A 246,697-nucleotide genomic window follows, 5' to 3' on the forward strand; every position below is an offset into this window, starting at 1 on the left:
ATAAAGTCCCCAGAAATACCATAAGGTTTGATTTGGTAAACCATCATGAAAATTGGCACATTTCAGCAAAGCCTATAGGTCAAAGGTGTAAATGCATTTGCCTGCTTGCACATTGTGGGTCATAGCTTCCCTTGTGTTGGGTCTACCTGGCTCCCAAATAGTTTAAAATGTTTGTATTTTAAGCTACTTTGGTGTTTGCTTTTACCTTGATGATCACAACCATGATTTAAAGAAACATCCGAAATTGCAGTAAAATTGTTATATACTCACTTTCAAGGTGGTGTATTAAATACAAAGTTACCTTTTACACTCTACGTTATAAGTCTTCCCTGAAGTCTACTGGTTACAATGATACATAATACGATATTATACACTGTGTCACCTTTAAAAAATGTGACAGAAAACCGGCTCTGTACACGTCACTCTAGGTAAAATCCCTTGAGAATGTATTGTGTCTAGCAGGGAGATAGGTCACCTTATTGCAAATTCCCTTCCCGATGACTATTAGCACCTCACAACCTGGGCTGCACACTCCCCTCCCCATCCCCCATGACTGAAGCCTGAGAGTCTAAGGGGTACCATAAACCTGCCTCTCAAACTCTCCCTGACCTGTATGACCTGTGCCCTGATAGGTTGCTAGGGAGGTTACTAGGGGGTGGACATCTGCCCATCTTCTTGACTATACAGGTCAAACAATACTTGCAGTATAGCTAGGTCTACCAGTATCCCTCAAGAAGCTGCCCATGAACAACTGGACTCACTCATATCTTTGGACTTGTGGGATGGTGTGCGTGCCCAAAGTGAGTTGTGTGACACGTATATATTGTTCTTAATAGTTAGTTGTTAGTTTTGTGGTATGCTGCCTTTGTGTACATGTATAGCTGTATTGTAATATGTGCAGGCAGCATATTCACTTTCATAGAGTCCATCCCTTGTTAATAACCTTGTTGCTCTGTTTGCGCTATCAGTTATAGTATTGCGGGCAGTGTATTCATTACCTCTGTTTCTCTTGTTTCAGAACCACTACCATTCCCACTTTTCATCCCCAGGATCACCTTCGTCAGTGTGTTTCAATAAAGTTCCCTGTGTGTAACTCTTGGGCTGGGTTATTCCCCTCTAACTGGGGGGGCGGTGTCAGTGAGTCACAAACCAGTGAAATACTGGGTCGCACTCTTTCAAACCTGTATTAACAAAATGCCTGTATGATGACACAACAAAACTTTTACGACAAGCCAGAATAAGTCCAACTGAAGATGTCTAGGTACATTGCCATTGTAGATTTAGCCTATTAGGCAGCTGTTTTCCAATATGCCCACCAACCAGCTCCATGGGGCCAAATAGAACAGGTTTCACATGGCGGTATTTCCATAAATAATGGCTATATAATGCCCAATAATGCCCAATGATGGCTTAAAATGTTTTCGGCCCAAATATGCCCTAAATATGTACCCTTTAACAATGTTGTGCAAAAATCTAACCGGACTGCTGTTTTGTCTTCAATGTTTTCACCCTCATTTAATTTGATTTTACATTTAAACCCTTAAAATGTTATTTTAAGAAATGGGACAGCAAACCTGCCCCGTGTCACTGTAGGTCAGGTGGACTGGGGACAGCAAGGAGTCATCATGTCAGGTAGTCCTGGGGCATGGTCCTAGGGCTCAGGTCCTCCGAGAGAGAGAGAGAGAGAGAGACACCGAATAGGACAGGAGAGGTACTCCAGATATGACAAACTGACCCTAGCCCCCCGACACATTAACTACTGCAGCATAAATACTGGAGGCTGAGACAGGAGGGGTCAGGAGACACTGTGGCCCCATCCGAGGACACCCCCAGACAGGGCCAAACAGGAAGGATATAACCCCACCCACTTTGACAAAGCACAGCCCCCACACCACTAGAGGGATATCTTCAACCACCAACTTACCATCCTGAGACAAGGCTGATGATAGCCCACAAAGATCTCCGCCATGGCACAACCCAAGGGGGGGGGGCGCCAACCCAGACAGGATGACCACATCAGTGAATCAACCCACTCAGGTGACGCACCCCTTCCAGGGACGGCATGAGAGAGCCCCAGTAAGCCAGTGACTCAGCCCCTGTAATAGGGTTAGAGGCAGAGAATCCCAGTGGGAAGAGGGGAACCGGCCAGGCAGAGACAGCAAGGGCGGTTCGTTGCTCCAGAGCCTTTCCGTTCACCTTCCCACTCCTGGGCCAGACTACACTCAATCATATGACCCACTGAAGAGAAGTCTTCAGTAAGGACTTAAAGGTTGAGACCGAGTTTGCGTCTCTGACATGGGTAGACAGACCGTTCCATAAAAATGGAGCTCTATAGGAGAAAGCCCTGCCTCCAGCTGTTTGCTTAGAAATTCTAGGGGCAATTAGGAGGCCTGCGTCTTGTGACCGTAGCGTACGTGTAGGTATGTACGGCAGGACCAAATCAGAGAGATAGGTAGGAGCAAGCTCATGTAATGCTTTGTAGGTTAGCAGTAAAACCTTGAAATCAGCCCTTGCTTTGACAGGAAGCCAGTGTAGAGAGGCTAGCACTGGAGTAATATGATCAAATTTTTTGGTTCTAGTCAGGATTCTAGCAGCCGTATTTAGCACCAACTGAAGTTTATTTAGTGCTTTATCCGGGTAGCCGGAAAGTAGAGCATTGCAGTAGTCTAACCTAGAAGTGACAAAAGCATGGATTAATTTTTCTGCATCATTTTTGGACAGAAAGTTTCTGATTTTTGCATTGTTACGTAGATGGAAAAAAGCTGTCCTTGAAATGGTCTTGATATGATCTTCAAAAGAGAGATCAGGGTCCAGAGTAACGCCGAGGTCCTTCACAGTTTTATTTGAGACGACTGTACAACCATTAAGATTAATTGTCAGATTCAACAGAAGATCTCTTTGTTTCTTGGGACCTAGAACAAGCATCTCTGTTTTGTCCGAGTTTAAAAGTAGAAAGTTTGCAGCCATCCACTTCCTTATGTCTGAAACACATGCTTCTAGCAAGGGCAATTTTGGGGCTTCACCATGTTTCATTGAAATGTACAGCTGTGTGTCATCCGCATAGCAGTGAAAGTTAACATTATGTTTTCGAATAACATCCCCAAGAGGTAAAATATATAGTGAAAACAATAGTGGTCCCAAAACGGAACCTTGAGGAACACCAAAATTTACAGTTGATTTGTCAGAGGACAAACCATTCACAGAGACAAACTGATATCTTTCCGACAGATAAGATCTAAACCAGGCCAGAACTTGTCCGTGTAGACCAATTTGGGTTTCCAATCTCTCCAAAAGAATGTGGTGATCGATGGTATCAAAAGCAGCACTAAGGTCTAGGAGCACGAGGACAGATGCAGAGCCTCGGTCCGATGCCATTAAAATGTCATTTACCACCTTCACAAGTGCCGTCTCAGTGCTATGATGGGGTCTAAAACCAGACTGAAGCATTTCGTATACATTGTTTGTCTTCAGGAAGGCAGTAAGTTGCTGCGCAACAGCCTTCTCTAAAATTTTTGAGAGGAATGGAAGATTCGATATAGGCCTATAGTTTTTTATATTTTCTGGGTCAAGGTTTGGCTTTTTCAAGAGAGGCTTTATTACTGCCACTTTTAATGAGTTTGGTACACATCCGGTGGATAGAGAGCCGTTTATTACGTTCAACATAGGAGGGCCAAGCACAGGAAGCAGCTCTTTCAGTAGTTTAGTTGGAATAGGGTCCAGTATGCAGCTTGAAGGTTTAGAGGCCATGATTATTTTCATCATTGTGTCAAGTGATATAGTACTAAAACACTTGAGCGTCTCTCTTGATCCTAGGTCCTGGGAGAGTTGTGCAGACTCAGGACAACTGAGCTTCGAAGGAATACGCAAACAAGTTTCCTCAAAGAAGTTCATGAATTTATCACTGCTAAATCCAGTTGACTCCTTGTAAAATCAATAAAATCTCTTAAATTCCTCTCCAAGTTGACAGTGCGTATTAGTCTGCTAGCGTGTTGTCATGTTTTGACCATGGTTCTGTTATTTTATTCTTTGTTTTAGTAAGGTCAGGGCGTGACTTGGGGTGGGCAGTCTGTTTGTTTTTCTATGTTGGTTTTTGTGTTCGGCCTAGTATGGTTCTCAGAGGTGTTAGTTGTCTCTGATTGGGAATCATACTTGGGTAGCCTTCGTTTCACTTTTGGTTTGTGGGTGTTTGTTTCCGTGTGAGTGTTTGGACCACACGGTACTGTTTCGGGTTTGTAATTTCACATCGTTTATTGTTTTGATTCAGTGTTCAGTGCTTTCTTTAATTAAAATCATCATGAACACTTACCACGCTGCGCTTTGGTCCGATCCTTAACTCCTCAGACGAAGAGGAGGAATTCCGTTACACTTGTTATGGCTTGGGGGCAGTATTTCGACATCTGAAGCTAGGATATGCATATAATTGGTGTATTTGGATAGAAAACACTCTTTCCAAAACTGTTAAAATAATGTCTGGGAGTATAACAGAACTGATATGGCAGGCAAAAACCCGAGGAACATCCATCCAGGAAGTGTTTTATTTTATTTTTATTTTTTTTATTTTTTTGATGTGGGTAGTTTTCAATTGAATGCCTATACAGTATGTAATGGGTTAGGACCAAGATCGCAGTTCCTATGGCTTCCACTAGATGTCAACAGTCTTTAGACATTGTTTCAGGCTTGTTTTCTGAAAAATGAGGAAGAATGAGACCATTTTGTCAGTGGACTGTAGAATGAAGCAGAGCTGGTTTGCGCACCATTTGTTGTTTTTCCTTTCTATTGAATACGCTATTGTCTGGTTGAAATATTATCGATTATTTAGACAATAGACAACCTGAGGATTAATTATAAACATCGTTTGACATGTTTCGATGAACTTTACCGGTACTATTAGGATGTATTCGCCTGCATGTTGTGACCGCCTTTGAGCCAGTGGATTACTTAACAAAACGCGCCAACAAAAGAGTTTTTGGGATATAAAGAGGGACGTTATCGAACAAAACAAACATTTATTGTGTAGCTGGTCTCTTGTGACTGTAACCAGATGAAGATCTTCAAAGGTAAGTGATTCATTTTAAATCAAATCAAATCAAATCAAATCAAATTTTATTTGTCACATACACATGGTTAGCAGATGTTAATGCGAGTGTAGCGAAATGCTTGTGCTTCTAGTTCCGACAATGCAGTAATAACGAGCAAGTAATCTAACTAACAATTCCAAAAAAAACTACTGTCATACACAGTGTAAGGGGATAAAGAATATGTACATAAGGATATATGAATGAGTGATGGTACAGAGCAGCATAGGCAAGATACAGTAGATGATATCGAGTACAGTATATACATATGAGATAAGTATGTAAACCAAGTGGCATAGTTAAAGTGGCTAGTGATACATGTATTACATAAGGATGCAGTCGATGATATAGAGTACAGTATCAACGTATGCATATGAGATGAACAATGTAGGGTAAGTAACATTATATAAGGTAGCATTGTTTAAAGTGGCTAGTGATATATTTACATCATTTCCCATCGATTCCCATGATTAAAGTGGCTGGAGTTGAGTCAGTGTGTTGGCAGTAGCCACTCAATGTTAGTGGTGGCTGTTTAACAGTCTGATGGCCTTGAGATAGAAGCTGTTTTTCAGTCTCTCGGTCCCAGCTTTGATGCACCTGTACTGACCTCGCCTTCTGGATGGCAGCGGGGTGAACAGGCAGTGGCTCGGGTGGTTGATGTCCTTGATGATCTTTATGGCCTTCCTGTAGCATCGGGTGGTGTAGGTGTCCTGGAGGGCAGGTAGTTTGCCCCCGGTGATGCGTTGTGCAGACCTCACTACCCTCTGGAGAGCCTTACGGTTGAGGGCGGTGCAGTTGCCATACCAGGCGGTGATACAGCCCGCCAGGATGCTCTCGATTGTGCATCTGTAGAAGTTTGTGAGTGCTTTTGGTGACAAGCCGAATTTCTTCAGCCTCCTGAGGTTGAAGAGGCGCTGCTGCGCCTTCCTCACAATGCTGTCTGTGTGAGTGGACCAATTCAGTTTGTCTGTGATGTGTATGCCGAGGAACTTAAAACTTGCTACCCTCTCCACTACTGTTCCATCGATGTGGATGGGGGGTGTTCCCTCTGCTGTTTCCTGAAGTCCACAATCATCTCCTTAGTTTTGTTGACGTTGAGTGTGAGGTTATTTTCCTGACACCACACTCCGAGGGCCCTCACCTCCTCCCTGTAGGCCGTCTCGTCGTTGTTGGTAATCAAGCCTACCACTGTTGTGTCGTCCGCAAACTTGATGATTGAGTTGGAGGCGTGCATGGCCACGCAGTCGTGGGTGAACAGGGAGTACAGGAGAGGGCTCAGAACGCACCCTTGTGGGGCCCCAGTGTTGAGGATCAGCGGGGAGGAGATGTTGTTGCCTACCCTCACCACCTGGGGGCGGCCCGTCAGGAAGTCCAGTACCCAGTTGCACAGGGCGGGGTCGAGACCCAGGGTCTCGAGCTTGATGACGAGCTTGGAGGGTACTATGGTGTTGAATGCCGAGCTGTAGTCGATGAACAGCATTCTCACATAGGTATTCCTCTTGTCCAGATGGGTTAGGGCAGTGTGCAGTGTGGTTGAGATTGCATCGTCTGTGGACCTATTTGGGCGGTAAGCAAATTGGAGTGGGTCAAGGGTGTCAGGTAGGGTGGAGGTGATATGGTCCTTGACTAGTCTCTCAAAGCACTTCATGATGACGGATGTGAGTGCTACGGGGCGGTAGTCGTTTAGCTCAGTTACCTTAGCTTCTTGGGAACAGGAACAATGGTGGCCCTCTTGAAGCATGTGGGAACAGCAGACTGGTATAGGGATTGATTGAATATGTCCGTAAACACACCGGCCAGCTGGTCTGCGCATGCTCTGAGGGCGCTATTTCTGACTTTCCTGACTCCTATACTTGGCTGGAAAATGTTTGTATGATTTTGTAAGCGGGGCGCTGTCCTCAGATAATCACATGGTATTGTAACGGCATTCCCCCTCCTCTTCTGAGGAGGAGAAGCGAGAAGGATCGGAGGATCAATGCGCAGCGTGGTAAGTGTCCATAACGTTTATTTAAAGACACAAACTGAACACTACAAAACAATAAACGTGAAACGAACGAAACAGTACCGTGTGGCAACAAACACACACACGGAAAACAAACACCCACAACTCAAAAGTAAAACCCAGGCTACCTAAGTATGATTCTCAATCAGAGACAACTAATGACACCTGCCTCTGATTGAGAACCATACTAGGCTGAACTCAAAACCCCAATATAGAAAAACACACACAGACTGCCCACCCCAACTCACGCCCTGACCATACTAAATAAAGACAAAACAAAGAAAATAAAGGTCAGAACGTGACAGGTATGCTTTCGCCATAAAGCCTGACCAAGCGGCTGGATTAACACGAAGTTAATCTATAAACCGATGTATAATTTTGAATTTGGCGCGCTGCAATTTCACCGGATGTTGTCGAAGGGTCGCTAGCAACGCCTGCGCCAGAGAGGCTAGCAGAGGTTATCAGTGATGGAGGTATTTTGAAACATCTGCTGGAAGAGCTACGCAGGAAGACCAAGATACTCAGGGAGTCTGGAGGAGCAGGTACGTGTGTGTAATTGTAATAATGTTATCACATATACAGTCTTATATGGAGCCAAAAGTACAGAGCCTTTCACTCTTTTTCACACACCGTGATCTCTTCTGTCTGTCAGGTCTCCAAGATCAGTCAGCTGTAGAGATCTCTTACCACCAGTATGCTCAGAGTCGTGGCTGCCCTACTCTACACTCCATCAGAAACACAGGTAAGTGTCGGAGTCTGGTCTTGCGATAGTGCGACCAACATTTGCCCCAAAGGCACTGGTTAGATCCCTGGGTCCACCACTAGCCACTTTCCGGTCTGTATCCCACTCTAGTCTTTCTCCTGTCTAATTCATACCTGTGTCTATCCAAGGAAATGGTACGATCTATCATGTACACACATCCCAAAACATCTCTCTCTCGCTCTCTCTGTGTCAGTCCAAGACTTGGGGATTTTATTTTATGAGGATATTTTATTCCTCATTTGGACTAATCTTCCAAGACTCCTTAAACATGAAATACAATATATATTACAATCATTTTCACATATAACACACTGTTACAGACATAATACACTGACATATTGACCAGATAAATACTAGATTGATTCCTTCATCTACCATAGTCCCGCACAACCTCCCAATTTATAATATTTAAATGGTTCTAAAGTATTGTTTGAATTTATTTATTGAAAGGTTTCTGGTTTGCTCAGAAATTATCCAATTTCTTTTGCCGATTTCTCTTTTCTGTCTGGATAACACATAGATGGTGAACAATCTATTCCTAGAATTTACTGAATGTCTGTCTCTTATCAACTGAATACTGTTGTGAATAGAGTTTGGCTGTTTTAAATGGTGTACATTGTGAAATAAAATAAGCATGTTTTTTTTCAATTATCTGCTGATTGATGACCAACCAAGAGAATTGAGCATGACTACAACAGAAGAACCATATCTCCACCTTAAAACAATCCTTGCTGCTTTGTTCTGTGCATTCTGCAGCCTCCTAATTTCACTTGCTTTGTATTTCCCCAGACCACAGAACAGTAGTTCACCTGACTCTCAATTAATGCTTGGATTAATTGCTTAAGAATCTTTCCCGGTAAATATTTAGCTATCCTTCTGATCATGCATGCAGTTGTATTTTTTTATTTATTACTGTTGTGTAGATGAGTTATTTGAGACGACCATGATAAGCAGTTGTCTAGCTGCACACCTAGTAGTATGGTTTCTGCCACTCCCTCAATTTGTACTTCCCCCATACTTAATTGTATCCCATGCTGTGACCTTTTCCTGGTGGAACAGACCAACATAACCTTGGTTTTCTTGGTATTCAAAACAAGTTTGTTACGGTAAACCCATTCCCTGATATTTCCCAGATCTACTTGTAGAGCTTGCTGTACCTGTTGAACCGATTGTCTTGCTGTATAAACTGTAGTATCATCTGCAAATATAGTATAAGTTTCAGATGAGTTTTGTTGGTGTGTATTAAGGTTGTTGGTATGTATTAAGTAAAGAAGTGTCCCAAGGCAGCTGCCTTGCAGTATTCCACAGTTTAAAGCATGAGTGGAAGAAAACTACCCATTGATATAGGTGGACTGTTTCCTGTCAGTTAGATATGACTGTACCCAATTCATTGCTACCTCCTTAAACCAATAATGCAATAATGTCGTCAAAATTATTTCATGATGCACTAAATCAAATTCTGCACTAAAATCTAAAAATAGTACACCCACAAACCTGCCAGTATCCATAGCATTGAACCACTGGTCAGTCATGTCAACCAATGCAGTGGCAGTGGAATGGTTTTTGCGATAATCATGATCATTGGCTGTAATCAGATCATTATGTTTGATGTACTCCCATATTTGTTTATTTCAGTGGAGCTGCAATCTGGGGAGCAGCATAGCAAAGTAAAAAATTGTCCATAAGATCATAACCTGTACATTTGTCATCGGGTGATGACTTCAATAGCTTTACCACCTCCTTTGACACCCTTTGTAGATTAAAAGAGCAGATTTTTTTTGCTCATAATATGAACATCAATCCATTGGACAATAGCTTGTTTGGAAGAATGGGCGTTGAAATGATCTCTCAGTAAATACATTTTCTTTGTAAAAAAAAAAAAAAAAAAAGATGGGTATGATGAAATAGATGAACTAAGTAAGCCCTTAACTGTATCCCATACCTTTTCAGAATATTTTACAATCAATAAAAGCATTTTTGTAAAATATTTTTTTTTCTTACAATTTAATTTAACTGCATAATTACATAGTGTTCTATAATTATGTTAATCATTTTCTAGTTTAGATTTGGCTGCTAAGACTTGCCATATTTATTTGAGAAAATGCCTCACCCAGTTCATCAATCCATGGAGCTGGACGCACCCCAACTGTACAGTATGCTTTTTTTACTGGGGCATGATGGTCCATTACTCCTTTGGTCGTAATGGACCAATTATTCCGTAATTATTCCTCCTTTGGTCGCCTTTCCTTCCAGTTCTCCGCTGCCCATGACTGGAACGAATTGCAAAAATCTCTGAAGCTGGAGACTCGCATCTCCCTCATTAGCTTTAAGCACCAGCTGTCAGAGCAGCTTACAGATCGCTGCACCTGTACATAGCCCATCTGTAAACAGCCCATCTATGTACCTACCTCATCCCCATACTGGTATTTATTTTGCTCTTTTGCACCCCAGTATCTCTACCTGCACATTCATCTTCTACCGATCTACCATTCCAGTGTTTTAATTGCTATACTGTAATTACTTTGCCACCATGGCCTATTTATTTCCTTAATTTACCTCATTTGCACTCACTGTATATAGACTTTTTCTTATCTTTTCATCTACTGTATGTTTTGTTTATTCCATGTGTAACTCCGTGTTGTATGTGTCGAATTGCTACGCTTTGGCGCAGTTGAAAATGAGAACTTGTTCTCAACTAGCCTACCTGGTTAAAAGAAGGTGAAAAAAAATTAATAAAATAAAAACCTCAGTGAGCAAATAAATAAAACATAACACATTTTCTAGTTAAATCAGCTCCCAGGGTACAGCAGCCAAATCATTGTAAAATAGCTCATGATTAAATGTTTAAAAATGTCCTTAGGCCACAATCTTTGGGGGTTTCTTTGGAACCTTGATGTTCATGGTTATGGTCACAATATGATGGTCTGTCCAGCCCACTGGCATTGATCTGGCTTTTAAGCATTGCAATGGTATATTAAAGAAGATCAGATCAATGTACATGTCCGAATGATGACCTAACTTAGTTGATCATATCTCATTAATTTAGTTATTTCTGAATTATTGTGATCCTTCCAATTGTTGTTTGCTGTCATAATGTGAAGCTTGTTATTTAAAATAAATCAATTCTGTGTAATTATTCCCGTGATTAAACAAATCCTAGTTAATTACTATTCCGTGAAGTTGGGGCACCACAAATGTTTATAGCTTTGCAATTGTCTGAATAATGCTTCAGATATTTTATTATCGATTAGTCTTCTATTAATGTATTATTACCTCATCAGTCTCATTCCTGAACATCACAAACCCTTGGATATCTGCACAAACCCTAGCATCATAAATGATGAATCAGCGATATACAAATTGGCTTATTTATTCCCTAACTAATCAATCACAGAATTATATAAACAAACACACACAGTAGGTCATACATTTGTTACTAACATGACACAAAGAAACGTCGTCCCTGGCGGCATAATGTGTTACTGATGGTAGGCTTTGTTACTTTGGTCCCAGCTCTCTGCAGGTCATTCACTAGGTCCCCCTGTGTGGTTCTGGGATTTTTGCTCACCATTCTTGTGATCATTTTGACCCCATGGGGTGAGATCTTGCATGGAGCCCCAGATCGAGGGAGATTATCAGTGGTCTTGTATATCTTCCATTTCCTAATAATTACTCCCACAGTTGATTTTCTTCAAACCAAGCTGCTTACCTATTGCAGATTCAGTCTTCCCAGCCTGGTGCAGGTCTACAATTTTGTTTCTGGTGTCCTTTGACAGCTCTTTGGTCTTGGCCATAGTGGAGTTTGGAGTGTGACTGTTTGAGGTTGTGGACAGGTGTCTTTTATACTGATAACAAGTTCAAACAGGTGCCATTAATACAGGTAACGAGTGGAGGACAGAGGAACCTCTTAAAGAGTCTGTGAGAGCCAGAAATCTTGCTTGTTTGTAGGTGACCAAATACTTATTTTCCACCATAATTTGCAAATAAATTCATTATAAAAATCCTACAATGTGATTTTCTGGATTTTTTTTTCTAATTTTGTCTGTCATAGTTGAAGTGTACCTATGATGAAAATTACAGGCCTCTCATCTTTTTAAGTGGGAGAACTTGCACAATTGGTGGCTGAGTAAATACTTTTTTGCCCCACTGTATATGACACAATTTATATTAAAATCACCCAAGATAAATACATCTCTGTTATGTCTGTGGCCAGGTCAAACCCAGTGCATAAGTCATCCAGATCTAACACCTTAGACGGTCTATACACACATTCTACCAATATGGGTGCCTGGTGAGGCAGATGTACTTGAACCGATAGTGCCTCTATTTGACATACCTTTTAAGAGGGGTGACCTTAATGTATGTGATTTTGAATATACAGTGCTACACCCCCAATATTTCTGTCCCTTCTCAGTAGACTATATCCATGAATGTTAATTTGCCCATAAGTTACATATGCATCCAAATGCATTTCGGTCAAAGCTAAAATATGAATATTTATGTTGACTAAGTTAAAAACCTCATGTATTTTGTTAGTGTAAGGGGTGCGAACTGGCGGCAGAGAAGTCAGACGCAGGAGAGCATAACTGTGTTTCCAACAGCGCAGTTTATTAACAAACAAAACCCTGGAAAACAGACAAAATAAATGGGTCCATAACCCAACACACACCAGGACAGACGAGCACAAGCACTTACAACAAACAATCACCCACAAGGACATGAGGGGGAACAGAGGGTTAAATACACAACATGTAATTGATGGGATTGGAACCAGGTGCGATGGAAGACAAGACAAAACCAATGGAAAATTAAAAGAGGATCAGCGATGGCTAGAAGGTCGGTGACTTCGACCGCCGAACACCGCCCGAACAAGGAGAGGGACTAACTTCGGTGGAAGTCGTGACAGTTAGGAAGGCTACATACATTAACCTGAGCTATATGCAACCCTTTCCTTGTCAAGTGAAGATCAAAAGAGCATGTATTCATTATAGTTGAAGTTGTCAACATGCACTACAACACACAAACTCAGATTTGAACATTGGATTAAAATAGCCAGGAAGTTACTCTAGAGTCCTGATACAGTTGCCCATTGATGTAAAGTTTATCCATCACCAAGGAGACTCGTTGATTCAGACAACGCTTTTCCTTCATGATAGGATAGTTTTTTTCTCCTTTCACTGATCTCCGTGGGGGAAGTGATCATTCATTCCAAAATCAGTGTTTCTGAGTTCTCTGCCCCTGCTCTTCGCCATTTCCTTTTGCTTAAAATTTTCAAAACATCAAATAATATCCCGTGGCCTATTCCCAGATGCCTTATTTGGCTTTGGTTTGTTTTGTTGATTGGGTTTGTTGTCCTTAACAGTGCTTGAATCCTCCGAAACCAGCGACATGTTTCTTTGAGCTCGTAAGTATCTCTCGTCAATGAATCTTTCAAGCTCTTCAATGGATTCTGAATCATCCAGTGTGTTTGCAGGCAGTGTAAAACAAAAATAACAAAAGAACGCATGTATCTTTTCGGACCTGTACAGGCCGTTTGTAGATACACCCAATAATGTTTTGTTTTTTACGATTGTGTACTCACTGAGTGTAGAGGGATGGCTCCCTACAGAAAGATCTTCCTATATGAGGAGTAGTACAGACGACCTGGAGCAGCTATCAGATATTAACCCTGACAAGTGCATGTCTACGGTTATAGGAGCTCTCTGTTCCTCTACACAACAGGAGGGCCTTAAACATGAGTCCCAACAACTGCTGCAGGTTTACACACACACACACACACACACACACACACACACACACATCTCTAATGTATTATGGATTGTTGTCCAACACAATCTGCTAAAGCATGAGGTGAAATGGACTGATCTGCAGATTTCATTTTCACATCTAATTGTAGCAAATTGTAACACATTTAAAGCATAATAAGCCGGTGAATTTGTTATCTCATCCTCCGGGAGCCTTATTGCATTACAGACAAATGCAGATTGATTCGCTAATACAGGTTTAGCTGTTAGCCAGGGTGCTATTCGATTACCCCTCCAGCCTTGTTCTGTAGCTCTCTGAAGATTAGGACCTCTTTCACATCAGAGAATGGCTGATAAACCTGATTAGGTCTAAATGAGTTAGCGTCTTACTGTATGTGTCCATTTTTATAGATCAGAGTGAAAGGGGTACTAACTCGCAGACGATCTGTGTGTGTGAGCGTGAGTGTGTTTATGTGCGTTAACTTGGTTAAAGCGCATGGCAATCCAATTGTGTGACCTGGGTTGGCGTGTGTTGATAGCCGTTGTGATTACTCCAATTCTTGTTAATCACATTTCTCCCTGCGTTCTGCCACTCCATTACATATCTGATGGATTACACCACTAAATTAGCAGGAAGCTTATCACATTTAGCTTTGTCCTCAACAATGGTTGCCCCAAATCGTTTATGATTTAGTGATTTATTTATGTCTGGACTATTTTTCATCTCTTCATGACCTGCTTGTTTTAATTGACTGAACAGAACCACGAAAGAGATAGGACTTCGATTTAGCTTCTCGAAAGGCAATTGAATGCATTGTACATTATTACTCATAACATATCTAGCCGCTGGTCATCGATGTTTCTGGGACTGCATACTCACATACCTCATACATCTGAATACTGATTGTGAACTGAATAGCTTGGTCCAGGGTTTTCTGTTCGTGCTGTCCTGTAAAGGGTTAATTCTGTATTGGTTCAAGGACCTGGATTTATGCCTGTATTGTTGCCATATTATCTCCTCAGCAAACACGTTAACTGGTATCTCTCTGCCTCATCCATTGAATCTCTATAATGTAACATCCTCTACCGTGTTCGTTAAATAGTCAGAAAGGACTAAAGCACGGATGGAGTCAGAATATAGTATGTGATTCTTCTGTAACTCTCTCTCCCCCTCTTCCCAATCAGTTCTGAAGATTTCTGTGAACGGGGTGATTCACCTAATAAACTGGCCACTAGGTGTATATTAAGTAGCCTTTACATATTTTTTTGCACAGAAGTGGTTGAAAATCGGATTACTCTTTTTTTGTCAATGTTTTCACTCCTTTTTAAATGTTGTTTGACATTTAAACCTTTTTAAAATGTTATTTTGTGTTCCCTGAAGTCTACTGGTTACAAAGATACAGTACCTTCGGAAAGTATTCTCACCCCTTGACTTTTAACACATTTTGTTGTGTTATAGCATTTAAGAAATGTCACAATGAGGCCAATGGTGACTTTAAAAGAGTTACAGAGTTTAATGGCTGTTGTTACGTTATAGACTTGTTCTAAAATTGAATAAATATTTTTTTGTTCCACAGCAATCTACACACAATACCCCATAATGACAAAGATAAAGATTTTTGCAAATGTATTATATATAAAAACAGAAATACCTTATTTACATAATCATTCTAACCCTTTGATTTGAGAAATTGAGCTCAGGTGCATCCTATTTCTATTGATCGTCCTTGAGATGTTTCAACAACTTGACGTCCACCTGCGGTAAATTCAATTGATTGGATATGGGTTTGGAAAGGCACAATATAAGGTCCCACAGTTGACAGTGCATGTCAGAGCAAAAACCAAGCAGGATTGTATCGAAGCACAGATCTGGCGAAGGGTACCAAAACATTTCTGCTGCATTGAAGGTCCCCAAGAACACAATGGCCTCAATCATTCTTAAATTGAAGAAGTTTGGATCTACCAAGAGTCCGCCCGGCCAAACTGAGTAATCGGGGGCGAAGGGCTTTGGTCAGGGAGGTGACCAAGAACCTGATGGTCACTCTGACAGAGCTCCGGAGTTCCTCTGTGGAGATGGGAGATCATTCGCGAAGGACAACCATCTCTGCAGCACCCTTTATGGGAGAGTGGCCAGATGGAAGCCACTCCTCAGTAAAAGGCACATGACAGCCCGCTTGGAGTTTGCCAAAAGGCAGCTAAAGGCTCTCAGACTATGACAAACAAGATTATCTGGTCTGATGAAACCAAGATTGAACACTTTGGCTGAATGCCAACCGTCACGTCTGGAGGAAATCTGGCACCATCTCTATGGTGAATCATGGTGGTGGCAGCATCATGCTGTGGGGATTCTTTTCAGCGGCAGGGACTGGGAGACTAGTCAGGATCGAGGCAAAGATGACGGACCAAAGTACAGAGAGATCCTTGATGAAAACCTGCTCCAGAGTGCTCAGGACCTCAGACTGGGGTGAAGGCTCACCTTCCAACTGGACAACAACCCTAAGCACACAGCCAAGACAACGTGGTTTCAGGACAAGTCTCTGAATATCCTTGAGTAGCCCAGCAAGAGCCCATACTGAGTAAAGGGTCTGAATACTTATGTAAATGTGATATTTCAGTTTTTTTATTTTTTTTAATAAATTAGCAAAAATTTTAAACCTGTTTTTGCTTTCTCATTATGAGTTATTGTGTGTAGATTGATGAGGGCAAAAACGATTTAATCCATTTTAGAATAAGCATGTAACATAACAAAATGTGAAAAAAGTCAAGGGGTCTGAATAATTTCCAAAGGAAATTAAACACCACACATCACTTCATATTTTTCAGCGTGGTGGTGGTGGCTGCGTCATGTTATGGTTATGCTTTGTCTTCAGCAAGGACTAGCCTTTTCACGCATGACTTCCAAATATCTCTAAGGGTCGCCCCCAGCGTGAGGTTCTTTTTTATGTGCTTGATGTCAGAATGCACTCACTGTTCCAAATTTGGATTGTTACTCAACAGGACAGTTAACCTGCGCTGCCCTTAAACCAAGACACCTGCTAATTATCTATAGGCTGTATTTCAACTTATTCACTTGACATTTTGTTTTCTAACAACAGTTTGAATTTAGGTGTGTTCCGCATCCTCATTAATTCACATTGAAGTAGCCCATTTCACTGTTGCGGACAATTGATCAAATTAAATCAAATATTATTTGTCACATGCCCCAAATACAACCTTAGCGTGAAATGCTTACTTATCCAGCCCTTAACTAACAATGCAGTTTTAAGCAAAATAAGAGTTAAGAAAATATTTACTAAATAAAATAAAGTAAAATAAAATAAATTAACAATAAAATAACAATAATGAGGCTATATGCAGGAGGCACCGGTACTGAGTCGATGTGCGGGGGTACAGGTTAGTCGAGGTAATTGAGGTAACATGTACATGTAGGTAGGGGTAAAGTGACTATGCATTGATAATGAACAGCGAGTAGAGCAGTGTAAAAAAAACTAAAAAAACAACAACAAAAAAACAAGGGGGTGTCAATGCAAATAGTCCGGGTAGCCATTTGATTAGCTTTTCAGCAGTCTTAAGGCTTCTTAACAGCATCTATCCCAAAGCCCTTTGGACCAAGACTTGGCAATTCATTTCGCTTGCCATGCGGTAGCAGAGAGAACAGTCTATGACATGGATCATCAACTAGATTCAGCCGCGGAACGATTTCTTCTTTAGCGGATGGTCGGGGGGGCGGAACACAATTACAAATAATTTGTAGACTGCAAATTGACCCCAAGAAGCCCGAACAGATTTAATATTTGACTAAAACATAATCATTCCAAACTTTTCTTACATTTGTATATGTTGACGTGTCTCTCTACTATGTGTGAAAATACATTTTACATTTACGTCATTTAGCAGACTGTCACGACTCCCACCGAAGGTGGCTCCTCTTCCTGTTCGGGCGGCGCTCGGTGGTCGTCGTCTCCAGTCTACTAGCTGCCACAGATCCCCTTTTCCTTTTCTGTTAGTTTTGTTACACCTGTTTCTTGTTTGGGTTTTGGGTAGGGCTATTTAAGCCGGTTATGCCCGTCTGCTTTTGTGCGGGCTTGTTCCTCTGTTGGTTTGTGGATGTGCATTTGTATTTTATTTTCTCCGGACTGTTTGGGTCCTGTTTTTGGGCCGGTCAGTTTAATGCGCCTAGTGTTTTTGTCGTGACCGTTTTGACCCGGAATAAATACGATTGTCCTAACCCTCTGCTCTCTGCGCCTCCAACCCCACTACTCCTAGAAGACCTGACACAGACGCTCTTATCCAGAGTGACTTACAGGAGCAATTAGGATTAAGTGCCTTGCTCAAGGGCCCAGAAAGATTTTCCACCTAGTCGGCTTGGGGATTTGAACCAGCAACCTTTCAGTTACTGGCCCTGTGGTTACTGACCCAGCACTCTAAACCGCTAGGCTACCTGCCGCTCAGATTTCCCAAATTAAAATCACTTGGAGCTGATTTCCTCGTGTTTTTACAGTTTTTTATGTCCAACAATGACAATTCAACAGTTGGACCACCAGTTGGGGAACCCTGGTCTATAACTAGGGTAGCTGGAGACTTTGGCAATTTTTAGGGCACTCCTTTGACACTGTCTGGTATAGAGCTCCTACAGAGGTCCTGGATGGCAGGAAGCTTGGCCCCAGTGATGTACTGGGCCATACGCTCTGTAGCACCTTGCGGTTGGAGACTGAGCAGTTGCCATATCAGGCAGCGATGCAACCAGTCAAGATGCTCTCGATGATTCTCGACTACAGCCCCGTCGATGAGAATGGGGGCGTGCCCCGCCCTCCATTCCTGTAGTCCATGATCATCTCCTTTGTCTTGATCAAGTTGAGGCTTTGCTGAATGGGACAAACTTCTCTCTTCAATGAGAGCCCAAGCACCTCCCCAGTGTTTCCCCCGATCAGGTATGCAGACATTTGCACAATCTAGCACAAACTTTTTCCCCCTGGCACATTTTCTGGATGGCGCTCCTATTGCCTTCATTGTTGTTTCCTGTACAAATAATAACTTTGGACATGTATGCGTTCCAGTCAAAGTAAGTGCCTTATGTTCTGTATATCTTGTTGTTTCTTCTGTAGTATACCGTATGTATGTGTGGAGCATAATGTATTTACTGTTTTATTCACATGTTTTAGAGTACTGGTGACAGTACTGGTATCATGCTTTACGATTCTTGGATTGTAATGGACATATGATGTGTGTAAAATACTTTTTGAAGTTTGTACTGATTATGATGAGCTAATGCTAAGCTATTTGCCAAGCTATGTGTGGCACCATGATTGTTGACATTATACAATACATTCTGGGTGTCAGGTAAATGTCTATCAGACAAAAGATGTTATAACAAAATGAGGTGAGTAATGGTTCACTCATCTTTCGAGTAAACTTTCCGGAAATGAAAGGGAAGTGAATGATGGGAGATGACACACCCCCTTCAACATGCATACTGAAAACAGACCAAACTCATCTTGTCTCCTCTTCTTATCTTTGGTTGACCTGAAAAAACAAACATGGCGGCATGCACCCAACGTCAGATTATTTAGATCAATGATGAGCGCACCCCTGATGTGATGAATTGTAAATAGTAATTTATATTAGCTAATTCATATTATGGTTTCTGTCAGTCAAGAGCTAGGTAAATATGTCAATGTCTGAACATTGCATCCAAAAATAAACTGGTCACATTCAGGACATAACGTTGTAAGGAATGTGTTCTTGCAAAATATTTCTGTGGAAAAAAACAGTGTTGCCAGCTCAAACAGTTACTGTTGCTTCAAACCGGATGTTCTAAATAAGCGTTCTAATCACACCGGTTTGAGCGTACGCTGCAGGGAACACTGTAGAACGATCACACCCATGTACTGTCAAAAGGGCTAGGGAGTTTTAAATATATAAATGGAATAGAGCTAAGCACAGGCAAAAACCTAGAGGAAAACCTGGTTCAGTCTGCTTTCCAACAGACACTGGGAGACAAATTCACCGTTCAGCAGGACAATAACCTAAAACACATGGCCAAATATACACTGGCATTGCTTACTAAGACAACATTGAATGTTCCTGAGTGGCCTAGTTACAGTTTTGACTAAAATTGGCATGGTAACCTATGGCAAGTCTTGAACAAATATTGTACAATCTAGGTGTGCAGATCTCTTTGAGACTTACCCAGAAAGACTCACAGCTGTAATCACTGCCAAAGGTGATTCTAACATGTTTTTACATCATCATGGGGTATTTTGTATAGATGGGTGAGAGAAAACAAATATTGAGTTCTGGCTGTAACACAGAAAAATGTGGAATAAGTCAATGGGTATGAATACTTTCTGGAGGTACTGTATTTATGGACGCGAGTCCACTAGCTACTGCTATAACACAGTCCCTACCTCTGCAGACGGAGCGTTTGAACTGTTTTTCTATTTACATCCATTTGGATATGTCCGTAACAATGAGCTAATTTTGCCCGATTTTTACCTGGCATAGCTAGAAAAGTTTGCCTTCTCATCAGGACACTCGACACTGTTCATTAGGAGGAGATCGCATTGCATATCAAACACACTAGACTAGAAGCTAGCTAGAAAACTTGACAATATGACAACCACATTTTCTTTTAAACAGAACACGTGGGAATTGGCCTCTATGGATAGGGCTACATTTAAATGTTTCTTACAGAAGAAATATGGAAAGCATATGCATAACCATGGTACTAAATGAAAGGGAACAGTTTGGAGATCATGTATTAGACCGAAGGTGAGGACAGAACAGTTCACCTGACACAAGGCTGAATCCAAACATTACAATGTTGATTTGATGTACATTTAGCATTTGCTGTACTTTTCTCCGCATTTGTTGATAATAAAATCTGAAAATACTCTGGGATACATTCAGTAACATGATAAGAATATTCCTGGAAAATATGGGGTAGTTGCAACATAAGACAAAAAAGTACAAGGGTTTGAGAGAGAGGACTGGTGTCTCCAAGTCGCCACACACCTCCGCAAAGCATGCACAGTTCCTAAGTCATTTCAATGCACTTTTATGACTCAAAAGAATTAGTCGTTTAACATTATCGGTGTGGAAACGTTATTTGTAGAGTTCACAACCTACTACACTTGTGAGAAGCAAGCTTTTTATTTATTTCATAACCATTACGAGTTTTGTCAATCTTTTCATTGTCTTTTTGTTTGGAGTGCTCCATGAGCACGGAGTATGAGTCTGGTTTCTCTGTCCTGATAACATTGAAGGAGCATGCGTGCCTGTGCAAGCATAGAAGTAGATCTAACTGGCCTGCTGCGTGCGAAAGTAGGAAAGTACCCATTTGGCAATGTCTGATTTCTGATTGTCCTAACACACCACATAAGTTGGTCGTAGAAAAACAGTGTTACGATCTGATCCACCCAGTGGAGGTCTGGCCAAGGATGAATACGCTTTGGGGACCGAGCCGTAACATAAGTCAATGATCTTATTTTTCCTTGTTAGACCGGTCACATACTGGGTGTAAGTACTCAAAGTGCAGCCATTGAAATCTTGTATCCAAATCTGGCTTTAAACTTCTTCACAACAGTATCTCGGACCTGCCTGGTGTGTTCCTTGTTCTTCATGATGCTCTCTGCGCTTTTAACGGACCTCTGAGACTATCACAGTGCAGGTGCATTTATACGGAGACTTGATTACACACAGGTGGATTGTATTTATCATCATTAGTTATTTAGGTCAACATTGGATCATTCAGAGATCCTCACTGAACTTCTGGAGAGAGTTTGCTGCACTGAAAGTAAAGGGGCTGAATAATTTTGCACGCCCAATTTTTCAGTTTTTGATTTGTTAAAAAAGTTTGAAATATCCAATAAATGTCGTTCCACTTCATGATTGTGTCCCACTTGTTGTTGATTCTTCACAAAAAAATACAGTTTTATATCTTTATGTTTGAAGCCTGAAATGTGGCAAAAGGTCGCAAAGTTCAAGGGGGCCAAATACTTTCGCAAGGCACTGTATCTGTGTGTAAGTGTGTGAGATCGATGCGTAGCCTCTGTACAGTGGTGTTTTATGAATGCGGTGTGTGTTAACAGAGTTACGACAACAGACTCTACTTCATCATCTTAGACATAATCACCTCATGGCCTGTTAACCTGAGAGGGTGGCTGGGGGGCAAGAGGGAGAATGTAGGGAGGGGTGCAGGGGGTTGTTTGGAGAGTACAAGGGATGAGTGCGGGGGGGAGAGGAGCCATCTGGTGGTGGGAGGCACACAAGGTTGTATTTTGAGACGTGCCTTGTAAGAGGCTTTTTTTGTTCCACCCATTAGTGAGAGTGCTGTAGCAATGTAATAACTGTATGTGGTAGTCAGTGGCGGCTGCTGAAAGGAGGACGGCTCATTATAATGGCTGAAATGGAGCGAATGGAATTGCTTCAAACACATGGAGATCACGTGTTTGATGTATTTGATACCATTCCACCTTTTCCGCACCAGCGATTCCAACGAGCCTGTTCTCCCGTGGTGGTAGTAGTGCCCCATCAATTTAAAATGTATAGGGTACAGATTGGGGTGGCAGAAAGTCTTAAATCTTGAGCATTTTGCCATGTCATTTTGGTCTGCTTTGCCTTGTAGTTGCTGCCAGCTTGGAAGCCTTTGTTAAGGCCTCTAAAAGTGGAAGTGACATAAAACACCAGATATTCAGTCATATGGAGAAGGTGGAAACAAGTTTCCTAGGGTTAGAGACAGAAGCTTGACATTTGGAGTGGGAGAAAGTGGCTTTAGCAGCAGATACAGAGGAAGAGAAGGTAGAGATCAGGGAGTGAAAGGATAATAGGTCCTCCGGAAGTTTAGTTTTCCTACATTATCGCTCAGCTGCCCGCAGCCCTGTTACGTAAGCTCGCAAGGAGTCACTCAGCCACGGAGCGGGATGGGAGGGCCGAGCCAGCCTGGAGGAAAGGGGACAGTGCGAGTCATAGGACGCGGAAAGGGAGGAGAGTAGGGTCGAAGAGGCAGAATCAGGAGACAGGAGGGAGAAGGATTTTAGCATTAGGGATGGATGATAAAAAAGGAGAGAGTAGAGGGAGCGAGAGCGTTTGGACTTCTTGTGTACAATTTGCTGTCCACAAATTATTTGTAATTATGTTCCCCGACCATCCACTCAAGAAACTCTATATTAGGAAGGTGTTCCTAATGTTTGGTATACACACTTGGGATTCTTATTTTCCTGAAAATCTTTCCCAGCGTCCTGGCAAATACCGCAAAAATCACAAGTGCCAATTTAAAACGATTAAAACCTATTCATGTTCAATATGCCATGCTTCTCCAAAATAAGATTGTTGCTGCAACACAATGCTAGTTTGATTGCGCCACTATGTAAACATTTCACGGCAAGTGAAACTGATATTTAGCAAAGAGAGTAACTTTGATTGCCAATGACATTGTTGTGAATTTTTAAAACAGGCCGTTCATAAGTTCAGAGCGTTACCATGTTCTTCAATAAAATCAGCACATTTCAGCAGTAGGCCTAAGCTATCTCGACACAGAGCACGCTCAGGACGCACAGAGCACACCCTGAGTAGGATATAGCATTGTCGAATCATACAAACTTTGACAAGCTTTAATAATGCGACCTATGGATTACAGAATTACGTTTTTAGAATCTAGTGATTTAGGGTTTTAGTGGGATTGGGACAATAGCAAAATAGCCTAAGCTCTAATCACAGCAAAATAGAAAATACACTTGATTTAGACGACATTGTTGCATGCTAAATATTTATGATCAGTGAGAGATGAGCAAAGTATCTAATGTGCTTCCACTTCCACTTGTACAGCCAGGGATTCATTAACCAAATTCCAAGTATTCCAACATTTTGCATCAATCTACAGACAATTCACCATAATAGCAAAGCAAAAACAAGTTTTTTGAAATTGTTGCTAACTTATTAAAAATAAAAAACAGAAAATATATTTACATAACTATTTTGACCCCTTGCCCTTTGTTGAAGCACCTTTGGCAGCGATTCCAGCATTGATTCTTCTTGGGTATGACATCACAAGCCTGGCACACCTGTATTTTGGGAGCTTCTCCCATTCTTCTCTGCAGATCCTCTCAAGCTATTTTCAAGTCTCTCCAGAGATGTTCGATCGGGTTCAAGTCCGGGATCTGTCTGGGACACTCAAGGACATTCAGAAACTTGTACCGAAGCCACTCCTGCGTTGTCTTGGCTGTGTGCTTAAGGTTGTTGCCTTGTTGGAAGGTGAACCTTCGCCCCAGTCTAAGGACCCGAGCGTTCTGGAGCAAGTTTCAAACTTCATTGATTTAAGAATGATGGAGGCCTCTGTGTTCATGGGGGCCTTCAATGCTGCAGAAATGTTTTGGTACTTTTCCCCAAATCTGTGCCTCGACACAATGCTGTCTCGGCGCTCTGCAGGCAATTCCTTCGACCTCATGGCTTGGGTTTTGCTCTGACATGCAATGTCAACTATGGGACCTTATATAGACAGGTATGTTCCTTTCCAAATCATGTCCAATCAATTGAATTTACCACAGGTGGACTCCAATCAAGCTGAAAGGGCATCTAAAAGGGCATCTAAAGGATGGACATTTCAAGTTTCACGGCAAAGGGTCTGAAAACTTACAGTTGAAGTCGGAAGTTTACATACACCTTAGCCAAATACATTTAAACTCAGTTTTTCACAATTCCTGACATTTAATCCAAGTAAAAATTTCCTGTTTGTTTTAAGAATGCGAAATGTCAGAATAATAGTAGAGAGAGTGATTTATTTCAGCTTTTATTTCTTTCATCACATTCCCAGTGGGTCAGAAGTTTACATACACTCAATTAGTATTTGGTAGCATTGCATTTATATTGTTTAACTTGGGTCAAACATTGCAGGTAGCCTTCCACAAGCTTCCCACAATAAGTTGGGTGAATTTTGGCCCATTCCTGCTGACAGAGCTGGTGTAACTGAGTCAGGTTTGTAGGCCTCCTTGCTCGCACACTCTTTTTCAGTTCTGTGCACACATTTTCTATGGGATTGAGGTCATGGCTTTGTGATGACCACTCCAATACCTTGACATTGTTGTCCTTAAGCCATTTTGCCACAACTTTGGAAGTATGCTTGGGGTCATCGTCCATTTGGAAGACCCATTTGCGACCAAGCTTTAATTTCCTGACTGGTGTCTTGAGATGTTGCTTCATTATATCCACATAATGTTCCCTCCTCATGATGCTATCTATATTGTGAAGTACACCAGTCCCTCCTACAGCAAAGCACCCCCACAACATCAGACCAGAGGACATTTCTCCAAAAAGAACGATCTTTGTCCCCATGTGCAGTTGCAAACTGTAGTCTGGCTTTTTTATGGCTATTTTGGAGCAGTGGCTTCTTCCTTGCTGAGCGGCCTTTCAGGTTATGTCGATATAGGACTCATTTTCCTGTGGATATAGATACTTTTGTACCTGTTTCCTCCAGCATCTTCACAAGGTCCTTTGCTGTTGTTCTGAGATTGATTTGCACTTTTCCCACCAAAGTACGTTCATCTTTAGGAGACAAAGCAAGTCTCCTTCCTGAGCGGTATGACGGCTGCGTGGTCCCATTGTGTTTATACTTGCATACTATTGTTTGTACAGATGAACGTGGTACCTTCAGGCGTTTGGAAATTGCTCCCAAGGATGAACAAGACTTGTAGACGTCTACTATTTTTTTCTGATGTCTTGGCTGATTTCTTTTGATTTTCCCATGATGTCAAGCAAAGAGGCACATAGTTTGAAGGTAGGCCTTGAAATACATCCACAGGTACACCTCCAATTGACTCAAATTGTGTCAGAAGCTTCTAAAGCCATGACATCATTTTCTGGAATTTTCCAAGCTGTTTAAAGGCACAGTCAACTTAGTGTATGTAAACTTTTAACCCACTGGAATTGTGATACAGTGAATTATAAGTGAAATAATCTGTCTGTAAACAATTGTTGGAAAAATGACTTGTGTCATGCACAAAGTAGATGTCCTAACCGATTTGCCAGAAATATAGTTTGTTAGCAAGACATTTTTGGAGTGGTTGAAAAACGAGTTTGAATTCATCTAAGTGTATGTAAACTTCCAACTTCAGCTGTATGTAAATAAGGTATTTCTGTTTTCTATTTTAATACATTTGCAAACATTTCTAAAAACCTGTTTTCGATTTGTCATTATGGAGTATTGTGTGTAGAATGATGAGGAACATTTGGTATTTAATACATTTTAGAATAAGGCTGTAACGTAACAAAATGTGGAAAAAGTCAAGGGGTCTGATTACTTTCCAAATACACTGTATATCATATTAACAAGTCATTACAAAATGTGTAGAATTGCAGGAAATTTGTTTCAAACTGCAAACATTTCTCTCCACCCCATGTCAAAATGGGTAGATTTGCAGGAAATTAGCTGTAAAACAAAACAAAAAATCTCTTATGCTATATTGGCATAAGTCATTGCAAAATGTGTAGAATTGCCGGAAATTTGTTATAAACTTGCAATGTTCTCTCCGCCCCATGCAGAATGTGGAGAATTGCATTTTTCTCTTCGCAGTCAAGAGGGGAGCCCCCCAAAAAAGTCTAAGGACTTCAATCTTACAGTGGTGAAGTAATTGCAACTTCAATTGGTGCTGGAGGTAGATGGTAAACATCAAAAGGTTCCTTTTGCCATATGAAAGAGTGACAAACCACTCATCATTGGGTTAAAGTCATGTAACTTACTGGATCTAGTGAATCCAGTACTTACAGTGAATTGTTAAATGACTCATTTTGAGAATGCATATGCTGAGGTTTTTGAGAGAATAGGAAAACTCAAGGTGCAGCACGAAATCAAGTTACAGCAGCCAAATAGACCAGTGATCCATGCACATAGAAATGTACCATTATCCCTAAGAGACAAGCTAAAAGCAGAGCCACTGAAGCTCGAGTCCTTAGATACCCTGAATGGGTCCACTCACTAGTAATAGTTGAGAAGAAAGGCGGATCTCTCAGGCTGTGTATGGATCCAAAAGAGAACAAGTATTTTAAAATTAAAAGAGAACACTTTCAGCTGCCTACCGGGGGGGTGATATTTGGGGAGATGGCATGGGATAAATACTTCTTAAAGCTAGACGCCTTCTCTGAGTTTTGGCAGACCAGTCTAGACAAGGAGAGTACAAGACCGATTTTATTTCTCACATGCGCCAAACACAACAAAAACCTTACCGTGAAATGCTTACTTACAAGCCCTTAACCAACATTGTGGTTTTAAGAAAAATAAGAGTTAAGAAAAGATTTACTAAATACACTAAATTAAAAAGAAATAAAAAAGAGCAACAATAAAATAACAATAGCGAGGCTAAATACAGGGGGTCCTGGTACAGAGTCAATGTGCGGGGGTACAGGTTAGTCGAGGTAATTGAGGTAATATGTACATGTAGGTAGGGTTAAAGTGACTATGCATAGATAATAAACAGCGAGTAGCAGCTGCGTAAAAAAAAAAGTGGTGTGGAGGTCAAAGCAAATAGTCCAGATAGCCATTTGATCAGCTGTTCAGAGTCTTATGGCTTCGGGGTAGAAGCCTCTTGGACCAAGACTTGGTACTCCGGTACCGCTTGCCGTGCGGTAGCAGAGAGAACAGTCTATGACTAGGGTGGCTGGAGTCTTTGATCATTTTCTGGGCCTTCTTCTGACAACGCTTGATATAGAGGTCCTGGATGGCAGGAAGCTTGGCCCCAGTGATGTACCGGGCCATACGCACTACCCTCTGTAGTGCCTTGCGTCGGAGGCTAAACAGTTGCAATACCAGGTGGTGATGCAACCAGCCAGGATGCTCTATTTTAGGATCTGAGAACCCATGCCAAATCTTTTCAGTTTCCTGAGGGGGAAAAGGTGTTGTCATGCCCTCTTCAGGACTGTCTTGGTGTGTTTGGACCATGATAGTTCGTTGGTGATGTGAACACCAAGGAACTTAAAGCTCTCAACTTGCTCCACTACAGCCCCATCGATGAGAATGGGGGAATGCTCTGCGTTCCTTTTCCTGTAGTCCACGATTTCCTTTTGTCACGCCCTGACCTTAGAGAGCCTTTTATTCTCTATTTGGTTAGGTCAGGGTGTGACTAGGATGGGCAATCAATGTTTTCTATTTCTTTGTTGGCCGGTATGGTTCCTAATCAGAGGCAGCTGTCTATCGTTGTCTCTGATTGGGGATCATACTTAGGCAGCCTTTTCCCGCCTGTAGTTTGTGGGATCTTGTTTTTGGTACTGTGCTGTTTAGCCCTACTAGACGTTACGTTTCATTTTGTATTTGTTGTTTTAACTGTGTTCATTTAATATATTAAAATGTACGCCTACCACGCTGCACCTTGGTCCGATCCTTCCATCGACGAACGTAACACCTTTGTCTTGATCACGTTGAGGGAGAGGTTGTTATCCTGGCCACACACTACCAGGTCTCAGACCTCCTCTCTATAGGCTCTACGTCTCATCGTTGTCGGTGATCAGGCCTACCACCATTGTGTCATCGGCAAACTTAATGATGGTGTTGGAGTCGTGCTTGCCCACTCGGTCATGGGTGAACAGGGAGTACAGGAGGGGACTAACCATGCACCACTGAGGGGCCCCCGTGTGGAGGATCAGTGTGGCAAATGTGTTGTTTCCTACCCTTACTGAAGGACACTACTGATAGTCAGATGATAACTCACATTGTCATTCTTTGCTCACCATGGGGTCGCAGGGGTAGTCCATACGGACAACACTACACAGTTCAGCTGTTCGGATTTCAGTGATTTTGCTAAACTGTATGGGTTCAAGTATGTCAGATCAAACCTACTGTACTCACAGTCTAATGGATTAGTCGAGAAAGATGTCAGAATAGTGAAACTACTGCTTAAGAAAGCTCTTGACTTAAAGACTGATCCATATATAGCTTTGTTAATCTACCTGACTACTCTCCTGGAGAGCTGTTGTTCAACAGGAAACTCAATACTAGGTTGCCAGTACTACTAGAAACAGAAAAGGATGACAAGGCCATTCTTAACAAACAGAGAGAAAAGAGAGTTACACACAGGATAAATAGGAGACACTTGTTACTGTACATGTACCTGAGTGTGAGAAAACAGACAAGAGAGTGAAATTACAAGTCAGACAATGTCCAGCCCAGCCACTCCTGTGTCAGACAACACCAGGGCAGCCTGATGAAACAGGACAGTCAGGTACAGAATTAAAGGCACTTCAGAGGCTGATTGAGGAAATGTAAATGTGTTATTGAAATGCAATGTTCACCATGCAAATGTATTGTAACCAGCTTGTTCATAGAGAATTGTTTTATCTCTTATGGAACAAAACGTATCTTGATAAGGTGGATGTGGCATATTGTATGCGATTTCCCGATCTAATTCCTGCGCAACCTCCATAAATAACCCCCTTGACAGGCGCCCTGCTTTGGAAATCCATACACAAAACATTTAATTCAAAAATATTTTTGGGGCACAAAGCTGTCATGGTTCTTTCAGGCACCAGAGGGTGGCAGAGACAACCCTAGATACTTTCTTTGTTACTCAGGTGTTGCTTATCATTCCATTATGATTTCCCTTTGAAAAGAGCTGTGTTTTCTGTCCATGTTTGCAGAAGCGTGATTTCGGTTGCTCTGTGTGTTTGTCGCCTGAGTAAGTTTTCGAGTCCTTGTTCGTTTTTCAGTGTTACTGTGATCCTTATTTTCAGGAAAGTATTTATGTTTATCCTGAACCATTGATTCCTGGTCCATTCTCTGTACCTGGGCCCAACCCCACCATGTCACAAAAGCACACTTCTTCTGTTCCGTGGAACACACACAAAATCCGAGTAAGAACAGGTCTTGTTCTCACCGACGTCACCTTACCCAACTCTTCCATGATACTCCTCGTGACTTCGAACGAATCCTCCTGGCAACTTTGATTTTGTTTCCTTTATTTTTCACGACTGTAGCCCTCTCCCTCTCTGTACTCTCGTCTTCACCCAACCCACCATTTAGTTTTCGCACAGAACATCTGTTTCCACCATCTTCCTCCTTCATCCCGTGGGAGCCTCCTGCTGCTCCTTTTTCCTTCTGGTCCATCACTCCACATTGAGACCTGTTTGGCTTGTTATAGACCTGTCATGTGACTAATCTTGTTGATGATGATGATGATGATGATGATGATAGCAGGGAAAAAGTGTTGCCAAACATCAACAACAATATTTTCTGTGATATTGCACTTCCCTATACACCTCAAGGTATGGAAATATGTCCATATGAATCATTACTTTATAAGTACTGATAGTTTATTCCCACTTAATATACACTCTAGGGACTATAAATAGATAATAAATAACTGTACATCAAAGGCAATCACTTTGTGTAATGCTGTAGTTTTTTCAATGGGTGAAGAAGTACATGGCTCTCACTATAGTAGTGCTGTGTGAGAAGCCTGCCACTAGTCCTAGTAGATAGCACCATCTTGTGGTGTGTAAACTTCAAATGAGCAGCGGGTACTGATGAGAATTACAACCCTGGATTATCATAAAATAATAGGCCTTAGGCCAATACATTGTATCTTTCGCTCAAACTGTCCAGTAAAATTTCCATTAACTATGTCTTTCGCATCCCCTACTTTTAGCCACTGACTTTCTTAACAGTAAATTCAACAAGTGGTTATTATTAAACATTACCAACATACTGTATTTCTTCAGAGTTTATTATTTCAATAAAACCCAATTCTTGTGTTCTTTTTTAGGCAGCTCTACAGCGTTGTCCATATGGGTTGGAATATTCAACTGGTTTTGAACCAACCTAGACCCCCAGCTCCGCTAATACCATTGACAACCATACTGAACAAAAATATAAACGCAACATGAAACAATTGAATAGATTTTGCTGAGTTACAGTGCATATGAAGAAATCAGTCAATTTAAATATATTAATTAGGCCCTAATCTTCGGATTTCACATGACTGGGCTGGGGCACAGCCATGGGTGGGACTGGGAGGGCATACGCCCACCCACTTGGGAGCCAGGCTTAGACAATCAGAATTAGTTTTTCCACACAAAAGGGCTGTGAGGCCGGTTGGACGTACTGGCAAAGTCTCTAAAACGACGTAGGAGGCGGCTTATGGTAGAGAAATGAACATAAAATCTCTGGCAACAGCTCTGGTGGGCAGTCCTGCAGTCAAGATGTCAATTGCATGCTCCCTCAAAACTTCAGACATCTGTTGCATTGTGTTGTGTGAAAAACTGCACATTTTAGAGAAGCTTCTTGATATGCCACACTTGTCAGGTGGATGGATTATCCTGACAATGGATAAATTGCACACAAACAGGATTTAAACATTTGAGAGAAAAAAAGCTTTTTGTGCTCATGGAAAATGTTGTGAGGGTAGCCTCATGATATTTCTCAATATTGGCCTCCATTAATTTGATATTTGAGGGATATCAAATAAAAGTGAACTATACCTGACAAGTATGAGTGGTTTAGGTTAATTTCCCATACTTTGTGGGCTCTGCCTGTCAAGCAGCAAAGGGTGCATTTGCCAATGTACTGTTGGCTGATAATGTTTACTTTGCGAGCTACGGTAGAAACTTTTTGTACAGTTAGCTAAACATAGTGTTGGCTATGCCAGCAACATTCATTTGAAATATGTCTTTCAATGGAAGAGATTTATTGTTGAGATTTTCAGTTTCTCTGATATAAATCCAACAAATCCATATACGCAGCCTCGTCTCATATACTAGACGTAACAGTAAAAGTAAATCCAGGACCGTAAAAATAGTATGATTGATATGTTATGTTTGATATGGTTAAATATGACAGAAGGTCACGTCTAGCAATCAAAGGTTGCATATTCGAATCTCGTGGACACTTTAGCATTTAGCTAATTAGCTACTTTACAACTACATAGCATGTTAGCTAACCCTTCCCCTAACCTTTTCCCTTTTAGCTAACCCTTCCCCTAACCTTAACCCTTTATACTAACACCTAGCCTAGTTAATGTTAGCCAGCTAGCTAACGTCAGCGTTAGCCATCTAGACACCTAGCTAACGTTAGCCACAACAAACTGGAATTAGTCAAATGTCATATGTTTAGCAAAATTGTAACATTTGTAGCTTTAGCAAATTCATAACATATCATACAAATTGTAATTCGTAACATAGTAAGTAATAGATGATGGACATCCACAAAATAATACCATATCATATTAGATGGAGAGTATTGGGTTTACATACAGAATAATACTAAATGCTCTGCGACCAGGTTGCAGCCAGCACTGCATGGTTTTATTTCTAGGAACACAAGTTAAAAAATACATATATTATGAATACAACAAATACAAAAAACAGAAATATACAAACAAGAGTACATAAACCTAACCTATTACATATCAAGATTTATTTAAAATTTGTTAAATACTTTTATGGTGCGTATTGATTTTTTGTTTTTACCATTACTGATCATTTCAAAATAATATTTAAATTATATCTTAAATAATGTGAAGAGGGGTTTGTTCTCTGCCCACTTCATTTTATGGATAAATAATCTCCCATGAAAGATAAACAAATTAACAATGAAAGTTAAATCAGGGTCCATATAATTTAGATCAAAATAAAACATAAACATCAGTCTCTCAAATTAACATTAATAGTCGTTTCTTTTCAAATAAAATCTTCTAGGAACACAAGTCGTGATGAGGAAAACTCAGAGCCGGGTCACGTGTGTCTATATCTATTCAGATGCGCTAGGCGGGGTCTGTCCTGCCAACTGCAGTTTAATCTAACGTGAACGTTGCATGCATGCGTGACTGCAAACAGTTTAAAGACAACAACAAAAAAATCGAAATCCTTGATAGACAAGGGTCTTTACTAAATGAACGTATGATTGTTGTTACAATGTATCGTCTCTGTAAAGATTTGTTGTTTACATTGACAGAGTGATAGTCAGGCGTCACAGTATTCGCATTATGCATCCGATGCCTAGGATCGACGGGGACATTTTTGACTGTATCCAACGAGGGAACATTGATCAGTGTGCACATTTCATTCAACATGATCGATCTATCCTCAAAGAGAAAGGTACGTTTATAGGCCTGCCTATGCATTTTTGTAGTATGCATTAGCCAACCATTTACTGTGCACACATTTGGGGAATGAGTGTTATTTTCGATGTTTTATTAATCCAAAAGCCTACCATATTGCAGAAGAGCATTTGTGGAAACCAAGACTGTTCTCAGGACAGGCCTGGTAGCTAGATATTTTCGCTTCGGAGACAATTTCAACAAACCCAACCCTTTTCGTGCGCAGCCGGCTATACAAGTACATGTATCCCCGTGGAGCGGTTCGTACATAACATTGTCCATTCAGGCTGCAAAGGTGTCTTTCCTCTTTAACTCGATTTAATGGCGAGAAGAAAACAGGGAAATACGCATTCTGTATTTATGAAACACCATGCTACAATGCTTGTCCTGGATGTCGCATACGGTGTTCTTTCAATCAGGTTGCAGCGGTCCGTTTTTTTCAACCCTGGGGTGTAATCATTAGTCCAAACAGTACCGTTTTGCTACTAAAACAGAGGAAGACCCGAAACATTGTAAAAGACTCCAGCCACCCAAGCCATAGACTTTTCACTTTGGTACCGTCCGGCAAACGGTAACGGAGCTTCAGCTCTCGGGCCAACAAGCTCTGAGACAGCTTCTACCCCCAAGCCATGCTGTGCTGTTGTCTTAGGTCTCTCTTTATGTAGATTTGTGGTGTCATTTGTCGTGATCTGTGTTTTGTCCTACATTTAAATGTTTAATCCCAGCCCCCATCCCCTTCATTGTAAATAAGAATTTGTTCTTAATTGACTTGACTTAATTGAATTGACAATTTTTACCAGAGGTGGACTCAATGATGATCAATGGAAACAGGATGCACCTGAGCTCAATTTAGAGTCATAGCAAAGGGTCTGAATACTTATTTAAATATGGTATTTGTTTTTTTTATTTTATATAAATTAGCAAACAATGCTAAACCCGTTTTCACTTTATCATTATGGGGTATTGTGTGTAGATTGATCAGGATTTTTTTCCAATCAATTTTAGAATAAGATAACTATGCACTGTATATACAATGCCTTCAGAAAGTATTTACACCCCTTGACTTTTTCCACAAAAAAAGTACAATTAAATCCATTTTAATCCGACCTTGTAACACAACAAATTGTGTTATAAGGTCGGATTAAAATGGATTTAATTGTAATTTCTTTGTCAACGATCTATACAAAATAATGTAATGTGGAAGAAAAATTCTAACTTTTTTGTAAAAAAAAATATATATATACATGCATACATACACACTATATTTTGATTACATAAGTACTCAAGCCCTGAGTCAATACATGTTACAATCACCTTTTGCAGTGATTACAGCTGTGAGTGTTTCTGGGTAAGTCTCTAAGAGCTTTGCACACCTGGATTGTACAATATTTTCACATTATTCTTTTAACAACCCTTCAAGCTCTGTGAAGTTGGTTGCTGATAATTGCTTGACAGCCATTTTAAAGTCTTGCAATAGATCTTCAAGCCAATGTAAACTGTATATTGGCCACTCATCAACATTCAATGTTGTCTTGGTAAGCAACTCCAGTGTATATTTGGCCTTGAGTTTTAGATTATTGTCCAGCTGAAAGGTGAATTTCTCTTCTAGTGTTTGTTGGAAAGCATACTGAACCAGATTTTCCTCTAGGATTTTGCCTGTGCTTACCTCTATTCTGTTTATTTTTATCCCCCAAAATATTCTAGTCCTTGCCAACAACAAGCACACCCAGAACATGATGCAGCCACCACCATGCTTGAAAATATGAAGAATTGCACTGTGATGTGTTGGATTTGACCAAAATATACGCTTTGTATTAATTTTTGGAATATATATACCTGTCATTTAGGCTATTATTGTGGAGTAACTACAATGTTGTTGGTTCTAAGCTGACATATGGAATTGTTTTAAGAAGGTCATACCATGGATCATTTAGCTATTTGATTTGGAATTGTGGGACCCCTTTAGGTATCAACAAATATATTTAAAAACAAAAAAGTTAAAATGTACAATGTGGCCTTTACTACTACAGTATAGCCCATAGAAATACATTGAATAACACATTCATTGAAAAAGACAGTCGCAAAACTACCGACGTACTTCCATTCATTTATATGGGTTACCTTTAAACGAATCCCGTGTCATATTTGGGGGGGGGGGTCATAGAGCAAAACGTGTTCGTGAGATTCACCCCTTTCTATAGAGGGGTTCGTTTGTAGGCCAAACTGTTCTGATCCTACAGATGTGTTTGTGAGAAGACAATTTTAAGGATGTCTTCTGGTCTGACAAACAGCGCTGTAGCTCTGACACTTTTCACCTGCCATATGAGTTCTGTTATACTCACAGACATCATTCAAACAGTTTTAGAAACTTCAGAGTGTTTTCTATCCAATACCAATAATAATATGTTATTATATTAGCATCTGGGACAGAGTAGGCACACTATTCATCCAAAAGTGAAAATGCTGCCCCCTATCCCAAAAAGGTTAAACACGGTTTCCCATTCGTGTTCAGTGAACCATAAACAATTAATGAACATGCACCAGTGGAACGGTCGTTAAGACACTAACAGCTTACAGACGGTATGCAATTAAGGTCACAGTTATGAAAACTTAGGACACTAAAAGAGGCCTTTCTACTGACTCTGGAAAAACACCAAAAGAAAGATGGCCAGGGTCCCTGCTCATCTGCGTGAATGTGCCTTAGGCATGCTTCAAGGAGGCATGAGGACCGCAGATGTGGCCAGGGAAATAAATTGCAATGTCCGTACTGTGAGACGCCTAAGACAGCACTACAGGGAGACAGGACGGACAGCTGATCGTGCTTGCAGTGGCAGACCATGTGTAACAACACCTGCATAGGATCGGTACATCCGAACATCACACCTGACGGACAGGTACAGGATGGCAACAACTGCCTGAGTTACACAAGGAACGTGCAATCCCTGCATCAGTGCTCAGGCTGTCTGCAATAGGCTGAGAGAGGCTGGACTGAGAGCTTGTAGGCCTGTTGTAAGGCAGGTCCTCACCAGACATCACCGGCAAATCTAGTGCCTCCATGAGGAGGAGATGCACTGCAGTACTTAATTCAGCTGGTGGCCACACCAGATACTGACTGTTACTTTTGATTTTGACCCCCCTTTGTTCAGGGAAACAGTATTCCATTTCTGTTAGTCACATGTCTGTGGAACTTGTTCAGCATATGTCTCAGTTGTTGAATCTTATGTTCATACAAATACTTACACATGTTAAGTTTGCTGAAAGTAATCACAGTTGATGGTGAGAGGACGTTTCTTTATACAGTTGAAGTCAGAAGTTTATATACACTTAGGTTGGAGTCATTAAAACTTGTTTTTCAACCACTCCCCAAATTTCTTGTTCACAAACTATAGTTTTGGCAAGTCAGTTAGGACATCTACTTTGTGCATGACACAAGTAATTTTTCCAACAATTGTTTACAGACAGATTATTTCACTTATAATTCACTTTATCACAATTCCAGTGGGTCAGAAGTTTACAATACACTAAGTTGACTGTGCCTTTAAACAGCTTGGAAAAGTCCCGAAAATTATGTAATGGATTTAGACGCTTCTGATAGGCTAAATGACATCATTTGAGTCAATTGAAGGTGTACCAGTGGATGTATTTCAAGACCTACATTGAAACTCAGTGCCTCTTCGCTTGACATCATGGGAAAATCAAAAGAAATCAGCCAAGACCTTGGCTCTCGACCCCACCCTGTACAACTGGGTCCTGGACTTTGACTGGCCTCCCTCCGCTGATCCTTAACACTGGGGCCCCACAAGGGTGCGTTCTCAGCCCTCTCCTGTACTCCCTGTTCACCCATGACTGCGTGGGCATGCACGCCTCCAACTTAATCATCAAGTTTGCAGACGACACTACAGTGGTAGGCTTGATTACCAACAAACAACGAGACGGTCTACAGGGAGGAGGTGAGGGCCCTTGGAGTGCGGTGTCAGGAAAATACTCACACAACATCAACAAAACAAAGGAGATGATCGTGGACTTCAGGACACAGCAGAGGGAGCACCCCCCTATCCACATCGACGGGACAGTAGTGGGGAAGGTGGAACGTTTTAAGTTCCTCGGCGTACACATCACGGGACAAACTGAAATGGTCCACGCACACAGACAGCGTGGTGAAGAAGGCGCAACAGCGCCTCTTCAACCTCAGGAGGCTGAAGAAATTTGGCATCCTGAGAGCATCCTGTCGGGCTGTATCGCTACCTGGTATAGTAACTTCTCCGCCCACAACCGTAAGGCTCTCCAGAGGGTAGTGAGGTCTGCACAACGCATCACCGGGGGCAAACTACCTGCCCTCCAGGACACCTAAACCACCCGATGTCACAGGAGGGCCAAAAAGATCATCAAGGACAACAACCACCCGAGCCACTGCCTGTTCACCCCGCTATCATCCAGAAGGCGAGGTCAGTACAGGTGCATCAAAGCTTGGGACCAAGAAACTGAAAAACAGCTTCTATTTCAAGGCCATCAGACTGTTAAACAGCCGTCACTAACATTGAGTGGCTGCTGTCAACATACTGACTCAAATCTCTAGCTACTTTAAATGTATCACTAGTTACTTTAAACAATGCAACGTTATGTAATGTTTACATACTGTGCTGACTCAAGGGCAGAATACATACACTACTCATCTCATCTATATACTGTATTCTATAACATCTACTGCATCTTGCCTATGCTGCATGGCCATCGCTCATGTATATATTTATATGTACATATTCTTATTCATGCCTTTACACTTGTGTGTGTATAAGGTAGTTGTTGTGAAATTGTTTGATTACTTGTTAGATATTACTGCACGGTCGGAACTAGAAGCACAAGCATTTCGCTACACTCGCATTAACATCTGCTAACCATGTGATCAATAAAATTTGATTTGAAGTGGTAGGCCACACAAGCTCCCAGAACGGAAACGCAGAGTGCTGAAGCGCGTGTCCTCGGTTGCAACACTCACTACCGAGTTCCAAACTGGGTTTTCATGGCCGAGCAGCCGCAGACAAGCCTAAGATCACCATGCGCAATGCCAAGTGTCGGCTGAAGTGGTGTAAAGCTCGCTGCCATTGGACTCTGGAGCAGTGGAAACACGTTCCGAGTGATGAATCATGCTTCAGCATCTGGCAGTCCGACAGACAAATCTGGGTTTGGCGGATGCCAGGAAAATGCCACCTGTCCCAATGCATAGTGCCAACTGTAAAGTTTGGTGGAGGAGGAGGAATAGTGGCCTTGGGCTGTTTTTCATTTTGAAACTATCAGACCAGGGGTGAAAATACAGACTGCTGCAAGTTGATTTGCTTAACGCGGTACTTGGCTTAACGCGGTACGCGACATCCGGGACTAGCAATAACCACTCTAGCATGGTAGTAGAAAATGGTGTTTCATAAAGAATGTATGCATATTTTTTCATTTTCTCCCGCCTTCTTCAGTTAAGGAGGAAACCGACTTTGGGTTAACCACACTATTCTAAGGCCACATCCGGGTAGTGTGCCTAAATTATCATATCGTTATTCACGGGAATTTGTTCTTAACTTCTATAAGTAAATGCTGAATAATAAGTATGTCAGATAAGTATGTCAGAGGTGATCATACTGAGATGATTGTTGTCAGAGCTTTTCCAGAAGCCTTTTTCACACAGCTATCGCTTTGCAGCATCAAACATGCATGAGCAAATTGCTTTGTTACAGGCAGCAGATATTGATACATATGTGTATATACACTGCTCAAAAAAATAAAGGGAACAACACAATGTAACTCCAAGTCAATCACACTTCTGTGAAATCAAACTGTCCACTTAGGAAGAAACACTGATTGACAATAAATTTCACATGCTGTTGTCCAAATGGAATAGAAAACAGGTGGAAATTATAGGCAATTAGCAAGACACCCCCAATAAAGGAGTGGTTCTGCAGGTGGTGACCACAGACCACTTCTCAGTTCCTATGCTTCCTGGCTGATATTTTGGTCACTTTTGAATGCTGGCGGTGCTTTCACTCTAGTGGTAGCATGAGGCGGAGTCTACAACCCACACAAGTGGCTCAGGTAGTGCAGCTCATCCAGGATGGCACATCAATGCGAGCTGTGGCAAGAAGGTTTGCTGTGTCTGTCAGCGTAGTGTCCAGAGCATGGAGGCGCTACCAGGAGACAGGCCAATACATCAGGAGACGTGGAGGAGGACGTAGGAGGGCAACAACCCAGCAGCAGGACCGCTACCTCCGCCTTTGTGCAAGGAGGAGCAGGAGGAGCACTGCCAGAGCCCTGCAAAATGACCTCCAGCAGGCCACAAATGTGCATGTGTCTGCTCAAACGGTCAGAAACAGACTCCATGAGGGTGGTATGAGGGCCCGACGTCCACAGGTGGGGGTTGTGCTTACAGCCCAACACCTTGCAGGACGTTTGGCATTTGCCAGAGAACACCAAGATTGGCAAATTCGCCACTGGCGCCCTGTGCTCTTCACAGATGAAAACAGGTTCACACTGAGCACATGTGACAGACGTGACAGAGTCTGGAGACGCCGTGGAGAACGTTCTGCTGCCTGCAACATCCTCCAGCATGACCGGTTTGGCATGGTCTGTCATGGTGTGGGGTGGCATTTCTTTGGGGGGCCGCACAGCCCTCCATGTGCTCGCCAGAGGTAGCCTGACTGCCATTAGGTACCGAGATGAGATCCTCAGACCCCTTGTGAGACCATATGCTGGTGCGGTTGGCCCTGGGTTCCTCCTAATGCAAGACAATGCTAGACCTCATGTGGCTGGAGTGTGTCAGCAGTTCCTGCAAGAGGAAGGCATTGATGCTATGGACTGGCCCGCCCGTTCCCCAGACCTGAATCCAATTGAGCACATCTGGGACATCATGTCTCGCTCCATCCACCAACACCACGTTGCACCACAGACTGTCCAGGAGTTGGCAGATGCTTTAGTCCAGGTCTGGGAGGAGATCCCTCAGGAGACCATCCGCCACCTCATCAGGAGCATGCCCAGGCGTTGTAGGGAGGTCATACGGGCACGTGGAGGCCACACACACTACTGAGCCTCATTTTGACTTGTTTTAAGGACATTACATCAAAGTTGGATCAGCCTGTAGTGTGGTTTTCCACTTTAATTTTGAGTGTGACTCCAAATCCTGACCCCCATAGGTTGATAAATTTGATTTCCATTGATAATTTGTGTGTGATTTTGTTGTCAGCCCATTCAACTATGTAAAGAAAAGTATTTAATAAGAATATTTCATTCATTCAGATCTAGGATGTGTTATTTTAGTGTTTCCTTTTCTTTTTTTGAGCTGTGTGTGTGTGTGTGTTAACCAATCTTACCACCACTACTGGCCATATTCCACCTGGTTTAAAATCATACAAAATTTAAGGTCCAGCATTCCATCACAGTTCCAGAATGCATCACCACTCACTGTTCTTAGATGACTGCTGAAAGCTGACTGCTGATGTCTCTTGTTGGGATTTTGTCATGTCTAGTTTAACTACTCATCTCAGATCATTGATAATCAGTCTATCCTTTCAGACAGACCTCCTGTGACGGTATGGCAGGAAGTCACAGCAGCTAAAAAGACCGTGGTATAGACACAATAGTAGACCTACTGCTCTTTGGGTGGTTAGGTTGGAAGTGACTAAGTAATAAAATAAATGTGATCAGTTATAGCACCCTAATCATCTTTGTGTGTCGGTCTGTATCTGCGTCTGTGTGTAGGCTGGGGTGGTTTCACTCCTCTCCACTTTGCGGCCCTCCAAGGTAACCGTTGGATAGTTAACCTGTTGCTAAGCAATGGAGCTGACCCCAACCTGACCTGTGATGCAGGAATGACGGCCTTCCATTTAGCCTGCAGGTCAGTAACACTACCTGTCTCCTACCACGTCAGTATCTGCAGATTTTAATGGATTGAATAGGTCCCCCTATCCAGTCCTATTAGATCTATGGAAAGGGACTAGGGGAAGAGTGTTGGGCCCCTGGAGCATCTAGAAATGCCCCTGTCTCTCCCTCTTCTCCCTGAAATGTGTACTTGTACAGTCCCCCTCATTGATGTGAAAGGAATGGACTGGTGTAAGAAATATGGTGGAACCTCCTTCCAGCCTGTGCTTACATCAGTCCAATGCTTTGAAATCCTTGAGGGGGAGTGATCAAGTGCAAATCAAATTGTATTGGTCGCATACACATATTTAGCGGGTATAGCGAAAAGCTTGTGTTCCTAGCACTAGTAAATAATTACTGGTACTATTAATGCTAGTAATTATTATTGACTGTAATGTCTGTGTCTCTCCAGGCATGGTAATGTATATGTGATGCACCAGATTATGCAGCATGGAGCTGATCTACGCATAGTAGACCATCAGGGAAAAACCGCCCTACACCATGGAGTGTCTGGAGGCAACATGTAAGGACACACACACACACACACACACACACACACAGCTACATAATATTACACGTGTGTGTGTGTATATACAGTGGGGCAAAAAAGTTTTTATTCAGCCACCAACTGTGCAAGTTCTCCCACTTAAAAAGATGAGAGGCCTGTAATTTTCATCATAGGTGCATTTAAACTATGACAGACAAAATGAGAAGAAAAATCCAGAAAATCACATTGTAGGATTTTTTATGAATTTATTTGCAAATTATGGTGTAAAATAAGTATTTGGTCAATAACAAAAGTTTATCTCAATACTTTATTATATACCCTTTGTTGGCAATGACAGAGGTCAAATGTTTTCTGTAAGTCTTCACTCCAAAAAAAAGAAACCTTCTCTCACTGTCAACTGTTTATTTTCAGCAAACTTAACATGTGTAAATATTTGTATGAACATAACAAGATTCAACAACTGAGACATAAACTGAACAAGTTCCACAGACATGTGACTAACAGAAATGGAATAGTGTGTCCCTGAACAAAGGGGGGTCAAAATCAAAAGTCAGTATCTGGTGTGGCCACCAGCTGCATTAAGTACTGCAGTGCATCTCCTTGTGGACTGCACCAGATTTGCCAGTTCTTGCTGTGAGATGTTACCCCACTCTTCCACCAAGACACCTGTAAGTTCCCGGACAATTCTGGGGTGAATGGCCCTAGCCCTCACCCTCCGATCCAACAGGTCCCAGACGTGCTTAATGGGATTGAGATCCGGGCTCTTCGCTGGCCATGGCAGAACATTGACATTCCTTATTTGCAGGAAATCACACACAGAACGAGCAGTATGGCTGGTGGCATTGTCATGCTGGAGGGTCATGTCAGGATGAGCCTGCAGGAAGGGTACCACATGAGGGAGGAGGATGTCTTCCTTGTAACGCACAGCATTGAGATTGCCTGCAATGACAACGAGCTCAGTCCATTGACGCTGTGACACACCACCCCAGACCATGATGGACCCTTGATCCCACTCCAGAGTACAGGCCTCGGTGTAACGCTCATTCCTTTGACGATAAACGCGAATCCGACCATCACCCCTGGTGAGACAAAACCGCAACTTGTTTTCAATTTAAAACTTTTTTATTTTTTTATTTTCAATGACTGGATGGGAACAGTGGGTTAACTGCCTTGTTCAGGGGCAGAACTACAGATTTCTACCTTGTCTGCTCGGGGATTTTATCTTGCAACCTTTCGGTTACTAGTCCAACGCTCTAACCACTCTAATCACCCCTGGTGAGACAAAACCACGACTCGTCAGTGAAGAGCATTTTTTTTGCCAGTCCTGTCTGGTTCAGTAACGGTGAAATACATCCACAGGTACACCTCCAATTGACTCAAATGATGTCAACTAGCCTATCAGAAGCTTCTAAAGCCATGACATCATTTTCTGGAATTTTCCAAGCTGTTTAAAGGCACAGTCAACTTAGTGTATGTAAACTAGTGACCCACTGGAATTGTGATACAGTGAATTATAAGTGAAATAATCTGTCTGTAAACAATTGTTGGAAAAATTACTTGTGTCATGCACAAAGTGATGTCCTAACCGACTTGCCAAATCTATGGTTTGTTAACAAGAAATTTGGGGAGTGGTTGAAAAACGAGTTTTAATGACTCCAACAGACGTGTATGTAAACTTCTGACTTCAACTGTATGTGAACCCTTTGAAATTATCTGGATTTCTACATAAATTGGTCATGAAATTAGATCTGATCTTCATCTAAATCACAACAACCGACACCGTCTGCTTAAACTAATAACACACAGATTATTGTATTTTTCTTGTCTATTTTGGAATACATAATTTAAACATTCCCAGTGTATGTTGGAAGAAGTATGTGAACCCCTAGGCTAATAACTTCTCCAAAACCTAATTGGAGTCAGGAGTCAGCTAATGTGGAGTCCAATCAATGAGACGAGATTGAAGATGTTGGTTAGAGCTGCCCTACCCTTTAAAAAACACTCACAAAATGTTGAGTTTGCTCTTCACAAGAAGCTTTGCCTGATGTGAACCATGCCTCGAACGAAAGACATCTCAGAAGACCCGCGATTTAAAAGATTTGACTTGCATAAAGCTGGAATGGGTTACGAAAGCATCTCTAAAAGCCTTGATGTTCATCAGTCCACTAAGACAAACTGTCTATAAATGGAGAAAGTTCAGCACTGTTGCTACTCTCCCTAGGGTTGGCCGTCCTGCAAAGATGACTGCAAGAGCACAGCGCAGAATGCTCAATGGGGTTAAGAAGAATCCTAGGAGTGTCATCTAAAGACTTACAGAAATCTCTGGAACATGCTAACATCTCTGTTTATGAGTATGCGATACGTAAAACACTAAACAAGAATGGTGTTCATGGGAGGACACCACGGAAAAAAGCCGCTGCCGTCTAAAAACAACAACATTGCTGCACATCTGAAGTTCGCAAAAGAGCATCTGGATGTTCCACAGTGCTACTGGCAAGATATTATGTGGACAGATGGAACAAAAGTTGAGTTGTTTGGAAGGAGCACACCAACATCAACCTCATGCCAACTGTAAAGTATGGTGAAGGGTGTATCATGGTTTGGAGCTGCTTTGCTGCCTCAGGGCCTGGAGAGCTTACTATTGTCGACGGAAAAATGAATTCCCAAGTTTATCAAGACATTTTGCAGGATAATGTAAGGCTATATGTCCACCAATTGAAGCTCAACAGAAGTTGGGTGATGCAACAGGACAACGACCCAAAACACAGAAGTAAATCAACTAAATGGCTTCAACAGAAGAAAATAGTCCTTCTGGAGTGGCCCAGTCAGTCCTGACCTCAACCCGATTGAGATGCTGTGGCATGACCTCGAGAGTGGTTCACACCAGACATCCCAAGAATATTGCTGAACTGAAACAGTTTTATAAGGCGGAATGGTCCAAAATTCCTCCTGACCATTGTGCAGGTCTGATCCACAGTTACAGAATGTTTGGTTGAGGTTATTGCTGCCAAAGGAGGGTCAACCCGTTATTAAGTCCAAGGTTTTACATACTTTTCCCACTCTGCACTGTGAATGTTTACAGTGTTTTCAATAAAGACATGAAAACATATTATTGTTTGAGTTATTAGTTTAAGCAGACTGTGTTTGTCTATTGTTGTGACTTAGATGAAGATCCAATCAAATGTTAAGACCAATTTATAAAGAAGTACAGGTCATTTCAAAGGGTTCACATACTTTTTCTCGAACCACGTATGTATGTGTGTTGTGCATCAGTGACATATGTCACGCCCGCACACACACACACAAACGCGCACACTTACCCAGCGTCGTGTCTCCTAGTGTTGCGATGCAGTACCTGTGGGAGACGGGAATGTTCAGGTGGTGCGATGGAGACATGTACAATGTCACACCTCTACACCTGGCTGCTGACGCTGGCAACACCGAGGTGATCCGCTACCTGCTCCGAAACAAGGTGAGGTGGACACACTTACTTGCTTGGAGAGTAAGTCTGATGATGACTTCCATGTTCCCCTTCTATTGGGGAGTTTCGCTATGGAGTTTACCTTACAGAGTTAGGTGCGTCACGATATCTCCTTTCTCCTGGAGTGTGCACTCATTCACTACTTCCCACAAATGTAAAGTCTTTTAATTAGTGAAGGCGGAGGAAAGTGGGAGTTCCACCATATTTCCAGGCAGGTCTGTTCAAGTCAGTCAGAGGTGAACAAATGCACAACCTCTGTAACATGACCTGCTTGCTGAAAGAGCTGGGGCCCGATGGAACACTCGGCTGCAGTACCCTTCAACTATTAAGGATTGCTGCCTCACTATTTAAAATATGTTTTGTGTGTGTGTGTGTGTGTGTCAGAGGTGTATGGTGGAGACTGTGGATGAGGATGGGTTGACAGCGGTCCATGTGGCATCAGAGAGAGGCTGTATAGAGATGTGTTGGACGCTGCTACAGAGATCAGGCTTCAGGATACTACACTTGAAGACCTACAGCGGACACACGCCTCTGGACCTCTGCAGGCAGGGAAGGACATTCAGGTGGGTCGCAATAGCTCTAACCTTTACCTGGGTATTAATTAGGCACAAAACGGAGGACAACAGACAAAAACAGGGACTTTTATTTTCAGTTGCAAAAAGTTTTAAAACGTTTTCCATTGTGTGACAAATACCACCCAGGAATATATCACACTGTCAACCTCTTCTGTCCCATTGCCATACCACCATCACTTTCTGTGTTGGGGTTGTATTTCCATAGACATCTGCAGCTGGCCAAACTACTGACCCGCTACATGAAGGAGCCACCCTTCAGCAAACCTGACGAGTCCCCAAGTTAGTGCTACGCCTTTAGTCTCTAATGAGGCTGTGATAAGTTTAACTGTAATAAACATTGTGTGCCAACGAATCATGTTCATGTGTATAATTGTTTCTGTGTGTATCCGTGCATGCCTGGATCTTTGTTTGTGTGTGTGCGTGCGTCCAGTCCTGTACTACTGGACATTATTCTTCCCGTGTCTGATCGGAGGAGTGATTCTGATTATCGCAGCGATGTTGGGGGGCTACGGAGGGATAACGTGCGCCGTCCTCTTCCCTTGGCTGGCCAGGAGTATTTTCTCCCAGTTACACCGCATGACCACCTACCAGAGGTACAGACTTTGTGTCTATGTGCGGCCTAACTGTGTGTTTGTGTATGTCTGCGTTATACATTATATTCATCCACTGTATTGTTCTTTGTTCCATTTACTGTTGTGTTGCAGGTTGGCCAACCCCGTCTACCTAGGGACTATGATAGCAGGACTGTTCCACTCTCTAGTCTGTTTCTACTACAAAATACTGCCGCCTAATATCCTTTATCTTACAGTGATACTGTACTGCCTAATGTATACATACAGTTGAAGTCGGACATTTACATACACCTTAGCCAAATACATTTAAACTCAGTTTTTCACAATTCCAGATATTTAAACATTGTAAAAAATTCCCTGTCTTAGGTCAGTTAGGATCACCACTTTATTTTAAGAATGTGACATGTCAGAATGATAGTAGAGAAAAGGATTTGTTTCAGCTTTGATTTCTTTCATCACATTCCCAGTGGGTCAGAAGTTTACATACACTCAATTAGTATTTGATAGCATTGCCTTTAAATTGTTTAACTTGGGTCAAACGTTTCGGGTAGCTTTCCACAAGCTTCCCACAATACGTTGGGTGACATTTGGCCCTTTCCTCCTGACAGAGCTGGTGTAACTGAGTCAGGTTTGTAGGCCTCCTTGCTTGCACACGCTGTTTCAGTTCTGCCCACAAAATTTCTACATGATGAGGTCAGGGCTTTGTGATGGCCACTCCAATACCTTGACTTTGTTGTCCTTAAGCCAATTTCCACAACTTTGAATGTATGCTTGGGTCATTGTCCATTTGGAAGACCCATTTACGACCAAGCTTTAACTTCCTGACTGATGTCTTGAGATGTTGCTTCAATAAATCCACATAATGTTCCCTCCTCATGATGCTATCTATATTGTGAAGTACACCAGTCCCTCCTACAGCAAAGCACCCCCACGACATCAGACCAGAGGACATTTCTCCAAAAAGAACGATCTTTGTCCCCATGTGCAGTTGCAAACTGTAGTCTGGCTTTTTTATGGCTATTTTGGAGCAGTGGCTTCTTCCTTGCTGAGCGGCCTTTCAGGTTATGTCGATATAGGACTCATTTTCCTATGGATATAGATACTTTTGTACCTGTTTCCTCCAGCATCTTCACAAGGTCCTTTGCTGTTGTTCTGAGATTGATTTGCACTTTTCGCACCAAAGTACGTTCATCTCTAGGAGACTGAACACGTCTCCTTCCTGAGCGGTATGATAGCTGCGTGTTCCCATGGTGATTATACTTGCATACTATTGAAAGTGGTACCAAGGATGAACCAGACTTGTGGAGGTCTACTATTTTTTTTTTTTTTGAGGTCTTGGCAGATTTAGTTTGATTTAAACATGATGTCAAACAGAGGCACTGAGTTTGAAGGTAGGCTTTGAAATCCATCCACATGTACACCTCCAGTTGACTCAAATTATGTTAATTAGGCTATCAGAAGCATCTAAAGCCATGACACTTTCTGGAGTTTTCCAAGCTGTTTAAAGTCACAGTCAACTTAGTGTATGTAAACTTCTGACCCACTGGAGTTGTGATACAGTGAATAATAATTGAAACAATCTGTCTGTAAACAATTGTTGGAAAAATTACTTTTCTTCCAAATGGACAATGACCCCCAAGCATTCTTCCAAAGTTGTGGCAAAATGGCTGAAAGACAACAATGTCAAGGTATTGGAGTGGCCATCACAAAGCCCTGACCTCAATCCCATGGAAAATTTGTGGGCAGAACTGAAAAAGCGTGTGCGAGCAAGGAGGCCTACAAACCTGACTCAATTACACCAACTCTGTCAGGAGGAATGGGCCAGAATTCACCCAACTTATTGTGGGAAGCTTGTGGAAGGCTACCCAGGTTAAACAATTTAAAGGCAATGCTACCAAATACTAATTGAGTGTATGTAAATATATATGTGTATAAATATCTACAGTGGGGCAAAAAAGTATTTAGTCTGCCACCAATTGTGCAAGTTCTCCCACTTAAAAAGATGGGGCCTATAATTTTCATCATAGGTACACTTCAACTATGACAGACAAAATGAGAAAAATAAATCCAGAAAATCACATTGTAGGATTTTTAATTAATTTATTTGCAAATTATGGTGGAAAATAAGTATTAGGTCACCTACAAACAAGCAAGATTTCTGGCTCTCGCAGACCTGATTATCAGTGGTCTTGTATGTCTTCCATTTCCTAATTATTGCAGATTCAGTCTTCCCAGCCTGGTGCAGGTCTACAATTTTGTTTCTGGTGTCCTTTGACAGCTCTTTGGTCTTGGCCATAGTGGAGTTTGGAGTGTGACTGTTTGAGGTTGTGGACAGGTGTCTTTTATTCTGATAACAAGTTCAAACAGGTGCCATTAATACAGGTAACGAGTGGAGGACAGAGGAGCCTCTTAAAGAAGAAGTCACAGGTCTGCGAGAGCCAGAAATCTTGCTTGTTTGTAGGTGACCAAATACTTATTTTCCACCATAATTTGCAAATAAATTAATAAAAAATCCTACAATGTGATTTTCTGGATTTTTTTTCTCATTTTGTCTGTCATAGTTGAAGTGTACCTATGATGAAAATTACAGGCCTCTCTCATCTTTTTAAGTGGGAGAACTTGCACAATTGGTGGCTGACTAAATACTTTTTTGCCCCACTGTATATAAAAAAAATGTGTGGCCTACATGTAGTATATTGTTGGTTGAGCCTTAACCCGCTGTGACGTTTGTGGGGGGATAGTGTTCTGGGTCATGTGTCGCTGGTCCAATTCTCTATGGTTTTGGCCATGTTCTGGAAGATTCTAACCCAGGATCCTGGGGAGCTGGGACCGGGAGATGCAGATCCTCGCTTCTCCTCCATAGCAGACCTGCTGGAGAAAAAACAGAATCCTCAGAGGTTCTGCATCTACTGTGAGGTGAGGAGAACCAATCCATTAATCAATGCCTTTTCCCACATCTTTTTTTCATCCATCCTCCATATTCCCGAACAAAACTGTGCACATCCACAGAGAACTACATTTCCTAAATGCTCACCAAACAGCGCCTCGATCCAGTCGGCAGTTTTCTTTATCTACATTACTCAACTTTGGCAAATGTGTTGAGACAACAAAGGAATCTATGTACCCAGAACTTTCCTGCCCCAAAATGTAGTTAACTAAAAATTGTGTTGCAGCAGATTGCCTTGATTTAAAACTTAACTCAACCTTAAAAAATTTAATTAAATGTTTTACAGTGGTGTTCATCAATAGCAGCAGATGTAATAAGTTGAGTTTTGTGTAAATGTTTTGTTCAAATGTAAAATATATTGTTACTTAATTGAATTTTGTGTATTTTTTGGGAATTGCCAACACTGTCACTTAAAACCAGGGGTTGGAACCAAAATTACTTTCCAATCGTTTCATTCTGAACAGAACCATCGGTTGCAGTCCAAACACTTAAAAGACAGACCCTCATCCACTTACCCTCGCCTTATGCCCTTGGGGGAAACCCCGTCACCATCTTGGCGGGTGGTCCAAATGATTAGCCAAGCAAGGGAAGTTTGTAATGTAAGCCCCTCAGCCCTCGTTTTTAGTCAGCTTTGTGAGTGTACCATTATGTTCACTCCTGGCCTGAAACTCCCCATAATTCAATTCGCAACGATTGTACATCCGCTAAGAAAAGTCAGCGAAAACTTCTTTAAAAAAAAATATCAATGGAAAAGTCAACATACAAGAATAAACTAATGCAAATAAGTTAGACATTTTGCTACTACGTAAAAAGTAAATGGTTTTGTTTGGTTATCTTTTGGAAATTGTAGAGATGAAAAATGTCCCTTGTTCTGTAGTTCCAGCTAGGCAGGCTAACGTCAGTTAGCTAATTTATTTGCTAGCTATTATACAGTAGGCTTATATTAATAATGAAATATTTAATATGTAGACATACACTCATAATTGACTGTAGTGCATATAAAGCACCCACAAGTTACCGGTGGCTGGAAACACAATCGTCGCGTGATGAATGAGTGACAAATTTCCAGCCAAGGGTGGCCCATTTTAAAAATCATTCCTGTCTTCTTTTTTTCTTTTTCTTTGGAGAAAAATCAGTATACATACAAGAACTATACAGACAATGATAACATATGCTAGGGGGTACAACAGATTATAGAAAGACCTTAAAAGATGCACACATATTGATTGTTTTAACAGCTTTCTTATTAAAATAATGTATAATGGTCTTAATATACTGCTCAAATTCCTTATAGAGAACAGTGTTTTTTTTATTAGTGAATATACATTTTTGAATATGAAATTTCGCCATTAGCACAATTTAGATTTATAAGGTAAAATTGTTTTTCTTTATTATGGTTAAGGAAACCGAGCAGCACATTCTCCCATTAAAAAACAAAAGTCATCAAGAATATTAACAATTATAAATTGTTGTGAATATCTTTCCATAATTGTTTTACATGTAGACAATGCCAAAATAAATGTGAAACTGTTTCTGGGTGCTCAACACAAAAAGTACAATCAATGTTAATGTATTTTTTGACTTCAGGTAATGATTCGCTGGGTAATACTTATGGATCATTCTGAAAGGGACCTTCTTTGACCTTGTTAACAAGCAAGTATGTGTGGTAATAACCAGACTTTTTCCCCAACAGATAATGTATTCCATTAACTTGTGACATAAGGGATGGATACAATATCCCTTTGAAATAAAGCACGTATAGATCTGTTGTTCTGAGGGAGCAAGGAGAGAAACATATTTTCCCGATTGGAGAGTCAACTGGATTAAGCAAGGGTAGGTCAGGAAGGTGAGGTCTGGTTACACCTCTAAATAACATGAGAGTTCCAGATGGAATAGCATCAAAGACTATGGCGAACGCTCTAGGTGTTACAGGGATATTGTAACGAGATAAAAAAATCCTCATAATTGAGTAACAATCTTTCTGCATTAAAAAGTTGACTCACCAGCAGGATATGATTATTGAACCAGTTTTAAAAAAATAAAGACTTTCTATACAAAATGTCCTTACTGTTCCAAATGAAATACCTATGAGGGGAAACATTATGTTTATATATTAACGACCACGCTACGAATACTTGTCTATGAAAAGCAGATAATTTTGCAGGAATCTTATCAATGTTATAGTTACAAAGTAACAAAATTGAAGCCACCAAAACGGGAGAAGAAATAATGAGGGATGAAATTCCAAATTGAAGTAGGATTCTTTACAATTAATCTTAAAAGTATTATTCAAAGTAGGAAAATCTACAAAATTGTGTCCACCATATTAATATGAGTTCATAATGACAAATTTCCTAATATAATGTGTACGATTTTTCCAGGTGAAGTTGAAAAGCACCTGGTCAACCACTTTACCTATTTTGTTGTCAAGATTTAGGGACTCCTTCCTTCTTAGCCCTCCAAGTGTATACTCCTCAGGCGTCATGAGACGTCAACAGAAATTTCCACTTCATTTGAAGGCTGAGGGGTTAGGGTGTGTCTAAGTGTTTGGACCGTAACCATCATTTTTTTGGATTCCGTTCCGACCAGAAAAATAAAGTTCTGAATCGGTTCTAACCAAAACATAGTAACGGTTTATATCGTTTATTTCTGTTCCTTTTAAACCTCAAAACTATATTTATGTACATTTAGCTAGACATTAACTTACTTAACCAATGGATAGAACAGCTTGCTATGTAGCTACATGCGTTGGACAACAAGTGTAGGGTGTGCGAGATGCAACTGAAATTTCGCAGAGCGCGCTGGGCATCTTGTTGTTATGACATACATTATCTGAACGAGGCCCATGGAATTATACATGCGGTGGAGTGGCTTCTATGAAGGAACTTTTGAATGTCTTTGAACTTCAGCGAGTTGGTTTAACTAACGTTGGACTTAGAGAATTAAAATAACGCGTCTTACCTTTCTGTAGTTAATAAATCCATTGTGAAACGTGATAACTGTGGTATCTGTAACTAGCATTGAAAAGTAAATCCATTCTAATAAAAAAATCTCCCTAATTTTTGAATCATGCTTGTAACGTCAGTAGCTGCCGTAGACTATGCTTCCGAGGGAGGGGAGAGGCAGAGCCTACACACTGTTAAAAACTTCCAGCTGGCAGGCACTGGAATACGTTTGAGTGACAGCAAGGGCTTTGCTTTGACTCCTTGTTGCGTTTTTTGTGGAACTGAAAAAAATAATGCCCAGAACGTTAACCGGTTCCCATGCTTTTAAATAACTGTTCTGTTATGGAATAGTATAGATCACTTTCGCTATGGTTCTGTTCCTCAAATTTCGTTATTTTACGGTTTTCAGTTATTTTCCCTGAACCGGTTCCAACCCCTGCTTAAAACAGTTGTGTTTATGATATGATTTATAGAAGTGCGTAGATGCGATAAACAAGTCAATCGAACTCGAATTAACCATGGAAACACGTGGGGGAAAGAACCAGTCTCCCCATTGCCCTCCAGCAAAATTTGCCTACATTTAGGCGTATTTCCTACTGTTGAGGCACAAATTGGAGTATAATGCTTGTATGGATGTCAACGCCAACACATGTTCATATAATTTACCAATCAACTGCATTGGTTAAAAAAAACAACTGACTACCACCATCTAATTATATGAACGGGAATTAGCATTTAGTAGTCACTTCTTCTAAATCTGAAAAGGGACATCTTCTACATTTGAATGCACGAAAACAGACACATATCCAAATGTAACTTAAATACATAAATCGGGACGGATTTGACATATCCACTTTGCTAGATCAAATGTGCTAAATGTGCACCAATCTGGTCCGCATCTATCCCTTCTCAAGTTAACCACTCAAACAGGAAGTGTTTCTCACTGCTGTTTCCTCTCTTCTCTAGTTGTTCCAGCCGGACCATACTAAACACTGCAAATTGTGTGATGTGTGTGTGAGGGATTACGACCACCACTGCCTGTTCCTGAACCGCTGCATTGGTAGGGGAAACCACCGCCTCTTCATCATCTTCATCCTCTCCATGGCCGCAGCACACCTCCTTTTCGTGGCTGCGGCCATTTACCACCTGTATGTGGTGGTGGTGTCCCTTGAGGACCAGTCGTTGGTTAGGGCAGTAGCTAAACAGTTCTGGGTGGTCACATTGACAATAATGAACGCTCTGACAATCCTTTGGGAGGCTTGGCTGTTGACAGAACAGTTTGATGCCATCGCCATGGGGACTACAACCTACTTCAAACCTACCTGCGAGACTCGGCAACGGTCACTAGGATACCGCTGGACAACGGTTCTTACCTTCCTATTGGAGGGGAGGAGACGGTTAGATTATGGACAGACGGAGGACAATATCTCCATAGACATTTAGACAATATGCACTCTAAAACCTGTGGTATAATGAAGAACAATGTATATATGAATTCTATATTCCATTCTTGAAACCAACTGGATCATCTGTGAGACTGTTAGCATGGTGAGCTAGAGTCTAGGCATTACCTTGGGAAGCTAATACCGCTATTAAACATATAACAAGTGGTGTGTAGACCAGAATTGGTTCTAATAGATCTTAACATTAGAGATTCCTTAGATTGTCTTTGGGGGTGTGGTCGTCAATATATCTGTTTAAACTTTATACTTGAACATAGGTATTGAAAAATTATACTTTTAACATATAGACTACAGTAGACTGAATGCGGAAATCTTGCCAGCTAACAAATCAACATGTCACACTCCTCACATAACGCACTGACTTAAACTCTATGTCCTGGTTAAGCATTTCCTATGTATACAGTACATGTAGAGCTAGTTTTATGTGATGCTCTGAGCTATTTTAAAACTGACAGTACTTCTACAACAATGTAGCTAGTTTATGAACAACTGATCTTGCGCTGTCCTGTGAAGGATCCCACTATTTTACTACAGTATATCCCGTGGAGTTAGCTTTCTGTTTTACATTTTTAATGCATTGGTGTATTTAAAACAGTGTTTCGTGGGAGATAACTGGTCACTTGAAACGTGACCGGTTTCTTATTACTTAAATAAAAAGTAATATGATGTGATGCGTGCCTTTGTTATTGGTGGCGTAAACCATAGCTAACAGTGACTAGACTTTAGCTTATAAGTACAATGTAATTTGGCTAATTGTATGGCTATGTTAGTTCAGGGAGCTAACAAGTCTACAGGTCTCAGGCAACATGACTTATTAGGTAAGAGTGGTTCGACATGTAAAACCACCTTGGTCACATGTTAACATTGGCTAATAACATGTCGTGACTCTGCCCTACTCTATAGCAAAACCAAGACTCTGCACTGCTAACAGACCACATCCAGTCATCTCCCATTACTCTCACTGATTTCCTCAATATCCCATGGGGACATATTGCTAGATTAAAGGATGATGATTCAGTAGCCATCTAAGCGTGGTGTAGTCAGGTAATGAATATACTGTACAGTGCCTTCGGAAAGTAATCAGACCCCTTGACTTTTTCCACATTTTGTTAGGTTACAGCCTTATTCTAAAATTTATTAAATTGTTTTTTCCCCTCAATCTACACACAATACCCAATAAACACACAATACACTTTTTTTTTTTATATTTACATAAGTATTCCGACCCATTACTCAGTACTTTGTTGAAGCACCTTTGGCAGCGATTACAGCCTCGAGTCTTCTTGGGTATGACGCGACAAGCTTGGCACACCTGTATTTGGGGAGTTTCTCCCATTCTTCTCTGCAGATCCTCTCAAACTCTGCCAGGTTTGATGGGGTGCAGCAACGCACAGCTATTTTCAGGTTTCTCCGGAGCTGTTCGATTAGGATTAAGTCCGGGCCACTCCCAAAACATTCAGAGGCTTGTCCTGAAGCCACTCCTGCATTGTCTTAGCTGTGTGCTTAGGGTCATTGTCCTGTTGGAAGGTGAACCTTCACCTCAGTCTGAGGTCATGAGAACTCTGGAGCAGGTTTTCATCAAGGATCACTCTGTGCTTTGCTCTGTTCATCTTTGCCTCAATCCTGACTAGTTTTCTATTCCCTGCCACTGAAAGACATCCACACAGCATGATTCTACCACCACCATGCTTCACCGTAGGGATGGTGCCAGGTAGCCTCCAGACATGACGCTTGGCATTCAGGCCTAACAGTTAAATATTGGTTTCATCAGACCGGAGAATCTTGTTTCTCATGGTCTGAGAGTCTTTAGGTACCTTTTTGCAAACTCCAAGTGGGCTGTCAGGTGCCTTTCACTGAGGATTTGGCTTCTGTCTAGCCACTACCATAAAGGCCTGACTGGTGGAGTGCTGCAGAGATGGTTGTCTTTCTGGAAGGTTCTTCCATATCCACAAAATAACTATTGAGCTCTGTCAGAACTTTTTTGGTACCCTTCCCCAGATCTGTGCCTTGATATATTCCTGTCTCAGAGCTCTACGGACAATTCCTTCGACCTCATGGCTTGGTTTTTGCTCAGACATGCACTGTCAACTGTGGGACCTTTTTATATAGATGTGTGTGCCTTTCCAAATCATGTCCAATCAATTGAATTTACCACAGGTGGACTCATCTCAAGGAGGATCAATGGAAACAGGATGCACCTGTGCTCAATTTCGAGTCTCTGTTATCAAAGGGTTCTTATGTAAATAAGGTATTTCTGTTTTGCATTTTTAATACATTTCCAAACATTTCTAAAAACCTGTTTTCGCTTTGTCATTATGGGGTATTGTGTGTAGATTGAGTATTTTTATTTATTTAATCCATTTTAGAAATTGGCTGTAACAAAAATGTGGAAAAAGTCAAGGGGTCTGAATACTTTCCGAAGGCACTGTATCTGAGCGGTTTAGCCATTTGTGTCACCTGCAATATTATTGAATGTCCTCTGCATGGCCTGCTCTATATACAGTGTTTAAGATGGGAGAAAGCAGTCTGTACAGGTTGAGGAGGCCAGAAGACCTAACATCCATTCTACTCTCTACCACTCTCTCTCTCTCTCTTGTCACTCGCTTACAAACACTCTCACTTGCACTCTCTCATGCGCACGCACACACACACACACACCCTAAGTCGGCATTATGGATGCTAGCAGTAGCAATTTTCTGACGTGGCATCGCCTCTTCCTGGCATTCCATTCCATCTGGTCCTTTTCCATTAGCCAATAAAATCATATAATGTTAATTATCTCTGTCTTATTGGTGAGCTGGTCTGGGTGAGTTTCCAGGATCAGAGGGGATTGTATGTGTCATGATGTGATTATTGTCTATGACTGCTGCCGGTGACCATAGCAACGGAATAAACAAACATTAACAAAGTGTGAAAAGTGAATAGCTAGAACACCATAAGCGGAGGCTAGTGATTTAAAAAATGGAGGTGAATGAGAGACCCACGGTATAGATGCAGACCGCAACGGAAGTGATAATCCGTGTTTACAAAAAATAAATGATTTTAACCTAAAACATTTAATAAAGACATGTATATTAAAATATTATGGGCAATGAGATGGCTACTTAGTGTTAGGAAGATATCACAGCAGTGATTGAATGAGAGTATGAGTTGGGGTGTGTTCGGAGGCTTGACTTCAGTCCAGGACAGGGGTTGAGGTGTTCAGAGGCTTCAGTGCAGGACAGGCTCATCATGGATGGATGGTGTTGGAGAAGAGCTCAACTCTTCCACTGAGGGCAGGACAGGATTTGATTGGGAAGACATAACACAACACAGTTAGACAAAAAAGCTAAGAATGAATTAGTCCAAGCAAAGATTTTTTTTTTAAATCCCATTGATGTGTAATAATGTGATGGTGTTTATCTGATTTTCTCTCATCACTGTATGTAGGGTCAATTGACAGGGCTACTCACAGTGCATGGAGATGAAACATTCAATGCACCAGTGGATGAGAGGGCACATGAGACATGGCTTCAGTTCATGTCAGGAGAGTGTTGACACTGGTAGTGGAGTGGAGAGGGCCATCATGGCTTAATCAGGGAACAGGAGGAGATTTAGCTGTAAATACAAATAGCAGATACATTGAGTTACACATGAATCACTGATTTGAAAATGTAATTCGCTCTCCATAAAGTAATTTACTCCGCTGCAAATAGAACTAGCGGTTACAGTCCATTACAGCAACGTCTTCATAATGGGCAAACACGTTTCTCCATTGAATTAAACTCAGACATCTGAGAATTCACAAAGTCAAACTCAAACTGCGCATCTCGCCCTCTTGACGTATCAAGGTAGCCCAGAAACCTTCTAGAATAAAGCACTGATCATCCGCATACCTGATGAAAACTGACAACTGCGAGCTACAGCTGATGTCTGTGGTTTAATCCATTTACCATGCGAAAAAATGCGCTGAGTCAACCTCTTAATCTCACTTTTAATGGATGATGCAATGAAAGCTATTAAATCATTCTGAATTGATTTCGACATTCCAGAGAAGACCGTAGGATCTTCCACATGCTCAGTAAGTAAAGCATTGTAAAGTGCCATTTCCTCTGCAAGCTCCTTGTAAGAGGAACATCCCTTTCATCGTGCCCCAGAAAAGCCAAAAATTACTTGGCCAGAAATACAGTAGTGTCGATAAACTGCTTGAGAACATCCCAGTTTATTCTTACAGTACCTTCTCATTGTGTTGCGCAGTTGGAATATGCAGACCTTCGTGCATTACATGATCGATGTAGTTTTTTCCCAGAAGCTTGAATCTGATCTGGGCAATAAAATAAACAACAAATAAATGCTCTACATTGTTGTAGGAAGGCATTTGGTAGCTGCACTTTGGTAGCTATCTAGCTTCTTGTTACTAAAGTTAGCAAAGCAAACTGAAATAAATAAACTCAACACAAAAATGAAGTTCTAAAACCAAGAAAACAATATATATCATTTACCTAATTTTTTCCTGTAATTTGAAGAAACTCGTTTTAATCTAATAGTTTTTTGGGGATATTATCTCAGTCTCTAACTGTCCAACAATGTCACCGATTCACCAAGCTTCTCCACACATAGGACCCCCATGATGTTCTACAGCCCAACCCCAATACACCACACTAGATTAATGATCTGTTCCTATGATTGGATGGACAACGTGTCAGTTCATACTGCAAAAGCATCGATTGGTTGGACATCCTCCGGAAATCGTCAAATTACCAAGTAGGTTTATGGAAGGGGGTGAGAAGTATGAGCCTCCTAGGTTTTGTATTGAAGTCAATGTAGCCGGAGGACAGAAAATAGCTGTCCTCCGGCTACACCATGCTAGCCTAGAGGGTGCTGTTGAGACTACTGTAGGCCAATGCAAAACAGTGTGTTTTATTTAATATATTTAGTATAGTTTTATCTTAAAGGATAACTTTTTAATGTTTTATTTAAAAAAAAAAAACTTCTGAAATTCACTGATTAGGATGGTCCTCTCCTTCCTCCTCTAAGGATCCTCCACTAATAAGCATGCATACATGTATTTACATGCAACAGAAATTACTCATCCAAAAATAGATTTTTATTGGTAAACTTGACTCTGTTAACAGATAGTGTTAGCCAGCTAATTAGCTAGAGTGGGAAATTTATGAAGCTTTCAAGACAACTTGGAAATTTCCGACTTAGAAAGACGTTGTAGAAAAATGACCTCAGAGTTTCCCAATTGGAAAATATCAGAATCAACCACACTCTTGGCTACATCTAGCTGATCTAGGGTATAATCATTTGTCCAACAGTTGCAAACGAGAGTTTCTATTGGCCCCATTCAGGTGTGCTTAGCCCAGTTTCGTTCCGTTTGCTTCCGTTCTAAGAAAGGTTTTTCAACAGAATCGGTGGAATGAATACACCCCTGAACAGACAGTTCACTTTCATAGCAGCAATGTTGTATTCCTTCTCACGTTTACGCTCTCTCCTCGTCTCACCTTTTCCCTTCGCTTATGGACTTCAATGCACAACACATCAGCTGCCTGTAAACCAGGCGAAAAAACGTGGCAAAGCCAAACCATATCATAAATGTTGACAACTACACACAACCTACATCATTGTCACCATATTAGCTAACGTAGTGTCATACTAAACATACTGTAGCTATTAGAACTAATGCGTTAGTAAACCCGCTACAATCATGCAGTACAGTGTACAGTCACTAAGCAGTTTAGCAGTTACACCGGTGGGCCCCGGTGACAATAAATTAGTAAAACTTTAGCTTACCTTGACTTAGAAGAGCTCCAGTTTTGGATAGTCATAGCCAGCTAACTAACATAGCATCCCTCTGTTTGAGCCGGGTGTTTGAGTAGGCTAAATGTACCCAGAGGAGGACGGAAGCTAGTTGTCCTCCGCATACACCATTGTGCTACCCTACAGAGTGCAAAACATAGCAAAACGGTGTGTTTTATACATTTTATGGTGACTAGCATATATTTAGTATAGTTTTATCTAAAAAAATATATACATTTTTTAATATTTCAATATTTTTATTTTTATGACATTCACTGAGGAGGATGGTCCTCCTGTTCCTCCTATGAGGAACCTCCACTGGTGCTGACACCTCTTGAAAATTAAAGCAGATTCCTATTTTCTCCGACTCAACTGAGCGACTACCAGCACCGCAGATCACTCCACCTCTCTTTCAGAACAGTCGTAACTTTATTTTTGGAGGTTTTGCAACCATGGGGTGGTCAACCTTCCTCCTGGAGAGCGATGGGATGTGCAAGCTTTTTTCCCGTCCTGCTTTAACACACCTGATTCAGCTCATCAAGATCCTGATGAGCAGCTGATTAGAATTAGGTGTAAGAGCAGGGTTGGACTTGGAACTAAATCCTGCACACCCAGTAACTCTCCCAGGAAGATGGGGGTTTGCCATCCCTGGCACAGACGAAAATGGGAATGTAAATGCTACAACTGTCTGTATGGACTGTCTATTAATACCCAGAGGAACCAACATGTGTTTAGCCAGAGGGCTGCACATTCACTTCTCCATACTGACTACCCACTTCCTGAGACAGAGAGAGAGAGGAAGCACATGATTCTGACCCCACACTATGTGAAGACCTGTGTCTGCATTTCGTACCACTGTCTCCGAGCTGTGTGTTTCTTTCTGTGTGTGTGGATGCCTATGTGTATGTAGGTCTGTGTGTGTGTGTGTGTCTCCTATCTCCACAGTGAGCTATTGAGGACTGAAAGGCGTCTCTCTCTCTCTCTGTCTGAGATGACGTGGCAGGTAATAGTCTCTTCTATTTAGTAGCATCATCAGTCCTGAGCATAGCCTTCTATAGCTCCAGACTATCACTGCTCTGTTATGCTGGTGTCAACTCTGGGTATAGAGCATTAGCGCTATCATTATCATCTGAATGCCTCTCACAATTATCAATTATATGACTGACCGACTGAGCATTCAGGCTGTTGAATACATCTTGTAAGTGGAGTGAGGGTCATGGTGTGAGATAGTTGTTGACTTTCTGTTGTAGTTTTTCTCAGACTCTCTCTCTCTCACTGTGTGTGTGTTGACTCTGAATGTTTGTGTGTCCAGTCAGCATTCCAGATAGTGGTACCGAGCAGTAGACAGATGGAGTAGTGTCTGTGATTAACCATTCCAAGACTCTACCCATGGACAGACAGAGACGAGACTCAGGTAATGACCAGCTCAATGTTCTAACAACACCTGAGCTATGTTCGAATACCCATACTAACATACTGTATACTACATACTAATGAGTATATGTATTTTATTCCCCCTAGCAGAGCTGGATAGGCTGTTTTCATGTTATTTGGAGCGTTGGTGACTGTAAACTGTGCAGCTGGCAACAATTTTTAATTACCCTATTTGCCGACGTTTACTGACACCGGCCATATTCAACAGATGTTGAGCGTTTGTAAATTCGTCAGTTATTCTGCACTCTGGCACACTCAGACACGAGTGCTCTGAAATCGGAGTAGCAGGCCAGAGCGAATTAACAATGACCATTGAGAACGCACATTGACTATACCACTTAGCTAAGGTAAGAATGACATATAGTTAATATACTGGCAGTTCAATGTATTAGTAGCCAACTAACGTTAGGTAGCTAGCTAACATACCAGTACGTACTGCTGTAATGATATGCTACGAGGATAACGTAGCTAACAAATTGTCAGCTAACCTAACTGATTTGAAAAAGTCATTACTTTATTTACATTGCTGAAAATGTTCTTAACATTTGTCATAATTACTTAAAGCAAGGAAATTGTATCCGCTCTCGTCAGACTGCATATTTTCTGCCATTTTCTTGAAATCTGAAAATGTTGTGAAGCCACGCCCATTTTCTGAAGAATTGTATTATCGACCCTAAAAGCACAGAGTGTCCAGAGCTGGTATACTTCGTATTTTGGCAAATTTAGTACGACATCCTAGAACTCTTGGCATACTAACTCTATCCATACTATAACCAATACGCATACTACATACTCAATTTACATCACAAATAGTACGGTTAGTGCAGATAGTATGAATATTCGAAACACAGCTCTAGAGTGTTTGGTGTCCACAGAATTTGCTGTTCTAAAATGATACGGACAGCATTTGTAGTCTTTTCTGAGTGCAGAAGGCTAGTGAATGGTTTACCTGAAAACAAGAGTAGAATAGTTTTACATACCTGGCTAGTAACCTGAAGTGGACTAATCAAATCAAATCAAATCAAATCAAATCAAATTTTATTTGTCACATACACATGGTTAGCAGATGTTAATGCGAGTGTAGCGAAATGCTTGTGCTTCTAGTTCCGACAATGCAGTAATAACGAGCAAGTAATCTAACTAACAATTCCAAAAAAAAAAACTACTGTCTTATACACAGTGTAAGGGGATAAAGAATATGTACATAAGGATATATGAATGAGTGATGGTACAGAGCAGCATAGGCAAGATACAGTAGATGATATCGAGTACAGTATATACATATGAGATAAGTATGTAAACCAAGTGGCATAGTTAAAGTGGCTAGTGATACATGTATTACATAAGGATGCAGTCGATGATATAGAGTACAGTATCAACGTATGCATATGAGATGAACAATGTAGGGTAAGTAACATTATATAAGGTAGCATTGTTTAAAGTGGCTAGTGATATATTTACATAATTTCCCATCAATTCCCATGATTAAAGTGGCTGGAGTAGAGTCAGTGTCATTGACAGTGTGTTGGCAGTAGCCACTCAATGTTAGTGGTGGCTGTTTAACAGTCTGATGGCCTTGAGATAGAAGCTGTTTTTCTATGGCTATGACTATGGCAAACTGTGATTATGTGTGTTTGTGCATGTGCTTGAGTGTGTGTGCACCCTTCTGTGTCTGTCTGAATAATGCAGCAGGAGTAATATTAGAACTGAGCATGTGCAGGAGATGTCTACCCCTCGCAAAACCTCTAAATTCCTCTAAACATATACATCTCTCTCTCTCTCTCTCTCTCTCTCTCTCTCATTGGGCAGGGCTGTAAGTACACTGGGCAAGTGAGACAGAGAGAGAAGGGGAGAGAGAAAGGGGAAGGGAGAGAGAGTGTAACTGGAAAGGAGACAGAGGGAGAGTGGAAAGAGAGCGCGGAGGGTGCTTGCCCGGAAGGAGATTGAGTGGCAGTGAAGAAGAGAGAGAGAGAAAGGGTGGTGCCTCAGGGAATTAGAAACAGGGTGAGGCAGCAGAGTGAGAGGAGAGAGCAGTGTGCGTGTGACTGGAGGGATCCAGACATGGGACTAGCGCTGCAATGACAACCATGCTTAGCCCTAAAAACAGACAGACACGCAGGGGTAAGAACAATCTTTCATCCTCTCCTCCCCTCTTTCTCTCTGCAGCATCTCAGCAGTATGCCGGTCTTGCTGTCTCACGCTCTCTGCGACTGTTATAGCAACTGTGTCTCCATAATACATGCAGCACACTTTATCTCTTAGTGTTTTGGCTGTGTGATAGTTTACTTCTGTATTTGGATGAAATGATTATTGCATCTCCTTGCATGTGATAAAGCCACTTTCTGATGAGAGCTGTTCTCTCTTTTCCAGTCTCTGCTAAACTCAATTAAGTTTATGGAATTGATAACAATTGTTCAAGTATTCAGAACCCTTGACTTTTTCCACATTATGTTACGTTAAAGCCTTACTCTAAAATTGATGAAAAAATGTGTCATCAATCTACACACAATACTCCATAATGACAAAGCAAAACAGGTTTTTAGCCACTCTTCAGTAAAAGGCACATGACAGCCCGCTTGGAGTTCCCTAAAGGGCACCTAAAGACTCTCAGACCAAGATAAACAATATTCTCTGGTCTGATGAAGCCAGGGTTGAAATTCTTTGGCCTGAATGCCAAGCATCACGTCTGGAAGAAACCTGGCACCATCTCTACGGTTTAGCATGGTGGTGGCAGCATCATGCTGTGGGGATGTTTTTCAGTGGCATGGATTGGAAGACTAGTCAGGATCGAGGGAAAGATGAACGGAGCAAAGTTAATCTTTGGATCTCAGACTGGGGCGACGGTTCACCTTCCAACAGGACAACGACCCTAAGCACACAGCCAAGACAACGCAGGAGTGGCTTCGGGACAAGTCTCTGAATGTCCTTGAGTGGCCCAGCCAGAGCCTGGACTTGAACCCAAACAAACATATCTGGAGAGACCTGAAAATAGCTGTGCAGCAATGCTCCCCATACAACCTGACAGAGCTTGAGAGCATCTGCAGAGAAGAATGGGAGAAATTCCTCATATACAGGTGTGCTGAGCTTGTAGCTTCATACCCAAGAAGACTTAATGCTGTAATCACTGCCAACGGTGCTTTGTCATTATTGGGTATTTGGTGTAGATTGATGAGGGGGGGGAAAACAATTTAATACATTTTATAATAAGGCTGTAACGTAACAAAATGTGGAAAAAGTCAAGGGGTCTGAATACCTTGCGAAGACACTGTATCAAAATACACGTTCTACCACAGCGACCATGTTATTTTTGTGAAGCCTATTTGATTTTGAGTTCAGACATATAAAGTTTATATGTGAAAAATATTTCTAAGATCAATACTTTCAGTTTATCTAAATTCACTTCACTTGCGCAAATGAAGGAAGCATGCGCTGCGCATGATCAAATACACTGCTGTAACTCTGATTAAGGTGTTTACATGTCCTAATCATTAGAAAGATTGCTCAGAAAACCTCACGCCAATTAAGATAAGCAGAGAAGGGTGTTTTACATGACTAATGACAAACTTGGCCTTCAGCCATAATCAGTTTAATATCTAATCATTAGTGTACATGTAAACGTACTCCTTGAAAATTATACTCACTCCTTAAGAGCATAAATTATGTGAGTGAAGACATTCACGAGATCAGTCATTCATTCATTGCTCTGAACCGTATATCTTCTAAAGAATCTATCCATTTTTTTTTTTTAGATATATTGGTAAAGTAACCAGGCTGTTAGCTAGCTTGCTAATGAGGTAACATGACTGAACAAGGTGTAGCCTAAACAAATGCCCGTGAGTGATTTTGGAACGACCCTTTTTGTTCCACCAGCCACTGTGATAGGTAGATACAATACTTTTTTCACCAGTCAATACATTTATTTGCCACAATAACACCGGATTTGGATTTCCGAAAGGTAAAATAAAAAAATTCTGCTATTTATTTATTTGCCACAATAACACCGGATTTGGATTTCCGAGGCCGGTACATTCAGTACAGAAATACTGCTAGCAAAACACCGGTCCCTCCAAATCCGGTGTTATTGTGGCAAATAAATAAATAGCAGAATTCTTTTATCTTTATTTATTTAACTAGGCAAGTAAGTTAAGAACAAATTCTTATTTTCAATGACAGCCTAGAAACAGTGGGTTAACTGCCTGTTCAGGGGCAGAACAACAGATCTGTACCTTGTCAGGTCAGGGGTATGAACTTGCAACCTTCTGGTTACTAGTCCAACGCTCTAACCACTAGGCTACCCTGCCGCCCCAAGCATGCAAAACAAAAGACCACCTGATTGTTACAAATGATCGTGATATCATATCGTTCTACCAGGTAAGTCTACTTTGCAGTTAACATTTAATTTAGAAAGTTTCATGGGAAAGCCTTTAGAAATGACTGTTTCAGCATAACTAACTGGCTACAAAAAGTGGTAGACACAGGCATTCCCATGTGTTACCTCTCAGAAAGTTGCAAAAACTTATTGCCAAGATAATCCACCCACCTGACAGATGTGGCATATCAAGAAGCTGATTAAACAGCATGATCATTACACAGGTGCACCTTGTGCTGGGGGACAATAAAAGGCTACTCTAAAATGTGCCGTTTTCAGGGTGCGTGCAATTGGCATGGTTACTGCAGAAATGTCCAACAGAGCTGTTGCCAGAGAATTTAATGTTCACATCTCTACCATAAGCCGCCTCTAACGTTTTTTTCAGAGAATTTGGCAGTCCATCCAACCGGCCTCACAACCGCATACCACGTGTAACCACGCCATCTCATGACCTCCACATCTCCACAGCTTCTTCACCTGCAGGATCATATGAGCGTGGGGAGGGAGGTGCTCAGGATTATTTCTATCTGTAATGAAGCCCTTTTGTAGGGGAAAACTAATTCTGATTGGCTGGGCCTGGCTCCCCATTGGGAGGACCTGTTTCTTAAGTGGGTGGGCCCATGGCTGTGCCCATGCCCAGTCGTGGAATCCATAGATTGGGGCCTAATTTATTTATTTAAATTGACTGATTTCCTTCTATGAACTGTAACTCAGTAAAATCTTTGAAATTGTTGCATGTTGCATTTATATTTTTGTTCCGTTTACAAATCACTGATGCATTCTTTAAAGGTCCATTGCAGCCATTTTTATCTCAATATCAAATAATTGCTATTTAACATTTAAGTACCTTACTGTGATTGCTTTCAATTACAATACTAAAAAAGAAACCAAAATAGCTTCTTAGCAAAGAGCAATTTCTCAAGCAAGAATTCTGCTAGACTGTCTGGGAGGGGTCTGGCGAACCGGACACCCCTACAGCCTCCACAAGGCGTGGGGCCCACGAGCTCTGGGGGCCAATGCTCCCATCATCATCGTCTATTTTTAAATATACATCATTTTAACAGTAACCCTCCAAAAAGTGTTTCATAAACCTTTTTTAATTTCCATATGTACTAGGAAGCTAAGTGTTTGCTTCTTGGGCTTGAAGAATATGACTGATCAAAGTGCCTCAGACCTTGAAAAATAAATCATTGAACTGATTGAAAATAAGGGGATATTGTAGCCCTTGATTCTGACTCTCAGTTCCATTCTATTACACATACGAGTCATTGGACAAAGGCGTCTTCTGTATGGGGGAGTTTTATTAAGAGCTGCAATGCTCAGTCTAAACATTAACACGTATCGTTTGCAGTACGGTTTTGGAAACATATCAGCGAGAAATAATTTTAAAAAAGGTTCAATTGATACACACGGCCATATTTCCATGGTACATCGCTTGTTTGCGGAAAACAGAAGACAGAGTGGACTACCTGTGCTAATTAGCTATCTGTGTCTCCCAACACCTGTGTGTAAATAAAAGACTGACTCCAAAAACGTGTTGTCAGCTGCAACTGTGTTAAAACCAGTTAAAACAGTGTACAACAAGTGTGTATTTTACATTTGTGAAATTATTTTGATGATATGATATGAAAGTAGAGTGATTTATGTTTCTAGAACCGTACCGCAATTGAGAATCGATTGACGTTTAGATGGAGTATTTGGCTGTTTTGGCTTCCAAAGCCAATTCACCCTTTAAACAGAACATGTAATGAATGTCCTTGTGAAACTGGACAGAAAGGAGTGGTGCTTCAAATACAGCAGTTCTGGAACCTCTTTAATTCAGCCTCTTGCATTCTCTTTAATTGCCAGCCTCAACAGGTTGCGGGAAGAGATTAACTGTAGGCTATTGGAAGCTCTGGGCAAAGGGTGGCTACTTTGAAGAATCTAAAATCTAAAATATATTTAGATTTGTTTAACACTTTTTTTGGTTACTACATGATTCCGTGTCTTATTTCGTCGTTTTTACAATGTAGAAAATAGTGAAAAAACGACAGAATATTATTTAGTTTATGTAAAGACAAGATTAAATCAAGAATAGTCTGATGGGTGACAATATTACCCTATCACTTTTACCCTTCCCCAGATCTGTGCCTCGACACAATCCTGTCTCTGAGCTCTATAGACAGTTCATTCAACCTCATGGCTTGGTTTTTGCTCTGACATGCACTATCAACTGTGGGACCTTATATAGATAGGTGTGTGCCTTTCCAAATCATGTCCAATCAATTGAATTTACCACAGGTGGACTTCAATCAAGTTGTAGAAACATCTCAAGGATGATCGTTGTAAACAGGATGCACCTGAGCTCCATTTCGAGTCTCATAGCAAAGGGTCTGAATACTCGTCGCCAAACCCACTGGCTCCAGGTCATCTACAAGACCCTGCTAGGTAAAGTCCCCTCTTATCTCAGCTCGCTGGTCACCATAGCAGCACCCACCTGTAGCACGCGCTCCAGCAGGTATATCTCTTTGGTCTCCCCCAAAACCAATTCCTCCTTTGGCCGCCTCTCCTTCCAGTTCTCTTCTGCCAATGACTGGAACGAACTACAAAAATCTCTGAAACTGGAAACACTTATCTCCCTCACTAGCTTTAAGCACCAGCTGTCAGAGCAGCTCACAGATTCCTGCACCTGTACATAGCCCATCTATAATTTAGCCCAAACCACTACCTCTTCCCCTACTGTATTTATTTATTTATTTTGCTCCTTTGCATCCCTTTATTTCTATCTCTACTTTGCACATTCTTCCACTGTAAATCTACCATTCCAGTGTTTTACTTGCTATATTGTATTTACTTCGCCACCATGGCCTTTTTTTGCCTTTACCTCCCTTATCTCACCTCACTTGCTCACATTGTATATAGACTTAGTTTTCTACTGTATTATTGACTGTATGTTTGTTTTCCTGCATGTGTAACTCTGTGTCGTTGTATGTGTTGAACTGTTTTGCTTTATCTTGGCCAGGTCGCAATTGTAAATGAGAACTTGTTCTCAACTGGCCTACCTGGTTAAATAAAGGTGAAATAAAATAATAAAATACTTAAGTAAATAAGGTATTTCATTTTTAGATTTTTTTATACATTTGCTAAAATTTCTAAAAGTATGTTTTCATTTTATCACTATGAGGTCTTGTGTGTAGATTGATGAGGATTTGTATTTATGTAATCCATTTTAGAATAAGGCTGTAACGTAACAAAATGTGAAAAAATTCAAGGGGTCTGAATACATTCCGAAGGCACTGTAGGTATGAAACACAGTTAAATCAAGTTTATGACTGCACTGGTCCTTTAATATTATTTACATGTTGCCTTTGAATTGAATGAATCAGCACTCACTTTTTCAGAAACAACTGTACAGTGAAGCCTATCATTACAACAGTTATTATCTAGGTGATTTTCTTTCCAGGTTGCATAGCAAAATATCTAGGAAACAAAATGGTCGCACTTTAGAGCCCTGGTTACGGATATGCATACCTATGCATCTTACCGTGTACAATTCCACACTAGGGAGTTATAGCTTAATGAAATATTTGGTTGCTTGGCCCTCTTATCTCAGAAGGATATATTTCAATAGAAGACGGAGCTGATCAGAGTGTACTGTACATACTACAATGTTGTATTTATTCCCGGTGATGGATTGTCGTTGTTGCTGTGTGACATGTTGGACTTACTACTGCTGTATATCACAGCTTACTACTACCGTAAGGGCTAAAAGTGTCCATCACGACAGCTGAGTGATAAACATAGTTTCTCTCACACGGTACTAATCACTGACGCAGTAGACGGCTCCAGGCCTACAGGCAGGCAGACCTGCCCGCAGCGTGACATACCTTCATGCATGACTGGATGGACATGGATGTGGAGGCAGCGAATCACAGGACTGAGACTAGGCACAGACTGTATGGTGTACCACCACTTAACTCTTGCACTTGTCGTTCATCCACTCGCATTTGAAGAAGGTTTTTACTTGAAAAGATGGTGATCCATTGCGATCATGACTCTGCAAAATACAAGGGAGAGGTGGAGAGAGGGAGAGAGAGTTCAGCCCTGAGCTGTCCTCAGCGGAAACAAGGGGTGCAATTAACAAGAAAAATATAAATAATTGATTCTCTCTCTGTCTCCTCTCGCTCTCTCTCTCAGCCTGACACTGAGGTTTCTCCGATACACCAGTGTCTGATGTGTAATTTCTCTTTTAATCAGTCTGTTATGGTTGTTCTGAGCTGTTGGAGAGAGACACATAGGACCTCTACAGCATTTATATCTACTCGATTGGAGGGTTTTGTTTCAACCTTATTTCAACATACTTGATTCCTGTAATCATCTGCTCCATTGGCTGTATCAGGTGTGTTAGAGCAGGGCTAGAGCAAAAGCCTGGACAGCCAGTAGCTCTCCAGGATGGTTTTCGATTACTGATAATAGACTGGTCCGGGTAGTAATGGATAAATCAGCATGTGCGGCTCAGACTCTGGGATCAGCCTGCTCTCATATTATAGGGACCTCAGTGAATAGGGGTTAGGGATGCTCTAGCTGTGTGTGCCTTTGTACACGCATAGGTTATGTGTGTGTTCATCTCTGTGGAGAATGAACTAGGATCCAGGTGTGTTAGAGCAGGGCTCCAGCAGCTGAGGGTTGTCCATCCCTGATAATAGACTGGTCCAGTTGATAATGAATACATCATTATGCACGGCTCAGACACTGAAATCAGACTGTTCTCATAGGGAACTCAGTGGAGAAGGATTAGGGATGGTGTGTGTGCGTGTGTTGCGTGCATCATCATATGTATATAGTTTATATGTGTTTGTGTTCATGTTTCTCTCCCCTCCCCCATCTATAACTCCCCAGCCCGCTCTAAGAGCATGGTGCTGGGCCGCTGCAGTTCTCCTCTAGGCCAGGAGATGACGTTGAAGGCCGGCTGGCTGAAGAGACAGAGGAGCATCATGAGGAACTGGCAGCTGCGGTGGTTCGTTCTCCACACTGAAGCACTGTACTTCTATAAGGACCAGGATGAGACTAAACCTCAGGTATACTACACTCTAGTTTAATGCACATATTCAGGACACTTTCAAGCCACTCGAAATATATCAAGACTAAAGGAGACGATGGAGTCTATAATGTTTCGTAACATTTCTGTAATGTTTTTCGTGCACAGCACGTCTTCCTTCCCTGTGCTCTAAGTGATTTCAAACAGAGAGTTAAGTAATGTTTTTGTTTGATTATAGCAAACCACACAATGCTCTACCTTTTAATACTGTGTTCTCACCTTTCTTTGTCTCTCTTTCTGTCTCCCTTTGTTGCTCTCTCTCTGTCTTTCTCTCTCTCTCTCTCTCTCTCTCTCTCTCTCTCTCATACTCTCTCTCTCTCACACTCTCTCTCTCTCACACTCTCTCTTTCTCTCTCACACTCTCTCAGGGATGCATCATTCTCCAGGGCAGTCAGGTCAGTGAGCTGTCGGCCAATCAGGATGAAGCTGGTCGCCACCTGTTTGAGATTGGTCCAGGTAAGAAACCATGGAGACATCTAAGCCCTCCCTCTGATGATGCACTTCCTGGTTCAAATCAAATTGTATTCATCACATGCTTCGTAAACAGCAGGAGTAAATTAACAGTGAAATGTTTACTTACAGGCCCTTCCCAACAATGCAGAGAGAAAGAAAATAGAGAAACTGTAGAAAAGTAAAACACATAATAAAAGCAACAATAAATACATGAGTGATGACAACTTGGCTATATACACAGGCTATCAGTACCGAGTCGATGTGCAGGAGTATGAGGTAATCGAGGTAGAAACAGTATGTACATAAAACTAGGAATAAAGTGACAGAAAATAGACAGTAGCAGCAGCGTATGTGATGAGTCAAAAAAGTGAGTGCAAAACGGGTCAAAGCAGATAGTCTTGGTAGCTACAGATGAAGTCGGAAGTTTACATACACCTTAGCCAAATACGTTTAAACTCCGTTTTTCACAATTCCTGACATGTAATCCTAGTAACAATTCCCTGTCTCAGTTAGGATCACCACTTTATTTTAAGAATGTGAAAAGTCAGGATAATAGCAGAGAGTGATTTATTTCAGCTTTTATTTCTTTCATCACATTCCCAGTGGGTCAGAAGTTTACATACACTCAATTAGTATTTGGTAGCATTGCCTTTACGTTGTTTAACTTGGCTCAAACGCGTCGGGTAGCCTTCCACAAGCTTCCCACAATAAGTTGGGTGAATTTTGGCCCATTCCTGCTGACAGAGCTGGTGTAACTGAGTCAGGTTTGTAGGCCTCCTTGCTCGCACACGTTTTTTCAGTTCTGCCCACACATTTTCTATGGGATTGAGGTCAGGGCTTTGTGATGACCACTCCAATACCTTGACATTGTTGTCCTTATAAGCCATTTTGCCACAACTTTGGAAGTATGCTTGGGGTCATTGTCCATTTGGAAGACCCATTTGCGACCAAGCTTTAACTTCCTGACTGATGTCTTGAGATGTTGCTTCAATATATCCACATCATTTCCCTCACTCATGATGCCATCTATAATGTGAAGTGCACCAGTCCCTCCTGCAGCAAAGCACCCCCACAACATGATGCTGCCACCCCAGTGCTTCACGGTTGGGATGGTGTTCTTCGGCTTGCAAGCCTCCCCCTTTTTCCTCCAAACATAACGCTGGTCATTATGGCCAAACAGTTCTATTTTTGGTTCATCAGACCAGAGGACATTTCTCCAAAAAGTACGATCTTTGTCCCCATGTGCAGTTGCAAACCGTAGTGTGGCTTTTTAATGTTTTTTTTATGGTGGTTTTGGAGCAGTGGCTTCTTCCTTGCTGAGTGGCCTTTCAGGTTATGGCGATATAGGACTCGTTTTACTGTGGATATAAAAAATGTTGTACCTTTTTCCTCCAGCATCTTCACAAGGTTCTTTACTATTGTTCTGGGATTGATTTGCACTTTTGGCACCAAAGTACGTTCATCTCTAGGAGAGAGAACGCGTCTCCTTCCTGAGCGGTATGATGGCTGTGTGGTCCCATGCAGTTTATACTTGCGTACTCCTCTTTGTACAGATGAACGTGGAAAAACTATAGAGCTTACATTTTTACCGTTGGCCATTGTCCCTAATGCTACTTCACCACTAACCTGTTTTTCAGGGGAAACGGAACATTGGTTGAAAATACTGTACCCCTGAAAACCGGATGTTAGTGTTTTCTGGCGACTCATAGGCTGGCGACTCATAGGCTACTTCATTACTTTGCCTTTCACCGTTCGAGTGCAGTCAAGCTGTGATCGGCCCAGAAACGTGATGAATTGCGTTTCAGTAGAATGCTACAGGCTCTGTTCATTACCTCGAATTTAAGTGAACGATTGCAGTTGCGATATTGTTTGGTGTGAGATTGTGAAATCCATGTGGGGATGCAATGTATTTGTGAGAACGCCGTAACTTCTGAGTCTTGACGTTTAGCAAGTATCTGCAAAAACAAAACAAAAATCTCTGTTCTAGAATTCATATTTTGTGTGTTGCAATAATGTTCTGATCACTCAAAGTGACCCTTGCAAGTGCAACTCAACTTTAATTTGCGTGACCCCTGCTGCCTGCCCGCTCGTGGGACCCGTCCTCTGCTCGCTCGACCACATTCTGCGCTCTCGACTGGCCTTTATGCTTGTGGAACCCATCCTCTTCGCTCTCGACTCGGTGTTTGCTTGCTCAATTATGTCTGATCTTGCTCGACAGCTCCATCTCGCACGTGCTCGACTCCAGAGATCCATTTGACACCATACATATAGACAGACAGGACTGACCATGCCCTGTAGTATCTAGGGGCTCCTGAGTGGCGCAGTGGTCTAAGGCACTGCATCTCAGTGCTAGAGGCTTCGCTGCAAACCCTGGTTCGATTCTGGCCTGTATCACAACAGGCCATGATTGGGAGTTCCATAGAGCGGCGCACAATTGTCCCAGTGTAGTCTGGGTTAGGGAAGGCAGGGGTAGGCCATCATTGCAAATAAGAATTTGTTCTTAACTGACTTGCCTAGTTAAATAAAAAAAAATATAATAATAGATTGATATTGGGAGCAGAACATCTTATATTTTAGTAATTTAGCAGACGCTCTTATCCAGAGCGACTTACAGTTAGTGCATTCATCTTAAGATAGCTTGGTGGGACAACCCCATATCACAGTATAGAAAGTACATTTTTCAGGAGTCAGAGCTAGTGCTGGTTGTTTTTATTATTTTTTTGTGTTTTTGGGGGGTTGTGGTGAAGAGGAGGTTAGGTGGCAGAACAGAATGCTCGGGTTGGGGTGTAGGGTTTGACCATAGCCTGAAGGTAGGGAGGGACAGTTCCTCTTGCTGTTCCGTAGGTATGCACCATGGTCTTGTAGTGGATGCAAGCTGCGATTGGAAGCCAGTGGGACTTGGGAAGGTTGAAAACCAGGCGGGCTGCAACATTCTGGATAGGTTGCAGAGGTCTGATGACACAAGCGGGAAGCCCAGCTAACAGCGACTTGCAGTAGTCCATACGGGAGAGAACAAGTGCCTGGATTAGGACCTGCACCGCTTCCTGTGTGAGGTAGTGTCGTACTCTACGGATGTTGTAGAGTATGAACCTGCAGGAGCGAGCCACTGCTTTGATGTTTGCAGAGAACAACAGGGTGTTGTCCAGGGTCACGCCAAGGTTATTTGCACTCTGGGAGGGCGACACTGTGGAGAGGTCTTTAAGTGGCAGGCCTTCCCCGGGAGGAAGATCAGCTCCGTCTTGTCGAGGTTGAGCTTGAGGTGGTGGGCCGACATCCAAGTTGAGATATCTGCCAGGCATGCAGAGATGCATGTCACCACCTGGGTGTCAGAAGGGGGGAAGGAGAAAAGTAGTTGAGTGTCATCCGCATAGCAATGATTGGAGACACCATGTGAGGATATGACGGAGCCGAGTGACTTGATGTATAGAGAGAAGAGGCCTAAGAACCGAGCCCTGGGGACACCAGTAGAGAGAGTACGTGGTGCAGACACAGATCCTCTCCACGTCACCTGGTAGGCGCAGCAATCCAAGAGTGTACAGAGCCTGAGACACCCAGCCCTGAGAGGGTGGAGGGAAGGATCAGATGGTTCACAGTGTCACTGGCATAGTTGCACGACCAACATCTGGTGGTCTACTCAGAAAAATACAAATATTGGCACCACTGTTAAAGGCTCTTTGTATGGCACATAAGCACAGGCCATTGCATGATGACACTGACAATACCAATGACAACGTACTATGTAGATGGCATCAGTGCTAAAGACAAGCACAGTGCTCATGAAGACATCAACAGTGCACTCTGCATATAGTTACCAATGACAATGTACTAAGCATACAGAATCAATTCATCAATTTCCACCTACCATACTTGATGCTAGTGGTTCATGCATTGTTTTTAAATCCCCTCAGAGACTGAAGAGTAAGTGTTGAAATGTACAGTGTTGGCGTCATATCGGTTGCTCACAAAGGGTGTGTGTGTGTGTGTGTGTGTGTGTGTGTGTGTGTGTGTGTGTGTGTGTGTGTGTGTGTGTGTGTGTGTGTGTGTGTGTGTGTGTGTGTGTGTGTGTGTGTGTGTGTGTGTGTGTGTGTGTGTGTGTGTGTGTGTGTGCGTGTGTTTGCAGGAGGCAGTGGAGAGAGGGATCGTTCAGGTCTGAGCGAGTCTTTCCTGTTGATGGCTAAGTCTCAGAGTGACATGGAGGAATGGGTCAGAGCCATACGAAGAGCTATATGGGCCCCGCTAGGAGGAGGTAACACACACACACATGCTCATACACATACTCAAACACAAATACACACACACACACACACCCACAAACATGTAAAGTCCTGTAAGAGCAAGTTGATTGTGTGTGTGTGTGTGTGTTCTTGGAATCTGGGTGTCATTGCTCTAGGTATTTTTGGGCAGCATTTAGAGGAGACAATGCAGTGTGAGAGTGGGTGTGGCAGCAGCAGCAAGCCTCTGGTGCCTCTGCTGGTGCAGCAGTGTGTGTGTTTTATACACCAGCACGGCCTAACGGAGGAGGGGCTGTTCAGAATGCCTGGACAGACCAATCACGTACGAGAGCTGCAGGACGCCTTTAACTGCGGGGAGAAACCACTGTTTGGCAGGTAGAAGTACTTTCCCTTTACATCAACTTTTCCTTCACAGGTAACACAGCATAACACACCGTAAAACACAACATATTGGGGGGCTCCCGAGCGGCGCAGCGGCCTAAGGCACTGCATCTCAGTGCTAGAGGCGTCACTACAGACCCTGGTTCGATTCCAGGCTGTATCACAACCGGCCATGATTGGGGTCCCAAAGAGCTGTGCACAATTGGCCCAGCGTCGTCCGGGTTAGGGTTTGGCCGTGGTAGGCAGTCATTGTAAATAAGAATTTGCCCTTAACTGACTTGCCTAGTTAAATAAAGGTTAAAAACACAACACAAACAGGTTGATGAGCTCTATTGTAATTCAGTCATAATTCTTATGTTTAACAGTAACACTGATGTCCACACGGTGGCGTCCCTGCTGAAGCTGTACCTCAGAGAGCTGCCAGAGCCTGTGGTGCCTTTCAACAAATACACAGAGTTCCTCTCCACTGCTCAGCTCCTGGCCAAGGACCAGGAGGAGGTGTGTGTGTGTGTGTGCGCCCACATGTGACACACATGTGCCCCTTTTCAAAGTAGTAATGCTCTCATTCAAATCCTAATGAATAATGATATTGGGGCTTTGTCTTTTTGAAGGGGATCCTTGAGCTGGGCAGGCAGTTGAAGAGTCTTCCTCAGGTCAACTACAACCTTCTCAGATACGTCTGCAGGTAAAAATATGCTCTACCAGATGGTTGAGTTGCCCTTTAAAGGAATGCTATAAAGTCAAAGCTAGTGATAATGGGCAATAAAGACATATTTTTATGGGATTTTTTTGTCTGTGCAAATATAATACATAAAAAAATCCATATCATTATTTACTGTCTGCCTGTTATCTTCGATATGTTTCATAATATCATTCCGTACATGTCATTAAACTGTAAATGCATACATTTACATGCATTTGAATTTTCAGATTTTGACACACAAATGTAGCATATTTTATTAACATTTCATATCCTTATATAACTAAGCTTATCTTCCATTATAAGTCAATTAAGCAGACATAATGTAAATTAATGTTTTTTTTTTTATTATTTAAAAAGTATATGCAAATTCCAATACAGTTTACTCTAATTGGGCAGTTCAACCTGCTGGTTGAGATGTTTGCCCTGTGTTATCTATCAAAGTTTAAGTAATGTAAACACAAATTATTCATTTATGGCCTATATGTAGTGAGGCTAAATACACATATTTTGCAGAACAATCATTTTGCAGATTTTTTCTTCTTGGTGTGCCAGTTAAAGGGTTAACACTTGAAATAGATGTTTAATGGCATCAACAGGCAGCTGAGACAGCAGAATGAGGCAGATCACACAGACTGTGGCAACAGCATGACTCACCACCACTTCTCATACTGTATCTGTCTCAGTTTGAATCCAACTGAACATACGAGAGTTGAGATTTTCAGACAATCTTGGAGGAAATAAAAATGTTGCTTCAGGGGGCTATTTATATTTCTCCTCGGTTTTATTCTTACCAGCCTTTACATGTGCGTGCATATATGCGTGTGTGCTTGCATGTGTACATGTGTGTGCACTATAGATTCCTAGATGAGGTCCAGTCCCACTCAAGTCAGAACAAGATGAGTGTTCAGAACCTGGCCACTGTGTTCGGGCCCAACATCTTCCGACCCAAGATGGAAGACCCACAAATCATGATGGAGGGTAGATACCAGCACATTTTCCTCTGTGATGACACGTGCTATGAGCAAACTAACCGCAACATTTTACATAGAGGGGATTTGCTCAAGTTGAAACTTTTATTTTTACAATATCAGTGAGAAGGTATGCATTGTTTAAAGAGTTTAAAGCCAATATATGTCATGTATTTCTCAGCTAAACAGCAGCCCTGCTACTTTTTTGCTATAATCTGTGGGATTAGGCTGGTGTTAGGTTCTGAACAAACTGAGTAAAAACTCAAACGGACAACTAAGAAAAGCTGAAATCAAGTTTATTCCTCCACTGCGTCAAACAGCTATATGTGCTTGTTTACACAAGCACATATATTTATACCCTCCTACTAGGAATATTCAACTCCTTGCACATCTCGACAGCCAATAAATACGTTGTTGCTAGTCAGGAATTTAACTGGTTCCTCTCAATGGTGTAGTCATGGCCCTGCCTAGAACCTTCATGGGCATGGAAATATATTCATGTGGGATAGGACTATTCCTTCTCACTTCATCTGACCTGACCTCGGGCCGAATTCCTTGCTCCTCCCTAATCCACAGCTGTCCTAATTGATCAGTGACTGAAACCCTTTGCCTCCCTCCTTAGGAGCCATGAGATTGAACAATATTATGTTTTGACAGAATGTAAACTTTCTGCACTCCCCCCTCCTCACTCAGTAACTTTCCATACACCTAGTTCTTATCCCCCCTCCATTGACCCCAACATGTACAGTACATTCCTTATACATGTAAAGTAATCATTACGTTCTAGTATGGAAACATGATCAAATATATATTTCAAGCTAGAATCCCACACTGGAAAAGGGGTACATACAAATCCTCTAACTAACGATTAGCTTTTTATTGCATCCTGCAGGTAGTTCCCAGGTGCAGCACCTGATGACTGTACTGATCAGTGAACACTCTCGTCTGTACCAGGGGCAGGCAGAGACTCCCAGGGAGGACCAATCTGCCCCTTCTCCAACTCCCTATCCCCGGGTCCCCCCGATTCAGCGCTGCAGGGTGGAATGGCTCTCACAGGAGGACATCCTGCCCCCCAACCCCGCCAAGGACTATCCATCCCTGGAACAGACCCCTAACACCCCAAGTCAGGAACCACTTCAACCCCTCCCGACCTCCGCAGTGTCCTCTCTTGACACTGACCGCCCTGGATCAACCCCCAAGGAAAGAACAGAGGGAGATTCTGAGGGAATGAATGGTGGAAGAACAGAAGAAAAGACGGAGAGAAAGAGTGAAGGAAAGAGCGAAATAAAACTCTCGGGTGGTAGTGGCGCAGACCTCGGCCCCAGTAAACAGTCCAAAAGCCAGTCTTCATGGAGGTCCTCTTTGAAGGGTAGGTCCGGGTCAGGGGGGGTAAGGGGGAAGTTGGGGGGGTCAGCAGTTGATGTGTCGACAGTCACCGGAGGCCACTGGCTGATGAATGGTCTGACGTCCTTCCGGAGTCACCGACGGACCGCTTCGACTGGCGAACGACTCAAAGAGTCCTCGCTTTGCCTGAAAGAGACACATATAGATTCTCTGCTAGACTCATATACTGAGTCCTCTTTGTCACTAAAAGTCTCCCAAAGAAGCACGCTAAAAGACTCATCTCCTTTACATATAGACTCCTCCTGTTCTACTATAGTCTCCTCCTGTCCCAATATAAAGCCCTCCCAATCTGTCAGAAACTCCCCCCATTCCAACAGGCTCTCGACCTATGACAACGTTAATGTCACTCCCTGCAGTCTGAGCTTGCCCATTGGCAGCCCCTCCCCCTGGACCTCTTGTGAGATCCCATTGGCTGAATCTACAGGAAATGAGCACGGGACACTGATTTCTGGTTTAGGGTCAGGGCAGTCTGTGGCAGGGCCCGCGATACCTGGGGACAGTAGCTCTCCTCTAGAGCTGTGTGTGAGCAGCGCTGACTGGAATGAGGGTGACCCTGGGGATGGCATCACAGGTCAGAGGTCAGGGGTCAATGAGGGTCTGTTCAGCCTGGTGACAGAGTTGAAGGAGGAGCTGAGGAGACAGAGGATCAGCTATGAGACACGCATAAACAAGTAAGAACTAGCTTGTGTCCTTGTTGATATGGCAATGTTATGTTGTGGTGTTTGTGTATATGTGAGTGTGTGCACATACATGCATGTGTGCACATCCACGCGTGTGTGTGTGCTGTACTCTCAAACCTCTCTCTCGTGATGTTCTCAGGTTAGAGGATTCGTGTTCAGGTCTTCGTCTCCAGTCTGGTCGTTTAGAAGAGGATCTAGGCGAGGAGAAGAAGAGGTTATTCATGTTAGAGATCCAACTGGGGAACTCGGAACGCGCAAGGCAAGATGCTGAGACTCGGAATGTTCTCCTGCAGAAAGAGATGGAAGAGTTATTTGCTACACTGGGGAACCTGACCACTGGCACAGATACCAGCTAGACCTGAGCAGACAGCATTAGCCCACCGAGCAAAAGCCTACAAACTGGGCACAAACTGAATGACTCATTGTTGTTTCAACATGATATGTCAACGTATAGCGACATGGAATTTATGTGAAAAATGCATTAGATTTGAAAAAAGTAATGAACGTAAAATGTTGTTTTGAGGGTGATATTTCAAACATGGGATTATCATCATGGTAACCAAATTTCAACATAGACAAACCTTGTATCAAATATGTTGAACTTGTACCTTTAAGAAAACATCAGATCTTCAACCTTATGTCCACAATAAAAAAAATAACTATAGGCTGGGCAGCACCTCCTACTGGATAATGTATCTATAGCTACCCTTTGGTCTCCCATCCAGGGTTTTAACCAAGCCTAGCCCTGCGTAACTATGATATTTGTCACTGACTATCACCAATGTTCTATTGCGAGAATGATTGTTAAGAGATCTCCACTTATTCCACAAACTGGAATTAAAGCCAGACTAAATCAGTGGCACAGATGGAACTATCCAAGCAGAAGACACATCTCCTTCAAATGTTGATATTTGGTTGTGTTGACAACCAAACACAATTCAATGTCACTTTTGAAATACTATAAATAGCCTATAAACTTCGACTAATTGTATGTTGGATTCACTTCTCTAACTCAACCAAAAATAAAAGTTAAAGAATAGGATTAAGCCAGTGGCTCAGATGCAACTATCCAAGAAGTAGATACATCTCCTAACACAATTCAATATGGGCCCGATTCAGATGTAGGAAAGGCATATATTTCCTACGCACGCCTTTCCTACACACTTCTCAGTAGTTCCTATTCAGACTTACCTTATGCAGGTGTGTAAAGGGCTTTGAAGGTGTGGTTCCCTTGCACATTCAGAATAAATGTAATTCGACTGCCGAAAACCCTCCCACTTGCTAGCTAACATATTTTCTTGTGGAGTTTTCATTGAATAGGGTTTTCAGTACAGTACCCCTTTAAATTAGGTGTACCTTTTCATTTGAATTTTCTCAACAGACTCACTAGAATATACAGTGCCTTCGGAAAGTATTCAGAGCCCTTGACTTTTTCCACATTTTGTTACGTTACAGCCTTGATCTAAAATGGATTAAATTGTTTTTTTCCCTCATCAGTCTACACACAATATCCCATAATGACAATGCAAAAAAAAAGGTTTTGTGCAAATTTACATAAGTATTCAGACCCTTTACTCAGTACTTTGTTGAAGCACCTTTTGCAGCGATTACAGCATCAATTATTATTGGGTATGACGCTACAAACTTGGCACACCTGTATTTGGGGAGATTCTCCCATTCTTCTCTGCAGATCCTCTCAAGCTCTGTCAGGTTGGATGGGGATAGTCACTGCACAGCTATTTTCAGGCCTCTCCAGAGATCGGGTTCAAGTCCGGGCTCTTGGCTGGGCCACTCAGGGACATTCAGAGACTTGTCCAGAAGACCCTCCTGTATTGCCTTGAATATGTGCTTAGGCTCTGAGGTCCTGAGCTCTCTGGAGTAGGTTTTCATCAAGGATCTCTCTGTACTTTGCTCTGTTCATCTTTGCCTCAATCCTGACTAGTCTCCCAGACACTGCTGCTGAAAAACATCCCCACAGCATGATGCTGCCACCCCCATGCTTCACCGTAGGGATGGTGCCAGGTTTCCTCCAGATGTGATGCTTGGCATTCAGACCAAAGAGTTCAATCTTGGTTTCATCAGACCAGAGAATCTTGTTTATCTTGGTCTGACCGTCTTTAGGTGCCTTTTGGCAAACTCCAAGTGGGCTGTCATGTGCCTTTTAATGAGGAGTGGCTACCATCTGGCCACTCTACCATAAAGGCCTGATTGGTGGAGTGCTGTAGAGATGGTTGTCCTTGTGGAAGATTCTCCCATCTCCACAGAAAAACTCTAGAGCTCTGTCAGAGTGACCATCGCGTTCTTGGTCACCTCCCTGACCAAGGCCCTTCTCCCCCGATTGCTCAGTTTGGCCGGGCGGCCAGCTCTAGGAAGAGTCTTGGTGGTTCCAAACTTCTTCCATTTAAGGATGATGGAGGCCACTGTGTTCTTGGGTACCTTCAATGCTGCAGACATTTTTTGGTACCCTTCCCCAGATCTGTGCCTCGACACAATCCTGTCTCTGAGCTCTACAGACAATTCCTTCAACCTCATGGCTTGGTTTTTGCTCTGACATGCACTGTCAACTGTGGGACTGTATATAGACAGGTGTGTGCCTTTCCAAATCATGTCCAATCAGTTGAATTTACCACAGGTGGATTCCAATCAAGTTGTAGAAACATCTCAAGGATGATCAATGGAAACAGGATGCACCTGAGCTCAATTTCAAGTATCATAACAAAGGGTCTGATTACTTATGTAAATAAGGTATTTCTACTTTTTATATTTTATAAATGTGCAAAAAAAAATTTCGCTTTGTCATTATGGGTTATTGTGTGTAGATTGCTGAGGATTCTTTTTTTGCATTTAGAATAAGGCTGAAACTTAACACTATGTGGAAAAAGTCAAGAGGTATGAATACTTTGCGAAGGCACTGTATGTAGAGAACGGTTCAGAAAATTAGGGATCATTTATTTATTTTACCTTTATTTAACTAGGCAAGTCAGTTAAGAATAAATTCTTATTTTCAATGACGGCCTAGGAACAGTGGGTTTACTGCCTGTTCAGGGGCAGAACAACAGATTTGTACCTAGTCAGCTCAGGATTTGAACTTCCAACCTTTCGGTTACTAGTCCAACACTCTAACCACTAGGCTACCCTGAAAGCCATGTAAATATGTCTCATTTTCAGCATCTATTGGTATATTTAAATTGCTCTGATCTTGTATTATTTAGGGTTAGGAAAAAAAACTGGTTTGTAGAGCCTTTACGCGCAAAATAATGGTGAATAAAACAATATAACATTTTCCCACGTGAAAACCTCTCACATGTAAATATTTTAATTGGTAGATTCATGTGAAAACTTTTACATGTGATTGTTTTTCACGTGAACTTGCAATTCCACATGTGAAAGTGAGAATTTAATGTGAAATATTTGAAACTCCAAATTCATGTGATTTTTTTTTACATGTGATTGTTTGCAATTTCCACACGTGAAAGTGAATCTAATTTGCATTCTCATGTAAGAAAACTCCACATTTACTCCAATGTTTGTAAACAAAGTAAATGTAAACAAACCATATATAACCTAAAAACATGCTTTAACATGCTATAATATTGAAATCATGGATGGTCAGTTCTTGCAGCCATAGCGTAGTCTATGGATTTGAGAGCAGTTGCATTTCTCCAGCCCCAGGCCTTACATTTCTTTGCGAAACTGTGGTAGGGATCACACTTATTTCATGTTTAAATTAAGGATTGCCACTTTAAACACCTTTAATAGAGTAGTAGTGTCATTATATGGTGCAATCCTCTAGTGAGTGAGTTACTTTTGTGCCATTAGTGTCAAGCAAAACTGAAGTCGAGAAGAAAATTGTTATTGTTGCAAACAAAAATAATGATATTGAAAGCAAAACAAAATATTGCAAGGAAAACATTTTTAATGCGAGAGCAATTAATTGTAAATGGATGCAAAAAAGTGTTTTCAGTTAAACAGTTTTTGATAATGCAATTAAATAAAACATCTCCCTCTTTCCTGCAATTTTCCCTATCTTTAATTGTTAACCTGGCCTTTTTTCCGGTTGCATGTTTAAGCACATTTATTCTAGCAACATAGCACCCTGCATCGCACTTCTGGTTTGCTGCTGAAGCTAAGTAGGGTTGGTCCTGTTCAGTCCCTGGAAGTGGTGTCCGAAAACCAAGTCAGACTCATGAACATTTCACATGTAAAACAAATAAATAAAAGATATATAAATATATAAAAGACATTGGTGATTTGTTCACGTGTCTCAAAACCAAGCGTTTTTCACATGCTTTTTTCATGTTTTGTTTTTAGGGTTGAAAGGTGAGAAAAGTGTACAATAGGGATTAAACAGTAGTCCTATAAATATACCCTAATAATCCTCACTAATCATGGAACTGTGATAACGTTCTTGAAAACACCAGGTGAAAGTTTTTTTTGCACCATAAAAGAAACACTGTAGAAATCATCCACACAACTGGACAGTTTTTGTGTTTTGCAAACCTATCTTTTGTGATGTCCTTACAATGTTCTCACCAGCCATATAGAAAACTCCCTGAGCCACAGACAGACTGCATTACTGCAACGCACGGCCCCCACAACCACCTTGAAAACGACTCGTTCCCATAGGCTTGTACTATCTATGAAAGCCTCAGCAGTTAGCTACCAAAAGCTGGCAGACATGTTTACATTTGGTTCGTTTTATCAGTGTTATTTAGATGGAAAACGTGCGCTAATTGCTGTAGCTCTATAACTAGCTAACGTTAGCATAGAGGTAGCAATCTAGCTCTTTCACTTTCCCAGTTCACTTCCATAAAAAAAAGGTGCAAAAACAGCGAATAACGTTCTGTTTCCGTGCGCTTAACTCGGGTCGGAATTCCCCCCTATTACTTTTGTAATAAAGTTAAGTCTATTTTGTAAACTAAATGTAAAATTCAACCTTAAAATGTGACCAACCTTCTATTTTCTGTCTTATGTTCTAAAATTTGAAATTGTGTTTTTTAAATATTTTTTACATTGGATAAAAGTACAGACTGAGATTTAAAATGGCATATCATACACTGTAGTTGGAGGAAACATGGGTAATGATGCTTTAAAAGTTGATACATTTAGAATCCCATTTAGGAGAAAAAATGATTTACACACTTGCTCTCCATTAATCCTTGGGTAACATATATTTAGAAAGGAATACTTTCACCTAAATGCACTCACTGAACATTATCACATTAATAAACATAAAATCGCTTATTGTTGTATAATAAAGAACCTTTCACATTGAACAGCTACAGCGCTGTTCTTTGTTTACCCCCATTTCGCATCGCTCACAACCTCCAAAGCCTGCGACCATCCCATCTCTTCATTTTGGAACACGTGACTATGGCCACGTGCTAAATCAGTGAGGTCACTACTTTAAAAAAAAACGAAGGAAAGATTCCAAACATAAAATACTTGATTAACTAGACAGTAGCCTACAATAACAGTACCAGTCAAAAGTTTGGACACACCTACTCATTCCAGGGTATTTCTTTATTTTTACTATTTTGTACATTGTAGAATAATAGTGAAACATCAAAACTATGAAATAACACATATAGAATAATTTAGTAACCAAAAAAGTGTTAAACAGATTTATATTTATATTTGAGATTCTTCAAAGTAGGCACCTTTGCCTTGATGACAGCTTTGCACACGCTTGGCATTCTCTCAACCAGCTTCATGAGGTAGTCACCTGGAATGCATTTCAATTAACAGGTGTGCCTTGTTAAAAGTTAATTTGTGGAATTTCTTTCCTTCTTATTGCATTTGAGCCAATCAGTTGTGTTGTGACAAAGTAGGGGTGGTATACAGAAGATTTGGTAAAATTGATGTATTATTTGGTAAAAGACCAAGTCCATATTATGGCAAGAACAGCTCAAATAAGCAAAGAGAAACTACAGTCCATCATTACTATAAGACATGAAGGTCAGTCAATCCGGAACATTTCAAGAACCTTGAAAGTTTCTTCAAGTGCAGTCACAAAAACGATCAAGCACTATGATGAAACTGGCTCTCATGAGGACCGCCACAGGAAAGGAAGACCCAGGGTTACCTCTGCTTCAGAGGATATCTTAATTACAGTTACCAGCCTCAGAAATTGCAGCCCAAATAAATGCTTCAAAGTGAATCAGGCTTTCATGGTGGAATTGCTGCAAAGTAACCACTACTAAAGGACACCAATAAGACGAAGAGACTTGCTTGGGCCAAGAAACACAAGCAATGGACATTAGACTGGTGGAGATTTGTCCTTTGGTTTGATGAGTCCAAATTTTTGATTTTTGTTTCAAACTGCCGTGTCTTTGTGAGGTGCAGAGCAGGTGAATGGATGATCTCCGCATGTGTGGTTTCCACTGTGAAGCATGGAGGAGATGGTGTGATGGTGTGTGGTTGCTTTGCTGGTGGCCCTGTCTGTGATATATTTAGAATAAAAGACACACTTAACCAACATGGCTGCCACAGCATTCTGCAGCGATACGCCATCCCATCTGGTTTGTGCTTAGTGGGACTATTTTTTGTTTTTTAACAGGACACTGACCCAACACACCTCCAGGCTGTGTAAGGGCTATTTGATCAAGAAGGAGAGTGATGGCGTGCTGCATCAGATGACCTGGCCTCCACAATCACCTGACTTCAACCCTATTCAGATGGTTTGGGATGAGTTGGACCACATAGTGAAGGAAAAGCAGCCAACAAGTGCTCAGCATTCCAGGTGAAGCTGGTTAAGAGAATACCAAGAGTGTGCAAAGCTGTCATCAAGGCAAAGGGTGGCTACTTTGAAGAATTTGTTTAACACATTTTTGGATACTACATGATTCCATGTGTTATTTCATAGTTTTGATGTCTTCACTATTATTCTACGATGTAAGAAAATAGTAAAACTAAAGAAAAGCCCTTGAATAAGAATGCTTGTCCAAACTTTTAAATGGTACTGTAGTAAAAACATATACGTACACAAAGGTAAAAACGATATATAAACAAAAGTTGTATATACACTCAATTAGTATTTGGTAGCATTGCCTTTAAATTGTTTAACTTGGGTCAAACGGTTCGGGTAGCCTTCCACAAGCTTCCCACAATAAGTTGGGGGAATTTTGACCCATTCCTCCTGACAGAGCTGGTGTAACTGTGTCAGGTTTTTCAGCCATTTTGCCACAACTTTGGAAGTATGCTTGCGGTCATTGTCCATTTGGAAGACCCATTTGCGACCAAGCTGTAACTTCCTGACTGATAAATTGAGATTTTGCTTCAATATATCCACATAATTTTCCTCACTCATGATGCCATCTATTTTGTAAAGTGCACCAGTCCCTCCTGCAGCAAAGCACCCAGACAACATGATGCTGCCACCCCCGTGCTTCACGGTTGGAATGGTGTTTTTCGTCTTGCAAGCCTCCCCCTTTTTCCTCCAAACATAACGATGGTCATTATGGCCAAACAGTTCTATTTTTGGTTCATCAGACCAGAGGACATTTCTCCAAAAAAGTGCGATCTTTGTCCCCATGCAGTTGCAAACCGTAGCCTGGCTTTTTTATTGCGGTTTTGGAGCAGTGGCTTCTTCCTTGCTGAGCGGCTTTTCAGGTTATGTCGATATAGAACTAGTTTTACTGTGGATATAGATACTTTTGTACCTTTTTCCTCCAGCATCTTCACAAGGTCCTTTGTGTTGTTCTGGGATTGATTTGCACTTTTCACACCAAAGTACATTCATCTCTAGGAGACAGAACACGTCTCCTTCCTGAGCGGTATGACTGCTGTGTGGTACCGTGTTCCCATGGTGTTTATTTTCTGAGGTCTTGGCTTATTTCTTTTGATTTTCCCATGATGTCAAGCAAAGAGGCACTGAGTTTGAAGGCAGGCCTTGAAATAAATCCACAAGTACACCACCAATTGACTCAAATTATGTCAATTAGCGCCATGGCATCATTTTCTGGAGTTTTCCAAGCTGTTTAAAGTCACAGTCAACTTAGTGTATATAAACTTCTGACCCACTGGAATTGTGATACAGTGAATAAGTTAAATAATTTGTCTGTAAACAATTGTAAAAATTACTTGTGTCATGCACAAAGTAGATGTCCTAACCGACTTGCCAAAATGATAGTTTGTTAACAAGAAATTTGTTGAGCGGTTGAAAAACAAGTTTTAAAGACTCCAATCTAAGTGTATGTAAACTTCCGACTTCCACTGTGTATCATAAGATCCTTTGAGTAATGTTGGTTCAGGTCATGTTATTATATGAACAAAGGAATCTAGCCTGAGGCATATTTCTGTCCTGCCCTTTGGAGCAGGACATGTAATGTCCACGGCCTTCTCATTGCAAAAGTGCTGATGTTCTCAGAAATATTTTCCGGGTCATGGGGATGCTTTCACGTCTCTGGGAGGAAGGACGTCAACATTGCACAGCAGCTGAAACCAGGTTCCATCGGAGTGGAAGCTCCTTGGCCACAACAACACCGGGCTCCAGACAATTAAAGCTGTAAAGGAGGAAAGCAGAGAGAAAAATAGACAAGACATTAGAACCTTGCATACCAGCGATAACATTAATTCACCCCCAAGTTCAAGCAACAAGCTCAAAGTACAAAGACAACAATCATGAAGTTTTACTTGTTCATCCTCGATCATCTCCTTGTACTGGTGGTGGAGAGCATATCCATGCTGAAAGACAAAATCCAGAAAAGTTGTTTAAAACATGAATTCATTAATGTCATAAAGCTTGTTGTCTGTTGACTGCTACAGCTGCACTAAAATGCCCTGTACACACTTAACCTGCTTCCAGACCAACAATTGCCAACAATTCTAATAACTAGCTAGATTTAGCAAACATTTAGCTTCATAATTACCAGCTGGCTAGATGTAAATGGTATTAATCTAACTAACCAGCTAGTTCAAGATGCAAAAAAGTGACATCTAAAATCCAATAGCTAGCTAGCTATTTAGCTATAATTTCATTGTTGCTAACTAGCTAGACAACTTAGTACGTATCCCTATGACGTAACATGGGGTTTGATAAGCACTCGCAGCACAGTGTCTATTTTCAGAAGCTAGCTAGTTAAACATCACAAACTGGCAAACATGAAAAATATTATTATCATGTTATGCATGCCTGAGCACATCAGCAATCAACATTAACAGCAGAACGCAACTGGCCACCTCAGCTACAGTAGCTTGCTTAACGTTGCCTCGTCCCATCTGTAAACAATGGTTCATTGTGGAACAGAGCAAGCTATAACGGTAAGTACAGTACCTGTAAGCAACTGTCTAACTGCCTAGCTATATACACTACATGACCAAAAGTATATGGACACCTGCTCGTCGAACATCTCATTCCAAGATCATGGACATTAATATGAAGTTGGTCCCCTCTTTGCTGCTACAGAATAACAATCTCCACTCTTCTGGGAAGGTTTTCCAGTAGATGTTGGAACATTGCTGCAGGGACTTGCTTCCATTCAGCCACAAGAGCATTAAGTGAGGTCGAGCACTGATGTTGGGCCATTAGGTCTGGCTCGTAGTCGGCGTTCCAATTCATTCCAAAAGTGTTCGATGGGGTTGAGGTCAGGGCTCTGTTCAGGCTTGTCAAGCTCTTCCACACCGATCTCGACAAACCATTTCCATACGTACCTCGTTTTGTGCACCAATGCCTCCGTGTGATGAAACAGGAAAGAGCCTTCCCCAAACTGTTGCCACAAAGTTGGAAGCACAGAATTGTCTAGAATGTCGTGTTAAGATTTCCCTTCATTGGAACTAGCCCGAACCATGAAACACAGCCCCAGACCATTATTCCTCCTCCACCAAACTTTAAAGTTGACACAATGCATTGGGGCAGGCAGCGTTATCCTGGCATCCGCAAACTCAGATTCGTTCGTCGGACGGCAAGATGGTGAAGCGTGATTCATCACTCCAGAGAACCTATTTCCACTGCTCCAGAGTCCAATGGCGGTGAGCTTTACAACACTCCAGAACACTCCACGACACTTGGTATTGCGCATGGTGTGTTTAGGCTTGTGTGCGGCTGCTCGGCCATGGAAACCCATTTCAGGAATCTCCCATTTTAACTGTAAACTCTTACCGGTGTATGGATTATGATGATTCACTGCTTTAGCCACAGAAGACAGAGCTGTCGATACCAGCAGCTGTATTCAGGACAACACTGGTATTGAAAGCTGCAGCTACACTTTACATAGTGCATGTCAAATATTAGTATATATATTTATTTATATATATAAAATATATATTTTCAAATATCCGCGGTAGCAGAGAGCAGGATGTTCCATTTGACAGAGAAGCCTTGAGTGACAGAATGGACTCTCTTTCTTGTGAATGTCCCATCCCCAGCAACATAATCAAAAAATCCCCATCCAAATCTGTCAGTTTAAGCTAGAGATATGTTTTTTTTGCATGGGCTGTGTCTCAATCCACCGCATCTGCGGGGGAAGGTGGCCGAGCTACAGCGGTGTTTGTCAGACCATATGACCACTCTATGGAGAAATGAGACTCTTGACGAACACAATGGTGGTGTTTTGCTCCACGACCCCCACAAGTGTCACGGGACTCGTCTGAAGTCGGTACCGTCAATGTGCCAACATCTGCCCGAACCGTTTGGGCTACAAACTAATGTGAGCCCACTTTTGTTCCCACGTTCGTGTAAACTGCATTCACGTTAAATGCTGCATACTGTATGTCGGCTCAATTACCTTTAAATGTCAAGCACGTTATAATCGCAGATATACAGTTGATTGGAATTAATCCTGGCCTTAATCTGTGTCTGGGAAACTTCCCCTGTGTGTGCTAGACTGTTAGTTATCACTTTAAAAATAGCCCTGTAAATGGTTACATTTGATACTTACTGAACTTACACTGTTAAAATATACCTCAGGTGTTCCAAACATTCTAGGCTAAGAGACGCTGCATCTCTATTCCCGCTCTTGAATAATCCTCAGAAACCGTTTCTGATTTTTGAAATGTACCTTGTTTATCATAGCGGTATCAGGTATATGTCCCAAAACTGACCAGACGCTAGTGAAAGCCTCCATTCATTTGTCAACATAAACGAATGTCCTTACAAGAAGTATGTGTTGAGAATAAAAACAATTCAAACATAATCAAATTCAACCCTTTATTTGCAGGAGTTGCAGGTTGACATTGTCTAACTTTTTCCAGTGTGTACATTAAGTCTGTAGTGAGGCCTTGTCCAGATCAAAAGGCTAAAATTTATACAACTGGCCTTTGCGGAAAACACCACGAAACCTGGGTTGCGCTCAGGAGGGTGAAACTTACTAGACGGATTCCACAGATTCCATCTGAACGTTCCAAAGTATTGAGCCCTCCTGAACGCAGCCATGTTTCTGGTGTGTGATAGGCCTGACCACAGCCAGGGATGGGGCCCAGTTCCAAACATACACAGGTCATATAGGGATTGAACGTTGAGAAGAGGGGTGAGGGATCGGTTTGGAATCGAGCCATCAAATACGTCTTCATCTAGAAAAAGGAAAACATGGCTGGCGGCAAACCTTTTGAAACCCCTGGAGAACATCCATCTAGCATACAAATCAACCACTCACTACCTACTCTATAGTCTACAAATCATAGGTATTGCACATCAACTGAAAATAAAACAAAAATAAATGTATATACATAGTACACATGGGTTGAATCAACATTGTTTCCCACGTCATTTTCAATGAAATTATGTTGAAACATCATGGAATAGACATTGAATTGAATTGTCTGTGCCCAGTGAGTACGTACAATACTAGCAGTCTTCTCACATTGATAATTGTACATTTCCAAATAAATAAATAAAAATAAAACTTTATTCACATTTGTTTTTTTAAGACCGTATGCTGTGGACTGTTATGTCAGTCAGAAACTCATATAGGCGAGGTAGTTAATGAAAACCAAGTCCTCTAACAGAGACGGCACAGAGAGAGGAGCTCAGGCGAACTAAGCTAACAAAACACTCTTCGAGTGCCTCAACAGCAGAGCGAGATAGAGAGGGGCTAAAAAAAAAAAGTAGACATCTGTAAGAGCACTTAAATCAAATCGAATGAATTAGGGCTAGGGGTTTTGCCTGGTCATGTAACCTGAGGAAAGACTCCTGGCCCCAACAATAAAACATAAGCAGCCAATTTGTCCCAAATTGGTCCCTTACCGCTACCCTTGGCCCCAACCCTTTGATGTTTGCAGAACTGTACAGGTGTTTCTACTTATCCAGAACTACTACTACTGCAAACGTCGAAGGGTGAGGGACAAGCAGGAGGGACAGGCAGCAAATTGTAACTGGTTGAAGAAGTCAAGCAACAAAGAGGGGAAAGTGTCTAAAGTATTTGGGCCAGGTGATTTTATTGCCTTCCCATACTCCCATATCTGCTCATTAACATTTCATCTCCAGATCCAACACCCCAAAAAACGTTACAATTACAGTCATATTATAAATAAAGAGATGTTCCATTACTAGAAAAAAGAAAGTTGTAGCCATGACTACAGAACACTACAGCTACGGGTATGCAGAGTAACAGGGTGTCGAAATATGTTCAATGGTTTTTAGGATCCATTTAAATAGAGATGACGACTAAATACTAGAAAATAAAATATGTGTTTGTAAGGAAACACTTTCTAATGGAGAAAAGGGGGAAAAAGTTCCATTCACTGTGAGATCCAAAAGACTACAACTTACAGCATAGAAATACTGTACACAGCTTGGAGGGACAGAAGCTGACACAAGAAAATAAATAAATAAATATAATAATTTACAGCATGTACACAATCGGCAATACAGAATATAGGAGACAGAGAAGTTAAAAGAAGCTGTACATAAAAAAAAAATGTTTTTAACAAAGGACCCTTAGGTGTCTCAAACTATGTATACTATGACAGGATGTGTAGGGCTGTGTCTGTCTGTGTGTGTGTGTGTGTGTGTGTGTGTGTGTGTGTGTGTGTGTGTGTGTGTGTGTGTGTGTGTGTGTGTGTGTGTGTGTGTGTGTGTTATCTGCAGCAGGCCAGTGCTCCCAGGGAGGTGTGGCTGTCCAGGCTGATGTCCGTGTCAGAGGTCATGGTGGGGTCACTTGGCTCAGTCGACATGGAGGATACGTCATTGGCCGAGGAGGAGGATGAGGCGGGCTGAGGGGAGCTGTCAATCACTGCTGCACCTGTGCTGCGAGAAACACACAGGATGACTGATACACCTGTACTAGGTACTAGCACGCACATTTACAAACACACACACTGTCCTTTAAGATACACCTGTGTGGCACACACCATAGGGTGCCGGAAGAGCCCCTCTGAGTCTGTAAGGGGTGCAGCAACCCCCCTACAGTATCCAACTACATAATTCACCTCCCACCTATGAGTCAGATCTGCATGCTCTCTTTCAGTAACAGTGTTTTACTCATGGTGTTTTTCAAAGTGAAATGTAATACAATAACAGCAGAGATCAGCTCACATAAGTACAATAAAAAACATCAGAAACAGTGTGTTAACTAACCTAAAGGAGGAGGTTGTCCTCTGATCACTCCATTCTGCTTGGTCCACTCATCCCACTCATACACCTCCTTCCAGATCAGGTCTAGGAAGAGAGTGAAGGGAGGGAGGGAGTAAGAGATGGCCAGAGATGATAAGAGATGAGAGATAAGAGATGATGATGATAAGTAACAAAACACAGAAATCATCACCGGGGGACGATCATAAACACCCATGGGGGGGGGGTCAGTATCAGTATGACCTCATCCTATTGGACCCTGACCCAGGCAAAACCGGTGACAGTGGTATTTACACCCAGCCGTTGAACCTGGCCAGCTCTGCAGCATCACGTTTCACACCATAACATAACATGAAAAAGTCGTAAGCCAGTCAAATGTCAATGTTACAGTGAAAATGTTGTCGTGAAAAGTGACAGCTCCTCTGGTACAATGAAACCAAAATGAAGTCCTAAAAGTGCAAACTCCAAGATAAATCGGGCATATACATTCAAGTATTTCAAAGTCGTTGACATATGTATGTGACCCATGTCTCGTGAAAAGTGATAGTTGTAGTAACGTCTCTAACCTTTCCACTCCTCCACTGTATGCTCTCGCTCATCCAGCTGCTTGTCTGTGATCTTTGGAGGGGGCTGAGAGGAAAAAGAAAGCAAAAGAAAGAGAGAAGAGAGGGAAGAAAGGTTCATCCCTACATCAAACCATTGACCATAGTTCACTCTTCTGACTAGGAGTGTCAACCGTTTCAGTCCAATTTCCAAGTTTCCCCTACAATAGATCATACCACTTGTTAAACACTTACTGCCTCCACTTCTGCTGGGTCGTACCACACGTTGATATAGGGGTGTTTCAGGGCCTCGTCCACCGAGATCCTCTTAGACGAGTCAATCACCAACATCTTAGACAGCAGGTCTCTGGCCTGGCTCGCTGGGAATGGAGAGAAAATATAGCTCAGACCAGTACATGCATACACACAAACCCTACCCACACACATTCTCAGTCTCCAGTACCTTTCAGTTTGTTGTGTTCTGAGTCTGCAGGGAAGAGGACGTCCGGGAAGAGTTTGTCGAAGCTGTATCCTGCGTAGCGCGGTCGGTTCTCAACATACGTCCTCACTGATTGGTTGAGCTTCATCAGGAACTCCTGGGGCGGAGTCCCAAGCTGCTCTATCACTTTGTTCCACTGGTCAATGTCTGAGCGGGTGGAGTTAGGGAAAGAGCGCACACAGATTTCTCCAACAAACACACACTTTTACTTTGTTAGAGAACTACTTTGCCAGAACTATCCCTATGTTCTAGAACTATCTGTATGTGCCGGCAGAAGCTGAGGTGATTATTGGGGAGGGAGGATGGGAGCATGGCTGTACTTGGATATGGTGGATATGGTGGTGGGTGTAGAGCAAAAGCAGTGCGTTATAGAGCAGTGGTTGATGGTATGAACATGGTAAAAAACACACAGGCAGGATTTTAAAAATGATATCATGGTAAAAGAGGAAAGGATACGGTCAGTGCCTGGGAACAGCACACTACCTCTGACCATCTCAGCCACAATACAGCCCACTGACCACACGTCCACTACACGATGAATGGAGAGATGACATGCAAGCACAACGGAGAGGGGGGGGTGAAGAACAGAGGAAGGAAATGAGAGAGTAAAGAGTTTATGGATTACAAAAAAAAATGGATATCGCAAATAAATCAGATGAATGAAACAGAAGACGGTATGAGTGATACATCTGATGAACGAAGGAGAAGCATTGAATGAGTACATTGGGTAAATGAGAGTGAGAGTGGATGCAGCATGAAGAATCTGCAAGTCTCAAGCGGCGGAGCCCTCTGTCAAAATGGGAAGGAAGAAGCAGGAAATCAGGACATGAGATTTATTTTCCATTTCGGAAACTGAAAGACTGAAGAGAAATAGCTCCGCAGAGGTGGCAAACTGTTTTATTACTTAATAAGGAGGTGATTCACAGCCAGAAGCACTAAGGATACAGTCCCTTCCTGGGAACAGGATTTTGTGACGGACCATTTCTGCCAGAATACACCCCACAGACCATATGTCCACTGTTTACAATATGGAGAAGAGGAGGGGAGGGGGGTAGAGACACAGAAACAAGCTAATTAGATTTTAGCCGTTAATAAAGAGACCATTGTTTCTGCAGTGGTGGTAAAAGCATACAATTGTTATGGGTAGAATAAATATTTCATTGATTGATCAATTTATTCATTGTTTGATTGACAGGTACTGACCATTGGCCTGGTAGCCCATCCCCAGTATGACCTCTGGTGCTCTGTAGTATCTGGTCACTACATAGGGGGTCATCAGTAAACCTGTAGCCGCTGTTCGAGCCAAGCCAAAGTCCAAGATCTTTAATGTACAGTCTGACTTCACCACAATGTTACTGGGCTTCAGATCCTAGAGGAGGGACAAAGAGAGATCAATATCATCAACGTTGTCATCATCATCATCATCATCAATAGCAGGGCCAAAACTGTCATTAAGCGACTTATCAGCTGCACACCACAATTTCTGGGGGGGTTGTAGCCTGGGAAGTGTGTTCCAGTGCATTTTTTACTAAAATATTCTGGCAGACAGAATCTCCATCAGAGAGCATTATTGCAGTCTTGGCAATATGTTTTCGCTATTATGTCTCCCGACCCCTCCTGTCTCAGCCTCCAGTATTTATGTTGCAATAGTTTATGTGTCGGGGGCTAGGGTCAGTCTGTTTTATCTGGAGTATTTCTCCTGTCTTATCCGGTGCCCTGTGTGAATTTAATCTCTCTCTCTTAATCTCTCTTCAATTCAATTTGCTTTATTGGCATGATGCAACAGTGTACATATTGCCAAAGCTTATTTACAATATAAAAATGAGAATCAAAATTGTCAACGGGACAACAGTAACAACAATAACCAAGTGTCAAAATAACCATACATTCAACAATAACAATAGGCATACAGTAGAGTACATGTGCAGGTTGATTGGTCTGTCAGACACTGTCCCTCAACTTATGGCAGGCAGCAATGTAGTGCGCTGCCAACCCACAGCTCTCTGCGTCCTCCCCCAACAGGACGGGTAGCCTACTCTCATCAGAGAGGTCTTTGAAACCTTGAATAATGGTTTCAAATTTGGGGAAATTACACTCTTTCCTGACATGTTGTCAGGAAATGCAGCTCCGTCTCAGGTTCTGCTGTTGTGCAGTGGTTGTACAGCCTTTCCTCTACAGGGAGCCAGGTTTTCCTGTGTCTACCCTTCTCAATGGCAAGGCTGTGCTCACTGAGCCTGTACTTTGTCAAGGTTTTTCTAAGGCTTTGATCAGTAACCATGGTCAAATATTTAGCCACAGTGTACTGTCGATTTAGGGCCAGATAGCACTGCATTTTGCTTTGTGTTTGTGCTTGTGTTTCCCAATAAGCAATATAGTTTTGTTTTGACTGTGTTGTAATTTGGTTTATCCTGATTGATTGGATGTTCTGGTCCTGAGGCTTCAGTGTGTTAGTAGAACAGGTTTGTGAACTCAGCCCAGGACCAGCTGGATGAGGGGACTCTTTTCTGTGCTCAGCTCTTAGCATTGCAGGGCTTGGTAGTGATTTGAGAGGGGGTCACTGTATTTTAGATGTTTCCAAATCTTAATTGCTTTTTTAAAAGTTTTTATTATTAGTGGATATTGGCCTAATTCTGCCCTGCATGCATTGTTTGTAGTTTTCCTCTGGACATGTAGGATAATCTTACAGAACTCTGCATGTAGGGTTTCAATGGGGTGTTTGTCCCATTTGATGAAATCTTGTTTTGCAAGTGGACCCCACACCTTGCTGCCATAAAGTGCAATTGGTTCAATGACATATTCAATTAGTTTGAGCCAAATTTTAATAGGTATTTCAATTTGAATTAGCTTTTTAATGGCGTAGAATGACCTGCGTGCTTTCTCTCTCAGTTCATTCACTGTCTCATTAAGGTGTCCAGTTGAGCTTAGTTTTAAACCTAAGTAATTGTAGTGTGTGCAGTACTCTATATATTTTGTACCAATTGAGAACTTTGGTCTAATTCCCTGAGATCTGGATCTTCTCTGGAAAACCAGTATTTTAGTCTTTTTGGGGTTTACTGTCAGGGCCCAGGTCTGGCAGTACTGCTCTAGCAGGTCCAGGCTCTGCTGTAGGCCATGTGCTATGGTCATCTGCGAAGAGTAGGCATTTAACTTCTGAATTGTGGAGACTAACACCAGGGGCTGAGGATTTTTCTAGAATAGTGGCCAATTCGTTGATGTAAATATTGAAGAGTGCAGGGCTCAGATTGCAACCCTGACAAAGGCCCCACCCCTGGTTAAAGAATTCTATTATTTTCTTGCCAATTTTAATGCTGCACGTATTGCCAGTATACATTTATTTAATTATGTCATATGTTTTACCCCCTACACCACTTTCAATAACTTTGTAGAACAGTCCTGTATGCCAAATAGAATCAAATGCTTTTCAGAAGTTGATAAAGCAAGCATATATTTTGGTATTATTTTGGTGGACATGTTTATCTATCAGGGTGTGTTGGGTGTAAATTTGATCAGTTGTGCGATGTTTTGGTATGAATCCAATTTGGCTTTTACTCAAGACATTGTTCTTATTTAGGAAGTTTAGAACTCTTACATTTATAATACTACAGAAAACCTTCCCCAGGTTACTGTTCACACAAATGCGTCTGTAATTGTTAGGGTCAAATTTGTCTCCATTTTTAAAGATTGGAGTTATGAGTCCTTGATTCCAGATGTCAGGGAAATAACCTAAACTCAAATTAAACAGTTTTAATATAGCCAATTTAAACTTTGCACTAGTATTTGAGCATCTCATTTAGGATGCCATCAGGTCCGCATGCTTTTTTAAATTAGAGAGCCTGGAGTTTCTTACAGAGCTCCTGGTCAGTAAAATGGATTTATTTAGTCCGTTATAGCTTTTTCTAATTCATTCAACTTCATTCAACTCTCTCTCTCTCTCTCTCTCTCTCTCTCTCTCTCTCTCTCTCTCTCTCTCTCTCTCTCTCTCTCTCTCTCTCTCTCTCTCTCTCTCTCTCTCTCTCTCTCTCTCTCTCTCTCTCTCTCTCTCTCTCTCTCTCTAACTCTCTCTCTCTCTCTCTCTCTCTCTCTCTCTCTCTCTCTCTCTCTCTCTCTCTCTCTCTCTCTCTCTCTCTCTCTCTCTCTCTCTCTCTCTCGGAGGACCTGAGCCCTAGGACCATGCCTCAGGACTACCTGGCCTGATGACTCCTTGCTGTACCCAGTCCACCTGGTCGTGCTGCTGCTCCAGTTTCAACTGTTCCGCCTGCGGCTATGGAACCCTGACCTGTTCACCGGACGTGCTACCTGTCCTAGACATGCTGTTTTCAACTCTCTAGAGAAAGCAGGAGCAGTAGAGATACTCTGAATGATCGGCTATGAAAAGACAACTGACGTTCACTCCTGAGGTGCTGACCTGTTGCACCCTCTTCAACCACTGTGATTATTATTATTTGGCCCTGCTGGTCATCTATGAACATTTTAACATCTTGGCCATGTTCTGTTATAATCTCCACTCGGCATAGCCAGAAGAGGACTGGCCACCCCTCATAGCCTGGTTCCTCTCTAGGTTTCTTCTTAGGTTCCAGCCTTTCTAGGGTGTTTTTCCTAGCCACTGTGCTTCTACACCTGCATTGCTTGCTGTTTGGGGTTTTAGGCTGGGTTTCTGTACAGCACTTTGTGACATCCGCTTATGTAAGAATTTTATAAATACATTTGATTTATTGATTGACTGATGGTAAGGGAACATAAACAATGAGAGCGACAGATGGGGGACATTAGTGAAGCTACGTAGGAGTATTGGAGTGGCGTCAACATAATATATTATAAAACCGTCAGCATCCATTTTCCTCACCATAATTAACAACAGTAATGAGTCACACCATTTGAAGTACAATAGTATAGTGAGTCATCTTTCACAGATTTGCATGTATGCTAGCAGCTTAGTAGTATGACATACAAACCAGTTACAGTGTTATAGAATCAAGATTATTCATTGGGATTTTCCCATTCTTGTCTAAGGTGTACAGTTGAAGTCGGGAAGTTTACATACACGTATGTTGGAGTCATAAAAACACGTTTTTCAACCACTACAAATTTCTTGTTAACAAACTATAGTTTTGGCAAGTCGGTGAGGACATCTACTTTGTGCATGACACAAGTCATTTTTCCAACAATTGTTTACAGACAGATTATTTCACTTATAATTTACTGTATCACAATTCCAGTGAGTCAGAAGTGTACATACACTAAGTTGACTGTACCTTTAAACAGCTTGGAAAATTGGTCTTAGAAGCTTCTGATAGGCTAATTGACATCATTTGAATCAATTGGAGGTGTACCTGTGGATGTATTTCAAGGCCTACCTTCAAACTCAGTGCCTCTTTGTTTGATATCATGGGAAAATCAAAAGAAATCAGCCAAGACCTCAGAAAAGAATTTAGACCTCCACAAGTCTGGTTCCTCCTTGGGAGCAATTTCCAAATGCCTGAAGGTACCTGAAGAACTGAAAAAGCCTGCATGAGCAAGGAGGCCTACAACCCTGAAGCTTGTGGAAGGCTGCCCAAACCATTTGACCCAAGTTAAACAATTTAAAGGCAATGCTACCAAATACTCATTGAGTCTATGTAAACTTCTGACCCACTGGGAATGTGATGAAAGAAATAGAAGCTGAAAGAAATACGTCTCCTTACTATTATTCTGACATTTCACATTCTTAAAATAAAGTGGTAATCCTAACTGACCTAAGACGGGGAATTTTTACTTGGATTAAATGTCAGAAATTGTGAAAAACTGAGTTTAAATGTATTTGGCTAAGGTGTATGTAAACTTCCGACTTCAACTGTACCTGCTCCATTGCTCCAAATATGTATCCCAAATGGCACCCTATCTATCCCTCCCTATACAGTGCACTACTTTGACCAGAGCCCGGGAATAGGGTGCCATTTCAGACGCAAACACAGTTAATTAGAGCAGAAGCAGTGTTTAGATCATTAGCAGGTTCCTCTTGATCTCCTGTGGATGTAGCCAACATCAAAGCTAGGCTTACTTTTCCTGGAAATACAAAAATACCCCAGAATTTGTAATGACGAGCTAGAAATTATAATGATGAGCTACATTATTGCTACATTATTAGCTTAGTGTTACCCTGAGCCATACCCTGTGTCTACCTGTTAGCTAAGTGTTAGCACGTACAGCATGAGCCGATCCCTGTGTCTACATGTTAGCTTAGCGTTAGCGTGTATGAGCCAGCATGAACCTTACCCTGTGTATGATGCCGGCATTGTGGAGGTGTTTGATGCCACACAGCATCTGGTACAGCAGGTAGGACAACCTCTCATGGTCCAGCTCCATCTGAATCACCTGGCACAGGTTGGCATCCATCAGCTCCATCACAATGTATCTAAACAGGCAGGAAGTGAGATGAGAATATGCACACACATGCGCGTACACATATGGGCACACACACATAGGCGCAAACACACACACAAACAGGAGCGGGCACACACACTCTCCTCGTGAGGTAACTGTGGAGCCGGCTGGATGGCTTGAACAGAGAGAGCTGACATGTATGCATAAATAAGACCTTATAGATGCCAAGTCTTGGTCATGATATGGTTTCAGTTTTTTTAGCTGGCAGAGAGATTTCACACAGTTATTCTGGTAATGGCCGAGTCATTCTGCCACTGATGACAGACAGGCCTGTTCAAAAGGTCCTCCTATGTCTTAATTCCTAACAGCAAGTAACCATTTTACACTGTCAAAGGTTGATCATGTTATTCTACACCAGTTAATGTACTTACACATCTGCAAATTCTTCTAATGATTTTTGTGGGCTGAATACGTTTAATAAGCCAATGATCTGTAGAGGTAACATAAGCACATAAACACAACAACATAAGTCATACAGGTTGATTAGATTAGTTTCCTCAATGTAAGAAAACACAGTCCACATGTTTGTAATCAATTCAATTTCAAACGCATTATACAATAAAACAATAAAAAGTCCCTTGATGCTGATTGACTGAAACCGCGTTCTAGTCCTCTGTATATTCACAATATAAGCTACCATGGCAAATGCCTGTTTACTGTCCTATCTCTCTGAGTATCATTACGCATTCATAACATATTATTCCTACTGTTTTTGTCCAGCCTGGCTAACCATAAACAGAATCGAGCATTATTGTCATAGAGTCTCATCTAGAATATAATCGAAACAGCAGGAAGAAGTCGTTGACCAGTGTTGCTCGGCAGACTTACATTTTTGTGATTGACACATTTCATTAACACCAGTTCTCTGTACGCTCGCTTGGCGTGCGTCTGGTTCTGGAACGGCCGACTCAACTTCTTAATAGCCACATTTCTCTCAAGGTTGTGGTCATACGCTGAACTAAAAGGCAAGACAAAGAACATGGCAATACATGAACACATCTGCGACAATGGTGTGATACAGACTGTGGTAAATAGGAATTTAAATGGATGTCTGATTGGTGTTTCTTTTCATTGGGTATTTTACAGCATATGACCTTGAAACATAACCTAAAATGAGGACACTGTCCAAATGAATGAATTCCATGGTTCATTTTGTCATTGATGGACCAGCTTTGGCATTTAGCCTTGGTCCATTGATTCAGCACCACAGTGTTTAGACAAATTCAAACATCGGGGTACTTTGGTATGTAGCTCTGAATTGTATGTTACCTTGGAAACCAATTGAATCTCAAATAAAAGTATTTCATTGGGGCTAAATAAAATAAAATATATCTCAAGCAAAAAGGATTTGGAAACAATAAACTGCAACACTTTACTTTGCATCCCATCGTTTACTGGTAATTACCTGGCACAAAGCACTGTTCAAACATTAATGAAGTAGTATATGACTGGCAGAAAAAAACTAAGGGGAGGAAAAAGTACTCAATTGTCATATTTGAGTAAAAGTAAAGATACTGTACCTTAATAGGAAATGACTCAAGTAAAAGCAAAAGTCAACCAGTAAAATACTACTTGAGTAAAAGTATAAAAGTATTTGGTTTGAAATATACTGAAGTATCAAAAGTAAATGTAATTTCAAAAATGTACTTAAGTAGCAAAAGTAAAAGTATAAATCATTTCAAATTCCTTATATTAAGCAAACCATTTGGCACAATTGTTCGTGTTTTTTTTTTTTAAATGTACGCATAGCCAGGGACACACTCCAACACAGACATCATTCAGAAACAAAGCATTTGTGTTTAGTGAGTCGCCAGATCAGAGGCAGTAGGGATGAGTGTGTGAATTGGACCATTTCTGTCCTGCTTTCAAAATGTAATGAGAACTTTTGGGTGCTGGAGGGGCCTCACGAGTGGCACAGTGGTCTAAGGTTCTACTAGCTGATTCGAGTCCAGGCTCTGTTGCAGCCAGCCACACCGGGATACCCATGGGGTGGCAAGCAATTGGCCCAGTGTCGTCTGGGTTAGAGGAGGGCTTGGCCGGCAGCGACTCCTGTGGCGGGCCGGTTTCAGTGCACGCTGACATTGTCGCCAGGTGTTTCCTCCGACACATTGGTGCGGCTGGCTTCCGGGTTAAGTGGCCATTGTGTCAAGAAGCAGTGTGGCTTGGCTGGGTTGTGTTTCGGAGGATGCATGGCTCTCGACTTTCGCCTCCCCCGTGTCCGTATGGGAGTTGCAGTGATGGGACAAGACTGTAACTACCAATTGGATACCATGAAAAAGGGGTAAAAAAAAAAAAACTTTTAGGTGAGAAAATGTATGGAGTAAAAAGTACATCATTTTCTTTAGGAATGTAGTGAAGTAAAAGTAGAAGTTGTCAAAAATATAAATAGTAAAGTACAGTACAGATAGTACAGATACCCCAAAAAACTACTTAAGTTGTACTTTAAAGAATTTTTACTTAAGTACTTTATACCAATGCCACCAAATTAGATTTTGTTTTTCAAATGTATCGTGGGGCTGACATTTTCCATCAAGGCACTCTTGAAGAAAACAAATTGATGAACTTGTTGATTAAAAGCATTTATTTCTAAATATTTAAAAGCATAACAAACAAACGACAATGCATTTCGGCATGATGTCAGCCTTCATCTGGGGGTAAAGGTTGTAATGTCCACATGGGGGCTCTATGAATCACATTTGAGTGGCAGAATAACCAATAAGAAAACATGTGACATAAACAAAATAACAGCACAAGGAAATTAAACAGGGGTGTGAACATAAAGTAAATTATATAAGAATAATTCAAAAATCATACAAATTCAAATTGGAATAATTCAAAAATCATACAAATAGCATAAAAGATATATACACAAAAATTACCATACCAATCGAACAATTTGTATTTACTAAGGGGTGACCTTCATCCCCTTTGTTTGTTTCTGCCAGTCATAGACTGCCCTTTTCAAAGAGTACCTTGTACCAAGTCTCCATGGCCTTATAGCTTTTACCCATTTGAGCCCACCAGCACATTGTTTTTTCTTCTCAGTAATGAAATAGTAATTGCAAAGTGATTACACTTACCAGACTATTCCCTGTGCTCCTGAGCCAATGGGCCTTAGATTCTGGTAGCGCTTCAGAACTTTGAAGGTGGAATCTCCGACATCTAAACTATAGAACTCCCTCTCTCCTCCTCGCTTGTTTTTATTCATGATGAAACCTGGAGGAGCTACTTTCTGGGCATCCAAACTAGGCTCTCTGTACTATGGACCCGCACACACACACACACACACACACAAGAGTGCAAGCACACGTGCACAAACACACACACACAGAGAAAGAGAGAGAGAGCATAACATATTTTTAGGATACAGAACACAGGTAGCTACGGTATGTTCAGAAGTGCATGTTTCTAGCTTTAAGATCAAATCTGCATTAGGGGAAATAGCACCACTGATCACCCCCAGCGGCATTAAAGGGCATATTCTGCTGTCCTATCGTGAGTGCAATGATGTCAGATAAAAAAGTGTTTGATGTTTGCAATAACTTCTTTATTGTAGTAATATTCCGAACGGACATGGCAGTTTCACAAATTAAGGATTCCAGCTTTAACCTATTATTCTTATTAACCTTATCCAATGCTACAGTTTTCCTTCTTAAACCTAAAAGGTTTAAAAATCAGATGATCAGATGTTTTCAAAACTCAGAAGCAATCTTCTTTTGAGATAGGTCCACATCCCAGGCCATGTGTATATGCCACAATCAAAAATGAATGGAGAAGATAAGCACCATGCAATTTCCAGATCTGTGGTGCTTATCTTTCAATGAATTTGTTGGTTGAGGTATTGTATATACAGTGCCTAGTGAAAGTCTTTACACCCTTGCACAGTTGTCACATATTGCTGCCTTAAATTAAAATCTAAAAAGGAATATACAATTATAAATTTTTTCTACAGATCTACATAAACTGCTCCACATTTTCAAAGCGTAAGACAAATTGTAGACGTGCGGAAATGAATAAAAAATAGAAAACGAAGATATTTTAATTGCGTAAGTCTTTACACACCTTCCTGGCTGAAGAGCAAATATTTTCCTGAAAAAAAACACTCAATTTATTGAATGGTGTCCATCTGTTCGCATAAGTAGTGGTTCTCATTATTTAATAATAACTTACACTGTCTTTGTAAGGTCCCCCTGTTAGATAGTGATATGCAAACAATGATTCAACCTCAGAGCCACCAATTAGTTTTAAAAACATGTCAGGGATTCATTTTTAGACAGGGGAGGTTCCAAAATATTTCATAGACACTGAAAATTTGGGGCGGCAAGTAGCCTAGCGGTTAGAGCGTTGGTTCAGTAACCGAAAGGTTGCTAGATCTAATCCCTGAGCTGAGAAGGTAAAAATCTGTCGTTCTGCCACTGAACAAGGCAGTTAACCCACTGTTCCTAAGCCATCTTTGTAAATAAGAATTTGTTCTTAGCTAACTTGCCTATTTAAATAAAGGTTAAATATATATGTCACTTTGGGTAAATAATGTGTAGGCGGTGTATCATATCACTGGGGATCTGGCTGTCCATAACTGAGCTGCAGGAAAGAATGGAAACTGTTCAGGGATATCACTATGTGGCCAAATAGGATTTTAAAACAGCCACAGAGTTCATTGGCTGAGCAGGGAGAAAACTGTGCATTGATCAACAACACTGCATTCACTCCACATTACTGGCTTGTTTGAAAGAGGGGGAAATAAGGAATCTTCTACAACAACAAAAATCACTACTGTTTGCAACATGGGCCTTAAAGTTATACTGTACTTCAAGTCAGCATGGCAGAATATTAAACTTTTGGGTCAAATCCAACACAACACATCACAGAGTGAAGCCCTCTACATTTTCTTGAATTGTGGTGGTAGTATTATGTTATTAGGTATGCTTGTCACAAGCAGGGACTGGGGACTTGTGTCAGGCCCAAAGTAAATATGAAAGGGGCAAAGCCCAGGGAAAAACGTTTGAAGACCTGCATCAGTCTTTTGAAGAACTAACACTTGTTTTTCCAGAGGGAAAATTACACACATTTTATGACATGGTCCAGTCTCAGTGCTGACATAAATCTGTTTGAAAACCTGAGATAAGACTTGAATATTGCTGTCCATCAATGATCCCCAAACAAATTGACTTAGCTTCAGCAATTTTGCCAAACACAAAGGATATATACTCAAGAGGACTGTTATTAGCATGTTTAACCACTCATCTGTATATAGTAGATTATCAGACACTCAACAAGGTCTGATTTAATTATTACTTAACCAGGATACAAGTGGGAAATATAATGATCCAATCCATTTAAAAAAATTGGAGGCCCCTTACACTTCAGTGCTGTGATGCAAAAATTAGAGCAAAATGTACAGCCCATCGAATTTAAAAGGTATTGTCTGACATTGTTCATTCAGACATGTTTTTTTACATGGACGACACATATAATAATATAAAGGATAGTACTTGAAACAATAGAACACTATAAAAAATATGGGAAACCAGGCCTGCTATTCAGAGCTGACTTGCCTGGAACATTTCAATTTGAGAGAATCTCTTGTAAAAATGGGTTAAAATCATGTATAGTAAAATAGTAAATAATGGCTACTTCTCAGAAAGTATTAAACTGTCAAGAGGAGTAAAACAAGGTTGTCCACTATTGGCATACATTTATGTTAGCTATTAAATTCAGGTCCAACAATGATATCAAGGGATTAGAAATGTGGTGTCATTGTTTGCTGATGATTTAAATCCTCAGAGGATCTCTGGATTACAAAAAATGTTGGTAAGTTTACTCTATTATGTGTTTGATCATTTTTTTTAAATCGAACTTTTACATTACCGTGTAGTTAACCAATAAAATAGTCTGATGGTGATGTGGATCTACTCTGTATACATATTCTGTAATAAATGATCTCACTCCAATAAATGTTTATACATAATATCTTGCTACCATGGACAGGTAAAATACCTGTCTATTTGTGGGGGGAAAATCACCCTGATTAACTCTTTAATCATATCCCAGTTTACCTATTTGCTTATGGTCTTGCCTAAACCTAGAGAACAGTTCAAAATGATATGAGAAAACAATATTACATTTAATTTGGAACGGCAAGCCAGACAAAATTAAGTGGGCCTATTTATCTAATGATATATTATATAAATAGGCCTGTTTGTAATGAATACTCAGCGAGAAAAAGGTGTAGATTCATGCGCAGAGCACAGCAGATATTTATTAACCCTTCGCAGAAGGCAGGAATCATGGTCACAGGCAGGCAATGGTCAAACACAGGTAGGCAGTCAAAACCAAACAATACCTCACAACCATACAAACAGAAAGAACTGAACTAAATAGGGAGCTGATGAGACCATGTGAGAAACAAACACGTGAAATCAATGAACAAAAATGAAAGACAGGGCTACGTTCAAGAACACAAAGAAACAGGGCTACGTTCAAGAACATAAAGAAAAATAACACAAGATTGACTACGAAAACAAAAGCAGAACCTTACACCATTTTAATTAATTATTATACAAAATTCTCGCAATCAATATCAGACCATACCACCCTCATGGAGTCTGTTTCTGACAATTTGAGCAGACACATGCACATTTGGGGCCTGCTGGAGGTCATTTTGCAGGGCTCTGGCAGTGCTCCTCCTTGCACAAAGGCGGAGGTAGCGGTCCTGCTGCTGGGTTGTTGCCCTCCTACGGCCTCCTCCACGTCTCCTGATGTACTGGCCTGTCTCCTGGTAGCGCCTCCATGCTCTGGACACTATGCTGACAGACACAGCAAACCTTCCTGCCACAGCTCGCATTGATGTGCCATCCTGGATGAGACTCCGCCTCATGCTACCACTAGAGTGAAAGCACTGCCAGCATTCAAAAGTGACCAAAACATCAGCCAGGAAGCATAGGAACTGAGAAGTGGTCTGTGGTCACCACCTGCAGAACCACTCCTTTATTGGGGGTGTCTTGCTAATTGCCTATAATTTCCACCTGTTGTCTATTCCATTTGCACAACAGCATGTGGAATTTGTCAATCGGTGTTGCTTCCTAAGTGGACAGTTTGATTTTACATAAGTGTGATTGACTTGGAGTTACATTGTGTTGTTTAAGTGTTCCCTTTATTTTTTTGAGCAGTGTAGTAATACCATCAACCATGTGTAGTTAACTAGTGATTATGATTGATTGATTGATTGTTTTTTATAAGATAAGTTTAATGCTAGCTAGCAACTTACCTTGGCTTACTGCATTCGCGTAACAGGCAGTCTCCTCGTGGAGTGAAATGTAATCAGGTGGTTAGAGCGTTTGGACTAGTTAACTGTAAGGTTGCAAGATTGAATCCACCGAGCTGACAAGGTAAAAATCTGTCGTTCTGCCCCTGAACGAGGCAGTTAACCCACCGTTCCTAGGCTGTCATTGAAAATAAGAATGTGTTCTTAACTGACTTGCTTAGTTAAATAAAGATGAAATAAAGGTGTAAAACCTGAAATCGGCCCTAATTAATCGGCCATTCCGATTAATCGGTCGACCTCTACTATAGACCACCAAGTGCTAACAGTCAGTATCTGGATAATGTGTGAGAAAGGCTTGATAATGTATGTGACATCAACAGAGAAGTATATTTTCTGGGTGATTTAAATATTGACTGGCTATCATCAAACCGCCCACTCAGGAAAAAACTTCATAACTGTAACCAGTGCCTGCAACCTGGATCAGGTTGGCAGTCAACCTACCAGGGTAGTTACAAACCGCACAGGAATTAAATCATCAACATGTACTGATCACATTTTTACTAATGCTGCAGATATTTGCTTTAAAGCGGTATCCAAATCCATAGGATGTAGTGATCACAATATAATAGCCATATCTAGGAAAACCAAAGTTCCAAAGGATGGGCCTAATATAGTGTATAAAAGGTCCTACAAGAAGTTTTGTGGTTATGTTGATGTTGATGATGTAAATCATATTTGCTGGTCTGTGGTGTGTTATGAGGAGCAACCAGACGCTGTACTTGATGCATTTATGAAACTACTTATTCCAGTTACTAATAAGCACACACCCGTTAAGAAAATGTCTGTAAAAACGGTTAAATCCCCTTTGATTGAGAGGGATGAAGCAAAAGGTATGGCAATAAAGTCTGGCAGCCCAACTGATTGGCAAACGTACTCCAAATTAAGAAATCATGTGACTAAACTAAATAAAAATAAACTACACTATGAAATAAAGATAAATTATATAAAGAATGATAGTAAAAAGCTTTGGTGCAGCTTAAATTACATTTTGGGAAAAAGGCCACCTCAGCTCCTTCATATATTGAATCAGATGGCTCATTCATCACAAAGCCCACTGATATTGCAAACTACTTTAATGATTTATTCATTGGCAAGATAAGCAAACTTAGGGATGACATGCCAGCAACAAACGCTGACACTACACATACAAGTATATCAGACCAAATTATGAAAGACAAGAATTATACTTTTGAATTCCGTAAAGTCGGTGTGGAGAGGTGAAAAAATTGTTGTTTTCTATCAACAATGACAAGCCACCAGGGTCTGACAATCTAGATGGAAAATTACTGGGGATAATAGCAGACGATATTGTCACTCCTATTTCCTAAATCTTCAATTTAAGCATGTGCCCTCAGGCCTGGAGGAAAGCTAAAGTCTCCCTTTACTGGCTCAAATAGCCGACCAATCAGCCTGTTACCAACCCTTAGTAAACTTCTGGAAAAGAAATGACCAGATACAATGCTATTTACAGTAAACAAAAAAAAATCAGCATGCTTATTGGGAAGGACATTCAACAAGCACAGCACCTACACAAATGATGGATGATTGTCTGAGAGAAATTGATGATAAAATTATTGTGGGGGCTGTTTAGACATCAGTGCAGCTTTTGACATTATTGATCATAGTCTACTGCTGGAAAAACGTATGTCTTATGGCTTTACACCCCCTGCTATAATGTGGATAAAGAGTTACTTGTCTAACAAAGAGGGTGTTCTTTAATGGAAGCATATCAAATATAATCCAGTTAGAATCAGGAATTCCCCAGAGTAGCTGTTTAGGCCCCTTGCTTTTTTCAATTTTTACTAACGACATGCCACTGACTTTGAGAAAAGCCAGAGTTTCTATGTATGCGGATGACTCAACACTATACACGTCAGCTACTACAGCGACTGAAATGACTGAAACACTCAACAAAGAGCTGCAATTAGTTTCAGAGTGGGTGGCAAGGAACAAATTAGCCCTAAATATTTCTAAAACTAAAAGCATTGTATTTGGAACAAAACACTCACTAAACCCTAATCCTCAACTAAATCTTGTAAATCATGTGGAAATTGAGCAAGTTGGGATGACTAAACTGCTTGGAGTAACACTAGATTGTAAACTGTCATGGTCAAAACATATTGATGCAGTAGTAGGGAGAAGTCTGTCTATAATAAAGCGATACTTAACAACACTATCAACATGGCAGGTCCTACAGGCCCTAGTTTTGTCGCACCTTGACTACTGTTCAGTCGTGTGGTCAGGGGCCACAAAAAAGGACTTGGGAAAATTGCAATTGGCTCAGAACAAGGCAGTACTTTTACTTATGAGAGGTATTGACATGTTGAATGCACCGAGCTATCTGTCTAAACTACTGGCACACAGCTCAGACACCCATGCATACACCACAAGACATGCCACAAGAGGTCTCTTCACAGTCCCCAAGTCCAGAACAGAGTATGGGAGGCACACAGTACTACATAGAGAGATGACTACATGTAACTCTATTCCACATCAAGTAACTGACGAAAGAAGTAAAATTAGATTTAAAAAAACAGATTCAAAAAACACCTTATGGAACAGCGGGGACTGTGAAGCAACACAAACATTGGCACAGACACATGTATACACACACACACACACACGATAACATACACACTATACGTACCAATGGATTTTGTCATGTAGATATGTGGTAGTGGTGGAGTACGGGCCTGAGGGCACACAGTGTGTTGTGAAATCATTAAGACAAAGTGTGTTTCACACATTTTGGTTACTACGTGTTTCCATGTGCGTTATTTTATAGTTTTGATGTCTTCAATATTATTCTACAATGTAGAAAATAGTCCAAATAAAGAAAAACCCTTGAATGAGTAGGTGTGTCCAAACTTTTGACTGGTACTGAATATATATTTGCAAAAAAAATCTACAAAATCTACAATCTATCTGCAAAATATACCCCCCCCCCAAAAAAAATTAAAATAATAATAAATAAGGATATTTGCTGCTCCAAGAGTTGCGTAAAGTTGGTGAAATCTTACTCAACATGATTCAGAGCTGTAATTATTGCTTCCCTGTCAAGGATTTCCTCCTCTTCTTCCGAAGAGGAGAGGCGAAAAGGATCAGAGGACCAATATGCGGCGTGGTAAGTGTCCATGGTTCTTTTAATATGTAAACGTACACATGAACAACTGCTACAACAAAACAAGAAACGTGTGAAAACCTAAACAGTCCTATCTGGTGCAAACACAGAGACAGGAACAAACACCCACAAACACACAGTGAAACCCAGGCTACCTAAGTATGATTCTCAATCAGAGACAACTAATGACACCTGCCTCTGATTGAGAACCATACTAGGCCGAAACATAGAAATACCCAAATTATAGAAAAACAAACATAGACTGCCCACCCAACTCACGCCCTGACCATACTAAATAAATACAAAACAAAGGAAATAAAGGTCAGAACGTGACATTCCCAAGGTGCTTTGAACAAGTATTAACTCTGTGGTGTGAAGACATACGCAATCAAGATTTACATTGTTTTTTTAAATGCATTTTTTAAAGTGTATTTTTGATTTACTTTTAAGTGTAGAGTAGGTTGTGTAAATCAGTAGGAAAATGTAATCCATTTTATATTTAAATATAAGGCAGCAAAATGTGACAACTGTGCAAGGGGTATGAAGAGTTTCCCTAGGGACTGTAGCTGGATCTAAACAACGGATGGTGTGGGATGTTGATTCTTCTTGACATAAGACTACTTTTGTGGTATGAGAACACCTGACAAAACGTGAAGCGGAATGTAATGTCCCTTAAACATTACAAACAGAGGAGGTGGGAGTATACAATATCCTCAGAATCCACTGGTCAGAGTGTGAACCATAGGTGGTCTACTTCTCTCAATAAATTTGTATATGAAACATGAGCCGAAGAATATCTCTCTCAGGGCTCAATGGGATGGGGTCATACTGATACTGGCCCTCCAATGAGTGTTTCCCCCTCTTTCTCTCTCTCCCATCTTCTCACTGATTTATACTGAACAAAAATATAAATGGAACATGTAAAGTGTTGGTCCCATATGTCATTAGTTGAAATAAAAGAGCACAGAAATGTTCCATACGCACAAAAAGCTTATTTCGCTTTTTGTTAATTTCTCTACCATAAGCCTTCTTAACAACACTATCAACAAGGCCTCCAGCGTTGTTTTAGAGAATTTGGCAGTACGTCCAACCGGCCTCACAACAGCAGACAACGTGTAACCACGCCAGCCCAGGACCTCCACATCCGGCTTCTTCACCTGCGGGATCATCTGAGACCAGCCATCTGGACAGCTGATGAAACTAAGGAGTATTTCTGTCTGTAAAAAAAGCCCTTTTGTGGCAAAAAAAACTCATTATGATTAGCTGTGTCTGGCTCCCCAGTGGGTGGGCGTGGTTACCAAGTGAGTGGGCCTATGCCCTCCCAGGCCCACCCATGGCTGTGCCCCTGCCCAGTCATGTGAAATCCATAGATTAGGGCCTAATTCATTTATTTAAATGTACTGATTTCCTTATATGAACTGTAACTCAGTAAAATCTTAAAAAATGTTGAATGTTGCATTTATATTTTTGTTCAGTGTAAGTTTTCATTACTGTCTTAAGCCCAGTCTGAACTGGACTAAAGCCCAGAGACATTGGCCCGATTTGACTACATTGAAAATACATATTTTGTAACCATCGGATAGTAACGTCTGCGTTCACCTATCATGTCAGGCAGCCTAGTGGTAGCTTCGTGGTTAAGTGCATTGGGATAGTAACTGAAAGATTGCTGGTTTGAATCCCTGAGCCGACTAGGCAAAAAATCTTTTGATGTGCCATTGAGAACTTAATCCTAATGCTCTGGATAAGAGTGACTGCTAAATGACTAAAATGTAAATCAATAATTTTCCCTCCATTTTGAAATACATCCTTCTTTACCATTGGAGGTAACAGCCACTAAGGGTTTCATCAGCTTTCACATATCTTATCAGTTCAAAACTGTGATTTCCCAAGGAAGGGAGGACGGAAGCATCCATTGTGATTAGTCCATCATAATAGGGCTAAATATGTTTCAGCCCATGCTGTTTCCTCTGACATCCCGACTGTCCTGCTAACGTCACACTTGCGCATCAGAGACATCCCCCGCCGTGTCAAAGTAAACACTCAGATTCCACACACACACACCCCGCACAGTGTTACAGTAATTATTTATATCAATCATCAGACAGAAGCCAGGCATTCATACGATCATGGTTCAGATGGATCAGGTGAGTGGATGGAGTGTGGTGCTTAGCGTACTGCTTTTAATTGTAGGTTATATACCTGCATGGGTATACTGTAAGTCTGAATGAATAAATTAACAATTGCTGTATAATGATTACAAACATACTATGGTTAATGGATAAAGCATGACATTATGTAGCCAACTTATGCTATACCAATTGAGCTAATGTTCTACTTAGCTCTTGGATGATGTCAATTACTGTAAGATGCAGTTACCAGTGAACAGTAATACCTGTTAATGTATTACAGTGACTGTTTATTATGTGTAATCTTTACGTGACAAAAGGATGAATACGGGCTATAAATGCAGTATCTTATCTTTCCACTTCAGTCAGTGACTGGCTGCACCAACAGCAGCTCTCTTTCTCTCTCCCCCTTTCTATAGCTCCCTCCTCCTCTCTCTCCTTTCTCTGTCCATCTCCACTTGGCATTATTAGGTAGGTCTATCAAGGGCCTATGAGTCAGGCCGGCAGCTACACTTCTACAGCCCTGCAATTACAGTCAGGGGCCCTCCACTCCAGTTGTCTTTATAATTAACATGATAAACAGCCCCTCAACACTGGCAGTCAATCCTGAGCCCCACCAATACAGGGACTGACAATAGCGTATATCTGACAAAACATCCACAATCATGAATCTCCCCTCAAGATATTAAAGGGGCAATCCAGTCACAAATGTGATTTCCCTGTGTTTTACACATATTTCCACACTATGAGTTTGGAATAATACCGTTAAATTGTGAAAATTATGATAGTGCCATTTTAGTGTAAGAGCTGTTTGAAAAGACCACCTGCAATTTCTGCTTGTTTGCACGGGTGGGGTTTTTGGACCACCTGGCAACATCACCAGGCGGTGTAAATTAATACACCAATAACAAAGAGTTTTCCCTTCTCTCTGTTAAAGATGCACTATGCAGATATCGCTCCGCCATTTCCTGGTTGCTAAAAGTCTAAGATCACTTAATTTCAGTTTATGTGACAAAACAAGCAAGTATAGTGTAGAGAATCATTGTACCAGGGGCCAACTTTCACTGGGGACGGGGAGGGACATGCAAATCGAAATAGCACACATAGAACAGATCTACCACGTCGTAGACTTGCTTTCAATGAGAATGACAGATCTATAACACACATTTCTATGTGAATTTGGTTACATATTGCAGTTAGTTAATAGCAGCTAATTTTCAGGTTACATATCCCTCCCATTAGGCTCCTCCAATTAGGCCCTTCACTCAGGCCACTCCCAGACAGTCCTAGCTAAATTATTGCTTGAGAAATTGCTTTTTGCTAAGAACCTATTTTTGTTTTCTTTTTTACAATTTTAATTGAAAACAATTACAGTAAGGTACTTAATTACTTAATTTCTGTTACCTAGAAATTATTTGATATTGACACAACAGCTGCATTGGACCTTTAATACAGTATAACTAAGCAATAAATAACATTGGAACATACACATAAACCGTCTGATTAAATTCCTACATTTCCCTCTGTATTTTTATACAGAATAATAGATTGTTCACCAGTGTCATTACCTATATGGGCTTAACCTCTACGGGATTGGGGTCCCCCCCACGCAATGGTTGAGCTAACATAGGCTAATGTGATTAGCATGAGTAACAAAAAAAATCCCAGGACATAGACATATGTGATATGGGCAGAAAGCTTACATTTTTGTTAATCTAACTACACTGTCCAATTTACAGTAGCTATTACAGTGAAAGAATACTATGATATTGTTTGAGGAGAGTGCACAATTATGAACTTGAAAATGTATTAACAAACCAATCAGGCACATTTGGGCAGTCTTGATACAGCATTTTGAACAGATGTGCAATGGTTCATTGGATCAGTCTAAAACGTTGTACATACACTGCTGCCACCTAGTGGCCAAAATCTAAATTGTGCATGGGTTGGAATAATACATTATGGCCTTTCTCTTGCATTTGAAAGATGGTACAAAAAAATACAAAAACAAAATATCATGTTTTTTTCTTTGTATTACCAGATATAATGTGTTATATTCTCCTACATTAATTTCACATTTCCACAAACGTCAAAGTTTTTCCTTTCAAATGGTATCAAGAATATGTATATCCTTGCTCCAGGTCCTGACAGACAGGCGGTTAGATTTGGGTATGTCATTTTAGGTGAAAACTGAAGAAAAAAAAGGGTTGGATCCTTAAGAGGTTTTTAAGTCTTGAACATGTTATTGTATAAGTGGGTGGGTATACAGATAAGACCATAAAATAATATAGGCCTATTCTGGCACTAGACTGTATGTAAATTCTAGGCCTATACTTTCCAATTGTTATTGTACCTTAAATATATCCCAGGCATAGCTGCCTTTATCATAACATTGTACACTGAACATCGTGTTGCCAAGACTTCAAGAATGACAGAGGGAAGATCTTCAGGCTTAAATATCGACAATTCAGATTGTTTATAATTCAGTAGTGATCAATTGATTTAATGGCCCTGACAATCCCCGGTATGTAACTACAGTCATGATAACCTTGGCCAGCCGGCCCTTTATCGTTATATGTAGATGTGGCTGCCAGGTAAAAACAAACACAGGTGTCTTGAAAACATGACAATAATACGACAATAACCAACCTCGCTACAATGTAGCAAGTGAGTCTATACTTCCAAAGCCGGCTTTTTGGTAATAGCCTGGTTATTACAGCTTGTATGTAGCCGAGCCTATGCGATGCAGTATTGTGCTACACATAGCAGGATAACTTATTTTGAGCGCTATCTATGCCAATCCAACAATCGAAATCATCGTGGTACAGCAACATTAAATCCTGGACACGTTGTGCTTTTAGTTAAATATGATAGAATAAATTGCACAATTCTAATCTATTTACAACAAACAGCATCTGTAAATTGTGTGCGGTGCGGCGAAAACGACCCTCCCCCACAGCTAAACAATACCATGGACAGCGGCGCGGAAACATAAGGCTTACCTCCGTCAACAAAATACAGAATGTCAGTTCTGGATTAGCCACAAAAGTCCGAGTCCTCGAAAATGAATTAAGTTGAATTATTTAGATAATAAATGATGGCTATTCTGTTGTCCTGCTACAAAACATGACCTCACGGAATTCACTACAATCTCTCTGCATTGACAGGCCGAGCGCGCACTGCAAGAAGACATGCGTACTACGTCACTAAAGCCCTACGCATCCGTGAGATAGGAGCTACCGCCCTATCCTTTCCTTTTATCAATAGAAATACATACAAAAATATCCTCTTCCCTGTAATGAATAAAATCAATACAAAAATCAGTACAGATCTCTCTCTCACACGCACATTATAGGCCTACCTCAACCCTTTTGGCTGAATGCTGGTTTTAGGCCTGTCTATTTGGGATGGTACCATATCAAATGATTATCTTCCACACAACAGCCAATCCACAGACTTTGCAATTATATTTATACAGGCCTATTCATCCACCTCTGTTTTGGAATGCTCGGAGACTGATGGCAGACATGCTGCGACAGAGGCAGTAAACTGAGGGATAATGAAACGAGAACATTAAGAGTGAGTTAGTACCTTCACACTAATGAGTCATGCCAGTAGTTATTTACACAGTGCCAGCGGGTCAAACGTCAGACAGAAAGGGTTCAAACACAAAGCGGAGTACAGTGCATTAGGGAAGAATTCAGAACCCCTGACTTTTTCCAAATTTCGTTACGTTACAGCCTTATTCAAAAATTGAATCGATCTACAATCAATGGGCTCCCGAGTGACGCAGTGGTCTAAGACACTGCATCGCAGTGCAAGAGGGGTCACTGCAGTACCTGGTTTGAAACCAGGCTGCATCACATCAGGCCATGATTGGGAGTCCCACAGGGCAGCGCACACTTGGCCCAGGGTAGGCATTCATTGTAAATAAGAAATTATTCTTCACTGACTTGCCTTTTTAGACATTTTCCCCAAAACATAAATATCAAATTTACATAAGTATTCAAACCCTTTACTCAGTAATTTGTTGAAGCACCTTTGGCAGCGATTACAGCCTTGGGTCTTCTTGGGTATGACGCTACAAGCTTGGTACACCTGTATTTGGGGAGTTTCTCCCATTCTCCTGTGCAGATCCTCTCAAGCTCTGTCAGGTTGGATGGGGAGCGTCACTGCACAGCTATTTTCAGGTCTCTCCAGAGATGTTCGATCGGGTTCAAGTCCGGGCTCTGACTTGGACACGCAAGGATATTCAGAGACCACTTGGCTGTGTGCTTAGGGTTGTTGTCCTGTTGGAAGGTGGACCTTCGCCCCAGTCTGAGGTCCTGAGCACTCTGGAGCAGGTTTTCATCAAGTATCACTCTGTACTTGCTCCGTTCATCTTTCCCCTCCCTCCCTTTCCCTGGTCTTTAAGTCCCTTTAACATCCCCACAGCAGGATGCTGCCACAACCATGCTTCACTGTAGGGATGGTGCCAGGTTCAATCTTGGTTTCATTAGACCAGAGTATCTTGTTTCTCATGGTCTGAAAGTCTTCAGGTGCCATTTGGCAAACTCTTGGTTGGGCTGTCATATGCCTTTTACTGAGGAGTGGCTTCATTCGGGCCACTCTATCATAAATGGTGGAGTGCTGCAGAGATTGTTGACCTTCTGGAATGTTCTCCATATCTCCACAGAGTAACTCTGGAGCACTGTCAGAGTGACCATCGGGTTCTTGGTTACCTCCCTGACCAAGGCCGTTCTCCCACGATTGCTCAGTTTGGCCGGGCGTCCAGCTCTAGGAAGAGTCTTGGTGGTTCCAAACTTCTTCCATTTAAGTATGTTGGAGGACACTGTGTGCTATACATAAATATATACATACATACATACATACATACATACATACATACACTAGCGTTCAAAAGTTTGGGGTCACTTTGAAATGTCCTTGTTTTTGAAAGAAAAGCACATTTTTTTGTCCATTAAAATAACATCAAATTCATCAGAATTACAGTGTAGTCATTTTTAATGTTGTAAATGACTATTGTAGCTGGAAACGGCCAGCATCCCGGAGTCGGGAAATGTATTCAATCGCGAAATGTATTCAATTGGAAATGTATTCAATCGCGATCTGCTGGCATTTCGGGGGAAAGCAGACAGGTTTTTATTTAAAGCAGACAGTTTATTTATGGAGCTTACCGCATGAGTTGTGTTTTGGGAGCCTCTTTTTGTCTGAACTGTGGATGGCTCAGTTTTCTATAGAGCCTGCCTGCGGGCTAAATTGAAGTGTGACGATTTGGTCATGCATCTGATCGTAGATTTGGGGTCAGTCCGGGAGACAGGCTTTCTTTGGATGGGATTTTGTTAAAAGGTCAAATGTATTATTTGTATCTTAGGATCAACGTTGTCACAGTTGCCTCTTGTTGAAGAGGCATCAGCTAACTTTAGCATTTGGGGCGGCAGGGTTTCCAAGTGGTTAGAGCATTGGACTAGTAACCGGAAGCTTGCAAGATCAAATCCTGAGCTGACAAAGTAAAAATCTGTTGTTCTGCCCCTGAACAAGGCAGTTAACACACTGTTCCTAGGCCATCATTGAAAATAAGAATTTGTTCTTAACTGACTTGCCTAGTTAAAAAATGCTATAGCTAGCTATCCTCTTCCTCCGTTTCTGAATACATTTTTGGCTTGCAAAATAAGTGAGCTAGATTTTGTTTGTGCACTACCATATGTCGATAGCCAAGTTTGTCACTGGTATGGGATAGTAAATGACCTAAAGCTAGCCAGCCAGACAGTGATAGCCGCAAGCTAAAACCGGAGAGAGAGTGAGAGAATTCACTTTCTGTTTCAAGTGTTGAATTGATCAAGTTCACTCAAATATGTTTTTCTACATTTAATTGATGAAATTACATTTTTATTCTATAAAGATTGTAATTGTGGCTATAAAACCCTCACAGCCGTTTTACATACTAAAACATGAAGTAAAACTTCATGCACGCCAGCTTTCCATGTACAGTAAGCTCACTGTGTGAGCCATCAAAATTGCAATCTTGAATTTGGGCGTTTCCAGTAGACTTCATGGTTTTATATGCGGGGAACAAACATTGTCCAATCGTAAAATAACAAATCATTTCTCGAGTTAGAACACATGTATGCTGAACCAAGATAATCTATCTACCTGACAGGTGTGACATAACAAAAAGCTGATTAACAGCATGATCATTACACAAGTGCACCTTGTGCAGGGGACAATAAAAGGCCACTCAAATATGCAGTTTTGTCACACAACACAATGCCACATTGGTCTCAAGTTTTGAGGGAGCATGCAATTGGCATGCTGACTGCATGAATGTCAAACAGAGGTAGAAAATGGCAGAAAATGTCATGTTCACCATAAGCTGCCTCCAACATCATTTTAGAGAGCTTGGCAGTATGTCCAACCGGCCTCAAACCACAGACCACGTGTAACCATGCCAGCCCAGGACCACATCCGGTTTCTTCACCTGCGGAATCGTCGGAGACCAGCCACCCGGACAGCTGATGAAACTATGGGTTTGCACAGCTGAATAATTGATGCACACGTGCTCAACGTCCTCACTAGGGTCTTGACCTGACTGCAGTTCTGCGCCATAACCGACTTTAGTGGGAAAAAGCTCACCTTTGATGGCCATTGGAGAAGTGTGCTCTTCACAGACGAATCCTGTTTCAACTGTAGATGGCAGACAACATGTATGGTGTTGTGTGGGCCAGCGGTTTCCTGATGTCAATGTTGTGAACAGAGTGCCCCATGTTGGCGAGATCCTGAGGCCCATTTTTGTGCCATTCATCCGCCACCTCACCTGTACACAATTCCTGGAAGCTGAAAATGTCCCAGCTCTTCCATGGCCTGCATACCCACCAGACATGTCACCCATTGAGTATGTTTGGGATGCTCTGGATTGTTGTGTACGACGAAGTGTTTCAGTTTATAGAGAGGAGGAAAGGGCCTAGAAACGAGCCCTGGGGCACACCAGTAGTGAGAGTATGTGGTGCAGACACAGGTCTTCTCCACGTCAAATGGTAGGAGCGGCCTGCTAGGTAGGATACAATCCAAGAGTGTGCAGAGCCTGAGATACCCAACCCTAAAAGGGTAGAGAGGAGGATCTGATGGTCCCCAGTGTTGAAGGCAGAGGATAGATCTAGGAGGATGAGCACAGAGGAAAGAGAATCAGCTTTGGCAGTACGGAGAGCCTCTGACACAGAGAAGAGCAGTCTCAGTTGAGTGACCCGTCTTGAAGTGTTTTGGAAAGGAAATAAAGATGTTTGATGTCAGAGGAGTGGAGTGTTGGTTTCTTGAGGAGGGGAGCACTTGGGCTGTTTTTAAGTCAGAGGGGACACAGCCAGTGGTCAGGGATGAGTTGATGAGGGAAGTGAGGAATGGGAGAAGGTCTCCAGAGATGGTCTGGAGAAAGGAGGAGGGGATGGTGTTGGTTGTCGGGCAGCCGGACCTCATTAGTTCCAGGATTTCATCTGGAGAGAGAGGGGCGCAACAGGTCAAGGCGTAGGGTAGTTCTGTGTCAGTGGGACCAGTGGACTCAATTGGCTGAGTGAATGAGGAGCGGATGTTGTCAACCTTCTTTTCAAACTGGTTGACAAAGTCATATGGAAGGAGGTAGGGGGTGGAGGATTAAGGAGGAAAATAGTTTCCTAGGGTTAGAGACAGAAGCTTGAATTTTAGAGTGGTAGAAAGTGGCTTTAGCAGCAGATACAGAGGAAGAGAAGGTAGCGATCAGGGAGTGAAAGGATAATAGGTCCTCCGGAAGTTTAATTTTCCTCCATTATCACTCAGCTGCCCAAGCACCGTTCTGTAGGCTCGCAATGAATCAATCAGCTATGGAGCAGGAGGGGAGGGCCGATCTGGCCTTGGAGGAAAGGGGACAGTGAGAGATAGGATGCAAAGAGGGAGGAGAGTAAAGTCAGAGGCAGGATCAGGAGACAGGATGGATAAGGATTTAGCAGAAGGGAGAGATGATAGGATAGAAAAGGGCAGAGTAGAGGGAAAGAGAGCGTAGATTGCGACCATCTGGGTAGTGCTGAGTGGAAACAAAGTCGTGATCAGAGACCTGGAGGGGGGTTACAATGAGATTAGTAGGTGAACAGCCTCTAGTAAAGATGAGGTAAAGCATATTGCCTGCCTTGTGAGTGGGAGGGGACTGGGAAAGTGGGAAGGGACTGGGAAAGGATGAGGTCAAAAGAGGCAAGGAGGGTAAAGAAAGAGTTGAAAGAAATGAATCGAAGTCAGACATCTGCATATCAACAATTTGGCCTCTGAAGTAACAAGCTATAAGTCCATGTGAAAACAAATCCCCTCCATTGTGTATTCATTACTTTATAGTAACAATATGTTCCTCCAGACTTGTCTTGAATAGTGATTTCCTACTCATTCTAATGACACTGTATATCCACTAGATGGGGATGTTTTGACTAAAGTACTTACTTTCCAAAACCTCATCTGTTTGATTATTAAATGAATGTATTAATAATCACTACCCTTTCCAAGCCACAAAGCCTGGAGGAAAGGACCTGGCTGCAGTGGAGGAAGGACATGGGTCATTTCAAAGGCCATTTATTCTGGAACAGAGTTATAAATCAAATCAAGCTTTATTTATTTAGCACATTTCAGACATGAACGCAACCCAATCCACTTCACAGGGGAAAAAAATATGAAAATAAAAACTTAAATATTTACACCATAATCAAAATAATAACAATTTTAAACTAATAGACTAAAAATCAACCGAAGGAAAAGCAAAGCTAAAAAGGTGTTTTAAGATCCCTTTTAAATATGTCCACAGCTTCGGGCCCCCTCAGTTTCTCTGGCAGGCTATTCCAGAGGCTGGGGGTATGGTAACTAAAAGCTGCCTCTCCATGCCTCTTGGTCCTTTGACCCCCCACAAGGTGGAAAGTTAAAAGGCCCGTGCCAGAGGACCTGAGGGACCTACTGGCCACATAACTCAAAAGCATGTATGACATTAATTGAGGTGCAAAATCATGGATGGAGTTGAAAACCAATAGAAGAATCTTAAAATGTATTCTAAAACTCACAGGCAGGCAGTGCAGAGACTTTAAAACCGGTGTAATGTGTGACCTCTGTCTGGTCTTGGTCAGTAACCATGCTGACCAATGGCTTTCTTGGGTAGACCCGACAGGAGAGCATTACAGTAGTCAAGACAGCTTGTAATAAAGCATTGTTGCTCAGGCGCCTGAGGGGGGGTAAAAGCTATTTCGGTCACATTTGTAATGTGATTAGAAATTGAGTTCAGAATAAAAGATTACACCTAGGTTTTTTTACCTAGTGTTTTATCTTTGGTGGCCGTGAATTAACATGTCTGGCCAAATTCTCTCTGTGCTTTGGCTCCAATAATAAGTACCACGGTCTTTTCTTGATTTAGCTGGAGGAAGTTTAACTTGCTTGAAGGAATCAGTCAGTGGGCTTCTATATTGATATACTGTACTGTATATATTTTTTTAAATATAAATATAAAGGCTTTTGGATAAGAGAAAATCAACCATGTACAATTTTCCTACTTTGAAAAGCAACTTCACAGAAAACACGCGTTTCCTACAATTGTGAATGCAAACACAACATGTGGAAGAATCACATATACGTTTGAATATTGTACTTTCAGACTCATGAAATTGTGCCACAGCACACGTTCCTAGCCCATGTGTAGTAAGGGGCTCATATGGGATCAATATCATGCCAAATGTATTCACAAATGTAAATCACCAATCCACAAATGTAAATCACTTTCCACGAATGTAAATCGCTATCCACAAATATAATTCACTATCCACAAACAAACACCTTTTGATTTGTATTTGTTTATCGATATATTGCATTAAAAAATATATATAACTGCAGATATGCAGGTCATTCCTAAGGGCCTTAAGTAAAATGACTGCCATAAAGATTTGCACATAGGAGAGATATGCACAAACATGTGCATTGACGAGAAGAAAAATTACAAACAGTTCTCATGTGTGGAAAAAAAAGTTCTCACCCTGTAGAAAAAAAGTTAACACTCGTAGAAAGCGATTTGTACCCATAGAAAAAAAGTTTGTACCCATAGAAAGCGATGTCTATAAATCAGAAATTATAGTACGGTAACCATAACATGTCAGCCATATGTGTAACCATAGTTTGTCCAACGTAAATAATCAAAACCCTAGCCCTAGATTACTCTATATTTGCAACACTATTGCGGTGTACACCCGTTCTTCACCCAAACAGATTGAATTAGCTAGCGAGTGTGATAGCACCACTAAATGTGAAGGATATGTCATACATTGTTTGTGATTATAATCCATCTGCTGTCTCATGTTGCACAGACGATGATTAAGGAGACATAAGTATTCCTGAGGCCTCTAAATGTTTCCCCAGGAGAGGCATGCAAAAGGTAGAGGGGGAGGTGTAGGATATGGAACCAGACTTTGTAACAGGATTGCTTCTGCCCCAACCTGGGCTTGAACCAGGGACCCTCTGCACACATCGACAACAGTCAAGTGCCCCTTACTGCAGTGTGCAGTTCGGGGCGGGGCTCAGTGTGGACGGGGTCAAACGTTTGACCCCACCCACCAGTGTTTTTTTTCTTCGTCCATCTGATCTGAGGTTTGACAGTCACACACTGAATACAAACACACGCCTTTGTGCAAGGTACATGTTGAGTACAAACGTATTTCATTTTTGAAGATCGTAAGAAATATTATATAAAGTGGAACCAGAACATGTGTTGTAACACTTTTTGCTTCATGCTATATTTGAGAGAAGCTACTGATATTGTTGCAGTGAACAACAGACTTATTATGTATGTCATGTATTGTTAAAATTGTGTTGATAAATGTTATAACTATATTATTTCATTGAGCATATATATACATACAGTTACTACCTATCCTGATTCATAATGCCATTTACTTTCCTCATGAGAATAGAGAGAGACTATACCATATAGACATACTGACAAGCTGAATGTGCATTGTATATTAAGTTATACCATCTCCATTAAAGAGATCAGAGACTCGGGTGACTTCTACGTCATCTTTACTAAACAACATAAACACAATTAACACAGCAGACAAAAACAAGATTTGACCACTCCTCAAAAATGGCTTCACCCCTGCTCATCAAAAGAGGCAGACAGTCATTTTCTTGTTGTCAACTGCCTCCACATAGAACATCTCATTATCTCTCTTTAACTGGAACATGAATGATTCCTCGAGGATAATATTTTCATCTTCATCCAGGCCATCATACAACCGTAGTCCTTTAAGGGTTGTAAATGCAGTCTTCCCCGTCCATCCCAATTACACTAGGGGAGGGAAACAGTGCCTTTAAAATGTTTGGCATTTTTGTTTGCACATTTTTGTTTTGCCCTAGCACAACACACCCGATTCAAATCAACAACTCCTCATCAGGCTTTGATGATTTGAATCAGGTGTGTAGTGCTAGGGCAAAAACAAAAATGTGCAGCCCTTTGGGTCCCCAGGACCAGGATTGAGAACCACTGCTCTAGGGTGTCCCTTAGAAGAACATCTGCTTCCTTGAAGAAAAAGGAAGAATGAATATTAAGAGTAGTGATCAAGACAAATTACACCACTTTCACAATACCACCATGCAAACAAAAGCCACTATTACTAAAGGGGTTTTCAGTGATATCTATAACTACTCAACAAGTCTAGTATATCTAGTATAGTATATCTTATATAGTATAAGATATAGTATATCGACTAGTATATCTTGCCATGCATCAAGCCTTCAGCATTACACACAGTAGACTACATACCCAGCTCACCGCTTCCAGTTCGCCGTGCATTTTGTTTTCAGTATCGTTTAGAAAGAAAACAGATTGCAGACATTAAGTAGTGTAATGGAACCTCTAGGGATGTGTGTACAAGAATGCACCTTACTTTAGCTAATAGCCTATACAGTACCTGATCCTGCAGAGCTGGATGCTGATGTGACATGCTGTGACTTCTTGGGGGGGGTCGTCTTCTACATCATCCTGAAATATATTGGAGAGGGAGGGGTTTTACGTCTTTAAACATTGGTTTAAGACTATACCACTCATCATATGAGAGGGGGAATTTACGTCTTTAAACATTGGTTTAAAACTATACCACTCATCATATGACACCTACCTGTAGTGTGTTTTGTTTTTTCTCCGCCTTTTTTGATCTTTCAACCTCTCTTCTTCAGACCTTAGTGAATGACATATGTAACCGTATAACTTTAGACCGTCCCCTCGCCCATACCCGGGCGCGAAACAGGGACCCTCTGCACACATCAACAACAGTCACCCACAAAGCATCGTTACCCATTGCTCCACAAAAGCCGCGGCCCTTGCAGAGCAAGGGGAACAACTACTTCAAGGTCTCAGAGCAAGTGACGTCACCGATTGAAACACTATTTAGCGCGAACCACCGCTAACTAAGCTAGCGTTTCACATCCGTTACACATACATTACATACATTCAATATGAAAATATATTCAGGTCAGTCTGGCTACAGTGAAACAAGTGATTTTAAGGATGCAAATTAAAAGTTTTTAAAATGTTCAAGGCTTACGGCATGGAAAAGTTCTGCAGGAGAACTAGGCACCACCATCGCCTAATTTGCGGCGTGTTTTCCTTTGAAAAAGAAAATCACACAATCCGATGGGTATCCCAAAAATAACTTCAATCCACTAGGGATGAGAATTTAAGGTTGCTCTTGAGGGGCCACTGGATGCTGATGGTATGTCAGGTGCTTCAGAAACTGCTCTGTTGAATATTGTTGCTGTGCAATAGCGACAATGAAAGTGTGTCGCATTTCTACAACTGAAGTCACACTTTCTGATTGTGAACTCTGAACGAGAGGAATAATACTATAGTAACAAGTTATACAATTAAATTAAATACGCTGCTGTAACTGAAAAAATCAAAAACCGTGAACATCAAATATATTCAATAAACAAAGAAAGAAATAGTACCTCTGTGCCTCACTGAAGCATGACCTTTGATGTGGTTGTTGACCATATATTGTTCAGCCGTACATGTGCAGAAGGGGCAGTTGTCACGCCCTGGCCATAGAGAGGCTTTTATTCTCTATCTTGGTTAGGCCAGGGTGTGACTAGGGTGGGCATTCTAGTTGCTTTATTTCTATGTTGGTGTGGTTCCCAATCAGAGCTGTCTATCGTTTTCTCTGATTGGGGATCATGTATAAGTTGTCCTTTTTTGTTTGGGTTTTGTGGGTAGTTATTTTCTGTTTAGTGTCTGCACCTGACAGGACTGTTTCGGTTTTCACTCGTTGTTATTTTGTTCGAGTAATACATTTATCATGAACACTTACCACGCTGCGCTTTGGTCCATGCCTTCTGACGAGAGACGTGACAGGAGTGATGAAGATGACTGCTGCTGCATTTTTCAAAATTCTGGGTCTCTCGCCCTCCAATAACACACTAACATGTCTCTAAAGAAAATAAGCATAGACATAAAAAGGCATGATAATTAGAAAGGCATAGAACAATACAATAGGCATTTAATTTCATTATTGTATATCCTATGTGTCGGTTGTGTAGACTTGCTATGTGTAATTTAGGGAATGGCCGTCGGCATCAACGATACACATTTAGAGCCAGCCAAACACAACAAGGCATACATTGAAGAAACACAGAAAATCAATGATCGAATCGATTACATACCTGTACATGTAAACCTAGGCTTACTGCTCAAGTAGGCAAATTTGTCCAAATAAGAGTCCCTCATTGTAAGCAATTAGCTAGCTCACATGGGTGCTAATTAAAGCTATGCTAACATCAGTGTGGTAGTTGGTTATATAAAAATATACCACTGCACTGGTATAACAAGAATGTTCTGAAATACATTATGCCTAATGACAGTCTCACTTCAATGGTTTATATTTTCATCCATGTAGGTTAGGTTCAAATAAGATTCGCTTTCGTTGACGTTGATAACTTCGTCGTGAACTTCAACTTGGGTGACCTTGAAGGAGATGGGAAGGGTTCGGGTTAAATGCGTTTGACTCCGCCACACATTGAGCCCGGGCCCCGAACTGCACAATGCAGTCAGGGGCTTCTTACAACAGTCCCCTTCGAAGCATCGTTACCCATCGATCCACAAAAGCCGCGGCCCTTGCAGAGCAAGGAGAACAACTACTCCAAGTCTCAGAGCGAGTGACGTCACCGATTGAAACACTATTATCGTGCACCGCTAACTAACTAGCCATTACACACCTCCTCCTTTTTGCAGCAACCAGTGATCCGGGTCAACAGCATCAATAGGATCAAATTTATGCGACCAACTTTTTTCTACAACTACAGATTGCTTTCTACGAGTGATAACTTTTTGTCTTTATGGCAGTCATTTTACTCAAGACCCTTGGAAATGACCTGCATATCTGCAGTTATAAAACAATTATAATGCAATATGTCGATTTACAAATACAAATCAAAAGGTGTTTGTTTGTGGAAAGTGATTTACATTTGTGGGTTGGTGATTTACATTTGTGAATACATTTGGCATGATATTGATCCCACACCTCTCACTTTGCCTCTTTCTCTCTTCTGAAACTATATCGTCAAAGAATGCATCTAAGCGAGCAAAACAGTGCAACCTCTGTATGTAGCCCATGTATCTGAATCTGTCTGGACAGAAATAGTATGACATGCCATACTCTTCTGGTCCAAACAGCATCAGAGACATGGTCTACACATACTGAGACAGAGGGGCAAAGAGGTACGGTAGGGTGGGCCAGGCCCCCTAAGGCTCGCCCATAACGCCAGCCCTGAAAAAAAGCTGTCACACCGTTGGAAATCTGAGGCTGTATGGTCCATTTTGGGCCTTATTGTTAACAGTAAGCCTTCCATATGATTTCACCAAAACATGTTTTCATTGCTTTTTATACTTAAATTGTAATATATATATATATATATATTGTTATTTACATACTGTATATACATTCAAATGGCAACACACTAAATGACTAAGAAACTGACCCCTTTTGAGGCAATGGCAGAGAAGTGACATATACATCATTCTGATAAAGCTTAAAATCTGTTCAGGCCATGTGCTCCAGCCATGTCTTTTGTACTTCCTCATTGTAAGAGAATGACACAGTATTGTGTCACACGAAGTGGACATTGCTTTTAGGGACAAAATGTACTCTATAAAAAAACGATTTGATTTCACGAATAGACTTGGGAACTATTGTGTATGAAATAAACTTCTGTGTTAGAACTAAAAGAGTAGGGGAAGGGAATTGTATACTTTTTTACAACAAATTTACTTGAAGTTCAAAGTTCCCCAACCTTACCTGGGACAGTCACACCATTGGGCAAATGTCACGTTTGGTTCAAAGTTGTACGAGAACAAATAATACACTGCATGAATTTACTCATGAATCAAGTTTTTTTTTAAACAAAGCTTTTAGAATTATATCACCATTTTTGAAAAATGTAAGTTAAGTTATATTTGTGTTTGCCATTATGGACAAAAAAAAGGGGGGTCCAATATAAGTTCTTAGAAGTACCCGTTTAAAAATGTGCTGTGTGCTATAATAGTGTTTAATATGAATGAGTACCTCATCTCTGTACACAACATATACAATTATCTGTAAGGTCCAATGGCGACCCATCATTCAGGGCAGGTGGGGTAGAGCCCCACCAGTTTTGAGCCCCACCTGTTTAGCCAACAATTTTTTTATTATTAGAATTTTTTTGCCTATTTTGCATGTTATTTTTTCCTTTAATACGCATCACATATCAGTTTGCAAATAATGTATTAAAAAATCATCTTTGAGTTAATAAAGCCGGATACAAACATGGTCTCTTTTTTGATTTCTTGAGTAAGGCAGCTCCAAAATGGCTCAGTGTTCTGTCACTCATTTTTATTTTATTTCATTTTTTATTTCACCTTTATTTAACCAGGTAGGCAAGTTGAGAACAAGTTCTCATTTACAACTGCGACCTGGCCAAGATCAAGCACAGCAGTTCGGCACATACAACAACACAGAGTTACACATGGAGTAAAACAAACATACAGTCTAGCAGGGTCTTGTAGATGACATGGAGCCAGTGGGTTTGGCGAGTATGAAGCGAGGGCCAGCCAACGAGAACGTACAGGTCGCAATGGTGGGTAGTATATGGGGCTTTGGTGATAAAACGGATTGCACTGTGATAGACTGCATCCAATTTGTTGATTAGGGTATTGGAGGCTATTTTGTAAATGACATCGCCAAAGTCGAGGATTGGTAGGATGGTCAGTTTTACAAGGGTATGTGTGGCAGCATGAGTGAAGGATGCTTTGTTGAGAAATAGGAAGCCAATTCTAGATTTAACTTTGGATTGGAGATGTTTGATGTCTGGAAGGAGAGTTTACAGTCTAACCAGACACCTAGGTATTTGTAGTTGTTCACGTATTCTAAGTCAGAGCCGCCCAGAGTAGTGAAGAAGAAGCTCCCGCGCTGAGGTCTGTTCAACGCTGGTCCGACCAATCTGATTCCACACTCCAAGACTGCTTCCATCACGTGGACTGGGATATGTTTCGTATTGCGTTAGACGACAACATTGACGAATACGCTGATTCAGTGTGCGAGTTCATTAGAACGTGTGTTGAAGATGTTGTTCCCATAGCAACGATTAAAACATTCCCAAACCAGAAACCGTGGATTGATGGCAGCATTCGTGTGAAACTGAAAGCGCGAACCACTGCTTTTAATCAGGGCAAGGTGACTGGAAACATGACCGAATACAAATAGTGTAACTATTCCCTCCGCAAGGCAATCAAACAAGCTAAGCGTCTGTATAGAGACAAAGTAGAATCTCAATTCAACGGCTCAGACACAAGAGGTATGTGGCAGGGTCTACAGTCAATCACGGATTACAAAAAGAGAACCAGCACCGTCAAGGAACCAGGATGTCTTGCTCCCAGGAAGACTAAATAACTTTTTGCCCGCTTTGAGGACAATACAGTGCCACTGACACTGCCCGCAACTAAAACATGCGGACTCTCCTTCACTGCAGCCGACTTGAGGAAAACATTTAAATGTGTCAACCCTCGCAAGGCTGCAGGCCCAGACGGCATCCCCAGCCGCGCCCTCAGAGCATGCACAGACCAGCTGGCTGGTGTGTTTACGGACATATTCAATCAATCCTTATCCCAGTCTGCTGTTCCCAAATGCTTCAAGAAGGCCACCATTGTTCCTGTTCCCAAGAAAGCTAAGGTAACTGAGCTAAACGACTACCGCCCCGTAGCACTCACTTCCGCCATCATGAAGTGCTTTGAGAGACTAGTCAAGGACCATATCACCTCCACCCTACCTGACACCCTAGACCCACTCCAATCTGCTTACCACCCAAATAGGTCCACAGACGATGCAATCTCAACCACACTGCACACTGCCCTAACCCATCTGGACAAGAGGAATACCTTTGTGAGAATGCTGTTCATCGACTACAGCTCGGCATTTAACACCATAGTGCCCTCCAAGCTCGTCATCAAGCTCGAGACCCTGGGTCTCGACCCCGCCCTGTGCAACTGGGTACTGGACTTCCTGACGGGCCGCCCCCAGGCGGTGAGGGTAGGCAACAACATCTCCACCCCGTTGATCCTCAACACTGGGGCCCCACAAGGGTGCGTTCTGAGCCCTCTCCTGTACTCCCTGTTCACCAACGACTGCGTGGCCACGCACGCCTCCAACTCAATCATCAAGTTTGCGGACGACACAACAGTGGTAGGCTTGATTACCAACAACGACGAGACGGCCTACAGGGAGGAGGTGAGGGCCCTCGGAGTGTGGTGTCAGGAAAATAACCTCACACTCAACGTCAACAAAACTAAGGAGATGATTGTGGACTTCAGGAAACAGCAGAGGGAACACCCCCCTATCCACATCGATGGAACAGTAGTGGAGAGGGTAGTAAGTTTTAAGTTCCTCGGCGTACACATCACAGACAAACTGAATTGGTCCACCCACACAGACAGCATCGTGAAGAAGGCGCAGCAGCGCCTCTTCAACCTCAGGAGGCTGAAGAAATTCGGCTTATCACCAAAAGCACTCACAAACTTCTACAGATGCACAATCGAGAGCATCCTGTCAGGCTGTATCACCGCCTGGTACGGCAACTGCTCCACCCACAACCGTAAGGCTCTCCAGAGGGTAGTGAGGTCTGCACAACGCATCACCGGGGGCAAACTACCTGCCCTCCAGGACACCTACACCACCCGATGTCACAGGAAGGCCATAAAGATCATCAAGGACAGCAACCACCCGAGCCACTGCCTGTTCACCCCGCTATCATCCAGAAGGCGAAGTCAGTACAGGTGCATCCAAGCTGGGACCGAGAGACTGAAAAACAGCTTCTATCTCAAGGCCATCAGACTGTTAAACAGCCACCACTAACATTGAGTGGCTGCTGCCAACACACTGACTCAACTCCAGCCACTTTAATAATGGGAATTGATGGGAAATTATGTAAAATATATCACTAGCCACTTTAAACAATGCTACCTAATATAATGTTCCCTACATTATTCATCTCATATGCATACGTATATACTATACTCTATATCATCTACTGCATCCTTATGTAATACATGTATCACTAGCCACTTTAACTATGGCACTTTGTTTACATACTCATCTCATATGTATATACTGCACTCAATACCATCTACTGTATCTTGCCTATGCCGCTCTGTACCATCACTCATAGATATATCTTTATGTACATATTCTTTATCCCCTTACACTTGTGTCTATAAGGTAGTAGTTTTGGAATTGTTAGCTAGATTACTTGTTGGTTAATACTGCATTGTCGGAACTAGAAGCACAAGCATTTCGCTACACTCGCACTAACATCTGCTAACCATGTGTATGTGACAAATAAAATTTGATTTGATTTGATTTGATGTTGGACAGTGGGGCAAAAAAGTATTTAGTCAGCCACCAATTGTGCAAGTTATCCCACTTAAAAAGATGAGAGAGGCCTGTAATTTTCATCACTTCAACTATGACAGACAAAATAAATGTAAAAAATCAGTAGTACGCAAGTATAAACACCATGGGACCACGCAGCCGTCATACCGCTCAGGAAGGAGACGAGTTCTGTCTCCTAGAGATGAACGTACTTTGGTGCGAAAAGTGCAAATCAATCCCAGAACAACAGTAAAGGACCTTGTGAAGATGCTGGAGGAAACAGGTACAAAAGTATCTATATGCACAGTAAAACGAGTCCTATATCGACACACTGTACAGGGGGAGCCCAAAAATGTAAGCACCTTGGGTGCTGCCATAAAGTTACATTAGAAGTGCCCATCCAAGAAGGCTCAAGGTCATTGGCCACAGATAAAATTGTCAAATCACATTATATACACCATAGCTTTGATTGGACTGATCATGTCAACATCATAATTTCAAGATCTTAGCTAGAAAGCTAGACAAGCCGTCATCCTCATGAATCACGTCAACCATTTTACCTCATTTCTGCCAGCATGCTACATGTGCAACCAGAGAGAAAAAAAAAACTCTATACCACTTGTACTCCACACACAGAGACGTGTACAAAGCTCTCCCTCGCCCTCCATTTTGTAAATCTGACCATAATTATATCCTCCTGATTGCTGCTTAGAAGCAAAAACTAAAGCAGGAAGTACCAGTGACTCGCTCAATATGGAAGTGGTCAGATGACACAGATGCTTAGCTACAGGACTGTTTTGCTAGAACAGACTGGAATACGTTCCGGGACTCATCCAATGGCATTGAGAAGTATACCACATCAGACACCAGCTACAGCAATAAGTGCATCGATGACGTTGTCCCCACAGTTTTTAAAAATATATGTTTTTATTTCACCTTTATTTAACCAGGTAGGCAAGTTGAGAACAAGTTCTCATTTACAACTGCGACCTGGCCAAGATCAAGCACAGCAGTTCGGCACATACAACAACACAGAGTTACACATGGAATAAACAAACATACTGTCAATAATACAGTAGGAAAAAGTCTATGTACAGTGAGTGCAAACAAGGGAAGATAAGGGAGGTAATGCAATAAATAGGCCATGGTGGTGAAATAATTACAATATAGCAATTAAACACTGGAATGGTAGATGTGCAGAAGATGAATGTGCAAGTGGAGATACTGGGGTGCAAAGGAGCAAGATAAATAAATACAGTATGGGGATGAGGTAGTCGAATGGTTTGTTTACAGATGGGCTATATAGAGGTGCAGTGATCTGTGAGCTGCTCTGACAGCTGGTGCTTAAAGCTAGTGAGGGAGATATGAGTCTCCAGCTTCAGTGATTTTTGCAGTTCCCAGTCATTGGCAGCAGAGAACTGGAAGGAAAGGTGGCCAAACGAGGAATTGGCTTTGGGGGTGACCAGTGAGATATACCTGCTGGAGCGTGTGCTACGGGTGGGTGCTGCTATGGTGACCAGTGAGCTGAGATAAGGTGGGGCTTTACCTAGCAGAGACTTGTAGATGACCTGGAGCCAGTGGGTTTGGCGACGAATATGAAGCGAGGGCCAGCTAACGAGAGCATACAGGTCACAGTAGTGGGTGGTATATGGGGCTTTAGTGACAAAATGGATGGCACTGTGATAGACTGCATGCAGTTTGCTGAGTAGAGTGTTGGAGACTATAGGATAGTCAGTTTTACGAGGGTATGTTGGCAGCGTGAGTGAAGGAGGCTTTGTTGCAAAATAGGAAGCAGATTCTAGATTTAATTTTGGATTGGAGATGTTTAATATGAGTCTGGAAGGAGAGTTTACAGTCTAACCAAACACCTAGGTATTTGTAGTTGTCCACATATTCTAAGTCAGAACCGTTCAGAGTATTGATGCTAGTCGGGCGGGCGGGTGCGGGCAGCGATCGGTTGAAAAGCATGCATTTAGTTTTACTAGCCTTTAAGAGCCCTTGGAGGCCATGGAAGGAGTGTTGTATGGCATTGAAGCTCGTTTGGAGGTTAGTTAACACAGTGTCCAAAGAAGGGCCAGATGTATACAGAATGGTGTCATTTGTGTAGAGGTGGATCAGAGAATCACCAGCAGCAAGAGCAGCATCATTGATATATACAGAGAAAAGAGTTGGCCCGAGAACACTGTGGTACCCCCATAGAGACTGCCAGAGGTCCGGACAACAGGCCCTCCGATTTGACACATTGAACTCTATCTAAGAAGTAGTTGGTGATCCAGGCGATGCAGTCATTTGAGAAACCAAGGCTATTGAGTCTGCCGATAAGAATACGGTGATTGACAGAGTCGAAAGCCTTGGCCAGGTTGATGAAGACGGCTGCACAGTACTGTCTTTTATCGATGGCGGTTATGTATCGTTTAGTACCTTGAGCGTGGCTGAGGTGCACCCGTGACCAGCTCAGAAGCCGGATTGCACAGCGGAGAAGGTACAGTAGGATTCGAAATGGTCAGTGATGTAACAGTTTGGGTCTAGAGTGTCACCCCCTTTGAAGAGGGGGATGACCGCGGCAGCTTTCCAATCTTTAGGAATCTCAGACGATATGAAAGAGAGTTTGAACAGACTGGTAATAGTGGTTGCAACAATGGCGGCAGATAATTTTAGAAAGAGAGGTTCCAGATTTACATGTTGAAGGTCTTCATTGGGTATCTCTGTTGGGTATCTCTGTTGGGCCCAGGCCTTAATGGGCAGGGTTCCGCTTGGTGAGAAGGGGAGCCTGTTCTTCGGATGGCCTTCTCCTTCGTTCTCAGGTGTAAGTCTCTGATTGGCCATAAGAGGTCACAATGTCCTTCATCTTGGTTGTCTGTTTACTCGCACTCGTTCTGGAAGAGTGTTCTTCTGAGAACGGGCTATTCAGCCGTGTCGATGATCCCAGAGTGGTCATGAAAGCAGTGCAGGTAACGATGATTTGAAGAGAATAACTGGATGGTCCTACTTAAATCCACCTTCTTAGATACAGTACAGCTACTCAACCGCAGCATTGATTGTTAAGAGGTTCCTTTGTCTTCTTCAACCTTGTGTTGCATCTTTCGGGGTCGTGACTAATGCGGATCAAGCTGCAACTTATGGTCCGTCTAGTCTGATATGTTAATTCTTAGCTCAATCCTTTTACACCCTCGGGTAGAAAGGGGGCATTTACGTCATGCTGACACGCTCTCTAGGCTCCCTGTCACAAAAACACTCTTTATTCTTGATATTTTCTACACAACGTAAAGGGTGTAAACCTAACATACACCGTGTAAAATCACTTCAAGTTGCAATGTTTCCATTATAACATCTTCATAACTATTTTAATGACATCACAAAATAGACATACATTTTCCATATTCCATCTCTCATCATTCCTAACATTTGGATGTTGAAATACATTGTCCCAGTGTCCATTGTTTGATGTTGATGTTTTGGGCGGCAAGAGTCTCTCGGTAACAAGGGATTTTACCTTCCCAATACTGCAGGGCAAGAGAGAGAAAGTTCTCTCTAAATTTACAATCGGCTGTTAAGTCATAAAACCAGCCCAACTATCTGTCAGCCATTGTCAGTTGATCTGGCACTTTGATCCTCACCAAGGAGAGAAAGTCATGACACCTCGTATCCGCTTGTTGTCCCCTTATGCCGTAGTTTGTACATCTCAATTGTCAGTAGAAACCACATTTGTTTAAGCAAGTCAGCGATATCAGCTATGTATTTTTAAAAGGCAGTAAATGAGGCTGAATGAACTGTTTTGCTGCCAGACAAGGCTGCGCTGACAGCCAGGTGTAGCAGTAGTAAGGATTCACTCCATGGTGCTGAAAAGAAAGCTCTGTTGTTGGGACAGCTTTATGTAGGCCCTAACAGTTTATTGGCATCGTTTGTCACTGTTATAGTGCAATTAATGTATTGTTTAGTGTTGTGTTTTGGCTTTGCTGGCATGCATCTAAAAACATTTTTTTAGTTTGCCCCACCAAGATTTACATGCTAAAATCACCACTGGTAAGGTCCCTCAGTCGAGCAGTGAATTTCAAACACAGATTCAACGACAAAGACCAGGGAGGTTTTCCAATGCCTCACAAAGAAGAGCACCAATTAGTAGATGGGTAAAAATGTTTTAAAGCAGACATTGAATATCCCTTAGATCATGGGGAAGTTATTAATTCATATTTGGATGGTGTATCAATACACCCAGTCACTACAAAGATACAGGCATCCTTCCTGACTTAATTGCCAGAGAGGAAGGAAACCGCTCAAGAATTTCACCAAGAGGCCAACGGTGACTTTAAAAACAGTTACAGAGTTTAATCGCTGTGATAGAAAAAAATTGAGGATGGATCAACAACATTGTAGTTTCTCAGAGATTTCCGAGTTCCCAGTTATTTTGAAAACAGCATTAGCAGGGGAACTCACCTATGACAGCTCTCTTGCACTGAACCGTTGTCTGTTTGACAATAACATTGACATAGTGACACCTTTTCCAGCAGCAGTGGAAAAAATCTATGGTGAAACATATTATTCAAGGAATGTATACAGCTCTTCAGTAAAAAAGTATGCCCATTTTCTTCTAGCGGTAGATGAATATCCTACGAATAAAACACAATAAAATATTCCTACTTCTTAAAACACTCTCTGCGTTCTCTCTATTTCCATTCTCTTCTTAGCCCTCTCTCCAATCTCTCCCCTGTCCTTCTCTCTAGTACCTTTCTTCAGTCCCACCTAGTACATTCCTACCAAACATCCCTGTAGAGTAGATGTGACTAACTGTCTTCAAGCACCTGTAATTGAATTAGGGATAACTGTTATGCCCTTGGTTTGGGTCTACCCCAACCCCACTAAGGCATATCACGCACACACACAAGGCAGACATGCACACACCACGTGCACACGCCCACAGACTAGTGTCCTGTCTTTGGCTATGCCGGATTAAGTGATATGACATGCTATTCTATAAAATAATTTCCTCTGTCTTCTGCTACATGGTTCACACACACATACAGACAGATGAGCTTTCCCATTGTCAGCATTATAGAACATCCTATTTATTATTTATTTGTCATGCCTGGGTTAAATGTTAAAGTCTGGAGCTCAAACCTTGTATACGAAGCACTATGGATAAAGATCATTGTTTTAAAGTGCCTAAATTATTGTTTTCTAAAATGTATGTCTTTTTTTGTGCCTTTTGCTGTGATTTTGAATTTAAACTGATTCTCTAAATGTTTTGTGCAGTGCAGTAACCCGAGGTACAGACAGATCCGGGACTCAGGCTAACAGAGTTGTGGAACCACCTCTAAAGAATATACATTTTTAATGAGGCTTGCGAAGCAACAGTCCCCACTTTAAATCATAGACCTTCTTCTTTCTTTTTCTTTGGAAAGCTTCTCCTACACTGTTTAAGCTAGAAACGTCACTCAATCTTTTTAAAACAGTGCAGGTCGGTCTGGAATAGTGTGCTTTTATATAGCTGTTAGATTTATTTTAAACTATTTACGCTTTTTGTCCGTTTTGTCCTCCATCCACTTGCATGGGCTTTCCTCAACATTCTAAAAGGCCCCATTTTGTGAAATCACTTTCAACATTCCATTCACTTTAAATGCAACAATGCAACTTTTGACACAAATCAGCTACTTTGGCAAATTTGCCAACAACTCAGAGCATATGAACTCTTCCTCTATTATTTTGCTTTTAAAATCTGAACTCAGAACAACATTTTTACTCCAATTTAAAGTTACGGCTGTTTTAGTAACTGCGTCAAACAACATTTTCTGTAAATATTTTTTTTATAAACAAATTACGGTTTGACCACTTTCCCAACAGTTAGAGGGTATGACATCTTTGTCTACTTCTATGCTATTTAATTAAAAAAAGATCTGCAATGGATCTAACGATACAGCTGTTTTACAGCCCCCCCAAAAAAAATAATAATAATGTTTGAACACTCCCCTAACAAGTCAGACAAATTTAGAGTATTTGAAATCTTCCTCGATTTCTCTGTTTTTCACATCTGAAAGCAGATTAGGAGTAGCTTCTACCAATCAATAGGTAGAGCTATTTTAGTAACCCATCAACTGCTTTCATTATACAGTTTAAGTGTGGTCAAACGAAACGAAGTGCAGCTAGTTTGCAGTCGTTCCAGCTTCAGTTTGAAGTGATTGGGTTACTGTAGCTGTGTTGTTGACTAGCTCCTCTAAACGACAGTGTCCTGATGAGTGAGCACATTTCCTATGTCAGGCAAATCACTCCTCATTAGCTCATTGTTATGGATGTCTCCAAAATAAATATCACTAGAATACATCTTATGCAAATGCAGCTACTTTGCTGTTATTCTGGCTGCACTTTTTGATGTAACTGTAAGTTAGCCGTAGTTGACTAGCTAGCAAGCAAGGGATAAGATCGTTGCCAGCCAGTATGGTAGAACAAGCGACTTGTCGCGTCCAGAGATACTGAGCGACTGGGTCGCGTCTCAAGCATCCGAACCGATAGAATGAACGACCAGTCGGGCATGGGTAGCAAAGCCTAGATTTCTGTCCGGACTAGATCTTGTGAAAGTCATCAAAATAACGTGTTTAATGTTAATGTCAATAATTATTTGAATATATCGGTAACCCGCTGTATAAAAGTGATAATGCCCGAGAAACCGGTGTTTGGAGGATATATTGGCCCGAGACGAATAACACCCATGCCAATATATCCTCGAAAACACCGGCTTTTCGGACGTTAGCACTTAAATACAGTGCCTTCAGAAAGTATTCATACTCTTGACTTATTCCACATTTTATAGTTACAGCTAGAATTCAAAATGGATTAAATATATTATTTTATTTCTTACCCATGTACACAATATCCCACAATGACAAAGATAACATGTTTTTAGACATTTTTGCAAATGTATTAAATTAAATACAGAAATATCTCATTTGCGTAAGTATTGAAACTCCTGAGTCTATGCCTGGTAAAATAACCCTTGGCAGCGATTACAGCTGTGAGTCTCTTTCTGGGTAAATCTCTAAGACCGTGTCTAGACTTGACAGTTATGCAGTTTTTGTATTCTGAGAATGGAGTTCTGACCTCATCTGTCTACATTTACATTTGTCCACCATGTCCACATTATGTCCATTCCGGTACTATATTCAAATGACAGTGTGCATTCTACAAACGGTGGATAATACAACAACTGATGGTTGTAGCTAATGTAAGTAGCCAGCTAACCTCTAGTTAGCCAACAAGCTAGCAATCAACGCTAAAGGGATTGCAAACAAGTTAGCATAACTCTAGCCAAACACATTTTTTATTCTAAATAGTAGCTAGCTGGCTAGCATTTGAGGCCAGCAAACACATTACCCACATGCTAGGAACGTATTTCCTCCAACGTTATGATGCAGAGATGACTCTCGTTTTTCTAGAGACGTGGGAGAAGTGCTGATGATGTTGCCCACTGTATGCACTTTCGGTGGCCTGATTGCAGAGGAGAAATCGGGCACAGTGCATCCCTGACCCCCTCCTGAAGTGGTCAGATAGATCTGAACAATATCATACCACTAAAATACTTTTGTGCCTCTATACCAGTCTTTTCAATGCGAGCTTCGTATTCTGCTTGGTTGTTGATCATCGCTTGACAGCCATTTTCAAGTCTTGCCAATAGATTTTCAAGCCGATATAAGTGAACTTTAACTAGGCCGCTCAGTAACATGCAATATCGTCTTGGTAAGCAACAGTGTATATTTGTGTATTTGTGTTTTAGGTCAGGGGTTCCCAATCTTTTTCATTCAGGCCCCCATGCATGCCACATCTATTTCTATGAGCACAGGCACTATTCACGCCCCTCTTTTAGGTTTAAAGCTTATTTCCCGCAATTCTTACAATCTTGTCATGAGATGCAGAGAATATTTTGCTGTTTTAAAGCTTATTTTCTTGTAATTCTATACATTTTGCCATGTCTAATGTGTATTTGTGTGATATTTGAGGACTCAAACATTACAACATAATCTATGGGCTAAAAAACATTAGCTGACATGGACTAGCTGATCTGGACATTTCGGACAAGTTATAAATAGCGCTCCTTGCCGACCCCTCTGCCGACCCCTTGCGCCCCAGGGGGGTGCCCCACAGTTTGGGAACCACTGATTTAGGTTGAGGCCCTGCTGAAAGGTGAATTTGTCTACTGAACCAGGCTTTTCTCTAGGATTTTGCCTGTGCTTAGCTCTATTCCGTTTCTTTTAATCCTAAACTCCCTTGCCGATGACAAGCATACCCATAACATGATGCAGCCACCACCATGCTTGACAATATGACTAGTGGTACTCAGTGACATGTTGTGCTGGATTTTCCCCAAACATAACGCTTTGTATTCAGGACCAATAGTTCATGTCTTTGCCAATATTTTTCCAGTTTTACTTTAGTGCCTTATTGGAAACAGGATCCATTTATTGGAATATTTTTTATTTTGTACAGGCTTCCTTCTTTTCACTCTCATTCAGGTTAGTATTGTTGATCCATCCTCATTTTCACCTATCACAGCCATTCATCTCTGTAACTGTTTCCACTCTTGGCCTCATGGTGAAATCCCTGAGCGATTTCCTTCCTTTCCCCAACTGAGTTAGGAAGGACGCCTGTATCTTTGTAGTGACTGGGTATATGGATACACCATCCAAAATGTAATTAATAACTTCACTATTAACTATTACTATTACTATTACTACTATTAACAACTATCTCTATGTGTGTAGAGTAGTCATTCAAAAATCATGTTATTGCACACAGTGAGTCCATGCAGCACATATGCAGCACATTTTTACTCCTGAACGTATTTAGGCTTGTCAGAACAAAGAGATTGAATAATTATTGACATTTCAGATTTACATTTTTTAATGAATTGGTAAAAATGTCTAAAAACATAATTTCACTTTGACGTTATGGGTTATTGTGTGTAGGCCAGTAACACAAAATCTATATTCAATCAATTTTAAATTCAGGCTGTAATACAACAAAATGTGGAAAAAGTCAAGGGGTGTGAATACTTTCTGAAGGCCCTGTATACTGTAAATTGGTAATATATACCGACTGAATGCAGGGCTCACCAAATGTGGCCTGCTGAAGCAGACACAGTGAGACTCCAGAATGCTACTGGACTAAGTTCCTTCAGAGAGCTGCTGATCCTCACACATGTCTGCTCTAATGCAGTCACCACCACCGCTATAGATACAGCAGTCAGGACCATGGGATGGTGTGTGAGACGGGGCGATGAGCTTTTCCTGATCACATAACTCGGCCAGGAAAAACTGGTTGCCTGCTCTGGGAGCCAAAGAAGAATTTGTTCTGTGCCCAAATTCTCCCTCCTTTTCCTTTAAGTGGTTCAAGGAAATACCCCACATAGATTAAACAGCATAGGGCTAGTGTAAGCATGGGTTATTACACCAATCCTATGCTTTTAAATCCATGTGGGGGAGTGTATACTAGAGCGAAAAGGGTTGAGAATTGGGACGCAGGATATGACTCATGAGATGCTGTGACGACGTTCTGTTTGATGTTTCACTGTGCATATGATGAGTATGTCCTAGGTCCTGGTGGGCCAAAATGTCTCTTGATTTTCAATGCCTTTTAATCACAGACTGTGTATATTCTCTCTGGCCAATCATTGACATTGACTGATCAACAAGTGAAGCTTGTGCCAGAATGAAACTGAAACCAGTAGGATTAGATGGCTCAATGACTTGAATGGATGTGTAAAGCTTTAGAACAGGACAATAACAGAAAATCCCATTGCCTAGTATCCTACTGTTCAATCCAGACATGTTTTTAAATTGAACCCTTATTTAAAACTAGGAAAGTCAGTTAAGAACAAATTCTTATTTTCAATGACAACCTACCAGGGGAACAGTGGGGCAGTGGGGTTCTGGGGCAGAACGACAGATTTTTACCTTGTCAGCTCGGGGATTCAATTCAGCAACCTTTCCATTACTGGCCCAACGCTGTAACCACTAGGCTACCAGCCGCTCCAGGTGAATGTGCTCTGAAAATGAAGTCTTTGTTTACTTGCCTTTGCTCCATTTTGACAGGCTGAGTTCCCCATTTGTATTGCCTATTGTCAAAATTTTTATTTTCCGATCAGTTCTGAAAACTGTCCTGCAGTGTTTCATTTTCAGCCACACAGATACATGTTTTGGGTATTTATGAATGAGTGCAACATACGTGTGTTATTCAATCAAAGTTACAACTTCAACATGGTCTCGTGTTTGTGTATGTTTGCTATTTTGGAATAAACTGTTTGATTGGATTGTATAGTATTTTGCCAGGCTATTTCTGATTTACGCTAACTGGTCGTTGTCTTGCCAAGGCAACAATGTAGTGTTTCTAACAGCAGAAACAGTCAGGTACCCAGGCTAACTACAGTAGTTGTGTCATTGGGTGCATTCCAGATAACCATATTATGTGCAAGCTTGCAAAGTTTTACAAGATCATTATAACATGGTGATGTGGTAAAGATTGTAAAGATCTGATGTTCTACGCAGGCCTTAGGATTTGTGGATCTGGAATGTGCCCAGTACGTGTGTCACTGTGAGAAGTGCCCCTTTTCTGTTTTGTGAATAGTTTGTCATCCTCACCATATGGCATGGCTCCCACAGGTCGTTGTGTTTGATAGGCCCTTTGACGTCACCAAGTTACAAAAACATTGTTGTTACCCTTTGTTTAAACTAGCCTGGTACCAGATCTGTTCGTGCCATAGGAGTTGGCAAGATAACAGACCAGTCACAGAAATGGAGGAAATACTACATTTACATTCAAGACACATAACCCACTGCTCTCATAACTTGGGATATCAACCTCAACATGGCCATAGCCCAGCAATGACCACATCTCTTTACAGCTCCACACAGCCTTGTGTGTGAACCAGTACAGTTGGTTAAACGTTGTGTTTCTCCTTTCGGGTTAACTATGAGAAGAATGACCATACCATGTCTGCTGAGCGGCACCACTCCTTATTGTCACGGCTATGGAACCGTGTGTGTGTGTGTGTGTGCGTCTATGGAGAAGGGAGAGAATGGTGGGAGGGAAGGGAGGTGCACAGAGGACAAGGGTGGCGGAGGCACCCACTCATTGTCTTGCGTCAGATTTGAGTCTGCACTCTCAAGTCGAGGAGCCCTTGGAGTGATGCCAACAGCCTGAAGACAATGGGGACTCTTATCTCTTTGTTAGAAAATCCTGCTGTGGGGAGAGAGAGGAGGACTGAGGGTGAGAGAGAGCAAGGCTGCTCCAAGAGGCTAGAACACACTGCAGATGTGTCATTTGGGTTCAAATTCCACCTCTGATATCCATGATTCCATCCCCCTCTCCTCCCCCACCTCCCTCTCTCCCCATGGTGATGCTGAGAGGCTGTGTTCACTGATTCAGGTGGATCTGTGCTGTAAAACTACACGCATCGATTGATTTGTTCCATTTTTAGATTGCATCCTGTGTAAACAATAGTCTAATGCAGAACTCGTTTCTGTTGACCGTTGATGCTATCCTATCAGAAACATGCTCTAGTACAAAATACTATAACAGTGACACATTTGAGAAAGAATTAGCTGACACACAGTCATCTCTATCAGTAGCAAATCTTTAATTAAAGTAATTTGCACAATGCTAAAATATATATATATATATATATATATATATATAAAACAGACCTAATAAAGTGCTATATATATATATATATATAAAACAGACCTAATAAAGTGCTTCGTAACATACAAACATCCTACTCATTATTTGGCACACCATTTTATCATAGTGGAATCACATATTTCAGTTAGTATAATTCATTAAAAAAAACATTTTTTTTTAAAGACAAAAAAAACAACTCACAATGAAATGATCATAAACATATTGAATACCTACCCTATTTGATTTCATATATACTTTATCATTATATCTAATATATCATTATTCAGGTGGTACTAGCAGGGTTTGTCCCATTTCCCATAACGAAATCCTTTCAAATATAAAAAAAATGCCAGTGATGTTCTTTATGGTACATTCAAACCAAAATATTGGTTGAAAACATACAATATACATATACAGTCAATCCATTAGATATCATGAACCACGTGGGAAATGTTATCCTGCAAAACTCCTGAGAGGAACTCTCTGTGTGTGTGTGTGTGTGTGTATGTACTGCAGACATTGAGAATGTGGCCTTTAATTCCTGACACACAGCATGGAAACATGAGGTGCATGTGTGGCGCATATTCCGTCTACAGAAAACAGTTCCTCTGTCCATCGAGTGAGTGCGAGATCGCTCCTGCGTTTCAGTCCATCACTGAGGGAGAGTAGCACTTCCTTATTGAAATACACCATGCGACTGGCTTTAGTCCTGTTCAGAATGTTCCATGTAGTAGTTTTAAGTAGGGGTGCCAGAGTCCTGGTAGTGACAATCATTTGATTTCAATGAAGGTTTATTTTAATTTGATTTATTTAACCTTAATTTAACTAGGCAAGTCCGTTAAGAATAAATTCTTATTTAGGTGACAGAGTTCTGTTTGAAATGTTCCATGATCCTCTTGTCAGGGAGTTGTGACAGTCATGGTTATAGTCCCTGAGAGCAGTAACAGTCCTGGCCAGTCCTCTTTCCCTCAGCTCAGTAGGGTTGGACTTGGGCTCGGGGGATGATGCTCATGGCTATGTGGTTGCTGTGGGGAGAAAGATGAAACAAGAACAACAAAAAAAAAAAAGAGTTTGTATCTTGGTCCCATACCACCTTTACTGCAACAACGTTTCAATCAATCATAGTGTCCTGGGCCCGTATTCACCAAGAGTCACGCAGTAGTAGTGCTGACAAAGGATCAGTTCAGCCTTTTATGTCGTATTGAATGAGAAGATAAGATGGTATGGGGGCCCACCGAGTACCTAAGTACAATCATCGGATGCATGCGTGTAAATATCTTAGCTACTCACTCGTAGTTATCACTGTGCTTCATCCTCCTGTAGAACTTGGCCAGTTTGATGGAGAAGACTATGCTGGGGACCAGGAAGATCGTACACCAGCCCAGGCTGAACCAGAATGCATTCTGGACAAACAGACACACGTAGGTTAATAAACCATGTTGGATTAGCACAGTGAATCCTTTTCTCTCTCTCTCTGTGTGTGTGTGTAATAGTTTCCTCACCAGAGATTGCACCATGTTTGAGCAGACTATAACCTCAGCTGAGTCCATAGCTTCAGCCACTGGGCCACAGAGACCAACCTGCTGAGTGATCTACAGAACACACACACAGAAGTGTCAATCAATCAAATGTATCAATCAATTGTATTTTATATACCCAGCCTGAAACCCAGGCCTGTTTTAACAGAAGATGATCAACCACACATTCTTACACGTAGGGTTGAGGCTAAACCTAAAATTAAACCAAACACACGGTAGGGTAATGCAGTGATACAGTAATAATAGTACACTAAGTGAACACACCGTGAAATTAGCCCAGTCAGCATACGCCGTGAAGTACCCCATCTGACAGTCTAGGAACCCCCTACTCTCCTGAGAGCGAGAGAGATTGAGAGCGAGAGAGGAGAGTGAGAGCGAGAGAGAGAGAGAGAGATTGAGAGCGAGAGAGGAGAGTGAGAGCGAGAGAGAGAGAGAGCGAGACAGATGTATATTCAATACACTCAGAAGTCATGAGAGTCAGTGGAGCTTTGCAGCAGAGAATCAGGTGGACTTCCCTGTAACTATGTGAAGTGGGCCTTGTGAGCTAAGATGTGAGCAATGGCTGTGGTGCTACAGGCTAAGTCAGACAGAGAGCTGTGCTTGTCACACTCATCGGAACTCATCTCTCCCTCTTCACCATACAGAATGTGGCATTATGACGTCGTTTTCTGGTTGTAAAGTATTCTTTCCGTGACGGGATGCGCTTGCGTGTGGCTACTCACGGCCTTGACAATCTGTGAAGTGTTAGTGTTGAGGAAGTCTTGAGCTGTTCCCACTTCCCTCAACACATCTCTGACTGTGCGCTAAAGGAGAGAGGGAGAGAGAAAGAGAGAGGGATGAGCGAGAAATTGCACAGCTACATTGTGACGTGGTCTAACGAAAGAACACTCGCTGCTCATGCTTTCTGAACATCCTGCAGTATACTCACATCGATATGTGACGCTATGACACCGAGGGCATCTATGGTGGAGTTCAAATGAGTCTGAAACACAAAAGACCGACCGATACTATATCCACGCGTACACACAACGTGACTCTGCTCTGAATAATGACCTCCAAAGAACTGATGAAAACACGTCACAGATAGTTCAGATAGCTGTACATTTAGTACGGCCACATGCATGGGACATTTAGCTGACGTTGTCCAGAGCAGAAGCCAACAGCGCCAGGCTGGTCGGACGTACCAGTTGTGGGATGATGGCAGTGTTAATGTAGAACTGGATCTCTCTCAGGTCTGTAGCCTCCTGTGTCAGCTCTAATTTAACACCAGTCTGGAGGGAGACGGTGGGACATGCTTCACATTACTGTCTTTCTACAAATGCACAGTCCAACACTGAGGAGCACATTATACGATGATGACTGAGTGGGTTTTACTACTCACTTGAGCAGCAGCCAGTTGGTCTAGCCTGTCTGCTGTTTCAATCAGATCAATGCTGGAAATATTGTTGATCTAAAAACAGACGTTGAAACCGTTACGGTGTGTCATATGATCTGATGTATACTCAAATTTGATACAAACTACGAGACCAAAGGTCACACGGATGCGCACACACACACTTTGTACCTGCTGTGTGACAGAGCTGAAGTCGACATCATGGGCCTTGTCAGAGAAGCTGTGTAGCTGATTGCGTATGTCGCGGGTGAGCAGGGTGACAGTCGACAGTTTGATCGCATTCCTGTTAAAGTGCTGCTGAATCTCTTCTGTGTACTGGGAGGGGAGAGGTAAACACATGATTAGAAAGACTAGGGGAAAAATTGTCCAAGGAGAGCAGATGGTTTAATATATGGACTTTACACCAATTTGGAAGTGGAAACATAAGATGATTCATTTGGGAATTAAATCCCCATGTAAAGTGATTCCCAGTGATCATCAATAGACAGTATATGGTGATAGAAAAAGTTCAAACCATATGTGATCGAGTAGAAACCATACGTGACAGAGTAGAAACAGTAGGAACCATTACGTGACATAGTAGAATCAGTAGGAACCCTACGTGACAGAGTAGAAACAGTAGGAACCCTACGTGACAGAGTAGAAACAGTAGGAACCCTACGTGACAGAGTAGAAACAGTAGGAACCCTACGTGACAGAGTAGAAACAGTAGGAACCCTACGTGACAGAGTAGAAACAGTAGGAACCCTACGTGACAGAGTAGAAACAGTAGGAACCCTACGTGACAGAGTAGAAACAGTAGGAACCCGTGACAGAGTGAAACAGTAGGAACCATACGACAGAGTAGAAACAGTAGGAACCCTACGTGACAGAGTAGAAACAGTAGGAACCCTACGTGACAGAGTAGAAACAGTAGGAACCCTGACGTGAAACAGAACCCTACGTGACAGAAAAACAGTAGGAACCCTACGTGACAGAGTAGAAACAGTAGGAACCCTACGTGACAGAGTAGAAACAGTAGGAACCCTACGTGACAGAGTAGAAACAGTAGGAACCCTACGTGACAGAGTAGAAACAGTAGGAACCCCCTACGGTAGAAACAGTACACAGAGTAGAAACAGTAGGAACCCTACGTGACAGAGTAGAAACAGTAGGAACCCTAGTGACAGGAACCCCCTACGTGACAGAGTAGAAACAGTAGGAACCCTACGTGACAGAGTAGAAACAGTAGGAACCCTACGTGACAGAGTAGAAACAGTAGGAACCCTACGTGACAGAGTAGAAACAGTAGGAACCCTACGTGACAGAGTAGAAACAGTAGGAACCCTACGTGACAGAGTAGAAACAGTAGGAACCCTACGTGACAGAGTAGAAACAGTAGGAACCCTACGTGACAGAGTAGAAACAGTAGGAACCCTACGTGACGTGACCCTAGACAGAGTAGAAACAGTAGGAACCAGTAGGAACCCTACGTGACAGAGTAGAAACAGTAGGAACCCTACGTGACAGAGTAGAAACAGTAGGAACCCTACGTGACAGAGTAGAAACAGTAGGAACCCTACGTGACAGTGAAACAGTAGGAACCCTAGTGACAGAGTAGAAACAGTAGGAACCCTACGTGACAGAGTAGAAACAGGAACCCTACCCTACGTGACAGAGTAGAAACAGTAGGAACCCTAGTGACAGAGTAGAAACAGTAGGAACCCTACGTGACAGAGTAGAAACAGTAGGAACCCTACGTGACAGAGTAGAAACAGTAGGAACCCTACGTGACAGAGTAGAAACAGTAGGAACCCTACGTGACAGAGTAGAAACAGTAAACCCTACGTGACAGAGTAGAAACAGTAGGAACCCTGACAGTGAAACAGTAGGAACCCTAGTGACAACAGTAGGAACCCTACGTGACAGAGTAGAAACAGTAGGAACCCTACGTGACAGAGTAGAAACAGTAGGAACCCTACAGTGAAACAGAGGAACCCTAGACAGAGTAGAAACAGTAGGAACCCTAGTGACAGAGTAAAACAGTAGGAACCCTACGTGACAGAGTAGAAACAGTAAACCCTACGTGACAGAGTAGAAACAGTGACAGGAACCCCTACGTGACAGAGTAGAAACAGTAGGAACCCTACGTGACAGAGTAGAAACAGTAGGAACCCTAGTGACAGAGAACCCCTACAGTGACAGTAGAAACAGTAGGAACCCTACGTGACAGAGTAGAAACAGTAGGAACCCTACGTGACAGAGTAGAATCAGTAGGAACCCTACGTGACAGAGTAGAATCAGTAGGAACCCTATGTGACAGAGTAGGAACCATATGTGACGGAGTAGAAACAATAGAAATTGTAGTGTGACAGTCGTACTTTGGACACGTTGAGCAAAGCATTGAGGTCTATGAGATCATACAGATGGAGTGTTGTCCATAGAGGCCTGTTCTTTTCACAATCACTACAAACACACAACAATACATCATTACATAGCACAATAGCAGAACAAAAACAACATTACATTTAGAGTGACTTATAGTAACCAGAAAGCAGATCTTTCATTTGTATAACCCTTTATAATGTTTCTACATACTTGTATACTTCAGTGAGCGTCAGGTAGCTCTTCAGGCTTAGTGTCTTTCCTAAATTGAAGCCTTGTATCAGGCCTGGAGTGTCAGCAAACTGGGGAGGGGGGAGACACACGATCAATCAGTGAGTCAATGAATCCATTGTGTGTGTGTGGATGTATGAGTGTGTGTAGGCGTGTGAGTATGCGTGTGAGTGTGTTTGTGTACCTGTAGTAGCTGTCCACTGCGCCAGGGCTGGCAGATGAGTGTGTAGACATTTCCTCCCAGTATAAACAGTACTAACACCACCAGCATGAAGAGCCAGGAAAACAGGAAACTTAGCCCTGCTCCCCTACACACACAAATACGTTGAGATCACTCTTTCACTAGATTACTTTTGTTAAGGGCACGGGCATCACTTATGCCTATGCTCGCTCACACACACACACACACACACACAGTGACAGTACATACGCCATGAGGAAGGTTCCTCCACAGTCTGCGGTGCTGGATCGTTCTGTTGGCTCGTCCTTTGGGCTTAGTCCAACCGGGCCCAAAAACAGACCCAGGAGGTTACACACTACAACCAGGAGAACTGAACAGCTCAGGATAACACACACACCCCACCTAGAGAGACAAAAACAGAGGATCTTTACCTTATCTGTTCAGTCCTGTCAGGTCAGTGTGTGTGCATGTGGGTGTAAGTGTGTTCATTACCTGATCATCTCTACCCTCTCTGACTGTTGTGAGTACATGCCGATGTATCTCTGAGCCTCTCCCAGTGTGTCTGAGATGTTTCTGAGGGCAGAGACAGGGATGTTTCCCTTCACCTCAGAGATTTGTCTCTTGATGTCTTCAAGCTGCTGCTTCACATCTGAGGGAGAAGGATGAATATACCTCTAGACACTGATCCAAGGTCAGTTTTAAATGTATTTAGGTAAGGTTAAAGCATAAGATGTGGCTATAAGGCTAGTAGACATAGACTCTTGATAGTGTGGGTGTGCATAATAACCTATACAACGTAGAAGTTTAACTGAATCTAATTGATTTATAAAGCTATTTTTACGTCAGCGGATTCCACAAAGTGCTTATACAGAAACCCAGCCTAAAAGCCAGAGCAGCAAGCAATGCAGATTGTGGCGTACAGCAGGTCAGCCACCAGGGGGAGACTCGTCGAGGTCTTGCGACAGACGGAGTACACATCACAAGGCGATGGCTCCCTCTGCTGGACGTGCCAGGTCTCGACGGGTTCTCCGGCCAGGACTAATTGTGGCTGGTGAGTAATCAAGGGCTGATTTCTCACCAGCCGTACGAGTCCCATAGAGCTGCCAGAAGGGCAGCACACAGGAGAGAGACTGGGGGAAGAAAGGACTCCCATATAGTTGGGGACAGTTTGAGACGTAACAGGAGGGAGTTCTGGTTTTTTTTTTATCCCCACGGGACACAGCAAGACCCGGAGCCCAGAAGACGGTATCGCGGAGAGGGTCTCATGGGGGTGACCTGTTCTTTTCTTTTGAACTATTATTTTAATAAACACCTTTGAAACTGAGCTAATCCTACTCTGTCCGTGTCTGTCCTGTGTAAACGTTTTGACCCAACCACCTGGCCTGCCACAAGATGTAGAAGCACGGTGGCTCTGAAAATCTCCCTAGAAAGGCAGGAATCTAGGAAAAAACCTAGAAGAACCAGCCTCTGGGGGGTGGCCAGTTCTCTTCTGTCTGTGCCAGGTGGAGATTAGAAGAGTACATGGCCATTAAGGCCAGATTGTTCTTCAAGATGTTCAAACGTTCATTGATGACCAGCAGGGTCAAATAATAATCAGAGTAGTTGTGGTGTCTTAGTCCTATAACAGTTAGTAGTGACATTGAAGGTAATATACTCACTCTGTACCACGTCCTTGGTGTCGTTGGTCACTTTTTGGGGAATACTGGCAAAGAAGTCTTCTCCCTGACACACACACAGTCAGAACCATCCTCAGTAACACTCCAAGGAGTTTCCCAGCATAAATTATGCATGGAAGTCAATGGAGGACTTGCATGAAAAATGTATCAAGCATGCATCTCAATTTCCCCCTCAGAACAGGACCATGCATACTACTGTATCATGTCGGTAACACTTCACTAATCCATGGCAACTGTGTGTAAACTTCAGTGCATTGTGTATTTCTCCCCCCCCCCGCACAAACACTCAAATTAAGTTGTATTTGTCACATGCACCGAATTTGTCACATGCGCCGAATGTGAAATGTGACCTTACCGTGAAATGCTTACTTTACAAGCCCTTAACCAACAAAGCAGTTAAGAAAATAATGTCAAGAAAATGTTTACTAGATAAACTGCAGTAAAAAAAATACAAAATAATTATATAATAACAATAATGAGGCTATATACAGGTGGTACAGGAACAGAGTCAACGTGCGGGGGTACATGTTAGTCGAGGTAATTTGTACAAGTAAGTAGGGGTAAAGTGACTATGCATAGATAAACAGCGAGTACCAGCAGTGTAAAAGCAAAGGGGGGTCAATTCAAATAGTCCGGGTGTCCATTTTATTAATTGTTCAGTAGTCATATGGCTTGGGGGTAGAAGCTGTTAAGGAGCCTTTTGGACTTAGACTTGGCGCTCCGGTAAAGCTTGCCGCGCGGAAGTAGAAAGAACAGTCTATGACTTGGGTGACTGGAATCTTTGAAAAAGGTCCTGGATGGCAATAAGCTTGGCCCTGTGATGTACTGGGCCGTACGCCACTGTAGCGCCTTATGGTCAGATGCTGAGCAGATGCCATACCAGGCGGTGATGTAACCAGTCAGGATGCTCTCGATGGTGCAGCTGTATAACTTTTTGAGGATCTGGGGACCCAGGCCAAATATTGGACTGTTAGTTGATCCATCGGCCAGTTTCTTGGACCACTATACCCATTTTGCCAATTGGACTTGGACCCCTCTGCTACTTGGAACCCTAGTAATCCACGACAGGTCTATCCACGTCACCGCACGTGGAGGAAAAACAGACTCTCCCCCATCGTGACGTCCCTCTAAGGCCCTTCTGCTAGCCCCGGTCTGCTAACTGCTAGCTTGCTAGCCCCAGCCTGCTAACTCCTAGCTTGCTATCCCCGACCTGCTAACTGTCTGAATCGCCGTGTCCCCAGCCAGCCCAACCACTTACTGGACCCATACGATCACTTGGCTACGCATGCCTCTCCCTAATATCAATATGCCTTGTCCATTGCTGTCGTGGTTAGTGATTACTGTCTTATTTCACAGTAGAGCCTCTAGCCCTGCTCAATATTGCCTTAACCAACCATGTTGTTCCACCTCCCACATATGCGATGACATCACCTGGTTTAAACGTCTCTAGAGACTATATCTCTCTCATCAGTACTCAATGCCTAGGTTTAACTCCAATGTACTCTCTTCCTACCATACCTTTGTCTGTACGTTATGCCTTGAATCTATGCTATCGTGCCCAGAAACCTGCTCCTTTTACTCTCTGTTCCGAACGTTCTAGACGGCTAGTTCTTATAGCCTTTAGCCATACCCTTATCCTACTTCTCTGTTCCTCTGGTGATGTAGAGGTTCATCCAGGACCTGCAGTGCACAACATGCCTACCACTTTGAAGATGCAAAATTGTTTTTATTGTGAAACAAACAAGAAATAAGACAACAAAAAAAACTGAAAACTTGAGCGTGCATAACGATTCACCCCCCCCAAAAGTCGATACTTTGTAGAGCCACCTTTTGCAGCAATCACAGCTGCATGTCTCTTGGGGTATGTCTCTATAAGCTTGGCACATCCATCCACTGGGAGTTTTGCCAATTCTTCAAGGCAAAACTGCTCCAGCTCCTTCAAGTTGGATGGGTTCCGCTGGTATACAGCAATCTTTAAGTCATACCACAGACTCTCAACTGGATTGAGGTCTGGGCTTTGACTAGGCCATTCCAAGACATTTAAATGTTTCCTCTTAAACCACTCGAGCATTGCTTTAGCAGTGTGCTTAGGGTCATTGTCCTGCTGGATGGTGAACCTCCGTCCCAGTCTCAAATCTCTGGAAGACTGAAACAGGTTTCTCGCAAGAATTTCCCTGTATTTAGCGCCATCCATCATTCCTTCAATTCTGACTAGTTTGCCAAGTCCCTGCCGATGAAAAACATACCCACAGCATGATGCTGCCACCACCATGCTTCACTGTGGGGGTGGAGTTCTCGGGGTGATGAGAGGTGTTGAGTTTGCACTGGACACAGTGTTTTCCTTGATGGCCAAAAAGCTCAATTTTAGTCTCATCAAACCAGAGTACCTTCTTCCATATGTTTGGGGAGTCATGCCTTTTGGCTAACACCAAATGTGTTTGCTTATTTATTTCTATAAGCAATGGATTTTTCTGGCCACAATTCCATAAATCCCAGCTCTGTGGAGTGTACTGCTTAAAGTGGTCCTATGGACAGATACTCCAATCTCTGCTGTGAAGCTTTGCAGCTCCTTCAGGGTTATCTTTGGTCTCTTTGTTGCCTCTCTGATGAATGATTTCCTTGCCTGGTCCATGAGTTTTGGTGGGTGGCCCTCTCTTGACAGGTTTGTTGTGGTGCCATATTCTTTCCATTTTTTAATAATGGATTTAATGGTGCTCCGTGGGATGTACAAAGGTTCAGATATTTTTTTATAACCCAAACCTGATCTGTACTTCTCCACAACTTTCTCCCTGACCTGTTTGGAGAGCTCCTTGGTCTTCATGGTGCCGCTTGCTTGGTGGTGCCCCTTGCTTAGTGGTGTTGCAGACTCTGGGGCCTTTCAGAACAGGTGTATATATATTGAGATCATGTGACAGATCATGTGACACTTAGATTGCACACAGGTGGATTTTATTTAACCAATTATGTGACTTCAGAAGGTAATTGGTTGCACCAGATCTTATTTAGGGGCTTCATAGCAAAGGGGTTGAATACATATGCACGCACTACTTTTCTGTTATTATATATATATATATATTTTTTTTTTTAAACAAGTTATTTTTTCATTTCACTTCACCAATTTGGACTATTTTGTGTATGTCCATTACATGAAATCCAAATAAAAATCTACAGGTTGTAATGTAACAAAATAGGAAAAACGCTATGGGGGATGAATACTTTTGCAAGGCACAGTAAGTGTTCCTTTTGTCCAGGTGGGAAAAGGCAGTGTGGAGTGCAATAGAGATTGCGTCATCCGTGGATCTGTTGGAGAGGTATGCAAATTGGAGTGGGTCTAGGTTTTCTGGGACGATGGTGTTGATGTGAGCCATGACCAGCCTTTCAAATCACTTCATGGCTACCGATATGAGTGCTAAGGGGCGGTAGTCACTTAGACAGGTTACCTTTGCTTTTGTAGGCACAGAGACTATGGTGGTCTGCTTGAAACATGTAGGTATTACAGACTCGGTCAGGGAGAGTTTGAAAAGGTCAGTGAGCCGGCCGCGACCAGGAGGTCCATAGGGAGGGTTTGGCCGGTAGGGATATCCTTGTCTCATCACGCACTAGCGACTCCTGTGGCGGGCCGGGCGCAGTGCACGCTAACCAGGTCGCCAGGTGCACGGTGTTTCCTCCGACACATTGGTGCGGCTGGCTTCCGGGTTGGACGTGCGCTGTGTTAAGAAGCAGTGCGGCTTGGTTGGGTTGTGTATCGGAGGACGCATAGCTTTCAACCTTCGTCTCTCCCGAGCCCGTACGGGAGTTGTAGTGATGAGACAAGACAGTAACTACTAACAATTGAATACCACAAAATTGGGGAGAAAAAGGGGGTGGGGATAAAAATAAAACAATGTCAGTGAAAACACTTGACAGTTGGTCCGCGCATGCTCTGAGTACATGTCCTGGTAATCCGTCTGGCCCCGCAGCCTTGTGAATGTTAACCTGTTTAAATGTCTTACTCACATTGGCTATGTGATCAGCCAGTCATCTGGAACAGGTGGTGCTCTCATGCATGCTTCAGTATTGCTTGCCTTGAAGTGAGCATAAAAGGCATTTAGTCCGTCTGGTAGGCTCACAGCACTGGGCAGCTCAAGGCTGAGTTTCCCTTTGTAGTCTGTAATAGTTTGCAAGCCCTGCCACATCCGACAAGAGTCAGAGCTGGTGTAGTAGGATTCAATCTTAGTCTTGTATTGACACTTAGCCTGTTTGATGGTTTGTCTGAGGGCATAGCGGGATTTTTTTAGTGTCCCACTCCTTGAAAGCGGCAGCTCTAGCCTTTAGCTAGGTGCGAATGTTGCCTATAATCCATGGCTTCTGGTTGGTATATGTACATACGGTCACTGTGGGGATGACGTCGTCGATGCGCTTATTGATGATGCTGATGACTGAGGTGGTAAACTCCTCAATGCCATTGGTTGAATCCCAGAACATATTCCAGTCTGTGCTAGCAAAACAGTCCTGTCTGACCCCTTCCGTATTGAGCGAGTCACTGGTACTTCCTGCTTTAGTATTTGTATGTAATCAGGAATCAGTAGGACATAATTATGGTTAGATTTGCCAAATGGAGGGTGAGGGAGGGCTTTGTACGCATCTCTGTGTGTAGAGTAAACATGGTTGCACATGTGACATACTGGTAGAAAGGAGGTAAAACTGATTTAAGTTTGCCTGCATTAAAGTCCCCGGCAACTAGGCGCCCCGCTTCTGGATGAGCATTTTCTTGTTTGCTTATGGTCTTATACAACTCGTTGAGTGCGGTCTTCATGCCAGCCTCGGTTTGTGGTTGGTAAATAGACGTAAATGAAAAATATAGATGAAAACTCTCTTCGTAGATAGTGTGGTCTACATCTTATCATGAGGTACTCTACCTCAGGCGAGCAATACCTCGAGACTACCTTAATTTTAGACATTGCGCACCAGCTGTTACTGACAAATAGACACACACCACCACCCCTCGTCTTACCGGACGTAGCTGTTCTGTCCTGCCGATGCACGGAAAACCCAGCCAACTGTATATTATCCGTGTTGTCGTTCAGCCACGACTCGGTGAAACCTAAGTTATTACCCTTTTTAATGTCCCGTTGGTAGGATAGTCTTAAACCGAGCTCAACCAGTTTATTCTCCAGTGATTGCATGTTGGCCAATAGAATGGATGGTAGAGGTGGGTTACTCACTCGCCGACAAACTCTCACAAGGCACCCTGATCTGCGCCCCCTGTATTTCCTTATTTTCTTCATGCGAATGATGGGGATTTGGGCCTTTATATCCTTCGTGTCAAACTCATTAAACAAAAAATCTTTATCCAGTTCGAGGTGAGTAATCACTGTTTTGATATCCAGAAGCTATTTTCTGTCATAAGAGATGGTAGCATCAACATTATGTACAAAATAAGTAACAAACAATGCGGGGAAAAAACACACAAGATAGCCCAATTGGGTAGGAGCCCTTAAAACATCAGCCATCCCCAGCGACATTCTTCTAAAAAGCACACACACACACTAACTCACTGTCTTCCATGCAGAGGTTACCTTAACCTGTACTTACAAAATAGGGATTCCCTTTGATTATAAATGAGTTACATTATCTGTGGTCACTGACCTGACCTATTTCTACTCATGTTTTCCACAATGGCATACAGTACGCAGTACTGACACAGCAAGAAAGGTGCCGTTGTGTATGATTACTTTGCCTGGCATGACACAAAACACCTCATTTGGATATTGAACATTTGTTGCATATAAAATCAACTAGTTAATTGATAGTCTTCGCTTCCATAGCCCATATGGAACGATCCTAATACATAGTCTTGAAAAATGTGTCTATTTAGTCCAGACAGACTCACCTCTTTTACTTTAGAGTTTAGATCAGCCTCGGTGACGTTATTAACGGCCGACTGCAGCTCACTCAGACTGGGGACCTGTGGAACACACACACACGCACACACTTTAGATTGCAAACTGCTCATAATCTTCAAGGACTTCTTTGCAGTAAATGTCATTTATGCTTTGGCAGAAGGGGGCAGCAAAGCCAGAACTGTCAACTATGCTGACATTGCCTGCCTTATTTTTGATTTTACTTTTATTTATATGGGTTTTTCTCATTGAGAAATTGAACCAGGTCTTTCTTTTCCAAGAGAGACCTGGCCAATAGCAGCAGGGGGAACAACGTTTCAGACAAAACAACTTACATACACTAACACAACATTAAACAAAACTATAAACCCACATACAGTACAACAATTACATATTACGTTAAAAACACGAAAGTCTTGACTAAAAAACAGCTGTCCTAAAGACAATTACACCCTTCTATGCTATATACATTGACCAAGTATTTAAACTCCACCCACGAAACTAGATCATCACATTTTAAAATGATGCTCGTTATCGAAGTAGATCAGTGATAGGGATGAATGAAATACTGCATTGTCTATGATAAAATAAACTGAAGTCTAAAAACAACATTGATATGGAACTATTCAGGCCTTTTGTTGGACATGTATTTAGAAGATAAATACACAATGCAGAGGATGAGAGGTCAATATAGTACTAAAGGTCAAGAGGACTAAAAGTCAATAGAGTACTAACGATCAATGGAAATAGTGTTATTTTCTGTAATAGGAATTAAAGACCAATGGGTCAGAGACATGGGAGGAATTTCAGTCTGTAGCTACATGGCAAATTCTCATTGGTATACATTGAGCCTGAAATCGGATACTTGTTACTTGGCCATTGGCACAGTTTAATTGCAAGGAATTCTAATTGGTCAACCACAGGCTAGAGCTGGGTTATAAAACTACATCCTGTCCCTTTGTTCTGTGGAGAGAATCACTGAGGACACGGGAGAATGAACATCGACCTTTCAGCATAACATCTATGATTTGTCCTCCTCTTTGAATAAACCAATTGTTCTCCCCCTGATATGCTTAAGGGCCTGTGTTATTGAAGAGTAACAACTGCTAACAGACAGAAATGTCTGGTTTCGTCTTGTGTTACTGATAAGGTGTGTGTGCATGTGAGCATGCATTATGAGCTGTCATTTTCCTGAAACCCAAGCCCTTCGTTGGTGGTAGCCTGTTTGAGGGGGGTGCGTCAAAGGGAGTAGGAGGAGGAGGCGGAAGAAAGGACAAGTCAGGTCAGCTTACAGACTGAAACCTGACATCCAAAGATAACACCATGAGTCAATGAGTCTACTCATTTGCCTGTGTCGTGTCGATCTCATTAACCCAGTAATGTGTTCCTCCTGTTGCAAGGCAATTTCCTCAAAACACAGTCCGTCACCACACAACACACAATGTCGAAAACCACACACACATGTTATCAGGAACACAGAAGAGCTTGATTGTGTTTAACAAAAGGCCTGAATCCTTCCTTATCAAGAACAAACCAGTAGGATGAAAAGACACACACCGGTGGGTACAGGGTGATAACTGGGGAACCAGAACAATCGTGGAAACGTGGAAAGAGGAAGAGGCGGCAACATGAAACTAAGTTGTACTCACAGCGATAGTGGTGGCAAATGTTAGTTTCTGTAGCTCTGACTGATAGGCCGAGCAGGCAGTACAGTTAGGGTTTCTCAGTGTGCTGTTGATGCGGTCTCTGACAGAGCTAACATTAGCCTGGACCACAGATACATCAGACCGGACCTGGGTTAGAGTAGAGTCTAACCTCACCAGCAGGACACTGGTACGGTTCACCACTAGGATACAAATACAACATACACACATTTTAAAATGTCAGAAGACTTTAAAAAGCACTTTGTTAAACAATTAATGTAGATAATTCAAATGAACCTCTATCAGAAGAGGAATATACACACAAACACCACACACAAGCGCACACACATAGAAAACCCTGTTAGAATATCAGAAGAGGAATATACACACACACACAAAAACACACACACAGGATGGAGTTGTACCATTGGCTATATCTCTGACAGACTGCAGGGAAGGTTTCAGGGGGCCCTCTAGCCTTCTCTGGATCTCCTTGCCCAGCAGATTACCTATATCTGGGAGTGAGAGAGAAGGTAGATATGTATGTCATTGGTGTTTCGCAAATTGTGAATGGCAGCTAGTCACTACTGGGTCAAAACGACAATTGGCATTACAGTTGTTTCAGTGTGTTTGTACTTTGCAGAACGTGTGATGCATTATGTGACTAGAAGCTCGGGTACTCACTATTGAGGCTTCTGGTGACTTCATCCACTGTCTCATTGCTCCCTACCAGCACACTATCAATTTGCTGAGCAGAGATAGAAGACACACACACTTAGACACAGGAGAGACAACATAAAATTGAGGAGACTCTCTCAAGCACATTCTGAACACAAAACTGAAACTTCAAAGCCACTACCGACAGCCAAAATGAATGATTGACATGTTCTAACAACACAACCTGCCCTACCATTAACCTATCCTTCTCTCTCCATTCTTTCCCTCTCTCTTTCTCCCTCTTCCCCCCTTCTTCCTCTCTCTTTCTCCCTCTTCCCCCTTCTTCCTCTCTCTTTCTCCCTCTTCCCCCCTTCTTCCCCCAGTCTTGCCACCTTTCTCCCTTTCTCTCTCCTGCCTTCTTCTCCCTCTCTTCCCCCGGCGTCCCTCTCCCTCGGTTGTACCAGATAAAAGTGTTGACAGTGCAAGCCTGACCGTCAGTTAACCATTAAGGTGAATGGGCGACTAATGGTGTGACAGAGGGTCCTACCCCCAAGACATGCTAACCTCTCACCATTGTAAATAACAGGGGTGGTTAGCATGTTTTGGGGGTATGATGTTTGACCCACTGTTTTTAAAATCACTCGTCATTATTCACAATTCATTTAGGATGATCCGTAACCATGGTATCATCCACGTTAATGTAGAAGTGTTTAGAAACATATTATATTCTTATTTCCAGTGAAATAGACTCCAAAATAACAATGCAATATTTACCATTGATTTCTAATGGGCACTAAATAATCTGAAACACAACCAAAACGAACTACAAATGCATACGGCAAGTTTGTAGAGTCACGCTTGATGTAGTCATTGCGTCCTAGGTACATGGGGCCAAAATTTTAACCTGTGACAACTTGATTCATAATAATCTTTAGGGGTGTCAATAAATTTGACCCCTAACCTTCTTGAGAAAAAAAACATATCACTTGTTAAACAAAAACTCTTTCTCTGAGCAATTGTATTAGTATAAAACAATGTAATTTCTCCCCCAAAGAAATTGCATACCAAGGGCAGCTGAGGGAGGACAACTCATAATAATGGGTGGAACAGAGTGAATGGAATGGTATCAAGCACATAGAAAACATGTTTGATTTGTTCAATACCATTCTATTTATTCCTTCCAGCCATTACCATGAGCCCGTCCTCCCCAATTAAGGTGCCACTTGCTGCCTGTAAGAGCATACTCCATAGCTCCGGTATTTGAATGATTTATTTTATTGTCATTCTTGCTCATCTTTATCAATGGTGTCAATCATTTCAGACCCCACTGTTTATCTATAAAACTGTATTGACATGTCTATAATGTTTTCGAAACTAAACTGGTCTTCCTTCTTCATTTATTACTTAGGTTTTCTACTCCCTTCTGAAAATCACAGGTAAGTCCTCTCTCACACGCACACACCTGTGGGACAGCAGTGAGGTAGGTTTGGAGGTTGTCAAGTGTATTGTTGAGTTCTACAGAGCTGTCCTCGACACTCCCTTTCAGAAACTGGTTGCTGAAGAACATGCAGATGTTCCCTGAACTACACAAACAATGCACAGAAAAGTTGTTCATTGTTTCACTTCATATCAAAAATGTTCCGGTTTTTTTTCTTATCCAAAGGCTTAAAATATGCGCACACACTTACAGTATGACTAGCGTGGTGAGTAACGTAGCCCAGTAGAATCCTCTCCTGTGACAGTGGACAGCTTTAGTCTGCTTCTGGTACATGTGTCCTCCACAGTGTCCACAGCAGCGACAGCAGGCCAGGCAGAACCCCACCAGGGGCATCAGGATAATGTACACGATCCCTATAGCAGCACACACTAGGAAACCAACTTCATAGAGAAGGACCTGAGGAGATTCACACACAGTTAACATACACAGACACACACACACACACACATTAACATAAACACACAGATACACTGGTAGAATATATAGGATTATGAGCACAGTGTAAATAAGAAGAAGAAATGTTGGCTGATTCAACATTGGTGAAGAGAAGGATGGTGACACTTTGCTCAAATATATTAACGTTGCACATTACTGTGTAGTGTTAGCGTACTTTACACTGTCATCTACTACTCATGCAATACTATGAAAACCGAATGACCAGAAATATTCATTAGACCAATCTTCTATCTTTAACAATGAAGAGTCATTGTTGTTCGATGTGACGTCACACTCTGTCAAATATCACTAGACAATAGATTGACTGTGATGTGGACAGGAGTCTTACGCGCATCTGTTCTCACCTCTTTAATGGTCTTGTCATCATTGTATATATTGCCATTTTCCTCCAATAATTTCACCAGCAAATCTAAGAGAGAGAGAGACGGAGAGGGAGAGAGAGAGAGAGAAAAAAAGAAGAAGACGGAGGATCTGGATAAGCACTACACAATACGTACATATGTAAGGGTCTTGAAATCATACGGCATATGAAAGCAATTATGAAAACGTACAGTTATGATATAACTATTGTTCCCTGAAGGGAATGAGGTATAACATACTATGGGGAGTCAACAACTAATCATATTCACCTGAAGAACTGAAATCCCGCCAAACGGATGCCAAGCCCGCCCTCGGAAGTCCCGCCTTCCTGACTATAATACTGGGGGTCGCACACATTTCCTCAATTAAGTACCGCTCTTCAGCGAGCCCAATTCCACTGTAGGTGCGGATTGATTGTATGTTCCCATAGTATGTTATACCTCGTTCCCTCCTTCAGGGAATAGTAGTTATATTCATAACTGTACGTTCCTTTTCCGTTGTCACTCTGTATAACATACTATGGAAACATACAATCACTCCCCAAGGCTAGCACGCCTATGACAGCCCATGCACACACAGGAGGGGAGGGGAGGGGAGAGGGGCGCATGTGACAAATGCGCATGTGGCGCAGGTGACAAATAAAATTTGATTTGAGACCCTGGGGTAGAACTGACAATACCTACATGACACGTCGAGATGGCTCCCACATAAGCTTCAAATGTATAAAAAGAAAAGGCCCTGCTCAAAAAGCTCTTGGAAGGACATCAAAATGTCCACCAAAGAGCTCTGAAAAGGAGAATCTCCTTTAATCTGACATCAAATCTCAAACGCACGCCACTTATATGTTATACAACCGTCTTGTAGAGGGCGCACGGGCCGAGTGTATGGACATAATCACATTCGAGATTAGCCATCAAATTCAACCTTTCAGGGGCCAAACCCACAGATCCATATCTGCGGCCGTGGGTAACAAATTCTCACTTGCGACTGGGACAATAGATCCCAACGACACAGAACCCTTCATGGATCCCTGTCCAACAGACAGATGGATGATCTCTGGGAATCAAGGTTGCTCGGGCCAACGGGGTTGCCACCAGAATCAACACCAGACCCTCCTGATGGACCCTCTCCACATGGGCATGAATCAGGCCCAGCAGAGGAACGCATAGAGCAGGGTCCGAGGCCACTGACACGCCAAAGCATCTGTTTCCAAACGGGAGCACCCATAACCGTCATTGAGCAGAACAAATGACAATGCACATTTTTCCAGCGATCTGGGAAAGAGGGGTGCAGTCTCCACTCCCCCTTGGAAAGTAGAACTGCCCCATGTTGAGAGATCTGGGAAGATACATCGCCCTGAGTGACAGAAAATGCGCACCGCTTCATACGAGCGTCCCCCTACTGCCTATTGATGTACGCCACCGCCAGCCTGTTGTCGGATATTACCAACACATTCTGTCCCTCCAACATTGGAAGGAAATGCCTCAGGGCTAGCAAACAGTCAGTAGCTCTAGGTAATTGATATGCAGTGCCCTTTGCGCTGTTGACCAAATCCCTATTTTTGAATAGCCCACACAAAGCGCTCCCCATCCCAGTAAAGATGCATCTGTCGTGATCAACATGCAGCACACTACCCGGGCCCATGAGAACCCCTTGCAACGACAAACACGGGTCCCTCCATGGAGTCAACTCCCTTAGGCATGACGGTTATATCTTGAGCAATCAATGGCAGTAGCGAGATGTGTCCAGACGCGTAGCAATCACTTAGCGCCTCAACAGACGCCTCAACAGAAGTCCTCGAGGCACCACAGCTTTCATAGAGGCCATCAGACCCAATAACCGCAGGCACAAGCGAAAAGGCGCAGAGTGCCCCAGCTGAAACCGTGCCGGACAGAGCCGGAATGCGACCCTCCTTTGTTGGGACAATAAACACCGGATTCAGAACCGTGTCCAGAATGAGACCCAGACACTGAAAGCACTGAGCCGGAGTCAAACAACTGTTCTTGTAATCCACTTTGCACCACAGACTTAATATGGGAAACCAGCGTGGCAGGGTGGAGCTCCACCTGTTCCCTCGACTCCGCTATGACCAGCCAGTCATCCAGATAGGCCAATACTCTGATCCGCTGGCACTGCACCGGTGCCAACGTCGCCTCCACTGCCATAGAAAAGGTGCAGAGCGATCGGGAGAGTCCGAAAGGCAGGACCAGAAACTCGTAGGCCACACCCTCGAAATGAAACCTCTTGAAATGAAACCTTCTGTGGGGAGGATGTGTAGCCACATGAAAAACGCTGGGACACACCGACTGCAATAGCCAGCGAAGTATTAGCATTTTGAAATTGCAAACCTTGAGGTGATTTGTTTAAAAACACGCAAGTCCAGGATGGGACTCAACGTTCCATCGCTCTTGGGAACTGACACGGGGACCAGCCGAATAGACTGCTTTTGAAGGAGAGAGGAAATCTCCTCTCTCAAGCCAGGCGCTAGGACCTCGGAGACCATTGACATAATGACATCAAGAAAAGGAGGACGCACAGCGAACTACAGACTGTAACCCCTTGTCACCATCCTCATCGCCCATGGTGAAACTGTGCATGCCAGCCACTGGACGGAGCACGCTGCCAGTCTCCCATGCATTGTCTCCTGAACGGGCAGAGCACCACCCAGAGAACTGGGATTTTTTTTTTTAATTGTCATGCTTGTTTTAATATCCACTACTTGACAACCGTGTGTCTGAACTAGGGGAAGGAACTGTTTATTATACCCACAACTGGATGAGACCTCACTCTTGATACCCAATAAACACAGAGGAACTTTTGTAGAAACAATGCGCTTTCTTGCTACTGCTGTTCTGATACCCAGCCCACACCGGGTTTGGGGGACTTTGCAAACCAGTAACTTGTCCCCGTTGACTGAGCCACTTGGGAGCACTATTGCCCTTGTTGGTGAAACTGGCTCATCCAAATACATCCTCCTGTCCCTGTCAGGAATCCAGGACAATGTCAAGCAGAGGTGGTGGTGAACCCATACTTCTCACCATAGCCACGATAGTACAGCAGGACGGACGCAGTACAAAATCAACAGCAGCACGGATTTCATCGAGAAGCTCTGAAACCGACTTCCGACTCTGTGGTCTTATTCAGCTCCTGTAGCAAATCAATATAATACATCAGCAGCATTGTGACCACATTCAATGACCGGGCCGCCACACCCTCAGTGAAGTACACTTTGTCCAGCTGATCCGTAGAGAACCAGTACTATGTATTCATCGTGCTAGGATTAGCCCTCTTTGTAGCCTCTGGAGCTAAGTAACTTGCCAGCTTTCCATCCATCCATCCAGTGTTATAGTGGAGGGATTGTGCGTTCCTGGTGGAAGGATTGTGCGTTCCTGGTGGAGGGATTGTGCGTTCCTGGTGGAGGGATTGTGCGTTCCTGGTGTAACTCGGGCAGTTGTTGTTGCGGTTGTTCGGATGTACCGATCCTGTGCAGGTGTTGTTACACATGGTCTGCCACTGCGAGGACAATCAGCTGTCCTTCATGTCTCCCTGTAGCGCTGTCTTAGGCATCTCACAGTACAGACATTGCAATGTATTGCCCTGGCCACATCTGCAGTCCTCATGCCTCCTTGCAGCATGCCTAAGGCACGTTCACGCAGATGAGCAGGGACCCTGGGCATCTTTCTTTTGGTGTTTTTCAGAGTCAGTAGAAAGGCCTCTCTAGTGTCCTACGTTTTCATAACTCTGACCTTAATTGCCTACTTGAACAAGCATGGGAAACAGTGTTTAAACCCTATACAAATGAAGATCTGTGAAGCTATTTGGATTTTCACTAATTATCTTTGAAAGACAGGGTCCTGATAAATGGAAGTTTCTTTTTTCTAAACATCTTCTGGCGTGTTCATGTGAGAGGATCAGAGTTTACACTTTCACAAGGCTGAATGGAGATCAGGCGTCACATTTTTACATCAACCCTCTGATCTCTCCCACCCGCATTCCCTCCCTCTCTTCGTTCATTCCTCCTTCACCCTCTCTCCAACTCTCTCTCTGACAACAGTGAGATAGGGAATCAAACTTACCCGTATGTTATTTAGATGTAACCTAACCTAAGGATCATGAAACCATGGGTAACCATACCGGTGTTGTAAGACCTGAGCCAACCACACATTAAAGAACTGCTTGTCCACCATTGTCTTGTCTAACCCTGGTAGTTATGATTATTGTTCATACACCAACGGCTGGCATTCTGGAGAGAAACCTGAGAGGAGATATATCACTGTCTAGTTGGGAAGGAGGACATTCTGCTTTTTCACATTCTCTCTCTAATTCTGAATTTCTCGCTCCCTCTTTCTGTCTCTCTCTCACACAGAGGCCACTCACAGTCTAGTGAATGCTGACAGACTATATAAGTTGCATTGAATTGTGAAAACTGTTACAGAGTAACAACGAGGTGTGAACCACTTTTTTTTTTTAAATGAATAAAACGCACAAGAAATCAATTCGAACAGAGAGTGGATCAGTCCGTATTTACAGTTGGGTTCAGAAATGTAAAGTTCTTAAAATGTTAAATTACTGCTCATTGCCTGGCACATAATAACAGACAAATGTCAGTGTTCTCAACAAACATAAAACCAAAACTGGGCAAACAAGGGTTGAAATACTAAGCAGCAATAATAACTCCAATCCTGATTGGATAGAAGACATGATCAGAGAGACTATCGCTATCCAATCCGTGCATAGCAACCTGAGAGCTCTCTGATCTAAGACGAGTTTCACCTGGGCAAAGGTCAATGACTGATTAACTTGTGTGTGTGTGTGTGTGTGTATATATATACCTGAGGGACCGTCGCTGTTGTTTGTCAAACAGAATCAATAATGGCTCTAACAAGGAGGCAATAGATAAACTGAGCCAGCTCTGACATCATAGTGAAATGTACTGTCGTGACAAGGGAGATGGACAATCAGATTCTGTCAGTGAGACAAACTACAGTGGAGTATTGTCCACAGGCCTACGCTGTTACTCTGCTCTGTGGTTTCTGGGGTAACCATATGTGTATGAGTCACTCACTAAATAAAAATACAAGGAAACACACCATCTACAAAATACTTTCATCTGACTACAGTAGTTAACCATTGACAGCCTGACCCACAACACACCAAAGGCATTCCCATGAACGCACTTACTGGCTAACGGCGTCGCCAGTTTCTATGGTTAAATAGTGCTGGTTGGCTCTAATGTTTAACCTCATCACATCACTATAGGCACACATGCTCATATCTTGGGGGAGAGTTAGGAGTGAAGCAAACAGTGCATTTCCTGATGGAAACTAATCTCAGTTAACCTAGAAATAAAATATTGCCTAATGTTTACGTAGTCTGTTCACAAGAGATTAGTTGGCAACAGAAGAAAAATTATAATACAATTCCCCTATAGCTCTATACCATTTTCACTCTGCAAATTGGAGGAAGCCCATGTATTTGTATGGGATGTACATAGTGGCTACACACAACTGGCTAGGTCAATATGAGGTCAGTATGATATATAGACTGCTGTAGAAAAGGAGCGCTGTCAGACTAGGCTATGTCCAAAATGGCACAATATTCCCTTTATAGTGCACTTGTTTTGTTTTTGACTATGGCACCCTGCTCCCTTTGTATACTGTAGTACACTACTTTTTACCAGACAAATTCAGCCCTAGACTGACCTTTGGGGAAGGGGTTGGGCTGGACGGTGTGGAGGAAGGACTGGACCACCCCGGACATGAAGCCTGTGTCTGCTCCTGGGACTGACTGGTACTGGGGCTGGCTCAGGTTCAAGGGAGTGACTCCCGTAGGACAGGAGTCAGCAGGAGGCTGGGCCAAGCTGGAACCCAGGAACAGTGCCCCAATCCAGGCCAACACCGCCCCGATGCAGCCCCCCAACCTCCAAACTCTCCTATATGCTCCCATCACTGCAGCTGGAGACAGGGCCGGAGGGTGTGCTAGGGTAAGGATGGAGAAATTTGTGTGGAGCAATCAACTTATGGCACAATCTCAGTATTGCTGGGCCTGCAAACGCACAGAGCAGAGAGAGACTGGGGTGAGGGTGGAAACACACACGGATACAGAGGAGAAAGCCAAGAAAAACACAGAAGTAATGAGATTGTTGTGAAAAAGTGCAGGCACTGGAAAGGAAACGTATTGTATAGTAAAGTATTGTATAGTAAAGTATTGTATAATAAAGTATTGTATAGTAAAGTATTGTATAATAAAGTATTGTATAGTAAAGTATTGTATAGTAAAGTATTGTATAGTAAAGTATTGTATAGTAAAGTATTGTATAATAAAGTATTGTATAGCAATTGTAAGAAATCCTGCCTTGAAGGAAACCATAAACGTGATAACAAGGGAAACGTTCTTCTGTTCATGTGTAAAGCACTTCCCTAATAATCTGTAAACATTTGGCACAACATCTTTCTAGAGACCATATGTCTATCTTAGGCTCTACCATAGTACATGCCATTTCGCAGACGGGTCGTTCTTGAATTGTGGTGGCATTTGTGTCCCTTGCCTATGCAACCATGAAAAACACATTAAAATGACGTTTTTGTTTATATTGAACATATCAATGATATCAATATATCAATGATAAAACATACTGCAAAACTTTGTTTACGCATTGTTTAAAGTACTTAGGGTTAGAATATTGGCTTGTACCAGTAGTGACGTGTAGAATTGTAGAGAGATGTTTTGGGGATTTAGAGACATCTATTATTTTGAATGCTAGAAAGTGAAAAAAAAAGTATTTAGTATATTGTATAGATCAATAAAAACGAAGGCGGCTATTACAATACCAATTTTTTACTAGTATAATGTCTGTCCCCCAGTTCTATGTCATTGGTGTTACCACCTTGAAAATCATTCCCTCCGATAGCAAACTGTTATCGGGGGAAGGGTCGATTTTAAAGAAAATTATTTTCTAATCACACCCTTTTAGTAGGTCATAAATTTGAGGATTCCATTTATAATTTGGTGTCTAAATGTGTCACTTGAATGTGAAAAAGCACTTGATGTTACTCAATTTAAATTAAGGGAAATTATTACATTGTGAACAAAATTATTAATCATATTGCTTAAGTAAATGATTTTCAAACGGTTAATGACCTTCGATTTGCGCATCTGTGGCCTCCGTTTAAGAAAATCCTCAATAACCTCCAATTTTTGTTCATTGGTGTTACCATCAGGGTAGGGTAGCCTAGTGGTTAGAGCATTGGACTAGTATCCGGAAGGTTGCAAGTTCAAACCCCCGAGCTGACAAGGTACAAATCTGTCGTTCTGCCCCTGAACAGGCAGTTAACCCACTGTTCCTAGGCCGTCATTGAAAATAAGAATTTGTTCTTAACTGACTTGCCTAGTTAAATAAAAAAAATCATTGGTGGCACAATATTATCATAATGGTCAAAATTATTCAAAGTCATTAACCCCTTACACTTGTGGAAATTTGTCTAGTGCATATGAATAGGGCCAAATTGAAATGTTTTTTTTTAAAGAAGAACTCTAAAAAGCATATGCATGGTAGCAATTAAAAGAGAACACTGAAGATTACGGGGAAATTGTCCAACTAAAGGCGAGGACACAACAGTTCACCTGACAAGACTGAATCCAAACATTACACTACGATTTTATGTGCATTTTACATTTATTGTCATTTTCACAGCATTTGTCAATAATGAAATCTGAAAATACTCTGGAAACATTCAGTAACATAATATTATTAATTGGAATTTGAGAAATTGCAAGCTAAAAAAAAAAAAAAGATTACAATGGTTTGAATGAGAGGTTTAACTGTTGTCTCTAAGTGGCCAAACACCTTTCCAAACTGTGCACAGTTAAGTCATTTAAATGTACTTGTATGACAGAAGGAAAGAGCCTTTAACTATAAAGTGCTATTTATTTATTTTTATCTCTCCTAGCTTTAACATTGAGGAACTGTAGCAAGTTTTTTGTTTGGAAAACAGCCCTGCGTCCCACGTCACACAATTACTGTTGTTGTTTACGCAATCCCAAAACCTTCCAATATAAATCACAATTTGGGTCAGGTGGGCATAATTTGAAAGCTTATTCTAATGCCAACATGGCTAGCTAAATTATAGAATACGATATTGCAGTGTTAGGCTTTCAAAAGGCACTTCAGACAAACATATTGTAATTTTGGTGCGCATAGAATGGAGTTTTGAGTGCATTCAATTGAGTGTTCCGAGGCAAGTTTTCTTCACCATACTACAAACATAGGCTCGTTATTTTCAGGACAACCCAGGTTATAACGCATGTCCTCCTTGTATCTGTGGATCAAATATAGCAAGACATGTTTTCAAATATGAAATGCAAATTTGGACTCGTGGGTGTGTGGTTTGCTTGTATGACAACAAAGTGGTATTTATTTAAATCCTCAACGCCTCATCTTTAAGAACACAGGCTTCTCTCGATTTACAGCATTTCCCTGACTCGGACAACAACAAATGTGCAAAAGTGGCCCAATTAGCGGGAGGGGTGAGGGCATCTTGTTGTTGTGTTCTGTGTTCAAGTTAACGGCTATTAGTCAAAACTAATGAAGCGCTGTGGTGGAGAACCTGAGCTCTGACATCACGTATAGCATGTTACTGTACACCCACTGCGTTCAAATGTAGTAGTTTATCAATGACAAAATCTTCCATTTTCAACCCCTATATGGGATGACAGAGGCTGTGAGTGGAAAGAGCTACGGTGCCACATTAGTTTATTTAGAATAGGAAGCTGTACCTAGATTTGTAAATTCTTTACACATTTCCGTTACCAAATGACACCACAATTCAAGAACGACCCAGATGCATTTACAGTAACGCGTGCATACATTTAACTTACGGGTGGGTCCCGGGAATCGAAACCACGCCATGCTCTACCAACTGAGCTACCACTGATAAGGTTATCAAAGTCTTTAAAGACCTGAGTTTTGATCAATTAACCACCAACACATAATACATTACTTGAATCTTGCAATTCCACATCCTCTTCCTAAATCAATAAAGATGATACACATAAAACTCTGAGACAGATCACCAAAAACATTAAAAATTCCACAATGCAAAACCACACAGAACACACTATTCTGAGTCAGAAAATCGGTAATGTTCGTAGAGAAACAAAGACTGCCCCAACAGATCCATAGATGATGCAATCTCAATTGCTCTCCACACTGCCGTCACCCACCTAGAATACCTATGAGAGAATGCTGTTCATTGACTACAGTTCAGGTTTCAAAACCATTGTCCCCTCCAAGTATCTCTAAAAGTATTGATGTTCATCAGTCCACGGGAAGACAAATTGTCTATAAATGGAGAAAGTTCAGCACTGTGTCAACTCTCCCTGGGAGTGGCCATCCTGCAAAGATGACTGCAAGAGCACCGTGCAGAAGGCTCAATAAGAAGAATCCTACAGTGTCAGCTAAAGACTTACAGAAATCTCTGGAACATGCTAACATCTCTGTTGACGAGTCATCGATACGTAAAACACAAAACAAGAATGGTGTTCATGGGAGGACACCACAAAAGAAGCCACTGCTGTCAGAAAGAAAAAAAACATTGCTGCACATCTGAAGTTCGCAAAAGAGCATCTGGATGTTCCACATTGCAACCTGAGGTTACAAACAGGGCCGTATAGGGCGATGACATGGTATGCGGCAGCGTGGTAGGCACAGCTTGTCCTGTGAATTCATCACAAAAATGTAGGATTATCTGATAACTACGAAACAAACATTCTGGATAATAGAGAATCTGGAACTATTTATTGATTAGCATTTTGATATGCTCGAAAAAGAAGTAGACGCATTGAAGTGAACGAGACAGGAACAGCGTCAGCAAATTTATAAAAAAGACAAAAACAATACAACGAGGCAGCGGGGAACAGAGCTGGGGAACTGACAAATATAAGGGAGGAAAAAATACAGATGATAAGTGAGTCCAGGTGAGCCCAATTTCACTGATGCGTGTGAAGACGGAAGGCAGGTGTGTGTGATGGATGGCAACCTGGTGACCTCAAGCGCCAGGGGAAGGGACGAGCAGGAGCAGACATGACAGGTTGGAGTCATTAAAACTCGTTTTTGAACGACTCCACAAATGTCTTGTTAACAAACTATAGTTTTAGCAAGTCAGTTAGGACATCTACTTTGTGCATGATGCAAGTAACTTTTCCAATAATTGTTCAGACAGATTATTTCACTTTTAATTCACTGTATCACAATTCCAGTGAGTCAGAAGTTGTCATGCACTAAGTTGAATGTGCCTTTAAACAGCTTGGAAAATTCCAGAAAATTATGTCATGGCTTTAGAAGCTTCTGTTAGGCTAATTTACATAATGAGTCAATTGGAGGTGTACTTGTGGATGTATTTCAAGGCCTACCTTCAAACTCAGTGCCTCTTTGCTTTGACATCATTAGAACATTTTAAAAAATCAGCCAAGACCTCAGAAGAAAAAGAAATGTAGACCTCCACAAGTCTGGTTCCTCCTTGGGGGCAATTTCCAAATGCCTGAAGGTACCACGTTCCTCTGTACAAACAATAGTACGCAAGTATAAACACCACGCAGCTGTCATACCGCTCAGGAAGGAGACGAGTTCTGTCTCCTAGAGATGAACATACTTTGGTGAGAAACGTGCAAATCAATTCCAGAACAGCAGTAAAGGACATTGTGAAGATGCTGGAGGAAACAAGTACAAAAGTATCTATATCCACAGTAAAAACGAGTCCTATATCGCCCGAACTTGGAAGGCCGCTCAGCAAGGAAGAAGCCACTGCTAGAAAACTGCCATAGAAAAGCCTATGGTTTGCAACTGCACATGGGGACAAAGATCATACTTTTTGGAGAAATGTCCTCTGGTCTGATGAAACAAAGATAGAACTATTTTGCCATAATGACCATCATTATGTTTGGAGGAGAAAGGGGGAGGCTTGCAAGCTGAAGAACACCATCCCAACCGTGGCAGCATCATGTTGTGGGGTGCCTTGCTGCAGGAGTGAATGGTGCACTTCACAAAATAGATGGCTTCATGAGGAAGTACAATTATGTGGATATATTGAAGTAACATCTCAAGACATCAGTCAGGAAGTAAAAGCTTGGTCGCAAATGGGTCTTCCAAATGGACATTGACCCCAAGCATACTTCCAAAGTTGTGGCAAAATGGCTGCAGGACAACAAAGGCAAGGTATTGGAGTGGCCATCACAAAGCCCTGAACTCAATTCTATAGAAAATGTGTGGGCAGAATTGAAAAAGCATGTGAGAGCAAGGAGGCCTACAAACCTGACTCAGTTACACCAGGTCTGTCAGAGGGAATGGGCCAAAATTCACCCAACTTATTGGTTGAAGCTTGTGGAAGGCTACCCGAAACATTTGACCCAAGTTAAACAATTTAAAGTCAATTCTACCAAATACTAATTGAGTGTATGTAAACTTTTGACCCACTGGGAATGTGATGTAATAAATAAAATCTGAAATAAATAATTCTCTCTACTATTATTCTGACATTTCACATTCTTAAAATAAAGTGGTGATCCTAACTGACCTAAGACGGGATTTTTACTAGGATCAAATGTCAGGAATTGTGAAAAACTAAGTTTAAATGTATTTGGCTAAGGTGTATGTAAACTTCCGACTTCAACTGTACATTGTTATTGCATGTGACATGTGGATGGGGGCAAGCATAGTTGAGAAGCTAGTTGAGAAGTTCCTCGGTGTCCAAAAAAAATACTTTAAATGGTCCAAACACACGCAAAGTTGTGAAGAAGGCGAGACAGAGCCTCTTCCGCCCTCAGGAGGTTGAAAGAGTTTTGCATGGGCCCTCAAATCCTCAAAAAGTTCTACAGCTGTACCATTGAGAGCATCACTGCCTTGTATGGCAATAGCACCGCCCTCGATTACATGGCACGACAGAGGGTGGTGCGGACAGCCCAGTACATCACTTGGGCCGAGCTCCCAGCAATCCAGGACCTCTGTATCAGGCGGTGTAAAAGGAAGGCCCGGAAAATTGATAGACTCCAACCACCCAAGCCACAGACTATTCTCTATACTTCCGCATTGCAAGCGGTACCAGTGCATCAACTACCAGGCTGTTGAACGGCTTCTATCCCCAAGCAATAAGACTGATAAATAGCTAACAAAATAGCTACACAGATTATCGGAGTTCACCTTGTATCTTCATTGACCTTATATTCTTTTTTTTGCTCTGTCTCTATGCACACTCACAGAGCTCTACACACACTCACTCCATCATCATCTTCTCACTCACACACCATGAACATACATTTTACTGACTCTACACGCCCGCATAGCCACTCACATACAAGCTGCTGTTACTCTGTTTATCTTATACCCTGTTGCCTAGTCACCTTACCCCTATTCATGTCTACCTCCATCATTACAGTATCCCTGCACATTGTAAATATGGTATTGGAACGGACCCTGTGTATAGTATGCTTATTTACTTACATATTTCTTCTTATTTCTCGTGTTTTTTTTATAGTAGTTGTTAGTTATAGTAGTTTTTTTTACGTTGTTATTGATTATTGCATTGTTGGGTTTTGAGTTTGCAAGAAAGGCGTTTCACTGAATTTGTGCATGTGACATTAAAAAAACTTGACCTTGGTCCTGCTTACTAAGATTGTGTGACTGAACATACCGGTATTCTGTTTGTAAAGTAAAGAGAAACGCTTTTACTGGTTTTGCATGAGCTCAAACACAGTATTGCAATGTCATTGTTTGTCCAACAAGTTTCAGTACATTATATTTATTTATACAATGGGTGGGTCTTTTCCTGAATGCCGATTGGTTAAAACCGCATTCGAGCCGGTGTCTATGCCATAAGTTACCACCGGCTAAATCTATAACGTTAAAATACCTATTTACTCTGTTCCATCTGACTGCGCAATCCACTGTCTCATCATCCCAGTCGGGAAATGTATAAACTTAATCTCCACTATTAAGAGCATCTAGACATTTTCTCACATTTCTTTCAGACTAATATTTAGCTGTCAACGGTGGAGTATATTGCTGTCTGTCTATCAGACATTTGCAACATTGGTTCAATATTCCAATTCGATCTCCAGCTGTCCCATAGTAATGAACATGACAGACAGGCAGGCCGCATTTCTCAGCCAGTCGAAAACATGAATCAGCTGGCATCATTTTTATGGATATATATACAAAGAAATGTCAATTGAAAAAGCTCAAAGAAACGAAGTGCAGCTAGCTTGCAGTTTTTCCAGCTTCAGTTTGAAGTGATTGTGTTAGCTGTGTTGTTGGCTAGCTCCTCTGAACAACAGTGTCCTGACGAGAGAGCACAGTTTCTATGCCAGGTGAAATTGTTATGGAAGTATTCAAATAAATTTCACTACAAAACAGCTTAAAACAAATGCAGCTACTGTTGTTATTCTAGCTGTTTGACATGGCTGTAAGTTATCCATAGTTTGCTAGCTAGCAAGCAAGGGAAAGGAATGTTGCCAGCCAGTATGGACTGGGTGTTTTTGTTCCATAGATACAGAACAAAAAGACTGAACGACCGCGTCTTCGTCTCTCTGACAACCGAACTGATAGAACAAACGACCAGCCGGCTTGGGTAGCAACCCTAGATTTATGTCGGGACTATATCTTGTTGAAGGATGAAATAGTATGAATAAATGTAAAATGTTTTTAATATACATATGTCAATCATTATTTGAATATGTCAGTCACTGTTGACAATGCCCTCGGAGTCAGTGTTTGGAGGAATAGAGTCGGGCCTAACAACACCCGTGCCAATACATCTTCCAAACACCGGCTTTTCTGGCATTGTCACTTGATTACACAGTACTAGGACAACGGAAAGAGAGAGAAAATAGATGGAGAGAGAGTAAGAAATAAAGAATAAAAGAAAGCAAGAGAGAAAGTACAGACTGACAAGCTCTCACTCACTTCCCACAGTGTAAACAGAGTTCTGTTGAGAGTAGAGCAGAGAGAGCAGGATGATAGGCTCCTTTGTACACGACACACACAGTCCTATTGGAACACAGAACACACAGTCAACCAGTCCTGGAGTCCAACGCTCTCCAACTACCGCTGCTTCAGCTGTATATAACTACTCCATAGCTCTTCTATAGAAAAGTGGCTTTACTAATTACAACAGCAGACTTGTACAGCTACCTCAACAACCTTAACTACTGCTATTGCCTCTGGGTGTTTACCTCAGTATCTCTGGGAGCTAACTGCAGAGCTGTTAGCCTACTTTCCCTGTCCCTGTATGAGGCTCTGGGAGTGTTTTGAGGAGAAGGGGAGACAGATAACTGGAGAGTGAGAGGACAGGAAAGAAGAGGAAAGAAAGTAGAGTGTGTTGGAGACTAGAGAGGATAGTGACATCGGAGAGAGGAAGGGACCGAAAACAGGACTTTACCTGTTGTTCCTTCAGTCGAGTCAGGAAAGAGGTGAACCAGTAGAGCTGGAGCGTAAAGAATATAGTCCAGGTGAGTGAGTGTGTGTGTCTGGTCTCTGCCCTGGTCTACCCACTAGTGTGTTAGTATGTGTGTCCAGTGTGAGGGAGCATGTATTAGTCCCTTCCTTGATCAATCTGATAGGGTCGACAACTGCTTTGGTGAAGGTCAAGTTGACTGCCTCTCTCCCTGCCTGCCTGTGAAATACTGGCACTGAGAATAGAGGGAGGGAAGAAGGGATTGGAGGAGGGAGAAAGGAAGGGTTTTAACTGGACAAGAGCAAGAGAGAGAAGTGGGAAGGTGGGGGGAGGGTGGGAGCAAAACAAATACTTTGAGGAGGGGGTGGTCTCTTAGCAGCAGTGGTGTAAAGACTTAAGTAAAAAGTATCATGTATCACTCGAAGTGTGTTTATCATTGTAACTTGATTTCCTGAAGATGTGTCTAAAAAAGGGATGGGTCACACAATATGTATACCTTCATTTGTAACACCTAAATATGCCATTATAAATGCCTCTAAATGCTTCATCAATTATTGTAAATGTTATAAAGGCGTATGACTTGTGCGTAATGCTTAAAGGCCTACTTTAAATAAGTAGTTATCTAAAACATGTCCAGAATTATGTCAAAAGCATGGAGTTAAGGGAAACTCCCTTCTTAATTATTATTCTTAAAATGCTAAGAAAGCAGCTGTCCGAACTTCAGATCTTTCTCTTGGAGCAGAAGATGGATGCACCTTCCCATCTTACCCAAGCAGAAAAAAATATGTTTTTTCATGATACTTATTATAAAGTGTTACTCATTCACTCAACAGGCTAAAAAATAAGACAAAGGGTTTGGAATAGATATTTTCTCTGATGAAATACCACCACCAATTCACATCACCAGTGATAAGGTGCTTATACGTGTAACAACACAGCCCAAATATGCAGGTAGTGACTAGCGGAACATAGGCAGGTAAATGCAGAGGAAATGAGGGCAGGGTTTCAGGAAGTTAGATTAAAATAGTACATTAAAAACTATGTGAGTTACCTTTGAAGGTCATTCATTTGTCTTGTAAATATTAACAAACAATATACTCAGTCATTTCAGTGATAACCTTTAATGACAAGACTATTGTTATGTGAGGAGACGGAGTAGGAATGTATAATATTGAGAACCCAGAACCAAATCCCACATGCCTGCTGGCCAGCTACACTATTTGGTTACTCATATGGCTGTAACTTGTTTGTTTTAACAGTCTGTCACCAGAGACTACAATGTACACTGCCCTGTGCTGAAAATAGTACTGTATGGGATATCCTAGGGGGGAATATTACACAAAAGATTCCCTCTTATCATAAACATGAATGTAAGGCGGCAAGTAGCCTAGTGGTTAGGGTGTTGTGCCAGTAACCAAAAGGTTGATGTATTGAATCCCCGAGCTGACAAGGTAAAAATGTGTCGTTCTGAACAAGGCAGTTCCCCGGTATGGCATCATTGTACATAAGATTTGTGTTCTTAATTGACTTGCCTAGTTAAATAAAGGTTAAAGGCCCAATGCAAACATTTTTATATCAATATCACGCAAAAGGGAAAGCCAGCCGAAAGCTGCCCAGTGAGCCTACCAGACCAATATAGGGGATGAAAAAATCAGATGATAAGTGAGTCCAGGTGAGTCCAATTTCGCTGATGCGTGTGAAGACGGAAGGCAGGTGTGTGTGATGGATGGCAACCTGGTGACCTCAAGCGCCAGGGGAAGGGACGAGCAGGAGCAGACATGACAGGTTGGAGTCATTAAAACTCGTTTTTGAACGACTCCACAAATGTCTTGTTAACAAACTATAGTTTTGGCAAGTCAGTTAGGACATCTACTTTGTGCATGACACAAGTCATTTTTCTAATAATTGTTTAGACAGATTATTTCACTTTTAATTCACTGTATCACAATTCCAGTGAGTCAGAAGTTGACATGCACTAAGTTGAATGTGCCTTTAAACAGCTTGGAAAATTCCAGAAAAGTATGTCATGGCTTTAGAAGCTTCTGTTAGGCTAATTGACATAATTTGAGTCAATTGGAGGTGTACTTGTGGATGTATTTCAAGGCCTACCTTCAAACTCAGTGCCTCTTTGCTTGACATCATTAGAACATTTTAAAAAATCACCAAGACCTCAGAAGAAAAAGAAATGTAGACCTCCACAAGTCTGGTTCCTCCTTGGGGGCAATTTCCAAATGCCTGAAGGTACCACGTTCCTCTGTACAAACAATAGTACGCAAGTATAAACACCACGCAGCTGTCATACCGCTCAGGAAGGAGACGAGTTCTGTCTCCTAGAGATGAACATACTTTGGTGAGAAAAGTGCAAATCAATCCCAGAACAGCAGTAAAGGACATTGTGAAGATGCTGGAGGAAACAAGTACAAAAGTATCTATATCCACAGTAAAAACGAGTCCTATATCGCCCGAACTTGGAAGGCCGCTCAGCAAGGAAGAAGCCACTGCTAGAAAACCGCCATAGAAAAGCCTATGGTTTGCAACTGCACATGGGGACAAAGATCATACTTTTTGGAGAAATGTCCTCTGGTCTGATGAAACAAAGATAGAACTATTTTGCCATAATGACCATCATTATGTTTGGAGGAGAAAGGGGGAGGCTTGCAAGCTGAAGAAGACCATCCCAACTATGGCAGCATCATGTTGTGGGGTGCCTTGCTGCAGGAGTGAATGGTGCACTTCACAAAATAGATGGCTTCATGAGGAAGTACAATTATGTGGATATATTGAAGTAACATCTCAAGACATCAGTCAGGAAGTAAAAGCTTGGTCGCAAATGGGTCTTCCAAATGTACATTGACCCCAAGCATACTTCCAAAGTTGTGGCAAAATGGCTGCAGGACAACAAAGGCAAGGTATTGGAGTGGCCATCACAAAGCCCTGAACTCAATTCTATAGAAAATGTGTGGGCAGAATTGAAAAAGCATGTGAGAGCAAGGAGGCCTACAAACCTGACTCAGTTACACCAGGTCTGTCAGAGGGAATGGGCCAAAATTCACCCAACTTATTGGTTGAAGCTTGTGGAAGGCTACCCGAAACATTTGACCCAAGTTAAACAATTTAAAGTCAATTCTACCAAATACTAATTGAGTGTATGTAAACTTTTGACCCACTGGGAATGTGATGTAATAAATAAAATCTGAAATAAATAATTCTCTCTACTATTATTCTGACATTTCACATTCTTAAAATAAAGTGGTGATCCTAACTGACCTAAGACGGGATTTTTACTAGGATCAAATGTCAGGAATTGTGAAAAACTAAGTTTAAATGTATTTGGCTAAGGTGTATGTAAACTTCCGACTTCAACTGTACATTGTTATTGCATGTGACATGTGGATGGGGGCAAGCATAGTTGAGAAGCTAGTTGAGAAGTTCCTCGGTGTCCAAAAAAAATACTTTAAATGGTCCAAACATACGCAAAGTTGTGAAGAAGGCGAGACAGAGCCTCTTCCGCCCTCAGGAGGTTGAAAGAGTTTTGCATGGGCCCTCAAATCCTCAAAAAGTTCTACAGCTGTACCATTGAGAGCATCACTGCCTTGTATGGCAATAGCACCGCCCTCGATTACATGGCACGACAGAGGGTGGTGCGGACAGCCCAGTACATCACTTGGGCCGAGCTCCCAGCAATCCAGGACCTCTGTATCAGGCGGTGTAAAAGGAAGGCCCGGAAAATTGATAGACTCCAACCACCCAAGCCACAGACTATTCTCTATACTTCCGCATTGCAAGCGGTACCAGTGCATCAACTACCAGGCTGTTGAACGGCTTCTATCCCCAAGCAATAAGACTGATAAATAGCTAACAAAATAGCTACACAGATTATCGGAGTTCACCTTGTATCTTCATTGACCTTATATTCTTTTTTTTGCTCTGTCTCTATGCACACTCACAGAGCTCTACACACACTCACTCCATCATCATCTTCTCACTCATACACCATGAACATACATTTTACTGACTCTACACGCCCGCATAGCCACTCACATACAAGCTGCTGCTACTCTGTTTATCTTATACCCTGTTGCCTAGTCACCTTACCCCTATTCAAATCTACCTCCATCATTACAGTATCCCTGCACATTGTAAATACGGTATTGGAACGGACCCTGTATATAGTATGCTTATTTACTTACATATTTCTTCTTATTTCTCGTGTTTTTTTTATAGTAGTTGTTAGTTATAGTAGTTTTTTTTACGTTGTTATTGATTATTGCATTGTTGGGTTTTGAGTTTGCAAGAGAGGCGTTTCACTGAATTTGTGCATGTGACATTAAAAAAACTTGACCTTGGTCCTGCTTACTAAGATTGTGTGACTGAACATACCGGTATTCTGTTTGTAAAGTAAAGAGAAACGCTTTTACTGGTTTTGCATGAGCTCAAACACAGTATTGCAATGTCATTGTTTGTCCAACAAGTTTCAGTACATTATATTTATTTATACAATGGGTGGGTCTTTTCCTGAATGCCGATTGGTTAAAACCGCATTCGAGCCGGTGTCTATGCCATAAGTTACCACCGGCTAAATCTATAACGTTAAAATACCTATTTACTCTGTTCCATCTGACTGCGCAATCCACTGTCTCATCATCCCAGTCGGGAAATGTATAAACTTAATCTCCACTATTAAGAGCATCTAGACATTTTCTCACATTTCTTTCAGACTAATATTTAGCTGTCAACGGTGGAGTATATTGCTGTCTGTCTATCAGACATTTGCAACATTGGTTCAATATTCCAATTCGATCTCCAGCTGTCCCATAGTAATGAACATGACAGACAGGCAGGCCGCATTTCTCAGCCAGTCGAAAACATGAATCAGCTGGCATCATTTTTATGGATATATATACAAAGAAATGTCAATTGAAAAAAGCTCAAAGAAACGAAGTGCAGCTAGCTTGCAGTTTTTCCAGCTTCAGTTTGAAGTGATTGTGTTAGCTGTGTTGTTGGCTAGCTCCTCTGAACAACAGTGTCCTGACGAGAGAGCACAGTTTCTATGCCAGGTGAAATTGTTATGGAAGTATTCAAATAAATTTCACTACAAAACAGCTTAAAACAAATGCAGCTACTGTTGTTATTCTAGCTGTTTGACATGGCTGTAAGTTATCCATAGTTTGCTAGCTAGCAAGCAAGGGAAAGGAATGTTGCCAGCCAGTATGGACTGGGTGTTTTTGTTCCATAGATACAGAACAAAAAGACTGAACGACCGCGTCTTCGTCTCTCTGACAACCGAACTGATAGAACAAACGACCAGCCGGCTTGGGTAGCAACCCTAGATTTATGTCGGGACTATATCTTGTTGAAGGATGAAATAGTATGAATAAATGTAAAATGTTTTTAATATACATATGTCAATCATTATTTGAATATGTCAGTCACTGTTGACAATGCCCTCGGAGTCAGTGTTTGGAGGAATAGAGTCGGGCCTAACAACACCCGTGCCAATACATCTTCCAAACACCGGCTTTTCTGGCATTGTCACTTGATTACACAGTACTAGGACAACGGAAAGAGAGAGAAAATAGATGGAGAGAGAGTAAGAAATAAAGAATAAAAGAAAGCAAGAGAGAAAGTACAGACTGACAAGCTCTCACTCACTTCCCACAGTGTAAACAGAGTTCTGTTGAGAGTAGAGCAGAGAGAGCAGGATGATAGGCTCCTTTGTACACGACACACACAGTCCTATTGGAACACAGAACACACAGTCAACCAGTCCTGGAGTCCAACGCTCTCCAACTACCGCTGCTTCAGCTGTATATAACTACTCCATAGCTCTTCTATAGAAAAGTGGCTTTACTAATTACAACAGCAGACTTGTACAGCTACCTCAACAACCTTAACTACTGCTATTGCCTCTGGGTGTTTACCTCAGTATCTCTGGGAGCTAACTGCAGAGCTGTTAGCCTACTTTCCCTGTCCCTGTATGAGGCTCTGGGAGTGTTTTGAGGAGAAGGGGAGACAGATAACTGGAGAGTGAGAGGACAGGAAAGAAGAGGAAAGAAAGTAGTGTGTTGGAGACTAGAGAGGATAGTGACATCAGAGAGAGGAAGGGACCGAAAACAGGACTTTACCTGTTGTTCCTTCAGTCGAGTCAGGAAAGAGGTGAACCAGTAGAGCTGGAGCGTAAAGAATATAGTCCAGGTGAGTGGGTGAGTTTGAGTGTGTATCCGCTTCCTGGACTGCAGGTGTGTCTCCAATCTGCAAAGCACAGGTGAGTGAGTGTGTGTGTCTGGTCTCTGCCCTGGTCTCCCCACTAGTGTGTTAGTATGTGTGTGTCCGGTGTGAGGGAGTATGTATTAGTCCCTTCCTTGATCAAACTGATAGGGTCGACAACTGCTCTGGTGAAGGTCAAGTTGACTGCCTCTCTCCCTGCCTGCCTGTGAAATACTGGCACTGAGAATAGAGGGAGGGAAGAAGGGATTGGAGGAGGGTGAAAGGAAAGGTTTTAACTGGACAAGAGCAAGAGAGAGAAGTGGGAAGGTGGGGGGCAAAACAAATACTTTGAGGTGGTGGTCGCTTAGCAGCAGTGGTGTAAAGACTTAAGTAAAAAGTATCATGTATCACTCGAAGTGTGTTTATCATTGTAACTTGATTTCCTGAAGATAAAGGGATGGGTCACATAAAGCCACACAATATGTATACCTTCATTTTTAACACATAAATATGCCATTATAAATGCTTCATCAATTATTGTAAATGTTATAAAGGCGTATGACTTGTGCGTAATGCTTAAAGGCCTACTTTAAATAAGTAGTTATCTAAAACATGTCCACAATTATGTCAAAAGCATGGAGTTAAGGGAAACTCCCTTCTTAATTATTATTCTTAAAATGCTAAGAAAACAGCTGTCCGAACTTCAGATCCTTCTCTTGGAGCAGAAGATGGATGCACCTTCCCATCTTAACCAAGCAGAAAAAAATGTGTTTTTTCATGATACTTATTATAAAGTGTTACCCATTCACTCTTTCATTCAACAGGCTAAAAAATAAGACAAAGGGTTTGGAATAGATATGTTCTGATGAAATACCACCACCAATTCACATCACCAGTGATAAGGTGCTTATACGTGTAACAACACAGCCCAAATATGCAGGTAGTGACTAGCGGAACATAGGCAGGTAAATGGCGAGGAAATGAGGGCAGGGTTTCAGGAAGTTAGATTAAAATAGTACATTAAAAACTATGTGAGTTACCTTTGAAGGTCATTCATTTGTCTTGTAAATATTAACAAACAATATACTCTGTCATTTCAGTGATAACCTTTAAATGACAAGACTATTGTTATGTGAGGAGACGGAGTAGGAATGTATAATATTGAGGACCCAGAACTAAATCCCACATGCCTGCTGGCCAGCTACACGATTTGGTTACTCATATGGCTGTAACTTACTTGTTTGTTTTAACAGTCTGTCACCAGAGACTACAATGTACACTGCCCTTTGCTGAAAATAGTACTGTATGGGATATCCTAGGGGGGAATATTACACAAAAGATTCCCTCTTATCATAAACATGAATGTTAGGCGGCAAGTAGCCTAGTGGTTAGAGCGTGGTGCCAGTAACCAAAAGGTTGATGTATCGAATCCCTGAGCTGACATGGTAAAAATGTGTCGTTCTGAACAAGGCAGTTATTAACCCACTGTTCCCTGGTATGGCGTCATTGTACATAAGATTTTGTTCTTAATTGACTTGCCTAGTTAAATAAAGGTTACATTTAAAATAAATGTTAAAGGCCCAATGCAAAAAAAATTATATCAATATCACACAAAAGGGAAAGCCAGCCGAAAGCTGCCCAGTGAGCCTACCAGATGAGCTTCCTGCCTTTTATGCTCGCTTCCAGGCAAGTAACACTGAAGCATGCATGAAGAGCACCAGCTGTTCAGGACGACGGTGTGATCACGCTCTCCGTAGCCGATGTGAACAGGTTAACATTCACAAGGCCGTGGGGCAAGAAGGATTACCAGGAAGTGTACTCGGAGCATACGCAAACCAATTGGCAAGTATCTTCACTGACCTTTTCAACCTGTCCCTGACTGTATTACCTATATGTTTCAAGCAGACCGCCATAGTCCCTGTGCCCAAGAAAGCGAAGGTAACCTGCATAAATGACTACCGCCCCGCAGCACTCACGTCGGTAGCCATGTAGTGCTTTGAAAGGCTGGTCATGACTCACATCAACACCATCATCCCGGAAACCCTAGACCCACTCCAATTTGCATACCGCCCCCAACAGATCCACAGATGAAGCAATCTCAATCGCACTCCACACTGCTCTTTCCCACCTGGACAAAAGGAACACCTTTATGAGAATGCTGTTCATTGACTACAGCTCATCAGAGACCTGGCAGTTTGGTGCCAGGATAACAACCTCTCCCTCAACGTGATCAAGACAAAGGAGATGATTGTGGACTACAGGAAAAGGACGACCGAAAGTGCCCCCATTCACATCGACAGGGCTGTAGTGGAGCGGGTCGAGAGTTTTAAGATCCTTGGTGTCCACATCACCAACAAACTATCATGGTTCAAACACACCAAGACAGTCGGGAAGAGGGCACTACGAAACATTTCGCCCCTCTTATAGTTTTAGTTTCATCAGCTGTACAATATGATATACAACACAGGACAAACTGAATTTGTAATGGAACACATCAGCAGATCTTACCTGACTAGACAAGACATGTTTATGATGTTTGTGGCCACTGGCCAATAAAGGATATGAATATAAAGTCTGAGAGAATCTCCTGTAATTAACTCACATTGATATACAATAAACCTGTAAACTACCTGTCACGTATTAACTGTATCTGACAAGGTAATCCTTTATGTGTATTTTAATATCTGCAGAACAACACGTCAATCGACTCGTCCACCGACCCTACGCTGGCCAATGTTCCCATCTCTCTCCCTCAGGAAGCAGAACAGGACTCAGGAGTGAAGCGGAGGTAAACATTAACCCACAGAGTCCATGGTCAAGTCCCAAATGGCACTCTACTCCCTATTTGGTGCACTACTTTTGACCAGGACCTTGGGGCTCTGGTCAAAAGTAGTGCAGTATATAGGGAATAGGGTGCCATTTGAGACACATCCATCGCTCATCTCCTCCCATCATCATCACAGAGGTAGTCGGTGTCAAAACAAAAAGGGTCATGGTCATTAGGTACCAAACAGAAGAAAATGGACTGAAACAGGGAGGGACTACCTGGACTTGGCCAATAAGAACCACTCATTTTCTTTTACGTGCTCTAATGAACACAACCCAGGCCTCGCCTAACCCCCTCTTCTATCACTTGGTTTAATGTGCATTATGGAAAAAGTCAATCAAAAAGGTCATATTAATATCAAATGTCGATATCACATATAAAAGCCTTCATTGTCAAAAGAACATGCCTCTACTGGAATATAATATCGATTTTATAGTGGCCATATAACCAGTAGCTCTGAGAGGCACTTTGCAACATGGACCAGTGCATTTGTTTTTTAATGTAACCTTTATTTAACTAAAACAATAAAACACTGTTTTAAAATAGAACATGAAAGTCTTGTTTGAACATTATGATAGTGTTGTTTAGTGTCATTTAGAGGGCATCCTTACCTGAAGATATGTGACCCTAGGTGTAGGGTGCTTCTGTATGAGTCAGATGAGGTGAGAGGAGTAGATGACAGGACACGCTGATACACTGATCCCTTAACCAAACTTGCCACCATCTCCCACCAGCCACTGCTGACTGTGACCGATGACCCTTCAGCCTCAAAACACACAGGCCCTGGGGTTCTCTAGTTTGGGCCAAAAGACCGTCCTCTGTCCTCTCTCCTCGAGACCCGGAAACCGATAAGTGGTCGAGGAGAGTGTCAATTTCTTAGTAGGCGAACGGAAGAGTCCTTCCCTCCTCGATCGCCACCTTTCACCGAGTATAGTTTTTATATCTGCCACACCTTTGAATCAGCTTTTGTTTTTGTCAGAGAAGAAAAACATGCAAACGTTCTCTAGAAAATGTCTTTCACAACTAACTTAATTTGATCACTTTACACATTAATATACCCATAGCACATTTATGCTATGCAGTCAATTTCACCATAATCTAAAGCATACACTTGGCACAGGAGAGCGTCTGCCAAAACTCACACCCCCATCCTCATCACTCATTCGTGGGAATGAGAACACGGGGACGTAACTTTCACTGGGGACGGGGGGACGGGGTTTATAATTGCCACTTTTTGTATCACATTGCAACAGTGTGCTTTAGGTCCATGCGGATGACTTCGAGTAGTCAGGTAGGCTGTTTGGAGTGTTCAGCTGGTTGGATTTAGGCTGTGTGAAGGCAAAGCTTCTGGAAAGCTGGCTGGACCAGAATGGGAGAGTTGAGCATAGCTCAGCAAGAACCTTTTGTGGCAGGGTTGAAATGCAGTGGAAATGTTTTTTTTGGGGGGGGGATTCAGTTCATTTGCATGGCAAAGAGGGACTTTGCAATTAATTGCAATTAATCTGATCAGTCTTCATAACATTCTGGAGTATATGCAAATTGCCATCATACAAACTGAGGCAGCAGACTGTGAAAATTAATATTTGTGTCATTCTCAAAACTTTTGGCCACAACTGCATATTTTAATTGAGACCACACGCGCACCTGATCTAGCAGGTAAGGTTACAGAACTGGAAGCAGCGAGAATGATGACGACACTTACTACATTTTGCATAGGCCTATAGGATATAGCCTACTTTTTAGGAGGACGATTTGCAGGCAGATACAAATAAATAGGTAATCAATACTTTTTGAAAATCAAAAAGGCGCAATGCTCACTCACCATAGTAGCCTCATCTACATGCGCGTTGTGCCTTTTCCTTTTCAATTATTACATTTTTTGATTGTACTTTGATGTTGGTTGAGCGCCCTCCCCTTCTTTCCATTATCAATACGCATTTAGACACTGCAGTAAAACTAGTCTAATCATATTTAAATTAATTTCATATTCAAGTTAACTGCGACGTGCTTCTCTGAATTTGCAGCCAACTCTATTTCAATGAGACCACACATACTAAGCCCACTTGGACTCTCACGCCCAACTAGGAGAGGTAGGCCACTGAAGTTGAAGCAGCGAATTGTGTGTGTGTGTGTGTACAATTTGAAAAATGTGTGCTTCTAATAACATTGGTAGGCTAACTCATACAAAGCAGAAAGAGGATAGTTTCCAAATAATCTGTGGGACAACAAAAATATGTAATCCTGAATTCGTCTGTATTGACCCGCAGCATGAAAAATGCCATTCGCGCGCAATGATCTTTCAGGACCTGGCATCCTGTGGGAATACAGCCATCTCGTGCAGTCAGTACGCAACACTATGCTCATCATGTTAACAGGATCAGACAGCCAGGGAAGACCAGTCTACAGAGCTCAGGTGAATTTTGCAGTATATTAATTAAATATGTTAGATCATTTCAGTTATTGACTACACTGGTGGGGGTCTGGCGTGCAGTCGGTTCGGGCTGGCTCGTTGGTCTGGCTGAAATTTTATATATTATGTCTTAATAAAAATAATCAAAAGACTTCGTTTTTTTAAAGAGTTGTTCATTTGTTTGGCTATTGGTTAAAAAGGTGCAACACAATATGTATTATTGAATGACCTAGTTCAGTCTTATTAAATCACTTAAACATATTAAATCTCTTACCAAGCCTGGTGACTGTGGGCATTTTTGCGTACTTTTTGTTCTAAATAGAGGCACCCCGGTGAGGAAATGTCAGTCATAATCAATTCTACTCATCATCTCCCACATCACATCTGCCAAAATGTATCAACGGTCTTCTTATAACCAGACGTGATATTTTAGAACGGAAATAACATTCTTGGTCATTACATTCTAGTCTTGGGCTTTCCGTGCTAACATGAAGGACGATTTGCCAAAAGTCAGTCTGTCTCTATATCTTCGAAGGCCTGAGGCAACTAAAACACTTATTTATTTACCCACCCGCTGACTCTAGGGCAAAACCTAACTTCCACTTAAGTCACATTTTCACTGTCTCCCATGAACATCAATGCAAAAAAAGTTGACTTAAACGGATTTGCCTCTGTGCTGAGATCAGACATAGCAAGTGAAGAACATCAGTCAACTGCGCTCAATTGAAAGTGTCTTTATTGATACCGTTACATGAATAAATGGCAGAAACTCGGCAAAGTATCATATAAACTGTATATCAAACCACGCCTATGATGCGCTAACAGGGACATGTATGGGTACATCACACCACTCAGACGCTACTACTTTTGACAAGCGCCAAACGTGATAGTGCCCTGTATTGGGTGTGATTTGAGACGTGCCAGTTTCTACTCAGTCAGCCTGCTGAAGGGAACATGACTGGAAAGTTGAAAACATTATACAGTTAAGCCTGGTGATGTCTGAATGGATTTAGAGACCGTTTGGGAGTTAGGAAAGAGAGGGTTGATCCTGCATTCTTGTGGGCTGCTAAAGCTCTGGAGACCCCTGGTGGTGAAACTAAGCATCTACACCAAGTTATGTACAGAGAAATCAGAGGAATCATTCGTCACTGTCAAATCAAATTTTATTTGTCACATGCTTCCTAAACAACAGGTGTAGGCTTACAGTGAAATGCTTACTTACAGGTCTTTCAACAATGCAGCGTTAAAGATTAATATATAGAGAGCGAGAAATGCATTACTCGTTCAACTTAGGTCCTGATGGATTTTACATAGATTTTTTTTTATTTTAAGTAGTCCTTTTTCTATAATCTTTTTCCCCCCTATGTTGATTTCTTCCTATTGACTTGACTGGAAATCATGTCAAGTTACCTATGAGGAACATATGGAAAAGCATGTGAAAATAATGTAATTCTCTAGTCTTTTCAGACATCTGACTGTTGATTGTGATATTGGGGTCATTTATTGAAAATGTGAGGTATAGTTGAGATTACATAGCCAGAAAAGCCTACAAAATGACATTGGGGGCAAAGGCATAGATATAGTACATGAACTTGCAAACTCATTAACCAGGTTTCCATCCAACCATTTCATGCAGATTAATTACCTGACGCATAAAATTGACAGGGCTGATGGAAACAAGAAGAAATGCTGGTACAATTTTATGGTGTTATCTTTTTGTGTCTCTAAAATGAATTGTGCAATGGGGGTGAAACACCTTTATGCGCAAATATTGATATAATAACCATAATATTTTAGTAAACTTGGGAATCACGCGATGATATGGTATATGGTTCTCCCACTACAACTCGGGAAACCATGCGGTTTAAAGTAGGCTTTAGATTAAATAAATGAACTTCATAGGGTGGTGAATGTGCATAGTGATGAACTTGATGCTCCTTTCCACTAAATATTGAGAGTCTTATTCTGGTGAAATGATAGATGCTTGGCTGCAGTTTAACCAATAAAATAATAAAAATCGCTCTTATCCATAATCGTCTTATGTAGGTAGCCTACCCGCACTATCTGTGAGCTGTTGGCTAGAGTGCACGTGTCAAAACCAGAGCGTGCATATTTGCTATATAAACGCAACAATGTTTGTGACAAAACCATTAGTAGAGTTGAAAATGTAATGGAAACCGATTGAACTTGAAAACACGGGAATTAACTGCAAAAGTTAGTTTTTGTCTACTACATCATCGCGCAAAGCCTTTTATGAGAAAAACGTCCGTTTGATGGAAACATCTCTGGTAGGAAAATGCGCATATTGTTTTATGCAGATCTTAGAATATTCGCATGAAAATCTGTCGCAAAGTGGATGGAAACCTAGCTATTGGCATCGGTATCAAAATAAATAAATTGTATGTAGAACAAAAATTTATAGCCAGCTCTCGTGAATGGTGGTGGTACCCTTGAATGCAATTTCCAAACAGTTTTTTTTTTTTAAATGGAGAAAAAAATGTATCTTTACATTGGAGAGATGCCATAGGGTGTTGATCTAAGGAAGGATACGTAGAATAACAATTATACAGAAACTACCTTAAATATACAAGCACAAAGACACAAAAACATAAGAGGAAAAAGCGCACAAAATTATTCTTAATACAAACAACTAGCATATTCGGGGATCAATATTTAAAAGGATCTTGCAAAGTAGCTTCTTGGTTTGTAGCTTTCAAAAATAGTGATTACAAATTATTGGGAAACACAAGCCAATATAAAAATGTGTTGTTTTCTTATATCTTACAATGCCGTGCCAAAATTGTCTTCAAAAGTTTTCGTAACATATCGGAGAGAGAAAATCCGTGTCTGTACTGTCTGAGGTGTGGACATGAGGTACTGAGCAGATAAGTAGACAGGGAGTTAGGATGGATCTCAACAGGCACCCTGTCCTCTAAATCAGCGATTCTCAACTGGTGGGTCTCGTGAGGTTTTGAATGGGTCGAATGAGTGTGAGTTAAAAAATAAAATACATCCTAAAGTCTGAAGTTAAACAAACAATTATAATTAACCTATATTTAATCTCAACTATTTGTCTTAAAACCACAGTATTTTCAATATAGAGTTATTAGCAGCACTATTTAGCAGATTGGGTTGATTTTGTCGTCTCAAACAAGTGAGTTTAACATTCTTCAAGAATAGGGGCAAAATTGAAACATTTAGGTGGGACTGCAGTTCCCTTGTCATATAATTGATACATTTACTATCAATATAGCATTGAAAATAGTATGCATTTTGGCAACAACAAACAACGCAATGCAAATACTGGACCGCGACAGACCCGGTTCAAATTGGGTCCCCAGGACAAACCAGTTGAGAACCACTGCTCTATATAGTGCACCACTTTTGACCATAGCCCTATGGGTCATTGTCAAAAGTAGTTCACAGGGAATATGGTGCCATTTAAGGTGCAGGCTTGGACATTAAAAGAGGTGGCTTTTCCCTTCAGATCCGAATCACTGGGATTCGTTATAATATCATTACCATGTCTGACACTGACAGGCAACATACTGTATCAGGCATAGACAATTCAATATTACATAGATGTAGTATCTTAATGACAATAATACAAATTATCTAACAGTAATATTTATACAGTTACATACCGTAGATTCTCCTCTCCAGTCACAGGTTTCTGATGCTTTACAATTTCTTTATATAAGCCATAATAAAAAGAACAAAATACACCATCAATTCATAAGAAATATAGATTGACGATAGTGGAAAACAGTAAAGAATATTCTGGGGTGCATTTTTGTTTCATTTATTTGTTTGCTCATCTGTTTCATTTTTAGAAATTGATATAAAAATAAAAAATTTAAATCAAACTAAAAACATAGAAAATTAAAACCCACTTCTGTATGGCCTGGTGCTCTGGTCCAGGTGGGGAAGTAGGACCTCTCTCCAGTACCTCAGAGTGTCTGCGTGTGTGTGCGTGCGAGCGAGTTGTGTGTGTGTGTATGTATGTGTTGCATGCATGTTGTGTTGTGTGTTTTAGGTTTAGCGTAGCGGTTCTCAACTCCGGTCCTCAAGCTCCGGCAGTGTACAGGTTTTTGTTCCAACCAGGTCCTACAAAACAAATAATTTAGTTTTTAAAAACTGAACGTTGGATTTATGCTGTAGTGCACACAATACGTTTTACTCTGCTAAAATCTAAAGAGATAATAAATAAAACTAAGTATTCCTTCCCTGTGAGGTGAGCACAACAGAAATAGAGGTACGCTGTCAAGGCAACACACCCAGAGACCCGAGGTTGGAACAAGAACCCGCCAATATGTCCGCCAGCAAAATGGCCAACATGGCTAGCACTGATCATAGAAGGCCGAACCCAGCTCTGACTCAAACACTCTGACCAGAAAGCACAGGCTCCCTCCCTCACACACACAAACATAACAGAGTCAGGCCTAGCACTGATGAGCAAGGGGAAGAGGGCCGGGGTTGAGCACCACTGAGCATGTGCGAGAGAGAGCGTGAGTGGGATTCATTTTGCAGGTAGATGAGTAGCGTATCTGGGTGGTGAGTTAGGGTTTATGGTTGTGGCTCTACTGTGCGTCATTCTTGCTGTCCTGGCTGCTGGGCGTCTTGTTGTTCCAGGGGGAGTGTGCGCCCCCCAGAGCAGGGGAGCTACCAAAACTGTCCTCATCCTCCAGGCCCCCCGCTCCGTTGGCCGTGTCGAACTGGCCGTTCTCCAGCCGCGTGATCAGACGTTCATCTTCGTCTCCGAACTCCCCTCCCATCAGTGTGGGCTCGCCCACCATCATCACGTCCTAGAGAGGGACAGCAAGGGCCGGAACATTATCCCCATAACCACGGGGGAGAACCGAGCATGGACGATCCCAAAGGACTTCGAAAATGGGATGGATGGGGCTGGGACTACCGTGGTTACATGTAATGGTGGATTTTAGGCTAGATGAAACTTATGATTAATATTTTACGTAACTTTAGGTCATTGAAGGCCTAAAATGATATGGACATTTTAAAATGAAGCCTTTCAGTACCTATGAAAATAAGGATAACTCATGTTTCAGTGTGTGTCCATCAATGCTCACCCCACTCACAACCAGACATAGCTCTGGGTTTCAGGCATACAGCCCAAATATTCAACACCATCTACAGCAGGCCCAATGCCAGCCTCTGTTCCAGGGATTTGGGTAGTATTGCCCTTCCCCCATTGGTCAGCAGTGGGCAGCCCTGATCCTCGAGTGCTGCATCATGGGGTTTTTCATTCCACCTCGGGTCTCATTGGCTCACTTAACCAACCAATAGCACCTAAGCTGTCTGTGAATTCTACGTTTTGATAAAAACCAGCTACTACCGCTGTGCCTAAGTTTGTAGGACAATAAAACAGATTGAGCGGATTGCCTCACCTGCTCCAAGTAGAATTTACCCCTAACCACAGACCTAGAATCAGATTGGTGCATCTCCACTCCTAACTAACATTTAGAGGGTTGATATAGTAGTATAGAATAGTATAGATAGTATAGATATATCTGATCCAGGACCAGTGGTAATGTCTACCTCCTGTATGTGTGTGACCCGTAGGCCAGAGGACCAGGGACTGCCCAGCACTGGCTCACGTCAGACAGGGAGTCATTGGCATCATAAACCTAATACACTTCCACCATTCCCCATAGCCTATTTCCCCAATCTGATCCTAAACCCAAAAGGCCCTACCTCCACCCTTCTTCCTCTCAACCCCATATCCTGCCTTCTCCTATCGACTACAAACCTGTCAAACTCATATCCTTATCATACCAGCTCCATATTTCCTGCCCCCACACCTGCCCTATTCCTTTTTTTTCCACCTGTCCTATCCCTCCAATCTGACCAGAAATGTCTACCCCTATGTTACCTGTCCCAAACCCCCCCACCCCCAAAAGGTTGTGATTGGGAGTCCAATAAAGGCGGTGCACAATTGGCCCAGCGTCGTCCGGGTTTGGCCAGTGTAGGCTGTCATTGTAAATAAGAATTTATTCTTAACTGGCTTGCCTAGTTAAATAAAAGGTTCAATTAAAAACAAACAAAACAATATGTAAAGATGGAATGCTTACAGGTACCTGTGTGGAGAGGGGGAAGTTGTTTGCAGGACTCTTCTTCTTGCTGTTGTTTCCTCCACCAGCACTCATGTTGCTTCCGCCAGACATCTTCCTTTTCCTCCGCTTGTTGGGCGCTTGTCTGGCTGGCTCAGCTGGAAAGAAATAGGAGGAGAAGTGTAACAGATCTGCAGCATGTGAGTGTGTGGCTTGTATTACTATCTTCGTGGGTACCGGAATCCCAAAAGTCCCCACAAGGATAGAAAAACAAGGAAAATTTGCCCTTATTGGGACATTCCCCAAGGCTATTATTTAGCTTACAATTAGGGTGAGGGAAAATAAGATTGAATGGAAATAAATGTTAGGTCCCCACAAGGATAGTTAAACATATGCTGTGTGTGTGTGAGAGAGAATCCAATTAATCTGTGCACCAAGCTAAAGGGTTCAATTCTCAAGTAAGGTTGTGTGGTTTACCCAACATTAGGGATGGGCATGAGTAATCGAGGACTCGAACGGTCGTCAAAGCTCAATCTTTAACCAGAAATAAATAAAAAAAACATTGTAAAACTATTTGGTGGAATGTCATTTGTGGCTGCCCAAACAGGCAAGTAAAACGTTTTTTTTTTTTTATTGTCTCTTGAAAACAAATGTTAATTTCCTTTGACTCTAGTTTTCTATTTGTACAGTCGTGGACAAAAGTTTTGAGAATGACACAAATATTAATTTTCAAAGTTTGCTGCTTCAGTGTCTTTAGATATTTTTGTCAGATGTTACTATGGAATACTGAAGTATAATTACAAGCATTTCATAAGTGTCAAAGGCTTTTGACAATTACATGAAGTTGATGCAAATAGTCAATATTTGCAGTGGTGACCCTTCTTTTTCAAGACCTCTGTAATCCGCCCTTGCATGCGGTCAATTAACTTCTGGGCCAGAAGTTGATGGCAGCCCATTCTTGCATAATCAATTCTTGGAGTATTGATGTTTTGTTCCCCGAGCAAATTAGTTATCACTTTTGCCTTATGGCAAGGTGCTCCATCATGCTGGAAAAGGCATTGTTCATCACCAAACTGTTCCTGGATGGTTGGGAGAAGTTGCTCTCGGAGGATGTGTTGGTACCATTCTTTATTCATGGCTGTGATCTTTAGGCAAAATTGTGAGTGAGCCCACTCCCTTGGCTGAAAAGCAAAAGTTCCCTGTATTTTTTTGGGGCACTGAGCAAATTTCAAGTCTGCTGAGTGCAAAATTCTGTGCAATTGGAACGTGTTCACTGTGAACACTGAAGCTGTACCCGCTTTAAGTTACAGTTTTAACCTGTTGATCCTACCCCCTACTTTTTCGAACATTCTGTTAAAAATCGCGCAACATTCCAGCGTCCTGCTACTCATGCCAGGAATATAGTATATGCATATGATTAGTATGTGTGGATAGAAAACACTCTCACGTTTCTAAAACTGGTTAAATCACGGCTGTGACTATAACAGAGCGTCTGTTTCATCGAAAAGCGCAAGAAAAACTGATCACTGAAAAAAATATCCATGCGCCACTTGCATGTATTGTTCAAGGGGCACGAAATTAAATGGGGCCGAGATTGCAAGTCCTACAGCTTCCACACGATGTCACCACTCTTGTCAATTGCCTTCTCGTTGTTTCTTGGTCAAGCGAGGAAGAGAGACCACTTTCCATCCGGTCTCCAACAGGAAGTTTTGGAAGTGAGTTTTCAGAAGATGATTTGAAGACGTGGAGCTATTGAATACACATCGCCTCGTGATCAATTTGATAGATTATTAACGTTTACTAATACCTAAAGTTGGATTACAAAAGTATTTCGAAGTGTTTTGTGAAAGTTTATCGTCGACTTTTTTAATTAAAAAAAATGACGTAGCGTTTCGAAACGGTGTTTTTTTCTGAATCACAGTTTCCATAGATGGATATTTTGGGTATATATGAACCGATTTAATCGAAAAAAAAGACCCAATAGTGATGTTTATGGGACATATAGGAGTGCCAACAAAGAAGCTCGTCCAAGGTAATGAAAGTTTTATATTTTATTTCTGCTATTTGTGTAGCGTCGGCTACGCTAATTCTTTTGTTTACGTCGCCTTCAGGTATTTCGGGGTGTTGCATGCTATCAGATAATAGCTTCTCATGCTTTCGCCGAAAAGCATTTTAATAATCTGACTCGTTGGCTAGATTCACAACGAGTGTAGCTTTAATTCAATGCCCTGCATGTGTGTTTTGATGAACGTTTGAGTTTTAACGAGTGCTATTAGCATTTGGCGTAGCGCATTTGCATTTCCAGATGCCTAGATGGGACGTCTGCGTCTCAGGTAGACGCAAGAGGTTTTAACTAGAGGTCGACCAATTAATCGGAATGGCCGATTAATTAGGGCCGATTTCAAGTTTTCATAACAATCGGAAATCTGTATTTTTGGACACCGATTTGGCCGATTTTTTTTACACCTTTATTTAACTAGGCAAGTCAGTTAACTTCTTGGATATAGGGGGCGCTCTTTTAATTTATGGATAAAAAAACGTGCCCGTTTTAAGCACAATATTTTGTCACGAAAAGATGCTCGACTATGCATATAATTGGCAGCTTTGGAAAGAAAACAGTCTAAGGTTTCCAAAACCGCAAAGATATTATCTGTGAGTGCCACAGAACTCATGCTACACGCGAAACCAAGATGAAACTTCAACCAGGAAATGGGCAGAATTTTTGAAGCTCTGTTTTCCATTGTCTCCTTATATGGCTGTGAATGCGCCGGGAATGAGCCTGCCCTTTCTATCGTTTCTCCAAGGTGTCTTGCAGCATTGTGACGTATTTGTAGGCATATCATTGGAAGATTGGCCATAAGAGACTACATTTACCAGGGGTCCGCCCGGTGTCATTTGTCTAAATTGGTGCGTAATCTACAAGCTGCACGCAGTCATCCAGTGATTGAGAGGAGGCTTTCAACGAACGATATATCATGAAGAGATATGTGAAAAACACCTTGAGGATTGATTCTAAACAACGTTTACCATGTTTCAGTCGATATTATGGAGTTAATTTGGAAAAAAGTTTGGCGTTTTGAAGACTGAATTTTCGTTTTTTTTTGGTAGCTAAACGTGACGCACCAAACGGAGCAATTTCTCCTAAACAAATAATCTTTCAGGAAAAACTGAGAATTTGCTATCTAACTGAGAGTCTCCTCATTGAAAACATCTGAAGTTCTTCAAAGGTAATGATTTTATTTGAATGATTTTCTGGTTTTTGTGAAAATGTTGCCTGCTAATGCTAACGCTAAATGCTACGCTAGCTGCGCTAGCTGTTACACAAATGCTTGTTTTGCTATGGTTGAGAAGCATATTTTGAAAATCTGAGATGACAGTGTTGTTAACAAAAGGCTAAGCTTGAGAGCTAGCATATTAATTTCATTTCAATTGCGATTTTCATGAATAGTTAACGTTGCGTTATGGTAATGAGCTTGAGGCTGTATTCACGATCCCGGATCCGGGATGGCTCGACGCAAGAAGTTAAGAACACATTCTTATTTTCAATGACGGCCTAGTAATAGTAGGTTAACTGCCTGCTCAGGGGCAGAACGACAGATTTTTACCTTGTCAGCTCTGGGATTCAATCTTGCAACCTTACAGTTAACTAGTCCAACGCTCTAACCACCTGCCTGTCATTGCACTCCACGATTAGCCTGCCTGTTACGCGAATGCAGTAAGAAGCCAAGGTAAGTTGCTAGCTAGCATTAAACTTATAAAAAACAATCAATCATAATCACTAGTTAACTACACATGGTTGATGATATTACCAGTTTATCTAGCGTGTCCTGCGTTGCATATAATCGATGCAACGCAGGGGGATGATTTAACAAAAAGCGCATTTGCGGGAAAAAAAGCACAATCGTTGCACGACTGTACCTAACCATAAACACCAATGCCTTCAATACACAGAAGTATATATTTTTAAACCTGCATATTTAGCTAAAAGAAATCCAGGTTAGCAGGCCATATTAACCAGGTGAAATTGTGTCACTTCTCTTGCGTTCATTGCACGCCGAGTCAGGGTTTAAGCAATAGTTTGGGCCGCCTGGCTCGTTGCGAACTAATTTGCTAGAATTTTACGTAATTATGACATGACATTGAAGGTTGTACAATGTAACAGGAATATTTAGACTTAGGGATGCCACCCGTTAGATAAAATACCGAACAGTTCCGTATTTCACTGAAATAAAAGTTTTGTTTTCTAAATGATAGTTTCCGGATTCTACCATATTAATGACCAAAGGCTCGTATTTCTGTGTGTTATGTTATAATTAAGTCTATGATTTGATATTTGATAGAGCAGTCTGTCTGAGTGATGGTAGGCAGCAGCAGGCTCGTAAGCATTCATTTAAACAGCACTTTCGTGCGTTTTGCCAGCAGCTCTTCCCTGTGCTTCAAGCACTGCGCTGTTTATGACTTCAAGCCTATCAACTCCCGAGATTAGGCTGGTGTAACCGATGTGAAATGGCTAGCTATTTAGTAGGGTGTGCGCTAATAGCGTTTCAAACGTCACTTGCTCTGAGACTTGGAGTAGTTGTTCCCCTTGCTCTGCATGGGTAACGCTGCTTCGAGGGTAACGCTGCTTCGAGGGTAACGCTGCTTCGAGGGTGGCTGTTGTCGATGTGTTCCTGGTTCGAGCCCAGGTGGGGGCGAGGAGAGGGACGGAAGCTATACTGTAACACTGGCAATACTAAAGTGCCTATAAGAACATATATGAAATACAAATGGTAGAGAGAGAAATAGTCCTATAAATACTATAACTACAACATAAAACCTCTTACCTTGGAATATTGAAGTCTGATTGCTTTTCTGATTTTCGTGACCAAGTTACCTGATGCTAGGTGTACTTATTGTTTTGTCGAGCAATCGTTAAACTTACATAAACGCTTGTATTGCTTTCGCTGTCAAGCATAATTTCAAAATCTGAGACGACAGGTGGATTAACAAAAGGCTACGCTGTGTTTTCCTATATTGCACTTGTGATTTCATGAATATGAATATTTTCTAGTGATATTATTTGCTATTATGCTATTCAGCGTTGTTGATGACAATTCTCCCGGATCCGGGATGGTGGTTCTAAGAGGTTAAAGGAACCACCAGCTTTCATATGTTCTCATGTTCTGAGCAAGGAGCTTAAACGTTAGCTTTTTTACATGGCACATATTGCACTTTTACTTTCTTCTCCAACACTTTGTTTTTGCATTATTTAAACCAAATTGAACATGTTTCATTATTTATTTGAGGCTAAATAGATTTTTATTGATGTATTATATTAAAGTTAAAATAAGTGTTCATTCAGTATTGTTGTAATTGTCATTATTACAAATAAATATCGGTTATTTAAAAATCGGTATCTGCTTTTTTTCGGGTCCTCCAATAATCGGTATCGGCTTTGAAAAATCATAATCGGTCGACCTCTAGTTTTAACAGTGGCCAAGTAGGCTACTGTGGCTATTTGATCCTAATGTAGGCCTACCATCAAAAACAAATGGGGAAAATGCATCCAATAACATTTTAACAACTGTTCTATCATTCAGCCAACAGTAGCAGCCAAATGTGTTGTGCTCAATGTAGGTCTACATTCCATGAGACTTTAAAAAAAAAAAAACATGTAGGGATTGACAACCTGTTTATCCACTTGTATTCAGACAAGGTGCCTGAAATGTGTTGTTTGATGCAAAAATACAATTCATTATTACGGAGAATCAGACAAATTATGCTACCCACAGATCCATGTGGCATTGGTTCATTTGGTTGGTTATGGCACATCAGTCTGTGTAGAGTATGAGCCTGAGTCGTGCCCGTCAATGCAATAGAATCCAACTCCAATGCTCTCTGACTACAAGAAAATCTACAAGAAAATCTCTTGGATAGTTAGTTTTGTTTTGGTATGATGCATTGAAAGTGACTAATATTGCGTTGATTCGACCACAATTCGCACAGTAGAGGAAAACGTTGATTGTGTTAACTAGAAAGTTGGGTGAAGTTCAATTTCGTGCTTCTCTAACCGGGCTGATATTTCTTCCGCACAGCAGTTCCGGGGAGCTGCGCGCCCGTGCACAGCTTAGAGCAAGGGGGGCAAAGTACAGCCCACGGGACATATTCGGGCCCACGGGCACTTCAATCCGGCCCCCTTTTTCCCTCCCCAATTTCGTGATATCCAATTCATAGTTACAGTCTTGTCCCATCGCATCAACTCCCGTACGGACTCGGGAGAGGCTAAAGCAGAGAGCCGTGCATCCTCTGAAACACGACCCAGCCAAGCCGCACTGCTTCTCGACACAATGCCCGCTTAACCCGGAAGCCAGCCGCACCAATGTGTCAGAGGAAACACTGTGCACCTGGCGACTGTGTCAGTGTGCATGCGCCCGGCCTGTGACAGAAGTCGCTAGAGCACGATGGGACAAGGAAATATCAGCTTTCCAAACCTGGACAACCCTGGGCCAATTGTGTGCCGCCTCATGGGTCTCCCAGTCACGGCCAGCTGTGACAGCCTGGGATCGAACCCGGTTCTGTAGTGACACCTCAAGCAGCGATGCAGTGCCTTTGACCGCGTTTGACCCTTTGACCCCCGCAAATTGATTTTAACAATCAATTGGTCCCCCATAAAATGCATCCCTCCATTGAATTTCAAAATCATGAGGCCCTCGTGCCAAAAAGTTTGCCCGCCCCTGGTTTAGAGGGAACATTACCCCCTACACAAACGCATGCTGAGTGTGCACACAAGCTCCCGTTAGGCCTACAAAAATAAAAGCCTATAAAAACATATCTAACTGATAGGATAAACAAGCTACATTCATTGCCAAATGGCGACAGTTATCGCATTCTAAATGGACTGGTTGATTGAAGTAGGAAGATATGTGATCCAACAACGAGCTGCAGTTTTGGAATAATTGTGTCCCGTCCGTTTTCTGCAAAATGCTAGTGCCATTTAAAATTGGTTAGCCAATGCTATAACCCTCTAAACATAGACAGGTTCCACACTGAAAATACACAAAATTGTATTTTCATCAGAATCATTAAGCCTAGGCCTACTCACTGAACAGATGCATTGGCTGTAATTACTGTGAAATTCTTAATACGTTTTGAGAAGAAAAGAAAAATGGAAAAAAAAAAAAAAATTAGTCTGTATATCGAAAAGACAGATTGTTTTGTAACCCTGAATCTTCTTTCAACTCGCTAAATTGAGCCATGTTTCAAATTATCCCTGAGAATAACTGTTCCAGATGCGAGACGCGTATATTTTATTCTGTTATATTACATCATGTTTTATTTAAACAATAAAAAAAGGTGTCTTGACTGATAAGGGATCAGGAAATAATTAACAAAACAAGGCTATGCCATTGCATAGCCATTGGCTTCTACAAACCAACGCCACTGCTGAGATTACTGCCTTTTTGAAGATTATTGTTGAACAATATAGACAGTTGAGATTACGATTTCAATAAATTAATCTTAAATGGCACTTTTTTATTTTATTTATGTGAGTACTGGAACAGTCAAAAAATGTCAAATGCCCATCCCTACCAAACATGTGTATAAGTGGATTGTCTGTGTAAAGTCTTGATTGTTACCTGGTGGGGCCACCATGCGTTGCCACTTCTGGAAGAGGCAGGTCTTGAGACAGTCTCTGGGACTCAGACTGTAGGTCTTGTGTCTGGACATCAACTCCTGCATCGGCTCCAAGATCACACACAGCTAGATGAGAGAAAGAGGGTCAAAGAAACAGATTACCAATACTGCTTAAGTACCAGCATCTCTAACCACATTTACCATTCCACTGACTAAAGCACTGAACGAGACAACCAGTGGCGGCTGTTGGGAGGAGCTATAGGAGGACGGAATCATTGTAAGTGCTGCAATGGAATTAATGGAACGGTATCAAACAAAATAAAACTTATGGAAAACACGTTTGACACTGTTCCATGAATTCCATTCCAGCCATTACAATGAGCCTGTCCTCCTATAGCTCCTCCCACCAGCCTCCACTGGACTGGACATACCCTGAGGTAGTTGAGTGTGGAGTTGGACAGGCCACATCTTGTGATGTTTTTAGCCAGCTGATCCAGCATCTGAGGGTCCTGCACCTTGGAAGAGAGTGAAGAGAGAAGGGTGGAAAGAGAGCAGAGAACAAACATGGGAAGGTGGTCAGTAACACTGGTCTGGAAATCAATTAATAAATCAATCCACCAAATCTATGGGTGTGCGTCAGGGTTTCTGTTAGGAAAATGTGGCGCCGGAAATTTGAGATTTATACCGGACCATATGCATTGCGTAACCTGATTAGGGCGTCCACCCACAGTGCTCAGAATGACAGAAATCACATTTAGATTATGGTCATTCATATTAACAGAACATGCAGGTTGAGGATCCAACGATGTGCAGTCTTTCTTACTGAAATCTGATGCCTACTTTGAAGATGTTAGAATAACTGTCCACATTTACTGTGTGGCAACCCAGGGGCCAGCAGGGAGCTACAAAGGAAGGAGCAGGACCATGGTCAGCACCAGAGGGCTAGAGAGGCCAAGTTGAGTCAGCACCACGGACAGCTCTACAGGCACCAACTGAGGCTGGTGATCCAACACTAATACTACCCAGTCCAGGTGATGCAAACCAATTGGCACCTGGAATTGGTCCCACCTGTCCCTCGTTAACCCAAATGAGTATAAGTAGAGGTGCAGTCACTCGGGCACTTGAGCAGACAGGCAGAGGGTATGCCTAGACCTTAGAACAACTGGAGAAGAGGACCCATTCCCAGGCAGCATGCCAACTGGTGCAAGTTGAGAACAAGTATTGAAACCCCGGACTCAACGCTCTCTTTTGTTGTTCATTACCACAGGCGGTCCGAGGAGCCGCCACGCCGAACACCGAGTGACCCACCCGTTACCTGAAACGCCTTTCAGTTATTTCTCCCCATTCCCCCAAAAATTTAGTTTCAAGGAACAACTTTTGTTTGAGCACAGCAAAATGGTCTCCCACGGTCTTATTTTATTGTGAGTTTCACCTCTGACTCCCCTGGGCTGCCATATTTTCTTCAGCCAACAAGACGAGTAACAGCAAAATCACTAGCCTACATGAATTTACTATCCCCCAATGGAAGTTAAGCTACCAATAGAATAGGTTAACAGACTCTGGGACCGTTGTGGTAGGATAGACTAGCCTATGTAGCCTGATGCAACGGATCAGAACGTTTAGCTTAATGTTGCTCAACTATTATTTCTTCACATTATTAGCGCAGCAATGTCCATTCCATAGTGGGGATAAGACCATTGTCAAAGCACACGCGAGCAGTTTCATGTGACAGATAAATATCAGTTAGACATTTTGAAAGAGGAAATCTAATATGCAACAATTAGCATGGGTTGCTAATATGACTAGGATTGTGCCTTTAGGCAACTGGACAATGAAAGAAAGTTTATATAAAATTGCCTCCACGGATATGGTCTGATTTTGGGTAGGCCACTTTGAAGCAAGGTAAGACATGTCTCAATACGTAGTAAAATGTTTGTTGAAGCACCCTTGGCAGCGATTACAGCCTCGAGTCTTCTTGGGTAGGACGCTACAAGCTTGGCACACCTGTATTTGGGAAGTTTCTCCCATTATTCTCTGCAGATCCTGTCAAACTCCGTCAAGTTGGATGGGGAGCATTGCTTGCACAGCTATTTTCAAGTCTCTCCAGAGATGTTCGATCGGGTTCAAGTCCAGACCGCTCAAGGACTTGTCCTGAAGCCACTCCTGCGTTGTCCTGTTGGAAGGTGAACCGTCGCCCCAGTCTGAGCGCTTTGGAGCAGGTTTTCATTTAAGGATCTCTGTACTTTGCTCTGTTTATCTTCGCCTCAATCCTGATAAGTCTCCATCGACCTCATGGCTTGGTTTTTGCTCTGACATGCACTGTCAACTGTGGGACCTTATGTAGACAGGTGTGTACCAAGTCATGTCCAATCAATTGAATTTACCACAGGTGGACTCCAAGTTATAGAAACATGATCAAGGTTGATCAATGGAAACAGGAAGCACCTGAGCTCAATTTCATGTCTCAAAGCAAAGGGTCTGAATACTTATGTAAATAAGGTATGTTTTATTTTTAATACATTTGCAAAAATGTCTCATTGTGTGTAGATTGCTGAGGATATTTTATTATTTAATGAATTTTAGAATAAGGCTGTAACTTAACAACATGTGAACAAAGTCAAGAGGTCTGAATACTTTCCGAAGGCACTGTTTTCAAAATGCATACTGCTTCCAGGCTCAGTGTAAAGTGGTGTGACGCAACGATGAAGCCCAACTTCCGTTGCCTATGCATTTGTTTGAGATTCTGTAGCAGAAGCTCTAGCGCTGCCTGACAGACATTCCGCTCAAAGGCTCTGTATGCTGAAACACAACGAAAATACCATACAAACAAAATTATGCAAATTAACCTATAGACCGATAAGCATGACCGATCGACTCGTATTTCCATCAATTATTTCACAATAGGATTTCTCTCTTCTTCTCAGGGACAATTGGCCGGCGCCAATTTAACATGTATTGACCAACCGCCTGCTATTACTGGCTAACGGAAACCCTGGTGTGTGTGTGCGACTCACGTGCATGGCCAGTATGCTGCGAGGCAGGACTTCTCTGTGTTGTCTGATGCTAAAATGCCACGTCTTGATCCTCATCATGTCGTCAAACATGAACTCCAGGTACAGACGGCCCTCCACACACACCTAAAGGAGAGAGAGGTTAGAGGTCAAACACCTAGAGCAAGGTATGGTTTCTTATCATACAGTGCACAGAAAATAGGGGGAGAAAGACAAATACATGTTTGGATTTGTAAATGAAAGGTGGAGTTGTGGAATTGTAAGTGGGGAATGTAATGTGTATTTGCAAATGTTCAAATGTACCAGAAAGTGTATTTTCGTACCTGTGTGAACATGGGCTTGCCGTTCTGTGTAACCATGGTGCACTGGTCACAGTCCAGAGATACAAAGTTTGTGTGGAAGGACTCTTTAGGGTGCTTCAATGTGTAGAACAGCTCAGTGGCGCCGCCTTCAAAGATACTCCGGAAGTACCGAGGGATCAATGTCCGGCCAATAGCTAGGAAGAGGATACATTTACTGTTTCAATAAAATTACTTAGTATCAAATGCAGATTTACACGTTATGGTTAGAGGGTGAAATCTATGCAATCCCATAATAAAGCATAGCCGCCCTGGAATTCAAAATATTTCGTACTGTATCGTTTAGGCCCGTCCTCCAGACAAAAGGTGATGGTGAGCATGGCATCATCCTCAAAGAACTCTGTGGTGAAGGCATCCCACCAGAGATTGTCACAGTCCTACAACACACAACCAAATCAGTCCAACAGTAGAGGGGAGAGAAGATATTCCCACCATCAGTGAATCAATCATTCAATAAATCAATCTCCCACCACAGACTAAGGGCACAGCCAAATCTCCAGCATCGCCCACCTCTGTCCAGTTTTGTAGCCGTTTGTTGAGCTCAAATATCCTGTAGTCTGTCTGGTTGCCGTATGGTGTTGGTCTCCTGCAACAGGCCAGAGCAGGGTCAGTACAGATGGACTGGACTTAACAACTTTTTTCTAATTAAAACATTTGCTCTAACACTATTTTGAGGCCTGGGGGGGGGGTCAAGGTTGATGCTGTGATCGTCAGTTGTTGTACTCACCCCATGCCAGGCTCTAGGTATGACGGGGGGTACATTGGTGTTGGCCTGCAGACGGAAAGACAGGAGAAAGTACAAATTAAAACAACCCAGTACTATATAGGTACTAATAGTAATGTACTAACAGTACGAGTTAAGTGGCAAATGCGTGCGTGTCTTACCCTACGTCCCTGTCCAGCATGGTGCCGGGGTGGAAGGGGGGGAAGGCACTGCCGTTAGGGCCGGGCTCCTTGGGGGAGTACAGCTTGAACGACTTAGACGAACAGCCTAGAGAGAGAGAAAGAGTGAGCGATTTGTACAAACTGATTACAGCCTGATTACACAGACCGTGCTCACAAAAAAAATCTACCAATGAATTGCAGCCTCGCACCAACACGCTCCACCATTAAGCCAGCTACAGCCAACTCATTTACTTGCTTGTTTTTGCCCCATCCATGTGTGAAAGCAGACTATTAGACAAATATGCATCTTATTTACTCTACCAGGTAGGTTGGCTGAAATCATTCCTTTATAGCATATTTCAGAGTACAGATGAGAAAACAGGTTAAAAAAAGTTGACTACATTGTGGAAATTTTACCAAGATAGTGTTTTCTTGTGTGCAAATAAATACAAACCAATCATATGCCCTCAGCCATTGCCAAAAGCTATGCAATCTGGTTGACTGAAACTACTTAGACGTTTGTATCCTACTTTGTAGTAAAAACAACATTAAACTAGGCAAATATAAAAGGCCAAATGTAGTCTACTTCAAAATACACACATGCTAGGTAAATAAGCCATTTCATGCTCAAATTGACCTTAATATGGAATTGCTCTAAATCTCTCTTTATAAACTGGGTAAATCAAGATGTAGCCTAGGTCTATTCATGATACAGATTAATGCATATTATTCAATACGAGTGTGTGAATGCATTGAGCTATCGAGCTTGTTTTAACTGATTTTGTGGGGCTACAGATCCCTTCCATGTAGGACTTATTCTATTGTACTTAACATTTCCATAGAAGCAGTCTTCTATAAAAGTGTGCGCTGTCTCTAAGAAGGCAATGATGTCATTTGTGAGGCAGAACATGGTGGTGGATTCTGGCTTTGTGGGTGGCTATGGAATATAGGGGAAACCAGGCAGGAGGGAAATGAAGTGAATGAGTTTATGGTGGCGAGATAGACAAAGTGAATGAGTCAAGTTTTGGGTGAAAATCAGCTTTGAAATGTGCATATTTTTCATTATACTTGCATATTATCACAAAGAAAGTACTAGGGTAGTGAATTTGTGTTGCTTCAGCTGTAAGCTAAGCAAGTAAAGTTAGCCTTCAATTAAAGCTAGTATCGTCTTGCGTTGTAAAAGTGTTCTAGCCTGTATGAACATTGTTTTGCCAACAGTAATTCTTACATGCCATGTTACATTATTCTAGTGTTAATTTATGTGCAGCATGAGTCAGGAGCTAACGCAGCCCAGACAGTACCAAACAGCTTTTTAAAATAAAAAAAACACAGAAGTTTCAGTATACCATAACACTAAGCCCCTCTCTTGCATACAGCAGCCTAAAATCATGTGATCACAGTCCTGTTGTGCGTGTGTGGTGTCCTGTCCTGCCCATCCCCCACCCCTCCCTCTAGCTTGCTGTGGTGTTACCCTTCTCCTGCCTAGATCTGTGCATACTGAAACACTCAGGCCTTCATTACAACGCTGCTGTAACTAAACACCCCATCTAAGGCTTACTGAATTTGAAGACAAAGAAACACTGCATTGAGCCTCAACCTGTATTCAACAACATCCCATCTCCATCTGTAGAAGTAAGGCTGGAATAAAAAAATAAAAAATAGGCTACTCTCTGTGGCCTACTTCGTCAACAAGGGGGGAGTGTGTGGGGTAGAGAGAGATTAGAGAGGGAGAGATGGGGTTATGTACACTGTCCTGAGCGGTCTGCCCTCCTTCCTCTCTAGTGCACAACAGCCAGCCCAGGTCATTATAAAAGGCATCCAAATGCTTCCCAGCCAAAACTGTTCGGAAGAGTTTGCATATATTATGGCATTTTGGGTTTGGCTGTTCGGCACACTTTTGAGGCAAGCTGAAGTCTACGCCCCTTCCTCTGTGATTGGTCAACAGTAGGGATTCTTCAATAAAGTATTGTTTTTAAACGAGAGACGACTTGTTTTCAAATACCTTTTTCATTGAGAAATACAGCACCAAAATTCTCATTTAGATGTGAAATTGCACAAAAAAGATCTCCTCTGCAAAAACATCCAAATTAATAACAGATAACTTGAGTTATCATAGATTAATTCTGACTATTTTGAGGATCTGGCTACGGCTTCTCAATATGGACAAACAGTACTACTGCCGCTTTTTTTTCGTTTTTCAAGGGAAGGTCTTTTACGGGAGTATGCAAGTACACATGTTCGGCTAGCCGAGTTTAACTTAGCACCAGCCGAACTGAAGCATGCTGAGGCCTTAACACAGGAAAAACGATAGCTTCTACTACAACAACTCTAATATGCTCCCAAAAGCAGAATCCTGCATCTCACCAATAAAGCATTGTTTGGAGAACAACATTACCCATATTATATAGCCCCTCCCAAAAAAGCACACAAATCCCCCTTGTTTCACTGCACCCCAGAGAGGCTGTCTATCCTCCCCGGCCCTTATCTACAGGGTTCACTGCAGTTCTATTGGCATGACCTTTGACCTGGCAGCAACCCCAAACCCTGGTACACCAGATGGTACACCAGACATCCCCCTGTATACACTCAGCCTTTCTCTAGGCTAGCCAGGTACGTCATATTAAATTACTCATTAATCATCCTACAATCAATAAAAATACTTTTCATTGCAGACTGGCTTCAAGCCTTCAACCTCTGCATATAGCCATGCCAACATGAGAAAAGAATGGATAAGCAGTTAGTGGCATCCACTCACTCTACTCTGGGGTCAATCCTGTCTTTATGACAGATGTAGATGGATGACATCAGTCAAGCTTCCAGAGATCTGGGGCAGAAGCATAGAGTAACACTGGAGGAGCATCATGTCACTGTCTGAGAGATGTCATATATAGAGGAGTCACAGACAACCTCTCCTATATTCCCCAGATGACACACACTATCCAATGAAAGCGCCATTGGCCTATCTTGGAGTGGGTGAAGTTGCCTCTACTACTAGAGAAATTGATCTACGGCCTGTTTCGAATTTTCCACTCAAAGAGATTTGGATGAGTTTATACTATCTGTAGTCTGGGGGTTATGATTGATTAGAACGAGATTTGAATAACAAAACAACAATCGCCAATTGACATTTGCTCAATTAAATAAACCGAAAGACAGCATTGAGCCTAGTACAGATTACGTTAGTTAAACATCGAAGTGACAGAGCTGAGAAGCTAGTAGACAACTACATGAAGTCTTCATCAATTGTCTTATCTTGATGAATACTGACGCGTGAGATCAGTTGAACACAAGGTTTGACTGGATGCTGATAGCATGCTAGCTACAACAGCAAGATTGCCTGTGTTGACCAGTGGCAGTGAAGTTAGCTAGCTGTGGCGTTAGTCATCTAACGTTAACTGTTAAGGAACTAAGTACGTTAGCTAGCTGCACGAGCCACATTCGAAATTTCACGTTTGCATCCTAATAATCCATTGCTACTTAAAATTGCAACAAGACTAGTACCTAGAGTTAATTGCGAACACTTCAAGCCACCATACCTGCACCGAATGGTTAAACGAAACGCGGTGGGGGTTTTTTCCAACACCACTGCTCGGTTAGCAGGCTAGCTTGAATGCTAGCTGTCCCAATTTGAAGCACCTTCAGGCTCAGCTTAAAAAAATAGCCGTTACTTCAGTACTCCTCCGAAACAAAACGAAAAGCAAAACAAAAGTGGCAATAATTAGTATTTTCTCGGGTGCGTTATTTTTACTCCTCCGAGGTAGCGTTTTTTTTAGCAACACAGTTGTTGAGAAGTGGTGAAGGAGCCAAACCCTTTGTTCCTAGCCAGCAGCGAACAAGACCCCCCCCCCCGTCTCTGCACTTGCTCTTCTTCGATGAAGTTTAACAGCGGTTGGCAACTATTAAATATTGCATTACCGCCACCTACTAGACTGGAGTACAACTCCCTTGTACTTTGCTTGAAAAAACAAAGGAATAAACAAATACCCTACCATCGAACACTACGCTCACAAAAAAAAACTTAAAAAAATACCACCCAACTCTATTATATAAATCTATGTAGTCCTACCTCAGGCCAACAATCTGAAAGGATGGGACACCACCACTTACCACACCCTGTACATCAGAGGAGTTATAGTCTCGCACACCCAAATACCACTGCAGCTGCCTAACACCAGTCTCAACGTCAACAGTGAAGAGGCAACCCCGTGATGCTGACCTTCTAGGCAGAGTTGCAAAGAAAATGCCATCTCAGACTGGCCAATAAAAATAAAAGATTAAGATGGCCAAAAGGACACTGGACAGAGGAACTCTACCTAGAAGGACTGCATCCCGGAGTCGCCTCTACACTGTTGATGTTTGAGACTGGTGTTTTGCAGGTACTATTTAATGAAGCTGCCAGTTGAGGACTAGACACTAAATGAGGCGGCAGCGTTGGACAAGTAACCGAAAGCTTGCAAGTTCGAATCCCCGAGCTGACAAGGTAAAAATCTGTCGTTCTGCCCCTGAACAAGGCAGTTAACCCACTGTTCCTAGGCCGTCATTGAAAATAAGAATTTGTTCTTAACTGACTTGCCTGTTAAATAAAAGGTCAAATAAAAAAATAATTTAAAAAATAATGTACTTGACCTCTTGCTCAGTAGTGCACCGGGGCCTCCCACTCCTCTTTCTATTCTGGTTAGAGATGGTTTGCGCTGTTCTGTGAAGAGAGTAGTACACAGCGTTGTACGAGATCTTCAGTTTCTTGGCAATTTCCTTAATTTCTCAGAACAGACTGTTGAGTTTCAGAAGAAAGTTATTTGTTTCTCGCCACTTTAAGACTATTTATTTATTTATTTTTGTTTTACCTTTATTTAACTAGGCAAGTCAGTAGAGAACAAATTCTTATTTTCAATGACGGCCTAGGAACAGTGGGTTAACTGCCTAGTTCAGGGGCGGAACGACAGATTTATACCTTGTCACCTTTCAGTTACTAGTTCAACACTAACCACTAACCCACAAATGCTGATGCTCCAGATTTTATTTTTTATTTTATTTCACCTTTATTTAACCAGGTAGGCTAGTTGAGAACAAGTTCTCATTTGCAACTGCGACCTGGCCAAGATAAAGCATAGCAGTGTGAACAGACAACAACACAGAGTTACACATGGAGTAAACAATAAACAAGTCAATAACATAGTAGGAAAAAAAAAATCTATATACATTGTGTGCAAAAGGCATGAGGAGGTAGGTAATAAATAGGCCATAGGAGTAAATCATTACAATTTAGCAGATTAACACTGGAGTGATAAATGATCAGATGAACATGTGCAGGTAGAGATGCTGGTGTGCAAAAGAGCAGAAAAGTAAATAAAATAAAAACAGTATGGGGATGAGGTAGATAAATCGGGTGGGCTATATACTGATGGACTATGTACAGCTGCAGCGATCGGGTAGCTGCTCAGATAGCAGATGTTTAAAGTTGGTGAGGGAGATAAAAGTCTCCAACTTCAGAGATTTTTGCAATTCGTTCCAGTCGCAGGCAGCAGAGAACTGGAAGAAAAGGCGGCCAAATGAGGTTTTGGCTTTAGGGATGATCAGTGAGATACACCTGCTGGAGCGCTTGCTATGGGTGGGTGTTGCCATCGTGACCAGTGAACTGAGATAAGGCGGAGCTTTACCTAGCATAGACTTGTAGATGACCTGGAGCCAGTGGGTCTGGCAACGAACATGTAGCGAGGGCCAGCCGACAAGAGCATACAGGTCGCAGTGGTGGGTGGTGTATGGAGCTTTAGTAACAAAAAGGATGGCACTGTGATAAACTGCATCCAGTTTGCTGAGTAGAGTATTGGAAGCTATTTTGTAGATGACGTCGCCGAAGTCGAGGATCGGTAGGATAGTCAGTTTTACTAGGGTAAGTTTTGCGGCGTGAGTGAAGGAGGCTTTGTTGCGAAATAGAAAGCCGACTCTAGATTTGATTTTGGATTGGAGATGTTTGATATGAGTCTGGAAGGAGAGTTTGCAGTCTAGCCAGACACCTAGGTACTTATAGATGTCCACATATTCTAGGTCGGAACCATCCTGGGTGGTGATACTAGTCGGGCGTGCGGGTGCAGGCAGCGAACGGTTGAAAAGCATGCATTTGGTTTTAATAGCGTTTAAGAGCAGTTGGAGGCCACGGAAGGAGTGTTGTATGGCATTGAAGCTCGTTTGGAGGTTAGATAGCACAGTGTCCAAGGAAGGGCCAGAAGTATACAGAATGGTGTCGTCTGCGTAGAGGTGGATCAGGGAATCGCCCGCAGCAAGAGAAACATCATTGATATATATAGAGAAAAGAGTCGGCCCGAGAATTGAACCCTGTGGTACCCCCATAGAAACTGCCAGAGGACCGGACAACATGCCCTCAGATTTGACACACTGAACTCTGTCTGCAAAGTAGTTGGTGCACCAGGCAAGGCAGTCACATTAGAAAAACCGAGGCTACTGAGTCTGCCGATAAGAATATGGTGATTGACAGAGTCGAAAGCCTTGGCTAGGTCGATGAAGACGGCTGCACAGTACTGTCTTTTATCGATGGCGGTTATGATATTGTTTAGTACCTTGAGCGTGGCTGAGGTGCACCCGTGACCGGCTCGGAAACCGGATTGCACAGCGGAGAAGGTACGGTGGGATTCGAGATGGTCAGTGATCTGTTTGTTGACTTGGCTTTCGAAGACCTTAGATAGGCAGGGCAGGATGGATATAGGTCTGTAACAGTTCGGGTCCAGGGTGTCTCCCCCTTTGAAGAGGGGGATGACCGTGGCAGCTTTCCAATCCTTGGGGATCTCAGATGATATGAAGGAGAGGTTGAACAGGCTGGTAATAGGGGTTGCGACAATGGTGGCGGACAGTTTCAGAAATAGAGGGTCCAGATTGTCAAGCCCAGCTGATTAGTATGGGTCCAGGTTTTGCAGCGCTTTCTGGATTTGGGTAAAGAAGAAAATGGGGAGGCGTGGGTGAGTAGCTGCGGGGGCTGGAGCTGTTGGCCGAGGTTGGAGTAGCCAGGAGGAAGGCATGGCCAGCCGTTGAGAAATGCTTGTTGAAGTTTTCGATTATCATGGATTTATCGGTGGTGACCGTGTTACCTAGCCTCAGTGCAGTGGGCAGCTGGGAGGAGGTGCTCTTGTTCTCCATGGACTTTACAGTGTCCTAGAACTTTTGGGAGTTAGAGCTACAGGAAGCAAATTTCTGCCTGAAGAAGCTGGCCTTGGCTTTCCTGACTGACTGCGTGTATTGGTTCCTGACTTCCCTGAACAGTTGAATATTGCAGGGACTATTCGATGCTATTGCAAGTAGTCTAAAGAAAGGCCCATTTTATTGCTTCTTTAAATCAGAACAACAGTTTTCAGCTATGCTAACATAATTGAAAAAGTGTTTCTAATGATCAATTAGCCTTTTAAAATGATGAACTTGGATTAGCTAACACAACATCCCATTGGAACACAGGAGTGATGGTAGCTGATAAATGGGCCTCTATGCACCTATGTAGATATTTTGTTTTATGGAATAAGCTGTTTCCAGCTACAATAGTAATTTACAACATTAACAATGTCGACACTGTATTTCTGATCAATTTGAAGTTATTTTAAAATGGACAAAAAAAAAAGAGCTTTTCTTTCAAAAACAAGGCCATTTCTAAGTGACCACAAACTTCTGAACTGTAGTGTATATCCTAACATCACTTTGTTGGGAAAAGACAACATTAAAGCTTAAAAGAAGAGGACGACTCTTCTGTTTCACCACTCACGCCACCCTGTCTGCTTCACACCAAACGACGAGCATCACAAACGGGAATCTTCCCCTTCAGTTGGTCAACTTTTACAGTTACTGCTACCCCAGTAATCACTCCTTTCAATGGCATCTTGAAGGCAAAACAATTCACATTTCTCTCCCCCATCCGTATAATGCGGAGCGCCTTCTCCCTTTGACCAGCAGAAACACAAACAATAATCACAAGACCACTTCTGGATACCCTCACCAATTCCACAGCACCCAACTCTGATTTCACCCACCCTGAAACCAGAAATGGGTCAGCCAAAAGGCAGGGGTCCACTTTTTCCAACAAAAAAAAAAACGGTCACAGACTCATCTTTATCCTGACCCTCGGTGCGAGCCTCGGGCTCCAAGAACTTCCCCACACCTATCACTTCTGACACTTCAACCTCATTCACTTCCATTTCTCCTCCTGTCTTCAGCTCACTCTGCTTACACCTTCTACCATTCTTCTTTAACAAACAATCTCCCTTTTTCCCGCCATTTATAACCGACTTGAGCTCACCCGCTTCCTCCCTCTCGCTATGATCTCCTCTGCCTCTCTTTTTCACACCCATTCCTCCACTGTATTCCAAGTATACATTGCCTTATGATATCGCACTTCTCCTGACATTCATCTCGTTCTTGCCTTCTCAAGGGACACCGTTTAACTGGCGGTCACAATCTCCGTACAATCAGCACGAACCCCTCGGGATGTAGCGCTCAACAGTGCATCCCACTTAATAAAGCAGCTGCAACGCTTTTCCAACCACCATCCACTGTCTCACTTCCTTCTCTCTGTACAGTCAGCTTCCCCCTTTTCACTGTTTTGTCTTCTTTAAATTTGTATTAGCGGACCAAAACCAAATGAAAGGTGCATAGACCGCCACCTACTGTACTGGAATGTGAAGCCGATCCCTGTTCATATTTCTCTTTTCTAGCCCTGTGTTTCCACCTGCTGTTCTAGAGTGTGAATTCATTACACTTTGTGACTCAAAAAGGATGGGGGGAAAGAAATAAGAAAAATTGGCTTACCGACTAACCTCACACCCAGCGGACAATTCCAATGGAGTTTTCCCATCTCCTCAAAAGTATCTCTGATGGGAATTAATTTAGTGTGGACGGAATTGCTGGCGACGGTTGATCAGAGCTCTGGTATCAATAGTTGATAAACAAACATTCAAACTTTACTCGGTGTGGCAGCGGTTCAGCACGGGTGTGCTGTGACTGGGTCAGATATGGTAGGAGATCGTGATGGAGAAGAAAGAGAAGCAAGTATGGAGCACAGCGGTAGAAATAAAGGGGGGAGTAGAAAAGAAAATAGAAAAGGGGAGAGAAAGGGAGTAGGGGTTTGAAGGGAAGTGAGAGGTTTACAGAGGCAGAGAGATGGCAGAAAACTACATTTGAGGAGAGCAACATAGTGTCCAATGCTGTAGAGGTTCGGAGGTAGAGAGTGCTGAAGAAGTGCGAGATAAGTTGCGAGGGGTGCGTGGAGGTGAGGAGGAGCATAAAGTGATTCCGAAGTTTAGGGAGGAAAGGGGAGTTGGGGCGATGAGTCCAATAAAGGTTGACGGCTGTGATGAAAGAGTTGATTGGGGGAAGTTGTCAATGCTAAAGTGTTAAGAGATGGGAGCTTGTTGGTGTTCTGTAAGGACATGGCACAGAGGGAAAAAAAGGGAAGCGTAAGGTGATGTCGAGCAACTGAACTGATCAAGCAGGGAAGCAGTGTCTTAAAAGGGTGATAACAGGAGTGCCTGCGAGTGTTAGCATTAAAGAGGTAAGCGACAACTTGAGGAGGCATTCCGTTGAATGTTCAAAGATTGCAAGCAACAAGGGGTGGAGTTAAGGTAGATACCGTGTCTATTCTGTTACACTTCAAGGACAGGGTACTGCCAAATACAGTAACCATAGGATATATAGGAGTTATTATGTGAGGGTGTATGAACCGAAGCCTTTGAAATGTTATAACTGCCAGAGATTTGGGCATGTGGCAACAGCCTCTAGAGAAAAAAGGGGTGTGCCAGATGCAGAAGGGAGTATTAAAAGTGTAATGATGGTGTACAACCAAAGTGCTGCAGCTGTGTGGGGGGGGGGTGGAGGTGCAACAAGTGAGAGTGGAGAGAAGAGAGTTATATGCTGAGGCAGTGAGGGTGGTCCAGGTCGAGGGAGATACAGGTTCAATGGAGAGATGGGTTTGGAAAAGGAAAGGGGGATACCTAGTCAGTTGTTCAACTGAATGCATTTAGCTGAAATGTGTCTTCCGCATTTAACCGAACCCCTCTGAATCAGAGGTGCGGTGGGCGTGAACATATAGGCCGGGGATTACAGGGCAGGCGATTGGGTGATATGGCATACATAGACAAGAGAACGCTGGTGACATTCATGGCAGGAGCTATCGATATAACTGCCAAAGTAGAGGTCTACAACAGTGAGGATTCAGCTAATAGTCCAAGCGGCTGGGAGACGTCTGAGTACGACAGGGTTGACATGGGAAGAGGTTTGAGATGCCCTCAATCATCTGAGGGTGGAGTCATGTATTACTGGATCTTAGTTATGGTGGTCGTACTACAATGGAATGCTCAAAGCCTGTTGGCTAGTGGGCAGGAGTTCAAGCAGTTCATTGTGGATATGCCAGCTAAGCCTGATGTGATTTGTGTGCAGGAAACATGGCTCAAACCGACTGTGGAGTTTATCATACAGGGATATGTAGTGGTTCGTGTGGACAGAGACATGGGGGGATGAGGGGATGAGCCACCTTCATAAAGCAAGGACTCCTTTACAGGATGCTAGGCGAAGGTATTGAACTGGAATATGTGATGGTGGAGGTGTGGTTGAGAGGAGGGGTGCTAGTGGTAGTGAACTACTTTATCTTTATCAGATATTGGACCTGGAAGTGCTGGAGAGGGTGGAGGGCCATGATATAAGTAATGTAGTGTGGTGTGTGATTTTAATGGCTACGACACGCTCTAGGAGAGAGAGGGGGCGGGGGTGGGCAAGCAATGTAAAATCGGAAAGAAGTGAAAGATCTGATGTGCCTGAATGATGGCTGTGGGACCAGGGTTGATGTAGCCATAGAGAAGGAGTCTGCCTTGGACCTCACTCTGGTATCTAGTGCAATGGCAGGAATCTGTGAGGTATGGGAGGAGTCCACTGTAGCGGGTGATCATTACCCCATAGTATGCACAGTAGGACCGGAGGGAAGAGGAGGTGTCTGTGGATGGAGTAGGCAGGTGGGTGTTTTGAAGGGAAAAGTGGGATCAGTTTCAGGAGCCGAGGGAGTGGGTGATGGCTCAAGTGGATAAGAGAGGGGATGTGGATCGTATGAATAACTGGGTGAGAACAGCTCTAGTTGCGGCAGCTGCTGAGGCAATACCTATGAGTTCGAGGAGGAAAGCAGTCCCATGGTTGGAGGAGTGAGGGGCAATGGTGAGCAGTAGGAACCGGGCATTTAGATTACTGACCAGGATGCATAACTTCCAACATCTGATTCAGTATAAGCAGGCCAAGGCGAGGAGAACTATCCGTCAGGCAATGAGGTCACGTTGGCGACGGGTTCTGTGATACAATTGGAAGGGCGACACCCGTGGGAGAAGTGTGGGGGATGATTAAGAGGACGAGAGGGGTCAGAAGAGAGTAGGATTATCCAGTGTTGAGGAGTGGGAAGGATGTGGCAGTAACAGATGAGAAGGCAGAGACGATGGCCAAATCGTTTGTCGAAGTGCATAGCTCGGAAAATTTGTCAGAGGAGGGTCAGAGGGAGAATGAGGGAGGGGCACCTGGATAGGAGGGAGGACGTAAATGCTGCTTTGAATGCACCATTTACCATGGCAGAGATGAAAAGGGCAATAAGTAAGGCTGGGTTAACTTCACCTGGGAAAGCTGAGGTGTGCTATGTTAACACATCTTAGTGATGAGGCACTGGATAAGGTATTGGTGTTGTACAACAGAGTGTGGGAGGAGGCCGTAGTGGTACCAATCCGGAAGCCCGGGAAGGACCCAACGAGGCCAACAAGCTATCGGCCAATAGCTTTAACATCACATGTATGTAAGATTATGGAACACATGATTATGTAGAGGCTAACTTACTTCCTGGAGAGCAGGGGGCTAGTATCGACACATCAGAGTGGGTTCAGGAAGGGAAGGGGAACTATGGAACCAGTGCTCTGCTTAGAAGCAGAGGACAGGAAGACTCAGGTGAACAAGGAGACTGTTGTAGCTGTTCCGGTGAGGGTTGGGAAGTATATACCAGGCAGCTACCTGGTGGATAGCGGTACACCGCAGGGGAGCGTGATTAGTCCTCTGTTGTTCTCAATCATGATCAATAATGTTTACTCTCAAGTACAGATGGATATTGGAAGGTAGCTATTTGCAGATGACGGGGCCTTATGGAAGAGAAGCCATGCATAGTCAGGAAGGTACAGAGAGCAAATGATGAGGTAGAACGGTGGCATTCATGTGGGGATTCAGGTTCTCTGTAGAGAACTCAGACAGTGTTCTCTACCAGGAGGAAGATGGGAGATGAGGTATGCTTGAGGTTATATGGAAGAAACTTGGAGCAGGTGGGTCATTTAGGTTCCTCGGGGTATATTTTGACACCAGACCGACCTTGGTAGAATGCATTGAAAGAGTGGTGGGAAAGTGTAAGAAGGTGCTAAATGTGATGCGCTGTCTGACAGGGAAGGAGTGGGGGGGGCTGGGTGTTCCTCTTTGAGGACCATGTATGTTGCATTGATCTGATCTGTAATAGACTATGGCAGTAAAGCGTATGGTTCGAAGGCCGGACCTCATTGGAAAGGCTAGATGTCATACAGGGGCAAGGGCTCAGAATATGTAGTGGGGCGTTTCACACCTCTCCAGTGGCTGCGCTACAGGTGGAGATGTTGGGATATGCCATTGCAGATTAGGAGACAGCAGCTGGCAATTAATTATTGGGTCAACCTAGATGGGTTGTCTCATCTTACGAAAGGGATTTCACAGGCGTGCTAGGAACATGAGCAAGAACAGAATACAAGCTTTGGGTGGGTGGGGTAATACCCAGGCGAAGGAGATGGGACTGTATGGAAGGGAGTTTTGTCCAACGGTAGCTATAGTTAGCCAGTAGTTGATCTAGAAGTGTTGTAGAGTCTACAGAAAGATAGGGAGGGTGTTGATCCATCTGATTTGTTTAAGAGAAGTCTGGATACTGTGTATCAGGACTTTGTGGCCATTTACACAGATGGATTAAAATATCCAAGGACAGGACGTACTGGGTCAGCATTTGTAGTGCAGGAATGTGGAGTGGAAGTCAGAAAACGTGTTACAGATCGTCTGGCTGTATATATGGCGGAGCTGATGGCCATACTGTTGGCCTTGCAGTGGGTGGAGGAAGTCAAGACAGACAGAAGTACTTATTTGCTCTGATTCATGTGCAGTGTTGATGAGTCTGCAGTCCTTTAGTTCACGTAGCAGACAAGACCTGCTTTATGAAGTGCTACAAACCCATGGCAGGATTAGACAGATGGGTATACAGATAAGATTTACTTGGATCCCAGCCCATGTGGGGGTGGAGGGGAACAAGACAGTTGATGTACTGGCTAAACAAGCACTTAGTAGTGGGGATGTTGAAATTTCAATGAGCAAAGCAAAGGCAAAAAGCCTGATATGGACAGTGATGGTGCAGAGATGACAGGAGCAATGGAAAAGAGATACTAAGGGCAGGCATTTATTTAAAAGCACAGAGGAAAGTCGGGGAGGGGAGGACGGCAGAAAGGGACAGAAGAGAGGAGGCAATTTTTTACTAGATTAAGGGTGGGACACAGCCGGTTGAATAAGACTTGTGATTATTGCACAGGAAACAGAGACCGTGGAGCATGTATTGCTACAGTGTAGGCAGTATCAGAGGGAAAGAGAGATGATGAGATCTAATATGGATAAGGAGGATGAGAACAGAGGAGAGACAGAGTCAGCTTTGGCAGTGCAGAGAGCCTTCGTAACACAGAGAAGAGCAGTCTCGGTTGAGTGACCCGTCTTGAATCCTGACTGGTTAGGGTCAAGAAGATTGTTCTGGGAGAGATAATAAGAGAGTTGGTCAGAGGAAGCACGCTCAAGTGTTATTGGGAAAAAAAAGGAAGGGATGCCTGTCTATAGTTTTTGACGTCAAAGGGGTCTATTGTTGGCTTCTTGAGGAGGGGAGAGACTCAAGCCATTTTGAAGTCCGAGTGGATGCAGCCAGTGGTCAGGGAGGAGTTGATGATGGAAGAGAGATATACAGTTGAAGTCGGGAAGTTTACATACACCTTAGCCAAATACATTTAAACTCAGTTTTTCACAATTTCTGACATTTAAGTCCAGTAAAAATTCCCTGTCTTAGGTCAGTTAGGATCACCACTTTAGTTTAAGAATGTGAAAAGTCAGAATAATAGTAGAGAGAATGATTTATTTCAGCTTTTATTTCATTCATCACATTCCCAGTAGGTCAGAAGTTTACATACACTCAATTAGTATTTGGTAGCATTGCTGTTAAATTGTTTAACTTGGGTTAAACATTTCAGGTAGCCTTCCACAAGCGTCCCACAATAAGTTGTGTGAATTTTGGCCCATTCCTCCTGACAGAGCTGGTGTAACCGAGTCAGGTTAGTCGGCCTCCTTGCTCACACACGCTTTTTCAGTTCTGCCCACACATTGTCTATAGGATTGAGGTCAGGGCTTTGTGATGGCCACTCCAATACCTTGACTTTGTTGTCCTTATGCCATTTTGCCACAACTTTGGAAGTATGCTTGGGGTCATTGGCCATTTGGAAGACCCATTTGCGACCAAGCTTTAATGATGTCTTGAGATGTTGCTTCAATATAGCCACATAATTTTCCTGCCTCATGATGTCATCTATTTTGTGAAGTGCACCAGTCCCTCCTGCAGCAAAGCACACCCACAACATGATGCTGCCACCCCCATGCTTCACGGTTGGGATGGTGTTCTTCGGCTTGCAAGCCTCCCCCTTTTCCTCTAAACATAACGATGGTCATTATGGCCAAACAGTTCTATTTTTGTTTCATCAGACAAGAGGCCATTTCTCCAAAAATTACCATCTTTGTCCCCATGTGCAGTTGCAAACCGTAGTCTGGCTTTTTTATGGTGGTTTTGGAGCAGTGGCTTCTGCCTTGTTGAGCGGTCAGGTTATGCCGATATAGGACTCGTTTTTACTGTGTATATAGATACTTTTGTAACTGTTTCCTCCAGCATCTTCTGTTCTGGGATTGATTTGCACTTTTCGCACCAAAGTACTTTAATCTCTAACAGACAGACCGCTCCTTCCTGGGCTGTATGACGGCTGCGTGGTCCCATGGTGTTTTTTTGCTTGCGTACTATTGTTTATACAGATGTAGTACCTTCAGGCATCTGGAAATTGCTCCCAAGGATGAACCAGACTTGTGGATGTCTACAATTTTTTTTCTGAGGTCTTGGCTGATTTCTAAAAGATTTTCCCATGATGTCAAGCAAAGAGGCACTGAGTTTGAAGGTAGGCCTTGAAATACATCCACAGGTACACCTCCAATTGACTCAAATGATGTCAACTAGCCTATCAGAAGCTTCTAAAGCCATGACATCATTTTCTGGAGTTTTCCAAGCTGTTTAAAGGCACAGTCAACTTAGTGTATGTAAACTTCTGACCCACTGGAATTGTGATACAGTGAATTATAAGTGAAATAATCTGTAAACAATTGTTGGAAAAAAAAAATTGTTGACAATTGTTGACTTGTCACGCATAAAGTAGATGTCCTAACCGACTTGCCAAAACTATAGTTTGTTAACAAGAAATTTGTGGAGTGGTTGAAAAATCAGTTTTAATGACTCCAACCTAACTGTATGTATAAACCTCCGACTTTAACTGTAGGACAAGGTCTGGAGATGGGAAGAGGGGATTGGGTTGAATGTGCAAGTTGTCGGACGGACTGACATCACTAGTCGCAGGATTTCATCTGGAAAGAGAGGGGAGAAAGAGACCAAGGCATGTTTTGTGTGAGAGGGACCAGTGGACTCAATAGTCAATAGGCTGAGTGAATGAGGAGCAGATATCGTCAACCTTCTTTTCAAAGTGGTTGACAGTCATCTGTAGAGAGGGAGGGGAATTAGGTGTTGGAGGATTAAGGAAGAGAGAAGGTGGCAAAGAGGCAGAATCTTGATATTTTAGAGTGGTAGAAAGTGGCTTTAGCAGCTGGAAGAGAAGGTAGAGAAAGGATGATAGATCCTCCGGAAGTTAAGTTCTCCATTTTCGCTCAGCTGCCCGCAGCTATGTTCTGTGATCTCACAATGGTGTCACAGCCACGGAGCAGGAGGAGAGGGCCAAGCCGGCTGAGAGGAAAGGTTAGAGTGAGAGTCGTAGGATGCGAAACAGGAGGAGAGTAGGATCAGAGAGGCAGAATCAGGAGACTGGAGGGGAGAAGGATTTAGCAGAAGGGAGAGATGATAAGAGGATAAGAGGAGAGAGCAGTGGGCGAGAGTTAAGAGAGTTAAGATTGCGACGACACTTGACCATCTTGGTAGGGGCTGGAGGAGAGCGAGACGGAAAAGGAAACTAAGTAGTGATCAAAGACCTGGAGGGGGGTTGCAGTGAGATTAGTAGGCGAACAGCATATAATAAAGTGGCCTGCCTTGAGTGGGAGGGGACTGGGAAATAAATTAATCGAATGTAGACGTCGGGAGGTTGAAGTCGCCCAGTACTATGAGTGTCGAATCATCGTCAGGAAATTAGCTTATCAAGGTGTCAAGCTCATTGAGGAACTAATGGCACCTGGTGGGCGATAGATGACAACAATGTTAAGCTTGAGTGGACAAGTGACCATGACAACATGGAATTCAAATGAGGAGATGGACATGAGTGGAGGAAAAGAGAAAATCTTCACTTAGGAGAAATGAGTAGCCCTATGCACCCACCATGACAACCAGATGCTCTCAGACTACGAGAGAACACATAGTAAGATGAAGAGCAGCTGGAGTAGCAGTGTTTTTGTGGGGTGACCATGTCTCCGTCAGGGCCAAAAAGTCTCTTTTGATGAATAGCGGAGCTGATTTGGTGTGAAATGCTGTATCTAGAAACAATTTATCCTTGATTGCAATGTTTTTTTTTCCTTCCAGAGTTTCAATTAGCTCAGGAAGTACAACGCAAAACATCTTTGTGGGAATATGTGTTCAAATGTCGCACTGTAAGTGGATCTTTTCTATTTGTAAAGTTATTTCGTGGCGATATGAAAGTAGAGTTTGAGGTTAATCACGCCGTGATTATTAATGGTTACAGAGCGTCGGGACAGCTGTACACATTTCCCCTCTGTGTTTAACCCCCTCGAGTCGATTGACACACTGGTGTATCAATCTAAGTAACATATTAAAGCTAGAGATATTTTTTTTTTTTTTTGCATTGGATGTGTCTCAATCCTCCGCATCCGCCGATGTCGTGAAAGGTGGCACAGCTAGAGCGGCGTTGGACAGACCTTGAGACATCCTGAAAAATGGTTATTCTCACGAAAACATCCGTAGCATCTGAACGGTTTGACCTACAGAACTATTATGACCATTCTATTGACAGGGGAGACTCACAAACACGATGTTGGTCACAGTTTTGCTCTCGAACCCCCACAAGTGTCGAGACTGAAGTCTGCACCGTCGACGTGCCAACTTCAGTTTGTAGCATCCGAAACGTTTGGGCTACAAACTAACGTGACCCCAAATCGTGAAAAGGGTAGATTCTCTGTTTTGCTCTTACTCGTCTGAAGGTAAAACGGTATCGGTTTAAACCTTGATTCTTATGATTTATTTCTTGACTGTCTTTTTTTTTTTTGCCATTTATATGTTATTTAATGCATTTATCTGGGCTATAGTAGTAAAGGCCAAATTCAATATTTTCTCAAATGTTTTAAAATATTTTGGGGGGGGTCCTAAAAGGCAGGCACTAGATGGCAAACAGGGCTCCGTCTTAGTACACACTCACTCATGACCAGTGATCACTAATCTGTGTTAACCCAATCCACCCAATCTCTACTCTTTTGTGGACTGGTCAGGGAGGGAGGAAAGGTAGGAAGAAAGCTAGGAAGGAAGAAAGTTAGGAGGGATGGAAGGAGAGGGGGATGTAAGGAGAGGGGGGAGAATGTAAGGAGCAGAGGAAAGTATATATTTTTTCTTGTATTAATGAAACAAGAATGAGAATCCCACTACTAGCCTAATTCCCAGCCTGTTGTTTGTTCCATATGAGAGGCAGTCACGCCTCACTAATTGTTGCCTTCTGAAGAGGTAGGTAGAGGTAGGGGTGGAGAGGTAGAGCGAGAGACTTGTGAAAAAGCATCCCCCTCTACTGGACCAGATGAAAAACAGCTTCTCCTCTCTTTTGTCTGTGGAACTCAATAATAGACTGTGTGATCTGATACAGTGCCTTCAATAAGTATTCAACCCCTTTATTATGATAAGCCTAAATAAGTGCAGGAGTAAAGATTTGCTTAACAAGTCACGTAATAAGTTGCATAGACTTGCTCTGTGTACATGATGTATGAATGCCTACCTCATCTCTGTACCCCACGCATACAATGATCTATCAGGTCCCTCAGTCTAGCAGTGAATTTCAAACATAGGTTCAACCATAAAGACCAGGAAGGTTTCCAATGCCTCGCAAAAAAAGGAACCTATAAGTAGATGGGTAAAAAAAAGTAGACATTGAATATGTCACACCCTGATCTGTTTCACCTGTCTTTGTGCTCATCTCCTCCCCCCTCTAGGTGTCGCCCATCTTCCCCATTATCCCCAGTGTATTTATACCTGTGTTCTCTGTTTGTCTGTTGCCAGTTTGTTTTGTTTGTCAAGCCTACCAGCGTTTTTCCCCTTGCTCCTGACTTTTTCTAGTTCTTGTTTTCCCGGTTTTGACCATTCTTTCTGCCCTGAGCTTTCCTGCCATCCTGTACCTTGTCCCACCACACTGGATTATTGACCTCTGCCTGCCCTGACCCTGAGACTGCCTGCCGTTCTGTACCTTTGGGACTCTGATCTGGATTACTGACCTCTGCCTGCCCGCAACCTGTCGTTTTGCCTGCCCCCTGTTCTAGTAATACACTTTTGTTACTTCGACACTGTTTGCATCTGGGTCTTTCCTAAAATGTGATAGAATATCCCTTTAAGCATGGTGAAGTTATATACACCTAGTCACTACAAAGAAACAGGCGTCCCTTCCTAACTCAGTTGCCAGAGAGGAAGGAAACTGCTCAGGGATTTCACCATGAGGCTAATGGTGACTTTAAAACAGTTAGACTTGGATTAATTACATTATAATTTAGGTTATTATTGTGGAGTAACTACAGAGTGAAAAGGAAGAAAGCCTGTACAGAATAAAAAATATTCCAAAACATGCATCCTGTTTGCAATAAGACACTAAAGTAAAGCTGTAAAAAATGTGGCAAAGAAATGTACTTTATGTCCTGAATACAAGAGTACCACTTCATATTTTCATGCATGGTGGGGCTGCATCATTTTATGGGTATGCTGGTCATTGGCAATGGATTTTTTTTTAAGACACACAGAAATGAAATAGAGCTAACTAAGCAATGACAAAATCCTAAAGGAAAACGTTGTTCAGTCTGCTTTCCAACAGACACTGGGAGACAAATTCAACTTTTAGCAGAACAATAACCTAAAACGCTTGGCCAAATATACACTGGGGTTGTTTACCAATATGGCATTGAATGTTCCTGAATGGCCTACTTACAGTTTTGACTTAAATCGGCTTGAACATCTATGGTAAGACTTCAAAATGTCTGTCTAGCAATGATCAACAGCCAACTAATAATAATGCACATATTATACAATCCAGATGTGCAAAGCTCTTAGAGGCTTATCCATAAAAAACTCACTGCTGTAGTCGTTGCCAAAGGTTATTGTAACATGTATTGACTCAGGGGTGTGAATACTTATGTAAATTATATTTCTGTACTTCGTTTTTTTTTTGCGCTGTCCATTACAGCCATTTCTGACCGAAAAGTCCTGATATCAAAATCCCTCATTTGTTTATGAAAAACATTCCCTATTCCCTCAACCCTTGCTCTTTCAACGTGACACATGTATGCATCGCATGCCCAATAGGGCCTGACCTATAGCATATCATAATCACATTAATAAATTGGTTATAACACACTCCGAACACCTTAAAACATGCGACAGAAAAACGGATGAAGAGGACGCCACGAATAAACAGAAAAGGCTAAAAAACAGTCGCATGCAATTGCCGACATGGAACGGTTTATTTATGTGTTAAGGCTAATTATTCAAGGGTCGCTTTATTTATTTATTACTAAAATGCTTAATTGCAATTCAAATCATGAATGGCTCATATGAAGCTGCAATACTAAGCCTGCTAATGATAATAATAATAATAACAATAACAATAAAGAGATCAAAAAAAAGAAGGGTTAATATTATTATAAATATACACTATCGTTCCAAAGATTGGGGTCACTTAGAAATGTCCTTGATTTTGAAAGAAAAGCCATTTTTTTGGTCCATCAAAGTGATCACAAATACTGTGTTGTAAATTGTAAAAGACTATTTGTAGCTGGAAACGGCTGATTCTTTATGGAATATCTACTTAGGCGTACAGAGGCAACCATCACTCCTGTGTTCCAATGGCACGTTGTGTTAGCTAATCCAAGTTCATAATTTTAAAAGGCTAACTGATCATTAGAAAACCCTTTTGCAATTATGTTAGCACTGCTGAAAACTGTTGTTCAGATTAAAGAAGCAATAAAACTGGCCTTCTTTAGACTACTTGAGTATCTGGAGCATCAGCATTTGTGGGTTCGATAACAGGCTAAAAATGTCTAGAAACAAATAACTTTCTTCTGAAACTCGTCAGTATATTCTTGTTCTGAGAAATTAAGGCTATTCCATGCGAGAAATTGCCAAGAAACTGAAAATCTCATACAAACGCTGTGTACTACTCCCTTCAAAGAACAGCGCAAACTGGCCCTAACCAGAATAGAAAGAGGAGTGGGAGGCCCCGGTGCACAACTGAGTAAGAGGACAAGTACATTAGTGTCTAGTATGAGAAACAGACACCTCACAAGTCCTCGACTGGCAGCTTCATTAAATAGTACCCGTAAAACACCAGTCTCAAAGTCAACAGTGAAGAGGCGACTCCGGGATGCAGGCCTTCTAGGCAGTTCAATTTGATGTTATTTTAACGGACAAAAAAAAAGTGCTTTTCTTTCAAAAACAAGGACATTTCTAAGTGACCCAAAACTTTTGAACGGTAGTGTAGTAATTTTTCATACAGATGTCTTGCACCCCATTGTACGTCTTGCCCCACATTATATATATTTTTTGCTTGACTAAAGAAATCTCGGTCGACCAGCAGCCCATCAACAAAACAATCGACTAAATGGGGATCTCTATTTTCAATAAATTAGCAAAAATGTTTTTTAATTTTTTATTCACTTTGTTATCATTAGGGAATTGTGTTTAGATTGGTGGAAAAGAAATGCACTTTCCGAGAACTGTACATCACTGGTGAATAAAAGTCACATCAGGCTGAGAATGTAGAATACTGTACACACACACACACACAGCTTGCCCTTTCTGTGGTTCTTTGCTGGGATTATCTCAGAGACCGAGGAAGACACAAACAATATTGTTGTACGTGTACGTGCATGCAAGTGTGCACGTGTGTGTGTGTTTGCGGGAGTGTGTGTGTGCAAGGTTGCGCCCGTGTGTGAGCGAGTTCTTGGAAACAGCAGGACAATGTGCTGGTATGTCAGCACAGCCTGTTAAAGCCAGTAATCCCTATGCCCTCCACTTTGCCATTGTGTGTTCAGTACAATAGACGGGTTGACTAAGTACGTCAGGGAAATGATGTGCGTGCATAGATATGGCCAGGTAGAGTACATTGATATGAATCAGATAGCTAGCAATAATGACAAGAATTGGGAATTGTAGGTGGCTCGTCTCTGCTCGTTCCATCTTGTTCCTGATGCCATTTTTTGTTTTGACTGATGCCATGTCTATGCTAATATGGCTAACATTCACTACCGAGCTAACCAAAACTGTAATAATGTAATTGAAAGACAAGTGCTCGTTGTGCAAATGCATTTATGTTTTCAATAAACATTTCGAGAAGACATAGTCGGCATGTTGTCAAAAGTCTAAGCCAACCCTGTCTGTTTAACTCCATAGTTAAGCACCCGTTGGTTATGGTTATGTTGCTATAGGGGGCACTAAATATATATATAAAATGATGTGGACACGCCTTCAAATTTTGGGATTCGGCTATTTCAGCCACACCCTTTGCTAACAGGTGTACAAACTCGAGCACACTGTCGTACAATCTCCATTGACAAACATTGGCAGTACAATGGCCTCACTGAAGAGTTCAGTGACTTTCAACGTGGCACCGTCATAGGATGCAACCTTTCCAACAAGTCATATTTCTGCCCTGCTCGACCTGCATCGGTCAACTGTAAGTGCTGTTAGCGCTTAAAAATAGTCTGTCCTCAGTTGCAACACTTACTACTAGGTTCAAAACTGCCTCTAGAAGCAACGTCAGCACAAGAACTGTTCGCCCGGAGCGTCATGAAAAGGATTTCCATGGTCAAGCAGCCGCACACAAGCCTAAGATCACCATGAGCAATGCCAAGCGTCGGCTAGTGTGGTGTAAAGCTCGCCACCATCGCGCTTCACCATCTGGCAGTCCGACGGACGAATCTGGGTTTGGAGGATGCCAGGAGAACGCTACCTGCCCCAATGCATAGTGCTGACTGTAAAGTTTGGTGGAGGAATAATGGTCTGGGGCTGTTTTTCATGGTTCAGGCTAGGCCCCTTAGTTCCAGTGAAGGAAATCTAAATGCTACAGTATACAGTGACATTCTAGACGATTCTGTGCCTCCAACTTTGTGGCAACAGCTTGGGAAAGGCCCATTCCTCTTTCAGCATACATAACAATGCCCTGTGCACAAAGTGAGGTCCATACAGAAATGGTTTGTCTAGATCGGTGTGGAAGAACTTGACTGACCTGCACAGAGCCCTGACCTCAAACCCATCAAACATCATTGGGATGAATTGGAAAGCCAACTGCGAGCCAGGCCTAATCGCCCAACATCAGTGTCTGACCTCATTAATGCTTTTGTGGATGAATGGAAGCAAGTCCCCGCAGCAATGTTCCATCATCTAGCGGAAAGCCTTCCCAGAAGAGTGGAGGCTACTTTTGCAGCAAAGGGGGGAACAACACCATATTAATTCCCATGATTTTGGAATGAGATGTTAAATGAGCAGGTGTCCACATACCTTTGGCAATGTAGTGTATTTTAGAAATCATGTCATGCATGAAACGGATGCTTTGGCGTCCTCTTGTGATCGTCCTGAATATCTACTTACTGTGCTCTTCTTCATCAAACCATCTAGATCATATCAGAATGCTCAATATAACTTAGTTGTATTCAACTGGAATGCTGATGGAATTTACAACCTTGAATGCCCTATGGAAAACTCACATCGAAGCTCAGACGGCCCAGGTTCAAACCCAGACAGACCTCGCTGAAAAGGGGGCCCACTGTAGTCTCATTCACAAGTCTAACCTTTACCCTAGAAGCCTGACGCATGTGTCTTGTCTTACATCACCCCATCTACTCAAGACTCTGCTCTCTGTGTTTCCTGTAAAAGGTTAGGCAGAGCTGATGATGGACGCCACTGTGTGCTTCACTGGCCAACAGGCTTTCAGCTACACAGATCTGGGGGATGAGTATTAGTATGGCGTACAATGGAAAAGGTTTTGTAATGCGAATTGAAAATAGTCATTTGTTATTTTGGGATTTAGTGTTTGTTATTGATATTTTAGGTTAGTCCTTGTTTGTCGACTTTCTTCCAATTGGTGCCTATTGATAATGACCCTGCTGTAAAAGATGACAACATGTCCCCTCCAATAGCGGTGTTGACTTGACAGGCCAGCAGGGTTAAGGCAAATTCCATGAAGCAATTAATGATCATTGAATTAAAAGATGATTTGTCCGTTCATTAATGACATTTGAATTCACTTCCTGAAGGGACGGACGTTGACTCCCACGCCCTGGTAGGTATCATGCTTGTTCTGAATAGAGTGATTCAGACTTGTACTTGCAAATGAAAATGGACCCTGATAAAGATACTGAGATGAGATAAGTGATTGAGGTGAACTGTACAAAAAGTCACTGACAATCTCTCTCAACAAGCAAAGACCATATGTACACACTTCTCTCTCATACACATGCAATCACACACACACACACACACACACACACACACCCACACACACACACCCCGTGAATCTTTTAAACGTCTCCAGGTTTTAGGTCTCAGAGAAATAGCATAGTTGGAGTGTGTCCACTTTGTTTGTCCACTTATGGTGGAAAAGTAAAAAATGAAGAAGGGTAGCGATGAAAAAAGCGATTTAAGCTCAGACTTAGTTACCGTTATATAACCCCTTAGTTACATACAAACGGTTCTCAAAACACAAGCCCGTCAGGATTGTCATAGCTGCTCACTGGTTGCGATAGCAACAAGGAGGCCAACAGAACGGCAAACAAAGCAAGTAGTTAGAAGCTGAAAGAGGGAGACAATGGGGACGAAAAAGAGTGAGAGCCTATATATCTACTCTGTCCCTTCTACTGAGTCTATATGGGGTAGCAGGGGTTGTTGAGGACGGGCACAATCATGGGCATGCCGAGTAACCGTCCCCGCACGCACAAACATGATCCACTGAGATGGAATTTAAAAGCACAGCAAATAGTTGCCGTCTCTTTGCTTGTATTACTCACCATAGGCTGCCTCTCCTTCAGTGCTAAACCACATACCTCACTGGCTAATTATAAAATAAAGCTATGCAATGCTTGAAGGATGTTGTTGTTCATCTTTTTGTGCTCTTCTTCTCATCTATTCCTCACAACGAAGCTTTCTCTGAACACTGGAAGGATTGTGTTCCACTGAGTGACTTTGTTTACCTGCCATCTAATTTTCAACCATGTAGAAAACCCCATTTCTCATTCCTCCTCTCCTCTCTCCAGTCAGTGGCTCATGCCAACTTTCCTCTGCTCTCCTCTCTCCTTGCGGCACGTGACATCACATCGAAAGCTGTCTGTATCCCTCTCTCTGCATCCCTCTCTCCTCTGCATCCCCCCCTCTCCTCTCTGTATCCCCCCACCTCCTCTCTGTATCCCCCCACCTCCTCTCTGTACCCCCTCCTCTCTGTACCCCCCCTCCTTTCCTCTCTGCATCCCCCTCCCCTCTCTGCATCCCCCTCCCCTCTCTGCATCCCCCTCTCCTCTAATCTCTGTATCCCCCTCTCCTCTCTGCATCCCCCTCTCCGTTCCTCTCATCATCCCTCTTCTTACTGCATTCTTTCTGACGGGAGGGGACAGTGAAAATGGGAGAGTGGTATCAGTCAGCAGAGGCAGTACCAATCTATCGGGGAAAGAGTGGATCGGTTCACTCCCCCTGTCTGCCATCTTAGTTCTGCGTCAAGTCCTTTTCCCTTCAATCAAGGAGGCAGACCATGTGACATTCTGCATGAGCTGGTGCCACCGATGGCGATAGAGAGTGAGAAAGCGAGAGAGACAACAGGGAGTGAGTGGGAGAGGTAAAGAGAGGAGAGTGGTAGAGGAAGAGACATGAGAGGGGAAAGAGCAGCTTGCATGTGTGTGTGCATGTGCGAGAGAGTGTGCGGGGGGTAATTTAGCACACGTGCGTTCTATTTTTACCAGGCTGTGACTACCTCCACCATGATAGAGCAGTGAGATCTGTCTTGCAGTACTTACAGATCAGACTCTCACGGACTGTTAGGACGTAGTCATGTCAGTGTTCCACAGCACAGCCCACACTCAGTCTTACACAGAGCCACAAACACATACACACAACTGAGGGGGAGGATCCATCAGTGCAACATCAAACAGGAATGTAAACAAACTAGCTTTCAAACAGGACCACTGAGTTACTGTGTGTCCCCTCTTAATCCCTTTCTTTCTCTCTTTCTCTCACTTTCTTTCCCTCAGTCTCTCCTCCTCGACCCACCCCCACCTCCCTCCATAAGGAACATGATTGTTCTGTGGGCGCAGGAGCGCTTCACTGGCCTAAACTTGTCCCAGCAAGAAAACATTGCTCCCAAGTTGTTTACAATCTTTACCTCGTTCAACATGGGGGAAAGCCACATATGTGCGCATGATGTGAGTTAGCAATAGCTAGTAAGTTGTTGTGCAGTCTCCTTGAGATACAGTATAAAGTACCCTGAATATTGAGTCAGGAAAAAAAACACTGTAAACCAGTTGGACTTTTTTGTAACAGTACATTCTAAACAAATATGTGGATACCATCAAACCTTTACAGCAGCAAAGACACGAGAGGTCACATGAGAGAGAGATAGAGATGGGTGGACTTACCCGGGCAAGCGCAGCCTCCAACAGACATCTTCTCACATGTTGTAGGTCTCTGCTCTGCTGGAAACAGCTGCCTTCAGTCCTCGCTCTGTACGCATGGACACACTGGACACGTGCAAAGAGAAAGAAACAAGGAGAGGAGTGTGAAAAAAAAGGTGTAGAACAACAGGGAATATAATGAAACAAAACTGGATCGGAACTCCCTCACTTTCTCTCGCTGTCTCTCTCTCTGAGAATCAGGAAGTAGGAAATAGAGTGCACTGGTTGGTTCATTGATATGCAAATTGCAACACTGGTGGGCGGAGAAAGATATGAGAGAGGAGACAAACCATAGGTCTGTTGAAATGGCTTATTGTGGCAAACGTATCAGTGCTTGTACAGAGCAACAACATGATTCTACAGGGCAACAGACGGGGAAATCTCCTGTTTTTTGTTCTAAATGTATGATGTCACGCAGAGGCTTTGCAAACATTGATCAGCCAGTGCCGGCTCTCGTATTTAATTGGTGGCCTTGATGTGCAGTTCATTGATTTGAGCGTCCATTTGTAATGTTCATTCGTGTAAATAGGAATAACCTCAAAAACACTCCCTCTCACTCTCTCCCTTGTCCTCCCTCTGTTTTGCATCCGTGTGTAGAACAGCAGTGTTAATCACTACAGTCAGCATCGATTAAAAATGCAAAGCCCTCCTGGAGCACTGCGACACTGGAGACCAATGGAGACACACAGACACACAGACACACACAGTGGGAGAAGCTATAAGAGGACGGACTCATTGTAACGGCTGGAATGGAATCAATGGACCGGAGGCAAACATGTGGTTTCCATATTTTTTTGATGTGTTTAATACAGTTCCATTAATTCCATTCCAGCCTTTACAATGAGCCCGTCCTCCTATAGCTCTTCCGACCAGCCTCCTCTGACACACACACACAAACACACATGCACGCTACCGTTCAAAAGTTGAGTAACTGAGAACTGTCCTTGTTTTTGATAGAAAAGAAAAAAATCATACAACGCTGTGTTCTACTCCCTTCACAGAATAGCGCAAACGGGCTCTAACCAGAATAGAAAGAGGAGTGGGAGGCCCCGGTGCACAACTGAGCAAGACAACAAGTACATGACAACAAGTACATGAGTGTGCTGATGCTGATGCTCCAGATACTCAACTAATCTAAAGAAAGACGCGTTTTATTGCTTCTTTAAATCAGACCAACAGTTTTTCAGCAGTGCTAACATAATTGCAAAATGGTTTTCTAATGATCAATTAGCTTATCCAATTAGCTAGTTTAAAAGGCTAACACAACGTGCCATTGGAACACAGGAGTGAGTAATGGTTGTTGATAATGGGCCTCTGTACACCTATGTAGATATTCCATTTAAAGAAATCTGCCATTTCCAGCTACAAATAGTAATTTACAACATTAACCATGTCTACACTGTATTTCTGATCAATTTGATGTTACTTTAAAAATTGACAAAACAAATCAGTTATCTTTCAAAAACAAGGCCATTTCTAAGTGACCCCAAACTTTTGAACGGTAGTGTATACAGTTGAAGTCGGATGTTTACATACACCGTAGCCAAATACATTTAAACTCAGTTTTTCACAATTCCTGACATTTAATCCTAGTAAAATTCCATCTTAGGTCAGTATGGATCACCACTTTATTTTAAGAATGTGAAATGTCAGAATTATAGTAGAGAGTGATTTATTTCAGCTTTTACTTCATTCATCACATTCCCAGTGGGTCAGAAGTTTACATACACTCAATTAGTATTTGGTAGCATTGCCTTTAAATTGTTTAACTTGGGTCAAACGTTTTGGGTAGAATTCCACAAGCTTCCCCCAATAAGTTGGGTGAATTTTGGCCTCATTCCCCCTGACAGAGCTGGTGTAACAGAGTCAGGTTAGTAGGCCTCCTTCCTCGCACACATTTTTTTCAGTTTCAGCCCACAAATGTTCTATCAAGGCTTTGTGATGGCCACTCCAATACCTTGACTTTGTTGTCCTTAAGCCATTTTGCCACAACTTTGGAAGTATGCTTGGGGTCATTGTGCATTTGGAAGATCCATTTGCGACCAAGCTTTAACTTCCTGACTGATGTCTTGCTTCAATATATCCACATAATTTTCTTTCCTCATGATGCCATCTATTTTGTGAAGTGCACCAGTCCCTCCTGCAGCAAAGCACCCTCACAACATGATGCTTCCACCCCCGTGCTTCACGGTTGGGATGGTGTTCTTCAGCTTGCACGCCTTCCCCTTTTTCCTCCAAACATAACGATGGTCGTTATGCCCAAACAGTTCTATTTTTGTTTCATCAGACCACAGGACATTTCTCCAAAAACGATCTTTGTCCCCATGTGCAGTTGCAAACTGTAGTCTGGCTTTTTTCATGGTGGTTTTGGAGTAGTGGCTTCTTCCTTCCTGAGCGGTATGATGGCTGCGTGGTCCCATGGTGTTTATACTTCTGTACCTTTGTTTGTACAGATGAATGTGGTACCTTCAGGCGTTTGGAAATTGCTCCCAAGGATGAACCAGACTTGGAGGTCTACAATTTTTTTTCTGAGGTCTTAGCTGATTTCTTTTGATTTTCCCATGATGTCAAGCAAGAGGCACTGAGTTTGAAGGTAGGCCTTGAAATACATCCACAAGTACACCTCCAATTGACTCAAATTAGCCTATCAGAAGCTTCTAAAGCCATGACATAATTTTCTGGAATTTTCCAAGCTGTTTAAAGGCACAGTCAACTTAGTGTATTGTAAACTTCTGACCCACTGGAATTTTGATACAGTGAATTATAAGTCACATAATCTGTCTGTAAACAGTTGTTGGAAAAAATGCTTCTGTCATGCACAAAGTAGATGTCCTAACCGGCTTGCCAAAACAAGAGTTTGTTGACAAGAAATTTGTGGAGTGGTTGAAAAGCGAGTTTTAATGACTCCAAACTAAGTGTATGTAAACGTCCGACTTGAACTGTTATTGGAAGCTGTATATATATATATATATATATATATTGGAAGCTATATATATATATATGGGGCTCAGAGGAGTGTGTGTGTGTATCTGTTTGTCTGTCTGTGCACGTGTGTGTTGTAGACTGTAAGAATATTGGTTTTAGAGAGCAGACATGCTTGATGGAGAGGGGAGGCTAAAGAGACGAGAGAGCTCGCGTGTGTGTGCATTTTCAATTTTTTATTTCACCTTTATTTAACCAGGTAAGCTCGTTGAGAACAAGTTCTCATTTATAACTGCGACCTGGTGTTCGTGTTATTAATTAATTTATATATATATATATATATATATATATATATATATATATATATATATATATATATATATATATATATATATATATATATATATTATAAAATAAATTAATTAACTGTATACTTGAACTGTAATATATATATATATATATAAAATAAATTAATAACACACACACCAGGTATATAGTTATAAATGAGAACTTGTTCTCAACCAGGTCTTACCTGGAACTTAAATAAAATAAAGTGAAATAAAAAATTGAAAATGCACACACACGCGAGCTCTCTCGTCTCTTTAGCCTCCCCTCTCCATCAAGCATGTCTGCTCTCTAAAACCAATATTCTTACAGTCTACAACACACACGTGCACAGACAGACAAACAGATACACACACACACTCCTCTGAGCCCCATGTCTACTCTTCCTTCGCTCCACTACATGATATCTTAGGAACATCAAGAATGGTGAGGAGAGAATATTAGCACACACACACACACACACACACTCGCAGTGACACACACATATACTCACAGTAGGAGTGGGGCTCCTCTTCACAAGCTACAGCTCTTTGTTATCCGTCAGTCAGGATCAATGCGTTGAGTAAACAGAACAACCATTTTACAAAAACGTCAAGCGGGACACGACATTCTCTACAAACTATCAAGCGCCGTGTCGATGACCGAGCCATCAGAGCTGAATGTCATACATGCTGTTAGACACATTTCTGAGGAACTATCGCCACCCTCCCTGAGGCCTTTACTGTCAGTCCTCACATCTCTCGCTCTTAGATCTCTCTACTCTGTTTCCTCTCTCTCCCCTTCTCTCTCAGTCTAGCCAGACCAAAACAGAATTATCTCAGCTGGCAGTAGAACTCTTGTTTTTGAAATGGCGAACTGAGAACAAAGGCAGATATGAGTATTTTCACACACACAGAGTGTTTGTGTGTCTGTATGTGTGTTTTTGTTTGCACGTACAGTATGTCTGTGTGTCTGTCTCCACTGCAGCTTTGGAGAAATGGCTCCTGTTTATATACCAGGTAGGCTTTAAGCCTAGAGATATACACTTCACCACTGACTGCACAAACAAGCAATGTTGATCACACCGGCGCTCACACTCACACACTGTCACTCACCCTCCGAAGCAGCTTCTCCGAAAACAAAGATGGTGTCGCTCTGTCTTTCTCTGTCATAAGGCATGCAGCAACAGCACAACAGTAATGTCAGAGGAGGAGTCAAGTACTTGCACAAACACAACTGAATGAGAGGCATCACACCTCATCACAGAGGCATCACACAACATGTGAAGAACATGTTGACCTCTGGAGGTAAACAAACACTCATTATGAACATTACATTTTACACACACAAAATAAGGACTTTGGCAGAGTCTAGCCTGAGGGGCATGACATCCATCTTCCCAGTCCATCTCGGGTGAGGTCAACAACAAAAAAACACACACAAAAAAAAAATCTTTACCTCTCCTCTTTGTCGGTCTGTCGACTTGGCACCTCACTACACAAACAGGCACATGTACACACACGCCATCCATGCTTACCTTCCCCCCCCCCCTTTTTGTCTCCTCCAGTCTTCTGTCCTTGGCTGGCTGTAGAAACACCAGAGTCAGTTCACTATAACATCCACCAGGTCAACCGCAAAGAAAAATAGACTGCCAGAAAAAGAGAGAGAGAGCGAAACAGAGAGATGAAATGGATCGCGGAGATGATGAGGAGGGATGGAGACAGCTAGCTCTCCGATGGTATAAATATGACGCAGAGGCAGCAGCCAGAGTCACTTCTTTCCTCTCCTCCACCCCATCCCTCCATACCCATGAGAGAGAGGGCACTGTATCCATGGCAACTACAGAGCAGCAGTAAGTGGTGGTTACTGAGCTCGCTGGGGCACAGCAGTGTTCTCTCCCAGCCCCCCCCCCCCAACACACACTCTCTCTCCCTCTCTCTTTAATGAGCACGCTATCTCAGTCTGTTCCTGACATGCACACAGCCTGTGTGATTCCGTCTAGTCCTCCAGAGCAGCAGTGAATGTCCTAATGATGACAGACTACCACACTACAAGGGGACCTACCTTAGGGTCCCCCTCCCTCCATCTGCCCTTCTCAGCTTCTGAATAAGTTTTGGTGAGGTATGTCATCTCTGGAAAGAGGCTGGTCTTTGGCAATAATGCAATGTCATGTCGTACCTCAAGCCACCACCAAAATGGCAGTTTTTTTATTTTATTTTGATCAATTGATGATGAGAAGGTGAAGGTCTTCAAGGGTCCAAAAAGTTGTGCAAAAGAACAAAACAAAAAAGAGACCCGGGGCAGAGGGACAAGTTAGAATTTTGGGCCTGTTCTGGTCCTGGGTCCAGTATTCGGGTTAGTGTACCATGAGGGTCCAAAATTCAACTTGTCCCTCCGGTCGAAGTCAGGTTGAGTTGTCAATTGTCATGGATCAGGTCTATGTTGTAGAGCTGATATATTCGAGTGGACCCCTCCGAACCTGACCACAGCTTTGTATAGCTTACATAGTGTAGGGCAAATTAGCTGAATAACGTTTCATTTGTCACTCAGGTCCGATCTGGTCGGGTCTTTTTTTCGGTTCGAGTAGAATATCCACAGCTTCAGTTCATGTCAGGTACAACTTTTTGGACCAGTGAATAATTAGATTAGGCTATAGGCCTAGTAGTAGCCTAGCCTACCTTAACCATGCCTACTGTTGTTGATGTAAGCAAATGAATGATTCTCACAAAGCCACATTTATTACTGTTTTACTACAGTACTTCTCGTGATCACCATCATCATTATCATTATGAGCACACAAATTGTACTATCGGACAAGGTATCCCCCTTTTCCTATTAGGCCTCTCTAGCTACACATACTTCATAAGTATGTCAGCTTTTTTTTACATAAGCTAAGCTTTGACGATCATCACACAGTTGGCTACACTGATTCCATCCTAAAGCTTACCGTATTGCTTGCCAGTCAAAACAGTTCGTGCATATACAGTACTATTACTTTTTGTTGTTCGTTTTGGTCTTCGGCAGGTTTTTTTTCAGCTGTTCCAGCACACCAAAAATGTTCTTGAGGCAAGTCGAGTATCAGTAGAAGAAGTCTACGCCCCTTCGTCAGTGATTGGTCAACAGTACTACTCCTAACTAGAGTGGGAACATTAACTGTTTGTTGTCATTCAGCGAGAGCTGACTAGTTTTCATGAAACATGTTTTGCACTTGAGAAAAACTACACCAAACGTCTTAGTTTTTATTTAATCTTTATTTTATTTATATTCAGTACGAGTCAACAGTTTGGACACACCTACTCATTCAAGAGTTTTTATTTATTTTTTTACTATTTTCTACATTATAGAATAACAGTGAAGACATCAAAACTGAAATAACACATGGAATCATGTAGTAGCCAAATAAAGTGTTTATATTTTTGATTTTTCAAAGTAGCCACCCTTTGTCTTGATGACAGCTTTGCACACTCTTGGCATTCTCTCAACCAGCTTCACCTGGAATGCTTATCCAACAGTCTTGAAGGAGTTCTCACATATGCTGAGCACTTGTTGGCTGCTTTTCCTTCACTCCTTCACTCAGTCTGACTAATCCCAAGCCATCTCAATAGGGTTGAGATCAGGTGATTGTGGAGGCCAGGTCATCTGATATAGCACTTTCCTTCTTGGTCAAATAGCCCTTACACAGCCTGGAGGTGTGTTTGGTCATTGTCCTGTTGAAAAACAAATTATAGTCCCACTAAGTGCAAACCGGAAGGGATGGCGTATCGCTGCAGAATGCTGTGGTAGCCATGCTGGCTAAGTGTGCCTTGAATTCTAAAAAAAAGCACAGACAGCGTCACCAGCAAAGTATCCCCACACCCTCACACCTCTTCCTCCATGCTTCACTGTGGTAACCACACATGCGGAGATCATCTGTTCACCCACTCTGCGTCTTACAAAGACACAGAGTTTGGAACCAAAAATCTCAGATTTGGACTCATCAAACCAAAGGAAGATTTACACCAGTCTAATATCCTTTGCTCGTGTATCTTGGCCCAGTCAAGTCTCTTCTGAATAATAGGAAATGTGAATTATGAGCGTTGAAATGATGTGACTTGAACTCAAAATGTAATATTCCTGTAAAGGACGTGATAACATATCTTGGAATTAAAGTTTGCAAAGATCAAAAAGAAAAGGACTATTTAAATGTATCTCCTATTGTAGATAGGGGAGGCAGCGTAGCCTAGTGGTTAGAGCGTTGGACTAGTAACCGAAAGGTTGCAAGCTGACAAGGTACAAATCTGTTGTTCTGCCCCTGAACAAGGCTGTTCCTAGGCTGTCATTGAAAGTAAGAATTTGTTCATAACTGACTTGCCTAGTTAAATAAAGGTAAAATAGAATTGTAAAGAGATTTAACTCCTGGTTATTAAGAGATCGTAATTGTACCTTTATCCAAATCTGAAGGTTTGTCCAGATTAGTTCATACTTCCCTTGCCTTAGATGTTCCTTTGTCAGTAACTAAAATGGTTGATTCAAAATCATTTAAATTGATATGAAGAATAAACCTAATTGTTTAAGAGAATAGGTTGTATATAACACCCAAGGTGAGTGAGTGTTGAATGCTCTAGATTTTAAAACCTCTAACCGAATCTTTAAGATCAAAGAGATCCAAAATGATCGAAGAAATAATGATTGCATTTGGAATATATTCCCTAATTTAATATTCCAACAGGTTGGTGGTCTGGAGTTCTTAGTCAAATGCAATTTTGATTTGGGTAAAATCACTATTAAACAGTCACTACAAAGATACAGTTGCCGGGAAAAAAACTCAGTTGCCGGAGAGAAAGGAAACCGATCAGGGATTTCACCATAAGGCCAATGGTGACTTTAAAACAGTTAGAGTTTAACGGCTGTGATAGGATCAAATGGAGGATTGATCAACAACATTCTAGTTCCACCACAATATTAACTTTATTGATAGAGTGAAAAGAAGGAAGCCAGTTTAGAATACAAATATCCCAAAACATGCATCTTGTTTGCAAGAAGGCACTAAAGTAATACTGCAAAAAAATTGGCAAAGCAATTAACATTTTGTCATCTACTCGGCTAACTCCAACCTCAGTCTCCACACCTGTTTTTTTCTGCAACTCATCCGAGCTTCCCCGGAGCTGCACTCCATATCTCCCTGTGTAACAATAAATATTTGGGTTCATTCATCCCTGTTTCCTCATCCGAGTCTGCTCTTGGGTTCCCATGTGTCGCTCCACTTAACAAATAAAGTGTTTGGGTCAAATCCAATAAAACAAATACTGAGTACAAGTAACGACTGGGAAGTTTTTCAGGATAAAAAAAATACATGGCACTAAGCACAGGCAAAATCTTAGAAAGAAATCTGTTTCAGTCTGCTTTCCACCAGACACTGGGAGTCTAATTCACCTTTAAGCAGGACAATAACCTAAAACACAAGTCCAAATATACATTGGCGTTGCTTACCAAGAAGACAATGTTCCTGAGTGACCGATTTACTGTTTTGACTTAAATCCATGTCATGTCTACTCCCGCTCCCCTCACTGGTGCTGGTTGTCGCCAGTTAATTCATCTTAATTACGCACACCTGCCAACTGGCAAGAGTCTTCACGGACATTTTTAACCTGTCCCTGACTAACACCATGTTTCAAGCAGACCACCATAGTCCATGTGCCCAAGAACACTAAAGTAACCTGCCTAAATGACTACCGACCCGTAGCACTCAAGAAGTCTGTAGCCATGAAGTGCTTTGAAAGAATGGTCATGGCTCACAACACCATTATCCCAGAAACCCTAGACCCACTCCAATTTGCACACCACCCCAACAGATCCACAGCTGATGCAATCTCTATTGCACTCCACACTGCCCTTTCCCACCTGGACAAAAGGAACACCTATGTGAGAATACTATTAATTGACTACAGCTCAGCGTTCAACACCATAGTGCCATCAAAGCTCATCACTAAGCTAAGGACCCTGGGACTAAACACCTCCCTCTGCAACTGGATCCTGGACTTCCTGATGGGCCGCCCCCAGGTGATAAGGGTAAGCAACAACACATCCGCCACGCTGATCCTTAACACGGGTCCCCTCAGAGGTGCGTGCTCAGTCCCCTTCTGTTATCCCTGTTCACTCATGACTGCATGGCCAGGCATGACTCCAACACCATCCTTAAGTTTGCCGATGACACAACAGTGGTAGGCCTGATCACCGACGACGAGACAGCCTATAGGGAGGAGGTCAGAGACCTGGCCGTGTGGTACCAGGACAACAACCTCTCCCTCAACGTGATCAAGACAAAGGAGATGATTGTGGACTACAAGACAAGGAGGACTGAGCACGCCCCCATTCTCATTGACAGGGCTGAATTGGAGTAGGTTGAGAGCTTCAAGAGACTCACCTGTATTCCATCACCTTCCTGATTACCTCCCCTATATCTGTCACTCCCTTTGTCTCTTTCCACAGGCTTTATTGATTCTGTTCCTGTGCATTATGTCTGTACCACACTCTTGTTTTGTTTCATTTATTATTAAATTCATTCCCTGTACTTGCTTCCTGACTCCTAGCGTACCCGTTACAATCCTATTTGAAAATCTATGGCAAGACCTGAAAATGGTTGTTGAGCAGTTATCAACAACCAATTTGACATAGATTTTTTTTTTTTTAAGAATAATGGGCAAAAGTTGCACAATCCAGGTGTGAAAAGCTCTTATAGACTTAACCAGAAAGACTTAAAGCTGTAATCGCTGCCAAAGGTGCATCTACAAAGTATTGACTAAGGGGTGTGAATATTTATGTAAATGAGATATTTCTGTATTTAATTTTCAATAAATTTGCAAAATGGTCAACTACAAAAAAATCTTCATTTTGTCACTATGGGGTATTGTGTGTAAAAATCTATTTTATCCATTTTGATTTCAGTCTGTAACAACAAAATGTGGAATAAGTCAAGAGCTGTGTTTGAATACCCATACTCACATACTGTATACTACACACATAATTATTAATGTGTATATACTATATACAATTAGTTCATTTTAGTATACTGTAAACAAACTATCGTTTCAGTTGAAAGTACTAGAGCTTCACCTGTCTACCGGAAGTTGATGCTGTTGCTATGCAACCTCTTGCTAGCTTATTAACATAACAAATGACTAGCTAAGCATTTTATAATTTCGGTTGTGTTCGTAAATTCAATCTGGAGTGCCAGCGTGCCTTAACTGGCTAACGGTGGCTAGTTACTTCCCAAAAAAATTGAGAACACCTCACTTTACTCGCCCCAGCACAGCTGTTTAGGCTGTTCTTCATGTTATCCAGAGCGTTGGTGACTGTAACTGTGCTGCTGGCAACAATTCTTTACACTTTTTTTGCCGACGTTTACTGACCCAGGCCATATTTAACGGTGCGCGAGAGTGCTCTGAAATCAGAGTAGACAGCCAGAATTAACAATGTCCATTGAAAGCACAATGACTATACCACCTAGCTAAGAATGATGTGAATAATCGAGTCAATAAACGTTGGTTAGTTAGTTAGATAGCAGATGGTTAATATACTGCCTGGTAAGTTCGATGTATTAGTATCCAACTAACATTATTTAACTAGCTAACATACCGGCACATAGTGCTGTAATGCTAAATGTAATTACATACAGTGGGGCAAAAAAGTATTTAGTCAGCCACCAATTGTGCAAGTTCTCCCACATAAAAAGATGAGAGAGGCCTGTAATTTTCATCATAGGTACACTTCAACTATGACAGACAAAATGAGAAAAAAAATCCAGAAAATCACATTGTAGGATTTTTAATGAATTTATTTGCAAATTATGGTGGAAAATAAGTATTTGGTCACCTACAAACAAGCAAGATTTCTGGCTCTCACAGACCTGTAACTTCTTCTTTAAGAGGCTCCTCTGTCCTCCACTCGTTACCTGTATTAATGGCACCTGTTTGAACTTGTTATCAGTATAAAAGACACCTGTCCACAACCTCAAACAGTCACACTCCAAACTCCACTATGGCCAAGACCAAAGAGCTGTCAAAGGACACCAGAAACAAATTTGTAGACCTGCACCAGGCTGGGAAGACTGAATCTGCAATAGGTAAGCAGCTTGGTTTGAAGAAATCAACTGTGGGAGCAATTATTAGGAAATGGAAGACATACAAGACCACTGATAATCTCCCTCGATCTGGGGCTCCACGCAAGATCTCACCTGTGGGGTCAAAATTATCACAAGAACGGTGAGCAAAAATCCCAGAACCACACGGGGGGACCTAGTGAATGACCTGCAGAGAGCTGGGCCTAAAGTAACAATGCCTACCATCAGTAACACACTACGCCGCCAGGGACTCAAATCCTGCAGTGCCAGACGTGTCCCCATGCTTAAGCCAGTACATGTCCAGGCCCGTCTGAAGATTGCTAGAGAGCATTTGGATGATCCAGAAGAAGATTGGGAGAATGTCATATGGTCAGATGAAACCAAAATAACATTTTGGTAAAAACTCAATTTGTCGTGTTTGGAGGACAAAGAATGCTGAGTTGCATCCAAAGAACACCATACCTACTGTGAAGCATGGGGGTGGAAACATCATGCTTTGGGGCTGTTTTTCTGCAAAGGGACCAGGACGACTGATCCGTGTAAAGGAAAGAATGAATGGGGCCATGTATCGTGAGATTTTGAGTGAAAACCTTCTTCGATCAGCAAAGGCATTGAAGATGAAACGTGGCTGGGTCTTTCAGCATGACAATGATCCCAAACACACCGCCCGGGCAACGTAGGAGGGGCTTCGTAAGAAGCATTTCAAGGTCCTGAAGTGGCCTAGCCAGTCTCCAGATCTCAATCCCATAGAAAATCTTTGGAGGGAGTTGAAACTCTGTGTTGCCCAGCAACAACCCCAAAACATCACTGCTCTAGAGGAGATCTGCATGGAGGAATGGGCCAAAATACCAGCAACAGTGTGTGAAAACCTTGTGAAGACTTACAGAAAACATTTGACCTCTGTCATTGCCAAAAAAGGGTATATAACAAAGTATTGAGATAAACTTTTGTTATTGACCAAATACTTATTTTCTACCATAATTTGCAAATAAATTAATTAAAAATCCTACAATGTGATTTTCTAGATTTTTTTTCTCATTTTGTCTGTCATAGTTGAAGTGTACCTATGATGAAAATTACAGGCCTCTCTCATCTTTTTAAGTGGGAGAACTTGCACAATTGGTGGATGACTAAATACTTTTTTGCCCCACTGTATATACAGTGCATTCGGAAAGGAGAGGCTTACTTTTTCCACATTTTGTTAGGTTACAGCCTTATACTAAAATTGATTAGATAAATGTTTTTCCTCATCAATCTACACACAACACCCCAAAATGACAAAGTGAAAACAGTTTTTTAGAAATGTTTGCAGATGTATTAAAAATAAAAAACAGAAATACCTTATTTACAAAAGTATTCAGACCCTTTGCTATTGAGACTCGAAGATGAGCACAGGTGCATCCTGTTTCCATTGATCAGCCTTGAGATGTTTCTATAACTTGATTTGAGTCCACATGTGGTAAATTCAATTGATTGGACATAATTTGGAAAGGCACACACGTCTATATAAGGTCCCACAGTTGACAGTGCATGTCAGAGCAAAAACCAAGCCATGAGGTCAAAGGAATTGCCGTAGAGCTCAGAGACAGGATTGTGTCGATGCACAGATCTGGGAAAGGGTGTCAAAAAAAATCTGCAGCATTGAAGGTCCCCAAGAAAACCGTGGCCTCCATCATTCTTAAATGGAAGAAGTTTGGAACCACCAAGGCTCTTCCTAGAGCTGGCCGCCTGGCCAAACTGAGCAATCGGCAGAGATGGTCACTCTGACAGAGCTCCAAAGTGCCTCTGTGGAGATGGGAGAACCTTCCAGAAGGACAACCATCTCTGCAGCACTTCACTAATCAGGCCTTTATTGTAGAGTGGCCAGATGGAAAGCACTCCTTAGTAAAAGGCACATGACAGCTAAATCAGGCAAATATAACTTATCTGTGAATAGCCGTATATAAGACAATTGCTGGGACTGCCCAGGCAGAGCTTCTCTGTATACTATGTATGTATACTATGGTGCATTCAGTTGATTGGAACCTCTCCAGCGCACAGAAAAATAAAGGATGGTTACTTAAAATAATAATAATAATAATAAACAACTACAACAAAAAGAAACAAATTAGAATAACAAATAAAATTATCTCTTGATAACTCCATAAGGAAATAATTGTATCACATAAGGTAATGGTAAAAAAAAAATAGAGACAGCTCTCTCTCTGTCCTTCTCGTGGTCCAAATCCCACATAGGACTATTTATAAATTATAAACGTTTTCCTAATTATTTTTCTTTACATAGCCAATAAAAAAAACTATGTCTCCCTGTCTTCCAAGTGAGGGTGATCATGCCTCACCAGAAAGTCAGAACAGAGGTCAAAGGTCAGTCAGCCTTATTGAGTGTTTATTTTCCTATACCTCAGACACCATTTAAAGATATTTCAAACAATTCAAACATTATCTGTATCAGATTTACATTGCGGTTTTCTGTACAGTTCTTCTAATCAAGAGAATTTATGTGTGCAACCAAAACTCTGACTTGTCGAAACTTTAATTTGTGTACAGCATCCTTTCTAACCTGGGAAGAAAAACACTGAAACCAAATAAAAATACTCCACACTTCTAAATCCAACAGAGTATTAACTACTAACAAATAGTAATTAATTGGTGGGTTGTGTGTGGATGCTGGCGTGTGTGGCAAAAATCGTAGGGAAAACACAAACAAAATTGTTACTATTCCTTCTGCTCAAATACTGTATACTCGAATGCAGCCCTGGGACAATTAAACTGGAAAAATTATTGTTGTTGTCTAGAAAATATTGCATATCTAAAAGATTAAAAGAAGTATCAAATAAACGAATTCACAGAGTGTACCCTATAAAGACCATTATTGTACACAGACTCAAAATTGCTATTGATGACAAATGTGTGTTTTGTGGTTGTGACCCAGAAACTATTGACAATTTATTTTGGGACTGTTCCTCATGTCAGAAGATTTTTGATTGAGTTAGAATACTTTATTTTAAGGGAAACTCATTTGAATGTTTATTTGGAAAATTGATATTGTGTTCTATTTTGACCCAATTGATACGGACCCCAATTTCCTTTTAATTGTTCATTTGATTATTTTTCTTGGAAGATTTCTTTATTCATAAGATGAAGAGGGCAGAGAAAAAAAAACTATTTAAATTGTAATTGTTTAAGATAGAACTGAATCATTATTTAGAAATGATCAGTAAATGTAAAAACTAAAAAGCAGTATGTACCATAAAACTTTTTGACAAATGTAAATGTTCTTTGACATGCCTGTGTTAAGTTGATGTACTCTTGTCCATATATTCATGTTTTGTATTTTGTGTTACTGTTCAATAAAAATAAAAATGTACATTTCAACATCAAAAACGACCCCTCCCCCTCCCCTCCCAAAAAGTATATGCGAGCACAAACATTCACTTCCTGCAGGCGCAAGAGGCGACGGATAGCGTAGGTGTTAAGAATGTTGGCCCAGTAATGAAAAATGTGTTGATGTGCCCTTGAGCAAGGCACTTAACCCTAGTTTCTCCTGTAAGTCACTCTGGATAAGAGTGTCTGCTAAATGATGAAAAGCCAACTTGTGTATGCGAACACCTTCAGAATGTTTGAGCACGACCAACTTCACTGTCCAGACCAGGGATCAAACATTCTTGGGGCGGCAGGGTAGCCTAGTGGTTAGAGCATTGGACTAGTAACTGAAAGGTTGCAAGTTCAAATCCCTGAGCTGACAAGGTACAAAATCTGTCATTCTGCCATTGAACAGGCAATTAGCCCACTGTTCCTAGGCCATCATTGAAAATAAGAATTTGTTCTTTACTGACTTGCCTAGTAAAATAAAGGTAAAAAATAAAATAAAGGGATGGGCAACTTTGGGGGACACAAAAAAATCTGAACTCATCATCAACCAAAACTCTACATGAGTGGCCACAGTGGGTCTGTGTTCCCATAACCACACAGATTTGTGTAATCTATTTGTGGAGTACTTACCTCTCTTAACTAAATCCAATATACCAGTAGGGTAGTGTTTAGGGGGCCCTAACTGAGATTTGGTTGGGGGAACCCCCACCTCACAGGCTAAGCATTTAACTGACCACAGTCTTGACCCCAGAGAGAGTATGTTTGAGAGTTAAAAAAATTTTTTTTTTAATTGACTGGGGTGTTTTGGAAATTGATCTGCGGGCCGCCAATTTAGTTGGCCATCCCTGTGCCAGACCACTGAGGTATAATTTAAAAAAACGGTAGAGTATGAATAAACTGCTTCTGTTCAGAAATCCCCGATCACGCTTTTAGGCGATGTCATGGCGACGTTGGGGTAGTCTAGCGCATGTGCAGGCCGTCAAAGCCACTCCTTCGATATAATGTCGTTTTTGACGATTTTTTAATTTTTAATTTCACCTTTATTTATCCAGGTAGGCTAGTTGAGAACACGTTCTCATTAACAACTGCGACCTGGCCAAAATAAAGCAAAGCAGTGCGACACAAACAACAACATAGAATAAACCCGGAATAAACAAACATATAGTCAACAATACAATATAAAAAGTTTATATATAGTGTATAAATGAGGTAAGATAAGGGAGATAAGGCAATAAATAGGCCATATTGGCGAAATAATTACAATATTGCAATTAAACACTTCAGCGATAGATGTGCAGAAAATGAGTGTGCTAGTAGAGATACTGGGGTGCAAAGGAGCAAATGTGTCAGTATGTCACAAGGTTGGGGCAATGACATGTTCAAATACTTAAGGCATTGGCTCGAATCTAGC

At 42.0% G+C, this 246,697-nt stretch overlaps 5 protein-coding genes and 2 long non-coding RNA genes across 39 annotated transcripts; 2 read left to right on the forward strand and 5 right to left on the reverse strand.

Moving 5' to 3' along the window:
• The first annotated feature begins 32,309 nt into the window (after positions 1 to 32,309).
• si:ch211-223a10.1 (putative ZDHHC-type palmitoyltransferase 6) lies at positions 32,310 to 53,715 on the forward strand. Of its 3 annotated transcripts, none has more exons than XM_024424304.2 (10): positions 32,310 to 32,655; positions 40,395 to 40,530; positions 40,966 to 41,076; positions 44,401 to 44,533; positions 44,927 to 45,105; positions 45,323 to 45,396; positions 45,611 to 45,710; positions 45,822 to 45,907; positions 48,415 to 48,605; positions 52,548 to 53,715. In XM_024424304.2, the coding sequence occupies exons 1-10, from the start codon at positions 32,544 to 32,546 to the stop codon at positions 53,022 to 53,024; spliced, it is 1,599 nt and encodes a 532-aa protein (XP_024280072.1). In that variant the 5' UTR covers positions 32,310 to 32,543; the 3' UTR covers positions 53,025 to 53,715. The 3 variants fall into 3 exon arrangements, with proteins under 3 accessions (XP_024280072.1, XP_024280071.1, XP_024280073.1); XM_024424303.2 differs by having other exon boundaries at positions 32,311 to 32,655; positions 45,548 to 45,710; XM_024424305.1 differs by lacking the exons at positions 40,395 to 40,530; positions 40,966 to 41,076 and having other exon boundaries at positions 32,567 to 32,655; positions 45,548 to 45,710.
• Positions 53,716 to 56,084: 2,369 nt separating this feature from the next.
• Positions 56,085 to 61,264, reverse strand: LOC112252763. The gene is made up of 5 exons (XR_002953888.2): positions 61,240 to 61,264; positions 58,820 to 58,966; positions 57,261 to 57,347; positions 56,497 to 56,641; positions 56,085 to 56,313 (listed from the first exon to the last, which is right to left on the reverse strand). It is a non-coding gene; the product is annotated as an uncharacterized LOC112252763 (long non-coding RNA).
• LOC112252762 (rho GTPase-activating protein 22) lies at positions 59,677 to 79,190 on the forward strand. Of its 7 annotated transcripts, none has more exons than XM_042323442.1 (10): positions 59,677 to 59,828; positions 60,138 to 60,239; positions 69,507 to 69,685; positions 70,074 to 70,161; positions 74,279 to 74,765; positions 75,137 to 75,269; positions 75,383 to 75,456; positions 76,331 to 76,452; positions 77,335 to 78,517; positions 78,666 to 79,190. In XM_042323442.1, exons 2-10 carry the CDS (start codon positions 60,215 to 60,217, stop codon positions 78,880 to 78,882), a joined length of 2,508 nt encoding a protein of 835 aa, XP_042179376.1. In that variant the 5' UTR covers positions 59,677 to 59,828; positions 60,138 to 60,214; the 3' UTR covers positions 78,883 to 79,190. The 7 variants fall into 7 exon arrangements, with proteins under 7 accessions (XP_042179376.1, XP_042179377.1, XP_042179379.1 ...); XM_042323443.1 differs by having other exon boundaries at positions 60,142 to 60,239; XM_042323445.1 differs by lacking the exon at positions 59,677 to 59,828 and adding an exon at positions 59,856 to 60,023.
• Positions 79,191 to 89,658: 10,468 nt separating this feature from the next.
• LOC112252764 (mitogen-activated protein kinase 8) lies at positions 89,659 to 115,234 on the reverse strand. Of its 3 annotated transcripts, none has more exons than XM_024424312.2 (12): positions 115,068 to 115,234; positions 102,575 to 102,753; positions 100,323 to 100,452; positions 99,866 to 99,924; positions 99,327 to 99,465; positions 94,278 to 94,443; positions 93,531 to 93,602; positions 93,039 to 93,221; positions 92,831 to 92,955; positions 92,600 to 92,663; positions 92,040 to 92,120; positions 89,659 to 91,704 (listed from the first exon to the last, which is right to left on the reverse strand). In XM_024424312.2, exons 2-12 carry the CDS (start codon positions 102,700 to 102,702, stop codon positions 91,541 to 91,543), a joined length of 1,311 nt encoding a protein of 436 aa, XP_024280080.1. In that variant the 5' UTR covers positions 102,703 to 102,753; positions 115,068 to 115,234; the 3' UTR covers positions 89,659 to 91,540. The 3 variants fall into 3 exon arrangements, with proteins under 3 accessions (XP_024280080.1, XP_024280079.1, XP_024280081.1); XM_024424311.2 differs by lacking the exon at positions 93,531 to 93,602 and adding an exon at positions 94,020 to 94,091; XM_024424313.2 differs by lacking the exon at positions 93,531 to 93,602 and adding an exon at positions 94,020 to 94,091 and having other exon boundaries at positions 91,571 to 91,709.
• A 7,916-nt stretch (positions 115,235 to 123,150) lies between these two features.
• LOC121846718 lies at positions 123,151 to 138,621 on the reverse strand. Its single transcript, XR_006083667.1, has 4 exons — positions 138,361 to 138,621; positions 125,409 to 125,528; positions 124,014 to 124,084; positions 123,151 to 123,391 (listed from the first exon to the last, which is right to left on the reverse strand). It is a non-coding gene; the product is annotated as an uncharacterized LOC121846718 (long non-coding RNA).
• A 4,078-nt stretch (positions 138,622 to 142,699) lies between these two features.
• Positions 142,700 to 181,240, reverse strand: LOC112252765 (prominin-1-A). 6 transcript variants are annotated; one of them, XM_024424315.2, is made up of 25 exons: positions 174,967 to 175,209; positions 174,492 to 174,575; positions 166,240 to 166,582; positions 160,522 to 160,586; positions 159,912 to 160,117; positions 159,686 to 159,806; positions 158,251 to 158,314; positions 157,992 to 158,081; positions 157,573 to 157,769; positions 155,914 to 155,988; positions 150,024 to 150,087; positions 148,858 to 149,014; positions 148,615 to 148,767; positions 148,369 to 148,492; positions 148,167 to 148,255; positions 147,950 to 148,034; positions 145,761 to 145,904; positions 145,578 to 145,646; positions 145,381 to 145,467; positions 145,125 to 145,178; positions 144,919 to 144,999; positions 144,461 to 144,529; positions 144,161 to 144,250; positions 143,949 to 144,061; positions 142,700 to 143,683 (listed from the first exon to the last, which is right to left on the reverse strand). In XM_024424315.2, exons 3-25 carry the CDS (start codon positions 166,481 to 166,483, stop codon positions 143,632 to 143,634), a joined length of 2,493 nt encoding a protein of 830 aa, XP_024280083.1. In that variant the 5' UTR covers positions 166,484 to 166,582; positions 174,492 to 174,575; positions 174,967 to 175,209; the 3' UTR covers positions 142,700 to 143,631. The 6 variants fall into 6 exon arrangements, with proteins under 6 accessions (XP_024280083.1, XP_042179382.1, XP_042179383.1 ...); XM_042323448.1 differs by lacking the exons at positions 174,492 to 174,575; positions 174,967 to 175,209 and adding an exon at positions 181,107 to 181,240; XM_042323449.1 differs by lacking the exons at positions 174,492 to 174,575; positions 174,967 to 175,209 and adding an exon at positions 181,107 to 181,239 and having other exon boundaries at positions 166,240 to 166,515.
• Positions 181,241 to 187,897: 6,657 nt separating this feature from the next.
• On the reverse strand, positions 187,898 to 236,900 carry LOC112252767 (LIM domain-binding protein 1). Of its 18 annotated transcripts, none has more exons than XM_024424332.2 (15): positions 236,764 to 236,900; positions 235,354 to 235,464; positions 234,932 to 234,981; positions 234,331 to 234,365; positions 230,535 to 230,636; positions 204,363 to 204,468; positions 204,205 to 204,249; positions 203,988 to 204,063; positions 203,752 to 203,854; positions 203,442 to 203,614; positions 203,122 to 203,244; positions 200,539 to 200,616; positions 200,110 to 200,233; positions 192,515 to 192,651; positions 187,898 to 191,230 (listed from the first exon to the last, which is right to left on the reverse strand). In XM_024424332.2, exons 5-15 carry the CDS (start codon positions 230,560 to 230,562, stop codon positions 191,006 to 191,008), a joined length of 1,218 nt encoding a protein of 405 aa, XP_024280100.1. In that variant the 5' UTR covers positions 230,563 to 230,636; positions 234,331 to 234,365; positions 234,932 to 234,981; positions 235,354 to 235,464; positions 236,764 to 236,900; the 3' UTR covers positions 187,898 to 191,005. The 18 variants fall into 18 exon arrangements, with proteins under 18 accessions (XP_024280100.1, XP_024280105.1, XP_024280101.1 ...); XM_024424337.2 differs by having other exon boundaries at positions 187,898 to 190,532; positions 192,521 to 192,651; positions 200,539 to 200,622; XM_024424333.2 differs by having other exon boundaries at positions 192,521 to 192,651; positions 200,539 to 200,622.
• Between the last annotated feature and the right edge of the window lie 9,797 nt (positions 236,901 to 246,697).

Source organism: Oncorhynchus tshawytscha, linkage group LG06, assembly GCF_018296145.1.
Source record: "Oncorhynchus tshawytscha isolate Ot180627B linkage group LG06, Otsh_v2.0, whole genome shotgun sequence".
Classification (NCBI taxonomy): Eukaryota; Metazoa; Chordata; class Actinopteri; order Salmoniformes; family Salmonidae; genus Oncorhynchus; species Oncorhynchus tshawytscha.

What these genes read in the sequence shown, in the direction of transcription:
- LOC112252767 (XM_024424331.2), bottom strand. Translation starts at nt 230,562, where the DNA reads ATGTCTGTTGGAGGCTGCGCTTGCCCGG. An exon ending in TGGAGGCTGCGCTTGCCCGG is followed by an intron (nt 204,469 to 230,534) that starts GTAAGTCCACCC and finishes CTCTCTCTCTAG; the next exon opens with GCTGTTCGTCTAAGTCGTTC. An exon ending in CCCTCTCCACACAGGTACCT is followed by an intron (nt 191,231 to 192,514) that starts GTAAGCATTCCA and finishes GTCCCTCTCTAG; the next exon opens with GACGTGATGATGGTGGGCGA.
- si:ch211-223a10.1 (XM_024424303.2), top strand. Translation starts at nt 32,544, where the DNA reads ATGCATCCGATGCCTAGGATCGACGGGGACATTTTTGACTGTATCCAA. An exon ending in GCCTTCCATTTAGCCTGCAG is followed by an intron (nt 40,531 to 40,965) that starts GTCAGTAACACT and finishes GTGTCTCTCCAG; the next exon opens with GCATGGTAATGTATATGTGA. An exon ending in GGTTCTGCATCTACTGTGAG is followed by an intron (nt 48,606 to 52,547) that starts GTGAGGAGAACC and finishes TCTCTTCTCTAG; the next exon opens with TTGTTCCAGCCGGACCATAC.
- LOC112252762 (XM_024424306.2), top strand. Translation starts at nt 62,338, where the DNA reads ATGACAACCATGCTTAGCCCTAAAAACAGACAGACACGCAGGG. An exon ending in CCTGTTTGAGATTGGTCCAG is followed by an intron (nt 70,162 to 74,278) that starts GTAAGAAACCAT and finishes GTGTGTTTGCAG; the next exon opens with GAGGCAGTGGAGAGAGGGAT. An exon ending in TATGAGACACGCATAAACAA is followed by an intron (nt 78,518 to 78,665) that starts GTAAGAACTAGC and finishes TGATGTTCTCAG; the next exon opens with GTTAGAGGATTCGTGTTCAG.
- LOC112252765 (XM_042323448.1), bottom strand. Translation starts at nt 166,483, where the DNA reads ATGGGAGCATATAGGAGAGTTTGGAGGTTGGGGGGCTGCATCGGGGCG. An exon ending in TAAACTCTAAAGTAAAAGAG is followed by an intron (nt 150,088 to 155,913) that starts GTGAGTCTGTCT and finishes TGTGTGTGTCAG; the next exon opens with GGAGAAGACTTCTTTGCCAG. An exon ending in GCAGTGGACAGCTACTACAG is followed by an intron (nt 148,256 to 148,368) that starts GTACACAAACAC and finishes CCCCCTCCCCAG; the next exon opens with TTTGCTGACACTCCAGGCCT.
- LOC112252764 (XM_024424312.2), bottom strand. Translation starts at nt 102,702, where the DNA reads ATGAATAAAAACAAGCGAGGAGGAGAGAGGGAGTTCTATAGTTTAGAT. An exon ending in GGAGCACAGGGAATAGTCTG is followed by an intron (nt 100,453 to 102,574) that starts GTAAGTGTAATC and finishes CTTGCCTTTTAG; the next exon opens with TTCAGCGTATGACCACAACC. An exon ending in TTAGAAGAATTTGCAGATGT is followed by an intron (nt 99,466 to 99,865) that starts GTAAGTACATTA and finishes CTGCCTGTTTAG; the next exon opens with ATACATTGTGATGGAGCTGA.